Consider the following 217,034-nt stretch of genomic DNA (forward strand, 5'->3'; position numbering starts at 1 on the left):
AGGGTCTGTCTACGTACACTCTATAGTGTTGTATTACAGGGTCTATCTATGTACACTCTATTGTGTTGTATTACAGGGTCTGTCTATGTACACTCTATTGTGTTGCATTACGGAGTCTATCTATGTACACTCTATAGTGTTGTATTACTATTTTCAAAGTATATTCACAAAATTTAGTATGTATAATCTCAATGCTTTAGCTGCCCTATACGGTGTCATTGGTTAGCAGAAAAATATTTGACGTCATCCTATATTATGGTCTATGACGTTGCTATTTGTAAATCAGTTACCTCCGTTGTAAGCTTTTTCTCTCTATATCTTTTATTGATAACGTCACGAACGTGGTTTCTTTGAAAATTAATGTCTTTGTAATTAATTTTATATTAAAACACAAAACAGTGTCGAATGACGAATTTCTGTACCAGAATTATCATGTGAAATATGTGAGGTGAGTGCTGACTCATATAAGGTCGGTAACAACCATCTTGGATTTTTACTGACGGTATACGGCCTCGTATAGGGTTAGTAGTTCTCTCTGATTGGTCAATCTCACTTTGAGGCATAATAATGCATCATGTTACTTGACAAGGGCCCATTATCACGCCCGTTGTTAGGTGACGTATTGGATTGTAGAGAGGTACTTATTTTATCTGACAAGTTTTAACTTGGGAGCCCTCGGTATTGATGGTGTCCTATTGTGACCATCGCGAAGAAAAATATTTCAGGCAAAATGTTTCATCAAAACTGACAAACATTTAAATCATTAATATAAATATTCGTAACACCATTTGGTTGTAAACATGTTTAGATTATGAACATGTTTGGGTTTAAAACAATTCCAAACATGTGTAGGATAGAGACATATTTAGTGGTCACAACACGCTTTAATTATAGGATAAAGAATAAAAACGGTTTTTTTACAACAGTGTGACCCATTAAACGTCTTCCGATGAAATTACATAAGTATCTTCGGGACAAATCGGACTGAACACAGACCGAACACATCTGATAGATGTGTATAGATAATATAGATAATTTGTATCCTATTTCGTTTAACGACTCCTTTTTTTACATGTAACTCAGCCACTTTCCTTGTAATATAGGTGTTAGACAGGGAGAAATCTTATCCCCTCTATTATTCTCAATTTTCATAAATGACGTGGAAACCTTTCAGCTTTCATCTGGGTGTGGAGGAGTTTATCTCAACTACGATGAAAATAAAGACTTAAGTGTATGGATCCAAAACTAGTATCAAATCTTAAGTCACTTTGTGACAGTACATCGAAAGCAATGTTTTGTGTGATAAAAAAAATCAAGAAATTTAAATTTACCTTTGGACTGTGTATTATCAGCTTTTGATACAATGGTATTAATCTGTGGCTTTGAAAATTTAGAAATTATAGAAAGAATACACCTCAAATTCCTCAGACTTATCAAAGGATTAAGAAATTCAACTCCTCTTTATATGACGCTACCATTAAGAATATTTATTTGATAACGAATAATATCTTTCTGGCACAAATGAACACATCAAACTGGTGTGTATAAACTTTCACAGCTGTTATATCAATATTTGTCACTTAATAGGAACAAGACTATTGCATCATCCCTGGGTTAGATGTGTTATGGATATATCAGACAGTATTGGATTATCTGATGTATTTAGCAATCCGTCAATTTCCACAACAAGGTGGCTAGTGTCAGAAGTGGAGCTAATACTTAAAGATCATTTTTTTTTCAGAAATGGAGAAGTGACGTTAATTCTAGTTCTAAAGGATTATTTTATAAACATTTAAAGGACACTCCAGTTCTCGATAAATATCTTCCATTGCCAAAACGAATATCAATTCGAATACTACGACTTCGAATCATAATCATAATTTACCTAATGAGACTTGCCGATGGAAAAATATTCCAAAGAAAAGTGAACCTGTAAAATATGTAATTCTCCATCTATTGCTGATGAATTTCACTACTTATTCAGATGTAATTTTTTAAAAAGAAAGAGGCAAACATTTCTCTCATTATATTATACTGAATGGCCAAATATTATAAAATTTGTAAAACTCTTATCAACAACAAACACACAGGATCTAAAGAATGTATCGAGATTTATTGTAAAAATGTCCATTAGTATTAAAAATGCTATGTAATCACATGTTGTTATTAACGGCCATCTTGTCTGCTATTTGTACATATACATAATTATTTATTGTAATATGCTCTTGTGCCACCTTTTGTCGTTTTTTTTAGAATAAACTGATTCTGATAACGATCCAGGGATAAATGATCGCAGGTCGGGTTGGTATTATTTCCTTGGTTACAGATAATTGTTAATTATAAGTTGATATTTTCAAATTTTCAAAATGAACGAAATATTGGTGCAGGAACAGACAAGCTTTTAACAATTTGATTGTGATGCAATCGCGTTACTTAATACAACCAAACGTAACACTATATAAGGCGCCGTTTTTAACTATTTATTTCTTATTTTATGATATCATTAAATCATTAATTGATTCCAAAGAATGAATTGATGTCACAAATTTTATTTATGATATCATGTTATATTTATTGATATCGCATAATCGATTTTTAGATATCAGTAAAAAAATTATTATATCAAATAATGTATTTTAGCATATGAACAATCGAATTTGTAATATCTTAAAAATCAAATGTAGTTTCAAATTGTGATAGTTACATTCGCTAGAGCGTTTTGTATTTGGGCGCCAACATTTCGGTAGAAATATATTTATTTGCACACCTCCTACTCTACTGGGTGAATGTTTGTTACTCAACGTTTGGTGTTTTGCAGGGTATCCTTCCCGCTAAAATGAAGCAACAATGACCACATGAATGGTTTATGATGGTATTATATCTTTAGACTCTGTCTCTATGACTCTAGGCCCATTTTTGAATAGTTCGTATAGTATAGTATAGAGTATAGTAACATTTACATATATATTTATATTCAGATTATGTCTGTGCATGTACGGTATGGCAAACTTCTCTTATTTAATCAATTTTCCTCCTGAGTATTCATTAGGTTTAGAATCACAGATGTATCATTGTATAATAACTCAATTTGAATATTATTATTTACTATCTTATTTACTACATGCTTTACATGAGGCGTTTTATGTTTACATGTCGCCAAAAATTAAAATTGTTGCTTGTGAGTCCAACACAATTGGCAATTGGCGAATATATATTGTAAATGCCACAATGATGTATAAAGGATCGAGTAGAAGATATGTTGACAGTGACGCCTGGACTTTATTCAACAGACCTGTGAAACAGCACTTACTTAAGCCCTTTTAACTGACAGTCAAAGCTCAATTTTTACCTCCTGGCGGCCATTATGCCACGACCACCTTATACACAACCCCGCGCTCACGTCTACAGGTCTCTATCTGCGGTACGGCAATTAGTAGAACCCTCAGATGTATCCTCCATGACATAACATTCTCTCATTAAGTAAATGCTGCTCTTTCTCAGCGTCACCGACCTGAGACAAAGAGACACGACCGTCATAAAGTAATTAACTCAGTGTACTCAGCAGTATTCCAGCTCTATGACGGCGGTCTGTACATAATCGAGTCTGGAACAGTGCATCGATCCATTTAGATGCAATGTCATGCATCAACCAAGTCAGCGAGCCTGACCATCCAATCCCGTTAATCGCCTCTTACGACAATCATAGTCAACTATTACGGAAGTGAGTAAATAAGTTTGATTTTACGCCACTTTTAGCAACATTCCAGCAATATCACGGCGGGGGACACCACAAATGGGCTTCACACATTTTGCCCATGTCGGGAATCGAACCCGGGGCTTCGGCGTGACGAGCGGACGCTTTAACTACTAGGCTACCCGACTGCCCCACATGTTACGGAAAGCATGGATTGCTGAAGACCTATTCTACCCCGGATCTTCACGGTTACACAATCAATGACACGAAGAATGACACAGACAATGACATGGACAATGACAAGGTCAATGACACGGGCAATAACATGTACAATGACACGAATAATAACACGAACAATGGCAAGGACAATGACATGGACAATGGCACGGACAATGACATGGCCAGTGACACGAACAACGACACGGACAATGACACGGACAATGACACGAACAATGACACGGACAATGACATGGATAATGACACGGACAATGTCACGAATAATGACACGAACAAGGACACGAACAATGACACGGACAATGACAAGAGCAGTGACAGGAACAATGACAGGAACAATGACATGGACAATGACATGGACAATGACACGAACAATGACACGAACAATGACATGGGCCATGCCACGGACAATGACAGGATCAATGACAAGAACAATGACAGGAACAATGACATGGATAATGACAGGAACAATGACATGGACAATGACAGGAACAATGACATGGACAATGACACGAACAATGACATGGACAATGACACGAACAATGACACGAACAATGACACGAACAATGACACGAACAATGACATGGACATACAACTTTTTGTCAATATTTATTTAAAAACATGGCATTATAACAAGGCAATTGGAACTTTTGTCCTGAATTACATTGGCATTGGCATTATAGTCAGGGTGGGATTATACCCAAGGACTTTTGCACTGTGAAAATCCGTTCTGAGAAAAAAACGTGGCATGATATACCAGGGGCATTACTACCAGGGAGGACTGTATTTGCTCTTTCCACCGACATTCACACAGCTTGTACTTAACTTCGGTACCTGGCAGTAATCATGGTCATAACTTGGACACATTGAGAAGCGGGGAAATGTTTCCAATACACTTATACAGAAAGTAATTATCAATAAGCATTTATCATTAATAGGGAATTGTTGTTAGTTCCATCAACGGTAACATGAAACGAGATGGAGATGGTTATGTCCCTTTGAATAATGTTTCATACATACATTATTCGTATACACCTATATGGTGTATTAGGATCAGTGCCTTGGATGTTGGATGCTAACGGTACACTATGGAACATTATATGTGGAACATATGCAGATACAAGCGATGGACAACTAAAGAGAGATAGTTTTCCAAAAATATGCATAAAGCTACATACCTGTATAGTGTGTGGAGTCTCGGCGAGTGTGAGCGACTGCAGCAGCTTCTGACAGTGCACGTACCTCGCCGTCCCCCACATGTATAAAATATGACCTAGCATTCGAGTAACAATTAAGCCTGTAACTTATCGCATACATGGATAGCAAGGGACCATCTCAAAATCTGTGATGTAATATGGTCACTTTTATTAACTAGATATTTATAATATGATGGCTTGGTATTTTTTCTGAGAAAAATACAGGTCATGTTTTCGCGATGTTCCCGATGTACATTGTATTCCCGTTACCTGCGCGAGGATATAAATGATACATTCCCACGTCGGCTCAAAATGGACTGATCCACTTGCACAGAGCGACCTTAGAGCAACGACGATCGCAACTCCCAACTTTAACATAGACTTACAGATGCGGAAACATTACCGTGCGGAAACACGGGATAGTACCAGTCAATGTGAGAAGAGCTTCAGTGCAACACCTAACATTCGTTTCGCTTGTGTTGGGAACGAGATCTCGCTGTGCGGAGCTTTGGGACAATGCAAGCCTGACGTCACGAACGGGGTAGCCTGTTTAGTAATGTTTGAAAGTTTGTGACGTAAAACATAATTGGAAAATGCGTGCGTAAATTAACTATTTTAACAATAGAGAAGTATATCTGGGCATAGGAGACAAAATGGAATCTGATCCTTCATCCTAATATGGCAGTTCGTACCGAAAATTGGCAGCGATCGGAACTCGTGCTTCCACTCAAATGTATGGCATATAGTATTAAATAATAAATGTTATTTTATGAATTGTGAACACGCTTTTGGTGTGATAATCAATCATGCTTCAACGCATTCCCCATATCCGCGCCTGAATCCGGCATGAGACCATTTGAGGAGTAGCTCATCTACCCGAGCAGCTCAAATCAATCTTCTTACAAATACGCTCTTGGGTGCTTTCAGCTGAGCTTCAGATCACTCCCCTCTACTAGGCCCAAACACACTCACTCAAGGCTCAGATCACTCCCTCTACTAGGCCCAAACACACTCACTCAAGGCTCAGATCACTCTCTCTACTAGGCCCAAACACACTCACTCAAGGCTCAGATCACTCCCTCTACTAGGCCCAAACACACTCACTCAAGGATCAGATCACTCCCCTCTACTAGGCCCAAACACACTCATTCAAGCTTAGATCACCCCCCCTCTACTAGGCCCAAACACACTCACTCAAGCTTAGATCCCCCCCCCCCCCCCCCTCTACTAGGCCCAAACACACTCACTCAAGGCTCAGATCATTCCCCTCTACAAGGCCCAAACACACTCACTCAAGGCTCAGATCACTCCCCTCTACTAGGCCCAAACACACTCACTCAAGGATCAGATCACTCCCCTCTACTAGGCCCAAACACACTCACTCAAGCTTAGATCACCCCCCCCTCTACTAGGCCCAAACACACTCACTCAAGCTTAGATCCCCCCCCCCCCCCCTCTACTAGGCCCAAACACACTCACTCAAGGCTCAGATCATTCCCCTCTACAAGGCCCAAACACACTCACTCAAGGCTCAGATCACCCCCCTCTACTAGGCCCAAACACACTCACTCAAGCTGAGATCACTCTCTCTACTAGGCCCAAACACACTCACTCAAGACTCAGATCACTCCCCTCTACTAGGCCCAAACACACTCACTCAAGGCTCAGATCACTCCCTCTACTAGGCCCAAACACACTCACTCAAGGCTGAGATCACTCCCCTCTACTAGGCCCAAACACACTCACTCAAGCTTAGATCACCCCCCTCTACTAGGCCCAAACACACTCACTCAAGGCTCAGATCACTCTCTCTACTAGGCCCAAACACACTCACTCAAGCTTAGATCACCCCCTCTACTAGACCCAAACACACTCACTCAAGGCTCGGATCACTCTCTCTACTAGGCCCAAACACACTCACTCAAGTCTCAGATCACTCCCCTCTACTAGGCCCAAACACACTCACTCAAGCTTAGATCACCCCCTCTACTAGGCCCAAACACACTCACTCAAGGCTCAGATCACTCTCTCTACTAGGCCCAAACACACTCACTCAAGGATCAGATCACTCCCCTCTACTAGGCCCAAACACACTCACTCAAGCTTGGATCACCCCCCTCTACTAGGCCCAAAACACACTCACTCAAGGCTCAGATCACTCCCCTCTACTAGGCCCAAACACACTCACTCAAGGCTCAGATCACTCCCCTCTACTAGGCCCAAACACACTCACTCAAGCTTAGATCACTCCCCTCTACTAGGCCCAAACACACTCACTCAAGGCTCAGATCACTCCCCTCTACTAGGCCCAAACACACTCACTCAAGGCTGAGATCACTCTCTCTACTAGGCACAAACACACTCACTCAAGGCTGAGATCACTCTCTCTACTAGGCCCAAACACACTCACTCAAGGCTCAGATCACCCCCTCTACTAGGCCCAAACACACTCACTCAAGGCTCAGATCACCCCCTCTACTAGGCCCAAACACACTCACTCAAGGCTCAGATCACTCCCTCTACTAGGCCCAAACACACTCACTCAAGGCTCAGATCACTCCCTTCTACTAGGCCCAAACACACTCACTCAAGGCTGAGATCACCCCCTCTACTAGGCCCAAACACACTCACTCAAGGCTCAGATCACCCCCTCTACTAGGCCCAAACACACTCACTCAAGGCTCAGATCACTCCCTCTACTAGGCCCAAACACACTCACTCAAGCTTAGATCACTCCCCTCTACTAGGCCCAAACACACTCACTCAAGGCTCAGATCACTCTCTCTACTAGGCCCAAAAACAGGCACTCAAGGTTTAGATCAAGCATTCGACAGTGTACTCGTATGTGGCTTTGGAATAAATTTGTTACATTGGGGTTACATGGAAACTGCCTTAAAGTAATTAGGAATATGTATTGAGGTATAAAATCTTGCATAGTTTTCAGAAATCTTCCCTTGGAAACTAGTTTTGACTATTGTTTCATGAATAAAATATTATTAAAACCACATCAGATTACCTCTTGCTGAAATGTGTGGTCCGGTCTATATCGAGTATCCGCATCAAACAATACCCGTAAAGTACACGCATACAAATAGATATGGTATTAACATGGCAACATTTGCTGTTATGTCACACCTATACCAGATGTTGATACCAAGCAGTAGCCATGCCGATAACAACAATTGTTGTAGACATATACACGGCAATGCTGGTGAATAACCAGCCTCAGATCAAACAGTAAGCCCTTAGAGTTCCTGTCTGTAAGCTGGGGCCTTGTCCATATCAATGCGTGTGCTTGTTTGCAGAGAACATACACTATTACTGACTATTATCAACCCAACACACACACACGCTAGGAAAGATACCATATATCATAAAATCATTTCCATGTAGAAATATAATACACACAAAATAATCTATAAACATTCAAAACTTAACTGGTTCAACAAGTCTCAAGGCCTTTTCTACAAACATAAAAAATCTTTGCTAAATGCAAAGTACATTGTTTAAATCCGACTATATCATAAGCATGTGTCTATGAATCACTATCAAATAGGTTCCATCAGTCCGAATCGAGATATTTCTAATAAAATAATAAACATATCGGTTTTTTCCGTAAGTTTGTAAAGACTGTATATGCAACTGTGTGTGCAGTGAATGGATCCTCGTAAGCGACGCTACAACAGGGGGGTGGGCACATGTGTCATTCAAGCAACACGCACAACCCGCAACACCATCCACACACGCCTCCATTAAATATAGACATCTATGGACAAACATACCCTAACACACAGCCAAAAACAGACATTGGATGTATTAAGGGGAATGTCCCGGGAGACATTTGGGCGTACGAGGCTGGAGTGTTCTGTCCCAGGCTCAAAACACTCTCGAGTGATCTCATCCTCGGCCCAGATAACTCCAAAGTGATCTCAGCCTCGACCGAAATTACTCCAGAGTGATTTCAACCTCGACCGAAACTAATCTAGAGTGATATCACCCTCGGCCAAAATAACCCCAGAGTGATCTCAGCCTCGTCCCAAATTACTCTACAGAGATCTCAGCCGCGACCGAAATTACTCTAGAGAGATCTAAGCCTCTTCCAAAATTACTCTACAGTGATCTCAGCCTCGTCCCTAATTACTCTACACTGATCTCAGCCTCATCCCTAATTACTCTACACTGATCTCAGCCTCGGCCAAAATTACTCTACAGTGATCTCAGCCTCGTGCTTAATTACACTACACTGATCTTAGCCTCGGCCAAAATTACTCTACAGAGATCTCAGCCTCGTCACAAACTACTCTACAGAGATCTCAGCCTCGTCACAAATTACTCTACAGTGATCTCAGACTCGTCCTAAATTACTCTACCTTGATCTCAGCCTCGGCCAAAATTACTCTACAGAGATCTCAGCCTCGTCCTACATTACTCTACAGAGATCTCAGCCTCGTCCTAAATTACACTACCTTGATCTTAGCCTCGGCCAAAATTACTCTACAGAGATCTCAGCCTCGTCCTACATTACTCTACAGAGATCTCGGCCTCGTCCCAAATTACTCTACAGCGATTTGAGCCGGGGATTATGTTGGGCCTTCTACGTCGGCTGTGGTGCTTTTGTCTGATTCCCGGGAGGGGCGGACGGAATGGACCAATCAAGGTTATTCCATGAAACCACGCACCATGCGCCAAGCTTCTTATTACAAATGCATGCGGCTGAAGTGTTTGTAGCAGTGAACTGATTTGTTTTAATCATCCCTACAATAACAGGTGCATTATACAAAAGTAGTCAATATACGTTGTATAATGTTTGCAACTTGTCCAGTGTACGACATTATGATTGTGATTCGATGTCAAAGATTATGACATGCGTGCGTGCGTGCGTGCGTGCGTGTGTATATGTGTATACTCATTCATGCACTTATTCATTCATTCATTCAATCATTCATTCATTCATTCATTCATTTGTGATGAAAATAAGTCAATTCTGGCTGGACGCACATATTTTAATTTGTATAATGGAATCTGTAGGACTTTCTGTATTTGTGCGACATTAAAAGATATATATACATATTTTACTACGACTACATAATAACCGGGTTCATGTGTTTCATAACAGTTCTAATACCCGAGCACTCACTGACCTAGCTTCCCAAACATAACGGTAGGAGACAAACCCTTCACCTGGAACACATGGAAGTGTCTGCTACGGCGTTGGTCTTGTGGGAAAGTCCGCTACTGTCTGCCCACAAGAAAGATTTGGTAATGTGGGTCTCCATAGACACACATTATAGTTAATGCGGAGAGAGAGAGAGAGAGAGAGAGAGAGAGAGAGAGAGATGGGGAGAGAGAGAGTTAGTGGAGACAGAGAGATTGAGTGAGAGAAAGTTAGTGGAGAGAGAGAGAGTGAGAGAGAGAGAGTGAGAGAGAGAGAGAGAGAGAGAGAGAGAGAGAGAGAGAGAGAGAGAGAGAGAGAGAGAGTGGAGACAGAGAAATTGAGTGAGAGAAAGTAAGTGGAGAGAAAGAGAGAGAGAGAGAGGGGGGGGGGGGTACATTTGGGAGTGGGAGAGATCAAATGTTGCAATTGCTTCGACAGTATTACGGTCAAATAGGGATTAAAAAAAATATATTGAAAAAATATATTAAAAGCGGACAGTATCCGAAGACACAAGAACTGTGTGGGGAATCGAACCCGGGCCTTCGATGTGAACGTTACAAGCACTTGATTACCCCACCTCTATGTGTAGGAACTTGTAGCTCACCTGGTCAGACGGATGAAGTATAAGGGCTTCAGTGCCAGACGCCGTACTTCATCATCACCGCACTGCTCTACAGGAAATTAAAACGGTTAAACACCAAGGCACGAACACTTAGACAAATAGTGAGCTGCGCGGTGCAGAATACACACAACCTGGACAAATACGGTGTTTTAGCGTAAATGACTTTTTATATTTACTTTCAAGGCAGAAACAAATGAAGAGATTATCAGTAAAGACATCTTTAACCGGGAGTCAAATAAATATTTCATTCTTCTTTTCTTAAAAAAGAAAAGAAATACCAAGATGTTGAAGTCCATGCTGAGTGCAGGTCGCGCGAGACGGGTGCAAGGCTACACGAGACTTCACGAGACTTCACACGACGACACTGTGGACATCACAGAGGGGAGGGACAAGCTTAGAGAGGATGTAAGGAAATCATTCACTGAATTAACACTTAGATGTCAAATGTCACCGTGATATAACAAGAGAACTGCTGGCTACAGACCACGGTGATATAACAGTAGTCTTGTTCGCGACTGGTTGTCGTCATATAGCTGTAATATTGCTGACTAAAGGTTGTCGTGATATAGGTGTCATATCTCTGACTACACATCGTGGTGATATAGCTTCCATATTGCTGACTACACGTGGTCGTGATATAGCTGGCATATTGCAGACTACACATCGTCGTGATTTGGCTTCCATATTGCTGACTACACATGGTCGTGATATAGCTGGCATATTGCTGACTACAAGTGGTCGTGATATATATAGCTGTCATATTGCTGAATACACGTGGTCGTGATATAGCTTCCATATTGCTGACTAAAGGTTGTCGTGATATAGCTTTCATATTGCTGACTACACGTGGTCGTGATATAGCTGGCATATTGCTGACTACACGTGGTCGTGATATATATAGCTGTCATATTGCTGACTACACGTGGTCGTGATATATATAGCTGTCATATTGCTGACTACACATGGTCGTGATATAGCTTTCATATTGTTGACTAAAGGTTGCCGTGATATAGCTTTCATATTGCAGACTACACGTCGTCGTGATATAGCTGTCGTATTGTTGACTACACATGGTCATGATATAACTTTCATATTGCTGACTACACGTGGTCGTGATATAGCTGTCATATTGATGACTAAAGGTTGCCGTGATATAGCTTTCTATGGCTAACTACACGTGGTCGTGATATAGCTGTCATATTGATGACTAAAGGTTGCCGTGATATAGCTGTCATATCGCTGCCTAAACGTGGTCGTGATATAGCTGTCATATTGCTGCCTACACGTGGTCGTGATATAGCTGTCATATTGCTGCCTACACGTGGTCGTGATATAGCTTTCATATTGCTGACTCTACGCGGTCGTGATATAGCTGTCATATTGCTGACTCTACGCGGTCGTGATATAGCTGTCATATTGCTGCCTACACGTGGTCGTGATATAGCTGTCATATTGCTGCCTACACGTGGTCGTGATATAGCTTTCATATTGCTGACTCTACGCGGTCGTGATATAGCTGTCATATTGCTGCCTACACGTGGTCGTGATATAGCTGTCATATTGCTGCCTACACGTGGTCGTGATATAGCTGTCATATTGCTATTGTATCAGTGACTAGTTTCGAGTTGACTGGCTCTCATCTGACTGACGCCGCATACCCACCACTCAAGCCACATATCAGTGGCCGAACTGTCACCAACGTGGATGACAACTGTCACAAACAGGCATGTAAGACCTGCATGAATATCAAGTCAGAAAACACTTTCAGTAGCCACACGACAGGCAAAAATACAAATGGCAAACGCATTTTTCCTGCAAGAGTAGAAACATAATCGTTTTACTAAATTGCTCCAAATGTGGGAAACAATTTGTAGGAGAAACAAAACGTCACTTCTGCATCAGACTCGAAGAACACTTCGCCGACATCAACCACCAAGGGGACAAACCCGTCGCCAAGCATTTCATCTCAACAGGACACTCTACTAGAGACCTACACTATCAGATCCTACAGCAGCTTGTAACAGACCCTGAGTCAGACCAGAGCATGGCCAAACGCCGATCCACTGAACTAAAAAGGATCTAAACTGCTTTTCAAAGAACCCAAATGAATATGGGGTCATTCCCATACGGTTGAATCAAGTAAAAACCAAAGTTGAATACACAATGTATTTTAGAAAGTGGTAAATTGTAAATACAAGCCACAAAACCCTTTCTAAATGTCATATTTGGGATAACACTTTCTCAGTAACATTCAAATTATTGTATTTTTGGAAGTCTGACAACTGGTCTACTTTGTGTACCTCCCTGAAAGTGTTAACTGGCTCCCATGGCCGAAAGCTTTCTAAGACATGACCGACAATTTCTGCCGACAGTACTCACTAACAGAAGATGATCTATACAATCTTGTTCAAATTCGAAACGTCACAGACTTCCAGCTCACACACGGATAGAACCTCTCCCCAGTAGCGGGCATACGGTAATGGGCTGGGAGAAGTCCCGGGACATCTTGTAACCCCGGTCCGGTGAGTACATGACAGAGCTGGTCCACGGACTGTACATGTCGTGTATTGTATCAGGAGGGACATACACACTGGCAGAGGAACATAGGCTGTTGGAGTGTTTGATAGTCAACATGACTGTCGTCAAACAAGTGAGGAACATGACGTTAGTATGTTAGAGGTCAAACAACAAATGTCCTGACCAGAGAACACACATGGGCCCTCTCCGCTGGGTGATCAGTTGTTTGTGGTACTCTACGATTCATTCAACTTTCCTTTGAGGGTTGGCACCTGTTGAGGCATTTTTATTCAAAACAAGAGCTCATACTAGACAGTTAATTATACAAGGGACAATAAACAAGAAAAACAATGCAAGGGCGGATCCAGCATTTTTAAAAGGGAGGGCTCCAAAATATCAAAATCCGCACTCAGATAATGTTACTGCCTACAACACACTACACACGGCTGTTAACAGTGTGTGTGTGGACATCCAGACCACCCCCACCTCCCTGGACCCCCCATTGTACTCTCAACGTGTATTGTTCTGATGGGTGGCGGTATAGCATCTGATGACTGCCTGTCCAACCTCTTGTTGGGCCACGTTGCGACTATTGCAGGGATCAGGACAGGGATATGGTTGAATGAGCATTATTAAATTCATGGCTCCAGAACGATCTTAAACCAAAACTCAAATAACTTCTAGTTCAAGAATGATCTATGAATGAGAGCATTCTATTTACAGCTGGTATTGTTCCAAACGATTGTTGACTTCATAAAAAAACTTAGAGGCGGGTCTAGTGGTCCTTCAGACGCGTGATGTCATTATCTCGACCATCCGTTGTTACAAATCACCCCTTTCAGACACATTATAGGTGTCGATCTGCATCAATATAGACTTGCATGTATACTAAGATGGTTGACGGCAGGGCCAGGCGCACGTCCCAGTCCGATCCCTAGTTTCTTAGTCTGCAGGTTCTTGATAACAACACGCCTATATTATGAAGGACAAGATTATCACCCGTTTGCATGAGCTGTGTACATTTTATAGGAGATGGGAATCCAGTGTAATATGGCGAGAGGTATTTACTTCTTGTGCTGGTACATCGTTCACATCTAAACATCACGTAGTATTCATCTTCAATATATTTACAGTTAGACGGCGAACAGAAATCGTATCCAAAATGGATATATGTGGTTTGATAGGAGATGGCGCTTCTCTGATAACTTATTTCTGATAAAAAAGAGTACTTTTTGTGATCGGAGTTCGTCTGGACGGCCGCCATTTTGAACAAGTGATAACCGAATAACGTAACAGCTCGGCTACAAGTATACAATACACATTAAACAGGACCAGGACTCCTGTGGGGTAGCCAGAACATCCACAAGGGAATTGCATGAGATCAAAACATCCTTTCCATGTTCACAATAAATCTAAGCCAAAAGAAGAGTCGATTGGACGGTTCCGACTATATCATGCGCACGTGTTTATGAAATAAAATACTGATGATGCCAGGTGTTCGCGAAAATGTGAGTGTATCCTGCCTCACCCGTGGCATTATCAGAAAGACATGCAAAGGCAAGTCAATTGTTCACTTGAAAACATGGAAACGGGGTAAGTCAAAATAAGGAATTGCATCGGCAAAATGTTTGTCACTGATGCGTCACATTTGGAATGTCCTAAATCTAGACGTCCTTAACATAACTTGAGTAAAACATGGCTTCTAACAGTTGTATCTAACATATGTATACGTATAACAGTATAAGTGTGGGATGGAACTAGTGACACGGAGTCGAGTCCCTACCGGGCAGGGATGAAGAATGGAGCCTAGTTTGATGGTCAATATGTATGTATTGTGTCCAACCGATGTCCCTCGCATCGATATTCCTGATATATTGGTAGAAACGGCGAAACGATTACTCACTCACTCATTGCCTTTGAGAGAGTTTGTAGTCAGTGAGTTATCCTGCTACTAAACAGCTGCTTCTACAACCAATAAACCAGGGAACCAGAACTATTCTGCTAATATTTGTTGAGTGACTGACTATTTGAACACTATGTGCTAATGTATGTTGTTTTCGAACATTATCGATTTTAAGCAGTGTAAATATGCTTGTTTGTATTTGTAGATCCCTGTAAAACGTGGACACCTCTTTGCGGAATTGTCAATATCAGTATTCCCCATTACCACAGCAGACACGACATTATGCAGAAGACTGATCCTTATAGTTTTAGAAATACTTTAGCAGTCCATATTGAGTTTATCTCTCAGGCGACATCGATCTCAACCCTCGTGCCTGGAAAAAGCAAAGCATTGTCTACTGTGCCACCCTCACACTCTCACAAACTGAACAATGCATGATGTGTACCCGTACTTGTCTAGCTGAACAATGCATGATGTGTACCCGTACTTGTCTAGCTGAACAATGCATAATGTGTACCCGTACTTGTCTAGCTGAACAATGCATGATGTGTACCCGTACTTGTCTAGCTGAACAATGCATGATGTGTACCCGTACTTGTCTAGCTGAACAATGATGTGTACCCGTACTTGTCTAGCTGAACAATGATGTGTACCCGTACGTGTCTAGCTGAACAATGCATGATGTGTACCCGTACTTGTCTAGCTGAACAATGCATAATGTGTACCCGTACTAGTCTAGCTGAACAATGCATGATGTGTACCCGTACTTGTCTAGCTGAACAATGCATGATGTGTACCCGTACTTGTCTAGCTGAACAATGCATGATGTGTACCCGTACTTGTCTAGCTGAACAATGCATGATGTGTACCCGTACTTGTCTAGCTGAACAATGCATAATGTGTACCCGTACTAGTCTAGCTGAACAATGCATGATGTGTACCCGTACTTGTCTAGCTGAACAATGCATGATGTGTACCCGTACTTGTCTAGCTGAACAATGATGTGTACCCGTAATTGTCTAGCTGAACAATGCATGATGTGTACCCGTACTTGTCTAGCTGAACAATGCATGATGGGTACCCGTACTTGTCTAGCTGAACAATGCATGATGTGTACCCGTACTTGTCTAGCTGAACAATGATGTGTACCTGTACTTGTCTAGCTGAACAATGATGTGTACCCGTACGTGTCTAGCTGAACAATGCATGATGTGTACCCGTACTTGTCTACCTGAACAATGCATAATGTGTACCCGTACTAGTCTAGTTGAACAATGCATGATGTGTACCCGTACTTGTCTAGCTGAACAATGCATGATGTGTACCCGTACTTGTCTAGCTGAACAATGATGTGTACCCGTACTAGTCTAGCTGAACAATGCATGATGTGTACCCGTACTTGTCTAGCTGAACAATGCATGATGTGTACCCGTACTAGTCTAGCTGAACAATGCATGATGTGTACCCGTACTTGTCTAGCTGAACAATGCATGATGTGTACCCGTACTTGTCTAGCTGAACAATGCATGATGTGTACCCGTACTTGTCTAGCTGAACAATGCATGATGTGTACCCGTACTTGTCTAGTTGAACAATGCATGATGTGTACCCGTACTTGTCTAGCTGAACAATGCATGATGTGTACCCGTACTTGTCTAGCTGAACAATGCATGATGTGTACCCGTACTTGTCTAGCTGAACAATGCATGATGTGTACCCGTACTTGTCTAGCTGAACAATGCATGATGTGTACCCGTACTTGTCTAGCTGAACAATGATGTGTACCCGTACTTGTCTAGCTGAACAATGCATGATGTGTACCCGTACTTGTCTAGCTGAACAATGCATGATGTGTACCCGTACTTGTCTAGCTGAACAATGCATGATGTGTACCCGTACTTGTCTAGCTGAACAATGCATGATGTGTACCCGTACTTGTCTAGCTGAACAATGCATGATGTGTACCCGTACTTGTCTAGCTGAACAATGATGTGTACCCGTACTTGTCTAGCTGAACAATGATGTGTACCCGTACTTGTCTAGCTGAACAATGCATGATGTGCACCCGTACGTGTCTAGCTGAACAATGATGTGTACCCGTACGTGTCTAGCTGAACAATGCATGATGTGTACCCGTACTTGTCTAGCTGAACAATGCATGATGTGTACCCGTACTTGTCTAGCTGAACAATGATGTGTACCCGTACTAGTCTAGCTGAACAATGCATGATGTGTACCCGTACTTGTCTAGCTGAACAATGAAGTGTAGCCGTACTTGTCTAGCTGAACAATGATGTGTACCCGTACTTGTCTAGCTGAACAATGCATGATGTGTACCCATACTTGTCTAGCTGATTAATGCATGATGTGTACCCGTACTTGTCTAGCTGAACAATGCATGATGTGTACCCGTACTTGTCTAGCTGAACAATGATGTGTACCCGTACTTGTCTAGCTGAACAATGCATGATGTGTACCCGTACTTGTCTAGCTGAACAATGCATGATGTGTACCCGTACTTGTCTAGCTGAACAATGCATGATGTGTACCCGTACTTGTCTAGCTGAACAATGATGTGTACCCGTACTTGTCTAGCTGAACAATGCATGATGTGTACCCGTACTTGTCTAGCTGAACAATGCATGATGTGTACCCGTACTTGTCTAGCTGAACAATAATGTGTACCCGTACTTGTCTAGCTGAACAATGCATGATGTGTACCCGTACTAGTCTAGCTGAACAATGCATGATGTGTACCCGTACTTGTCTAACTGAACAATGATGTGTACCCGTACTAGTCTAGCTGAACAATGCATGATGTGTACCCGTACTTGTCTAGCTGAACAATGAAGTGTAGCCGTACTTGTCTAGCTGAACAATGATGTGTACCCGTACGTGTCTAGCTGAACAATGATGTGTACCCGTATGTGTCTAGCTGAACAATGCATGATGTGTACCCGTACTTGTCTAGCTGAACAATGCATGATGTGTACCCGTACTTGTCTAGCTGAACAATGATGTGTACCTGTACTTGTCTAGCTGAACAATGAAGTGTACCCGTACTTGTCTAGCTGAACAATGCATGATGTGTACCCGTACTTGTCTAGCTGAACAATGCATGATGTGTACCCGTACTAGTATAGCTGAACAATGCATGATGTGTACCCGTACTTGTCTAGCTGAACAATGAAGTGTAGCCGTACTTGTCTAGCTGAACAATGATGTGTACCTGTACTTGTCTAGCTGAACAATGCATGATGTGTACCCGTACTTGTCTAGCTGAACAATGCATGATGTGTACCCGTACTTGTCTAGCTGAACAATGCATGATGTGTACCCGTACGTGTCTAGCTGAACAATGCATGATGTGTACCCGTACTTGTCTAGCTGAACAATGCATGATGTGTACCCGTACTTGTCTAGCTGAACAATGATGTGTACCCGTACTTGTCTAGCTGAACAATGCATGATGTGTACCCGTATTTGTCTAGCTGAACAATGCATGATGTGTACCCGTACTTGTCTAGCTGAACAATACATGATGTGTACCCGTACTTGTCTAGCTGAACAATGCATGATGTGTACCCGTACTTGTCTAACTGAACAATGAAGTGTACCTGTACTTGTCTAGCTGAACAATGCATGATGTGTACCCGTACTAGTCTAGCTGAACAATGCATGATGTGTACCCGTACTTGTCTAGCTGAACAATGCATGATGTGTACCCGTACTTGTCTAGCTGAACAATGCATGATGTGTACCCGTACTTGTCTAGCTGAACAATGATGTGTACCCGTACTTGTCTAGCTGAACAATGCATAATGTGTACCCGTACTTGTCTAGCTGAACAATGCATGATGTGTACCCGTACTTGTCTAGCTGAACAATGATGTGTACCCGTACTTGTCTAGCTGAACAATGCATGATGTGTACCCGTACGTGTCTAGCTGAACAATGATGTGTACCCGTACTAGTCTAGCTGAACAATGCATGATGTGTACCCGTACTTGTCTAGCTGAACAATGCATGATGTGTACCCGTACTTGTCTAGCTGAACAATGATGTGTACCCGTACTTGTCTAGCTGAACAATGCATGGTGTGTACCCGTACTAGTGTAGCTGAACAATGCATAATGTGTACCCGTACTTGTCTAGCTGAACAATGCATAATGTGTACCCGTACTAGTCTAGCTGAACAATGCATGATGTGTACCCGTACTTGTCCAGCTGAACAATGAAGTGTAGCCGTACTTGTCTAGCTGAACAATGATGTGTACCTGTACTTGTCTAGCTGAACAATGCATGATGGGTACCCGTACTAGTCTAGCTGAACAATGCATGATGTGTACCCGTACTTGTCTACCTGAACAATGCATGATGTGTACCCGTACTTGTCTAGCTGAACAATGCATGATGTGTACCCGTACTTGCCTAGCTGAACAATGCATGATGTGTACCCGTACTTGTCTAGCTGAACAATGCATAATGTGTACCCGTACTTGTCTACCTGAACAATGCATGATGGGTACCCGTACTAGTCTAGCTGAACAATGCATGATGTGTACCCGTACTTGTCTAGCTGAACAATGCATAATGTGTACCCGTACTTGTCTAGCTGAACAATGCATGATGTGTACCCGTACTTGTCTAGCTGAACAATGATGTGTACCCGTACTAGTCTAGCTGAACAATGCATGATGTGTACCCGTACGTGTCTAGCTGAACAATGATGTGTACCCGTACTAGTCTAGCTGAACAATGCATGATGTGTACCCGTACTTGTCTAGCTGAACAATGCATGATGTGTACCCGTACTTGTCTAGCTGAACAATGATGTGTACCCGTACTTGTCTAGCTGAACAATGCATGGTGTGTACCCGTACTAGTGTAGCTGAACAATGCATAATGTGTACCCGTACTTGTCTAGCTGAACAATGCATAATGTGTACCCGTACTAGTCTAGCTGAACAATGCATGATGTGTACCCGTACTTGTCCAGCTGAACAATGAAGTGTAGCCGTACTTGTCTAGCTGAACAATGATGTGTACCTGTACTTGTCTAGCTGAACAATGCATGATGGGTACCCGTACTAGTCTAGCTGAACAATGCATGATGTGTACCCGTACTTGTCTAGCTGAACAATGCATGATGTGTATCCGTACTTGTCTAGCTGAACAATGCATGATGTGTACCCGTACTTGTCTAGCTGAACAATGCATGGTGTGTACCCGTACTAGTGTAGCTGAACAATGCATAATGTGTACCCGTACTTGTCTAGCTGAACAATGCATAATGTGTACCCGTACTAGTCTAGCTGAACAATGCATGATGTGTACCCGTACTTGTCCAGCTGAACAATGAAGTGTAGCCGTACTTGTCTAGCTGAACAATGATGTGTACCTGTACTTGTCTAGCTGAACAATGCATGATGGGTACCCGTACTAGTCTAGCTGAACAATGCATGATGTGTACCCGTACTTGTCTACCTGAACAATGCATGATGTGTATCCGTACTTGTCTAGCTGAACAATGCATGATGTGTACCCGTACTTGTCTAGCTGAACAATGCATGATGTGTACCCGTACTTGTCTAGCTGAACAATGCATGATGTGTACCCGTACTTGTCTACCTGAACAATGCATGATGGGTACCCGTACTAGTCTAGCTGAACAATGCATGATGTGTATCCGTACTTGTCTAGCTGAACAATGCATGATGTGTACCCGTACTTGTCTAGCTGAACAATGCATGATGTGTACCCGTACTTGTCTAGCTGAACAATGCATGATGTGTACCCGTACTTGTCTACCTGAACAATGCATGATGTGTACCCGTACTTGTCTAGCTGAACAATGCATGATGTGTACCCGTACTTGTCTAGCTGAACAATGCATGATGTGTACCCGTACTTGTCTATCTGAACAATGAAGTGTACCCGTACTTGTCTAGCTGAACAATGCATGGTGTTTGTATTAGATCCAGATCCGACAGTTCACTATGATCAGAGACACTTCACAACTTCGTTTCGATTTCTAGCATAGATTTTGCGGCTCAAATTAGAGTCATGGTTCAAACCCTAAGATATGGTAATTATCCATAAAATATAGCAGACAAACACAGTATTATTTGAACGACTTAATTGAAACATGCAAAAACTGACGATTGGCCAAAGCATAGTCCGTTTTTCAAATATTATTTTATCGGAAGTGTTTAAAATCAGTACCACCCACTTAACAACACATAAAGTATTTTTATAGATGAAATATAAATACCGCAGAACAATAAAAGTGGTTGATCGACCAGCAAGCCACACCAAGAGAGAAGAGAACGTTTACCTGATAACGAGGGAAGCAAATCCAGTCTTTTTCGTCCACGCGTCGCTCTCTATAGGAGTAAAGCAGACCATCAGTCGGTCTCACAGCTGAAAAACAGTCTGAAGCAAGGACAGGTTCTGTATTTGTTCGAGTGTTGTGCTTTGTGTTTTTCCAGTGAAATGACAAACATGGCGTTGTTGACGTTGTCGTTCCCTGCGTTGCTTCACCGATGATTCCACTCCTTGACTATTTAGTTTCCAAGTTAAAGATTACGCGACTGGAAAAGTACGAAGCCAGCACACATCCTTGCGTGCCCCCGTGTGTGTAGAGAAGAAAATCACCTTGCTCTGTTGTGTGGCGCTTGTGTTTGCTCAGCAATTTCTTGAATACTTGTAGGCGATGATGGATGCTGATACAACGTGTTCATTTCACGAATTTTTGTCCCGGATAAAATTTGGAGATCATTGGAACCGAGCAACAACAAAAATATGAAACTCTCAGGGAATGTCCGATTCTGGCTTTTGGGTTTGTAAGAGACGTGGTGAAAGCTGGAATCAAGTTTTACAAAATTTGCAAAATGTTGCTACATGTCTTCCAAGTGTGAGAAAATTCGTTACGAACTGGTAATCAAGAGTCAGAGCGACCAGGACTCCCCATATCGTCATGAAGTTGCCGATGCTAAACGACAAGCATGGAGAGGATTTCATGAACATGTAAGAAAAACACAGACCCATGTATTCCCCTAGGAGAACAAATTCGAAAGATTCCCCATCCTTGTGCAAATATTTATATTTTTACAATAAAAGGAGTTATTTCCTGTATTGTTTAATATCGATTATTTTAACTTGAAATACGTATAGGGCTGGGTAGCCTAGTGGTTTAAAGCGTGCGCTTGTCACGCCGATGACCCGGGTTCGATTCCCCACATGGGTACAGTGTATGAAGCCAATTTCTGGAGTTCCCCGCCGTGATATTGGTGGCATATTGTCTCACTCACTCACTCACTGAAAAACGTGCAGACAAGCATATTAGTCACTTCAGGTATATCGGTGATATCGATATCGTTCAATTAACATCAAATTTTTCCAATCCATTCCTCTGATTTACCCTCCTGAATTAGAAATATCGGAGACCAGTGAGACCGCTTCAACTGTGGGCCCACCCGATCGCAGGTTTGTTTGAGGCCGCACTCAGCACTGAGTCTGGACCAGACAATCCAGTGATTGACATCATGAGCATCGATCCACGTAATTGGGATACGATGACATGCATCAACAACGTCAGCGAGCCTGACCACACAATAGTCGCCTCTTACAGCAAGCATAATCGCCTTTTACGGCAAGCATGGGTTGCTGAAGACCTATTCTACCCCGGATCTTCACGGATCTGATTGCAGGTTGTATAATGGCCTGTATGAAGTCAATCAACACGGATGTCTCATGCCAAATGTGTACTACTTGAAAACAGGAGAGCGACTTCATTTGATATGTCAAGCCATGATAACAGCTGAGTGTCTTCATTTCGAGGGCAACCACGTAGTTACAGGAGAGATGCTTTATTTGGTATGCCACCACGTGGTGACGGGAGAGAGACTTTATTTTGTATGCCAGCACAAGGTAACGGGAGAGACTTTATTTGGTATGCCACCACGTGGTGACGGGAGAGAGGCTTTATTTGGTATGCCACCACAAGGTAACGGGAGAGACTTTATTTGGTTTGCCACCACGTGGTAACAGGAGAGAGGCTTTATTTGGTATTCCGCCACGTAGTTACACGAGAGAGGCTTTATTTGGTTTGCCACCACGCGGTTACAGGAGAGAGGCTTTATTTGGTATGCCACCATGTGGTAACAGGACAGGGGCTTTATTTGGTTTGCCACCACGTGGTAACAGGAGAGATGCTTTATTTGGTATTCCGCCACGTGGTTACACGAGAGAGGCTTTATTTGGTATGCCGCCATGTGGTTACAGGAGAGAGACTTTATTTGGTATGCCGCCATGTGGTAACAGGAGAGAGGCTTTATTTGGTATGCCGCCATGTGGTAACAGGAGAGAGACTTTATTTGGTATGCCGCCATGTGGTAACAGGAGAGAGGCTTTATTTGGTTTGTTTGGTGTTGTTCTTAAAGCCAAGATAGACAGCCCGCAAGTAACCGTCAAAGTGCCGGCCACTGTAAGTGCAATGCCGCCATATTTGCCTCACGTCTTATGGCAACGCCATATTTGCCTCACGTTGCCATAAGACGTGATAGTGAATCTACATACTGTGAACGTAAATCAACTTGATGACAAAACATCACTACATCAGCTACTACATTTTTACATCCAGTCTGTATACATTTTCTCCTTCAGGTTAACGGTGACAATAGATTCTGTATCATACCCACAGGCAAAGTTGGACTGATTATGTTTTTATCTACCATATTGGAAGAACCACACACTCAAAACTCTTTGAGGGGTGAAAGTGTACAGGTGGTAGCTTGGGCCGACGACCGATCGCATAGGCCTTCTAAGAAAAAGCTTATTCTCATAAACTCCAAAATTTCACAAACTACATAAGTTTGTGTTCTAAGCAAAAAGGATGAAAGCTGTGGTTATATTATTGTACAGTCTAAACAGGAGAGACAAGTCCGACCACTTTCCAACACAATAAGTGGCATTAAAACCACATCAAGCTACCAGAATGTTTCTTGAAAAGTGAGGTGAGGTCCTGTTCAAGTTTATTGCTCTGATACAGCGATAGCACGCATGCGTGAGTGTGTGCGTGGTTGGCGGTTTGTACTAGCCAGACTATTGCCGGTTTCATAGTGCGTGCTAGCCCACTGAGATACCACGCCATTTTTAAAGTGTATAATAGTTATAGCTGACCTTCCATTATCAATCTGTGCCACCATCTGGTCCATATAATAGTTATAGTCGACCTTCAGTTATCAGTCTGTGCAGCCATCTGGTCCATATAATGCTTATAGTTGACCTTCAGTTATCAGTCTGTGCAGCCATCTGGTCCATATACTGGTTATAGTTGACCATCAGTTATCAGTCTGTGCAGCCATTTAGTCCATATAATTGTTATAGTTGACCTTCAGTTATTGATCTGTGCAGCCATCTGGTCCACATAACGCTTATAGTTGACCTTCGGTTATCAATCTGTGCAGCCATTTAGTCCATATAATTGTTATAGATGACCTTCAGTTATCAATCTGTGCGGCCATCTGGTCCACATAACGCTTATAGTTGACCTTCGGTTATCAATCTGTGCAGCCATCTGGTCCATATGATGCTCATAGTTGACCTTCAGTTATCAGTCTGTGCGGCCATCTGGTCCATATAATGCTTATAGTTGACCTTCAGTTATCAATCTGTGCCACCATCTGGTCCATATAATGCTTATAGTTGACCTTCAGTTATCAATCTGTGCCACCATCTGGTCCATATACTGGTTATAGTTGACCTTCAGTTATCATTCTGTGCGGCCATCTGGTCCATATACTGGTTATAGTTGACTTTTTAGTTTCAAATCTGTGCAACCTTCAACCACTTCATGGTTGTAGTTGACTTTCAGGTATCAAATTACAGGATCCTTTATAGTTGCCTTTGAGCTCACGGTATTGTTAGGTTTGGTTTTTCTAGAAACAAATGTGGAATGAAGGTAACAAAGTGTCAAAGAAAGTAGATACGGATTTATTAACACCTCCACTGCTATGCACAGGCCATGATAATGGTGCCACATAACACAATACAGCATGTGGTTTTATTCGGTGAATATATTTACAATACACGTGATGACTATAAAAAATAATTATTTTTCACTTGATGTCATAAATATCACATACAACAGTGGTGATCGCAAGACAGAATGCTTTCTTATGCATGATTGTTGTTTAAAACCAACTCAGCAATATTGCAGCTACATGATGGTGGCCTGAAACTAATCGAGTCTGGGCCAGAGAAACCAGTGATTTTATGCAACGATCCACACCATTGGTGTATGACACGTCATCAAAAAAATAAAGCAACAAAACCCTTTCCATATTCATAAGAAATCTCTGCCAAAATTAGAGTCTACTGTCAATTCTGACAATAACCGATACAACCAAGTCACCAAATCTGGCCACCCAATCCACAAAGTGACCTCTTACGACCAGCATTGAATGGGTATTGGCCTGACAGACTTTATCGAGGCCAAATTTTGAATTTGCACATATAGTCTAGCATCAAGGGGATGCAACTCTGTATGGCAAGTTGTGACTTGCCACTTGCCACTTGTCACAAGGCAAATGTAAGGGTTAAGTAACTTAGTGTATAAGTTGCACACACACACATCTACACATCCAGAATGCACATTACTGGCATATGGTCAGCATATATATTTTGATATTATAAGGTGCAGCAAAATTCTAAAGTAAAATCAAAATAAAACATTATGCTATGATATACTTGCTATAGACCATTTCATCACTAACAAACCATTTTCATACCAGCAACAAATGATAAAAGTATATGTGCAGGATAATTGCTTGCAATTATTCCTTGTATTTTGACTGTCAGTAAAACTAAAGGGACACACAGTGGCTATGTGGGCACTGGATCCTTACTGCTGCACAGAATATACAGCATTTGTGTTGTGTAAAACAAGAATAAATCCCTGAAAATCAAATTAAGTACATGAAATTGACCTCAACAGACTGCAGAGATGCCAACCCTAATTGAAGTTGTGTGAAGGAACTAAAGCATAATTTCAAGTGAAAATGTTAACAGTACCATGATTTTGGTCTTCGCTTAGCCAGTTTCGTTAGGCTTAGACAGAAGTCAAACATGTGGTCAAAGCTCAACACATGTGTAAAATTCCTCATGCGACTCTAAATAACTGTCTTTCATGCATGCAAATAGTATCCTGTCTGCACCCACAAAGATTGTTCGATAAAATTACTTCATGTTACTGATGCATTAAAAATTTGCTTCCTGTGAAAGTTTATGCATGTAAATAATTTGTGAAAAACTTATTGAAAGGAAGACAAGTGTTTATAACAGCATTATTTTAGGCTCAAAATCGTAAATATTATGCCAAGTATCGCAATGGTTGGCATTTCTGCAGATTGTAGTCGTGAGTGAGTGACATGCACGTCATATGACGGCAAGTCAAGTGAAGGTAGGAAGAAGCCCAAAGTGGCACTGGTCATACATATTTAAACCGCAGGTTCAACAGGACGATGGGAACGGTGCTGACAGATCTAGATCACAATCAGGGTCAATCTGGGATTCAAACTCAGCACATTAACTGGTGGCACATTCTACAGTTACTGGAGCTGGCTTAACAGTGCAGGTATGTTACTGCAATGTTACAATGATACAGCAAGGTCATGATATGATACATATCATGATACATAAACCTGATACGATATGCATCGTGATATACATATTTACATCAAATCGTGTGGAAACTTAAAACTATATATATTTCAGAGCAGGTTCAAAAGGAAAAGTTAGCTGTAGCCACATGTTCGTAGTGAACTTGAAACGCTAATTACAACACATTTTGAGACAACTGACTGATGAAAATGCGAAGGTCATTAAACGAGTAGTAAGTAATTCATTTAATAAGTGTATCATCTTGTATCGATACAGAAAAAACATATCATGTTATGTATCATTCCATGAAAACTCACAATGTACTGGTGCACCGATGAATCTTTTCACCCACAATACACAAATATAAACAAACATATATATATCAGAAAAATGATGACCAGAAATCAAATGTTTCTTTCAATATTTAGTAAAATACAAATACCACTTGAACTATGATAACAGATAGAGTAGAGTTCAATGAAATATGAAACATTCAATAAAGAGACTGCATGGTAACACATATGATTCTTAAACATACAAGAAACATATTCCCTTTGATGTGATAAATGCTGTATTTACCATCATACAGGTGTTTTATCCCAACTGAATCCCAAGAGTCGAGTTTCTCAAAACATACCACCAGGGACTGTGCTTTCTTACCAGCAAATAAAGTTGTTAACCAAGGCAAGAAAATCATAAAGAAGAGAAAATCTGGATGTCAACATCTTTATTATGATGAGCACAATGTTTCGGAGTATATGCTTACTCCTTCATCAGGTGAGGCACATACTCAAAAATGTTATGTTCCTCATAATAAAGAAATTGGCATCCTGAAATTCTCTTCCTTATGTGTATCACTTCTAAATGCCTTTCAAAGACTTGATGAAACTCATGACTTGTCTGTCTTGATATGTTCGAGTTGGACTTTCCTAAATAAAAAATACCTTAAATGTTGGTGTAATGGTTGTAATGGTTGAAGTTAAAACAGTTGTTACACCTTGGGATAAGACATTCACCTGTCTCAAATCTGCCCAATCCAAACAAACTTTTGGGATTCCTTTAAGAGTCTTGATGAAGAGATCCAAAAGGTGACTGTGTGGATCTGGTATCTTATAACAGATGTGGAGGCCTCTATACGTGGGCAATGGGCATCTCCTTCAGCAGCTCCACAAGGGACAGCACTGGCAGCTACGTCACACTATGAGCATCTTCCCGAGGCAAGCTAACTGACCATAAAAGTACATTTTCTACCCAAGCTGAACTGGCTCGAGGTGTGCTGAACCCAAGGCTCTGTCACACACAGACACATACTAAACTGGCTTGGCTATTCATAAGTAGTACAAAGTAAGCATAGTGACAAAATGACATGTATAAAGATGATATAGAGAGACATGAAGTGTTCCATACTTTAAGTACAAAGCCTGCACAGAGACAGCATCGGCCTCCATGGTCCATCTCTCCCATGAAGCAACATCTTAATATTACCAAATAAACAGAAATAATACATAAAATCACAAAGGTCAGTGACCAAAGCAGTATGTTACAAAGTCACAGCCAGATGAACAACACAATGTAGGTGATATTGGGCTGCACACCTGTGCCTTCTTCAGGAAGTTATACCCACTGACCAAGGGATACCCAAACATGAATATTAAGAAATACCCAACTATATATAACTGTAATCTATTAATTCCCAAGTTGGCCTCAGGTTTATTTTAGAGAGTAACCTGAGACCATTCAGAACAAACACTTAGCCCAGACTGCAATATTGTCAGTCTGTCACAAGGATATGGCCATCACGTCATCTACACAGACACTTAACGTGCCTCAGGACCACTGATGATGTCCAGTCACAGGCAGAAAGTTAACATTGTCTTCCACTAGTCCTCATAATGAAACATAACATATCGCAAAACCCTTAAATGTGGCAAATTTCTCCTAGCCCTTATAATTCCTTAACTGTTGGTCAGTGTGGCAAGGACTGTAGGACTATAGTGCCAATTTCTAACCCTGACAGGGGGACGTTTAATCTATACTGATGCCAGGCTTATACAAAGCTATTAAGGGAAATAAGCAATGTCATTGACACAAGGGAAACACACCTCTTGACCTTATTTCAGGTCTGGAGAACCAGTAGTTGTTCTATGAATGTATGACACTGACCTATTACCAAGCAGTATTGAATTGTTTCACTGATATTATTTACGTTTGTTATTTTCTGTTACAGACAATACAATGAAAAATATTAAACTGCCTAATGAAGGGGCTACCTGACTGAAACAAGCAGTACCTTAATGAAGTAAGCAATACCCTTCTGAAGCAAGCAGTACCTTAATGAAGTAAGCAATACCCTTCTGAAGCAAGCAGTACCCAACTGAACAAGCAGTACCTAAATGAAGTAAGCAATACCCTTCTGAAGCAAGCAGTACCCAACTGAACAAGCAGTACCTTAATGAAGTAAGCAATACCCTTCTGAAGCAAGCAGTACCCAACTGAACAAGCAGTACCTAAATGAAGTAAGCAATACCCTTCTGAAGCAAGCAGTACCCAACTGAACAAGCAGTACCTAAATGAAGTAAGCAATGCCCTTCTGAAGCAAGCAGTACCCAACTGAAACAGTACCGGAATGAAGTAAGCAGTACACATCTGATGTAAGCAGTACACATCTGATGTAAGCAGTAACGGACGAATGTAAGCAGTACACATCTGATGTAAGCAGTACACATCTGATGTAAGCAGTACACATCTGATGTAAGCAGTTACGGACTAATGTAAGCAGTACACATCTGATGTAAGCAGTACACATCTGATGTAAGCAGTACACATCTGATGTAAGCAGTAACGGACTAATGTAAGCAGTACACATCTGATGTAAGCAGTACAGATCTGATGTAAGCAGTACACAACTGATGTAAGCAGTACACATCTGATGTAAGCAGTAACGGACTAATGTAAGCAGTACACATCTGATGTAAGCAGTACACATCTGATGTAAGCAGTACACATCTGATGTAAGCAGTACACATCTGATGTAAGCAGTACACATCTGATGTAAGCAATACCAGACTAAAGAAATGAGTACCTGAATAAAGTAAGCAGTACCTGACTAGCTCAGCAGTGTTCCCACAACACACACACTCACACAACACAATAGCTGGTATCACCACAAGCACCTGTCTCACAGGAATGTCTCCTTGTGTATGGGTCCAGACTGCTGAGAATATCACAGAAATACAATACATATACATAATGCTGATAGCTTCTTATCCCATGATGGATCAATAGCAGTCCTTATTGATTTGATGTCATATCAGAGCTTAATAATTGACTGACCTCATATTAGGAAGAGAATTTCTGGATGTCAACTTCTCTATTATGAGAAACACAACATTTCGGGGATATACTTACTCCTTCATCATTTGAAGTGACTTCAACCTGATGAAAAATGTATGGATGTCAACTTCTTTATTATGAGGAACACAACATTTCGGAGCATATACTTACTCCTTCATCATGTGAAGTGACTTCAACCTGATGAAAAATGTATGGATGTCAACTTCTTTATTATGAGGAACACAACATTTCGGAGTTTATCATACTCCTTCATCAGGTGAGGCATGTACTCCAAAACGTTGTGTGACATCCAGAAATTCTCTTCCTCATGTGTATCACTTCTAAATGCCTTTCAAATACTTGATGTAATATTGCCTGTTATGAAATGAAAACGTACGTTTTTGTAATGTTCCTATTGAAAAACTGTACATAGGGCTATATATAGGAGCTTGCAATGAGGAAGCATGGACCCTTCAATTTGAGAATTGAGTTGAATTCAAGTCACTTACTCCAGAGCTCCGGATAAGCTGCATATCTGCGTGAAATATGCATCAGAAATGCAGAAATACGCAGTAAAATAAAATCCAAGCGTATCAAATACGCAACGAACATTACAGATACGCTACAAAAATAAAACTTGTGCTTATCATCAAAATATTGTGAAGTAACCCTGCCTATTCGATTAGCAAATCAGCAACTTATTTTGAAATTATAAACGGGCATTCCGTCAACCTTGCCAAACTCCAAGATGACAGTTACATCATGATCATTTGCCATCACACTTTCTTGTGGAAGTATCGTGGTATTTATGAGTCCTATAAAGCTCTCGAACCCATAAGACACCAATTTGCAGGGACTAGATGAATAGTGTTTTCAAATATTTAACTTAAATACCCACATGTGTAAAAACTAGTGGGTAACAGAAATTCGAATACCAGATAGAATTACTGATACCCAATGATTTTAAAATGCATTGGTAAAATACCCACAACACCAAAAGCTTATCTGGAGCTCAGCTTACTCATTCTCAAAGTGCAGTCAAGGGACCCATTGAGTTCCTGCATTACATTACAAAGGAAGGGATCAGTCTCAAGCAGAGTGACATACAGACATAGTCACTACATCTTGAAGCTGTAGCAATATTAGTTATTTGTATTTGGTAAATCACAATTTTAAACTGCATCGGAAAGGTTTGGTGTAATTTTTCAAGGACAGCAACTTCCTTATTGTCTGTAACAAAGCGTAAAAGGTCACAAGGAATAAGGAAGTCATTCTTCCAATTTCTAAATGCCAATCAAAGACTAAAAAGTTTGAATAAAGAAATAGAGGGTAAACATGGTAAAGGTTGAAATGGTATATTAGATATCATCAAATCTGACATCAACAGCTGGTATTAAGTCTCTTGCTTTCCGATTCACTGACAGAAATACTGGGACAATAAACCTTTTCCCCAAATATCACTAGTATTGCACCAGGTCCAGACACCAGACATACTGCCAAGAAAAAGATTTACAGAGAAACTGTTATTCTCCAGTCGTTGTATGCACTGAATGGCAACTGAATATCAAGAACAAGTTGTACTTTACACACCATCAAACTATGTACACATTGCAGAGTTAAAATCACACCTGGAAAACGGATATAAAAAGGGCTGTCACCCATGTCTTGCACAGAACAGCAGATAAAATCTATTTTCATTTCTTCATTCAAAACAAAGTAAAAGTTACTACATTTGATGAATGGACATGTACACTGGCAACAGCCAGGTGAAAATTAAGAAATAGAAATGAAGACATAGTGAAGGATATTTTGTGCTCTAAAACCATGAGATCTACATGTATTTCAATGGCTTTCATACAATAAACTATTGAACTGAATTGACTACTACTTCATGAAAAAGTACCTTTTTTTCCTTTATGGAGTGAGTTTCCTTTCACAATAAATATGAAAAACACAATATTTACATGATACATCTAACATCCAAATTTAGCTATCAACCTTCAACATGTTCAAATCATTTTAAATGTGTATCACTTGTTTAAGATTTCCTGATTAACTTCTTCTGTCTACCAGCTGATGCAATCAACAGGTGATTCCTCTAACCAGATATTTTAGATTCTGAAGGATCCTGATATACAGGTAACCACAAATAGAAACACACAACAATTCAGAAATCAGTGAGTGAGCGAGTATAGTTTTACGCCGCTTTTAGCAATATTTCAGCAAGATCACAGCAGGGGACACCAGAAATGGGCTTCACACATTGTTCCTGTGTCGGGAATTGAACCCAGGTCTTCGGCATGACGAGTGAACACTTTAACCACTAGGTTACCCCCACAGTCCCTCAGGAATAACATATATGTAGGCATTGAACTATTCCAACAAAAAGAGCTGTAACAATTTAACCAAGTATAAGTATCATTGCAAAATTTGTTTCAGATCATAAAGTCATGTATCAACTAACAAATGCATGTACGTAAATTGATGATACCCTTATATAAACTACGCGAAAAAAGGTTATAAAGAACACCTGATTCCTTAATGTTACCATAGTTAATCTGTAATTGGTCTTGTATTGCAACATCACTACCTTCTGTTATGTTTGTTTTGTAACGCCGCCCTCCGCAATATTCCAGCTGTAGCTGGGGACCTATATTCTTACCCAGAATCCCCACTGAGATACAAATCATTACAAAATATATCATTACAAAATCCTTTCAGCAAACAAGATACAGTGACACCCACTAAATCATGACACTTATGTTCCATCTGAAATCACCTGGATTAATGATCCATGGTCAAGTGTTATATAGTGTAACCTATTAGTCGTGACACTAGCATTCCAACTGAAATGATCCAGATCAGCGATCCATGGTTAAGTGTAACACAGTGTAACCCCATTAATCCAGACGGTACTGTTTCCAGTGAACTAGTCTGGATAATCCAAAGATGAATTATAAAATAATGTTTTACGGTAATGTCCCTTTAATTCCATAGTCTGTTCTTAAACCGATCCTCCAGAAGGATGGGTTTCCAGTTTAATGGTGGCCAAACTAACAAGACTTCACTGTACAACACTTTATCACACAATATACACTGTATAGCACTGTATGACACTGTATAACACTGTACACACATGGTTTCCAAGAATCCTAGACAGGAAGTCAGATTCACAGGGTTTCAGCGTACAGTCCACTCTGTGTATGACTTGTAAGGCTTGAGGTGTAGCAGGATCAGATTGACTGTTTAGAATTTGCTTTGAGATTATTCCTCGGAGATGTTCACTCATTTCGATTGATGTCTACGGTCCTCAGACATCATAACTCATCATGGCCCTAAAACAAATATCAACGCATAGCATGTTACAGAATATATCACCAATGATAATCTCCAATATAATAGTCATAAATCATTCATTCAACCAGAAAAGTCCTTATTCAACTAATATATCCTCTTTCAACCAGTAACTCTTCTTTCAACCGATAAACCCCCACTCAACTAGTATATCCTCTTTCAACCAGTAACTCCTCTTTCAACCAATACACCCCCATTCAACTAGTATATCCTCTTTCAACCAGTAACTCCTCTCTCAATCAATAAACCCCCATTCAACCAGTATATCCTCTTTCAAGCAGTAACTCCTCTTTCAATCAATAAACCCTCATTCAACCAGTATATCCTCTTTCAACCAGTAACTCCTCTTTCAACCAGTAAACCCTCATCAACCAGTATATCCTCTTTCAACCAGTAAACACCTCATTCAACCAGAAAAGTCCTCATTCATCCAGAAAAGTCCTCATAAAACCAGTAAACTCACCTCATTCAACGAGTAAACTCCTCAGTCAACCAGTAAACGCACCTTTTTCAGCCGGTATCTTCTCATTCATCCAGTAACTTTTCATTCAACCAGAAACGTCCTCATTCAACCGTTAGAATTGTCCATGCAAACACTGTCTCATCTATCCAAACACTGTCTCATCAATTCAAATATTGTCTCATCCATCCAAACACTGTCTCATCCATTCAAACACTGTCTCATCCATCCAAACACTGTCTCATCCATCCAAACACTGTCTCATCCATCCAAACACTGTCTCATCCATTCAAACAATGTCTCATCCATCCAAACACTGTCTCATCCATCCAAACACTGTCTCATCCATCCAAACACTGTCTCATCCATTCAAACACTGTCTCATCCATCCAAACACTCTCATCCATTCAAACACTGTCTCATCCATCCAAACACTGTCTCATCCATCCAAACACTGTCTCATCAATCCAAATATTGTCTCATCCATCCAAACACTGTCTCATCCATTCAAACACTGTCTCATCCATCTAAACACTGTCTCATCCATCCAAACACTGTCTCATCCATCCAAACACTGTCTCATCCATCCAAACACTGTCTCATCCATTCAAACACTGTCTCATCCATCCAAACACTGTCTCATCCATTCAAACACTGTCTCATCCATCCAAACACTGTCTCATCCATCCAAACACTGTCTCATCCATTCAAACACTGTCTCATCCATCCAAACACTGTCTCATCCATCCAAACACTGTCTCATCCATCCAAACACTGTCTCATCCATCCAAACACTGTCTCATCCATCCAAACACTGTCTCATCCATTCAAACACTGTCTCATCCATCCAAACACTGTCTCATCCATCCAAACACTGTCTCATCCATCCAAACACTGTCTCATCCATTCAAACACTGTCTCATCCATTCAAACACTGTCTCATCCATCCAAACACTGTCTCATCCATCCAAACACTGTCTCATCCATTCAAACACTGTCTCATCCATCCAAACACTGTCTCATCCATCCAAACACTGTCTCATCCATCTAAACACTGTCTCATCCATCCAAACACTGTCTCATCCATCCAAACACTGTCTCATCCATCCAAAAACTGTCTAATCCATCCATCCAAACACTGTCTCATCCATCCAATCTCATCAATTCAAGCACAATCAAAACCTGATACATGTGTCAAATTGGAATAACCTAGTCAGTCATGAATCCATTGTTAGTTTAACATCGGTAAGAACCATCTTATCGTAGGAAAGATTAGTGAGAAATAAAAATTTCAGCATGAAATCCATCCAAACACTGTCTCATCCATCCAAAAACTGTCTCATAAATTCAAGCACAATCAAAACCTGATACATGTGTCAAATTGGAATAACCTAGTCAGTCATGAATCCATTGTTAGTTTAACATCGGGAAGAACCATCTTATCGTATGAAAGATGAGTGAGAAATAAAAATTTCAGCATGAAATCTTACCATTTTCCTAGCATTCTGTTTCACAAAAGTTATTATTTCATCTGCATTCTGACTCTGAATGTCCCAACCATAAGCATGCTGAAATTTGAGAAAAATACAAATTATGAACAAGAACACACCTACATGTGGCCAAACAGCTATTGTAACATAATTATACATGAGTGCTGCAATCTATTCAGATAAAAAATATGATTAATTGGATTTGAAGCCTTGAAATGTTCTGGACTAGCAGTAGATTGATATGCTTATGTCTAATTCTTGATGAGTTGCTGGATGAAATATTATGGTATCATTGGTATTTGGCATGAAAACATGAATATTGTAGTTGTAAAACAGTGCATTATTATTCTAAGGAACTTAACCCATGGCTGCTTTGTCTTTGACCGTGGTCTGACTGAATTGTTAGCTAAATACCACTTGGCAATGACGGATCTTGTTTTTTCCTCTATCTTTTGAACAATTTCATGAAAAACTTTTGTCACCAGCGGGATTCGAACCCAAGAAGTCCACACTGAAGGCTAACGAATGTAGTCTTCTGCCTCGGCAACATGGGAGATAGGGTATGAAATTAACAGCTAAATATTTACTTACATCAGTACCAATTGCTTATCCCTTTATGAATTGTGAAATGTGTTTTATGCAATTTTTATACAGTATGTTACTCTATGCATTCTAGTATTTGTACAGTACTTGTGATTTTGTAGCTTTCGTTCAACTAAACAAACAGATGGAAAAGAAATTACTATTATCTTGATCAGGGCTATATTTGCTCATAATAGGTGCATCAACATAGGCAAGTAATATTAATTGATTGATAAATGTGCTCGAGTTGGTCCAAAATGAATGGTATACTTGCCCCGGGACATGCATTTCATAACCCAAATCGGCAAAGTGCGAGGTGCACGTGCGAAAGGCTCGGGGAACACATTTCATGTGCTTCACGCAGGGCCGACTCACACAGTGTTCTCACAGTTGAGCATAGAGTTCCGGAATACCTTTCAAAATACCTTTAAGAAAACAATGTTTTTAAGTATTTTTGGTGCCATAAATGTTGGACATGGTTTATGTATGTTAGGCTACTCGGACCCCAGTGTCTAATCGTTGAAATGGTTGATTAAACCACTCGGTGCTGTGCGCCTCGTGGTTTAACTAACCATTTCAACAATTAGTCACTGGGTCCTCGTGGTCTAACCTATACTTAATTGACCTCTATCCAAACTATGCAGTGATGTCACAGTGAGTTGGAAATATGCATCTGTGTGAGTTGTCTCCCCTTCTCATATTTCAATAGCCAGCACATGTTCCAACAGACAAGACAAGGCATGGAGACCGAGAGAACGGCTGTCCCATGGGCAGGGCCTGAGGTGAGATATGTGCCAGCTAAGCACCAGCGTTTCAACCTCATGGACAAAATGTCGACTCTGGGACATGGAGACACAGGGGATATGAGGACACAGACACAGGGGATATGAGGACACAGACACAAGAAATATGAGGACAGACACAGGGGATATGAGGACACAGACACAGGAAACATGAAGACAGTCACAGGGGATATGAGGACACAGACACAGGAAACATGAAGACAGTCACAGGCTATATGAGGACACAGACACAGGTGATATGAGGACACAGACACACAGGATATAAGGACACAGACACAGGGGATATGGGGACACAGACACAGGGGATATGAGGACACAGACACACAGGATATAAGGACACAGACACAGGGGATATGGGGACACAGACACAGGGGATATGAGGACACAGACACAAGAAATATGAGGACAGACACAGGGGATATGAGGACACAGACACAGGAAACATGGAGACAGTCACAGGCTATATGAGGACACAGACACAGGTGATATGAGGACACAGACACACAGGATATAAGGACACAGACACAGGGGATATGGGGACACAGACACAGGGGATATGAGGGCACAGACACAGGGGATATGAGGACACAGACACACAGGATATAAGGACACAGACACACAGGATATATGAGGACACAGACACAGGGGATATGAGGACACAGACACAGGGGATATGGGGACACAGACACAGGGGATATGAGGACACAGACACACAGGATATAAGGACACAGACACAGGGGATATGGGGACACAGACACAGGGGATATGAGGACACAGACACAAGAAATATGAGGACAGTCACAGGGGATATGAGGACACAGACACAGACACAGGAAACATGGAGACAGTCACAGGCTATATGAGGACACAGACACAGGTGATATGAGGACACAGACACACAGGATATAAGGACACAGACACAGGGGATATGGGGACACAGACACAGGGGATATGAGGACACAGACACACAGGATATAAGGACACAGACACAGGGGATATGGGGACACAGACACAGGGGATATGAGGACACAGACACAAGAAATATGAGGACAGACACAGGGGATATGAGAACACAGACACAGGAAACATGGAGACAGTCACAGGCTATATGAGGACACAGACACAGGTGATATGAGGACACAGACACACAGGATATAAGGACACAGACACAGGGGATATGGGGACACAGACACAGGGGATATGAGGACACAGACACAAGAAATATGAGGACAGACACAGGGGATATGAGGACACAGACACAGGAAACATGAAGACAGTCACAGGGGATATGAGGACACAGACACAGGAAACATGGAGACAGTCACAGGCTATATGAGGACACAGACACAGGTGATATGAGGACACAGACACACAGGATATAAGGACACAGACACAGGGGATATGGGGACACAGACACAGGGGATATGAGGACACAGACACAGACACACAGGATATAAGGACACAGACACAGGGGATATGAGGACACAGACACAGGGGATATGAGGACACAGATACAGGGGATAAGAGGACACAGGTACAGGAGATATAAGGACACAGACACAAGGGATATGAGGACACAGACACAGGGGATATGAGGACACAGATACAGGGGATATGAGGACACAGGTACAGGATATGAGGACACAGACACAGACACACAGGATATAAGGACACAGACACAGGGGATATAAGGAAACAGACACAGGGGATATGAGGACACAGACACAGGGGATATGAGGACACAGACACAGGGGATATGAGGACACAGACACAGACACACAGGATATAAGGACACAGACACAGGGGATATGAGGACACAGACACAGGGGATATGAGGACACAGACACAGGGGATATGAGGACACAGACACAGGGGATATGAGGACACAGACACAGACACACAGGATATAAGGACACAGACACAGGGGATATGAGGACACAGACACAGGGGATATGAGGACACAGATACAGGGGATATGAGGACACAGGTACAGGAGATATAAGGACACAGACACAAGGGATATGAGGACACAGACACAGGGGATATGAGGACACAGATACAGGGGATATGAGGACACAGGTACAGGATATATTAGGTCACAGACACAGGATATGAGGACAAAGACACTGGGGATATGAGGACACAGATACAGGGGATATGAGGACAGACACAGGAGATATGGGGACACAGACACAGGGGATATGAGGACACAGACACAGGGGATATGAGGACACAGGTACAGGAGATATTAGGTCACAGACACGGGATATGAGCACACAGACACAGGGGATATGAGGACACAGACGCAGGAGATATGAGGACACAGGTACAGGAGATATTAGGTCACAGACACAGGATATGAGGACAAAGACATTGGGGATATGAGGACACAGATACAGGGGATATGAGGACACAGATACAGGGAATATGAGGACAAAGCGACTGGGGATATGATGACAAAGACACTGGGGATATGAGGACATAGACACAGGGGATATGAGGACACAGATACAGGGGATATGAGGACACAGGTACAGGATATATTAGGTCACAGACACAGGATATGAGGACAAAGACACTGGGGATATGAGGACACAGACGCAGGAGATATGAGGACACAGGTACAGGAGATATTAGGTCACAGACACAGGATATGAGGACAAAGACACTGGGGATATGAGGACACAGATACAGGGGATATGAGGACACAGATACAGGGAATATGAGGACAAAGAGACTGGGGATATGATGACAAAGACACTGGGGATATGAGGACATAGACACAGGGGATATGAGGACACAAACACAGGAGATATTAGGTCACAGACACAGGGGATATGAGGACACAGACGCAGGAGATATGTTAGGACACAAGTACAGGAAATATTAGGTCACAGACACGGGATATGAGCACACAGACACAGGGGATATGAGGACACAGAGGCAGGAGATATGGGGACACAGACACAGGGGATATGAGGTCACAGACACTGGGGATATGAGGACACAGGTATAGGAGATATTAGGTCACAGACACGGGATATGAGGACACAGACACAGGGGATATGAGGACACAGACGCAGGAGATATGTTAGGACACAAGTACAGGAGATATTAGGTCACAGACACGGGATATGAGCACACAGACACAGGGGATATGAGGACACAGAGGCAGGAGATATGGGGACATATACACAGGGAATATGATGACAAAGACACTGGGGATGTGAGGTCACTGACACAGGGGTTACAGACACAGAGGTTATGAGGACACAGGGAAAGCGACAGGGACACAGGACACATCTACTGGCCTCTCACCTGAGCGTTACGTGAGCTGTCAGTCCCTTGAAAGAACCTGACTGTCGGGTAAGCTTGAACACCAACTTCCTGGCAGATCCAAGGCTCAGAGTCACAGTCCACTTTTCCTGCATGTGCTACACCTTCAAGTTGCTGGTAGACAAAATAACTGTCTTGAGAACATGACCACAGCTAACAGAGTGGATGCAAACAAACATGTTGTTTATCCTTAATATTATTTGTGTTGGACAGGTTACACCTATCTGTTTACACGAGTAAAAGGTTCTTCAAAATTTCACAAAGAAAAGTTCTTAATTTTGATATAGTTCTTAAACCTCTGACTAGTTAAACCTCCTCACCTCCGCAACCTTCTCGAACTCTGGTTTGAACACCTGGCAATGTCCACACCAGGGAGTGTAGAAGTCCACGATCCAAGAATCACTGCTCTCCAGGACCACCTGCCTGAAGTTGTACTGGCGGAGCACTGACACCTTGCTTGGGAGGAACTCGTAGGCCCAGGCTCTCAGGGAGTTGGCGTCTCGATGAAACCCATTGTACATGCTGGCGACACAGACATTACTACATGAGACTGAAGACCAGATTATTTGGTGTCAGAATTAAGTATTTCCCAATAAAAATTAGGTGAATTTCTAAAATATCCATACTTGGTTACACTTTATTATCAGCTGTTGTATCTTCTAGTATCACAAGGACATCAATGTTGATGTCAACAGTGATGTGTGTACTCTCAACACTGTACAGTGGATGGGGTGGTGGGGTAGCCGAGTGGCTAAAGCGTACGCTCGTCACGCCCAAGATCCAAGTTTGATTCCTCACATGGATACAATGAGTGAAACCCATTTCTGGCGTTCCCTGCTGTGATATTGCTGGATAATGCGAAAAGCGGCGTAGAAACACACTCCCCCACTCACTCTACAAAGGAAGGTGCAAGTTATCATTATTACACAATCACATGCACTTTATGCCAACTCACAAACCTTAGGACATGTATACAGCCTCATGCTGGATTGAGAGAGGGAGTATGCTTTTACACCGCTTTTAGCAATATTCCACTAATATCAAGGCGGGGGACACCAGAAATGGGCCTCACACATTGTACCCATTCAGGGAATCGAACCTGGGCCTTTGGCATGACAAGCACTTTAACAACTAGGCTACCCCGCTTCCCCACCTCATGCTGTATGTGAGATGACTGGACCTCCCGGAAGCCCCTGCTGGATACAACCTGATGACAGGGTATGAACTGTCTCTACTTACTGGAAGCTGCCTGACCCAGAGGCCCCTGATGGGTACAGCCTCACGGTGGGGTAGGAGGTGATACTCTCCTGCTGACAGAGGCCCTGGTGTTCCACACAGTCCACCTGGGCCACCTTGATGTTATTCACATTCTTCACCATCTGCAGACAAACAACCGACTTGTTACACATGCAACAAGGAGTCTCCAGCACTAAAGCGTGGTAAAAGGGGTGATCTGGATTAATCTACCAATAAATGATTACTCTATAACATAGAACACATGTCATGTTTACAGACACTAAATTGGGAAGCTGTGTATCCTGGTCTCACTCGTATCACTGTGATTATACGATTACACAACATGCCACCTTCCAAACACACCTTCACAAGTCTCTTCCACTTGGGCCAGATGCTGACATCACTTTGACATAACTGCACATGACACACCCATTTCCTACAACCTTCATGACTCTCCTCCACTCCGGGACCAGATGCTGACATCACTTTGACATAATAACACATGACACACCTATTTCCTACAGCCTTCATGAGTCTCCTCCACTCCGGGGCCAGCTGCTGACATCTCTTGGACATTGATACATATGACACACCCACTTCCTACTTACCTTTGCAAGTGCTGCCATCACTCAGACATAATTATACATGACAGGCCCACTTTCTACTCACCCTGGCGAGTCTCCTCCACTCAGGGGCCAAGAGCTGCCATCACTCGGACATATTTACATATGACACGACCCCTTTCCCCTTTACCTTGGCGAGTCTCCTCCAATCTGGGGCTAAGTGCTATCATCACTTGGACATATATACTTACATATGACACACACCCTTTTCCCACTCACCTTGGCGAGTCTCCTCCACTCAGGGGCCAAGTGCAATCATCACTCGGACATATTTACATATGACACGCCCCCCTTTCCCCACTCACCTTGGCGAGTCTCCTCCACTCAGGGGCCAAGTGCAATCATCACTCGGATATATTTACATATGACACGCCCCCCTTTCCCCACTCACCTTGGCGAGTCTCCTCCACTCAGGGGCCAAGTGCTGCCATCACTCAGACATATTTACATATGACACGCCCCCTTTCCCCACTCACCTTGGCGAGTCTCCTCCAGTCAGGGGCCAAGTGCTGCCATCACTCGGACATATTTACATATGACACACACCCTTTCCCCACTCACCTTGGCGAGTCTCCTCCACTCAGGGGCCAAGTGCTATCATCACTTGGACATATTTACATATGACACACACCCTTTCCCCACTCACCTTGGCGAGTCTTCTCCACTCCAGGGCCAAGTGGTATCATTGCTCGGATATATTTACATATGACACACCCCCCATTCCTCACTTACCTTGGCGAGTCTCCTCCACTCCGGGGCCAGCTGCTGGCAAGGGCCGCACCAGGGGGCGAAGAAGTCCACCAGCACCACCTCCTCTACCTTCTTCTGGGCCACATGTTCCCTGAACTGCTCCTGGTTCAGCCTCATCACTGGAGGGTTCAGTGTGTCCTACACAAATGTCACACTAGTTAGCTGTTAGTTTGGGTTAAATCACTTGGTTAATTGATTGCTGACAATTCGACAAATTTGGAATAAAATAAAAAAATTAAATTGGTCAGCTGGTCATAGGAAGAAAGAAAGTAAGATGTAACATTTTGACTTTAAGACAAGTCTTCATATTCTTTCAACTTTCAAATGGCTATCAAAGACGTAATAATCAAATAAAACACCTTCTCTCTTCATTCCATCTGGCTGACAATATTTGTTACAAGATCTCTCATAAGATCTGTCATTTGAGATTATATATTTATGTATCATGATGACCGACCCTACAAGAGAGGGCTTATTAGACATCTGGGTGAAAACAGGACATTCCCCATAATGAGAACTGGATTGTAAACAGACTCAAATGAAGTAGTTTAATAATTGTTCAGAGGTTGACACTAATCCAACTGGTCCACAACTCATTTTGGACTAGTGGTTTATGTAAAATAACTACATTTTAAGAAAACAATTGTCACTCTTGTTATTTTAATAGTCCCTGTTGATGTTGATGAAAGAGTCAAAATTCATATGGCAAGGGCAACCCGAGGTTTGAGTAGCAACCTGTCATCTTCTGAACACACTGACCAGGTCATCTGTCCTAGTGTCGAGAACATGCATCTCAGAAATACCATGATATTTGTGTTTACCATACAAAGAGATTATATCAATGATATAAAAACTACATTAAACTGAATAGCTTGTTCAAACATACACAGTTTGTAAAATAGACTTTGACATAGAAATGTGCAGTTTGGGATTATTTTGAGTTGGAATGGTTAATATTCTTCAACATATAGCCTTGTTGACATATTCAATTTTCACACAAAGATATTTACCTTAAGAGTGTTAAAATTATCAGGTTTAATATATTTTCTCCAATTTGTTCCTTAAGTTACTTATGATCCATAACCTGTTCTGTATTTAGAGAGTATATTACACAACCAGGTTCAGTGTTCATCTTGGCTAGTCGATGATTCGTGTTCATGTTAGCTCTAACAGTGTTCGGGACTCGACAGCATGAAGTGGGGACTGACCTGAAGGAACTCGACAATGGAGTCTGCGCTGTGGTGGCCGTGGTACTGGTGGGGCATGCTCTGGTTGTACAAGATGGTGGTCGGGTACGACCTGATGTTGTACTGAAACCAACAATCTGACATAAATCTACCACATAATTTAACATACAAATATGCTATATAAGGCCTTATTAACTTATTTATACAGACATTAAAAATATTTATTCAGATATAAGAAATATTTATACAGATGTAAGAAACGGTTTCTTTATTTTTCCTTACATTTCTGTTCAGTTTAGCAGCCTGGATTACATGCTCCACAAAAAAAAGTTACATACGCTATACAGAGAAAATAATAAGGCCTCAGACTTAAGAAATTGTTCCTTTATTTTTGTTTGCTATTGTGTTGAGTGTAGCAGTTTAGAATTGCTACCTACATTGTTGCAGAGTTGGGAGTGTACGGTGCAGTCCACAGTGCCGAAGTTGACCGTCTCACTGAACGACTTGGCTGCTTTCCTGAACTCTGGCAGCAGCTTCATGCAGGGTGGGCACCACTGGAAGAACAGGCGGACATAAGAACATGGTAGAAGGAAGAAGAGGGGAGAAGGAAGAACAGGACAGAAGGAAGAACAGGGGAGAAGGAAGAACAGGACAGAAGGAAGAACAGGGGAGAAGGAAGAACAGGGTGGTAGGAAGAACAGGGGAGAAGGAAGGATAGGGTAGAAGGAAGAACAGGACAGAAGGAAGAACAGGGTAGTAGGAAGAACAGGGTAGAAGGAAGGATAGGGTAGAAGGAAGAACAGGGTAGAAGGAAGAACAGGGGAGAAGGAAGAACAGGACAGAAGGAAGAACAGGACAGAAGGAAGAACAGGGGAGAAGGAAGAACAGGGTAGTAGGAAGAACAGGGGAGAAGGAAGGATAGGGTAGAAGGAAGAACAGGACAGAAGGAAGAACAGGGTAGTAGGAAGAACAGGGGAGAAGGAAGGATAGGGTAGAAGGAAGAACAGGGGAGAAGGAAGGATAGGGTAGAAGGAAGAACAGGACAGAAGGAAGAACAGGGTAGTAGGAAGAACAGGGGAGAAGGAAGGATAGGGTAGAAGGAAGAACAGGACAGAAGGAAGAACAGGGTAGTAGGAAGAACAGGGGAGAAGGAAGGATAGGGTAGTAGGAAGAACAGGGGAGAAGGAAGGACAGGGTAGTAGGAAGAACAGGACAGAAGGAAGAACAGGACAGAAGGAAGAACAGGGTAGTAGGAAGAACAGGGGAGAAGGAAGGATAGGGTAGTAGGAAGAACAGGGGAGAAGGAAGGATAGGGTAGAAGGAAGAACAGGACCGAAGGAAGAACAGGACAGAAGGAAGAACAGGGTAGTAGGAAGAACAGGGGAGAAGGAAGGATAGGGTAGTAGGAAGAACAGGGGAGAAGGAAGGATAGGGTAGAAGGAAGAACAGGACAGAAGGAAGAACAGGGCAGAAGGAAGAACAGGGGAGAAGGAAGGATAGGGTAGAAGGAAGAACAGGACAGAAGGAAGAACAGGGCAGAAGGAAGAACAGGGGAGAAGGAAGAACAGGGTAGTAGGAAGAACAGGGGAGAAGGAAGGATAGGGTAGAAGGAAGAACAGGACAGAAGGAAGAACAGGGCAGAAGGAAGAACAGGGGAGAAGGAAGGATAGGGTAGAAGGAAGAACAGGACAGAAGGAAGAACAGGGTAGAAGGAAGAACAGGGCAGAAGGAAGAACAGGGTAGTAGGAAGAACAGGGGAGAAGGAAGGATAGGGTAGAAGGAAGAACAGGACAGAAGGAAGAACAGGGCAGAAGGAAGAACAGGGGAGAAGGAAGGATAGGGGAGAAGGAAGAACAGGGGAGAAGGAAGAACAGGGCAGAAGGAAGAACAGGGCAGAAGGAAGAACAGGGGAGAAGGAAGAACAGGGTAGTAGGAAGAACAGGGTAGTCGGAAGAAGCGGGTAGTAACAAGACCAGGGTAGTTCAGAAGTATCATTCATTTTTATCCTATTCCACATACCCTCTATTCAATGAGCAATTACAGATTACCAGCCCAAAGTGAACTTATCCTGACTATACGAGTATACAGTGATCCCTCGCTACAACGCTACCTTCGGGGTCCAAATAATTGATGAGCGTTATAGATGATCAGCGGTTTAACGAAGGTCGAGTCGTAGGTTGGTTGGTTGGTTGGTTGGTTTGTTGTTTTACGCCACACACAGCAATATTCCAGCTATATGACGGCGGTCTGTAAATAATCGAGTCTGGACCAGACAATCCAGTGATTGATATCATGAGCATCGATCCACGCAATTGGGATCAATGACATGCATCAACCAAGTCAGCGAGCCTTACCACCCGATCAAGTCGTAGGTGGTAGATGACCAACAAAACAGTATACATGCTCTGCCGACCTAACATGATCTACGTTGCACATTCCAGAGTTTCAAAAAAGATTAGAATAGAAGTTATTTATGATTCATGGTGTAAAAAAATCTTTATCGAGTATTAATATGCGCTTTAAAAAAAAAACCCACATCATATCCCTTCAGAGAATTCACGTGAACAAACAGGTATAACAAACTTGGTCAATAAAAGCATGAAATTTGATCACTAGACATGATGATTTACCATTTGTTATTTTAGTTGCAGCTTCCACCATATATACTTAAAAAGATAAGAACCATAATAGTGGCACTTTGGTACAGGTGGGATGCAGGATATTTTTTGATGTATGGAACGATTTGACCAGTCAACATAGGGACTTCCAGCGCTACATGTATTTCCAAAACGTAATGTTGACATTTAATAGTCAAACTGCCTCAAATATGACTTTTGGCGAGTCATGGTACGGCATTTATGATATGTGTATCCATTCTCTTGCAACTAAAGTTTGTTTCAAGGCATCTTTAGCGGTAATCTGACCGTGGTTGCTGTAAATAACAGTGAGTTGTGAGATCTACCACCGATCACTTCGCATACGATTTAGCTGAAATTATTGTAAACATTATTATAATTATTGAATGAATGTTTAAATATAATTAATAAAACATATTGCATCCATTAGTCCAGATAAACAATGAACAATTTTTTTATTACCATATATTATGATAATAGGATTAAATTGGTTCTTCAGTTTGGATTTGTTTGATTTGGTATTTCTGGTGTTACGTTATCGCGGTGATCAGATGATGTTGTTTTCTGAGATGGGGTAAAACATAGTGTCATTGGAAAACTTGAGTTTATTAAAAATGTTGGTAAAATGTGGAAGCCATGCTTTACCGGCTATAACCGAGGGAACACTGTAGTTCATGAGTGCTCAAATGCTATTTATGAGCTGTACATTGTTCTAGATATTAATGCGATATTTTTGTAAGAAAACTGATAAAAAATGTGTGTTATCTACAGACATCAGCTTTGTAATATTCTATGACATGATGAACAAATTTATGTGCAACAAAGCAACGATATGACATCACAAATTGTATCACAAATAATCAAAACTTACAGGGGCAAAGAAGTCGACAAACCAAGGATCCTGGCTGAGCACAACCCTCTGGGGGAAGTCTCGGGGGCTGAGTGCTTCCAGCTTGGTGTCAGCACTGTCTCGGGCAAACGCAGCCAGGTCATGGGCTGTCAGGCGACCTGCAACAAACAGTTCTTACGCAAACCGTCTTGGACACCACCACATCATGGTACAGTCAAATAATAAAGACATATCATCTATTTATACACAACAGACCATTGTGATACCAGTGACATCCATGTATAACTGCTCCATTTGCAACAACCAATTAATATAAGACAGTCTCCAAGCTTTTCACTCTCCATGTCTTGCCTGATGTTCTTTCAAGATTAACCTTTTTTTCACTGTGATGGTGCGCTTCAGGCATGCATTGTGCATGGAGTATAATTATTTACGGATTAAAATAAATCCGGCTGGTTAGGCTCATCATCAGCTCAGGGCCCTTGCCCTCTCAACACGCAGCCCAGACAGCCAATGGGACTTCTCCCAGGAAGCGCTACCTAGCCAAACCCATCGAGAACTTTTTGGAGAAAGTGAAGACTCCCCAACACTGCAGCCTTCTGCATTACCTAGATTGTCAGAAGGGCTGTATTTCTGGCAGCAAACCTGGGTATTCTCGTAATGTCAGACAACAGATTGGGAGGTACCAAACCAAAGTCACCAAGAACAACTTGGTACTTGGGATGAAAGCGTAACATTTTGAAAGTGAGGTCTGCATATTTGCCATGTGTTTCCTGAATCTTGTCAATCACTTTAGTCTCAAAAGGGACAGGAAATTCAATGATATAAATGATTTCATTGGATTTTTCAAAAAGGACAAGATCAGCTTTGTTGGCCTCGATAGGTCTGAGGCCTATTCCAAAGGATTTTGTATTTATCAATTGTTCCCAGCCAGGTTGCCCCCTTCTCAACACACTGCTCATAAATTCGATGCATTGGTCGTTCAGATAGCCTTTCCTTGAAAATTGAATCTGGGCCGATTCTATATGGCATTTCGCTTGGATGACACTCATTTCTGTACTGTCCAGCAGTACAGAACCATCAACAAAATCAACATTGACATTGAGATCATGTCCCACATCCTTGGCTCGTTTAAGAAAACTGGAATGCCATGTTTTCATCATGAGTCTTGACATGCTTCACAAGAGGATCATAAGACAAATAGATGTGTGCAAAAGTGCATAATACAATTCTATCATGAAGAGCCTCCACGTTAATCAAACCACGCCCTCCCATTATAACTAGTAAATATAAAGCGATTGAGGGTGGCGGGATCTGTTGTCTGACATGACACTTTTGTCAATGCCCTGAATTTCCTTTTTCATCCAATCAACAACACCAAAAGAATATGAATGGACGGGTACAGCGTAAGTATTTATGGCTTTGACTGAACGGAGAGTTTCTTAAGTCTACATTTGTATTCTGCACAAAGTTTGTCTCTTGATGGGCATTCTGAAGTTTGTCTCTAGCCTGCATCCCTAAGCACATATAGGCCTTGCCTTTCACGAGATGGTCAATAACTCCTATAATGAGTATGAATATTATTGAAGATAAATGAGTGAATGTTGTTTAACATAGTCAGCAGAATTCCAGCTATACCTGGCAGACTGTACAGAATTAAGTCTAGACCAGGCAAGGCAGCTGTCAGACTGACAGCAAGGAAAGGCCTCAAGGTCAGGATGACACACAATCAATATTAATTTATTACCCAAACATAATCAGGGCAAATCTTGGGCTTAAACCATGATCATAAGCTTCTGGCACTCCTTCAGGGCTGCATACTTGTCAACGACATCTCAAACCACGTCCACCTTGCCACAGAAGTGTACAGTCTCCAAATAGGAGCATGACTCTGAGTCCTCATGTGGAGAAGGAAACCAGGATCTTCTGGCCATGACAAGATGATGAAGTTGACTAAATCAAAACTTGTTGCATCCAAAGTGTAACCTATGCCTGTAGCTGCCAGGATAAACTTTTGCCTACCGTAATACATCTCCGATCCCCCGCTCTCCTTGAATACCATGAAGGTGGGCCTCTTGACGATGTGCAGGTTGCTGCAGGCATCCCTCATCACCTCACAGTTCACCCGTCCTATCTGTAACAATGTCACCGTACTGTCACACTTACATACAGTCATCACCTCACAGTTCACTCGTCCTATCTGTAACAATGTCACCGTACTGTCACACTTACATACAGTCATCACCTCACAGTTCACTCGTCCTATCTGTAACAATGTCAACATACTGTCACACTTACATACAGTCATCACCTCACAGTTCACTCGTCCTATCTGTAACAATGTCAACATACTGTCACACTTACATACAGTCATCACCTCACAGTTCACTCGTCCTATCTGTAACAATGTCAACATACTGTCACACTTACATACAGTCATCACCTCACAGTTCACTCGTCCTATCTGTAACAATGTCACCATACTGTCACACTTACATACAGTCATCACCTCACAGTTCACTCGTCCTATCTGTAACAATGTCACCATACTGTCACACTTACATACATTCATCACCTCACAGTTCACTCGTCCTATCTGTAACAATGTCACCATGCTGTCACACTTACATACAGTCATCACCTCACAGTTCACTCATCCTATCTGTAACAATGTCACCATGCTGTCACACTTACACACAGTCATCACCTCACAGTTCACTCGTCCTATCTGTAACAATGTCACCATGCTGTCACACTTACATACAGTCATCACCTCACAGTTCACTCGTCCTATCTGTAACAATGTCACCATACTGTCACACTTACATACATTCATCACCTCACAGGTCACTTGTCCTATCTGTAACAATGTCAACATACTGTCACACTTACATACAGTCATCACCTCACAGGTCACTCGTCCTATCTGTAACAATGTCACCATACTGTCACACTTACATACAGTCATCACCTCACAGGTCACTCGTCCTATCTGTAACAATGTCACCATATTGTCACACTTACACACAGTCATCACCTCACAGTTCATTCGTCCTATCTGTAACAATGTCACCATGCTGTCACACTTACATACAGTCATCACCTCACAGTTCACTCATTCTATCTGTAACAATGTCACCATGCTGTCACACTTACATACAGTCATGCGGTCACACTTACATACAGTCATGCGGTCACACTTACATACAGTCATGCTATCACACTTACATACAGTCACACCTCACAGTTCACTCGTCCTATCTGTAAAAATGTCACCATGCTGTCACACTTACATACAGTCATCACCTCACAGTTCACTCGTCCTATCTGTAACAATGTCACCATACCATCAACCTTACATACAAAACATACAATGAACTTGCGTATACTAAATCCTGTTAACCTGCATAAATCATTTTGTTGGTTTGTTTGTTTGTTGTTCAACGCCACATTCAGCAATATTCAAGCTATAAGATGGCGGTCTGTAAATAAATCTGGACCAGACAATCCAGAGATTGACATCATCAGCATCGATCTACACAATGGGGATACGGTGACATGCATCCAGAAGCATCCACCTACGTGGAAGTCCGCCAACATGGCCGGCAGCTTCCTCAGTTCCAGGTCCTGGTGTCCCTCTCCGTCCACAAAGTGGATCAGCCACGCCTTGTCCTGCCCCGTCTCTAGCTTCCCTCGGATTTCCTGCAACATTACCATAGCAACCTGAAGCATGTTAAACTGGTAAGCGGAAACAAATATTTGTCAAAACCCTGGATGAGTTTAGTTTGTATGCCGCTTTGAACACAATTTCAATCATGTGATGTTGAATTGGATTGTTGGTAGGGGGAGGGCCCATGTGACATAGGCAAACACCGCTCTGGATAAACCCACCAGAACCAACTAACAAAGCAAAGATCAAAACATGTCCTGGCAGCATTAAGGTGCACTACTCTGCACAAGCATACTACTCAAAAGATATGATATTTATTAAGTATGTAAAGCATTAAAAGGAAACATCTGGATTATGATTACTAACAAAAACCATCAAGTTTAAGGCTTATCTTTCAAGAAATACTTAAGGTACTTGAGAAATTCCTTTTAGACAAAAGGCCTTGTGCTTGGGAGTAGAGTTATAAATACTTGTGATATGAACATGCTGCAGTTAGCCTAAATGCTGCCCCAGCCAGGGACCCCAGATACAGTGTACAGACAATGTACTGATAAGAGAAAGAATGAAGACAGAAAGTGTGGGAGTGCCAAGATAGAGGAGTAAGGTTGAGAGACTGCTAGAATGTGTTTCGCCACATTGAAATATACTGAAAACACCATGAATTTCATCTCGTGTTGTGATTATATAAAGTGAGTGGAGAGATCACTATAAGCCTCCCCTCTTGGTCACATTAGACATTAAGATCTGTATCCAACATCAATTGTCTTCACAGGATGTTAATTGATCGAGCATGGGATGAAATGTCTAAAGATTTCATATTTCCTTGTGGCTGCATCACCTTGAAGGTCTTTTCATCGAGAGGCGTGACATCGGGGAGTTGAGACAGGATGTCCCGGGCCAGTTCCTGCGCCACCAGGCTGGTCAGTTCCTGCACATAGTCACATAGCATAAACAATGGCTGGACTTACGCAACGACAAAATTGTCTTCACACAACTTTCAATTTCATTAACAGTACCTGAAATTTTAATACATTTTTATTTAGATTTAGATTTCAGAACATTGTGATCACAACAAGAGTTTCTAAAGGCCATAATAACAAAACCATTTAAACATTGGACTCTCATCTGTTGATATCATCTCTTGCACTCACCAGCCCCTGACCAATCTCAACATTGTTTGCCCCGTAGAAGTAGGTGCCGTACTCATGGTCCAGCATCCCGCACAGGTCGGCGCTGGTGTGGCAGTTGATGCTGCCCACCCTCACTAACTCCTCCTGGAAACAGAGGCATTAAGTCAGTAGCTCACTCAACAAGGTGAGGTGAGGTGAGGTGAGGTGAGGTGAGGTGAGGTGAGGTGAGGTGAGTGGGGTAGCCTGGCAGTTAAAGCATTTGCTCGTCACACCAAAGACCCAAGTTTGAATCCCCACATGGGTAAATGTGACTCCCTACAATGTGTGGAGCCCATTTCTGGTGTCCCCCTCTGTGATATTGCTGGAATATTGCTACAAGCTGAGTAAAATAATACTCCCTCACTCACTCATTGAGGTTAGGTGAGACGTGTGTGTGAGCAAATGTGAGTGTGTGTGTGTGAGAGTGCGAGTGCGCGTGCCTCTGCATGCTTGTAATAAACTGGAAAGTTTATAGTCCTAGCCTCTATGCGGATTTACACAGTGTGTACAAACTTCTTTATACTTAAACCTCCATGTAAGCAAAAACTATCAAAGTCAATTCTTGATTAAACCTAATTCACTCACTTGTGTAATGACGGAGTTGTGTGAGGACAGAGGGTCCTATTGGAGACAATTGTCCATGGCATAATTGTTAGAGTACATTTTGCCTACACCTTAGCAGTGTACCATTAGCAAAATATGCCTTGATTCAAGAACAATGCCATACATATAAAGCCTGTCATTTTCCTAGTTTGCTTACCAACATGGCAGCCAATTTCAAACTGTTTTTTTCTTCCAAGCAATCTGCAAATACATAATTTTCCATGTTAAATCATGACAATATTCACATATGACATATAAATATCAATAACATATGACAACTATCTGTGCATTCCATATCCATATTTTATTCCAAAGTGCCAAAGATAATTGCCTGTCCACCTGTGACAACTTAATGATAATAATCCATATCAGAGTGTGACAGCTGGAAGCACACTGATTGTCCCTGTTTTGAAAAACAAGTGTTTCAAAATGAAAAAAAATTGATTTTTAATATTGTAAACTGGCAAGGAATTATCATTGTAAATCTGCACTTCTACACATGCTTAAGTACAGACTTGATATCATCTGTCAAGTCAATGGTATCAAACACACGTCTATTTGTTTCTTCTAAGTTATCTTAGTCCCCAACCAAATACATTTCAACGTTGCCATTACCAATTGGTAGCCTTTACATGTATTCATTTGCTTTTTTAATAAAGTTTTCTAACAGCTGTCATCATAGACAATATACAGGAGCCCACCTCCTCCATCTCCACAGAAGGTAATGACCCAGGGGAGACCACTCTCATCTTCATCCACCTCTGTCCTGTAATTTCCATCCCAGAGCTCGACCACCCTCACCCTGAGCTGCTGCATCGCATACTTCACCAGGACCTTGGTGCTGCGGTCACCCTGATACTTCTCACGCTGCACAAACAGAACGCTTGGAAATCAAGTCCTAGCTACTGTCACATATACAAAGTCATATTCACTGTGACCTTCAATCGTGGTAATGAGCTGCTAGCATTGATGTTACAAAAGGAATGACACTGCAGCATACTGGACACAGGGTAAATACAGACAGAATCATACTGTTAACATGTCTGTCAATGTTGAGTGACTTTGACATTTGACATGACCTTGACACATGGGGAGTTAAAAAGAAGTGTTAATGTGTAAATATTAACTGAAAAATGTTTTGAATTCTCATTAATTTAAATCATGTGGTACATGGTTTGACAATAACAATCTCTGATGACCTTGATCCAAGGTTACTCCAGAGATCATGTAAATAAACTTTTGTTAAATTCCAATAATAAAAACCCATCTACACAAACCTTTTTTTAAGCCTAATTCATGTTAACCAGGATACATATACAAAGTTTCCATCCCAATAACATTACTGACCATACTAACTGAATGAAACTATTCATAAGTCATCAATGGCTTTCAAAGTGACCGTGACTTTTGAAATCATAACATTGTCATATGACAAGCATTGACTTTGTTGTTTATAGGTTCTCTCAGCTGACAGGAAAATGCTTGGATTTTCAAGCATTAAACTGAAATTGCAAAAACTTTCAGCCAAACATATGTCAGAAAGATTACCCAGAGTTACACATAGATGTATCACACATGAAACCTCTTACATCTGCTAAAAAAAGGAATGGGTGATAAAACCAATTGCAACAGAGTTAAACAAACACAGTAAGCACTCCCCACAACAAGTAGTCACAAGAACTGCCTCACCTGTAGAAATATGAGTGACTGGTAGCTAAGGAAGCACTCACCTGTGGGTATATGATGAGTTACGTGCAACTACGGACCAGGGCCCTGTACATGTTCTCTACAAAGCGATCGTACTGCTAAGACAATCATAACTCGTAGGGCTATGATCGCATTGTGGAATGGGGTACAGCTCACCTGTGGGTACATGATGAGTGATGGATAGCTCCTGACGCCCTGCATGCGGCAGAGTTGCCAGTCGTCTTCACAGTTGACAGCCCCGATGCGGATCACGCCCTCCAGCTGCCTAGCCACCTCTCGCCACTACAACAAACAAATATTGCAATGATTTGTACTGCGACAACTGCTGAAGCTGGGATACACATGTTCACCATACATCAATAGATTTGTAAAAACATTTTCAGTGCATACGTGAAATGGTACAGTAGCAGATTTCTCTGTTTTACATGATATAGTGGATAGGTATGCAAAACATGCATGAGGGTGTTTTGGACAATGACCCACTTGAAAGGAGCTACTTATTTCCAAATAGCCATTAAGAAATATCGAGAGTGAGTCAAGTTTTCAAAATTGAGGTTTCAGGCACACAAGTGAGGTGGACACTTTTTATTTAATTCCCCCCCAACAGAAAGTCTGAAGTGATGCATGTCACAGACGTTTATCACTTTGGTGAAACCCACCAGAACGGGTATGGTGTTGACACACCTAGAAACATAATCTGGCGCACCTGGATTGTAACCAAACACAATAGGCTATTAATATTACCCCTGTCACGGGAGACAACTGCTGAAGCAGCTACACATTGTACACATGTTCACCATACATGATCCATGTTCCCGATACAATACAGTACATTAGATGCCTTACGCTAAATGTTTCATCTAAGTGTGAACAAATAGATTTGTAAAATTATAATTATTTGTTAGGCTATTCATATTATAAGTCAAGGAGATGAAAACCTCAGATTTTTTCAAGGAGCCAAGAAGCTGCAAAACTGAAAAAAAAGGTCAAAATGAATAGGTATTGCAACTCTGAGGCATGTACAGCAGGAAGTTGAAAGCTGTGTTTGTGTCCAGTGATCTGGGTGTACTTACAGTGGGTGCCAGGTCGTGACAGTGGGAGCAGTGTGTGGAATAGTAGTTGATGAACCAGATGTCGTCCGTGCCCTCCACAGACTGCTCTGTAACAGAGACAGGGGACGTACACTTGGTACGCTTTCAACAATCGTAACTGTTACACACTCAAGTCTTACCTCCCCAAAGATGTACACCAATGTTATCACTTTCACATCCACATATGGCTGTTATTTGTGTACTTGTTGATAACAGGAACAATCTCTCTTTAACATGCAATTATCCGTCAAAGTTCTACATTAGCTTAGGTAGATCCATCGTAACGAGTATAGAAAACAGCCTCATCCCTTTCCCAAATAATGTGTGAGTGAGTTAGGTTTAACGCCACTGTCAACAGTATTCTAGTTATATCACGGTGTGTCAGCATAAGGTGGGAGGAAAGCCCAAAGTGATGTTTGTCTCAGATGTTAAAAGGGCAAGAAAATTCTACAGAGCAACTTTGCATATTTTAATACTTAATCACAAATGCTTGACCAAAATGAAATTTGAAAAACAGAAATAGTGTAAAACAGATCATAAAAAAATGCCACACAATTTCGTCCCCAAAATGAAAAATTCCCGCTAATAAGAGGACTTTAACTTGGCAATTTAAATACCTTCTATGAAAATTACGACATTCCTCTCTAGGATTGACTAAATATTCGCAAAAAAAATCGCAAGAATCTTTTTCACTTAAGTTTAACACTTTGGTTTAACATGGGTATTTGTGCTGAGATGAAAGACCTAGAAACATAAATCGGGGCGAACCGGGATTCAGACCCACGATCATAGCCATGTAAGAGGACATATTGGTAAACCATCAAACACAGAAGACCATGCATCATGCATGCTGTACCCAAGAACATGCAGAGATACGCAGTCATAAGGTAAAGGGGTCCTTGCTTCAAATACTCCAGGATAAGGATTTCACACTTACTTGGGCTGTGTATTGCCAAAACATTTCTATTGCAATATATTGCGATACATATTACGACGTATTGAGTGCTAAAGTGTCTGACAGTGATTGGCACTAACTGTACATGCAAGTCCTATTTTCTACATACTAAAGTTAATATTATCCAGCATGATTAATCGCCGCCAGATTGTAGTCACGGATACAGGGGAGATAACAACTTCAGAGAAAACTCAATTCTACGTTTCCTCAATCCATTTCGAAGGGAAACATCATTTGTGGATGAATTTCTGTGTAGATCAATTAAAGGCTAAACGATACAAATAATAACAAAACATGTTACATTATTTTCTTGCCTAACATACCAGAACACAGAAACATACTGCAAAACGTAATGTTTGAAAAGCGTATCACAGTGTACTGGTATACCGGTAATACTGTGCAGTCCTAATACTTACCAAAGTCAGTACGGCTGAGAGTAATGATTTCCGGATCCTCATCATAGATACCTGGGATGAAAGTGTGACAGTTCATGAAACAGCTCTGTACATACATTGTTGCATAGAAAGGTTGTCAATAATACTGGCAGCTAAACTGAGACAAGGTGGTCAGCCAAAACCTTCTAAGTCTACAAACCCAAACTCAGCTCTTATAATAAGTCATTGTAACAGCCAAATCGTCTGGGTTATTGCTCCGGTTTTGTATGTTCTGCTAATTACCTCAAGGGGGGCTACTCTGTTGGGGACTAGATATTGGTCATGTTGTCGTAAAGTTGTTACGGAAGTATGTGTGTAATATAAAGTTCAAAACAGAACATTCAAGATAAGAAGGTATAAAGAAACGGTAAACATAACTAAATAATATATGAGATAAGAACTTCTAGAAATCAAATCTGCTTTCATCCTCATGTTTGTTTCCATTGGAATCTTGTCAAAAAGAGTTTCAAGAAAAGAAATTAAAAGAATATAAAGACAACATCTTGATGTTCTTTATCCAAGAAGATTGTGAAGTGTTAGTCATGTTAATGATATGGACAATTGTTAGATGAACTTACTAGGTTGACCTAAATGTTACCATGGTTACTTGATTCAGAATTCAGACTACTGTTACTATTTCAAACACTGACAAATTCTGACAATATTTCAGTAAAATCTGTTATTTTTAGTTTATAACATGACAATGGAGAAGCAAAAGTGTTCTTACTTCAGTTTTTATATTTGGCTCTGTATGAAACCTTCAGAGGAATACAGGTTTAAAAGGTTTGAACTTTGAACGAAATTTATCAAAACTGATTCTGTCATTTGGGATAGTCCTTAACCCTATGATCACAGCAACTAGTTCATCACACTGGTGTGAAATGGAAGTAAGCCTGACCGAAGTTATCCTGGTACCACTGCCAGCTCTCATAGTGACGGCCTTGCTGCTTGTCCTCCAAACCTTCCTCTCCATGCAGGTCGTACTTCTTCCGCAGATCATCGTCCTTTAAAACCTCGTATGCTCGGTTGATCCGCAGAAACTTTTCATGGGCCTTTGGATCATCCTGGACAGCAATGGGTACATCTTTAACCATACTATCACAGGTGTAGGCAGATGGGCACATCTCATTCATTTTAAAGTTTGAACGACCCATATCCCAAGTCAAAACCATCAATTGCCAAGATCTCAGTTATTAGTTATAGCTATGACACAAATTTTCTCTTACATTTTATTAACATCATGGAATAATTAATCATTATCCAGATAAAGTACTTGAATATGGCATAAAATTTAAAATAAAAAATAAAAATTAAAACAATTAACTGCAGATCTAAGCAATATTCCAGCAATGTGACAGTGGCCTGTAAATAATTGAGGTGAGGTGAGGTGAAATGAGGTGAAATGGGGTTTAATATGCATCCAAGATTATTGCACTTATATAGCAACGGGCATGTTCGTGTGTGTGTGTTTGTGTGGCTGCTTGTATTAGTCCGGACTGATGTCGATTTATAGTGCTAGCTCACTGAGATACCATGCCGCAGTTTAACATGAATACCCCACACAGTATACTGACTCCGAGCCGACCAGTCCCAATTTAGCCCCTTAATGCCGAGCGCTTTTGGTATGATGCGGTCTGGGGTCGAACCCCGAACCTTCCGCTCTCTGGGTGGACGTTCTACCACTAGACCACAGAGGCGGTCCGTAAATAATTGAGCCTGGAGGAGACAATATCAATCACTGTTTTGTCTTGTAAAGAACTGTTATTACTGACAGCCGTCATATACATGTAGCTGGAACACTGCTGAGCAAGGCTAACAAACACACATATACTTTGCTGATGTGCTAGTGGTCTCACATGTCACTTACAAAGCATGCCACGAAATACATAGATCTTGAATATATGTGGATGTCAACCATGTCTATAGACCTCTCCAATGTCTGACTGTCTAAAAACTGAATTGGCCCAATAATCCCATTTCCATCACATTTCAGTGTGGGGTCAAAGCACAAGTCGAGGGGAGAACTTACGACATTTTTGTCTGGATGTGCTTTAACTGCAATTTTCTTGAATGCCTTCCTGATCTCCTTAGTGTTGGCACTTCTGCCAACTCCCAACAGGTCATAGAAGTCCTCCGCTATCACTAGGTTCACACAAACAAGACTAGCTACAAGCCACACTTGTAACCACGCACACAGCGCAGACACATCCATTGGTTCTTGTCAAGGCACAGGTGGACAGGGTCTTGCTTCAGGCTCTTGTCACCTGGAGCATCAACACAGAATCTAAAATTGAAACAAGAATAAGAATGGAATAGAAATGGTAATACAATGGTATTCAACACCATGAATCTTTGTAATGTATTATAACAATGTATGACTTTATATAATGATGATCATAAATGCCAATTAAATTTTAAGTGGAGCTTTCATGGCCATGTTAAAAGAGGATCTCACTCAGGCCAATTACTGGCCGTCCCAAGCCATTCAAAACTTCCTTTGTAATTAAGAAATAAACGACGAGTGGGGGTTGTTTATTTGTTATACGCGATATCAACATAATGTACAGCCTCTGTAAGGATATAAGTAAAAAGCACGCGCTTTGAAAAACATTTACTCATATTCAATAATGATGCCTCCCTGAATAGAAGCTGACTGTGACAATGTCGGACAAGACCATTTATAACAGGGGGTACATAAGGTCTTTCCCGCATATTCTCTCAATTTTCATGTCGATTATCTGTACCTTTTTTCCTAATACTGACTGTCCTATCTGTCCCACTTTTGGAAGCTTTATTTTGACCACTGCATTTATCTATGTTGCCCAGCAACATCTATGGGGTACAATTACTGGACACTTTGGTTGGGACGATACACCAACTGTGAGAGTCTATACATATCACGATACCTTGCCCACCATCTGATATGTATCATGATATGTGCATGTGCTTGTATCTGTAGTGCGTAACCTATATTTTTCATAGACAGGATAGTCAAATACCTGGCACAGTGATGATTTACAGTTGGCAGTGTCAAGTATGGTGCAATGGATGAAAATATTTACTTTTTTACCACTAATTTTCAGTACTAATTAGTGTTTGGTGTAACAACCATTAAAATTTTTTTTAAATGTAAACATTTAAGGTATGAATCGATATTTTTTACTTAGTGTGCAATCGGTGTACATATATATATCATCACTTCCCTCTTAAAAATATCATCGTCCAATTTTTGCCCTCATCATGTTGCACGCGCATGTTCGAATCTCCAGAAATGATATCATGGTCGAACAATTATCGTGAAATAACCCATGCTTCATTCCTCATTGCAATTTATCAGGTAGCTATCTTTTATTTGTAAATAAAACTCAAACTTGTATAAATGGATGTTTCTTGTTGAACTGCACTCAGCAGTATTTCAGCTATATGACAGTTATCTGCAAATAATCAATCTAGACCAAACCAGTGGTTGATATTATAAACACCAGCAAAGAAAGGTTGATGGGAATCCCTATCAGGATGTATGAGGTATGTCAATTAATGAATTTAGCAGTAATGATTACTCTAATTACCCCATGGTGCTGTCTCAAGTTCCACACATGACAGTAATATTTACCACATCCAGACATAAACTGGAGCAGAGTCCTACTTTAAACACCAGTAACTCCAGGTGACATCCTGGTGACAATTATTAACGTAATAACATTCTCAACATGTACTCATTTGCAAAATCAAAGTCTGTATGCACTGAATTTACTCATCTTCTGTTATATTAGAAATATGTAATTCATTGATTTACACTTGTGACTATACCTGTACCAGCTGGTAAGAATGGTAAATGTATATGCTATGCAAGCATCATGATATTCAAAGGGTTGTGTGCAACAGTTGACAACACTTTGAAGAGAAATGATGTCTAGTACTGTTATTTTAACTTTGCATTAGACACATGTTTATATATACATGTGCAGCAGTAAATGTTGCACTTGTCATTGACAATACCAGAACCATGTTAATGTCCTTAAACTTTTAAAGTAGAATCTATCAAGTCTTTGGAAACCAGCTAAGTAAGCAGGACTAAAACCTGAGGTATCTTATCTGCAGCAACTCAATGCTTTGGATAAGTTGTAATTATTAAAAATAAAATTAGACTTTAATTAATTACTGCATGATCATGATGAGTAAGGAGCCAACCTTTCCTGTAATGACAGATCCTATTGACACAAGTTTAGGGAGATCACACATGTATTTTCAGTTGTTGTTTGTTTATTTATTAGTTTTCCTCTTAAACTATTCAACTTGGTTACAACTCCACCGAAACTTGACAAAGAGCAATGCTGGGTTGTCTCTTGCATTTAGATAGATCACCCAAAGATTGGGATTTTATCATTGATTATAATCAGTTTGTCAGTTAACGTTATAGGTCGTCCTTTCTGGTCTGCAATCTCTCGAAATTGTATGTCAAAAGAATTGAATTGATTATTGCATAAATGAAAAATATACTTAATTGGTTGCATAGTAATGACGAATGTGTTTATGGGTAATGATTTACAGATCAATGGATTCAAACATAGGATAGAACAGCTTGAGTGCGGTACTGGATCAAATTCTTAATCCTAAAACCTTAGCCACACCCTGATGAACTAGACAAGACTAGCTCAGTCATCTGAAACATCAACATCGGCCTAAATAGCATGAAATTACTCACTGAGTTGGAAAGGCCATAGGCTACTGCTACTAAACCTAATTTCTCAGCACAATGAGGTAATGATGTTCATCAATCCCTGATAAATATACAGCACAAGACGCAGCCATAAAACACAATCAGTTCATGCTGTTATGATCTTGTCTACATTACCATGACTACAGTTACTCCGTTAGCGAGTATAATTGAGTATACTGTTAAGGTTGTTATCATGTTCACACTTTGTTTTGTCTGGTGAGGTGTATGCTATTGGCAGGGATTTATCTCAACCTGCACAGAGCTGAAATTCAGCCCCAAAATTCCCAAATTGGAACTAAACATTTCCCAATTTATGTTACTATGTATTTACTAAATTTATGGCTTTGTAGAAAAAAAATGTATTCACTAAAACTAAGACCAATAAAGAGGAACAGTTTTTAATGTTTCTTTTTCACTTACTGTATAAAATGCAATCTCAAAATTCCTCTAAGAAAATATTAACATTTAAAAAATCCCAATTTTGAACAAAATAACTTTTTTTCCCAATTTGCCTACCAGGGGCAAATACTCAGGGTTCATACAGATACAAGACACAAAACTTCAAGGCCTTATAAAGGCTTTCAACTGTCATTTTCAAAGTTTTTTTATTGGGGTTGTTAGCCTAAGTCACTCAACATTTTCTAAATTTCCATCATACCATACATTAGCTGTAAGACCTAAGAAGCAGTATGAACATAACAAATTCTCCACACACAAAATATTTCACGACCAACAAATAAAAGAAATTAAGCCATAAATTTTGATACTTCAAAAACAAGTATATATCATTCAGTACAAATTCAAGGCTTTTTGAGCTATTTTGTGATTTTCAAGGCTTTCCAAAGTTGACACTAAAAATCAAGTCCTTTCAAGAGGGACCTTAAAATTCAAGGCCTATTCAAACCTGTATGAACCTTGTTAGTTATGAGGGGCGGTTGGGTAGCCTAGTGGTTAAAACGTTCGCTCGTCACACCGAAGACCCTGGTTCGATGTGTGAAGCTCATTTGTGGTGTCCCCCGCCGTGATATTGCTGGAATATTGCTAAAAGCGGCGTAAAACCAAACTTACTCATTGTTAGTTAAGAATCCTTGATAAATCCCTGATTAGTGTAGCAACAGCTTGTTGGTTCTGTGTGTCACCATAATGCTACATGCTGAACAAAAATATTTCCTGGACTGCGTTTTTTCAGTTAATCCATGAGTTATGTATCATCAACTAGACTGATTATCTCTTTATGGGGATAGTTGCCAATCTTGCAGATTGACACAATAACAAAACCTGATACGTTTATCCTGATTTTTAGCCTTTCAAGGGATTATCATGATTTTTAGCCTTTTAAGGGATAAGATATTACAGAATATTCAAAATTTCAGAAATTACAGGGTGCAAATGAGATAGCCTCAATGAGAAAACCGCCCTCAAGCATCTGCCCTGACTCAGTGACTGCCACCAACAAAAGGAATGATCATTGTTAAATAATATTGATAAATATAACTTGATTCTTTAGAATATTCGATGCCTACTCTGTTATGCACCTACTCCTACACAGACACCTTACCAATTTATTTACTTTGCTAAACAAATTGATAGTATGATACACAAAGTACCATTGACAATCTGAAACAATGATAAAGTTTATAACCACAGGGAGTAAGTCAGCGGTGCACATTGCAGATAAGTGGCCTGTGCCAAGTGTTCTGAAAAAGGCAATATGTGCAAAATAATAAAACTTGAAGGATAGTAACAACAAATTAAATGAGGACAACGATGGCAAAGCCAAACTATGCAGAGGGCTGAGAGCTTTGGCCACCTAAAAGACAACAGTCACACCTTGTGTTGCAGTAGTGTCTGAAACCAGCTTGACCTCAAATTGAAATCACTTTCATTGTGACAACTATGCCTTGATTTCTATATAATGAACAATCCTTAAAAGAAATTATGATATTTTTTAATATCAATTCGTTGCACGCCTTGGATGTGTACGAGTTGGAAACCACATGCCAACCTACTACAGACACTATTGTGCCCAGGAAATGCACGGTAACAGGTCATTTTGTATCCCAGTAGTAAGGTGGACTAGTAGTTTCACATTCATTTTGTCAATTTGTAGCCTGGTGGTTTTGTATCCCTTCGGTCCTGTTTTATAAATCAGGTTATTTTCTAACCCCAGTTCATTTTGTGTCACATTATTCCATCATTAGGCATGGTTGTAAATGAATTTTACTCTATTTGTTTAGTTTTTTTCAAGGAAAGGAATTTATGTTAAGACTTGACAATATATGTTCACCTGATTTAGAGGCATATACCAAGTGGTTCAGATAATAATTAAATATGAGCAAAGAATTGCATTAGTTCGTATGATTTAGAAGCCAAGACTTTAGGCCTAGTAACATATTTCAATTGGCAACTTCCGTAAAAACGTTCGTTCCGTTTTGAGGACCCAAATACTGCAGCCTACCCAACATATTTTAATACTGAACTTCTATTTTTCTAAATATAATAAATTTAACACGGCCCAATAGTTGCCACACTGTTCAGTCTTAAGAATAATATACATATAGAAATATATAAAATACTATTTTAGAAATCCGAAAAATAAAAACGAACTGTGAGTAACGAAACTAGCGGTATACGAAAAAACAAGGAAATAAATGCATTTGTCAAATGAAAAAACCACCGGGTCGGCAACTAGCCTTTGGCTGTTGTGCACTGTGGCCCTGTGATCCGGTCATCGGCTATCCATCCCGTCTTCAACTGGTAATCCGAACAATTCTGTCCGAAATGAATGACATTTACAACGACGTGTTTGAATTTTGCATTAACCGCAAATCCTTACCTTAACGACAACTCCGGAAGGACATACACAATGTAGAAAATAGTTGTTACGCCAGGAACATCACATCTGAAGCAGCCGACATGTGTACATCGGAAGTTGTTATTCCACGTGTCATACGCATGCGCCATTCGGTTGGTTTTGTTAAAAACGGCTATTGGCTCTACGATCGAATAAAGATTCACAGATTTTACAACCCTTCAATGACAGTTTCATGATTACTAATTAAATGATGCCTCATCACAACTACAGTGAAGAGTGAACACATTGTCACAAAAATAAAACGAAAAAGGTTGTCGGCACATCCCTGTAAATGTATTGAGTTTATTATTCTGTTCTATATACACTAGCTTACATAATTGTTGAAAATACAACTATCCATTATCAAATCAGTTGTGATCCGACAGGGTGAGTTCAATCTCATTAAAATCATATCTTAGTTCTCGCTACCCCTAAACATAGTTTGTTAATAGTGCAACATGTCGTCTGCACAAACTTCTTTTCTCACAGGACTCTTATTTGACGAACTTTGTTTAGCGGTAGCGAGAACTAAGATCTGATTTTAATGAGATTGGGGTGAGTTTAGACTAAATCGCGTTTATATACATGAGGTTTTCACTGATTACATTAAAACCATGTAAGACAAAATAAATTCAACTTAATCCTATTTAACATTTTGTCTGAGGTGTTTTTCACCATTGCTTGATTAAACTTGTGTCAAATAAGAGTCCTGTGAGAAAAGGAGTTTGTGCAGACGACATTTTGCACTATTAATTTTGGAGGGGCAAGACCTGTCCGGTACGGCTTTTGAAGTTTCGTGATAGTCGTATTTTTACTGACTGCCACGAAGACTGAAGGTAATTGAGGCGACTGTAAAATCCCCATCACTTGACGGTGATTGTTACCTTGTTACTTTCAGAAACAAAACTAGAGTGAGTAAGTTGGGTTTAACGCCGCCTTAAACAGTATTCAAGTTATATAAGGGTTTGTCAGCTTAATGAAGTGTGTGTGTGTGTGTGTGTGTGTGTGGGGGGGGGGGGGGGGGGGGGGGGGGGGGCAAAGGGACAGTATTACACGAATATACACACCGGTAAAAGAGAACCATATATGTTGGTTAATATATGTAAAATTACTCTTATTCAAGAAATATGAGATTGGTTCGATGCACAAACGAGCTGGTGTCTTGTGTGAACCGACGCTCACTAACGCATCACATGTGACGTCATAGATCTATGACTCGAGATGCACCATTTAGCTCGTGCAGGGTTAGCGTGTAGAGTTTGAAAATCACGTGCATCATATCGTTATGAGAATAAAGTCACTCTGTGGTAACAGTTGACTGTTAGTCTCGTTAGTTTTGTCATTAACTGGTTCACATTGGAAACATCTCTTCTTAACGTACATACACTACTCTAAATGCGTCTATGGTTCGCTACTCTTTTGGCGGTAAGTATATATGCTTGTTAGAAATGAATGTGTATTCCGAGGCCCATATAACCAACGTATGAAATGAACGTATCATTTGCACATATTACGCAGGTCTTGAAATTAATGATAATGCAAGTGACGATGAACATGTATTACAGAGGTGTGGTCATCATTTTCATGTATTTGCTAGCGTGTGCAATGATCGTAAATGCCGTGCATATATGACACGTATTTTAGTACCCTTGACATCGTATACGACAAGGTTTAGATTTATTCTATGTTTTATACCCCTAAATGGTGGTCACAGCTAAATGGTTATTTTAATGTTTCGGTAACATAACTGGACTCGCTAGTCTGTAGCAAACATGTCAGTGACTTTTTTTAGTTTAACGGCTTACTTAGCAATATTCCAGCTATATAACGGTGATGCAGTCCGGGCCAGACACTCCAGTGATTGACAACATGACATCGATCCCGTTAGTCGCCTCTTACGACAAGCATAGCCGCCCTTTACAACAAGCACGGGTTGCTGAAGACCTATTCTACCCCAGATCTTCACGGGTCGTGTGTGACGTAATAAGGACATTATCTATTTTGTGGTATCTGCCCAGACTTCAACGATGAGTGAGTGAGTGAGTTTGGTTTTACGCCGCTTTTAGCAATATTCCAGCAATATCACGGCGGGGGACACCAGAAATGGGCTTCACACATTGTACCCATGTCGGGATTCGAACCCGGGTCTTCGGCGTGACGAGCGAACGCTTTAACCACTAGGCTACCCGACCGCCCCACTTCAACGATGAACTGCACTGACCTTACAGCTAGCAGTTTAAACTCTAAAGTAGCTTAGAGGGAGTATAATGTTAAGGTTGTGAATATGATGTGAAACTTAATGTACGAGTTGCGTTATGTACATTCACATTTGGCAGTGTTCTCTATCATCATCCAATGAAGGGTCAAGTTCTTCCCTCTTTAAAACAGTTTCTGTAGAAAGCAATACTTTATCAATGTCATTTCGAATATCATTTGTAAGATTCAGATGTAGCTCACACAATTCTCGAGACGGGATGATGTATGGGTTTATTAAGAGAGCATAGAGTTTATCAGTTTTGTGATTTATACACTGTCGAAAGTGAATATCATGTTTTACTGTCCGTTGTATGCTGAAGTCATAAAACAGTTCATTGATAAATATGATATCCGTAATCTTAGTTTACAGAAATGTGTTTCTGTTATGTGAAGTTACCATGTAGTAACGACAAAACTGTCAATGTACATATTGCATGCTATGAACCTAGTTCTAAATATGTTGTTACCATTACTATCTATAACAGGCCTATGGCCTCTCAGTACTATGAATAAACACTATATGTGAGTTGAGTTAAATATGTAAATGTTTTTAAGGAAATTATTCATATAAGTATGTATGTATGTATCCATAAACATACAAGTGTTCCCAGCCCCGACGCTCCCACCCTCACCCCAAGAATATTACACAATCCACGAGTGATCCAGCTACAACGAATTTATTCTTTCCGACATGTTTTAATATGACTTGTAAATAATTCAAACAATTTCAAACTTGAGAGAAAACAGCTTTTCGATTGAGCTGGTGTTAGCTTGCGCTATGTCACATGACTTCCATGCGGCTTTTTGCTTTGAAGCGGGGTATAAGGGATTTATTCTGCCTCTCAGAAATCCACGTGCAGCCTGACATGCTTGTGGCGGGGTATAAAAGATTTTTTAACATACACATACGCCATTAACGCACACACGCATCTTTTGCACGATGTTGGTTTATGTTGCTCTGCGGTGGTTACAATAAGACAACAACACCAAGACACGTGTCAGTTCATTTTATTTCATTTTATTTCTGAATCCGTTTGAATTAGGCGATATTATCAACATAAAGTGAGTGAGTATGGTTTTACGCCGCTTTTAGCAATAGTCCAGCAATATTACGACGGGGGACACCAGAAATGGGCTTCAAACATTGTACTCATGTCGGGAATCGAACCCGGGTCTTCGGAGTTACGAGCGAACGCTTTAACCACTAGGCTACCAAACCGCCCCATCAACATAAAGAAGGAATGGTACACACAACGTTAGACATTTCAGTTATGACTAATTCTAGATTTTAACAAAGTCGAGAAGTTTTAGTTGTGACAGCCACTTTCACTGCTGCTATAGTTCTACAAAACCGTTCACCACAAGTTTCTTATTCACAGAATATAACCAGTCTGGTCAATCTGCCGATACAGATTCCATTGGGCGCGTAAGGCAAAATAGCGGTGAAAATTTTGAGAATGGATAACTGAAAAATCGAGGATGGCATCAGGTGTAAGGGTGCGCATGATTGGTCGAACGGTAGCACCCGCCACTCACACAACTTGCATAAAGGTGAGGTAAGGTGAAATTGGGTTTAACGTCGCGTCCAAGATTATTGCACTTATATAGCGACGTGCATGTACGTGTGTGTGTGACTGCTTGTACTAGTCCGGACTGATGCCGATTTATAGTGCTAGCTCACTGAGATACCATGCCGCAGTTTAACATGAATACCCCACTCAGACACAGTATACTGACTCCGGGCCGACCAGTCCTTGTTTCATCGCCTAATGCCGAGCGCCAGACAGGGTAACGACAAGTACCAACTTTTAACGTCTTTTGGTATGACGCGGCCGGGGATCGAACCCCGGACCTTCCGCTCTCCGGGCGGACGCTCTACCACTAGACCACGGAGGCGGCCCACTTGCATAAAGACGTCAGTGTTTGTTTCGTCGCGCCACACAGCAGTACTCAATGCCACGGGGGCCTGTAAACAAACCACACAGTCAATTGAGGATGCAACAGAAATCCAGTTTCACGATGGTGTATTTTTTTATTATTTTGCTGAAACTGAACTCCATATGGATGTGCAGTTTTAATGTCCGGGATCAACGTTGCTTTTGTAGCTAGCTGACTCAGCATAATTGACAGGTGCTACTGAGCTTATGCTGAAACTCGGGTGTTAACGTGCACAGGCGGAAGTATCGACTCAGTTCACTTGAAACTAGGGCTGGGACGAGTCCAAATTTACTACCCAGGTACCCACCACCCTGTTACCCGACCCTACCCGGATACCGACTGTAGATAGTTAGAGATAGGTACAAACTGTCCGATTTGGAAAAGTTTGACCGTAGCCCTGGTAAAATGTATTTAGATACACGTGTAAAAGGATCCGGTCATGCATACACTGAAGTTTACTGCATGAAGTTTTATCTTTATTCAAACATACAAAAGTCAAGGAATGGGTGCATTGTCAGAAAGAAATGGGAACATTAGTGACTTATAGTGTTACCATAGAGTTTTAGATAATTTTAAAATAAAGATAATAAACAATATCTCACGTGACTAACCACGGGTCCGGGTAGTTCTATGGGTACCCGGGTTCTACTAAGGACCCACCCGACCCGAGTACCCGAGGTACCCGTCCCAGCCCTACTAGAGCCAGAGAATAATCAGTCTCGATTATCCGCGTAAAATGTAAAATAGGAATGAAATGTCTATGAATAGATAACCGAAAATCTGGGATGGCATTAGGCGTTTGTAAAAAAGGGTAAATTAATTCACACGTTATGGTTGATAAGAATTTAGAAAAGTATATTTCAAATATATATTTGGTGAACACGTCTAGCAATGATTCATCGAAAACATACGCTTTTATTAGAAAGGCAAATCTGCCACAGACTGACAATGTCAATTTCAAATAGAAGACATATTTTGAGAACAAATAATATCTGACGTCATTCTCCCGGAGATAAACCAACAACACATATTCTTAGAATTGAAGAGAACTGTCTACCAAAATCAACACCCGGATCGGGTAAACTCCGCTCATGGCGTTCTACCCGTGTTGTACATAATGCACTGCTCGGAGGACGGGTGTCGTGCAGTCTCAACGCGGAGTCTCGTCCCGGATACCGCGGTGTTGACATGGCGCAAGGTTCATCTGCTTTGTTCCAACAATGCTGAATTACACAACGCCCATTTTCCTAAAGATGTACTCGTGCAGGTCTGGCAAAAAAGAAACACATGTTCTGAATTATAAATAATTCTTCTTTAAACTTCCTGATTGCAGACCGGTTTCCCTTTAGAGTCTACTGTCAAAATATTGACTTCAACCTGGATACCGACACATTGTGCACATTTAAATACTCGCCTTTCTATACTGCGCATGTTTGTTAAAAATTCAAGTAAAAGATGCCGCGCCTAGGGTTTAACAAGATATATTCATTGCAAAGGGAGTTAACATAAATTAATCTTTTTTTAACTCTCACCGCGGCACGCATCTCGTGAAGTATACCACCCGTGGATGTTCTGAGTTTGCTGTAGTGACAAGTCGTAAAGGTCGACTCAAAGTATCGGGTGGTTAGCTCGATGTCTTATTTGGCTGCCGTTCCTTGTGACATGACGCCGTCAAATAGCTGGTTTATTGCTGGGTGTGGCGTTAACCAGACAAACAAACACCATGTACTCCTTTTGAATGTTTCTGAACCAAGACGTGAAACAGCACCAGCGGCGTTAGCGTCTCACGACGTGAATTCATGAGGCCACTTTATTCACTGTTTGTTTCTTTTCGTACGGTTTCGCTCACTAAACTGTTGGGCAAAAGAAAGTTTATTCCCTTGTTTGATTGATGGCGGCTAAACATGAAACAAACAAGAAATGGTTATTAGATGGTGATGTATTTGATACGGGTGTCAGTGTTGTATTTTGGTTGACTGTGTTCGGTGACTATCTTCAGCCTGGAAACGTTTTGATGACGTTTGTAATTTTGGGGACAAACTCAAGCGTATACTTTCTTTTGCCTAGCAGTTTATAACCCAGCATATGTCTTCAAAAATGCTTTCTTAAAACTTTATAAGTCAATTATATGTAAAACAATATGACCATAAAGAATTATCCTGTTGCAGACCTTTGAACATTTTATAATAACCTATATGCAGGAATATCTTTGTATGTGAATACAATATTGTTCAGTAAATAAGAGAAAAGGGTTGTTTTTAGAAAGTTCTGGTCTAATGGTCTAATGGACGGATGGACAATGTCTACGTCAGGTGAAATCAAAGATCTTAATTATTGTTGCATATGCTCTGATTGCTTCAAGTAAACATTTAAAAAAAGAAGCATGAATTTTGATTAAGGTTAATGATACCGGTCGTCATGTCAGAGACCATACACATGCCGAAAGCAAATAGTTCATATGTATAGTCCACACGTAGACTGGTCCCCATTCCTCCGTTCGGCGTGGCTTCGTGTTCTAAAGAAATTGAGTGAGAATGGTTTTACGCCGCTTTTAACAATATTCCAGCAATATCCATGCGAGGGACACCAGTGTCACTAATTACAGTCGAACTTCGTTGTTTCGAACTTGGATGTGTCGAATTCCCGGATAACTCGAACATTTTTCCAGGTTACCACGAGTTCGATTCGACTGTACGCACCCTGGACACCATTCCAAGGAGAATAGTCCCCCTTTTTGCTTGGGAGACATTTTCCTGATGTCTGCCAAATGTGTAGTACCTCGCGGACAAGGAAGCCTCGGTATAGCTAAACTCGCGAGTGACATCACTGTGTGGCAACGTGATGCAGTTGTACCAACGTAAAGTATCATAATCAGGGAGGGGCGGTCGGGTAGCCTAGTGGTTAAAGCGTTCGCTCGTCACGCCGAAGACCGGGTTCGATTTCCGACATGGGTACGATTTGTGAAGCCCATTTGTGGTGTCCCCCGCCGTGATATTGCTCGACTATTGCTAAAAGCGGCGTAAAACAATACTCACTCACTCATAATCAGGGAAAATCGTGGATTGGAACCAAAGATCAGCCGTTCCTGTCTCAACAAAGGGACGTTATTCCGCACAGCCAACTGCGGCACCTAAGGTTATTGGGCCACTCGTACACCCACTCGTGTTCCAGCTAGTGCCCAAAGATTCATCGCTGGCTTCTGTGGGGGTCACGTGACGTCGTATCAGTTTAGAGATGACCATCAACATCCCATCCTAAACAGCATACCTCAAAGTCCTTCAGGGTATTCATAGGTCGCAGAACTAGTGACAAACAGGAAATTGAAGCAACGTGCTTGCCTGCTGACTGTGACTACATCCTGACGTCATTAGGGGTACAAGAACCCGGATCCTCTCTTTCCGTCGGATATATCAATCAGACAAGACCATGTACTTTATCTAGCACACAGATCATGTTCATATCTGATTTTCTAAAACGGATTTGCCTCGCGGCTATTCGGAAGCTGAGGGTCGTCTTGAGGTAATCGGAGCAATGCCCTCCCTCCGTGACTAAGTTCCCGTATCACATCAAGCCCGGATGCAGATTTGTGAAAACTGTGATTTGGCAGTGTTACAGGTGTCCGGGTTCATTTGTCTATTGTCAAGACAATTATACATTACTAAACGAATTGCCAAAACCACGCGGACAGACAGCAGGTATAGTGACCTGGCCGTGGTGGCGACACAGAACCACTTTCGGTGTCCAGGACTTAGCGTCTTCGGACTTCTCTTGTGGCACCATTTATAGCTCCGTGCATGGCATATTGGTGCAAGGAGTTGATACAGTGTATGTTCATATATTCGTATGACTGTATAATTTCAGGTTCGATGTACTACTTGTATCTGTAAAATAGTTACCAATTAATTTACCAATATGTGTGAGCACGTCTGTCATATACTGAACAGCAAAAGTTCCTGTGACATTGAATAAGATTTAATGCAAAGTTATGTTTTTTACCAAATCTGAAACCATTTCGGTTTGCAACAGATGAAAGACTCCTGTAAGTGTTCAAATGGTTTAATTTGCCATACTGGCTTCAGAAAATGCGTGATTTCATAAATAAAACATGAACATGCCAAAATGTCAATTTACAAATCAATAGCGTGTGTGTCCACCTCTGGTTGCGATGCAAGCAACACATCTTCGTCTAATGGAATGGACTAGGCGTCGCACAAAGTCCTGTGGGATATCTGTCCATATCTGCTGGAGCATGTTTCGAAGTTCTTGGAGTGTCTGTGGAACACGTGGTTGACGTCGAAGGCGCCGATCCATCTCCGAATGTACAACAGAGGTCATAACAGATACACGTGTCTTCCCCTTGGAAAACAGAAGTCATGACAGATACACGTGTCTTCCCCTTAGACAACAGAGGTCATGACAGATACACGTGTCTTCCCCTTAGACAACAGAGGTCATGACAGATACACGTGTCTTCCCCTTGGACAACAGAGGTCATGACAGATACACGCGTCTTCCTCTTAAATTTCTCTTGAAAATGCTTACAAGGTGGAACACTCTATATAACCCATAGGTTTGAGAATTTTTCTGTTTATTCATTTAATAATCGCGTCTGGTCAAGACCAGGCCCGATCCACTAAGTCACATACCCGTGAAGATTCGGGGTAGAATAGGTCTTCAGGGATTGGGCGGTTAGGCTCGCTCACTTGGTTGTTGCATGTCATCGTATACCAATTGCGTGGAACGTCGCTCATGATATCAAACACTGGATTGTCTGGTCCAGACTCAATTACTTACAGACCGCTGCCAAAAAGCTGGAATATTGCTGAAAGCAGCGTTAAACAACAAACCAACAAACAGTAGAATGGGTTACTATTGCAATAGTTGAAATAGCCCCAATAGTCACCCCTAGCGTAGCTATCACATGATTTTACTTACATCTTCGAGAACAAGGCATCAGCATTTGAGAGAAGCAAAGAGGACTAAGTAACAGCATATATTTGTCGTGTGATGCTCATGATGTCAATCACTGGGTTGTCTGGTCCAGACATGATTAATTACAGACCGCCGTCATATAGCTGGATTATTGTTGAGTGCAGCGTTAAATAACAAACAAACAAACATGTATGTGGTTGAATAACAAGAATGATATCAGGACGAATCAGGACTTCGAACCCAGGTACCCGGGCAGCCGGGAAACACTGCTTGTGTATTTATTCCATTACCGATGACACACGACTAAGCCTCGCTAAAACGTGTATATGTTGAGAATGTCTACCTCTCACTCCAGAAATACCTTTACTACTGAAATACTGGATGACCCTTGTCAGTCACCACATCCAAACGCGTCGACCACATAATGACCTTGACCATCACAGATACCGGATATACTTCCGGTAGAGCAAGATACGCACGACTTGTGCGCCAACATCGTGTTAATGTTACACGATTCGTGAGTACAGATTATATTAATAGACGCTTGCACTCTGGTTGTAACACTGTGGGAGAGAATGAGCCAAATTAATGAAAGTAGTGTCCAGGCACACTCCCTCCTCGGCGATGCAATCAACTGTGCCGGAACACGGGACACTTGTAAAGGTTTCGTCACAATTAATCAGGTTACTTGATGAGCGGGAACAACGCGTGACGTGTATAACATGACACGACTGAATGTTCTGGGGGTGGCCACTCCCGTCACCCCCTCCCGTCTCTCCCCTTTTTACACACCTGATGACATTTTGTATGCACATTGCCTACCATGATTACATATTGATTTTTTTGTTAAAGCAAAATTAATAACGGTTTTACATAACGCATTTGTGATTACAAATGGCCCAAGTGGTATCCCCTTTTATTAAATCCTGCGGGCGGTCGGGTAGCCTTGTGGTTAAAGCGTTCGCTCGTCACGCTGAAGACCCGGGTTCGATTCTCGACGTGGGTACAATGTGTGAAGCCCATTTCTAGTGTCCCCCGCCGTAATATTGCTGGAATATTGCTAAAAGCGGCGAAAAAGCATACACACTCCAGAATCCGCCTCTGGGTGAAATTACGTTCACACCAGTCCTCTGGACGAGTCTCAAATTCCCAACTTGGACTGGTTTTCGTCCATCTCGCGCACAGCGTCCGCGCAGCGGAACTCGGTAGCACGGGCAGGACGGACACAACGTGTGAGTTAAAGAGACTGTCTGACGTTTATTCCGACACCAATTGTTACTTTGAAATGGACACCTGAGCATACATTCCTCCCATCCTCGACACGTGAACAGCACGTGCCGCCTAGTCCCGGAATTGCACGAGTGCTCGCGAATGTTACAGTTTCTGTCGTTGCTGGTCATGCAGAACTTAATAAAACCGGGACGCTGTATATGCACCTGCCGAAACAGCTTCATGTTATTTCACAACCTATACTCAACAACAAAAGTTCCTGTGACAACTCTATTTTAGTGTATTTTTCAAACAAGTAAAGTTTGGTTTTCAATATTGTAGTACATGTATGGAATCAAGTCACAAAAACGCAACTGCTATAGAAAAGCATGCATTCCATGCAAAACAGAGACCATATACCGATATATGTTCTCTGATGCAAAAGTTGACTTTTATGCAAGGCTCATGCATTTCACTACCCAAGAATGGGTATAAAACATGTGCGTTAACGGGATTCCATGTGCGTTGTTTAGCATCGTGCTGACAACAACCACTCAGAAAAACAACAAACTTACGCAATTATTCAACATTACGAAATGCCACGCCTGTCCGAAAATGAGCGTCTGCGAGCCATTGGTATGCTAGAAGCAGGATCGAGTCAACGTAATGTTGCAAGAAAATGTAACGTCCACAGAAACACCATTTGGTGTTTATGGCAACGTTGGCAACAGACGAATGCAGTCAGAGACCATCCTCGGAGTGGCAGGCCGCGCGTAACCAATAATCGACAAGACAACTGGATTCGAAGAACACGCCTACGAAATCGACTCCAGCCAGCAACAGTGACTGCAAAAAGCATCCCTGGCCTTCGACGAATATCTTCACAAACCGTCCGTCGTCGCCTCAGATGTGCAGGGATTGTCGCCAGAAGACCCGCAGGACGTCACATTTTTACAAGGAACCACCGTCAAGCAAGTCTACAGTGGTGCAGACAGCGTCTACGCTGGACGGCCATACAGTGGGGATAAGTTCTATTCACTGACGAGTCTTTCTTTCACCTCAGCCACAGCGATGGACGGATTCAAGTGTACCGACGTCGAGGTGAATGTTACGTCAATCATTGTGTCATGGAAGAAGATCGGTTCGGGGCGGCTGCGTTATGGTATGGGCTGGGATTACAGCAAGACAGAGGACCCGTTTGATAGTGGTAGAGGGAAATCTCAGTGGACAGCGCTACCGCGACGAGATGATCGGCCCTGTTGTTCTACCGTTTTTGCGTCAGGATTCTCTTCAACAAAACAACGTGAATGTCATCCCCTGCCTGGCTCGCTCCCCTGATCTCTCACCAATCGAGCACATGTGGGGTGGGGTGAGATGGATCGGCGCCTTCGACGTCAACCACGTGTTCCACAGACACTCCAAGAACTTCGAAACATGCTCCAACAGATATGGACAGATATCCAACAGGACTTTTTGCGACGCCTGGTCCATTCCATTAGACGAAGGTGTGTTGCTTGCATCGCAACCAGAGGTGGACACACACGCTATTGATTTGTAAATTGACATTTTGGCATGTTCATGTTTTATTTATGAAATCACGCATTTTCTGAAGTCAGTATGGCAAATTAAACCATTTGAACACTTACAGGAGTCTTTTATCTGTTGCAAACCGAAATGGTTTCAGATTTGGTAAAAAACATAACTTTGCATTAAATCTTATTCAATGTCACAGGAACTTTTGCTGTTCAGTATATGATAGACGTGCTCACACATATTGGTAAATTGATTGGTAACTATTTTACAGATACAAGTAGTACATCGAACCTGAAAATATACAGTCATACGAATATATAAACATACATTGTATCAACTACTTGCACCAATATGCCATGCACGGAGCTATAAATGGTGCCACAAGAGAAGTCCGAAGACGCCAGGTCCTGGACACCGAAAGTGTCAGTATCAGCCGTGAAGTTATATCTGCTTCCCACGTGGTTATATCTGCTTCCCACGTGGTGATATCCGCTTCCCACGTGAGGTTATATCTGCTTCCCACCTGAGGTTATATCTGCTTCCCACGTGAGGTCATATCTGCTTCCCACGTGAGGTTATGTCTGCTTCCCACCTGAGGTTATATCTGCTTCCCACCTGAGGTTGTATCAGCTTCCCACGTGAGGTTATATCAGCTTCCCACGTGAGGTCATATGTGCTTCCCTCGTGAGGTTATATCAGCTTCCCTCGTGAGGTTATATCAGCTTCCCACGTGAGGTTATATCAGCTTCCCACGTGAGGTTATATCAGCTTCCCTCGTGAGGTTATATCAGCTTCCCACATGAGGTTTATTCTGTAAGTGTGAATGGAACAATGTAAGGAAAGATTTTAGTTGAGATGAATTTTATCCGCGAAATCATTCTTAAATAAGGTCATAGAGCTTTCCTAATTATTAGTTTGTTGTTTGACGCCGCGCTCAGCAATATTCCAGCTGTATGACGGCGGTCTATAAATAATCGGGTATTGATCAGACAATCCACTGCTTAACATCATGAGCATCGATCCCCGCAATTACATGCATCAATCAAGTAAGCGAGCCTGGCCACCTGATCCTGCTTGTCGCCTCTTACGACAAGCAAGGGTTGCTAAATACCAATTCTAACCAGGGTCTTCACGGGTTTCGTTTTGGCATGACTATTATATTGTTCAATACTTTCGGAGAAAAGAGTTGATTTTTGGAAGGTTTCGGTCTTACTGTCAGACGGGCGGACAGACAGACGGAGTGAGAAGACAACCAATAAAGTTGGTTACATGGGCTCCGGCTCCCGCTGCAGTGCCTCATACCACAAGAGAACTTAGGCTGTTCAGGGACCCAACAAGTCTATGCAGAACACTGACTATACAATCGGCACGTGCCAGTGAATTGTCGTGTACATAGAGCTGCAAACCCTTGAAGGTCCGGGGTAGACTCGGTCTTCAGCAACCCATGCTTGCCGTAAGAAGCGACTAACGGGATCGGGTGGTCAGGCACGCTGACTTGGTTGATGTATGTCATCGTATTCCAATTGCGTGGATCGATGCTCGTGATGTCAATCACTGGATTGTCTGATCCAGACTCGATTATTTACAGACCTCAGTCATATAGCTGGAATATTGCTGAGTGTGGATTTAAACAGTAAAGAAACAAACAAACGCAGCTCTTCAACCACTCGGCAGCAGGTGGACAATATGGCGGCTGGAGCAGCTGCCCCACAAGATCAGGTGGATCAGATGGTTGACCACTGCGCGATCCCTGAATGCCCATGTTCTATATTCCCCCGGGCACATTTCAGGGCAGTCGTAATGCCAGATTTATTAGGTATCACCGCGTGCAGCAGGAAGCCCGGCTGGTAATAGGTGTATTTATGTAGGTACATCCGTGTTGATTTCACACGCTAAAAAATAGATTGAGCAGTTTGCAATCCATTGGCACATGCATTTTACACATCTCTCGACCTTTTATACAAACCTACGTGATTCGACTCAGCTATTGTTTTCAGATAATTGATTATGTTCAACCCCGTCACGTTGAGACGATTGTTAACAAATGGTACAGTCTCTCTCTCAGACCCTAGTTTAAAAAGGAGCCCAGCTCAAGTCTAGAATGATTTTGCAAGTCCTGAAATTTAGGATTGTTCTGGGCTCCATTTGGAATTTATTTATTTTTATTTTGTGGATATATATGTTAAAATAAGATTGCTTATTTCTGGGACTAAATGTCAGTCTACAGATCGTACTACTACTACTACTACTACTACTACTACTACTACTACTACTACTACTAGTACTACTGCTGCTACTGCTGCTGCTACTGCTGCTGCTACAACTACAGAGACGGCAACCACTGTTACTGCTACAACTACGGTAGCGACAACTACTGCTGCTACAACTACTTCTACTACTGCTGCTACTGCTACAACTACAGAGACGGCAACCACTGCTACTGCTACAACTACGGTGACGGTAACTACTGCTGCTACAACTACTTTTACTACTGCTGCTGCTGCTACAACTACAGGGACGGTAACCACTGCTACTGCTACAATTACGGTGGCGACAACTACTGCTGCTACAACTACTTCTACTACTGCTGCTACTGCTACATCTACGGTGGCGACAACTACTGCTGCTACAACGACTTCTACTGCGGCTGCTACTGCTACAACTACGGTGACGGCAACTACTGCTGCTACAACTTCTTCTACTACTGCTGCTACTGCTACAACTACGGTGGCGACAACTACTGCTACAACTACTACTACTGCTGCTACTGCTACAACTACGGTGACGGGAACTACTGCTGCTACAACTACTTCTACTACTGCTGCTACTGCTACAACTACGGTGGCGACAACTACTGCTACAACTACTACTACTGCTGCTACTGCTACAACTACGGTGACGGGAACTACTGCTGCTACAACTACTTCTACTACTGCAACTACTGGTGCCATATACTCCTAGAACTACGGTGTCAAGTACTCTACTACTACTACTGCTACTACTACTACTGCTACTACTACTACTACTGGTACAACTACGGTGGCGACAACTACGTACTACTTCGGTCACAACTCGCACTACAACGGTGCTGCCACATCTACCGTGACTACAGCTACTCCTACTACAACTATCATGGTGACAACTATGGTAGCTGAACCTGTATACGATCACAGACACGGCGCCAACCACGTGAACACCTACACCGACTTCGTCGCCAACGTCCACGTCGATGAATGGTACACGATACAACTACAAGGAACCATTCAACAGTAAATCATAACTATTGCATTGACCAAGGACACTCGGCTGGAGAATTACGTCTGGAGTGCTGCTCATCACTCTTCTCTGACAAAACATATATTACGTAGCTACGCACTACATTGCCATCATAAAATATGAAATAGCCCACTTGAGTGTTGAGTGTAGAGGTAGTAGGGTTATATCGTATGTGATTATGTTTGTGTTATCTTCTTTGGCAACAATGTAGTTTAACGGGCGCAGTTTATATAGCGATAACTGTTTCAAGGTAAAGTGCACTACTCCCTCTTCTTTTATTGCAATACGTGTCTGTTAATGACACTTCAGCGATAACTTATATCCTCACATCGTTCTAACAAGGCGTTCGATACAATAACTTTTGACCATTAACTAAATTAACCAAAATTACGGTCATGAATTCGGGAAATTAATTTATTATTTATGTTTTATTGATTAGTTTATCAAATAAAGCCGAATTAATAATGTGAGGTCGTTCCTTAATGCAATGTGAATTTCAGCAGATAAATCTGTATTCGTATTTAATACGAGTAACGATTTTACAATCAACCCATCAAAGGGAGACAATAATTCAGACATTTCATGAAAACCCGCCTCCTATGTTTTGTGATTATGGTGATTATTTTCTTCCCAGTATGATGATGATCAGAATAGGTATGTGATAACTGTTTCCTGCATTGTAACACTTGTTTGATGATTAATATCTTATATTTTGCAGACATGCCTTGATATGCATAGTGCGAGGCACGCTGATTTATTTGCGCAAAAAATGACTTCGACACTAGGGCCTACATGTTATAGGGATATGATTCTTCACTCTGCGTGTTCGCCGATACCTTGCTTTGTAGGTCATATTTTGCACTTACAAAAACGTGAATACTTTGCACCACAGTCGGAAACTCTGATCATTAACTGTTTGTGTTTTTAGGAATTGGCAAGAATTTGCATGCAATTTCGTCAGAATTGTCATTGTATCGGAATAAAATCAATATACTTTCATCAAACCAATTTATGACATTGCAGTATTTCATGCCTAGACCAGACGTGGAACGAGCGAGGCTCCTACTCTGGTTGCTACTACCATCAGGCATATAAATAACGTTTTTATAAGCATTGTCGAAACAATGACATCGAAATCGAACTAACCTCCAATGATACACTGTGGGTTTACAAACTAGCCAAATCTGGACCTATCCTGATTGGTATGAACATCTTCAAGATTCTATAAGAGTACAACTATCGAGTGTCCTAGGTTATGCTGCTCCTGTCCAAGTCAAAATGACATAAGTGAGTAGAGTGCAAAAATGGCAATTATGGTTGTGGGATAATGTGTGGAAGGGGAAGACCTGCTAGACACCAAGCCTAACTCATGTCGGTTCCGTATGGCCATTGAGAACAGAGGAGTAAGTTTGTAACTGGACAAACCTGTTGTGTAACGAGCCCTGACAGTATTATGTATGTAGACAATGTTTGAATTTTGTTTGATATCAGGAGACCGCTCAAGGAAGTAATTTCCCTGTCTGCATATTGATTTTCACAACATTGCAACAGGTCATGTCTCGCATATTTCAGCCCCAGATTATGTTTGGGAATACAGTTAAAATATTCATCGTTGTCCAATGGCACCTGTGTCAAATACAAATTATTCCGATGTCCTTATTTATGTTAATGAAGATATGAATCCTCATATAGTCAAATGTTAAATTTAGTCTCTCATTCAACTCAAGACAGTGCTAAATATGATCAAGGCCACAATGTTTTGTGAAAAACTTTAAGTCTACCAGCCCGAACTTGGCTCTGTATATCATCTTCCTGGATGTTTTAGTGTTGTCATGTGGTCTTTTATTAGCTTACGAGACTCATCTGAATTTAACTGGACATGGGCTTCGAACCAGTTGCTTAGTTGCAGACAGTTTTGATCATTGACCCAGACATGGTTTGGACAGTTATTCAACATGGTCAGTGTGATCCGTGATGGTATTCTTTTTCATCTAATGTAAACTGACAGTGAGCAACTTGTCTGAAGTCCATGTTTTGTAAAATTCTGTGTGGTTAAAAGTTGCTCAGCTGAAAATGGTCCACATGATAACACTAAGAACTTCTGAAAATGTTGCTTGGAGTCACGTTCGGATCAGTAGATTCAAATTTCTTATGGCACAGACGTAACTGAACACAAAATGGAGGTCAATAATTGTCATGGATGAAATACAGAGAAAGCAGTGTGTTGTAATTACGGACAATGAGGGATGCAGTGGTAATTGTCCTTATTAACAGTCAATGAAGAAAACCAAGGAGAATGTCAGCAAGTGTGGAAGTGTGTATGGGATAAACCTTTGTGTGAACAGCCAGATATACTTAATCTCTAATCAGTCTTCAAAATGTATAAAAATCAAGGGTTCCTTTTCCTTGTCTTAGTTGTTAAACATTAGAGATTTATGGGGTTCCTCGATTCAAATACTATCAGCCCCATCTTAATTCTAGCACTGTTAATTATTTGTTAATGCACTGTGTATATTCTTGGAAACATGATAAACCAGCAAATATGTGCATATCGTTGCTGTGTCATTATGATACTACTATGTTGTTACGTGTACAAATGTTGCAGCATGCTGATGTCACAACCTGATGGTGCATATAGTTATCTATAGTATAATACCTTTACCAATGGTGAGGTGGGAGTGTGGTATGCTGCAATGGTGAGGTGGGAGTGTGGTATGCTGCAATGGTGAGGTGGGAGTGTGGTATGCTGCAATGTTTTCAGTGATCGTAGGTTTAGACACTGCGTTGCATATCACTTGAATGGCATTTTAATCAGTCCATTGTTGTCACCATGTTTGATATTTCAAATTTCAGGTTTTCGGCACATAAACCTAAATACTGATGGCTGTAGGATAGATAGAGGTTATCACGCGAGTGTGTTTGGGGATGCTAAATATCCTGCATTAGGAATAAACATTGTATTTAGCGAGCCTTGGCATATTTCGGCAATATCCAACTACTTTAATTTGTGGAGAAGGTTTTAAGCCGCAGAGGTCTACAAGCACAGATATGGCTACTCATCCCGCTTGGCTAGGCCTCGTGCCCTCGCAAAATTGTTTCGAAATTTATATCTCCAAAGTTGCCAAAACTTATAAAATGCCTTAGCTACGTCACAGTTAGACACTGATTTTCAGTATATTGGACTGTTCTTTTGATAATGATAGCAATTATCCCTGTAGTTTATCCAGATTCCCGATGGTTAATTCTGACTCGATCGCCGAATGACGAGGGCGACACCATGTTTGTTTATAAACAGCGAAAGTAGTCCTACTTGACCTTTGATATTTGCATCTCATTCCGCATATGACCCCAACGGATATCGTTTTTATCCGTTGGCTTTATCCTGCCGAGAAACCTACCCATTATATGATAAGACAGTTTATCCTGCATTGGTACTAACAATGCGATTCATCGGGATATGATATTCCTAATAGCTGGGTTGTGATGTGCTGTACCACTATACATGTACCACTACACATGTACCATTACACATGTACCATTACGCATATACCACTACACATGTACCACTACACATGTACCATTACGCATGTACCATTATGCATATGCCACTACACATGTACCACTACACATGTACCATTACGCATGTACCATTACGCATATGCCACTACACATGTACCATTACGCATGTACCATTACACAAGTACCACTACACATGTACCATTACGCATGTACCATTACGCATGTACCACTACACATGTACCACTACACATGTACCACTACACATGTACCACAACACATGTACCACTACACATGTACCATTACACGTGTACCATTACGCATGTACCACTACGCATGTACCACTACACATGTACCACTACACATGTACCACTACACATGTACCATTACACATGTACCACTACACATGTACCACTACACATGTACCACTACACAAGTACCACTACACAAGTACCACTACACATGTACCACTACACATGTACCTCTACACATGTACCACTACACATTGTACAACTAGCCCAAGATTGTGGAAATTATGCTAAGGACAAGTTAAAGCTTAAGGTTTTAGAATACTCATACACAACATAATAGGTTTTAATACTCTCACACCAGTAGCAATATGATACGGTTCACACTGACATTAGCAACAGTGTAGACTTGGGTTTAAGGTAACGACACCATATACAACAATATCTGTTCAGAATTCATGACTGCTGCAGTGGCTGGAATATAAAAACATCTGAGTAATAAGCTGTGTGTTACCATGGTTACTTATAAGATTAGTATGCGTTTATGTAGAGTTGATTTATTAAATGGTTGAACGGTTTGAAAATGTTAATGAACATTTGACATACCTTGTGGTGAATTTACAATGGCAACTGTTAACATAAGTTTGCAAACTCAGGTTGCAGGGTTGTGTTTTCACACGACAAATATATGCTGTTACTTTGTCCTCTTTGCTTCTGTCAAATGCTGATGCCATGTTCTCTGTAAGTCAAATCATGTGATAGCAAAGCTAGGGGTTACGATTGTGGCTATTTCCACTATTTTTTGTTGTAACGCTGCACTCAGCAATATTCCAGCTTTTTGGCAGCTGTCGGTAAGTAATTGAGTCTGGACCAGACAATCCAGTGTTTGATATCATGAGCAACGTTCCATGCAATTGTAATACGATGACATGCATCAACCAAGTGAGCGAACCTGACTGCCCGATCCCTTTGGTCGCCTCAAACGACAAGCATGGTCAGCTTTTACAACAAATGTGGGTGCTGAAGACCTATTCTACTCCGAATCATCACCCTATTGCAATAGTACTGCAATAGTTGTAAACCAACTTTAAGGCTTGATAATTATTTTAATTTTTAATCAATGTAAATTGTAATAGAAATGCATAAAATATTACTGACAATCTTATAGATGGACATTTTCGTCCCTGTCGCTTCTCAAACGAAACTAAAGTAACACAAATCTGAAGTTGTTGTGATCCCTGCTCCCCAACCAGAGGCAGGTTTGAAATTCCTGTAAGATATGTAATATTTTATTTTACAATTAACTGAATCTATCGATTGTTATTAGGGCTGGGATGAGTAGCTCTGGTACTCGGGGCGGGTGGGTCCTATGTAGGCCCCGGGTACCCACATGACTATCTGGAGACACGTGATATATTATTTAGTGACGATAATAATAAAACTCCATGTTTACGCTTCAAGTGTTAGCAGTTTCCATTTCTTTCTGACTATGAATGCATTCCCTCTGACATTTGTATGTTTGAGTAAAGATAAAGCTTCAGTAAGCTTCAGGGAATTCATGATCAAATCGGTTTATATGTTTATCTAAGAAGTTTTTGCCAGGGCTCTGGTAAAGCAATTCCCAATCGTCCAACTCTAGAGGCCTGCGGGCACCTGGGTAGGGTTGGTGATAGGGGGTCTGGTCCCCGAGAAGTTAATATGGACTTATCACAGCCCTAATTGTTATGCATAATATTGACCATACTGTTGGCATTTTATAATTCCTATGAATATAATACTATTGTCGGGCAAAACAATTGTGATAGTTGGGTAAATCATTACGCTCTTAATCTACCCAGTATCTGATTGGTTGTAAGCTGCCAACATTGACCACCATTCACATGGCAAAGAATGCTTTGAAAATAATAAAATGGTGGCCGACATATTTGTGATAATAGAGAGTGGTTCTGTTTCTTGCCAACAGTTTATTATTTTCAAAGTCAAAGTCATTTCACCTCACGTACAGGCATTTAATGCATTTATTTAACATGTTTAATAATAAATGAAATATTGCAAATCACGATCACAAACTTGCACAAATAATTTACTATGAGTAAATCATTAATCTGTTCATGCTTGTTGCATGAATAATTGGTGTTAACATCAACGAGTCACGGTTGATCATCCAGGCACGAAGGATGATCCACCCAGGATGAATCACTCCGGTAGCTTAGTTTAATAAAGAACAGTCTATGCCAAACACTTTTAGTCTACTAGCCAGAAAATAGCTCTTAACATCATTTTCATCAGATGTCCGTGTTACTGTGAGTATTTGGATTATTAGCTGAGCTTAATAGACCTGACACAATTTTACTAGACTTAGGCTTCAGACAAGAAGAATGACATATACTATTGTGACAAAAGACAAGCAAGTTTTGTTATATAACGTGTGTCAGTGTGTAGAGAACTTGTCCAGTGGAAACAGTTAGATCAATTAGATCCTGCTGATGATTACGTAGAGCATGTTCTAGCAGATTCTGGAGACATGCTGGTGACATTCTTCAGTCATTCCAGGAACAAAGTCACATGTGATGTGGTTCCATGGCGGATGTTGAAACTAAGGCCTCGGCTGTTTGTCTCTGTGGTAATGTGAGCAGTGGCTGCGATATTCCGACTAATGACGACCCAGTATTCATGGTGGATTCAGTGTTTCATGGGCAGACTGTTACAGTGTATCCCTGTCATCTCGTGATCTCCTGGCTCGGACAGTTCATGGAAATGTGTTCTTTGTCTGTTGGCTACTGTAATTACTCTGCTAATTCCAGGACGAGTTCATTTTTCCAAGTCAAGGTAGTTCATTATAGTATAACTCTATACATACATATTTTCTGAAATTAAGAAATCTTTTTATGAAGTGAAGAGGGAAACACTTTTTATATAAGCTGGTATAAGATAATAAAGTTATTTTCAAATTATTAAACTTATCCTATCTCACAGTATGCAATGAGAAATGCATGGTGTGAGATAGGATAAGTATAGAATCTAATAAATATACAATTTATTGTAAAATTTACAAATTTTTAAACTTATCCTATCTCACGCTAAGCGTTACTCATTTCATAGTGTGAGATTTGATAAGAATTGTAAATATTAAATTTATTTTGAAATTTACAATTTTGTATGTGGTTGTCATGGCTACCTGATTTTTAAAAGTTATCAGTTCTTATGAGAAGGCTCCGTTTTAATATGGCCTTATAAAAGATATGTACGACTGAATTCATGGAAAGAGGTGGTTATTTAGAGCATACTGATTGAGGAAAGATCTAAATGCCGAACAATGTTTTGGTGTTTCTGTATTTAGGTCGATCATTTTATTAGAACAAGTACGGTACTTATTAGCTTATTATCCTTGCAAGATCATATTCATTTTGCCCATTGAGGCATGCTGGTGTGTATTGTATAACAGCTGGCAATATCAGATGGATATATGACTTATACCTGGGACAGCGAATTGTGGGGTGTGGAGTCAGGTGCTTACCTCTCCAGGTGAGTGTTGAAAGAAATGGAGTATTGTAGTCAACTGAACCCAGATACTTGATAAGCCACCATATAGAGCATGTCTTCAGGCCTCCATAAATACACTGGATGTTCACTGTACAGCACTGTTCAAAGTTAAGAAAGTAACTGGGCTTGTTAAAACCATACTGTTTGATTTACAGAGTTAGCATGTCGTAGGGGTTCCAGGATCAAGCACCCTCCCCTATCCTTCACCACCCTAGATGGTGGATTCCTTTCCCCTCCCCTATCCTTCACCACCCTAGATCGAGGATTCCTTTCCCCTCCCCTATCCTTCACCACCCTAGATGGAGGATTCTTTTCCCCTCCCCTATCCTTCACCACCCTAGATGGAGGATTCTTTGACCCTCCCTTATGTTTGATTTATCATGCTTAGAATCATGTACCAGCACCCACAACATTATGTGGCTCACTGTAGACTTACATCTAGTCTCTGAAATGAACATAGTTTTCAGAAAAAAAGAGTTGTTAAATTATAGTTATAAAATATAATCCTGATAATAAAAAGGAGCCCAGACACTTTCTTCATTTCCTGATACTGCAGTAATCTAGATTTACCAAACATTATAGACCTGCATGGGCTGTATTGGATATATTTGATTCAGGGTCTGTATGACAGACTTACTAAGGATCACTGCATTGACTTGCGAATAACATGTTTTATCAACGTGGCCATCATGTCTTTCATCAGCACTTCACTGAAGTTCAAGTTTAAAGTAATCAAATTCCTATTCATTCTTGATCCCCCCCCCCCCCCCTCCATGCTTACATAAAACTGTTTTCAGACTACTGTGGTTATTCAAGCGACAATCATTATGTGTGTGATATGACTAGAGTCATACTGACCGTGAACTTTCTCAATGTCAAGTGAAGAAGACGGATCCCTAACCAAATTTTCACAAAGACCAATTTACATTAACTGTTCACGTGTCCCTATTGAGAAGTCTAGGTGCCACATATTTAAACATGGTAGGAGCTAGCTCCCAGCAAAGAACAGTCTGTTTATCATGTTTATTGTTATTGCATGGTAAATATATAGAATGAACAATGCTGAAAGCTAATCATATGGGACCATGCTATCATAGTTTTTCTTCCTTTTGAGCCAGCAGAGATTTGATTTTAGATATTGAAATGAAAGCGAGTTGTGTGGTAACTATAATCACTGGTTTGACCTGGGTGTGATGATCTTACCATTTTGGTTACTGCCTGTAACCATGGTTACATACATGGCCCTATCATGAACTTGATTTAATTGAAATCTGTGTATATACACTAAAAGCATGATAAGTGTAGTGACCTATCACCTTTGTTTTGCCTGGGATACTTTTTTAAGTCAACTAATCAGTGGTAAGTTGTAATGAGAGCTCAAACTCCACAAGAAGAGGGCAAGGGTTATCGGAATAGATCCCAGTCGTTTTTCTGTCCGCTCAAGCTGCTTTAGCATTATAGGAGGAAAGCTAATGGATATATTTGAATTCCACTTTGCAGGTAGTCTATGCTGTAGAAACTAGAATGTACATGGACTCAATATCTGGAGTATCTGGTCACATTTGACAGAGTTATGGCCCTTGTTTTTCTGTAATCTGGTCAAAGCAATTGTTTGAAGCTTGAGAGGTGTGTGATTATTAAAGGTATTGTCTTTAAGTTTGATGAAGTTCTTAATAAACATGTAAGTAGTACATACGGAGTACTGAAGACAGTTATGGTTCTTGTGTTTGATCATCATTATTGCCTACTGGTTAAAGTGTTTGCACGTCACGCCGAAGACCCGGGTTCGATTCCCAACATGGGCACAATGTGTGAAGCCCATTTCTGGTGTCCCCCGCTGTCATATTGCTGGAATATTGTTAAAAGCGGCGTAAAACCATACTCACTCACTCACCCATCATTATTGCATGTAATTTATTCAGGAGCAAATTATCATATATATAATTATCTTTATGATAAATGTGATAAAAATTACAGGAGATATTTACCTTTTTATTATGATAATATTTGAAAATGTTTTGTTAAATATTTCCTGAGGGTATATCAACATTATCAAATAAGTATTCACTTGAAACAGCATTGTTGCGTATTAATTAAACATGTAGTCTCATAGTTTATAATGTTCAGTTGTCGGGAACCAAGGGAGTAAGCATATATAGAATACCAAAGAATAAATATGAGTACCCAATTAGAATGATTGCATGTGAGTACATACTTGATGGCCCAGAACGTGAACAAGAGATCTGAATATGCATGTACATTCTTCTGGACAACAGGAACTGTTACCATCATACTTCATTCAGCTGTTTTGTATTGTGACTACCAGCATTTCACGCCTGTTGATACATTTGAATGGACATAATATATGTGGATATACAATCGTATTTCCGGGACTTGCCACGGATGTTTTCAAACAGATTGTTAGAACTCCATTCAGCGATAAACAGTTGATTATGCAATGAGAAGCGTTATGTGCAAATGAACAACGAACAACAATACAATCATGTCTGTGTAAAACTCTCAGTATAAAAAGTGTACATAAATTTTGGGAGCCATGCGTTACTGCTCGTAGTAACCGAGATAGCGCTTTATCGAAGAGCACAATAGCGAGGGATCACGGTTTATACTGAACCGCAAAAGAAACATCACCATGGATAGACATATGAGAAACCTTATTTGTCCAAACACTGTAAACATACTTTGAGACATATGAAAAAGATGAAACTTGGCAAAACTGATCATCAAGGTTGAAGTATAAGTGTCAAATGTTCTTAAAGTGAAACACAACACTAGTCTCTGAGAAAATGGCATCACAAGTCAGGATCTCGTGTGTCCGCCATGTGCATTGATGACTGCCGTGCAACTTCAATACATGGAATGGATGAGGCGGTTGATGAAGGCCATAGGCACTTGGGCCCACACTCTGAGGAACGCCTGACGCAGTTCAGCTGCAGTTGTTGACCTTGGTGCTCAATGGGATTTAAATTGGGACTGAGGGTAGGCCACTGCATGGTTCTGATGCCATTCTGCTTGAGGAAGTCTCTTGTTGCTGTCGTAGTGTGGACACGGGTGTTATCATGCTGAAACTCGTGGTTGTGGCGACATGCCAAATGAGGTATGGCGAGAGTTGTCTCAAGACTTGATCAATGTACCGAGCTGCTGTGACACCATTGCCTCTCCCAGGACTGATGTTCTTGAAGACCACAGGACCGACCCTCTGTGCAAGACCAATTCCACCCCACACCATGATGTTTGGACCAGCCCATGAGTCTCTCTCAACAACACAAGCATCCGAATAAAGTTCCCCACAGCATCGCCAGACTCTCTCTCTCTCTCTCTGCCATCTGCTGTTGAGATACAGGAACGGCTCTCGTCTGATAAGAGGACTCTTCTCCACTGCTGGAGGCGCCAATGCTGGTGCTGTGTTGCCCACTGAAGACGGTCCCGGCGATGACATGGTGTCGGAATGGGTCCTCAGTGTGGCCTGTGACAGAGAGGGTGAATGCTCGTCAATCATCGACGCACTGTGTGCGCACTTATGTGTTGCCGGTGTGTCCCCATGGACTGTCAAGCAGTTTTCACAGCAGTAACAAAGCGATCTTGAAGATGCTGTCGCACAATCTCACGATCCTGACGTCGGGGGACCCTTGGTCCTCCACTACTTTGTCGGTCATCTGTAGTGTTGGTGGTCTGGTACCGTTGCTGGAGCCTGTATATGGTCCTTACGTGGACTTGAAATGCATTGGCTACTTGCCGGGCGGTTTGTCCAGCTTTGGAGTGACGTTTCTTTTGCGATTCAGCATATAGATATAGATATAGATATAGATAAAGTCCAAAGATAAGCTGTATAATTTACTCTGTACATGTGTATATATACAAAGTAGATGTGGGATGCTCAGAGTATCACCTGGTCGCTTGTGATATGATGTGGATCACAATACGGACTGACATTACATCACAACAGGTACGAAGAAATTGTGAAATACTGCGCGACACTATCTTTACACTACTTTTTCCTGTAAGCAGGTTAAAAAACTTTTGAAACCCAAACTGACAAATTGAAATGCAGTGGGGGCATCCATTATTACCACCACATCATGGTGTTCCGCAATGCTTACAAGCAGCACTATGCTACTATCTACGTAAGGGAGGAGACTCCATCAGTTCCATTGATAGTGTATCGTGATATCACAAACTTCAAGGATCATCTGTACCAAAGTATCAATGACATTAGTATCTGTGAATCAATAAGGCCCACGTAATGTTGTCTGTCATAGCCCTAAGTTTCCCCAGTAATTTTTTCCGAACTTGAAATATACTTCACATGAGCATTATCCGCACAATCTAACTGAGGAGGGTCCTGTTGACCTTGAGGTTTGCTGTTATGGTATTTCAATCTAGGGACACCCCATTCTTCAACTGTTAACATTACGGCTGTTAAGAAGACCCTGTAACCATGATGAATTTCATGCATAATGGTCCGACACTGGCAGCGTTAGAAATTGGCCTATAGTACTTGCCGAACTGCCCAATAGTTAAGGTATCCTAAGGACTAGTAGAAATTTGCGCTTTTAAAGGTTTTACTATATGTTATCATTATAAGGACTAGTGGGCTAAAACTGTTGGTTTCTATCTTTGTACTGCATGTCTTCGACCCAACCATTCCTGGTTTGGAGCTGGCTGTGTCATACCAAGAGACGTTAAAAGGTGTTACTTGTTGTTTTCCCGCCTGGCGGTTACCAGTAAGGGATAAAATCAAGGACTGTTCATCTCGGAGTCAGTACACACCTCGATGAGTAAGCCACCTGAGTGTGTTAAGTTCTCGGCTAGGAGTCAGTACACACCTTGCTGGACAAAAACAAAAATCAGCATCAGTTGCCCATGGACAAGCTTAAAAGCATGTTTAGTACTCAATATTTATATAATATTTGTAACCATGGTAACAAGAACTAGATATTGCTTTGAAAGAGTGTAAACATCTTGAGTAAGACCAGTCCAACTGATGACAATTTTTTGTTTCCTTCCTTGTTCTAATTTTGATCATGCTTTAGGACACGCTGTCTGATAAAATGTTCACCATGTGTTCACTGTACCATGTCAATTGGGCAACATTTTGTGAAAGGTCATGGCAGGTCACACCGACCATGCTGGCATGTGGGTTGCCCCTGATCATGGTATATTATCCGTGGTGGGAAAATCCCTGGAGATATGAAAACAGATTCATCAACGTCAAAACGAAAATTGCAGGCAGTGAACAAATTTGTGATAAAAACACTGTTCCTGGAATTCCTGGATTTGTGACAGGAAAGAGCATTTCTTACGTGTGGTTTGGAGTAGTGTGTTCAGTCATACTCTGATGATGTTTGTTGCAGCTCATCCACTTGTCTGTGTAGACTTGATTGTCGCCATTGATTTCCATGGTTTAAGGCTGTGAGTTGTGCCAGTGGCTGTACTGGCTGTAAAAAGATATATAACAATTTTCATTATTATTTGTATCGTTTAACCTAAAATCTACACAGAAGTTCAGTGATTGGTGTTATGAGGAGCGGTCATGTTGTCAACCAGGTCACCAAGTCTGATCACCAGATCCATATAGTAATATAGACTGATATAGTCACCTTAGGCAACTAAGCACAGGTTTCTGGAGACCAGTTATAACTTGGAATCTCCACTTAGACAATCATTGACAATCACACAGGTTGCTGGAACCTATTCTACCCCAGGATCTCCATGGTGAGACACACATGTTGCTTGGACCTATTCTAGCCCAGGATCCCCATGGTGAGACACACATGTTGCTTGGACCTATTCTAGCCCAGGATCCCCATGGTGAGACACACACAGGTTGCTGGGGACCTATTGTAGCCCAGGATCCCCATGGTGAAACACACACAGGTTGCTTGGACCTATTGTAGCCCAGGATCCCCATGGTGAGACACACACAGGTTGTGGAGTCCTGTTCTGGCACAGGATCCCCATGGTGAGACACACACACAGGTTGCTGGGGACCTATTCTAGCCCAGGATCCCCATGGTGAGACACAGGTTGCTGGGGACCTATTGTAGCCCAGGATCCCCATGGTGAGACACAGGTTGCTGGGGACCTATTGTAGCCCAGGATCCCCATGGTGAGACACAGGTTGCTGGGGACCTATTGTAGCCCAGGGTCCCCATGGTGAAACACACACAGGTTGCTGGGGACCTATTGTAGCCCAGGATCCCCATGGTGAGACACACACAGGTTGCTGGGGACTTATTCTAACCAAGGATCCCATGGTGAGACACACACAGGTTGCTGGAGACCTATTCTAGCTCAGGATCCCCATGGTGAGACACACACAGGTTGCTGTGGACCTATTGTAGCCCAGGATCCCCATGGTGAGACACAGGTTGCTTGGACCTATTGTAGCTCAGGATCCCCATGGTGAGACACACACAGGTTGCTGGAGACCTATTGTAGCTCAGGATCCCCATGGTGAGACACACACAGGCTGCTTGGACCTATTGTAGCCCAGGATCCCCATGGTGAGACACACACAGGTTGTGGAGTCCTGTTCTGGCACAGGATCCCCATGGTGAGACACACACACAGGTTGCTGGGGACCTTTTCTAGCCCAGGATCCCCATGGTGAGACACACACAGGTTGCTGGGGACCTTTTGTAGCTCAGGATCCCCATGGTGAGACACACACAGGTTGCTTGGACCTATTGTAGCTCAGGATCCCCATGGTGAGACACAGGTTGCTTGGACCTATTCTAGCTCAGGATCCCCATGGTGAGACACACACAGGTTGCTGGAGACCTATTGTAGCTCAGGATCCCCATGGTGAGACACACACAGGTTGCTGGGGACCTATTGTAGCTCAGGATCCCCATGGTGAGACACACAGGTTGCTGGGGACCTATTGTAGCTCAGGATCCCCATGGTGAGACACAGGCTGCTTGGACCTATTCTAGCTCAGGATCCCCATGGTGAGACACACACAGGTTGCTGGGACCTATTCTAGCTCATGGATCCCCATGGTGAGACACACACAGGTTGCTGGGGACTTATTCTAACCAAGGATCCCATGGTGAGACACACACAGGTTGCTGTGGACCTATTGTAGCCCAGGATCCCCATGGTGAGACACACACAGGTTGCTTGGACCTATTGTAGCCCAGGATCCCCATGGTGAGACACACACAGGTTGCTGGGGACCTATTGTAGCCCAGGATCCCCATGGTGAGACACACACAGGTTGCTGGGGACTTATTCTAACCAAGGATCCCATGGTGAGACACACACAGGTTGCTGGAGATCTATTCTAGCCCAGGATCCCCATGGTGAGACACACACAGGTTGCTGGGGACCTATTCTAGCCCAGGATCCCCATGGTGAGACACACACAGGTTGCTGGGGACCTATTCTAACCCAGGATCTCCATGGTGAGACACACACAGGTTGCTGGGGACCTATTGTAGCTCAGGATCCCCATGGTGAGACACACACAGGTTGCTGGGGACCTATTGTAGCTCAGGATCCCCATGGTGAGACACAGGTTGCTTGGACCTATTCTAGCTCAGGATCCCCATGGTGAGACACACACAGGTTGCTGGAGACCTATTGTAGCTCAGGATCCCCATGGTGAGACACACACAGGTTGCTTGGACCTATTGTAGCTCAGGATCCCCATGGTGAGACACACAGGTTGCTGGGGACCTATTGTAGCTCAGGATCCCCATGGTGAGACACAGGCTGCTTGGACCTATTGTAGCTCAGGATCCCCATGGTGAGACACACACAGGTTGCTGGGACCTATTCTAGCTCATGGATCCCCATGGTGAGACACACACAGGTTGCTGGGGACTTATTCTAACCAAGGATCCCATGGTGAGACACACACAGGTTGCTGTGGACCTATTGTAGCCCAGGATCCCCATGGTGAGACACACACAGGTTGCTGGGGACCTATTGTAGCCCAGGATCCCCATGGTGAGACACACACAGGTTGCTGGGGACCTATTGTAGCCCAGGATCCCCATGGTGAGACACACACAGGTTGCTGGGGACCTATTGTAGCCCAGGATCCCCATGGTGAGACACACACAGGTTGCTGGGGACTTATTCTAACCAAGGATCCCATGGTGAGACACACACAGGTTGCTGGAGACCTATTGTAGCCCAGGATCCCCATGGTGAGACACACACAGGTTGCTGGAGACCTATTGTAGCCCAGGATCCCCATGGTGAGACACACACAGGTTGCTGGAGACTTATTCTAGCCCAGGATCCCATGGTGAGACACACACAGGTTGCTGGAGACTTATTCTAGCCCAGGATCCCCATGGTGAGACACACACAGGTTGCTGGAGACTTATTCTAGCCCAGGATCCCATGGTGAGACACACACAGGTTGCTGGAGACTTATTCTAGCCCAGGATCCCCATGGTGAGACACACACAGGTTGCTGGGGACCTATTGTAGCCCAGGATCCCCATGGTGAGACACACACAGGTTGCTGGGGACCTTTTGTAGCTCAGGATCCCCATGGTGAGACACACACAGGTTGCTGGGGACCTATTGTAGCTCAGGATCCCATGGTGAGACACAGGTTGCTTGGACCTATTCTAGCCCAGGATTCCCATGGTGAGACACACACAGGTTGCTGGGGACCTATTGTAGCCCAGGATCCCCATGGTGAGACACACACAGGTTGCTTGGACCTATTGTAGCCCAGGATCCCCATGGTGAGACACACACAGGTTGCTTGGACCTATTCTAACCACTAATGTGCCAGGGATATTTGGGCTGTTCAATAAGAATAATTGTGATACAATGAACACTGAATGATATGGAAAATCCATGCATCAAGTTACATTAATCATCAATTCCCTTTGTGTAGCAAATATGGGAAGTGTTGCATGCCGTGCATATATACACATGATACATGATATATGTACATTTGTCTCATTTATGATAATCAGGTAGAAACGTGGGCAATAGAAACAACTCGGGCAATGCTGATGAAATGATAATTGTAAAATAAATATTAGTTTGTGTTATACAAAATGACACAATGTATTTGTTGTTTTACCAAATATTGTAGATATCTCACCCCACAAGAAAAGTGTTCAAGTTCGTACACTGATCACTCAAGAAGTTTGTAGTGGTTTCACATTCCATTTATTCTATGTTTAAGATTGTGAAAAACATTCACATTTCTTCTCCTCTGTTTGCTGTTCAGCCACATTGCCTGGTGAATCTCATCACAACAGCCAAGCCTTGTGAAATGTCTCACCATCTACCCGTCCATATATATACGGAGACTAAAAATTAAATACTGTATATTGAAAATAATACCAAAATACATGTTTGGGCTGGTCAACTCAAAACAATGTGGCTCAACCTGCAGTCTACAAAACAGTCTTACACTGTGACTGGTGATTTCCTTCAATTAAAACTTAATCTAGTTGCCATGCTTTTGTTAGCAGGGCTTTGGTTTGAGAACGGTCTGTCACAGAGGAAGGCTTTGTCATGTGCTCCACGGGGTCTCTGGAACAGAATAGGTCCCCATTACCCATGGGTGTCCCGATCCCCTAACAGGACGTATATATCACAATCTGTCACAATACGATACGTTTCTCCATGATAAACTTGGGCTGTTTTTGCATTATGTGGCCCTGCTAACTCAAGGTTGTGTTACCAACATGGATTTGTTGATTGAGTTTCATTCTAATGGTGTTGTGTATTTCGTTTTTAATGACAGGTGGTCAGGTAATGCCTCTCTGAGTAGTTATCAGGCCTGTTGCAAAACTTGGCAATAATTGCTGTTTTCAGAATTGAGGCAGAATTGGAACATGGTTTCACAGGGGTTGATTTAACTGCTGGCGCGTTGGCCTGTGGCCAGTTAAAATTACAAAAGGCTTGCTGAATCGTAAAGTAGATGGCCCGTCTGGCTAGTCAAAAATAAACCTCTTCTCCATGTATGTTTAATTTTTTTAATTAGACACTATCCTTGAATTTTGATGAGAAAATATTTAGGGAGATGAGGTCTTGTGAATGGTTAGCTTTAATTGCCCAGGTAAAGGAAGACGACCCCTGTATTTTTAAAACAATAGGGAAATGGGGAAATTTGTACTAGCCCAAAGTAATTTGTACAAGCCCTGGACTAGCGGGCCAGTGTGACGTTTAACCCTGGTATTGTCAGATGACTCTGTGAGATGTTTGCAAACATCAGTGAATCATTTCATCCCAGCCATTACCTCCTAGGATTTTAAGGGTTTGCTTGTTGGATTATGTATTTTCATTGTCTGTCACGGAAAAAACTCAGTATTTATTATGGTTGGAGTCTAGGTAAGCATGATAATACCACACCAACCTTTAAACATGTTAAATGATCCCAATATTTATGAGATTAAAAATATATACTAGGCACCAAAAAAACAGTGCATATGATTTTATATGTGTAGTTTCTTTTTGAGCCTAGTATATGTTATATATGTAGAGCTTATGTTGTAAAGGACATTATTTATTCTGACAGATCTTATTACTGGAAGTCTGTTGAACATGTTGAATAAATAATGAAATTTGGTGAACAAATATTGAAATTAAACTCTTTATATTGAAAACTACTGCATGGGACAAGGAAGGGTTTGACATCAGCAGGTCAGTTTGTTCTCCAGCATGGAACATGGAAATGATGGCTGTGGCCTTGGTGAGGACAGGCCCAATGAGTACCTGGTGTTGACAAGCGTACGCTGAACGATCCCATGTTAAATGGTGTAGGGTTAATACCAGCAATGACAGGTGCCACCATTGATGCTTTCTCATTACTTAAGGTGGACAAGGGTCTTGAATCCCAGACGAACAAACCCTCCAATTTTTAGCAATATGTTACTCTTGTCTCATATTTATTTAGATTCTTTGTCTCAGAAGTCTCAAGATCATTTCACTATTGCTTAGGCAAAAGAACTGTAAGAAAGTTTCTGACAATCTTTCATAAACATAATGAAACCGGTCTCACAACAGCATTGATTATTCAAGGAAATGACTAAAGGTGGCCATGTTGTCTTGATGCCTCTACTGCTAGTGCAGAGTGGTGTCCCTTACTATTGCCAGGATACATGGAACATGGGTTGTTGTACCAGTGTATTGTAATACTGGGTTTGTCATTTCTGTCCCATGCTGAAGGTTGAAGCAAAGGAATAATCTCTCCACCTACATTCCAACATGATTAGACATGTTAGACATTGATTTACATTTCACTCATTGGAAAAAGCAGTAATCCACAAGGAAATGTCACCAGTCCTTCTTTATGTCCTTAGTCTTGGTCAAGTGAATATGGACCCTCCTAAGTTGTCATACTGTAAAACTTTAGAATTCCTAAACTACTGCTCAAGTGCAATATTTAAAGAGAAAGAGAGGCTTTATGTATGTTCAACTCCAAGAATCACCAGGGTCACATTGGATGTCTACACTTTGTTTCTCATACACAGTTTGATGTCTTGGCTTTGACTGCATCTTGTTACAATTCCCCATTCAATTCTATCATGTCTGAGGGGCATGGAATAAGTTTTGTCAGAAACTCATGCATATTTATTGATATTTACAACATGGATAATAACAGGTTCTGGAAGCAGGCGAGACTGTTGCGCCAGCATAAGCCGTGATCTTCTGTTCGTCTAGCAACATGCTTCAGTGCACAGTGTTTCTTTTCATCCCTGATTTGACAAAGGAAGTAAAACTTATATATTGTTCATGTTATTTATAAGCTCTGTGAATTGAATATTAACAATGTCCCTTTTCAATAAGCAATACATATAACAGCAGATGCTGTTTGAAATTCCCTGCGTGTAAATCTTTATTACTAAGAGCATGAAGAGTAAGCAGTAGGTGTTTCTGTTCCAGAAGGTGAGATGATCAATGATTAGCCAGGGACTGTTTGTTTTCAACAGGAAGCATGACACTATTTGTACTTTCATTCAATTAAACAAGACAAGACACCATGACACATATTTTATTTTGTTGCCATGTTTATTTGTGATGCATTTGTTGGAGTAGGGACAGGGATGAAACCCAAGCCTTAGTGTTGCGGCGCCAGTGACAAGTATGTCAATGTGATGGGTCGTACTGGGCCAGCTTCACATCTATACATAATCTATGTAGCACATCACATGCAACACCAGCACATGGTAGACAAGTGGCTCTAGGTCATCGTGTTCAACGGACTGCAGTATTCAGATGACGATCCGGCTATCAGGTAAATGTTTTTTGTTGGGTTATTTCAGCAGAGCTGGGAATTTGTTCAGACCAGTTGGCTGTCCTTGCAAGTTTCCAAAGCCCCCCCCCCCCCCTCCCAAAGTTTGTTATCACCATGATCACATGGAGACCTGCATCAGCCTCACTCTTGGCACTTGTCTGGAACCAGGCTGAAAAGGTCATCGGACCGGGGGAGTGAGTTATTGTTGATTGGACAGAAATGAGAGGTTTTCAGGGGTGGGAGGGGGGAAGCAAATCTTCTGTCCAATATTATTTAAAAAAAATTTAAAATAGCAGTATTTCAGGTTTGTATTCAGTGCAGTTGACATTACTATATGAAACAGATATAATTCTCTCTATCATCACCGAGAGCCTCAGGCCCGTTTTGCTCTGATTATGTGTCTACGTTTGTCAGCACCATACCAATGCTTGTGGATTTCACCATAGTGGTAAACGTCTGAAACCTGCAGCCTTGCAGGCTTTCCTCCCACAGGAAGCTGACACGCTGTGACATGACAGGAATACTGTTCAAAGTGGCATTAACGAAACTCACTCACTCACCAAGAGCATGATGTTTAGTGGTCCTTTCATTGTCAGTGTACTCAGCTGTGTTTGCTATTATCAGAGTTCAAAAATATATAATTTCATTTAGTGGATTTTAGAATTTTTAGACCTTTGATTGGCCTCTGAAAACACGATGTAGATCCTTACATGGAGCTCAGACCTATTGTTGGCTATATATCAGTACAAGCACATCATGCAGGTACCCCCTATACAAGTACAAGCACACTCTACAGGTGCCCCTTATGTTCGGTAGACTGGCATGTGTTGACACCATCAGCAGGAAGACTGAAGTTTGATTTTGTTTCCGAATAATGATTTTGTCAACTGCTTGGATGGATTGATTAATTGGCAATACTTGTTTGATATGTTTCGATATATCTCTAATGTTGAACTATAATGAACTGTTTTCTCGATGTCTAGCTTAGGATCAATTTGTGAAGTTGGGCCTGTGGAATTATACTCACTCTCTCATTTCTACATTGGGCTAGTGTCAGACACGTCAGATAAGCGATTAGTTCATATAGTGCTCTTACAAGAGTATGTCGTGTGTGTTGTGTGTGTTATGTATGTGTTGTGTATGTGTTATGTATGTGTTGTGTGTGTTATGTATGTGTTGTGTGTGTTATGTATGTGGTGTGTGTGTTTGTGTGTGTTGTGTGTGTTATGTATGTGTTGTGTGTGTTATGTATGTGGTGTGTGTGTTATGTATGTGTTGTGTGTGTTATGTATGTGGTGTGTGTGTTATGTATGTGGTGTGTGTGTTATGTATGTGTTGTGTATGTGTTATGTATGTGTTGTGTGTGTTATGTATGTGTTGTGTGTGTTATGTATGTGGTGTGTGTGTTATGTATGTGTTGTGTGTGTTATGTATGTGTTGTGTGTGTTATGTATGTGTTGTGTGTGTTATGTATGTGGTGTGTGTGTTATGTATGTGTTGTGTGTGTGTTATGTATGTGTTGTGTGTGTTATGTATGTGTTGTGTGTGTTATGTATGTGTTGTGTATGTGTTTGTGTGTGTTGTGTGTGTTATGTATGTGGTGTGTGTGTTATGTATGTGTTGTGTGTGTTATGTATGTGTTGTGTGTGTTATGTATGTGTTGTGTGTGTTATGTATGTGGTGTGTGTGTTATGTATGTGGTGTGTGTGTTATGTATGTGTTGTGTATGTGTTATGTATGTGTTGTGTGTGTTATGTATGTGTTGTGTGTGTTATGTATGTGGTGTGTGTGTTATGTATGTGTTGTGTGTGTTATGTATGTGTTGTGTGTGTTATGTATGTGTTGTGTGTGTTATGTATGTGGTGTGTGTGTTATGTATGTGGTGTGTGTGTTATGTATGTGTTGTGTATGTGTTATGTATGTGTTGTGTGTGTTATGTATGTGTTGTGTGTGTTGTGTATGTGTTTGTGTGTGTTGTGTGTGTTATGTATGTGGTGTGTGTGTTATGTATGTGTTGTGTGTGTTATGTATGTGTTGTGTGTGTTATGTATGTGTTGTGTGTGTTATGTATGTGGTGTGTGTGTTATGTATGTGGTGTGTGTGTTATGTATGTGTTGTGTATGTGTTATGTATGTGTTGTGTGTGTTATGTATGTGTTGTGTGTGTTATGTATGTGGTGTGTGTGTTTGTGTGTGTTAGTGGAGGAACTGAGTGAGGTTTTATGCCACTTTAGTTACATCACGGCATAATGTGCAGGTTGTCTTCATTTACAAGTTTGGCGCAACCAGCAAGCTCGTGCTGACATATGGCAAACTACAGATCACAAACGAACGAACATTTCTGCATTGTTACAACACCATCTCCCTGCCCTGCTCATCAACAGGGCTGCTGTTTTTCTTCATCACGATTTAGGTCTTTGATGCACATGATGAAGAAAGCTACCGTGGTTACTGATTAACAGTGTAAATGTCAATGATATGATCAAGGAAGCCATGAAGAATTACTTTACCCAGTGGTTGCCCTAATGACTGCTGTAATGACAGATGACAAATCATCACGTTTAACCTGAGCGATTACTGGGATGAAGGCTAATTACACTGATTGCCATCAATAACACTTACCGTATTCGACGTAATAAGCACCCAGGGCGCTCTCAAAATTAGAAACAGGGGGCTCTTATTAGAATATCATTTTGGTGGAAAAAAGAGAGTTGAAAGATAAATTTTGTGGTTTATGCTGACAGCCTGAAATGTTTATGTACAACAGATATATTTTTCCAGAATTTAATTGCCCATAACTAAGGGTGCATATAACACACACATGTGCGTATTATATGCGAATAAATAAGTTTTGTATACATTGATCAATTGGAAGGGGTGCTAATTACCGTCGTTCACAAGCCAATATATTAGCAAATATCGCCATGGGCGCTTATTAGAGTGGGCCGCTTATTACGTCGAATATGGTATGACAAGGCCCAGCACGATTTCTTGGTTTGATTGATTGTTGTTTAACTCCGCACTCAGCGATATTCCAGCTATAAGACGATGGTCTGTAAGTAATCAAGTCTGGACCAGACAATCCAGTGAGTGACACTATGGGCATCGATCCATGCAGTTGGGATTTGATGACATGCATCAAAGAAGTCAGCGAGCCTGACCGCCTAATCCTGTTAGTAACCTCTTACATCAAGCGTAGTTGTCGTTTAGGGCAAGCATGGGTTCCTGAAGACTTGTTCTACTCCAGGTCTTCACTGGTATGATTCCTCGGATAACCTGCTGTGATGACAACTGACATATTCTCATCTTTATCTTGATTCTGAGCTCTCATTAGTGGCCGAATCAGTCACAAAGATGTGCAATTGTAATTTTATGATGGCAAATTATTACACATGTTTATTAGTACTGTGGCTCCTTAATATATTATTGAATGAAAACCCATTATACCATATAATAGTTCCATGTAAAGAAAATATAAAATACATTTTGCCTACGTTTCACAAAAGTTCCATAGTGGAACCAAAACACGATTCCTTTCGTATACTCTATCGACTAGAACTGTTCTTTAAAATATCTCGATATTAACGTTGACATGCGCGATTGTAACTTGACATAAAACCCAGTTTTTGTATTCTGTATAAAATTTACTGATTGGTTAAATACTACCAATAACATTAACAAAGCATGAAGCATGAATGTAACATTTCACCATACTCTGATCTTTAAACCAAAATAAACACTGCATGCACCATGTACACAGTTGACTTTCACACAGTTCAACCTGTCACTCAATAAAGATCTGATTAGCAACGATAATATTAATTTATTGGTTATTTTTTTACAGGTTTGAAAAGAAAAACACATGATATTATATATAGATAATCTGGCTATTGATAAAACCAGTGAGCTCCAAAGTTTTTCACTTAGGAGCCAAATGGCTCCCAGGGGAAAAATTGAACCAAGAGGACTGATTACCTTGAAGACTGATGACAGTGATTACCAACAATTACACTTGTAACTAGGCCTGTCAGGGTTAATAAGATAACAGGTTGATTAAGATTTGTAACCGGTTAAACAATGGGCATACCGATATTCGCTATCCAAGCTTCATATTGTTAATAATCATTTGCAGTTATGTTTGTGAAACTATTAATGTTAATATTGTCACAATCTGATGTATCCATGCTCAAAAAGTTATAAATAGAATATGAAAATGCAGTGTACGACATGGATGGGGATTCCCCCAAAACCGATGCTGGGCTAAAGAGTCTTAGACTTAAAAATGGCCGATTGATGGTGTGTCAACATACCCAACGGTGCGGATCGTTGCTCATAACATCAATCACTGGATTGTACATTCCAGACTCCATTATTTACAGGTCACTGGATTGTAGCTGGAATATGGTTGAGTGCAGTCATAAACAACAAACACATGGTGTTTACGACAGTCTGTCTGTGATGCAAGTCACGTAATCTGTTGGTGTTATATCACCAACAGTCTCATCACTGTCAAACATAGCAGTTCATGACCTTGTATTGAATATCAAACAACAATTTTTATGCCAAATTCATTTCATTATCAACACCAAGATGGTAATAACAATCAAATACTATGTGAAATAGAAAACTACAAGACATTTCCGCTAGTCCACAGGCAGTTGTTCAATCTTTGCAAAAACAAGTCTAATTTGCAAACCTGGGTTAGCAGTCGACCAATCAAACAAGTGAGTCATGGAAGCAAGGCAGCATTCATTCAATAAATGTTATTCACTGTAGTAAGACTTCAAATAAGGCAACATTACCCGGAATCAGAATGACAGTCATTGTTTGCATGTTCGCACATCTTTAATATCTGTCCATCTGACTCAAAAGAAGTTCATGTGAAACAGGAAATAATGCAATGAATGTCATACTGTATTATTGTAGAGCAAATTGTCCTGTTTGGACCATGTCAACAATTGTATGTGATTTGCACTGGGGTAGCCTTGTGGTTAAGGTGTTCGGTTGTCACACCTAAGGCCTGGGTTTAACTCCCCAAATGAGTATGTCTGAAGCCCTTTCTTGTGTTCCCAGCACATTTCGAACCCACAATCATAGGTTTCTGGCAAGCCCAAGGGACGCAACTCAGCACAGAGAATTTCGGCGCCTTAGACGACTGGGCCAACTGTGCCCCCTATGATAACGAGAGAACCATTCCTGATAATGTGTACGTCCTTGTTTCAGATATGATAACCAGATAGGCCTGGAGGTTACCCACTGTACTGAGTCTGTAAAGATGGGTTGATTGTTGACCTGTCAGCGTTCTTGGACTGTTTGCAGGTAAGTGTTCGTCAATAGTAAACATCATTACTTTACCTAGGGATTGACCTGGCTTTATCTATTTTTGATTGACTTTTGGTTATACATTGTGCAAGTCCAGGGCAGGGGCATGGAAGTCCCACGCTGGCAAAACATGGCCGACTTCGCTTGACTTCCTAGAATTTGAGTAAATTTACTGATGCCGTAATGTCACTGCATATGCATAGAAGCTATCAGCCAACCAGAAATGGGGATTTCAATTTCAGATTTTAGAAAATCCACTACTGACATCCTGAACTTTGAGTGTATTACTTACTGGAATAGAAATGTCAGTTGCATATAATATTCAGCCTACTATTTTGATAAACTCAAATATTCAGGTAGCTATACCTTTTTGCATCACACAGGACTCTCAATGAAAATAAATGAACCCATTCTCAAAGATGACTGACTGGCTATAAGCAACAAATGAATACAAATCAAATTTGTAATAACCAGTAATTGCCTGTACAGTTGGAAATGAGGCAGATTTATTCAGCACAAGAAAACTAAGTCCAGGTATGAAGTCTAATAATAATACAACAATAGAAGTGGGATTGGATACCTGGCCCTTTACAGAGAAGTAATACATCTCGTTCATTACAGAGAGTATATCTCACCCTTTATGTGAAGCAATTTGTCCTGAATCTTTACTATTTCAGGCAAAATAACATGCAATACAAGCAACATTTGGTTAGTTGCATTTCTTCCAGGTTTTTTTTATAGACAGGATGACCATATTCCCATTTTCAAATCCAAACATTCAGATAAAGCTTTGTAAGTGAGCAGAATCCATGTCACACTAACTTTTGCCTTGGAGTACATGCTGATGTACAGACTTGAATGTGTAGAAAGGGAGCCGCAGTGTTCATGCTGGGGTGTTGCACAATGCTTGCTTGTATGACTGAATAGATCCAAAGGCTATGGGTTTCACAGCAGTTGTGTTGACTCTCAGCCAGTGGCCTCTGAGTTGACTGCAGGCTGTGCAGTGGGAATGAGACGGACCATGCAGATATATTCATACCATTTGTACCATTCAATTACTTAAATACTTGAGACCCGTGAAGATCCGGGGTATAATAGGTCTTCAGCAACCCATGCTTGCCATAAACATGGTAAAAGGCGACTATGCTTGTCGTAAGTGGCGACTAACGGGATCAAGTGGTCAGGCTCGCTGACATGGTTGATGCATGTCATTGTGTGCCAATTTTAATGGATCAGTGCTCATGATGTCAATCACTGGATTGTCTGGTCCAGACTTGATTATTTACAGACCGCCGTCTTATTGGTGGAATATTGCAGAGTGTGGTGTTAACATGGTTAAACAATAGACAGAGACTTAAATATTTTACATTATTTACTACTCAAAAGTTAAATTTAGTTAGAGAACTCCTGATTCTTTCATGTTGCTATCATTAATCTGTATTGCCATGGTAGATTAACTAAAGTAATAGGATAGAAGTGGGTGTTCTTTAACTTCTTTTGAGTAGTTATAAACTGCCAGGCCATTGTTGTGCATGCTGAGCAATGTTCTTGTGTGATAACCCCGTATTATGACTAAACAGTCCAGCATGACATGTAATATTGGTATCACAAATGAAATCATCTATGCTGATCTATTTACTGGCCAATCAGATGCTCTGAATACAGAGATGGCAAGTATTCTATTGTGGCAGAATCATTGCGATACTTTGAACCTAATTCAGCCAGTAAGTGAAATACGTTATACTTTTTGTCAAGACCTAGCCAATCATTAATAGTATGATAGTTATCACATATGCTACCAGTTAACATGGGTTGGTAGTCATTTGTTTGGGTTGTGATTGGCCGGTTTACAGATTGAGTTTGGGTGATAAAATGCAATGTGAAAAAATGATATATTTCCTCAAGATCACACGTCATACAAATTACTTGGTGTGCAAGATGTTTCTAACAGCCTCAATTTGAGGTTAGCTTCTCTGTGAATAAGATGGGTGATGGGCCATATTTTTAGAATTGACCACCATCAAAGACAGCTCTAGTTGCCATGCCGTTATCATAATGGTCAGACTCAACGTGGACAATCAGAACCATCTTTAGTTAAATCTTATTGATTTGAAGAAAAGGGAAATCATTTATTTATACCAATTAATAATATTATATCAATTAATCAGTTTTTAAGGAAAGGTTGATCATGTTTCTGTCTTTCAGGTTCATTTGTGAAAACATTCAAGCTCGCTGAAAGATGGGTTATGTTGATTAAATCTCTTTTTTTTCTTCTGTTTCTATTAGAATGCTTTCAAGGGACCAGCCTTTTGATATTCTTGGTAAGGAGGGGGGCACGGGAGGCCCAGTCGTCTAAGGCGCCGTGATTCGCTGTGCAGAGTTGCGTCCCTTGGGCACTCCAGAAACCTATGATTGTGGGTTGGAATCCCGGTTCGCCCCGATTATGTTTCTAGGTTTGTCAGCACCATACCCGTGCTGGTGGGTTTCACCGAAGTGGTAAACGTCTGAGACCTGCATCACTTCGGGCTTTCCTCCCACATTAAGCTGACACGCCGTGATATGACTGGAATACTGTTAAAGCGGCGTTAAACCCAACTCACTCACTCACTCACTCACTTGGTGAGGAGGGGCTTGGAATATTGCTAAAGAAAATAATTTCACCCAGAAAGATTTTTTTTTAAATATTGTCCTCAAATTTGAACAAAAGAAATAAGTTGTTTGTTGAACTTGCTGGATGCCCTGAAAAAAGCTGAGCTGGGAAAAAAACTTGTTCAGCTTCCTAGAATATCAAATGGTCAACTCCTAAGAACAGAAAATTGAAAAAGCATTTATGGTAAGGGACCATGTTATAGGAGTTGCATAGCAAACATGGTAAAGCTATGTGAGATGTACTGTGTGGGTGGGGGTTCATTGGTTTGTGTGGCCAGCTAGGGTGATCCAATGACATTGCATGCCCCTGTATTGACTGTAGGCATTACAGAAACATATGACTGGGATCCTTCTAATAGCCCTGAATCTTGTCCGTTTAGGCACATGAAAGAGATTGGTAGTATTGATGTGATAGGTGAAACACTTCACATTGAGTGGCATTGAGTGGCAACGCAACTTAAATAAGCCTCCTGATACCTCGGTGGATTCTTGTGACCAGTTGTCCAGTAGATGGTCAGTCTCCAGATGTATTGATTTTGTTGGTCTGTGGCTGATTGAGATATTGGCAAGATCAGTGACTTACCATATGCAGAAGACTCGTGGCAGCTGGTCTGGTGCTGTCTGTGTTAGGCCCTCGAGAAAATAGTGATGTTTCTGGTAACCCAAGAGAAAATAGTGATGTTTCTGGTAACGCAAGAGAAAATAGTGATGTTTCTGGTAACCCAAGAGAAAATAGTGATGTTTCTGGTAACCCAAGAGAAAATAGTGATGTTTCTGGTAACCCAAGAGAAAATAGTGATGTTTCTGGTAACCCACGAGAAAAAAGTGATGTTTCTGGTAAACCACGAGAAAATAGTGATGTTTCTGGTAACCCAAGAGAAAATAGTGATGTTTCTGGCAACCCAAGAGAAAATAGTGATGTTTCTGGTAACCCACGAGAAAATAGTGATGTTTCTGGTAACCCAAGAGAAAATAGTGATGTTTCTGGTAACCCAAGAGAAAATAGTGGTGTTTCTGGTAACCCAAGAGAAAATAGTGATGTTTCTGGTAACCCATGAGAAAATAGTGATGTTTCTGGTAACCCAAGAGAAAATAGTGGTGTTTCTGATAACACATGGGATAATACTTGTGCATTTGGTAACTCATGAAAATATACTGGTGTTTCTTATAACATTCAGGAAAATACCTGGACAATTAATTTTTTGGGACAAATGGAGAGAGCTCCATAGTGAGAGGGGAGAGAGTTCCATATTGAGAGTGGAGCAGGTTCCATTGTGAGAGTGGAGAGAGTTGCATTGAGAGTGGAAAGAGCTCCATAATGAGAGTGGAGAAAGTTCCATAGTGAGAGTGGAGAAAGTTCCATAGTGAGAGTGGAGAGAGAGCCATTGTGAGATTGGCGAGAACTCCATAGTAAGAATGGGGAGAGTTGCATTGAGAGTTGAGAGAGCTCCATAGTGAGAGTGGAGAAAGTTCCATAATGAGAGTGGAGAGAGAGCCATTGTGAGATTGGAGAGAACCCCATAGTAAGAATGGGGAGAGTTGCATTGAGAGCGGAGAGAGCTCCATAGTGAGAGTGGAGAAAGTTCCATAGTGAGAGTGGAGAAAGTTCCATAGTGAGAGTGGAGAGAGAGCCATTGTGAGAGTGGAGAGAGTTGCATTGAGAGTGGAGAGAGCTCCATAGTGAGAGTAGAGAAAGTTCCATAGTGAGAGTGGAGAAAGTTCCATAGTGAGAGTGGAGAGAGAGCCATTGTGAGAGTGGAGAGAGTTGCATTGAGAGTGGAGAGAGCTCCATAATGAGAGTGGAGATAGCTCCATAATGAGAGTGGAGAGAGAGCCATTGTGAGATTGGAGAGAACTCCATAGTAAGAATGGGGAGAGTTGCATTGAGAGTGGAGAGAGCTCCATAGTGAGAGTGGAGAAAGTTCCATAATGAGAGTGGAGAGAGCTCCATAGTGAGAGTGGAGAAAGTTCCATAATGAGAGTGGAGAGAGAGCCATTGTGAGATTGGAGAGAACCCCATAGTAAGAATGGGGAGAGTTGCATTGAGAGTTGAGAGAGCTCCATAGTGAGAGTGGAGAAAGTTCCATAGTGAGACCGGAGAAAGTTCCATAGTGAGAGTGGAGAGAACCCCATAGTAAGAATGGAGAGAGTGGAGGGAGCTCCATAATGAGAGTGGAGAGAGATCCATAGTGAGATTGGAGAGAACCCCATAGTAAGAATGGAGAGAGTGGAGGGAGCTCCATAATGAGAGTGGAGAGAGAGCCATTGTGAGATTGGAGAGAGCTCCATAGTGAAGCAGTGGCATATTGGAAAGATCAAGAGATAAAAGACTTATAAGATGTTCGTAAGACAGGATGTTGAGTAGCCGCTGGACACTTGATCACTGTGCATGGACAGATCCATAACTTGGAAATTAAGTGGGAGAGCTGTTCCATGAATTCATTGATAAGTCAGAGTCAGGAGTTTGAAGTCAACACATCTTGAGACAGTGCAGGGCTCAAAACTACTAGTGCCACCATGCTCACGACACACACAACATAGGAAATGGCTCGCTTGTATTTTAAGTACAAGGGCATGGCCATTTTCATTAAAAGTACTTATGTTAATTTTTATTTCATGTCTAACAAAAATTAAACTGTGAAATGAAAGAGTTTTCCCCATTAGTTGCTTTCTCCACTGTTGCTAACCGACATCCTCTTGTCAAATCAATAGGTGTTACACGGCAGTGATGGAGATGCCTGATGTTCATAAAGACATTTATTGCAAAAATGATTCCTGTATTGCCATACGTATCACAATATATTGCATGCGTTCTTTCCTCTGTAATTTGTAAAAAGAACTTACCTCGCATGTTTTTGACAACTTCGTATTATTTGGGATGTTGCTAAGGCACAAAGCATGCATAATAGACACATTATATATTGGAAACTGTCACAAGTAGTTTCACTTATAGTTGCTAATTTCTTAATTTCTATTTGAGTGTAAAATCTTCCACCAAGATGATTTGCATGATTTTGAAAGATGCAATATACCGGAACATATTCGGGTACGTAGTCATTGGTTATTTAAATCGTGGTATACTGGTAATATCGCACACCTCTATGATTCAGTGATTTCTGTTGACTGTAACTTACTGACGTTTGACGATATGTTCATGATAGCACGAAATACATTTGAAAGTACACGCTCTTTTCCATATTTTGACCTAATATCGTGGCTATTACTTAAGCCTTTGAATGTACCTGTGTCTTTCTGTATTGAACGGAATATCACTAAGAAAATACCATGCATTTTGTGTTTCAAATGGAAGGAGTCATTCGTGTAGACTGTTGTGAAGAACCTTGCAGATGATCCGCATCGCTATTTCTCAAATAAAAAACTCCTTTTTGATTTCTTGAAGCCTACTGCTGTAACTTCCAATAAAGTTACTGCAGACTGACGGGCAAGGAAAACCGGCTATATCACCTAGTGCTAGTACTAACATTGAAATTTAGAAAAAATTGAATACAGACACGACTGTTAGAATTATGGGGAAATAAGAAAACAGGTCCAGTGCCCTTGGACACACCTGATTTGTTTCTTATTCAGAGTCCTGCTCAGTGAAAAGTCCAAATTCAGTAGAAATATGGGAATGTAGATTGCTTCCAGTTGTGATGCGAGCTCATCTGTTCTGAATTTTCTGTAGTCTTGTAAGCTGTTCATTAGATTTTCCATTTAAGGGCTCTAATTGCAGTAACCTTGTCGGGATAGAATAAGTGACTGAACAAGGCTGGTGATAGCGTCTGAGAAGATGGTGGATAAATCCAATGTTCATTTCCAGCAAATTCTACACAGGACAGGAGTCAGTCTGATGGTTCCTAAGGTGTGCAGGGACCAGTGTTATGATTCCTAAGACCTGCAGGGGTCAGTGTTACGATTCCTAAGACCTGCAGGGGTCAGTGTTACGATTCCTAAGACCTGCAGGGGTCAGTGTTATGATTCCTAAGACCAGCAGGGGTCAGTTTTACGATTCCTAAGACCTGCAGGGGTCAGTGTTACGATTCCTAAGACCTGCAGGGGTCAGTTTTATGATTCCTAAGACCTGCAGGGGTCAGTGTTATGATTCCTAAGACCTGCAGGGGTCAGTGTTATGATTCCTAAGACCTGCAGGGGTCAGTGTTACGATTCCTAAGACCTGCAGGGGTCAGTGTTATGGTTCCTAAGACCAGCAGGGGTCAGTGTTATGATTCCTAAGACCCTGCAGGGGTCAGTGTTACGATTCCTAAGACCTGCAGGGGTCAGTGTTACGATTCCTAAGACCTGCAGGGGTCAGTTTTATGATTCCTAAGACCTGCAGGGGTCAGTGTTATGATTCCTAAGACCTGCAGGGGTCAGTGTTATGATTCCTAAGACCTGCAGGGGTCAGTGTTATGGTTCCTAAGAAGAGCAGGGGTCAGTGTTATGATTCCTAAGACCCTGCAGGGGTCAGTGTTACGATTCCTAAGACCTGCAGGGGTCAGTGTTACGATTCCTAAGACCTGCAGGGGTCAGTTTTATGATTCCTAAGACCTGCAGGGGTCAGTGTTATGATTCCTAAGACCTGCAGGCGTCAGTGTTATGATTCCTAAGACCTGCAGGAGTCAGTGTTATGATTCCTAAGACCTGCAGGGGTCAGTGTAACGATTCCTAAGACCTGCAGGGGTCAGTGTTATGGTTCCCAAGGTGTTCAGGGGTCAGTGTTATGGTTCCTAAGAAGTGCAGGGGTCAGTGTTATGGATCCTAAGAAGTGCAGGGGTCAGTGTTATGGTTCCTAAGACAATCCATGTACAAGGAAAGCATGATCCCGGTACAAGGAAGGTACAATCCCAGTACAAAGAAAGGACAATCCCAGTACAAAGAAAGGACAATTCCAGTACAAAGAAAGGACAATTCCAGTACAAGTAAAGGACAATACCTGTACACAAACAATTCCATTACAAGGGTGGCTGTGTTGCGCCCCCCTGCAGGTTATTGTGTGGTGGGGATTAGCCTGGTGGACATCTGTGACGCAGGAAACACTAAATCTGATATATACTCTAGGTCGCACCTGATCAATATCTCACCGGCTGCTCATATAGGTTGATTCATCATGATTGAGGTCTCCGGTGTCAGTTGTGAGGACAAGTATCGTAAGATGCCTTGAAGGATTTGGAGAGAGTTGCAAACCTGCTTGTAAATGTTTAGGAGAAATGTGAGTATCATTGCAGTGTGTGCAAAAGTCTTTTGAGACTACTCGCCCAACATGACTCTTAGCATCATTTTTAGTTGATTTTAGTGTTCTATATCGACTATTGTTAGCTGAGCTTACAAGACCCAACAGACTTTTACAAGACTCAGTGTTCAGAATAAGGGCTAAAGTCGCAGACTGCTGTAATTATTACAAGGCCTTGGCCAGCCAGGGACTAAGAAGTACTTGGATGTAGGGAATGCTTCTTTTAGAACGATTTCAAATTATTGCTCACAAGTGTTGAAAATGTGAGTGTAACTTTCTGATGATGGCACATGTGCTTTTTAGTGATTCTAAATGCTTTTTGTGCAACATGTTTTGGTCAGTATTGGTCGTATGACATCCCTTTGCTTTATTGTTGAGGACTATATCATTTGACGTCTTCCATTAATCTGGTAGTCACTGATCCATGTGGTTACGTCATTTGGACAACGGGCTGACTTCAAGGAAGTTTCTTAGTAGGATGATAGCGAGTAATATTTAGAATAACAAGTGAGGTTATATCTGGACAGATAATCCCAAATTCATCGTAGCTCATTGTTTAATCTCTAGAAGCCTACAATCATAGGTTCAAATCCCAGATTTCCCCCGGTTATGCTACAAGGTTTGTCAGCACTAACCATTGCTAACATGTGCTTGTGATTTTGATCAAAGAGGTAAACACCTAAGATCTGCATTTCTGTGAACTTTCCTCCCACATCAAGCTGACATGCTGTGATATAACGGAAACACTGTTCACAGCTGTTTTATGCCCAGTTCCAGAACTGAAACTTGTTTTTCCTTTTAGTAGAGGTCATTCCTGATCTTAGTACAAGTGTTTGCTAGGGACTTTGTGGTTGAGATTTGGCAAGTGAAACCCAGGAAGATTCGTAGTAGAATAGGTCTTCAGCAACCCATGCTTGCTGTAAGAGGCAACTGTGCTTGTTTGAGACGATTAATGGGATCGGTGGTCAGGTTTGCTGACTTTGTTGATGCATGTCATCGTATGCCAATTGCGTAGACAGATGCTCAAGATGTCAATCACTGGATTGTCTGGTCCAGACATGATTATTTATAGACTGCTGTCCTATAGCTGGAATATGTTCACCAGGTCTGTGGTCTGCATTCACCAGGTCTATGTTCACCAGGTCTGTGATCTGTGTTCACCAGGTCTGTGATCTGCGTTCACCAGGTCTGTGATCTGCGTTCACCAGGTCTGTGATCTGTGTTCACCAGGTCTGTGATCTGCATTCACCAGATCTGTGGTCTGCATTCACCAGGTCTATGTTCACCAGGTCTGTGATCTGCGTTCACCAGGTCTGTGATCTGCGTTCACCAGGTCTGTGATCTGCGTTTACCAGGTCTGTGATCTGTGTTCACCAGGTCTGTGGTCTGCGTTCACCAGGTCTGTGGTCTGTGTTCACCAGGTCTGTGGTCTATGTTCATCAGGTCTGTGGTCTGTGTTCACCAGATCTGTGATCTGCGTTCACCAGGTCTGTGTTCTCCTAACATAGACCTCTTGTCTCCATTCACCAGATCTTTAGTTTCCCAACACTGATTTTGTCCTAAATTTGGAGTGATCAAATACTATACTGCTACAACTGGAACAGTGCTAGAGTGTTGTGAATGTAGATGTGAGGCAGAGCTTCCCAAGGTGATTGTTGATATTTTATAATTCAGGGAGTGCTCCCTGTTCGGTACATGTTGATGTTCCCCTGACAATACAGAGTTGTAACAGTCAAACATTGCATCGCCTCTCATAGTCAGCCTGACATTCACCAGCACTCATGTGCAGGTCGCTGCTGCAAGGTTGGTATTATCTGTAGAAACTCTAATAAACTATATTCAGTGCTTGTTGAGAGTAATTCAGGGCAGTTTCGAGACCCGTTGAATGTGCTGAGCGTCTATCACTGTGTCAGCCGGAGACGTAGGCTTACAAGTATACCACAACAAGCCAGCATCACAATATTAGTGGTAAGTGTGTAGAGAGCAAGACACCCATAGCTTCTAAAGGAACAAGGCATGCAAATTTCTCCGCCCACTTAAACCCTCACTAATGTGGGTTCAAGACCAGCAGTTTTATGGCAGGTAGTACTACGAGTGTGGTTGAGAGGACTCTCACAACAGTAACCATGTGTCTGGTAATCATGTTTTGGGTGTGGATCCGTCAAAAGGAGGAAGTGGGTGATAAACGAAATCATGGCAAATTTATTTCCGCCGCCACTCTTGCATGACATTGAAAGTGTTAAATTGTTACGGTCTACTTGATAATTCTCTCTCAAGCTGGTTTTAAGCGGTGTATTTGACAATAGTGCATTCTGGCATGCACCTGTACTGAACGATGCTCAATAGAAGAAGGTCGCCTCACAATCCATGTATAGACAATCATAGTGGTTGTAAACATATTGATAGTCTCACCTTACTTGGGACATGTTGACATGATGTTCCTAGTTGTGACCCCAGCTGTTTGTGGGAAGTAACCAGTACCCTCTCCTGCTGAACCAACCCCCTTGAAGAGCAGGAACTTGAAGGTAATCCCTGGGCTGTTGCAGTTTTTATGGTTTACTCTTTGTAACCATGGTAACCTAGTGGATGTAAGAAATGACAAATTAAAGCTGTGTCTGTACACATTATGATTGTAGCTATCAGTGAAAATTGTAATAGAAACTTAACAGCAGAAAACAGTGGTAAGACAGGTGCAAGGTATTTACATTTTGTGCCACTTCAATATACTACCTGCACCATGTTAACAGTGGTTTATCTGGACCTGCCCCTGATATTCAGCCCCAAAGGTGCAGCAAATGTCAGTAAAAATTCCCATACTTTAATTATGAACTTCCCCCTTGATCATTGATGTCAATGAAGCTTTAACTTACATATGAGAGACTGGAACTTGTACTTCCCTGATGTCATTACCACTAAAGAGGAAGGGACTTTCATGCTTAGCTGTCTTTTTGTTGAATTTTGTGCAATGTTAAAATACTTTTGAATTTTACAATTTTATAACTTTTTAAAATCCCAATTTTGAACAAAATGATAATTATGTTTCCCAATGTGGCTACTGAGTTTGGAATCCTAGATAAAGTCCTGGTTAGGTTAGCCCACGGGTATGTTAGTACCTGTGTCAGTAGTCCCTCAAGGCATATTTCAACAGGAGGGGCAATAATGGAATGAAGTTGAATTTTGAAGCCTCATCTATATATATATATACACACACAGACACGCGCACACGCACACACACACACATTGTCAGTGTATTATGAAGGTCAAGGAGTCTATGTCATTGCCCCAATGTTAAGAGATGATTTTTAGAGCATTTAAGAGCAAACCTCAAGAATCCAAGAGTCTACACCCCCCCGAGTTTTTGACAAGTTTTCAGCCAGTCAATAATAATCAGACTCAGGATTCATTTAAATAAACATAATTGTGTTGTTTACAGTGATAACAAATAAGTACACTTCCTACAATTAGCCTGATGTTCTACCTTCCCTTAGGATCAGACCCTGACTTGGGGTGGAGGGCTAGTTTCAACTCACATCCTTGTTCTGTGATCAATACTCATGCATTTCAGTATCTGCCTCTTACGTTTGTCCCTAACCCCAGACAGACATTTCACAAGATAAAGCAAAATTTGGCGAGTCATGATTGTGTTTGTGATTTTGTGATTTGCGACGAATTACAACCTCTATGGTAAGTTGTACCTTGCACAATACCACCACAAACACCCATCCTCTTGATAAGCCCTCTTGATACAGCCCTTATCAGTATGACCACACTGTGACTGAACACCAGGGACAATCCTCGTGTAAATCATGGTTCAATATGTAAACACATACCAGAAGTTAACACGACTAATTTTCCACTTAAGGACCTAATTTATTATCTTTCTTTATACGTCAAGTCATGACATCAGAAAAATGTTGTCAACTGCACCGTATGCACTTTGGCTTCAACTGTTTACGTCATTTGTTGTTGAGGACCATATATATCATGTTGGATGTTAATAGACTTTGGACAATTCGATCAATCGGATTATTCCAGTTATTTGGTTCATATTTATGAAAAGAAATGTAGTCCTCTGTTGAGATATCGTGTAGCCCATTCCCCATTACACAAGTGTTAAGGTGGAAACATCTCGTGTGATGTTTATGGTTGTTTATTGGGCATTAAATAAGCAGTGGCCTGACATTGTCTGCCGTGTGTTCATATCTCCTCCATATGACGCATGTAGGTCTCAACAGCTCTCCATCTTGATGGCCACTTAAATATGTTGGTTGTAGATACCTGTACTTGTATTTGTACTGAGTTGTACTGCCATGAGTCTGTAATAATGGCAGCATCCAGAAACTGAGATGAATTTACGGTAAATAAAACTGTTATCATAGTTACAAGACAGGGAACAACATGCCTTCTTCAAGTGATATGATGTTGGTGTCACTTTTTGGTGGTCTCCAGCAGCTTTAAAGAATGACCTTGACCTTTTATGGTAACATTTCGATTAGGCTTCCAAGTGTTCATGGACTCAAATGCAAGCCCAAGAGAGTTTCCGGTCGAGAAATTTGCCATTTTTAAGGGTTTTACCATGTGGTTCCATTATGAAGGAGAAGTGGACTAAAATGTTAGTTTCTATCACTGCCGGGTTCGAAAACAAGGAAATTTCACTAGTCCTTCCTGAATGTTACTAGTCTCGGACTAGCAGACATGTTAATTTTGAACTTTGAATTTGCTTAATGTTGAAGTGTTTGTTAGGGGTAATCATGGCCTGAGAATGGGTTCCTATGTACAAATACGGGGTAGGAAAACAACGTAAGCCGTGGTAAGTTTCCCCCAGAGTAGATGCAGTACTCCTCCATGTTCACTTGTTTGTTTAGGTGAGGTGTGGTTGTGACACTGGGGACGTCACATAGTCTAGACAAGCCAACACAACACCAGCTATAAACTAACTGATATTGCTGTTGTTTGCATGCTTGCTTCATGTGTAACACCTATGGCCATGCACATGGAAATGAAACATGTCTGATATATTCAACAATGAATTATCCAAGACAACAGGGGCGGTTAGGTAGCCTAGCGGTTAAAGCGTTCGCTTGTCACGCCGAAGACCCGGGTTCAATTCCCAACGTGGGTATAATGTGTGAAGCCCATTTCTGGTGTCCCCCGACATGATATTGATGGAACATTGCTAAAAGCGGTGTAAAGCCATCCTCACTCACTCCAAGACAACATTAAGCATGTTTAGTGAAGGAGGTCCATTTTGTTCAGCAAATGCATTCGTTGCTGATTGAATGATGAGAAGTAAAAGTTGTAAACAAATGCCCATGACATGTATGCTGCAACTTAAAGTACCAAATGAAATATGAATGATCAAACTGAGAAATAGGTCAATGTATACAGAACGTGCAAATTATACTAACAGATGAGATTGACAAATACAATTAAATAATTATCTGGTAACCATGGTATCTGAAGTCAAGTTTGGAAAACATGTTGGTATCGACAGAGTACGATGTGATACGGTGAATATTGATAAGAGTGGCTTGAACCCCAGCTCCTCACTCACACAGGTCAATGATCACTCCTTGATCACAGCGGAGAGGAGGACATTGATCTCTTCCTGAGAGCTTCAAACCACTGCACAAATAGAACTTGGTTTCATTTTCAGGCCAGCTGGTAGTTGAATTAATGAATAAGATAATGATCCAGTAGTTGTACATGTTGTAGGATGTCCTTGTTCTGTCTGACACGCTGTGTGGAGGTAGCAGACTTTTAACATTTCCTCAACACAGGTTTTCAGTGTGAAAATTTGATGTGTTTTTTTTATAAAGTTGAGTTTTGCAGTTTCTCTCCGGATGTGTGGATGTCCTAATGTCCTGATGGAGGAGAGGTTATCATTATGATGAACCACTAGTTGTTTGTTGCCTTCCTTGCTCAATGGCTGTGCTCCCCCTCCCCAGGAAGTAAGTTGGCCCAGTTCTCATGGTTGTCAACAAGTTTTGCAAGTCATAACTTGATTTGAGCTAAAATAAACAGTGGGCTTTGATCCACATCGATTACCGATACATGATTGATGATTTCGAAGGTGTTACCTAGAAGTCTGACAGATGACAAAGTAGACCCAATTTGTGGATAACAACTTCTATAATACTGTAAAGGCGACGTTTCGTTATAGATCCTTGCTTGACAGCGGTATAATGATCTATACCGAAACGTCACCTTTACTGTTTTAAGAAGTTGTTATCCATAAATTGGGTCTACTTTGTCATGTTTACCATAGGACAAGCATACTTCAGTACAAGTTGGTAGTTAACATGCTGGTGCTAATGTTTTTTGGTGAAACAAAATGTCAGGAGTCTGGGTCTAGTTTGATGCTATTGGCTCTTTCCAGACAGCTTTCAAAATATAACACGCAAGAAAAGACAGTAGTTATTGTTCAGGTGAATCTCAGTTTGGCTGTGGTAATTGCGCTTATTGAAGCAGGGTGCTTAATATGGCAAATATGGTAACGTACTCACTCACTTCACACATATATAACCTAGCACAGCTTGTGTTGTTATTATCTATGTAGCATGTGTATCGTCATGTTTGTCAAGAAATAAAATTGATCCTTGATAAAGATATCCTTCTGACCGTCAACATTCCCATGAGTACTAAGCGACTGATTGAATTTCAATTTTACTCACATTTATGGTATTCAACTATGTGTAGAATACAGTAACCATGGTAACGATGCATGTTCAGATGGACAGGGTGGGAATGAGGCAGTGCACTTCATCCCCCTGCTTGTTATCAAATAGTATCCCAATGTTATGACTGATTAAATGACAGGTTGAGCATCTACAGCAGGCATGCCCAGTGCTACTTGTACAGTAGTTGTAGCAGTAGTAGTATCTATCAAACACACCATTTGTCATGGAAATTTTATTAATAGGATCCATGGATTTAGAAAAATTGAACTATTTGAAACTATTGTCAAGTCTTCATTGTGCTTATGGTGATGCTTGCAATTACTTTAATTAAATTTGTAATCAAGCTGTTTGTGGTTGGAAGACATGAGAAGACAATGGTGTGTGGCTGATGGCGGTAGTTCAGTGTGTGTATGCTCAGAAAGGCTTTCATCGGAAATGTATCACATTGTTATGTGCACAAAAGGAGCAGCAGTAAGTTGTTTTAGGTGTGCATATGGATGAGAAGTCATTGTTGTCTCCCAGGATTGTTAACCACTGTCATTTGTACTTGATCACCCCCTTGATGGAACTGCTGATGTGAGAGAATGAGTGAAGTGAGTATGTGAGTGTGTGTATCCTGGTGTATCCGGGAACACATCGCTAATGTACAACAGGTAAATATAATATGAGACACGACAGGTATGCACGTCAGTTTGACTTGTTCCTAACAGCGAGTCACATCCGTCAGCTGTATTGCGACATTGCGAGGACCCTAGTTTCAAGCAGGCAAGGTCTTAACATAGATTTACCAAAGGGTAGGCCACTTGTGTTGCAATGGTTATTTGTTGAGAACTTACCAGGGTCCACAATGGGGCCACAAACTGATTATTTCATTGACTATGTAGAACATATTTGTTTATAAGGGATTATTAATCATGTTCATGTTGTGTTTCGCTTATTATTGATTGTATTTAATTTTATTCTCACTTTATTTATTTGAAAATGTTTAAACGATAAAAACAGAAATAGAACATAGAAAATGGTTATGAATTTACAATACCATAACCTTGTTATAGGTTTAATATTTTACATATTTGCTGATACATAAAAAATTTGCTAACATTAAGCCCAGCGGGAATTTGGTTGTCTGAAGCAGAGACATATACCGATATATGGTCTCTGTCTCAAGCTTCAGGTTAACTTGTAAGAGGTCGTGTCTACTGTAGACTTCTTGCCAATAATTACCGGCCATCAATCTGTGTCATTTTATGGTCACTTGGCTGGCTACACAGATAACTTGGATAAGGGGAAAACCTGCTGTGTGTGTCTGTGTGTCTGTGTGTCATTGTGTCTGTATGTCAGTGTGTCAGTGTAATTATATGTGTGGGTCTTTTGACCACCATGTCAACAATACTGGAAAAAAAAGAATTTGTATTTTTGTGATTTTCCCAGTGATTGAGAAAAAGCCACCTGTATGGAATACAGCTCTTCAGACGACCATGTCATTGACACCATATCAACAGATGTTTAAGGTTAATGTATTAGTGTAAGTTAGAGGGGAGTGAGGAGGGTGTGCCGCTATCAAACACTCAAAGTATCTGAAGCAGTCATGTTCTTAAATATTGCTTCTTGGCAAGACTATATATTTTGGGTTACTTTACAAGAACACTCAAAACAAAACTTGAAATGAGAATATAAAGAGCTTTTAATGACTTTTGTGCATTTATCTTTTCAATTAAGAAAAATATAAATATGATGAAGATTGTGTTTATCTTGCAATAATTTTTTTAATGTGAAGTTTACATGATATACAGCTTTTCCATTGGACTACAAGGCGGTCAAATGACCGCAAAATTGACATTCATAAGTGTAAGAACGACACTGTTTGACTAAATACTGATGGACTACTTCCACATTCCTGAGGAAACCCTTGGTTTCATTGAGATACATCAGAGAGTTTGACTGCATCATCGTTCACTAATATTCTCTCTATGACCCTTCCTAGTGAACACAACAAAGAAATGCACATCCAAAATATCGTAGTATCGACTCGATCCATGTCTAGGCTGACAGTGACAGTCTACAGCAATATATGAATTTACCTTAGTATCTATTTGACACAGGTTTCAATGATCGGCCAAGTGATCAATGATGACTAACACATGTAACCATGGTAACTGCCACAGTTTCATTAACAACATCAGTAATCTCTCACATCATGTTTATTGTGTCGGCCATTTTGACTTCTTGTTATAAAAAAAAGTTTGTGACATTTTGTGTGAGTTCATTAGAGTATGAACCTTCATAGAGTGAGGGCAAATATTGTATGAATGTTGCCGCAAGTTCCAGATGTTCATAGAGTTTGGCCTTCACTCTTACAAAAGTGCATACTCCAATGAACTCACAGAAAGTGGAAGTCAATTTTTAATTGTACATTTAGAGAGGCGATCATCAAACATACCAGAAAATAGAAAAAACATATTATGTCAAGTAACAATAAATGCTTTAAATGAAAATTATTGTATCCAAAAAACGTAAGTATATCAAAATATGTTCCTGTTTGCTCAGCTAGTAATCTGCTGAGATCTGGCATCAGCTGACAATTGTGGTGGGCAACATTGTTGACCCTGATCCACAAGACGAGTGTTAGTTATTTTAGAACACAAACCCTTTGGTAGTGCAAATCATAGTGCTCTACATCTCCAAACTTATCATTTTGGTCACTTTAATCCTATCAGAAATCAAGAAAAAAACAAACATGTGTAAAGTTTCAAAATGCACGCAAATTTTGATCACTTGACAAGTGCAGGATTGAGTGTGAACCTAAACACATCAACAAGGCAATATGTGGTACATACAACCATCAAGATCTGCCAATGAATATTCATAGATCAGTTCTGAAGGAATGAATGTACTCTATATTTCTATCCAAACAACTTTGCAGTAGGGGTGTTTACTTGACTGAATGTTGGAAGCAATTTTGTTTTCCAATTCTTTGAATACAAATTCCTGCCCAAATATTCATTTGATTTTCATTTCCGTTTCTCTCCAAATTCAGATTTTGACTTGATACGTGCAAACTTAAGCATTTTGTTGCAGTTGGTCATATGTTCAATATTACCCTATTTTCTTGAGTATAGTGCACACTTTCTTTTCCAAAAAAACACAGCTGTGTAGAAGGGGGTGCGCATTTTACACGAATTAATGAGTTTTGATGTTTTTTCCCCCATGGAAAGACATTACCGTGAGCACGTGAGTTTTTTTAACATGACCTGTGCCTGTTGCACTTGAGGGAAACCGTCGCCATTTTCAATAAGCCACAGTTTCGGTAGTAGCAGTAATTTTTAATCTTCGATACTTTGATGAAAAATGCATCAAATTTAGGTACTGTTGTTTCATTGTAAAGCATGTAATTCTGTCATTTGGAATATGTCGTTCATAAGTTCTGACTTCTAATACTATGGCAATTGACATGTCTCTACTGAATATGGTCATGCAATTTTCCAGTATCCTGCGCGACTGTTTTTGCGACACACAGTCTAAGGGTGAAAGAGTCTGTAAAATGTTCATTGAAGAGGTCAGAGTTCAGAAATATAAATAGCTTTTAAAAAGCATTTCATTCATCTCAGTCCTGCTGGGACATGTGTTGCGTGTCTGGCCTGAAGGCTGATAAACACAAAGTTATTCCCCGAAGAGTCAGATCCAACCCCACATAATTTGTAATTCTGAAATATTTGTTTTTACATGTTCGAGTGCTGAGGTAACAACTCAACACCTACCTAGTTATCAGTTGGTAGAAAAGTGGAGGTGCATCAGCCACACGTGTAGGCATGTTAGCCAAAAATGTTGGTGTAGGAAACAAAAATGCAGGTGTATCATGGCAAAACTTTAGGTGTGTCAGCCAAAAGTGGAGGTGTCTCAGGTGAAAGTGGAGGTGTCTCAGGTGAAAGTGGAGGTTTATCAGGTGAAAGTGGAGGTGTATCAGGTGAAAGTGTAAGTGTCTCAGGTGAAAGTGGAGGTGTATCAGGTGAAAGTGGAGGTGTATCAGGTGAAAGTGTAAGTGTCTCAGGTGAAAGTGGAGGTGTATCAGGTGAAAGTGGAGGTGTATCAGGTGAAAGTGTAGGTGTCTCAGGGGAAAGTGGAGGTGTATCAGGCGAAAGTGGAGGTGTACCATGGCAATGAGCTGGAAGTGGGGTATAGTAAACTATAAAAGGCCAAAGTTTGCTTGGTGAAACCGTGCCATCACTGAAATCTTGAATTCTTTTCTTCAGTTTGTTTAATGAGCCATATCGCCACAAGTTTCTGTATGACTGATGGTGGATGTAGGGCAACACTTATCCCCTTCATGGGATATATTACAGATATACATGGTTGATAACATCGACTTGGCTGCCTGCCTGATAGTAACCTCTTCCCCAAGCATTAGTTGCTAAGGACCAATTCTGACCCAGATCTGAAGGGCAGTTTGTCTTGTCTCCCACATCAAGTTGACATGCCATGATATTCTGAAACACTGAAAGCAGCATTTCATGGACAGAATTGGTCACCATTACGTGCTCAGATCGTCTCAAGAAATCACTGAAATGAGAAATTGTTGGTCAACACGGTTATAAAATATTTGGAATAGAAATTGTCCTGTGGAGGTCGGCTCATAGTCATAATTTCAAGCATTCTGGTCGTTGTATGTATTGAATTTGTTTTTGAATTTTCATGGTATGTGTGATGCGTCTCATTTGACCGTACCTGTGAAGATGCAGGGTAGAAAAGGTCTTCAGCAACCCATGCTTGCCGTAAAATGCCACTATGATTGTCGTAACGGGATCGGGTGGTCAGACTCGCTGACTTCGTTGATGCATGTAATCGTATCCCAATTGTGTGGGTAGATGCTCATGTTGTCAATCACTGGATTCTCTGGTCCCGATTATTTACAGAGCAGTGTCATGTAGCTTGAATATTGCTGAGTGCAGCGTTAAACAACAAACAAACAAACATTTGACAATTTTAAGGCTGTGTTTTGCTACCGTTTTGGAGCGGTCGGGTTGCATAGTGGTTAAAGCATTTGCTCGTCATGCCGGAGACCTGGGTTCAGTTCCCAACATGGTGTCCCCCGCCAGGATATTGCTGGAATATTGCTAAAAGCAGCGTAAAACCATACTCACTCACTCACATCTATGGCTGACTTGGTCCTGCTGTGTCATGCTTGTGGAAGGACAGTCGGTGCAGCATGGCCAGTGATTAATGGTGTCCCTTATCTCTGCTGGTTGTATCAGTAACCTGTCCTGCCAAACAGCATGTGTTGGTTCAATTTGAACTTTACCCCAGCAGATAGGTAAATGACTTCAGACACAAGTTGTTATGGCTACAGATTAGTGGTGACACAGATGCCTCCTAGTTCTCAGTGGGTGGCCAAGATGGGTATTGGTGGTGACACTGATGCCTCCAATTTTTCAGTGGGTGGCCGAGATGGGTATTTTTTGGTGACACTGATGCCTCCTAGTTCTCAGTGGGTGGCCGAGATGGGTGTTGGAGACACTGATGCCTCCCAGTTCTTAGTGGGTGGCTGAGATGGGTATTGGTGGAGACACTGATGCCTCTCAGTGGGTGGCCGAGATGGGTATTGGTGGAGACACTGATGCCTCCTAGTTCTCAGTGGGTGGCTGGGATGGGTATTTGTGGTGACACTGATGCCTCTTAGTGAGTGGCCGAGATGGGTATTGGTGGTGACACTGATGCCTCCTAGTTCTGAGTGGGTGGCTGAGATGGGTATTGGTGGTGACACTGATGCCTCCTAGTTCTCAGTGGGTGGCCAAGATGGGTTTTGGTGGAGACACTGATGCCTCCTAGTTCTCAGTGGGTTGCCAAGATGGGTTTTGGTGGAGACACTGATGCCTCCTAGTTCTCAGTGAGTGGCTGAGATGGGTGTTCATGGTGACACTGATGCCTCCTAGTTCTCGGTGGGTGGCCGAGATGGGTATTGGTGGAGACACTGATGCCTCCTAGTTCTCAGTGGGTGGCCGAGATGGGTATTGGTGGTGACACTGATGCCTCCTAGTTCTCAGTGGGTGTCCGAGATGGGTATTGGTGGAGACACTGATGCCTCCTAGTTCTCAGTGGGTGGCCAAGATGGATGTTGGTGGAGACACTGATGCCTCCTAGTCTCAGTTGGCACCAGTCTGTCTGATTATGAGTCAGTCTAGGCTGATGTAGTTGTCATTGAATAAATTACTTCTGACTTCAGACAACATACACCCGTCTAGCATGGCCTACTACTCCTGTTAATCCGGAACCCTTAACCCAAAACTTTTCTGGTGTCCCCCATCGTGATATTGTTAAAATAATGTTAAAAGCACCGTAAAACCTTTTTAACCCCAAGCTATACATTTCTAGTGACATGCTAATAATGTTTGTTTGTTGTATAATGCAGCATTCAGCAATATTCCAGCTATTTGACAGCAGTCTTTAAATAATCAAGTCTTCAGGGGTCGTTAATAACCTATTTTTCAGAATACTTTTTGTTATAGAATGTATTTTACAGAGTGTATGTATTTTAAATTCTGAAATACATAAACTTTCATAACATTATATTTCTTTAAGATTTTATTTGCACATTTGAAATGTTCCTTTCCTTACCTGTGTGGCTGATGCAACATTTCCCTTGCATATGAAGTCTGACTTTGATTTGACCCTATTCACCCTGGTGGAAAGCCAGTATTCCAAAATAGATTGATTATGCAAGATCACGGTGTGTTACAATGTGTTACCTGCCCAGGTATAATGTATTACCTGTGTATGAGGCTAGAATACATCAGTGAGAGTGGGCACTGTTACAAGAATACCTATTGACTGTGAGGACAATGCAGTGGCTGTGGAGGACAATCTGTGTGGGGACGAAGGAGTCCCTGGTGTCACCTGTAGAAAATATCTTCTCAAGTCTTCATTCACTTTAGTTTTTTTGTGACATGTTGGAAGAAATAATGTCCTTTGCAGGATGTCAGCTGCATGTTTTGCGGTTTTGCTTGCACGTGTCCGTCGACATGCATGGCTGGAGAGACTGTGTTGCAGGTTCTATTGAGTGACTTCATATTCACATAGCGCTGGATGTACGAACACCTCCACAGGTGGATGCTTCAAGCCGACTCACTGTGGGTATGTTTCTGCAGCTCTAATAGGGATATGTAGAAGCACATGCTAAGTTGGTATGTTTCAGGAACCAATGGTAATCTTTCAGCAGATGCAGTTGATAGTAGCTTCTGCAATGTGTATGTGTCTTTTGTACTCTTTACAAGTTTATGCTTCAAAAAGGCTAGCCTTTGATATGTTTCACCTCATGGGGATTCTGGGTTAGAGTAGGTCGCTCCCAGCTACCTGTGCTCATCGATGGTATGATGATATGTTTTTGAAGGGATGCTGTGGGTATGCGTCAAGTAGACTCACCAATGGTATGTTGGTATGTTCTTGAAGGGATATGTGGGTATGCCACAAGTAGGCTCATCAATGGTATGTTGGTATGTTCTTGAAGGGATGCTGTGGGTATGCTACAGGTAAACTCATCGATGGTATGTTCATGAAGTGATATGTGGGTATGTTCAAGTAGACTCACTGATGGTATGTTGGTATGTTCTTGAAGGGATATATGGGTATGCTTCAAGTAGGCTCATCAATGGTATGTTGGGATGTTCTTGAAGGGATGCTGTGGGTATGCTACAGGTAAACTCATTGATGGTATGTTCATGAAGTGATATGTGGATATACTTCAGGTAGACTCACCAATGGTATGTTCTTGAAGGGATGCTGTTGGTATGCTTCAGGTAGACTCACCGATGGTATGTTGGTATGTTTCTTGAAGGGATGCTGTTGGTATGCTTCAAGTAGACTCACCGATGGTATGTTGGTATGTTTCTTGAAGGGATGCTGATGGTATGCTTCAGGTAGACTCACCGATGGTATGTTGGTATGTTTCTTGAAGGGATGCTGTTGGTATGCTTCAAGTAGACTCACTGATGGTATGTTGGTATGTTCTTGAAGGGATGCTGTGGGTATGCTACAGGTAAACTCATCGATGGTATGTTCTTGAAGGGATGCTGTGGATATACTTCAGGTAGACTCACCAATGGTATGTTGGTATGTTCTTGAAGGGATGCCGTTGGTATGCTTCAGGTAGACTCACTGATGGTATGTTGGTATATTCTTGAAGGGATGCTGTTGGTATGCTACAGGTAGACTCACCGATGGTATGTTCTTGAAGAGATATGTGGGTATACTTCAAGAAGACTCAACAATGGTAAGTTGGTATGTTTCTTAAAGGGATGCTGTGGATATACTTCAGGTAGACTCACCAATGGTATGTTGGTATGTTCTTGAAGGATGCTGTTGGTATGCTTCAAGTAGACTCATCAATCGTATGTTGGTATGTTTCTTGAAGGGATGCTGTTGGTATGATTCAGGTAGACTCACCGATGGTATGTTAATTAGTATGTTTCTTGAAGGGATGCTGTGGGTATGCTTCAGTTAGACTCATCAATCGTATGGGTCCAACAGCAGGTTGCTGGGGTTGCTGTGTCCAAACAGCAGGTTGCTAGGGTTGTTGTGTCCAAACAGCAGGTTGCTAGGATTGCTGGGGTTGCTGTGTCCAGACAGCAGGCTGCATGGGTCGCTGTGTCCAAACAGCAGGTTGCTTAGGTTGATGTGTTTTTTTAGACTTCTCCAGAGGATTGGTATAAACTTTATTTCACTAGTAATCAGAGTTTGTAGCTACTCCTGCTTACAGACTAGTGCGAATTTGGAAGGCTGACTCTGGACTTTTCTTTCCATGTTGAGCAGGTTAAGCTGACTTGCAGTTAGATTACTTAATTTATGCTCAAAGCTGTTGTAAACCCAACTCACTCACACCCTGAAGGGATTCTAGGTTAGAATTGGATCATGTAGTCAGGTTTCGTGACTTAGTTTATTTCAGGTAATTGTACCCAGGCATCATGGATTGTGGCTCATAATATCAATCACTGGATTGTCTAGTCTATTCTCTAGTTAATATGCCGTCATATAGTTGCAATATTGCTGACAGTGGCGTGAAACATGTTAAACAAAACCTGCTAATTCACTCTGCTGCTTCTGGTTGTGATCTGGTCTGATAATGCAGGCACTGGTGTGAGGTGTGAAATTAGGCGTCAGCTGTCGTGTGGCTGACTCGTTTGTGGATCAGAGGCCTCACAACGCTGTCCCTGACATGTCTCCAAGGTTCCCACACACCTGGTGTCACACAAGGTGGCTTCCACATCAGAGGACGATATGGCTTTCATGTGTCGTACAACAGGTTAAACATGCAGGACAGGAGACTTTACTTGTAGGATTGTTTTTCATTTTTCTACAGCAGCCTTTGTTTCCTCCCTGTAGTGACCTTGTAGGAGGCGAGTTGGGTCACACCTTTCCGCTGTGATGGCTGCCAGTCTTCAGCCTTCCAAATTCACAGTAGTCCGCTAGCCCAAGACTACAAAATGTTGCTGAGGACATGTAAAACTCCAGTGATGGCCCTCATTGACTCGTCACATTTGAGTTTAATAATTCTGAACCTGTACCTAACGTTTCAATTTTGCTACAAATTACTGAATAAAACTGACAGAAAAATTAATCCTAGTAAAGATGATCTTGTTCAATAGCCAGATTAGCTACAAGCTCTGAAGGCAAGTGAAATAAGGTTTACACCAGTCATAAAAAAATGAATTTCTAAGGCTGTGCTAGTCTGCCCTTGAACATTTCTGGCTGGATGGTCCTTTAAGTCCCCATGCTTGTCATTAGGCTAAGATCAATAGTAGTTGGATATCAATATGGTGTTGGATTAAGGTAATGGTTGAGTCATCACACTACGCTATGACAGTGCTCGTACTTTGCCCTTTATTGTCATCTGGACTAAGTAGGCCAATCTGTGCCAAAAGCGTGTAGTTTGCTATTATTTTCTGTAGATATCAGTCTTAGTTTATGGACTTTTAGACGGTGACCTAACTAGACCATAACACACTTCACAAGAAAGGGGCTTTGGACGAGTGCACACATGATCGATAGACTGACAGACTACCTGTTATCACATGTCAATTCCAGTGGCCCAACTTTGTTGCAATACATGCTGTTGTTCTGATCAGGTTTACAGCTCACATGTGCATCTTGTATTTCATTGCTAGCCTCTGATATTATACAAATATTTACTCTTGACGAGGTCAGTATACCAAAAGGTGGTTGGGTCCAGTCAGACCACTGAAGGGGTCGGGTCCAAGGGTCCTTGTTTCCGCATATTTACCTTATCAAGTGTAATCATTAGTTTTGTTATACCAAAATTCACTTTAAAGTTCGAGAAGTTTTTAAAACGTCATCTGTTTCATTACAGTAACTTAGCTGCAAACCGTGACATGATTTCTAGCAGACAAATCAGTATTCATCATGTGACAGGTCAATACTGATCATGTGACTAGTTGATATTTGAAGTCAGTGTTGGTCTCATGATTTCAGGGTCTACATTAAAATGTATTGTTTCGTCACATGGTATGGATTAACCAATGGAATGGCAAGATTCTTAATCGAGGTATGACAAATCATGATATGTTGCTTGTATATCAATTCTGTCCTGCACTGTATAGCATACATCACACTTTACCTGTGATATATGGAGGACTTTCTGGGAAGCAGTAATAAAAAATTTAGTTTGTGTCAATAATTGAAAAACACAATGTTGTAATCTGAATGGAGCCATGATAGTCCATGTTGTCTTCCACAGGCACGTATTGCTACACCTGAAGAGCTGATCTCGGAACACTGCACGTTGTCCACACTGGTAACTTGCTTAATAATGTTGGTATGTTAGGTGACAAAATCAACCGGAAAAATGTTTTAATTTAATACCAAATGATCTGTCTCCTTCACATGTTGTCATCAGTATTGCAACAAGTGTTTAAATTCAATGGGGGTCCTGTGATTTTGGCTATGCATTTTGCAGATGAGAGTACCGGTACTAATTTGATTGTGTATGCCATTCTTCAGTATGTGCCAAACACTTTTGAGTCTACTTGCCTGAATCTGTCTATTGACAACATTTTCAGTAGACCTTAGTGTTAATGTATGGACTTTAATTAGCAAACCTTACTTGACCAAGAGGTGTTTACTTGACTTGGGATGCAGACTAGTGGCTAAAGTCACAGACTGTGTTATTAAGAAGAATATAACTTATCTCTATCAAAAGCTTTTCTGAAATTGACGAGGATGCAGTAAAATGTAACTGTTTGTCTTTCTGATATACTTACAACATGGTGACCTGAATTAAGTACAAATATTTTATCTGTGGTACTGTAGTCTTGTCTAAAACCTGCTGGTGATTCAGACTGTCTGCTGTACAGAAACCCCAAAGTCTAATGGAACGTTAGAAATTGGCCCTCGTCCAACAGGCCTTGTCAAACTGTCCAATAGTAAAGGTATCATAAGGACTTTTAAGGGTTTTGCTATATGTTATCTTTATAAGGACTGGTGGGTTAAAACTGTCAGTTTCTATTGCTGATCATGATGGTTGTAGATATTTGGCTCAGTATATCAAGCTGAACACCTTCTGCCCATAATTGATGTCAATGTAAACTAATACCTAAATGACTATATAGTACTATAAAGAATCAGGTGTATTGTAACTTCTTTTGAGTGACTATTATATTTATGACACTGGATGGTATTAACTACAATCACAATATCAGAGAATGGCCATTAGTGTTTTCTGTCGATCATTAAATCTGTTGTGAAAATGTACCCAACAGATTTATTTTGGAGCCAGATGTTGACAGTGTATTATATAGATTGGGTCAGCAGATGGTGTTCAGGGAGTCATCCACTGCATCCAGAAAGTCTTGCTGTGTGAGTGAGTGTCAATGTCCTGGTGTCTTGCTCACAAGCCATTGACTCCTGAACAATGGACACACTGGAGCGTTAAACCAGCCAAACATCATCACACTTAGCAACAAGTTATATAACACACTGAGTTCGTTTGGAGATGGTTTACATGGTTTACGTGTTGTTTGCACAATATTGCAATGTACTGTGACATGCTTGAGCGTCACTGTAAAGTGCTGCAGGTAAATAGATCCTGATAGTTATATTGTGGGACTGGTTTGGGAGTGAATGGTCTTCCGGTATTTAAAGCCTCCTGAGGAATAAGAATATTTCTGATTGGTTATTGATGTTTTGTTTGTTTGGGTTTTTTTCATTGTCATTAATGGTTTGTCCTGTTTGTATTGCATGATTCGATGCCTGTGTGAGACTGTCATGCATGGACAACTTTATTAACTAGGGTAACCTAATCACTTCCTTCCTGTGTGTAACCAGGGTAACTGTGCTTTCAGGGGATTTGTTTTTGTCTCGATATGATTTTGCCTAATTATGTGTGACATCACTCTGACTCAATGGACTGACAACACAGTGACCTGATGGACTGCGACAACATGGTGACCTGATGGACTGACGAAATGGTGACCTGATGGACTGTGACAACATGGTGACCTGATGGACTGTGACGACATGGTGACCTGATGGACTGCGACAACATAGTGACCTGTGCACTGCGACAACATGTTGACCTGATGGACTGTGACAACATGGTGACCTGTTGGACTGTGACAACATGGTGACCTGATGGACTGTGACAACATGGTGACCTGATGGCCTGTGACATCATGGTGACCTGATGGACTGACAACATGGTGACCTGATGGACTGTGACAACATGTTGACCTGATTCACTGCGATAACATGGTGACCTGATGGACTGTGACAACATGGCGACCTGATGGACGGTGACAACATGGTGACCTGATGGACTGTGACAACATGGTGACCTGATGGACAGTGACATCATGGTGACCTGATGGTCTGTAACAACATGTTGACCTGATTCACTGCGATAACATGGTGACCTGATGGACTGTGACAACATGGTGACCTGATGGACTGTGACAACATGGTGACCTGATGGACTGTGACAACATGTTGACCTGATTCACAGCGATAACATGGTGACCTGATGGACTGTGACGACATGGTGACCTGATGGACTGGGATAACATGGTGACCTGATGGACTGGGATAACATGGTGACCTGACGGACTGTGATGACATGGTGACCTGATGGACTGTGATGACATGGTGACCTGATGGACTGGGATAACATGGTGACCTGATGGACTGTGATGACATGGTGACCTGATGGACTGGGATAACATGGTGACCTGATGGACTGGGATAACATGGTGACCTGATGGACTGTGACCTGATGGACTGGGATAACATGGTGACCTGATGGACTGTGACAACATGGTGACCTGACGGACTGTGATGACATGGTGACCTGATGGACTGTGAGGACATGGTGACCTGATGGACTGGGATAACATGGTGACCTGATGGACTGTGAAAACATGGTGACCTGATGGACTGTGAGGACATGGTGACCTGATGGACTGGGATAACATGGTGACCTGATGGACTGGGATAACATGGTGACCTGATATTAATATTAATGAATAATTAGTATGTCAAATTTATGCATTAATAATTTACTATTTAATAAAGTATTTGTATTTTGGGAATTTAAAAATTCAAATCATAAAAAATCAACCAAAAAATCCCCATAATTTAACATGTGTTCCTGGAAAATTCAACTATGTTTTTGTAACTTATAAATAATCTGTGATTGGCCAATGATGGAAATCCCAACCCATTCCCAAGATTTGTTTTCCTAGATATAGCTGTATTGTGTTGGTCACATGTTGCAAGACCCTGGAGACAATCACCTCCACTCGTGACTTCACTGTCGTGTTCATAAACTTCAGGTCGGCCGTTCAATAGACATCTGTCACAAATACCTAATGGCAGGCAGCTTGATTAAAGTCTTCATGCTTCACTATAACTGACACATTGCTTTTTCAATTTAAAATATGTAGACAATCACAGATTTATAGCGATTCTTTTTTGCATAGGAAAATATATTGGTTTTAGACAAACAATTCTTTCCTAAGCATGAGGAATGAAATGATAAAATAAATATGTCATCCGAATTAGACATTAAGTTGTCCGGGGCTACTTGGGGGCTATTTCTGTGGTGTTGGAATCAAGGAACACCTTAAATCATTAGGATTGTTACAAGGACCCAAATATTTCCTAAATTGCAACCACCAGGTAATTAATTATGTATGATTTAGGATTAAGGTTCTTCTTTAACAAACAGAATGGTTCGGATGATTGAAGGGTAAAATGGATCTGTTTATCCTCCACTTCTCTATAGTGAGAAACTGTTCCTGTTTTAAATGATCATTATCCAGGTGATGTTCATAAACAATGCTTCCTTTATTTTGAAATGGCTAATTTGTTGTCCTGGTCCTGATATGTCCTGCCTGGGCTATCACACAGCTGATAACATCATCACATAGCCTTGCTCCAAGTCTGTACTGAATGATAAGTCCATGGATGAATAGTAATTCTACCTTATAAAAGGCATGTCCAGGTGAGCAGACCTTAATAGGACCACTTGTTCTCATTGTTTATATAATCTAGAAATTATGATTAGACCAAGAATTATTGCAATAGAGACTTGTGCAAGTCTAAACATTACGGTACATTTGAGTTGTACAAGTGGTCAATTCCTGTACACTGTTGCTGATGTGTGTCCTTAGGGTGGTGAATCATTGTTATTTAAAGCTGTCAGTGATGACTGGAATCGCATGCACAGCCAACTAGGCAGTATTCCGGTCACAGACCATGAGGCCTATAGTTCCATGTATGTACAGTACTTGTATAACATGTCAGTGAGTGCTGTTTGTTCTGAGCTTGAAAACTTCATCTTTAAACAGTGATATTTAACAATATATTTTCATTGTTTGTGGTACATTATTAACAAATTTTCATTGATTTGAATAAATATGATAGTAGTGTGGTATATAGTTTAAATTAACCTGTAATGCACATATTTTGAACAGATAAACAAAATGTGATATTTGCCTTCAAGACATTCACCACACTTTTCACAAAAAGCATCAACTGATTTTTAAAAAACATTTTAGTCTATAATTTTTTATTTTGAGATAATGGTAACCTGTTCTAAACATTGCAAACTTCTACATAATGATATAATTTTTATGTTATTTAGATATAATGTCAGTGTGGAGAAAGGTCTTTTTTCAGAAGTACTGATATTGTTGACCCTGGATGTCCTTCTAGGAGATAATTCTGACAATCTCTGAGTTAATACTGCCATGACAAGTGTAACGTCACTAGCTTCCTGCACCACCCATACCATCCAAGTCCATACATTAACAGACTATTCCTGACAACGGACACCACGTTCATGTCCCTGACTTTGTCATATGTTTGCAGCATGATGTAACAGTGCTTTAAGCATACCTATTCTGTGGTAATCTTGTTCCTAATCCACTACTTTATAATCTACTTATAGCTGTAGATATACATGGGGTATCGACCACGTTCTCCAAGGACTGCATAGTTTGAGGCTCTATATCAAATTTTTAGTAAGACTTTACCAGTACATAATTTAGTGTTTATAATTTCAATTGTATATCTAATTGTGCCACCTCAAATTCCCAAACTCTACAAATATATTGGCTGACCTATAATTGGTCAATCAAGGCAAGCTATGAAGACACACAGACAGACAGATTGTTTATTTGAGTCTCACCTCACAGAAATATTTACATAGATACATGTGACAGTCCACATAAGTGAGCCACTCGTTAAGGGTTACGAAAATGAATAGAATCTACATGGTTGTAGGTGTTATTGTGATCAGGCTTAGAAAACAGGACTTGTAAGTAGGGTTCAAGCATGAACATGATGAAGAGAATGGTTCACAGAGATTGAAAAATATTTACAGTTTTGGAAATAAGAATGAAAGTCAAAAGGCTGCTTGTCATAACCCTATTGTTAAAAGTTTAATAATTAGAGGTGAGTAGATTTATAAAATATCGTGGTAAACTTCAAGGATGTTGATTGTATTAATCTGCATCAGAAAGAACCAGGTTGTTTTTTGTTCCTAGTTTTTGTATACAACACTGACTGATTTCTAGCACAATAGCTGACTGGTGTACTCTTACAGTGGAGAAGATGTGGCATAACTTGACTTATCGTGGCTCTGATCTGGTAGCAGTGTCTCATGAGTTAAATATCACGGCGCATGATGTAATATGTCAATATGTGAGGCATGTATTCCTCCTGTGGATGGATGAGGCAGATGCGGGGTGCATGGCGGAAGTGACATTTACTCAGGAATCTCGGCTGCATGTTGATCAGAGTTGTTAAGAAGAAAGTCAAGCATTTTCTTACATTGTATGTTATTGCACAAATTGTGTCATTGTTTGTTTATTCATGCACAATTTTACCTCCCAGGGAAAATGTTGCGATTTCTGTGTAAAAATTAGAAAAAAATGTTTACAAATGTGTAGCATCCAGCTTCCCTTCAATACTGGTTTATGTTTCTTGAAACCAGATCATTTCAATCTGGTTATATTAGATTTTAGAGGGTTTTTTAAAACTAAATGATAAATACAATTATATATTATTTCAAAGCTTGTATAATAAATCAGCACTGTCAAGATTATTTTTACTATGAGTAACATGCGATACTAATGGTAACAGTGGTCAGGTGTTTTTGAGAAACAATTGTTTAAAAGGTCCAACATAAGTAAGTACATTCCTTCTGTCACCTTGAAGTACAATAGAAGTAGGAGTGTCACGCTGCTGAAATAGCCTTTTTGTTGTTGTAGAAAACAAAAGAGGTAGAAATTGCAAATCACTGCTCATTGAGGTGCTGCAGCACTTGTATTGGCATTGCTCCCTTGTTAGGAGAAACCTGGGGATAAATCCGAAGAACAAGAAAAATTTGTTTTCATATTTTGTTGCGAAGCCTTGGCGGCTGCCACCGACTGGTTTAAATAAATATTTTGACCCAGAAACATGCCGCAGATGTCAGAGGTTAGAGGTCAAGGGTAGCTGAATATTTCCTCCTACGATTTTGTTTGTCTACTATTTGCACAACCTGTCTAAGATAAGAGTATCGTCAGTTGTATATGGGAACTCCAGCAAATGGCTCGGCTTGGAGACATGGGAACTAGCTTTTGGTGTGTTTGACCACAGCTATGTTTTTTTCATTAACAGGTGAAGTTGCAATCACGAAGTCATCACATTTAACCCGCTGTCTGACTGGAACCACGTAAATTTCTCTTCATGTACACAGGGAGAATCCACCAGCCGTAGTTCAGGTAGGTGTCTATTGCAGTTATATGGTTATACCACATATTGTATGTAGTTAGTGGTGTATATTGCAGTTATATCCTGGGTTATACATGCATATTGCCTGTGATTAGTGGTGTATATTGTAGGTAGTATAATATGCTGGGTTATACATGCATATTGCCTGTGATTAGTGGTGTATATTGTAGGTAGTTTAATATGCTGGGTTATACATGCATATTGCCTGTGATTAGTGGTGTATATTGTAGGTAGTTTAATATGCTGGGTTATACATGCATATTGCCTGTGATTAGTGGTGTATAGTGTAGGTAGTTTAATATGCTGGGCTATACATGCATATTGCCTGTGATTAGTGGTGTATAGTGTAGGTAGTTTAATATGCTGGGCTATACATGCATATTGCCTGTGATTAGTGGTGTATAGTGTAGGTAGTATGATATGCTGGGTTATACATGCATATTGCCTGTGATTAGTGGTGTATAGTGTAGGTAGTTTAATATACTGGGCTATACATGCATATTGCCTGTGATTAGTGGTGTATAGTGTAGGTAGTTTAATATACTGGGCTATACATGCATATTGCCTGTGATTAGTGGTGTATAGTGTAGGTAGTTTAATATGCTGGGCTATACATGCATATTGCCTGTGATTAGTGGTGTATAGTGTAGGTAGTTTAATATGCTGGGCTATACATGCATATTGCCTGTGATTAGTGGTGTATAGTGTAGGTAGTTACATGCTGGATTATACATGCATATTGCCTGTGATTAGTGATGTATATTGTAGGTAGTTTAATATGCTGGGTTATACATGCATATTGCCTGTGATTAGTGATGTATATTGTAGGTTGTTTAATATGCTGGGCTATACATGCATATTGCCTGTGATTAGTGGTGTATAGTGTAGGTAGTTACATGCTGGGTTATTCATGCATATTGCCTGTGATTAGTGGTGTATAGTGTAGGTAGTTCAATATGCTGGGTTATACATGCATATTGCCTGTGATTAGTGATGTATATTGTAGGTAGTTTAATATGCTGGGTTATACATGCATATTGCCTGTGATTAGTGATGTATATTGTAGGTTGTTTAATATGCTGGGTTATACATGCATATTGCCTGTGATTAGTGGTGTATAGTGTAGGTAGTATAATATGCTGGGCTATACATGCATATTGCCTGTAATTAGTGGTGTATATTGTAGGTAGTTACATGCTGGGCTATACATGCATATTGCCTGTGATTAGTGGTGTATATTGTAGGTAGTTTAATATGCTGAGTTATACATGCATATTGCCTGTGATTAGTGGTGTATATTGTAGGTAGTATAATATGCTGGGTTATACATGCATATTGCTTGTAATTAGTGGTGTATATTGTAGGTAGTTACATGCTGGGTTATACATGCATATTGCCTGTGATTAGTGGTGTATATTGTAGGTAGTTTAATATGCTGGGCTATACATGCATATAGCCTGTGATTAGTGGTGTATATTGTAGGTAGTATGATATGCTGGGTTATACATGCATATTGCCTGTGATTAGTGGTGTATATTGTAGGTAGTATGATATGCTGATACATGCATATTGCCTGTGATTAGTGGTGTATAGTGTAGGTAGTTTAATATGCTGGGCTATACATGCATATTGCCTGTGATTAGTGGTGTATAGTGTAGGTAGTTTAATATGCTGGGCTATACATGCATATTGCCTGTGATTAGTGGTGTATAGTGTAGGTAGTATGATATGCTGGGTTATACATGCATATTGCCTGTGATTAGTGGTGTATAGTGTAGGTAGTATGATATGCTGGGCTATACATGCATATTGCCTGTGATTAGTGGTGTATAGTGTAGGTAGTTTAATATACTGGGCTATACATGCATATTGCCTGTGATTAGTGGTGTATAGTGTAGGTAGTTTAATATACTGGGCTATACATGTATATTGCCTGTGATTAGTGATGTATAGTGTAGGTAGTTTAATATACTGGGCTATACATGCATATTGCCTGTGATTAGTGGTGTATAGTGTAGGTAGTTTAATATGCTGGGCTATACATGTATATTGCCTGTGATTAGTGGTGTATAGTGTAGGTAGTTACATGCTGGGTTATACATGCATATTGCCTGTGATTAGTGGTGTATAGTGTAGGTAGTTACATGCTGGGTTATACATGCATATTGTCTGTGATTAGTGGTGTATAGTGTAGGTAGTTTAATATGCTGGGCTATACATGCATATTGCCTGTGATTAGTGGTGTATAGTGTAGGTAGTTTAATATACTGGGTTATACATGCATATTGCCTGTGATTAGTGGTGTATATTGTAGGTGGTTACATGCTGGGTTATACATGCATATTGCCTGTGATTAGTGGTGTATATTGTAGGTGGTTACATGCTGGGTTATACATGCATATTGCCTGTGATTAGTGGTGTATATTGTAGGTAGTTACATGCTGGGTTATACATGCATATTGCCTGTGATTAGTGGTGTATATTGTAGGTGGTTACATGCTGGGTTATACATGCATATTGCCTGTGATTAGTGGTGTGTATTGTAGGTAGTTACATGCTGGGTTATTCATGCATATTGCCTGTGATTAGTGGTGTATTGTGTAGGTAGTTTAATATACTGGGTTATACATGCATATTGCCTGTGATTAGTGGTGTATAGTGTAGGTAGTTACATGCTGAGTTATACATGCATATTACATGTAAAATGAAAAGCCAAGCAAGGGACCAAAAACACATCCTGCATGTCTCGTGGATGATTTTTAGTTGAAAACGTATATATATGCTGTATTTTCTTGTACAAATCATTTTGTATATACTAGTTTGACTTAAGACTCCAAGTGAGAATCGCCCCCAGTCAGCTATGATTGTCTCCCCGATGGGATTCCAGCTTAGAATTGGTCCCCTGTTATCTAGACTTGTCGTGTGAGGCAACTCTATTTACCAGTGGTTACAAGTCACAGTGATATATACATAGGCAAAGACAACAGTAGTCATGCATTGTTGTGTAATATTTGTTGGGCAATTTGTTCAAAATATGACTCGGTTCACCCAGCAGTAAATGGATGGCGGAGTCTGGCAGTATAAGGTAGTGGTTTGTGCCCCTGATGGTGTTATTCACCTGGTTGAAGTGGAACATCTCCAGTATCAGAGCTGACAGGCTACACATGAATTTTGGCACTTCAGTACTGTAATCCACTCAACAAACAGAAATGTCTGTCATGGGTTCAGTGTCTCATGATAGTAGTCCTGACAGTGCTCTCTTCTGAATCTGAAATACTAATCTTCAATACAAATCCAACAGTGTTTCTTGTGATGTTTGCACACAAGTGGAAGTTATTTTGGGCAGCAATTTGTGTAGATTGATTTGTTGTGTTTCATAACACCTATTGAAATGGATCTGTACCTCATCACAGAAGGTCATGCTGACACTAAGGTCAAGGTCATACACGTTTACACCATTAGGACAGCATTTCTACCAACCAATGTCAAGGTTGCAAGCACCTCTATGAACAGTACAGTATGTCACACTGCCAAGGTCAAGGTTAACACGCAAGTGTCGAAGCACATGATAGATTTCCCTTGAAGACCTAGGTTAAAATTGATGATCAGCAACCCATACTTGTCCATCCATGCTTGTCATAAAAGGTGACTATGCTTGTAGAAAGAGGCGACTAATGGGATTGGGTGGTCAGGCTCACTGATTTGGTTGATGCGTGTAATCGTATCCCAATTGTGTAGATTGATGGTAATATATCAACTACTGGATTTTCTGGTCCAGACTCGATTATTAACTAACTGCAGTCATGAGGCTGGAATATTGCTGATTGGCGCGTTAAACGACAAACAAACAAACAAAATGTGTTGTTGATCCACGCCCCTCAACAAAATGTTAAATATTCCATATTAATATCTTTCACATTAGGACTCTTCCACACATTCACCAGCATTAAGGTGATCAGTCTTAGAAACTCATCTTTTACGAGACTTGTATAGAGGACTAATGGAAATATTGTTTCACTAGTTGTCAGAATTTGTTGCTCTTCCTGCTTGAGTGAGACAAAGCTGTTTACTATGATTTACTGTCAGTTGAGTTCAGTTCGATTGGTAGCAAAATTGAAGCTTCGAGTACTGGTTCAGAATTAAATGAGTGAGTGAGTGAGTATGGTTTTACGCCGCTTTTAGCAATATTCCAGCAATATCACGGCGGGGGACACCAGAAATGGGCTCCACACATTGTACCCATGTCGGGAATCGAACCCGGGTCTTCAGCGTGACGAGCGAATGCTTTAACCACTAGGCTACCCGACCACCCCTTCAGAATTAAAATCCTTAATAGCTGCTTGCCAATGAGGACTACTACCATTGGATGTTTACTTGATAGCTTCTTGTCCATGCTGGTGGACTGGCATAAATTCTGAAGGCTGGGAGATGTTTGCTAGTGCACTGGGCAACATGTTTGTAGATGTCATGGAACATGTGGATGGCACATCCAGCTATGCAGTGGAATAACCCAATGTCAGGATGGCAAATGTGTTCAAAAACACAAGAAAAAAGTGTCAGTTATACCTTGGTGGGCTAATTTATGCATGATCATCCATTGCTTGATAACTTCTTGTAATAGACTGTATATTATTCGTGTATTGTTCCATGATCATCGAACATACCTGCGTTGTCACTGAGAAAATATGTCTAGACACAAATAAGGTCAAAGGTCAGAGGTCAGAGGTTATGGGACAGATTTGATAATTTTTCGGAGTCCCTTGTGGAGTGTCTTATCTTGGTGTTGACAGGTGTGACTTATAATGTAATTTATTCAGTGAAATCAGCAGTATTTGAAATGGTTTGTGAATTGGAGTGCAGGGTGAATATCACCCCAGTCTGTTGTCTGTCAGATCACAGGTAGTCGTAAGTATTGCAGTATCATTGTGTTGCATAGTACTTGATCCTTTTCATTGGAGATTCATTGGATTTTTGTGTTCCATATCTTAACGGTTATTTGTGTGGAATATTTTGAAAAAAAGCAACTTGTTGGTGAATTATTCAATGCTCCATTTGCATTTGTGATATTGGAATTTATCAATTTTCCGTTCTATGAATGTATTACTTAAGGAAGAACATGGCTAGAGGCGTGTTTTATCCAGCTTATGAACTTCTAAATGCAAGAAATACCAGAATAGAATAAGAAAACATTCATATACCTTGTATTGAAACAATACGAGAGAAAAAACATTTGCAGCATGGACCAGCTGGAGTATTGACATGTAAAATTGAACAACTTCTCATCACCTGCCCAGGTAGCTCAGTGGGAAAACAGTTGGTTACAATAGTTAGCACGATATGAGAGGTTGATTCACATCATGGAATTTTCATGTAAAATGAATTATGACTTTTAACCAATCATAAAAAACAATTGTGTTTATTTCAAGAGGCAAGTTTATAAAACGTTAATTGTAAAACCTAGGTATAATAATTGAAAATCAAATGATGCGAGTGCGAACCCCACTAACGACACAAAAGAAAGAAATTGAAATTATTTACTCGTCAATAAATGTAAAAAATAGTTCCGTCTATAACAAGTGGAAATAATTCAAATGTTGGTTCAAGATTGTATAGTTGATAAACAACTTCCTGAAAAGTAATGGAGTGTTCAAACAATAGAATGATGTCACAGATGTGTTTTACCTAATGCAATATCAGGGTTAGAAACAAACAGTTTTTGTCCACTAGTTCTTATAATGATAACATAGAGCAAAACCCCTAAAATGGGCCAATTTCTACTGGTCCATAGGATACCTTTACTATTGGGCAGTTAGGAAAGGACTACAGGACTAGTGCCACTTTCTAACGCTGAATATATAGGATAACACAGTAATAGGTTTATAATGTCCATCTCAGTGGGTAAAGTAGTAGACCCACTGTTGTAGGATTATGTGCAACCTTATGTTTGTAGTAGGCGACCAAATGGATCTGGTGGTCTGGCTCGATGATTTGGTTGATAATTTCATCATTCTTAATTGCGCGGATCAATGCTCATTATGTCAATCACTGGATTGTCTAGCTTCAATTATATACTGATCATTGCCACATAGCTAGAATATTGCTGAATGCAGCATTAAACAATGCACAGAAGCCACAATTTGCTGTGCAGTGTATTATTGCTGCTAAAACTCGCTGACATGTTGATATAGTTTCTGGTCAGTGAGGTATGGAGATCAGCAGTGCTGGCCATGCTGTACAACATGTGTGATATATGTGCATATATATATATATACCCAGTTGGAAACAGGAGATCAGCAGTGCTGGCCATGCTGTACAATGTGTGTGATATATGTGTATATATATATATACCCAGTTGGAAACAGGAGATCAGCAGTGCTGGCCATGCTGTACAACATGTGTGATATATGTGCATATATATATATATACCCAGTTGGAAACAGGAGATCAGCAGTGCTGGCCATGCTGTACAATGTGTGTGATATATGTGTATATATATATATATACCCAGTTTGAAACAGGAGATCAGCGCTGCTGGCCATGCTGTACAACATGTGTGATATATGTGTATATCAGGGGTCTGGAAAATTTAAAATCCCAATCGGACATTAGCATTTAGGCCACCCTTCAAGCAGCGTATTTTAGGACGACTTTTCACACACATTACAAGTTGTTACGTATTGATAATATGATGAATTATGCATTGTTTCAATTTAAATTGTTAAATTCACCGGACAATTAATAACAAATAATATCATTTTAGATGTACATGGAAAACATATGTTTGTTTCTGTTATAATAACAATCTGTTAACATAGTGAACGGTCTAATTAATATTCATGAGTTATATTCATGAGTCTGCTCAAGTGTACGCGTTGTAACATTTGTATCGAGACTATTATCCCATATTTGGTTATCACGTGACCTCACGGGAAAAGGTTTTTTTTAAACTAAAGATTATTTAAAAACAAGACAGATAATATAATCACAAATACTAAAATATCGTTGATAGCAATAGTTATTTGAATACTTTTTTCATCTGTACTTAATTATTGACCTTAAAAAAATTTGATATCGATCGTCACAGAAAGCAAAATGGCGGTCAATCGAGATTCAATATACGACTATACTGAAAACAATAAAATCTGCAAATCCTCATTGTATGTCAACCAAGTGAAAGTCATTAGCCACGACATACAAAATGATCGTCCAGACTTTGAGGGTTTAGCAGATCCGCTCGACAGATCTGCCCCGTTCGACTGGCTGTCGTCACGCTTTCGCTTCTTGTCTGAGGTTACGTATCGTAGCATTGTGAGGATAATGAGGTACATCGATGATGCAAGGTATTTATGTATCAAATTAACAAGATGTTCTCAGTAATTAAGCCTCGATTAATCAGTGTCAACTCAGTTTATTGCCTATTACAGTGATTGACCGATTGGACTATCATGTAGGTACGATGTATATACAGCAATCAAAACAAACAAAGCTTGTCAGTGTAGATAATCTTCATTGTGTTACAACTGCAGACAGAAACTGCTCAGTCCTAACTGTTGATCATGTCCGGTCAAAATTTAAGAATGTCCGGACAATACTTTTTAAAATGTCCGGACAGAAAAATTTAAATGTCCGGTAAGCAATATTTTAAACCAGACATTTGAGATTCCCAGTTTGAAACAGGAGATCAGCACTGCTGGTGTACAACGTGTGTGGTATATGGATATATACCCAGTTTGTCATGTCACACGATCTCCTGTCTGTTAAACCAGCCTCAGACAGTGTTGTGTGTATCTCTTTGATCTGACATTGCCATTATTCAAGATGGATGATTTGAATTAAGGAGTAATTTGTTACTATTTGTTCAATCTTTGGACTGTAAATATTTTTATGATTTTAATGAAATGCACATATCCATTGCTGTTATTCATTGAAGCAATGTTGAGATAAATGTGCCCCTAACTTGATACATCATTGTCATCAGTCAGTCCTACCCTCATGTTGTTCAACGGGAGTCAGTTAGATACATGGAGGGATTCCATGTTTTGATGGTTTTAAGAGAGAACACTTAAATATTTTTCTCCATCGTGGTCAGATGTCCACAGACATTTATTTCAATCAGCGGGAAAATTGGGGAAAAAATCATTTGTTTGTTTAAAATTTGTTTTTTTTAGAAGTTCTATTTTTTTAAAATTCTAAAATATTTTTCATTGTAAATTAAGATTACGTTCTATGCAATAAGGTAAAGCAAAGCATTCAAGCCTCTCCCTCTTCACTGGTCCTGTTGTCGCTGAAATACATGTCACCTCTGCAATTCCTTAACATTGTACAATACCTTTTCCTCGTGTTACCTTTTCCACAAATTGTCCTCATTGATTGATAGTGATGAAGGAGCCAAATGAAACATGTCACATTAATAGCCAGTTTCTTAATATTGATGCTAAAACTGCATTTCATTGAGCTAAAAGCATAAAGGACGATGAATTCAGTCAAAATAACCAGCTAGAACCAAGATGTCGATATTTTTGTTAATAAATGTTTAAGTCATAGAAGTAAAGTGAAAGAACCTACTTTTTCTGCAGTTTAATATGCCAGTGAGGATAGTCGAGCGTGATATTCAACAAGTCACAGTCTCTAATTCAGCACATTTTTTCTCAATTTCAAGAAAAAGGTGTGATCAGCTGCAAGGATAGTAACTGCCTTGCTCCTGTGAGGTGGATGGGTTTTCCCAGCTATTAGGGGAAACCCCCCCTGACATCAACACACATCATCTCTTTTTACAGTCATGTAGAATGTGTAGCCGCGAGGGATTGTTCACTTCCGAGTGAGATTCCTGATTGAGTCAGCTCATAACAAGTACTGTATGTAAGTAAAACAGTGTAGCAGACGTGTACTGTAAGTAAAACAATGTAGCAGATGTGTACTGTAAGTAAAACGATGTAGCAGATGTGTACTGTAAGTAAAACGATGTAGCAGATGTGTACTGTAAGTAAAACGATGTAGCAAATGTGTACTGTAAGTAAAACAATGTAGCAAATGTGTACTGTATGTAAGTAAAACGATGTAGCAGATGTGTACTGTAAGTAAAACAATGTAGCAGATGTGTATTGTATGTAAGTAAAACAATGTAGCAGATGTGTACTGTATGTAAAACGATGTAGCAGAAGTGTACTGTATGTAAGTAAAACGATGTAGCAGATGTGTACTGTAAGTAAAACGATGTAGCAGATGTGTACTGTATGTAAGTTAAACGGTGTAGCAGATGTGTACTGTAAGTAAAACGATGTAGCAGATGTGTACTTTATGTAAGTAAAACAAGGTAGCAGATGTGTACTGTATGTGAGTAAAACAGTGTAGCAGATGTGTACTGTAAGTATAACAATGTAGCAGATGTGTACTGTATATAAGTAAAACAATGTAGCAGATGTGTACTGTATGTAAATAAAACAATGTAACAGATGTGTACTGTATGTAAGTAAAACAATGTAGCAGATGTGTACTGTAAGTAAAACAATGTAGCAGCTTTGTACTGTATATAAGTAAAACAATGTAGCAGATGTGTGCTGTAAGTAAAACAATGTAGCAGATATGTACGGTAAATAAAACTATGTAGCAGATGTGTACTGTATGTAAGTAAAACAATGTAGCAGATGTGTACTGTATATAAGTAAAACAATGTAGCAGATGTGTACTGTATGTAAGTGAAACAATGTAGCAGATGTGTACTGTAAGTAAAACAATGTAGCCGATGTGTACATCATGTAAGTAAAATAATGTAGCAGATGTGTACTGTATGTAATAAAACGATGTAGCAGATGTGTACTGTATGTAAATTAAACAATGTAGCAGATGTGTACTGTATGTAAATAAAACAAAGTAGCAGATGTGTACTGTATGTATGTAAAACAATGTAGCAGATGTGTACTGTATGTGAGTAAAACAGTGTAGCAGATATGTACAACGTGTAAGTAAAACAATGTAGCAGCTTTGTACTGTATTAAAGTAAAACAGTGTTGCAGATATGTACTGTATGTAAGTAAAACAATGTAGCAGATGTGTACTGTAAGTAAAACAATGTAGCCGATGTGTACTGCATGTAAATAAAACAATGTAGCAGATGTGTATTGTATGTAAATAAAACAATGTAGCAGATGTGTACTGCATGTAAGTAAAACAATGTAGCTGATGTGTACTGTAAGTAAAACAATGTAGCAGATGTGTACTGTATGTAAGTTAAACAATGTAGCTGATGTGTACTGTAAGTAAAACAATGTAGCTGATGTGTACTGTATGTAAGTTAAACAATGTAGCAGATGTCTATTGCATGTAAGTAAAACAATGTAGCTGATGTGTACTGTATATAAGTAAAACAATGTAGCCGATGTGTACTGTATGTAAGTAAAACAATGTAGCAGATTTGTACAGCGTGTAAGTAAAACAAAGTAGCAGATGTGTACTGTATGTAAGTAAAACTATACTGAACCACAAAAGAAACATTACCATGGATAGATATATGAGAAACCTTATTTGTCCAAACACTGTAAACATACTTTGAGACATATTAAAAAGATGAAACCTAGCAAAACTGATCATCAAGGTTGAAGTTACAGTGTCAAATGTTCTAAAAGTGAAACACAATACTAGTCTCTGAGAAAATGGCATCACAAGCTCTGATGCCATTCTGCTGGAGGAGGTCTCTTGTTGCTCTCGCAGTATGGGCACGGGTGTAATCATGCTGAAACTCGTAGTTGCGGTGACGTGCCAAATGAGGTTTAGCGTGTGGTCTCAAGACTTGATCAATGTACCAAGCTCCTGTGTCACCATTGCCCCTCCGTGGACCGATGTACTGGAAGACCACAGGGCTGACCCTCCATGCAAGACCAATTCCATCACACACCATGATGCTCGGACCAAACCACAAGTCTCTCTCAACAACACAAGCATCCGTATAACGTTCTCCACAGCGTCGTCACCAGACTCTCTCTCTGCTATCTGCTGTGGAGATACAGTAACAGCTCACGTCTGAGAAGAAGACTCTTCTCCACTGCTGGTGGTGCCAATCCTGGTGGTGCCAATGCTGGTGCTATGTTGCCCACTGAAGACGGTCCTGGCGATGACGTTGTGACAGAATGGGCCCTCGGTGTGGCCTGTGATGGTGGAGGTGTCTGTTTGTCAATCGTCGACGCACGGTGTCCACACTAATGTGTCGCTGGTGTGTCCCCATGGTCTGTCAAGCAGTTTCCGCAGCAGTAACAAAGCAATCTTGAAGATGCTGTCGCACAATCTGATGATTCGGATATCGGGTGGTGACCCTTGGTCTTCCACGACGTGGTCGGTCATCTGTAGTGTTGATGGTCTGGTGCCGTTGCATGAGCCTGTATATGGTCCTTACGTGGATTAGCTACTTGCCGGGCGGTTCGTCCAGCTTGCAATCATCCAAGGGCTAGGTGTCGCTGATTTCTTGTCAATCTTGGCATGTGCTAGCAATTCAATAACGAATGAATGTTATCCGATCTGGATGGATTTTTATTGGTCAAGAAATGGGGCAATGTATGTGCATTTCAATTTGCACGGAACTCACTTGTATCGAGTTGCCATGGCCGTTGCCGGGATGGGTTTACCCAGATACTTAAATGACAACTTTTCATGCAATCTTACTTGATGTTTCTTTTGCAGTTCAGTATATGTAGCAGATGCGAAGATGAAGGCTTGAATCCCCAGACTCTGAAGCAATTTTGTGATTTGATTAGGTTGTCATTGAGAGACAATTAGTCGATTAGTATTCACTAGAGATTTCCTAAAGAAAATAAAGAACAACAGTATACAAACTTGGTAAGTAATGTTCACTGAAGATTTCAATAAAGGCCTGATCATTGTTGATTGCCATGAAGGGTTTCCCTTGATTTCAGTTGTGTCACATCAACTGACTGCTACATAGATCAAGTCCCCAGAATGCGTGTCATAAGAGCTGACTGTTGAATAGCTGATGGTCGGATTGGGTAACTTGTGTGATTGTGGGGCGTGGACCTGGATCACATTTATTTTTGCTTTGGGACCCATATTTAGTACAGGGACCCATATTTGTCAATTGAAAAAATTACATATTCACAGACATCCTTAAGTAACCTTCCCAGTATAAGTGTTACAGCCGATTACATGCTTACATTGCTTCACAGCTGATTGTTGAGTGGAATGTACAGAAGAAAGGTTACCATGTTTATTAGAGGTTTCAAATGACCCATTTACACCATTATAATTCAGTAAATAACAACAGTTGAGGCATACTCGGATACAGTACAAACACTATAATGTTACACTAAAGACCTTGGATGACAAACTCAGTTTCATGTTTCTGTTTCCAATGGAGGCGCGAAGGAGGTCAGCTCTCCTTAACGGTTGTGTTACGATGTCACCCTTCAGACTTTTTTAATTATACTATTAATTATCAGTTTTCTGTTTTCATATTTCTGTCAATAACATATTTTATTGTGAATTTGTAAAAATAATTTTTCTGCAGATGTCACTTGCAAGTGTAAAGGATTTTACAACAAAAAAGGTCTGACGAGGGTGTAGAAGAAAGACCGGCTCGTAAAATCTGTACACCTGGCTGTTGACACACGTAACAAATATTGCAGCTGTCATTTCCAAATGCATGTTAAAAGCAAGAAATTGGGAATTCCCCAAATGACCTATATATGTATTTGGAGTGGAGCAAGTAGGATACATAGTTTATTGGGACAGAACATTCCAAGTACTGTACCCAAACAGTTTGTGTCTTTGGAGTGTACCTATTGGAGCTTGTAGAGTGTTTCTGGAGGACATTCACCCCTGATGGCGCCAGTCTTGCTGACTAATCCTCGTCTTTGCTGCAGCCTCAGGGTCGTCCACTGATCTGTCACTCGGTCACAAGCTTCACATGCGACTGTTTGGATTTGGGATCTGTGTGATATCACTTTCAGATGTCATGTACACAGTTGTATTTCAGACTTAACCTCATGTACTATTTGCCTTACAACTTATCTGTGATATTGATCGTGATGAGGCACTCTGATAGACTTGATCAACATTTAAACAGAACCTTTCAAATGAAGAATCAGGACATATGATGACAGTGGTTTTGCTAGAGTACATCCAGTGTTATGAAAATGTGATATGAAGTTATCCATTGTTGACTTTGGAGCTGTTTGCCAGCTTGTGTAGGAGTTGTGTCCCTTAGCTCAAGGGTGATGAAAGATAAGGGGACAAGGCATAAAGAGGCATGTTGGTTTAGTCCGACTGGTACAAGCCGCCACACACACACCTGCACACTGCTATAGAAGGGCAGTAATCTGACATCAACCCTGTCCCGAAGCCCTGTCAGTGATTGATCTGGGGTTATCTAGTTCCTAGTCCAGGGGTTCAGTCATGATTTTAGTGGCTCCCCGTCTGGTGGCGATGTTCACTGTAATTCCACACAGTTTACTGATGTCCTGTCATTGTACATGCTAAGAAAACTTATTATAATTATGGATTTGAGTTCAACTATTGAAACTACAAACTTTGAGCTTCACTAAAGCTTTCAAAACGTTTTATGCTGGACATGTGGAGGACATTTCCAAATTTGATGCATCAGTGACACAAATAATGTACGATGCAATTCCCTATTTTGACTTGTACCATATGTTCCCATGTTTTTTTCAGGTGAACAATTGACTTGCCTTTGCATGTATTTGTGATGGGTGCCACCTGGTATCATTACTATTTGATAGTGATTCATAAACACATGCTCATGTTATAGTCGGAATCGTACAATCGACTCTGCTTTATGCAGAAATTTCTATTGGATATGGAAAGGGTTTTGTCGCTTTATTTCCGAGGATAGAAATGTCCGATATAAGTGTAACGTCCAATCTCCCATTTTGATAAAGTTTTTTTATTCAAACAGACATATTGCTTTGAAGCCCGCAGCCCCCAAGTGCCTGCCCGTATTTCCGTGACAGGTACATCTCGTGTTGGGCCTGCAGCTTCACCTGGGTCCTCAGGGCCTGCAGTAAATCCATGAACAATGTATTTGTCACAACAAGCTGCAGTTCTCTAAATGAAGGCCGGATGAGGTTAGTCAGGCTGTGCAGCTTCTAATGTCTGTGGGTCCTGACGGTAGCCTGGCGACTTTGTTTATTTCAAACACTGCCCCGGATACATTGCTTACATTGATTCTTGATTAAAAATATTGGGTATTCTTTAACTGAATCACCGGCAGATCGGGGAGAAACAATACAACTGATTGCTATTTTCAGGCTTATTTTACGAGACAATTACACACCGTTATTTAAATGTCTTAATGAGACAATGCCTTGCATGCAGCTAGTACAGTTGGTCATCGTGTTTGGTGGTTCATTGTGTTTCAATGGCCACGTTTGTTATCTGCTTTTCATTCACCTGATCCTGTAGTTTTTACAGAGATAATACTATACACATGTGGTGACTCACAATACAATACAAATGATCATCAAGTATACTTATCAATTCAATAGCCACTTTAGGGAATGGATATTTCTTAAGATCATTTGGAATTATGGGATGTTAAAGACATTAAATAGCAATCATAGTTGTACTTGTATGCCCACTGGACATGGTAATAGTTCTGCCAAGCACATGTTGAGTGCTGGAGTGAGATAGTATGCTACTTTCCTGCTACTTTCCAGCTCCTAAAGACTGTGTACAGCTGAGCATCATAAATACTACTGGATGACATTGCAGCTGGCAATAAAACTACGTAGGATGGTGTTACCTTGCTGTGTGTCAGGAATGACACTGTAAGTAGAACTCAGCTGATGTCCTTGTACATCTGGGCAGTCATCTTTCATGGGGTCATCACCGGCCTTTCTCATCTTTGTTGCTATTGTCATAAGAAATGGATTCAGAGATACATCTCGATGTGCTCAGAGGCCGATATTCAGCCCTATTCAAGTCTGCAGCAAATTTCAGTGAACATGTTTGTGTTGGCCCGATTTCCTGGAACAGCAGTGTGTACCAGTATATACAGTGCATGACAGGTGTACAGATTGTGGCTGTAGTTGGGAGATTGATCAACCTGTGATTTATTGCACCAAACAAAAGTAAACAGTGTTGTGTATCAGCTATTGATCCAGCAGTCAACTTGTGATGGCTTGTATGTGTTAGGACCGTGGACAAAGCTTGAATCAGGAAGATACAACCTGGTCGATCTCAAGTAGGAAGTGTGTCTACATTGTACAACGCTTATATTTGCTCCAAATTCTTTTTAGTTTTATGTGAAAGAACGTAGGTTGAATTATGCGCAAGAACTGCTCATTTGCAAAATACAGTGTTGACACACGTTTGACAAATTCAGATGTTGTACGTCGAGGCGCTCTCTCCTGGGTTGTGTTCAGTGTGCTCTTGTTGGAGAATATTCTAATTAACTGTATCCATGTTTGGTTTTCCATGTCAATCACTTCATTTGGTATACCCAGTGAAGGTGTGGAGTGTCGGGGAGGGTTGCTGTTGTAAACACTGTCTGACACTTTGGAAGTTGGGAACGAAAGTCCACATTCATTCTGACACCGCAGATTGCCACAGATACGTGTCGTGATTATTGTCCCCCAGGACACATGTATCGCCATCTACTTATCACTTGGACAGACAGTATCATATTGTACCTGAACCTTTCATCCTATATAGTGGTTATTAACAGACATGTTTTTGACGTCATAGAAAGTGACGACTTATTCGTGGTATGTATTATCCAGTGAGAAGATCCTTTTAGTTTTTGTATTGGCCTCAGTATCATCCGGTTGAGGTGTAAATGTTTAACCAGACATCATTCTTTTTATCAGTGTCCCACGCAGACAATATATACAATACACTTAACACAACACACACACACACACACACACACACACACACACACACACACACACACACACACACACACAAATAACACACATGCACTCAAAAAACACACATGCACAAAACACACACATGTACTCATAACACACATGCACACAACACACAAACACACAACTCAACACACACATACAAACAACACACACGCTCAAAAAACACACATGCACACAACACACACACAAACACACAACACAAAACACATGCACTAAAAAAAACAACATGCACACAACTCACACACAAACACACAACACACACACACATGCACACAACACAACACTCACACACAAGAACATACAACCAACACACAACACACACACGCACTCAAAAAACACACATGCACACAATACTTACACACACAAACACACAAACACACAACACACACACACACTCGCATACAGACATATACAACACACATATGTCAGTATATAAGTTCAATAGTCTTGACCTTAAATCACAGTCCACCTCAACTCACCTGAACTCACCTCCCCTTTCCTTATATGTGATTGATTAAAGAGGATCAGCTGCTGGATCGTACAGGGTGGCTTGATGTGTATTGCCGGCTGCATCATCCAAACATCCTGTCACTGCAGTCATCTCTGGTTTGTCTGATCCTTACATGAAACAATGTCATGCTATTGCTGTAATGTTGTACACAGGAACTAAACCTGAACCTTACAGAGTGCACAGGTGGCCCAGTCATCTCGGGCGCCAAGTTGCATCCCTTCAACACACCAGAAACTTATGATGCTGGGTTCGAATCCTGGTTTACCCTAATTGTGTTTCTAGGTTTGTCGGCACCATAGCCATGCTTGTGGGTTTCAGAGAAGTGGTAAATGTCTGAATCCTGCATCACTTCGGGCTTTTCTCCCACAGTTAGGTGATATAACTGGAATTATGCTGTTTAAGGCAACATTAAAGCCAATTCACACACTCATTCAGAAGGCGATGTTTTGACCTACCCTTTGCCCAGGACAGCAGACACTGATGCAAAAATGTGTTGGCATTAACATCACAAAGATGATCAGTCATCTATTCAATAATTGGGATAATAACATGATAAGTCGTAGTGTTCCTAGTAGGGCTGGGAAGGGTAACTCGGGTACCCGGGTCAGGTGGGTACTGAGTAGGACCCGGGTACCCACAGGACTACCCGGACCCATGGTTAGTCATGTGATATATTGTTTAATGACAAAAATTATCTCTATGGTTACACTACAAGCCACTGATGTTCGCATTTCTTTCTGACTATGCACCCATTCCTTCTTATTTGTTTCATATGGTTGAATAAGGATATAACTTAATTCAGCTTCAGTGTATGAATGACCAGATCGTTTAATACATGTATCTAAATACATGTTGCTAGGGCTATGCTAAAAATGTTCCCAATCGGACATTTTGAGACAACATCCTGAGGCCTACAGTAGGTACCTGGGTAGGGTTGGGTAAAAGGGGGGTGGGTACCCGGGTAGTAAATTTGGACTCGTCCCAGCCCTAGTTCCTAGTCTGTGTGTTTATGTTGCATAGTACATTGAAAACAAGTCAGTTACACGAATGATACAGAGATAGAATGGTTTAATGTTGTTGTTTTTCTCATTCATAACTGATCATTTTTCAAACAATGATATTTTTTTTCATTGGAACCAGTTGCTGACACTAGTATGTGGGAGCTGTAAGAAATATGTTTGGATATTAACTGTTGTCAACGTGAGATTATTCCATGAATGTCTTATAGAAGTTGCACATATATTGTCTCCAAGGCTGTGGGATAGCCTCGTGGTTAAAGCTATCGCTTGTCACGCCGAAGGCTAGGATTTATTCCCAACATGATATGTGTGAAGCCCCTGCCGTGTGTTATTTATAATGATAGAATATTGCCAAGAGTGGCGTGAAACCACACTCACTTACTCACTCACTCTGTGTTTCAGACTGCACAAGCTGACAGACAATGGCTCACCGAGGGAAGAATGAGGAGGTAAGACAAACACTAACCAATCTCCCCCCTGCATCTTCAGCTCCCGTGGTGTTTCCAGGTTAGAATAGGCCCTTGCAACAAATGCTGGTCACAAGAGGCAACTTAAAGTCTTGGGTGGTCAGACTCATTGACCTGTTTGATGGCATGTCAGCGTACCCTATTGACATGGATCATTGCTCAGAATATTGATCTGATTGTCTAGCCCATACGTGATTATTTACAGGCTGCTGCCATAGAGCTGAAATATTGCTGAGTGTGGCTTTTAAACAAACAAGCAAAACATCTTCAGGTCTGTCACATATGTATTCCAGGGTTTTGTCTCTGTTATTCCTGAGTCCTGGGAATCTTTGCCATGAAGCATGTGCTGTATTTGTGAAGATGGGGTATTCCCTGTTTCAACTAATACTGAGAGATTGAATAAAATATGGGACCTTTTGTTGCATTTCTTATCACTATTGAAAAATGGGAGAAATTCTAGTGTACATTCTACAGCTTGATTGATTTAAATGATTTAAACTGACATACGTCTTGTTTTTACCCTTGACACTTGTTTGGGGTATCATGTATGTCACAGTCAGAGGACTGGTGGATAATACCTTGTATCACATACATAACATATATCAGGTGTACATCACACCATGGCAGGCATTGCATAACGCTACAGCCTCCCTTTGTTAAATATGTCACAGAAATCTCAATTACTGGATTTCCTCATAAGACCTGTTGACTTAAGGCTAAATGGATGCTCTGATTAATTGTGATGAGATATAATTACCAGTAGAGTGGATGTTGATTTTGGCCAGGCCTAATGACTATTTGTCGTGGTTCACTCATTTATAAATACCGTTGTCAGGAAACCACAAGGAAATGATAAGTACTGTTATCTCCGTCCAGTATAGACTTGCACAAGTTTCTAAGGAAATGTGTATTATTTTAAATCGTTATTCCCTGATTATATAAACAATAAGAACAAGTTGTCCCTACAAAAGACTGGCGTCCTCAGGCTGTAGGCTTATCTAAACTTGCCTATTATAAGGACAGACATACTATACATCAATAGACAGATTATTCAGTATAGACTTAGAGCAAGGCTATGTCAAGCACACAGTTTCTTGTTGTATGTGCTCAGATGCCAAAATGATTCATTACAAGTAAGATACAAAAATATAACTTGTGACGGAAAGATGTTACCTTCTCAAACATAGACTGATAGCAGTCAGATATGCTCCCAACATGCTGCAGTCATCACACTGATGGAGGAAGATGTTCTATGGCATGGTGTGTAGGGAGTTTTTGAAACTGAGACTATAACCGCAACTGACTGAAACATGAGTGACTTCCGGAAACACTTGACATGACTTTATACTTCATCTGTCACACTATGTCATCATGAAAAATAGAAACAATCCTTAATCAGTTCTTTTTGCCTCTCAGGCTGAAGTTCTGACAAATATGACCATATTAGGTGGCATTGGATTGACCTTCTGTTCTAATAATCAGCCAATCAGCATGATCAGAATTTAGGATTCTAAATGTTGTATTTGAGCAGGCAAAGCATTCAGAGCAATATTTCTAAATTCTGTATATCAAAATTGAAGATGAAATGGCAGTTCCAAATGGAAAGTATAAAAGACTAGGCTGTGTATGTTGTGGGCAAACAACACCTTGCAATGAAAAGGTGTACCCATATCGCACACCTTCATTTAAATTGGGCAGTCCAAGTTTTCTATGGTTCACAGGGGTATTGTGTCACAGTAGAAGGATTTGGTAATGAGATTGGTAACAATGATAGATATATTGTCTTTAATGAACTTATTTTTCTATATTTTATGGCTGAAATTAATGTTTAGGTCTCTGATTCTTAAACAAATCATATCTTATTTTGGTCATTTGCAGATCCAAAAGGGGGTTCAAATGTAGTAGGTTGTAGGCAGTAAAATTATCTGAGAGAGGATAATATTTTGGACCTCTCCTTTTACAAATGCTGGATCTGCCCTTGTTGGTATACACACCTATTACTGTCATCATTTGTCTCCAGTGTCACCATCAGTTCAGTTCATCCTAGGTGAGAGTAGGTCCCCAGCATCTCGAGCTCAGTCTGAGACTTTATCCACTAGCCTGAAGCCTGTGTCTAGTAAAGTTTCTGATGGTCAAGGAAGATCACTTAGATCAGCTTGTACTTGTCTACATACTGTGACTAATATCTAGTGAAAATAGTGCCAAAATACCAGTGTGGGCTAGTTTGCATACTTGTGTCCAAGTGGATATACCAGGTCAGAATAGGTCCCCAGTACCTCATTCCTTACTAACAAACACCTCACTGTGGGGACTTCAGGTCAGAATAGGTCCCCAGTACCTCATGCTTGTCTCCCTGTGGGTATTCCAGGCCAGAAGAGGTCCCCAGTACTTCATGCTTGTCTCCCTGTGGGTATTCCAGGCCAGGACAGGTCTCAGTACCTCATGCTTGTCTCCCTGTGGGTATTCCAGGCCAGAACAGGTCCCCAGTACCTCATGCTGTCTCCCTGTGGGTATTCCAGGCCAGAACAGGTCTCCAGTACCTCATGCTTGTCTCCCTGTGGGTATTCCAGGCCAGAACAGGTCCCCAGTACCTCATGCTTGTCTCCCTGTGGGTATTCCAAGCCAGAATAGGTCCCCAGTTCATTGTTCTTACAATTGGTGAGACAAAGATGGGGATCCCTTGGTCGGACCTAACTGATTGAGTGTAATGATAGCATGGACCATTGCCAGTTCTTTCATTCAGTGTTTTGCCTGGTCCAGCCTTGATAATTTACAGACTGCCATGACACAGCTAGAATATTGCTGACGTGGCATAAAAAAACATCCACTAACTCATCATCAAGACAGATAGGAAACTTATGGACTTATTTTTCAGGAAATAACCTGATTTTCTTTGGTACAGTCGGTGTAGAATATACCTAAGGAAATGGTCACATGGTTTATTTTCAGGATCCGGACTGGATCGGTGACTGTGATGTCACCGCCTCCGACACGGTAACCACTGCTCGTGTTGACTTGGTTCTTCATGCTTGAACCCTGGTGCACTACCATTGCATGTATCCGTCTTTAAAATGTTTTAATATCTTTGTTTACTAATTCAGTCGTGTGAAAAGTTCAGTAAATTCATATTTTGTTTTAATTTTTTTTTGTACTATGCAAATTTGGTCCTGTGTGCGGTACTTTCAGCACTTGAGTTTAATGTCATTGTTAGCCCAGTCTGCACTTTGAACACCTTTTGTGATGCTCACAATATGTGTGAGTGAGTGAGTATCATTTTATGCTGTTTTTAGCAATATTCCTGCAATATAACGGCTTCGGACACCAGACATCCACTTCACACATTGTATCCATGTGGGGAATCGAACCCAGGTGTTAGATGTGATGAACAAATGCTATACCCACAAGATTACCCCTACCGCCCCAATGTCCCTGTCAAGCATGTCGGTACATAAATGTAAAGGATTATACACGCTAGCCCTTTGCTGTGCAACAGGCTATGACTGATAACTCAACACTATTTGTTCCATGTATTGACTACTAGTGAGGACTATTGCCACCAAATCTGTTATTCTTAGCCAGTCACTGATACTGCTAAGTATCAAGATGTTGCTGTCATGCATATTTATATTTGGACTGGATATATATTTTGACTGCTTGTAAACATTTATTTGAAGCCCTGCATGTGCATAGTCGATCAGATATTGTTTGGTCCTGCATTTATTAAGCATGCAGAAAGCAAATGTGGACTTTACATCAACTAAGCGATAACGTACAATATGACTGCTGCATCTTTTTGATGATCTAATGATATCAATCTGACGTCATCAGTCAACAGCAATGAAGTTGACTTTTATTTTTGAAAGTGGTTTGTTCTGTGAGCTTATGCTCCTAACAGAAATACTGCTTCTCACTGTGTTGTTTCAGCTTCATGCTGTCATTAAAGTTAAAACCATGCAGAGTTATAACACCTGATGTGTTGTTGTGTGGAAAGTTGTTTCTCTGAGTGCTGGCGAGAGTTGTTATAACTACTCCTCACTGTGTTGTGTCTGTGTCTGAACCACTGCTGTCATTAAACAATGCAGCATAACACCTGATTTAACACTGATATAAACCTATTACACATGATATAACACCTATTACACATGATACAACACCTATTACACATGATATAATACCTATTACACATGATATAACACCTATTACACATGATATAATACCTATTACACATTATATAACATCTGATATATCACAGATTTAACACCTGACAATGATATAACACATGATGTAACACATGATATATCATGGATATAACTGTATATAAAATATGATATAACACAGGATATATAATGGATATAACACAGGAAATAACACATGATATAACAGACTGGTATGTTGGAGGTACCCTGACACCTATTGCCATGGTACACGAGGTACAGATGGAGTGGAGTGAACATCCGTGGGGATGCGGGGTAAGATGAGGTCCCCAGCAACCCATGCTTGTCGTAAGAGGCGGACCCGTGAAGATTCCGGGGTAGAATAGGTCTTTAGCAACCCATGCTTGTCGTAAAAGGTGACTATGCTTGTCGTAAAAGGCAACTAACGGGATCGGGTGGTCAGGCTCGCTGACTTGGTTGATGCACATCATCAATCCCAATTGCGTGGATTGATGCTCATGATGTCAATCACTGGATTGTCTGGTCCAGACTCGATTATTTACAGACCCGTCATATAGCTGGAATATTGCTGAGTGTGGCGTTAAACGACAAACCAACCAACGTAAGAGGCGACTCTAGGGATCTGGTGGTCAGGCTCGGTGACTTGTCTGATGTTATGTCATTGTATCCCAGTTGCATGGAAGTATGCTTTGATGTCAATCAGTGGATTGTCTGCTCCATATTTGATTACTTTCAGGCCTCACCACTCCCGTCATATAGCTAGAATATTGCTGAGTGCAGCATAAAAAAACAAACAAACAACTAACGTCACATCGTTGTGTCACATTGGCCAATAACAGCAGTTCCAATGAGCTGGATGACAAACATGTAGGAAGCAATATTGTTTTATATGATCGATATAGAATCTATCTGAATCCAGATTGTATGTCGGAGGTACAATTGGTACCAAGTACCAGTTGCTTTTCTCCCCACTTGACCGGACATACGGTGATATGACTGAAATGCACAAACTCACTCACAATTTGTTTAGAGATGACATACGGTAATTGGTAGGACCCAATGGCTGCCAAGTGTGAGGTTGTGAATATCGGAGTACACTTCCATTTAACCGTTTAGCATCCTGGATGTAAGGCAAGAGGAACAAGTTCCAGTTCACTGTTCTTTTAATTAACTCAAATCTACTAAATATCGGATATTTTTGCATTTTTCATTTTCTTGATGGTGGACCATGTCAAGTATTGTACCATGTATTGTACCGTATATGACCGCGGATAAGCCGACCCCGTAGATAAGCCGAGGTGCTAACTTGACCATTGAAATACGAGAGAAAATGATATGACCCGCAGATAAGCCGAACCAGGAATTGAAAGGCAAAAAACACTGCGAAGTCGGACTGCAAGACATGTGCCGGTACTCGCAGATATTCAAAAATATAAGATGAAAAACGTTGTAATTATATTGAAAAAGTCATTATTATTTCTAATAAAGATTTAACAAACCAGTCATCCACTTTAATAATGTGGGAAGCTGTTTCTCGTTGTTTTTTTTAATCTCATAATGATCGTTATATGTTGCCATCAACAACAAGCGCCATTTTGTGAATCGGTGTATATAGAATTATGAACCCGTGAGAAAATATATCAGCCAGAGCGAGTTTGAATTCAGCATCGTAAGCATGGCGTATTCGTTTCAAACTCATGATGAGAATGTCAGTCAGTAAAAATAAACTAACTTTTATAACCCCCTTTACATCACTATTGTATGTTAATCCAATTGAATTAAATAAACTATCATACTATGAACACCATCACTTACTCACAGGCTTCTCCAGTTTATTAACCTAATCTCTCGAAAACAAAGGAATTAAGCCCCTACTCCCAACACGATCGCTAAGCACCCACAACTTGAAAATGTTTGTGTAAACAACATGACAATACCAATCGGCCCGTTATTATCAATGCTCATTTCCTTGTGTACTGTGTTGCTTTTTAAACAACAGGAAGCAATCACAGTGATCACCGTTTGTGACGTCACAGGAAACAGCTGATCACATGTTTTTGCAAATGGCGAACGGAATAACTCGCCGATACAGTTGTTTATTTGCCTCTTTCAATAAAGGTAGACACTTGTTCATTATCAATTCATGAACTTTGCAAAACGTACGTAATAGCTATTGGCGATTTCATCTGGGGATTATATATTATAGCTGTGAATTACATATATATTGTAATATATATATATATATATATAAAATCCAAACACGAAAATTTGCTACACCTGCATCTAAACCACTCCTCCCTACACCACACCCAAACACCATCCCACAAACAAACACCACACCCAAAACCGACAGCTCTGTCTGGGACCCCTACCGAGAAACCGCACCCACCTCACACACACAAGCAGCCACTCAACCAACCACGAACCCTCCCAAAACATCAACCCCCGCATGCAAAACAAACCTCAAAATGACCACCACAACACGACCCTCATCCAAGCACCCTACAGCCCATATGGCAACAACGCTCTCCCACAAGCAAGCACAACAACAAAACACAAACACTAAGAAAACATCAGCTACACCCATCCCGCCAACACCTTCACAACCCTCCACATCACATGCCTCCCCCATGGAAACTCAACCAGCTAAACCTAATCCAACCCATGACGAAGATTTCTCCACTACTGAGGAAACAATAGACACTACTCCAACTAAAACAAACCACACTTCCCAACCAGCCAACACCCCAAACCTAAATAACCTCACCTTACTCCTAGCATATATGCATAGTCAAAACTCACCAAAAGCTAGTATGGAATCCTTCCACAAAGTAGCTTTCAATCTAAAATTAACCGATCTTCCCTTCTTCCTCTTTAACCTCCATCTAAAAGAACTCACCGAATAAAATAAAAACTAAAAACTAAATCACCAATCACCCGAAACCAATAATGGAAGGACTAAATATTTTTCAGTGGAACGCCAACGGACTCACCTCCCACGGCCATGAACTAAAAACTAAATTTAAACTAAATAAAGGCCCTCACATTGCTTGTATACAGGAAACCAAATTCTCAAAAAAATCGAAATTCACACTACCTAACTACAACTCAGTTAGAACTGACAGAGCTAAACCGAAAACAAGAAGAGCCGCAGGAGGACTAATCATATTTATCAGGGAAGATATAAATTACGAAGAAATAAAAATAGACACGCCAAACCTAGAAGCCAACGGCATTAAAATCACATTAAATAACCGAAACATAAACATCATAAATATTTACCACTGGGCGGAACAAAAAGTCCAACCTGAGGATCTAAACAAACTACTCAAAATAAGCGATAAATCTACTATATTCCTAGGAGACTTTAACGCTCACCATCCTACATGGAGCATAGATGATAAAATAGATAATCATGGCAAATTAATCTCCGAATGGATAGAAACAAACGACCTAGTACTCCTTAATAGCAACCAACCCACGAGGTACGATAAGATAAACCAAAAAATGTCGGCTATCGACCTAACCATATGCACCGCAGATCTAGCCCAAAGCACTCAATGGGAAGTGCACGACGTCCCGCTAGGTAGCGACCACTTCCCCATAAACATAACCATAGGAAATACAAACGTACCAATCCAAACAGAAAACCAAGAACCAAAATTCCATTACAACAAAGCTAACTGGGACCAATTCCAAGATATCTGCAACGAAGCTAACTTAAACGAAATAGAAAATAATGATCCAGAAACCTATTGTAAAAACCTAACAGACTATATAATAAATGCAGCCAAAACCTCCATCCCCTTCAAAACATCTAAGACAGGCAAACCGACGGTACCATGGTGGAATGAGGAAATAGAACAGACTAGACGAAAACGTAAATCAGCCTTCAATAAAGCAAAACGCGACTACAAATATTTAAACATAGCCCACGAACTAAACCACCAGGTTCAAAAACTAGTCCAAATAGCCAAAAGTAGAGACTGGAAAAAATTCTGCGAAGGTATAAATAACCGTACAGATGCCAGAACGGTCTGGCGCAAAATCCACGCCATTAGAGGCTTAAAACGACATAAAAAAACCCCTAACATTAACAACTCAACCAACCCCGCCCAAAAAGCAAATAATCTCGCCAACCACTTTTCGGCCGTTAGCAGTAACAGCAACTTCAGCCAAAAATTCCAAGATAAACTTAAAACAGAAAACAAACCCACAAAAGAACCAAACAATAACAATCTAGAAATAAATCAACCCTACACAATGGAGGAGCTCCTCTACGTAATCCAAAACAGGAAAAAGGGCACAGCCCCAGGATTAGACCTAACCTCTTACCAAATAATTAAAAAACTCCCCCTAAAACTGCTCCAGGCACTACTCAAACTATACAACCTCATCTACCTAAACGGACAGGTTCCTACTCCCTGGAAACAGGCCCTAGTCATACCAATCCCTAAACCTAATAAACCAGCTAATCAAGCTAACTCATATAGACCAATATCCCTAACTTCAAACTTATGTAAAGTAATGGAATCAATGGCTAAAAATAGATTACAACATTACTTAACCCAAAATAACACCATAAACCCAGATCAAAGCGGTTTCACTCCTGGCCGCTCAACCCTAGATAACCTCGCCCGACTAGAACAAGATATTAAGACAGGACAACTAAATAAACAATATACCACAGGCATCTTCTTAGACTTCTCTAAAGCTTTCGACATGGTATGGCACGATGGGCTAATACAAAAACTTAAAAAAATAGGACTCAAAGGTCAGATAATAAACTACATCCAGGACTTCCTAAACAATCGTAAAATAACCGTGTGTTTAGACCAAACTCTATCGGACCAATGTCCCCTAGAAAATGGCACTCCACAGGGCAGTATCCTCAGCCCCACCCTCTTCAATATAATGATAAACGATCTATTCGAGGGTCTATCCCCTAAAGTAAACACATCAAAATTCGCGGATGATGGAGCCATCTGGATCCGCACTAAAAGCATGAAAATGGCCAAAAATCTACTCCAAAAATCTCTTAATAAAATACAACAATGGGCTGACAAATGGGGCTTCTCCCTTAACTCAGAAAAAACAACAGGAATAGTATTCAAAAATAAAAACATGAAACCCGCCTCCCCAATCCTCCAGCTAAACAATCAAACAATCAAATTTCAAAAACAAACCAAATTCTTAGGACTTATTTTCGATGAACATCTCACCTGGGATGCTCACATCCAAAACCTAACAACTAAATGCAGTAAAGACCTAAACACCCTAAGATGCCTAACTGGCTCTAACTGGGGAGCCTCCAAAGATACTCTCCTCTCTCTCTACATATCCCTAATTAGATCAAAACTAGACTACGGCTGCGCCATATACAACACCCTAAACAACTCTCTATCTAAAAAACTTGACTCAATACAATATCAGGCTCTCAAACTCATTACACGCTCCCAACATGGCACCTCCTACACCTCACTTCAGGCCTTAACAGGAGAAATGCCACTAAGTCTACGCAGGGAACAGCTAAGCTTAAATTTCTGGGCCGCGTCCCAATCAAACCCTCTCATCCAAAACTTAATAAACCAAAACATCAGCCCTAAAAACCAAGCTCTAGCTCGTAAACACCCCTTACTTACCCCAATATCCCAAAGAATAACAAACTACCTAAATGAACACCAAATTAAAAATCTTAAACAAAACTGCAAACAATCAAATATCTTCACCCCTAAACTTAAAATACCCAAAATAGACACAACACTAGCTAGCCAAATAAATAAACAAACCGACCCAAACATAGCTAAAACTACCACACTAGCATACATACACAAAAATTGGCCAAATTGGTGTCACATTTACACGGACGGATCCTCAGATCCGACCTCCAAACACACGGGTTTCGGAGTCCATACCACACAACCAACTAAAACCACACAATCCTTCCGACTCCCAAATAACCAATCAATATTCACGGCCGAACTAATGGGCATGGCCTCAGCCCTCCACAATCAAGAATCCAAAAACAACCAAAAAATCCTAATACTTACTGACTCCCTAAGTGGACTACAAGCCCTCCAAAACAAAAATACCAAAAACCGACCTAAATTAATAAATCAAATACTTAAAAGCTCCAACGACCTAACAAAAGCAGGCAAACAAATAACCTTCTTGTGGATACCCGCCCACGTAGGAATATACGGTAATGAAAACGCCGATAAAGCAGCTAAACTATCCCTCAAAATCCCAGAAATAAGCTTAAACTTACCCATCTCAAAATCAGAAATTAAAAGTGTAAACAAACAAAAAATCACAAAAAAATGGCATAACCTATATCTAAACTCAAATAGCCAAATCAAAAGAGTGCTCAGCAAACCACTAACCAAACCAAAAATTCTCCATCCATCAAAAAAAATCGACAGAGTAATCACTAAACTCCAAACAGGACACACCAACCTAAATAACCACCTAAAAAAATTTAAAAAACACACTACAGGTAACTGCCCACACTGCAAACAACCAGAAACCCCAGAACACGCACTCATCCACTGCACACACTACCTCACACATCGAACCGCATTACAAACCACCCTCAATCTAAACAAGGCTCTCACTCTAGAAGCAATACTAAACCCACAAAATAAACTAGAAAACTTCAAGGCCTTAGGCGTATTCTTAATAAAAACGGAACTAATAAAACGCATCTAAAACCATAATAACCTACCAAATCAAAATCACATAAACAAACAATCATCCACCATACCCAGCTCCCTTAGTTCTCCTCCCCAAGCCCATCGGCATCTATTCCAAATCTCAAAATTCCCAAATTCTATATAAGCAACCCCTAAAGCCCCCTCTTGGGTTGCACAGACCACCCTCGCCCCTTTCGGAAACACATTAAATGGCCTGGCCGGGCCCGTGTGCGAAATACGCATCAGTCGGAAAGCGCACGTTAAATCTCCAAAGTAAGTAAGTAAGTACATATATTGTTACATGTAAAAATTGTGGAGTTTACGAAGAACGATAAACTTTGAACATTCAATTGAAAACTTATTATCGGAAGTAGTAACATGTATAACCATTTTTTAATAATGACAACATTGGTGTATAATAATAACTTTATTGATAATTTATAACAATAATGGCTCTAGTCGTGGCAACTTCCAAACTTTCGGGAAGTTGTGATCTATCGGACCGTCATTCAGGCGATGTTTCTGACAGATTACGATCTGAAAAATACTATCATGAAAGTGTATCCCGTGGATAAGCCGACCCCTTTCTACAGAATCTTTTTTCTGGTCCTCAAAATTCGGCTTATACGCGGTCATATACGGTATCATGTATTGTACCATGACACTAGTACCTAGATTGGTAAGTATTGCGGCAGAGTGTATACTACGTACAACTGATTCTATTTACCATATTTTCTTGAGTGTAGTGCGCACCCATGTATAATGCGCACCCCCCTCTAGCGGATTCAGTATTTTAGTATTTTGGAAAAAAATAAATCGAATATCAAGGGCAGAAAAAAATTACACCGTAGTTCTACCCCTTTCAGTAAACGAACAGGTGATAAAACTTGGTCAGTACAAATTCGAAATTTGAGATAAAAAAATCACCAGACATGTTGATTTACCGTTTAAATTGTATTTTTTGTTCTGCTAGGCCAGGATTAAGATTACCTTGTGTATGTTCTCGTAGACTAAGCCGGAAACAGCAATCAGGCATGTTGAGGGATGCCATGCTGGGAATTACAGGTTTGAGTGGTTTTGAACAATCTGATTCTTTGTCAAAATATTTTGTTGATGTTATGTGGGTGAATATTGACTTTGCTTCGGTTCTTTGATGTGTTGAGATTATGTTATTATGTTATTGAATGTTGTGAGAAAATGAAATTGAAATGTTATAGGGAAAAATATTTAGCAGCATGGAACCAAGCCTTGATTACTGGTAGAGCCCTGAATGTTTCTTAAACACTTTCACCTGAGACACGGCCCTTAATAGAAACACAGCCCTTAATAGAAACACAGCCCTTAATAGAAACGCTGCCTTTAATTGAGACCTCAACCTTTTACGGAGAGTCAGCACTATCAAGACTTGGCCCTTTTAGACCTGGACCCACTTGCACAAAGCGATCTTAGCGCTAAGATGATCTTAACTCCGATACTTTAACATCGGCTTACAATAGTCGTAGTGCTAAGATCGCTTTGTGCAAGTGGGCCCTGGTTGAGATCTGGTCCTTTATTCGAACCCCTTCCTTTACATAGACCTGGCCCTTAGTAAATGAAATATGCTTGTCACTGAAAGCTGTAGATGCCCAGTAACATTTCTGTTGTCCTCTGCAGCACACAGCCGATGAGGCCATCCCCCTGAGTCAGGATGATGATGAGGCAATCGTGTGGATGCCCGAGGTGTTCCCGAGTGACTCCGCCCTTGGGAATGTCGGCAAGGGGAACCAGGAGGATGAGAACGAAGCAGAACATTCTGTCCGGGATCCACAAATGTCCTTTATTCAGGAGATGGACCGCGGTGCATGCGTCTCTCACCTCTCCTTCCTTCATGATGAGGTGGAGAAGATGTTTGAGATGCCAAAGAAGTTTGACATAGATGAGTTGTCCTCGTCAACTGTTGTACCCGACAGAAACCGTCGACCCAGTGAGGTCACAGTCACAGACAGGCACTTTGATGAACACGACTATGCAGGTAGGCTGGAAACAACACTTATTTGCTTAACTTGCCTATATAGGGAGCACAGTGGCTCAGTTGTCTAAGGTACATGTCGACAGAGTTATGGCCCTTACTCAGACCAGGATCTGCTGGCTAATGGTTTCTTGGATTCACCTCTGTTATGATCCTTAATTTGTGGGTATTCCTGTACATGTGGGCTAAATAAGATTGGATCTGTTTGATTGTGACAGCATACATCACTACGTGTAAAATCAACCACTGGTTAGCTTTGCGAGATTAATTACATTCCTCTATTATTATATGATATTGTTGATTGTGGCAATAAACAACATTCACTCACCAATTCTTCACTTCTGTGTTTCCCTCCAGTCCACCGCCGAGTGTCCTTTCCCCACACCCATCAGCCACTGCGCTCCCTCTCCAACAAGTCTCTCAAGACACTCAAACCAGCTAAAGTCAAGAAAAAGAAGAAGAAGAAAAAGAAAAAGATGCGGAGTTTCCCATCAAAGGGAGCATTGAAGTCCCCTCCAATCCCGGAGGAAGTCGAGGACAAAGATGACGATGATGATGATGAGGAGGAGGTATGTGAGACACTTATGAGCAGTTGCAGAGAATAGCTGAAAGATTGTTGAGAGGTGTTGAGCAATAGTCACTCACTCAATCACTCGTATGAGTAGTTCATGCAAATTACAGAGGCGGTATGGCCCAGTAGAAGGTGGCCCAGGGGATGAGAAAAAGATCCTGAGGCTTATTGGAAGGACAATGTTCGGGAGGGTTTTAAAAACAATCGCTCGCTACTTCACAGAAACGCACATGTCCCATTGTTTATCAGAGCCAAGTGTACAAAACACACCCTGCTTCGTGGAAAGCACGTGCTTTCCGTGAAGATTTTGTTAATAACTGGGACATGGGAGTTTCTGGGAGTTTAGTTAGACAGGTGAGTTTGCAGAGTAAAGAGGTGTCGTAACAGTAGACAATAGAACAGTTGTTTGTGTTCGATTGGGGTATATAAATGGGTTGCATTTTCATTGTTTTCGTTTTTCGTTAATAAACATCGGATATTCCTATATATCAGACAAGGTAGAAAGTACAATATTTTAGTCATTTGAAACATGGATAGTTACATCATGTCATTGTTTCGCTGGTATCTGTTGCAAAAGATTTTCACAAATTATGTCATGGGTATTTTGAGTTGTTTGTAAACATTGTGGTGCAGGGCCCTGTTCTACTCAAGGACAGTTGTAAGTATGGGAGTTACGATCACCATAGCGCTTAGATGGCTTTGAGGAACAGACCCGTGTTGTATGGTATGAAATAAATACATCTCAACTTTTCATGTGCTTAAAGTATTATTCTTTTAAGCTCAATTGGATTATGCTCTGGATCACGTTGATATCTGCCTACATTTACAAACAAAAGTGAAATTTATAAAAATAATTGAACGGCAAGTACCCAAATAACTAAAATACTAAACTCGTTCCTGTGTAATAAACCGTGATTAGTTCTGGTTTTAAACAGGACCTCTATTAGTATGTAATAAATATTTGTTTGATTATCACATTACGGCTGATCTTTGTTATTCGGGAGGGTCATGCTAAAAGTGGACAAGCCCGTCATCTGCAGCCTCAATGTATTAACTTGTTTATGTTTCCGTAGACCGATGAATCAGATGATATGGACATCGAGGAGGAGAGAGAGGAGGAGGGGGAGTTTGTGGGGGGCGGGTCCGTCTATACGGACCAAGCCCGCAAAGCCTCTGTCCCCGGCATCACTGTAGGCTTCTTCATCGGAGAGGAAGATGGCGACACTTCACCCACTGAGGAAACCAAGGGTTTTCCTGGCGATTCTAAGACATCGTCATCATCGAGGTTCAAGCGAGCCGGGTCAGAGGAACCCGTGACCTCCGCCATGCTTGGGTCTGTTAGTGACGAGCCGCAGGTATCCCAGCATGCTGCTAGCTTACACATACCACATGGTGGGGGCGGGTCTCGTTTGCGGAAAGACAGTGCTCCACAGGTCAAGTTCTTACTGGGTAAGGAATTGACATTAATGTGCGATTCAAGCTTGACTCAACTCCACTGACTTCATTCTGCTGGATTGTGATTGTTGGAGTTTATTGAAAAAAATAGATTGTCTACTGTTCATTTCAGAGTGCGGCCATGGGGACTTTAACACACAAATCTCTTAAAGGCACCAAAATTAATATCACTGCGCCAAAAAGGCACAACATAAAATCCAAAAACTAAAATATGTTTTCAAAAGTACTTTTGGTTATTGCATTTAATGGGAAATCGTGACATTGACTCTGACAATCCCTGTTATACTGTGAAAAAGGTTACATTCTCTAAGTTTTAATTTTTTGCTTAAAAAATATTGTGTGTTCCCTGGTTTCATCATGGTTATGTCCTTAATTCTTAGAAAGGTAGGGTTCATTTGGCCCAACGTTTCCTGTTTCTGTAATGAACACCGATTGTCTCTGAATATGCTTGGAAAAAATATTGATGCTGCAGACTGTTTAAAAAAAAGAAAATTGTTTTGTTTTTTTTAAATAATATTGAAACTCAAAGCTTGAATTTAAAAAAGTATCTGGTTTTGCATTAGAGCTGAAAAATATCTATTCTCCATACCAAATCCCAGGCCTCCTTACAGAATGTCCCCCTCTCTCTTCCCCAGGGGATGACGGCAGTGAGACCAGCCTGGCCGACAGGGACGACCCGGTGTGGGTGCCGCAACATCCCAATGGAGATGTGCCAGATGGGGGTGCCCCTCATGCTTCACAGTGAGTAGGAGTTGTCTCCCCTTATTGACGCTACACTGGCCTTAAACCAGTTCATAATGGTGTGACCCTGTGTGGACATTGATTCTGTTCACAGGAAATTACTTGTGTTTGGTTGGAGGATCTTGTTTTCTGACTGTGGTGCAGAGAAAAAACAGAACAATCAAAACGGATAAGAAGCCAAATATCTTTTGGTCTTAGCCATTTGCTGATGCGGCTTGAAGCAACATTTACTTACTCACTCACTTGGCTATTTGTCATATATGAAGTTGATGGATGTAACGAACATGCTCATAAAGAAATAACGGATATAGCAACTCACGTTGTGGTGCCGTGTGTACTCTGTCAACGATGATGTGTAAGTGTATAACAAACTGTGAAATCATTGAGCTGAGCTCCTCATGTGTCGCCAATCTACCTATCAAAACATCAAAGGGCCAAGCGCAGCTGTTCAAAGCGGCAATAAACAATTGAAGGCAAATTGATTTACTCTTAAGTACTGACACCTTGTCCTCAAATTACACCCTCAATTTACAAAAGTAACACAGTGATTGAAGTGGATATATTGTGTACATGTACAGTGCACACTTTTGTTTATCACATGACTTAAAAATTTATTTACATGATAAATTTATGGGACAAAATTTATAGGTGCAGGCTGGTTTTGTCTGGTGCAAATGGTGCAGATGTCAACAGGCACCTGGAGCAAGTTAAATCAAGTTCCTTAACTTCCTGCTGTATATGAATGTGCTCTGTCTACCCAATTCTACCTATCCTACCCAACAGGTCGGACAGCAAGCTGGGGAAACAGAAGCACCGGAAGCACCACCATGAGCACTTCCGGAAGGAGCACCTGATCATGAGGCGGCAACGGGGTTCCGAGGTCCACCTGGACAACATGGAACAACTGAAGCGGTCGCCCACGGAAACCGAGGAGGCGATGCTGCTCCACAAGGCCGACCTGGACAATTTGGCCAGTAAGACTATACAGGCAGGCAATCCGCTTTAAGGACACTTCTTACACTTTTTGTCTCAAATATATACTCATGTCATGTACAGTCAAGTCTTGTTGATCCGACACTCGTTAATCCAACAATCAGCTTTAGCCGACACTAATAAAGGGAAACGATTACATCAGTGCTATTTAGCCCCGGCGTTAATCGGAGTCTCGCACTCCGACTGAATTGCTCATGCTACCGCTGAGGACATCCCATTACAGGTCACATCAGAACAACCTTTCGCGAACTATGACCGACCAATGAAATGACTAACAGGAAGTTGAAGTTGAACTGGCAATTTCCATTCCAGACTTTGCTTTTTATAGTGTTCTGAATCAGTCGTGCATTCCGTAACAGTTGTTTTGTGTTGCAGGTTGCAGGTTTAGAAAACATATTCCGCTAACAATGTAACATAACAATTTGAATATTTCATGTTTTATTACGTGTTTGTTTCGTTATCTAACGTGTAGTTGTCCGATTTTCGACACGTACGTTGGTACTACTTAATTTCATTTTTTCAACATAATCATATGCAACCAACCATGTCGGATTAACGGAACTTTACTGTCTTTGGTCTTGTTGCAGTCTTTGGGAGGGACTCCATGTGAGGCCTGAAACAATGGCAGTGTACTGAGGAGGGGGACCAGGACGGGAGGGACAGTGGCAGGGGGATTCTCACCAATAACCTTAAAACCATTTATTTATCATGTAGCCCAGTTTCATTCAAGAGAGGATTTCTGAATGACTTTGTAACCAGTGCTTAAGTGTGGGATGGCTGTTTGATTCAACTGATGATAAATATTAATACCAATAATGTTGAAAGGTAGGTAGGGTGATTCATTGATTGAAACATGTGACCAGCCATGAGTCGGGGACCTTACGGGTGAAAAATCACATTTTGACGTTTCATTGTTTTAAAAACACAGGATCATATGAACACAGGAACACAATGCACAGGCTTCAATTCTTATTTATTAAATTGATACTTGGCATTATACATATGGACTACTTTTCCTCAAAATCCCATTTTCAGACTTAAAATAATAACTTGTAATAATTTAAATATAGCGGCTGATTAATTGTAAGTAGATATGGATGCTAAAATGTTTTGAACTAATGCTTTTATTACATTACAACTAAACAAGAATAAAATAAGATAATTTTGTACAGTCTGTATAGAAGTAAGTTGATGTCCAACATCTTTTTTTTTATGACGTCACAGCACAGTTGTATCCTGACACCCATGAGGCCCCTTTTCTCCTGGTGGGCCACATATGTTGTTGGTGAAAGGTTCTCTTTTGAAGGATTTGATTGACTTATGTGTGCCGGCAGGCATGGTAGAGGTACTGCACTATGGTCTCCGTCCTAACTCTTCCAGGTCACAGATTCGAGGATGTGCGGGGCATCAGACGGCACAAGATCAACCGCCATCGCAGTGCCATGCATTCCATTGTGCATATCAGCAAGTTGGCCAAGGAGAAGAAACCGCATAAGCCCAAGAAGATTGACCACAGTCCTCATGAGGTAGGTGGGGGGGAGGGCACTGACTTTGGGGGGACACAAACATGGTGTGTATTTACCTTCTAAATCACTGTCTATGGATGGTCCAGGGTGCTCCATCCCACTGTGTACAATGGTCTTGTGTGTACTGCAGCTAGAGAAAGACAGGACCTTAGTCTTATGGTGCCTTATGTTTACCGCAGGTGTTTGTAGAGTGAGATAGGACTAAGTCTTATGGTGCCTTATGTTAACCGCAGGTGTTTGTGGAGTGAGAAAGGACTAAGTCTTATGGTGCCTTATGTTTACTGCAGGTGTTTGTGGAGTGAGATAGGACTAAGTCTTATGGTGCCTTATGTTTACCGCAGGTGTTTGTGGAGTGAGATAGGACTAAGTCTTATGGTGCCTTATGTTTACCGCAGGTGTTTGTGGAGTGAGATAGGACTAAGTCTTATGGTGCCTTATGTTTACCGCAGGTGTTTGTTGAGTGAGATAGGACTAAGTCTTATGGTGCCTTATGTTTACCGCAGGTGTTTGTGGAGTGAGATAGGACTAAGTCTTATGGTGCCTTATGTTTACCGCAGGTGTTTGTGGAGTGAGATAGGACTAAGTCTTATGGTGCCTTATGTTTACCGCAGGTGTTTGTGGAGTGAGATAGGACTAAGTCTTGTGGTGTCTACTGCAGGTGTTTGTGGAGTGAGATAGGACTAAGTCTTGTGGTGTCTACTGCAGGTGTTTGTGGAGTGAGATAGGACTAAGTCTTGTGGTGTCTACTGCAGGTGTTTGTGGAGTGAGATAGGACTAAGTCTTGTGGTGTCTGCTGCAGGTGTTTGTGGAGTGAGATAGGACTAAGTCTTATGGTGCCTTATGTTTACCGCAGGTGTTTGTGGAGTGAGATAGGACTAAGGGGTTATGGTGCCTTATGTTTACCGCAGGTGTTTGTGGAGTGAGATAGGACTAAGTCTTGTGGTGTCTACTGCAGGTGTTTGTGGAGTGAGATAGGACTAAGTCTTGTGGTGTCTACTGCAGGTGTTTGTGGAGTGAGATAGGACTAAGTCTTGTGGTGTCTACTGCAGGTGTTTATGGAGTGAGATAGGACTAAGTCTTGTGGTGTCTACTGCAGGTGTTTGTGGAGTGAGATGGGACTAAGTCTTGTTGTGTCTACTGCAGGTGTTTGTGGAGTGAGATAGGACTAAGTCTTGTGGTGTCTACTGCAGGTGTTTGTGGAGTGAGATAGGACTAAGTCTTGTGGTGTCCACTGCAGGTGTTTGTGGAGTGAGATAGGACTAAGTCTTGTGGTGTCTACTGCAGGTGTTTGTGGAGTGAGATAGGACTAAGTCTTGTGGTGTCTACTGCAGGTGTTTGTGGAGTGAGATAGGACTAAGTCTTGTGGGGTCTACTGCAGGTGTTTGTGGAGTGAGATAGGACTAAGTCTTGTGTCCACTGCAGGTGTTTGTGGAATGAGATAGGACTAAGTCTTGTGGTGTCTACTGCAGGTGTTTGTGGAGTGAGATAGGACTAAGTCTTGTGGTGTCTACTGCAGGTGTTTGTGGAGTGAGATAGGACTAAGTCTTGTGGTGTCTACTGCAGGTGTTTGTGGAGTGAGATAGGACTAAGTCTTGTGGTGTCTACTGCAGGTGTTTGTGGAGTGAGATAGGACTAAGTCTTGTGGGGTCTACTGCAGGTGTTTGTGGAGTGAGATAGGACTAAGTCTTGTGTCCACTGCAGGTGTTTGTGGAGTGAGATAGGACTAAGTCTTGTGGTGTCTACTGCAGGTGTTTGTGGAGTGAGATGGGACTAAGTCTTGTGGTGTCCACTGCAGGTGTTTGTGGAGTGAGATAGGACTAAGTCTTGTGGTGTCCACTGCAGGTGTTTGTGGAGTGAGATAGGACTAAGTCTTGTGGGGTCTACTGCAGGTGTTTGTGGAGTGAGATAGGACTAAGTCTTGTGTCCACTGCAGGTGTTTGTGGAGTGAGATAGGACTAAGTCTTGTGGTGTCCACTGCAGGTGTTTGTGGAGTGAGATAGGACTTAGTCTTGTGGTGTCCACTGCAGGTGTTTGTGGAGTGAGATAGGACTAAGTCTTGTGGTGTCTACTGCAGGTGTTTGTGGAGTGAGATAGGACTAAGTCTTGTGGTGTCTACTGCAGGTGTTTGTGGAGTGAGATAGGACTAAGTCTTGTGGTGTCTACTGCAGGTGTTTGTGGAGTGAGATAGGACTAAGTCTTGTGGTGTCTACTGCAGGTGTTTGTGGAGTGAGATAGGACTAAGTCTTGTGGTGTCTACTGCAGGTGTTTGTGGAGTGAGATAGGACTAAGTCTTGTGGTGTCTACTGCAGGTGTTTGTGGAGTGAGATAGGACTAAGTCTTGTGGTGTCTACTGCAGGTGTTTGTGGAGTGAGAGAGGACTAAGTCTTGTGGTGTCTACTGCAGGTGTTTGTGGAGTGAGATAGGACTAAGTCTTGTGGTGTCTACTGCAGGTGTTTGTGGAGTGAGAGAGGACTAAGTCTTGTGGTGTCTACTGCAGGTGTTTGTGGAGTGAGATAGGACTAAGTCTTGTGATGTCTACTGCAGGTGTTTGTGGAGTGAGATAGGACTAAGTCTTGTGGTGTCTACTGCAGGTGTTTGTGGAGTGAGATAGGACTAAGTCTTGTGGTGTCTACTGCAGGTGTTTGTGGAGTGAGATAGGACTAAGTCTTGTGGTGTCTACTGCAGGTGTTTGTGGAGTGAGATAGGACTAAGTCTTGTGGTGTCTACTGCAGGTGTTTGTGGAGTGAGATAGGACTAAGTCTTGTGGTGTCTACTGCAGGTGTTTGTGGAGTGAGATAGGACTAAGTCTTGTGGTGTCTACTGCAGGTGTTTGTGGAGTGAGATAGGACTAAGTCTTGTGGTGTCTACTGCAGGTGTTTGTGGAGTGAGATAGGACTAAGTCTTGTGGTGTCTACTGCAGGTGTTTGTGGAGTGAGATAGGACTAAGTCTTGTGGTGTCTACTGCAGGTGTTTGTGGAGTGAGATAGGACTAAGTCTTGTGGGGTCTACTGCAGGTGTTTGTGGAGTGAGATAGGACTAAGTCTTGTGGTGTCTACTGCAGGTGTTTGTGGAGTGAGATAGGACTAAGTCTTGTGGTGTCTACTGCAGGTGTTTGTGGAGTGAGATAGGACTAAGTCTTGTGGTGTCTACTGCAGGTGTTTGTGGAGTGAGATAGGACTAAGTCTTGTGGTGTCCACTGCAGGTGTTTGTGGAGTGAGATAGGACTAAGTCTTGTGGTGTCTACTGCAGGTGTTTGTGGAGTGAGATAGGACTAAGTCTTGTGGTGTCCACTGCAGGTGTTTGTGGAGTGAGATAGGACTAAGTCTTGTGGTGTCTACTGCAGGTGTTTGTGGAGTGAGATAGGACTAAGTCTTGTGGTGTCTACTGCAGGTGTTTGTGGAGTGAGATAGGACTAAGTCTTGTGGTGTCCACTGCAGGTGTTTGTGGAGTGAGATAGGACTAAGTCTTGTGGTGTCTACTGCAGGTGTTTGTGGAGTGAGACAGGACTAAGTCTTGTGGTGTCCACTGCAGGTGTTTGTGGAGTGAGACAGGACTAAGTCTTGTGGTGTCTACTGCAGGTGTTTGTGGAGTGAGACAGGACTAAGTCTTGTGGTGTCTACTGCAGGTGTTTGTGGAGTGAGATAGGACTAAGTCTTGTGGTGTCTACTGCAGGTGTTTGTGGAGTGAGATAGGACTAAGTCTTGTGGTGTCTACTGCAGGTGTTTGTGGAGTGAGATAGGACTAAGTCTTGTGGTGTCTACTGCAGGTGTTTGTGGAGTGAGACAGGACTAAGTCTTGTGGTGTCTACTGCAGGTGTTTGTGGAGTGAGATAGGACTAAGTCTTGTGGTGTCTACTGCAGGTGTTTGTGGAGTGAGATAGGACTAAGTCTTGTGGTGTCTACTGCAGGTGTTTGTGGAGTGAGATAGGACTAAGTCTTGTGGTGTCTACTGCAGGTGTTTGTGGAGTGAGATAGGACTAAGTCTTGTGGTGTCTACTGCAGGTGTTTGTGGAGTGAGATAGGACTAAGTCTTGTGGTGTCTACTGCAGGTGTTTGTGGAGTGAGATAGGACTAAGTCTTGTGGTGTCTACTGCAGGTGTTTGTGGAGTGAGATAGGACTAAGTCTTGTGGTGTCTACTGCAGGTGTTTGTGGAGTGAGATAGGACTAAGTCTTGTGGTGTCTACTGCAGGTGTTTGTGGAGTGAGATAGGACTAAGTCTTGTGGTGTCTACTGCAGGTGTTTGTGGAGTGAGATAGGACTAAGTCTTGTGGTGTCTACTGCAGGTGTTTGTGGAGTGAGATAGGACTAAGTCTTGTGGTGTCTACTGCAGGTGTTTGTGGAGTGAGACAGGACTAAGTCTTGTGGTGTCTACTGCAGGTGTTTGTGGAGTGAGATAGGACTAAGTCTTGTGGTGTCTACTGCAGGTGTTTGTGGAGTGAGATAGGACTAAGTCTTGTGGTGTCTACTGCAGGTGTTTGTGGAGTGAGATAGGACTAAGTCGTGTGGTGTCTACTGCAGGTGTTTGTGGAGTGAGATAGGACTAAGTCGTGTGGTGTCTACTGCAGGTGTTTGTGGAGTTGGACAAGCTTCATGTTGGCCCAGACCCTGATGCTGAGTGGGAGTGGAGGGAGAAGGCTCGATGGATCAAGTTTGAGGAGGATGTAGAAGAAGGGGCAGAGAGGTGGGGTAAACCTCACGTGGCCTCACTGTCCTTCCATAGTCTTCTGGAACTCAGGAGGGGGCTGGAGCATGGTGGGTACTTGCAGGAGCTGTCAGACAGACACAGCTGTCATAATGTGATGCCACAACATCTATGTTGCCATGGCTTATCTATGATCGTGTTGTGGTATAACTACTATATTGCCATGGCTTATCTATTATATTGCTGTGGAATAACTAAGCTGTAAAATTGCCATGACTATGATGTAATATTGCCATGACCCAATATGTAATATTGCCATGACTAAGATGTAATATTGCATGACTAAGATGTAATATTGCCATGACTAAGATGTAATATTGCCATGACTAACATGTAATATTGCCATGACTAAGATGTAATATTGCCATGACTAAGATGTAATATTGCCATGACTAAGATGTAATATTGCCATGACTAACATGTAATATTGCCATGACTAACATGTAATATTGCCATGACTAACATGTAATATTGCCATGACTAACATGTAATATTGCCATGACTAACATGTAATATTGCCATGACTAACATGTTATCTGCTATGTCACAAGTTAGTCCTGCCACTCTGGACATTTCTGTCTAGGCACTTTACTGCTTGACCTTGATGCCAGTGACCTTCAGACCATCATCCACCGGGTAGTGGACAACATGACCATCACTGACCAGATCCGAGACCAGGACAAGGGGAGACTAATCCGCACACTTCTCCTGAAACACAAGTAAGTCCATGACCAATCTGGCAAGGTCAAGTCTAAGGCTCAAGTCCTGAGAAAGGGCATGTGTGAATCTGAGAAGCTTTTCCTCATGTAAATATTGTGCATCATATAACTTGCAGCTTATGTTCTGCTTCTTTCCTCGTCACTACGCACAGTTACAAGTCCATATTTTGTGCATTACACTGAAGTCGTGTGGACACCATTTTGTCAGTGTTGTATGATGTTGATGTAACCATACAGTAGTGATCGTGTGGCCATTATATACTTGATGCTTGCTTCCAGTACCTATAGCTCTAATGGTAGAATTAGGCATGATAGTAAATTTGTATCATTTTCATCAAAACATCACAACCTCACTCCACAAGTTTCATCATTTTCATAACATGTCAGTCATACCTCTGATTCTCAATTCATATCAGTCTTTGAACTATCTACGAAGTTGTGTTCAGTCTCCAAGTTTCACTGGGATATTAGATTAGATATAAAACACCAAGGCCAGATCACATGATAATTGCAACGAGAGTAGCCTCCCTTACTTGTATACACAAAGATGAGGTGATGTGAGCTAGGTGAAATGGGGTTTAACGTCGCGTCCAAGATTTTTGCACTTATATAGCGACGTGCATGTATGTGTGTGTGTTTGTGTAGCTGCTTGTACTAGTCCGGACTGATGCCGATTATAGTGCTAGCTCACTGAGATACCATGCCGCAGTATACACCACTCAGACACAGTATACTGTATACTGTCTCCGAGCCGACCAATCCTTGTTTTATCCTCTTAATGCCAGGCGCCAGACAGGGTAACAATAAGTACCATCTTTTAACGTCTTTTGGTATGACGCGTCCGGGGATCGAATCCCGGACCTTCCACTCTCCGGGCGGATGCCCTACCACAAGACCACGGAGGCGATCTACAAAAAGATGGGGAAAACTGCATGGTATATGTTACCAGAGGGTATCTTGAATAAACTCAACCAGCGGGTAGAGTAAAACAAATAAATAATTGGACCTGGTTAATTGTGTTTCAATTATATGCGAAGGGTGTGGGAAGTGAACTGATGGATACCACGATGCACATGACGACATTCAGTTGGGTCCTGTAGTGATGAAGTGGGAATAGAATGTAAACATTGGACATCAAGACCTTATTTGCTTCTATGTAACCTGCCCATTGTGAAGGGAAGTAGTGTGTGATATGACACATGTTGTAACTGACTACTGTGTTGATATTGTTATAACGTCCTAGGATGAAGCGGTGTATGTATGTGTGTCACTCCGTGATATGACACATGTTGTAACTGACTACTGTGTTGATATTGTTATAACGTCCTAGGATGAAGCGGTGTATGTATGTGTGTCACTCCGTGATATGACACATGTTGTAACTGACTACTGTGTTGATATTGTTATAACGTCCTAGGATGAAGCGGTGTATGTATGTGTGTCACCACGTCATGGATTGCAGGTGATGTATAGTCAGTTGCTGTTTGTTCACACTTGTTCATTATTCTGAGGTTAAATTTCTTTAATTATGTTTATTAGTGTTAGAAACTCGTCAACAGCTCTAGAGGTGTAATGATACAGTAAGGTTGCCATATGATATGTACCCTGATGCTATTGGTGCGATACGAGTGATGAGTGATGCGGCTGCTTTAGACTTGGTTACTTACAATATCAATCACTGGATCGTCTAGCCCAAACTCTATCACTTTCAGGCCACCATCATATAGCTCGAATATTGATGAGTTCAGCATTAAACAAAACAACAAAACCACCTGGGTTTGGTGTTATCTTTCCCCAGGAAACTGATGTGTGACACACAATAATACTGTGTAAGTCTGTAAGTCACTCACTCACTCACTCGTATGTCACAGTATACAGGGTAAATGCAACCTAAACTGTTTTCATGGACAGGTTTCCTGCTGTTGGAATGTCTGAAAGATATGTTTCAATCTTTCCATATGAATTGAGAAAGAGGTATGACACATTTAACAAACCTGACTTAAGCTTTCATCTTGAGACTACCATGTAGAAGTATTGTTCTCCCTAACACCAGCCTCGCTGACTCACTGGCTGTAGATGCAGTGCTGTATAACGCTACATCGGCTTTAAAAATGTTAACATTGCTTGACAATGTTGAGAAAGGAATGTAATAAGAATGATCATTTATTTTATTTTTGTATACCTTGTATAAACATGATAAAGAGAAAGATATTACTGATACACTTCTTGTAATAAACATTGTCAAAGTAATGAGAGAAACAGTGATACCTCACCAGGGTAGACGGCCCCGTTGAGTTATGCCATGGCATGCTGCCTGTTGTTTATACATAGGTTGGCCATAGACGGTGAACAAAAAAGTTTTAGCAGTGTTGTCAGAAACCATGGTGGCGTTGGGTAATCTGATAAATCTTTCATCCTGTTATTTTGGATCCAATAGCATCTGTTTTTAACATGTAGACTTGGCTGATATTTACATTTGCATAGTTTATGAAGTTAATCTTTCATTTCTTGCATTTGACTGTTCATGGAATCATCATATATTGAGCAATTCTCACTCAGCCTCTCCAACATCAGAGAGGGAAAGGAAACGTTTATTTGTATTCTGAACGAGATCACCAGGACATATAAGTTACGTCTGCGGTGGATTTCTTCGCTGTTTCCACAAGTTTGTCATACAGGAGATAAAGAAAGCTTTCATTCATGTTTATTTTCATGTATTCCCACAAATTCATGACCACAATTTTTGTGGCCACTCATGCACGCCAACAAAACTACCATTGTCTTACAGGTTTGAATGAGGTCATTATCTTATTTCGTTTGTCACTGTGGTGAGCTAGAGAGTCTGATGGCTCCACTTTTCATCTTGATTTGCTTTCACAATATCATTTGATTTTTTACTACCCTGCTTTGAGTTGATTATGTTGTGTCATTGACTATTAACTTCATTCCTTTTAACACCATTTGATTTCAGGCATGTTAGTGAACGCAGCACGTTTCTGCCCCGAAACGTGTCATATTCCAACCTCGTGGGGTTGGATACATCCAGGTTTGCTATACTTCTTGACATTGTATATGATCTCATATCACCCTCCCCACAGTTCTCAGTTAGAATTGGTCTTCTGCAACCCATGCTTGTAAAAGGTGACTAACGGGATCAGATGGACAGACTCGCGGACTTGGTTGATGTATGTCATCATATCTCAATTGCCTGGATAGATGCTCATGATGTCAATCACTGGCTTGTCTGGTCTGGACTCAAGTGCAGCGTTAAACATGACAGCATTAGAGACACAGTGACAGCTTAAGTACATCATATATTTTGTCAGATTTTGTTATTGAGTATTCAGTGCCCAGGACTTTAATATTGAATCAACTCTTTCAGTCGGAGGCTTCAATGTTAAAATCTCCAGACATTAAATCCTCATTGTTAATCTGACAAAAAATAATGTTTCTGATATTCTAAATATCCTGTACTTGTGTTGTTAGTAATAGTCAGTAGGATTGCTTTTAACGTGTACTCAAACATCAATGAAACATGAAATTGCTCTGAAATCATACACCATCATGTTGGATGTGTGTTACCATGACAACTGAACTGCATGGATAAACTAGCAGAATACAGTTATAAATAAACTAGTGAATTCGTTCTGGTAATGACTAGTTTTGAAGGTCGAGACTGAATTTTATTTAATGAATTTGAAAGGTTATTTCAACTCATCAACACACTCCACAATTACTGTATATTTATGATATACTGAACAAAAAAGAGTTGGGGGAACATGACAATATTTTGGAATATTTGGCTGTTGTGACGACCGAGCGCACAGTTTCATAAATATATCCCCCCAAATATTCATGAACCCTAACTTTCCCAAAGAACGTTGTAGTTGTGTTATGTTTAGTGAGGAAATATGAGGATTCCTCTGTACCAAAATGTCACAATGTTTGGATCTGTATACAAACAGTCCTCATGTTCCTGAGTGTGGGAGAATTAGGGTAATTCTTGATAATAATAAAAGTTGATGTGAGGGTGCACTTGAATGTGTTGTTGTGTTGGTTCGCGTTGCTGATGATGTGTAAATATATTTTGTGTGTGAGCATGGTCTGTGGAGGTCACCATCACTGACGTTGTAGGACTTTGTGTGTTTAGTTTGTTTTGTTTGTTTTGTTTCAACTGACCCTGATTGCATGTATCGTTTTCAGTAGATCAAATACACTCAGAAGGCATATATAACTCCAGTTAATGTGCTGTTTGGATATAATGTCAAAGTTTTGAATGATGAAACTGCTGTTTTCTGTGTTGTCCATGCTGTGACCTTGGCTGTTGTCAAGGGTTCGCTGTTGTAGAGGCTGTAGCCAGAGACACGCTGTAGCACAGGCTCATATATGTTCGCTGTGTCACAGCTCTTCTCAGTTGTTCCCTGTGGAACAAGCTGTTGTCAAGTGCATCCTGTGGCACAGGCTGTTGTCAAGGGCGTCCTGTGGCACAGACTGTTGTCAAGGGCATCCTGTGGCACAGGCTGTTGTCAGTTGTGACCTGGAACACAGGCTGTTGCCAAGGGCATCCTGTGGCACAGGCTGTTGTCAAGGGCATCCTGTGGCACAGGCCTGTTGTCAAGGGCATCCTGTGGCACAGGCTGTTGTCCAGCATGCCCAGGAACACTGGCTGTTGTCAAGGGTTACTGTAACACAGGCTGTTGTCAAGGGTTACTGTAACACAGGCTGTTGCCAAGGTCATTCTGTGGTACAGGTTGTTGTGAAGGCGCCAAGGAACATGGGCTGTTGTCAAAGGTTACTGTAACACAGACTGTTGTCAAGGCCTGGCTGTTATCAAGGGCATCCTGTAACACAGGCTGTAATCACGGGCTGTTTTGAAGCTGTTGAACATGTGCATCTTTCCACGTGATATGGATGGCTATGCCTGCTGACTGTGTAGTGTATTGGTGAATGCTGACATTTTATCTCTGTGTTAGATTTGTGACTCTCTTCTAGACGAGAGCATTCTGCAGTCCTGTTGACACAAGCTGATACTTGACACACTGGTCACATGCGAATGAGATCCATCTTCAAAAAACTTACTGAATCTTGATCACCTTTGATGGTGTAAATTGTACATACCTTCGTTTGTTTTGCCACTCTTTGCCTGTTATTTTGACATTGGGGAGAATGGGAAAGTCGGGGTTTTCCGTTACAGTTAGAAATTATAAGGCTTATAGAGTGTGTGCAGGGCATCAGTTTGTTGGATGTGACTGTGGAGTTCTTCCATAGTTGTTTACGCCAGTAGTTTCAGCTTGATTCTTCTCATTCGTTCATCTCATGTTTCTGAAAACAAAGGACATTTGGGACACTTTTGAAATTTGAGTAACAAGTAATGCTGGGATAATGCCAGCCAAGAACTGTTGTTCCGATGATAAATGTGGTGAACCAGTCAGTAGTGGTTGAGTGACCAGATGCGGCGACTGCCGGGAAACAAGCTGTGGCTACGTTACTAATCACGACTTTCAGTTGTAGATTTGCATAACACATTGGCACTGACACTTTTATTTCCTTTGACATTTTACAGCAGTTTGCTTCACACAAAACAGAAACTGTATGGTGCATTGACAACCGACTTGAGACTGTACATGTTTATCTTTAGCTTCATGACTTGGTATATGTGCACCCGGCCAACCCCTTTTTCAAAATCTGCCTGCGGAGGTGATAGTTCTACTGCCACTAAAACACTGTAACACATTCTCCCGTCATGATCTATGTAAATTAATCACAATGTATTTATTATATAATTTTGATGTGGTGAAAAGTTGTTATATCAATTTATGACAATTATTACCTAACTACTTATTATGCTTATTTTTAAGATAGTTGCTCACTCAGCTAAATCAACACCTGTGCTTCTCGGCCATTAATCAGCTGGTTCTCGGATATTTAGCCTTGAGATTTGGAGATTGTGAAACTTAACATTTTGGGCTAATGTCATAGTTGTGAAGAAAATACAAAACAAGGAGTAATAAAAACAATGTTTGGTTTCATCAACAACCTTTAACTTTATGTTGTTTTACTGATAAGACAATGGTTGGTTAGTACAATGAATTGAGATCCTTACCTCCACACTATTACGACAATGAAGAATATTCATGTATATCAAAAGAATTCTTTGTGGACACCCTATTCATTTTGTCTCAGTTATTGGATTGCTGCTTGATAGATTCCCTATTTGTTTCTTTTGCCTTATTTCATTATTTCCCAAATTAAATATTGTGTTATGTTTGGTGTGGAAAGCAGGGGGAGGTCCATTTTGTATTTACATTTTTCACATATTATGAGGTGTTCAGACAGTTTTTCGCCTATGATCAGGTGGTCTGACATGGCTGGTTGTTTTTCATTATGCTCTCAAGCATGGATGGTTGATCATGGTCTCAGTCTCGGGTTTGTCTGGTCCAGACTTGATCGTTTACAGGCTGTTGTGGCTGGAATATTGCTGGCCCCGGTATTTCACGTTTCACAAGGTACATCGCCTTCATTCAGATCCGTCACCAACTCTACCAGTTTGTTGAGCTATGACAAGTTAGTGTTCATCTGACCCTGGGGGTTTCCAACATGTTCTTCATGGACGTAGAGATGTAGAGATAGTTATCTGTGAAGATCCGGGGTAGAATAAGTCTTCAGCAACCCATGCTTGCCGTGAAAGGCGACTATGCTTGTCATAAAAGGCGACTAACGGGATTGGGTGGTCAGCTCGCTGACTTTGTTGATGCATGTCATCATATCCCAATTGCGTAGATCGATGCTCATGATGTCAATCAATGGATTGTCTGGTCCAGACTTGATTATTTACAGACCGCCATCATATAGCTGGAATATTGCTGAGTTCGGTGTTAAACAACAAACACACACACAAGATACTCAATAGGCCTAGCAGTGCTGGACAAAATGTACCCTGAAGAGAAGCTGATGGAAGCTCCTTGTTCAGACGAAATACACTGATATTTAGTCCTGGCAAGTTAGATAGTTCATGTGATCAGAGATGATCAGCCTGTGGTCAGAGTTCTAACCTGTGTTATCACTCTATAACAACTGTTGAGTCACAATTAAATGTATGCATGTCAGATTCGATCATTTTAAGCTTACTAATGGTCAGTTTTGTGCTTATAGAATCAGTCATGTGTCTCCTCTTGGCTTGTAGCCAGTTTGTGCACCTTGCAACGAATTCAGATCTGAGAGTAAATGGAATTTCCGACATGTTTATGATTTTGCTAGTGGCCTAGAGGTTAAGGTGCTGGCTTCTCACATCAAAGACCCTAGTTCAGTTCCCCATTTCAGTACAATGTGTGAAAATTCATCATCAGCTTCTCATCCCCTGCTGAATCCGTTAACAAATTTCAGTATTACCAAAAATTAATGAATTGGAATTGAACAAGGGAAGTAACTCTTTCAGAGATATTATTTAGAATGTGTTTTTCAAATTTTTTTTGTTTCTACCACCGACCCTATTTGGAAAACGAAATTTTAAGCGAGTTAAGCGAGGCGTTGTTGTTTGTTAGGGTGTAGAGACTGGGCACAGGCGGGAGATGGAGGGTACGTGTAGTGCATGCGTGTCAGGACATTGCATGCTGATGGTAACATGCATTGTGGAATCTATTATTTGTCATGTCATGTATATTATCAGTGTAATGTCATATTTCATTACCATGTATTGTCATTCATCCACATAATCATTATTAATCACTCATTCATAGTTGTTATTTTGTTAACGTTAATATTTGGAATTTGTAGTTCTGTTATTTTCTCTACTTTATGAGTAGTGTTATTTAGTTTTAAGTGGGCATTTCATTGACATTCAACCCCTCCCTCTGTGTAGTTGACAGAATAGTCATCAGTCATTTTCATTTGTATACGCGAGACAGGAGCGGAGGTAGAGGAGGCAAGTAGTTTAAACATATACTCATGGAACAAAATAAGGGAACATGTAATCAGGGAAGAATCTGTGCTGCATAACAATTCCATTTTTATTTAACTCATGTTAAGCAGCTGGAGTCAGCAGTAAACAAAATCCTGCTATTTTGCCATTTGTTCCCTTATTTGTTTCTGTCAGTATACCTCTGACACAAGAGGGAATGCTCACATTCATATGGTAAAAGCTCTAAAAACACCTGCTCACATGAGAGTTTCATTTGTTGTCCTCAGTTTCCGAGTGCTGCTTACATGTTTTCTCCATTGCCTGTTTTCAGACATTACCACCAGCGCCGGAAGTCAATGATTCCAAACTTGTCCCAGGCTAGCTTCGGCAACATCGGGTCGAGTGCGGACCTCAAGAAGTTGAACGAGGAGTATCTAGGGAGCAGCACGCCCCACCACGAGGCTGCCAAGCTGGAGATGGTGAAGGTTGACGTGGATAACAACATGGTTAGCGACAACCAATGGATTTTTTTTATAAGAAGGGCTGGGATTTTAAAGAAAAACATTATTTGTTAAGAAAACAAAACCAATTTTACTGACGGTTTTACCAACAAAAGTTACGTCTTTGCATGACATTTTGGATATTGTTTGGCTCCCTTCAGAAAAAGGATTGTATAGAAGCAATGACCGAAAAAATACTTTATCTGGAGCAATAATCCCAATGCAAGTTGGGTTAGGTCAAACTAAAAATGTGCTTGATTGTCAAAGAAGGATATTAATGATGGCCTTAATTTCAGAGCGGTGCTTGGGTAGCCTAGTGGTTAAAAGCGTACGCTCATCACGCTGAAAACTCTGGTTCGATTTCCGACATGGGTACAATGTGTGAAGCCCATTTCTGGTGTCTCCAGCCGTGATACTGCTGGAATATTGCTAAAAGGGGCATAAAACCATACTCACTCACTCACTCTCTCACTCAGAAAGAGTGTCTCAATTTCATGCATGGGGAATCTGGATCAGAATAGGTCCCCAAAGACTGTAGGGCCTTCAGAGGTGATGTTTCAGTTCAACTGACATAAAGAATGGATATACTTTTATTCTTTTCAGACTGATAGTGTTCACATAGGAATCTCCGCTGCAGAGCCCAAGCGGAATGTGCAGGACATCATGCGACGTATTCCTGCTGATGCAGAAGCCAGCATCGTGCTGGTTGGTAACGTCGACTTCTTGGAGAAACCGGCGGTGGCCTTTGTTCGTCTGGAGGAGGGTCAGATCCTGGACAACCTCACAGAGGTGCCGCTGCCCACACGCTTTGTGATCATCCTCCTTGGCCCAGAGAGTGCCATGGACTACCACGAAGTGGGACGATCCATTTCCACACTCATGGCCAATCAGGTGAGTGACAATTGCAGGTCAGTCCATGTCTGAGTTCATGACCAATCAGGTGACTGACACTTGTGGGTCGCTGCATTTCTAAGTTCAAGGCGAGATGAGTGGATGACCCTGATGAAAGTAGTAAAGATATATCCGTGTATCTACCAAGCACTTGTTATTCCCCACATGTACATGGCCAATCGTCTCTCACCTCCAGAGTTTCCATGAAGTGGCTTACAAAGCGGATTCCAGGGAACAACTTTTGCACGCCATTAACAGCTTCCTGGACGACTCAATAGTGCTGCCCCCTGGTGACTGGGACCAGAAGACGCTGCTGCCAATCATGGACATGGCCCGGAAACGGGCCAACCTCCGACATCGCAAGAAGAAGAAACATGAGGAACAAACAGGTATGTTTGGGTGGTTCCTGAAATAGATGATCAGAAAAAGACAAATACCAGTCTCTGTAATTCAATATTAAAGTCAAAGGATCCTTGTAATTTCATAAATCCATGATTCATGATCCCTTGGCCCCCTTTTATAATACTTTCTAGAACAGAGTATTGTGCTATAGACTATGTACATGAACTGTCGTGTGGCCATGTATGTGCCTTTGTCTGGAAACTCCGACTTTGTAGGCTGACAGTCTTGACCCCTGCATATTATCATGTGACCAACTGTGTGTGCCTTTGTGTGGACACTCCGACTTTGTAGGCTGACAGTCTTGACCCCTGCATATTATCGTGTGACCAACTGTGTGTGCCTTTGTCTGGACACTCCGACTTTGTAGGCTGACAGTCTTGACCCCTGCATATTATCGTGTGACCAACTGTGTGTGCCTTTGTCTGGACACTCCGACTTTGTAGGCTGACAGTCTCGACCCCTGCATATTATCGTGTGACCAACTGTGTGTGCCTTTGTCTGGACACTCCCAACTGTGTAGGCTGACAGTCTTGACCCCTGCATGTGACCATGTGTGCGACCATATGTGTGACCATGTGTGTTCTTCTCACTGTAGGCCTGCTGGATAAAGAACACAAGAAGATCCCCACAGATCCCCTTCTGCGAACTGGCTGTTTGTTTGGCGGCCTCATCAACGACATCAAGCGGCGGTATCCTCACTACGTCAGCGACCTGCGAGACTCCCTCAACCTCCAGTGCCTCATGGCACTTGTCTTCATCTTCTTCGCATGTTTTTCACCGTGTATCGCCTTCGGCGGAATCCTCAGTAAGCTATTGGCCTGGTGTATAGTGTATTGCCTTGTAGAGGTAGTTGTGTACAAGGTAAATGTATGTGAATCACGACTGGTTTTAATGTACTAATAATCATAATTAAGTTGCCCTAGTACTATACGACTATCATCCGTCAACCATCATTTTGGAACCCATTTTTTCACAATTATTTTCCATAAAGCGCACATTCTTGAAACGAAAGTTGGTTATTATCGATTAAAAATCATTGACTAACTAATAGTACCAGTTTTGTTCATATTTCATGTCCAAATAAAAATATTTTCTTCGTTGTAAATCATGTAAGTGTGTTAACATTGACATGTCCTTGTAGTGGAGGTAAGAACAGACAATGAAGGTGTTTTAGTCAACAATTCTAGTAAAGTATTACATTTTCATATACTTAGTTAGTTTAAATCATACTTCAGTTCAAAACTCATTTAAATGTATTCACAGACATTCCCTCATCATTAGGCTGGATGTTGAGGTGACCCAGGGTCATGCATGGAGCCAGCATGTTTGACACGCATTATGGCATTGTTGTGAGACGTGAAATTGTCTGTTCTTGTTGATTGTGTGTCATTGTGCCCCGACAATGTGGGACTTTGCTCACAATATCAACCACTGGTTTGTGTTCGTTTCTTTACAGACTGCTGTGATATTCTGGGATTATTTTTGACCGCAGTGTAAGACAGTAAATGGGGAAACTGATATTGCTGAAACACGTCTGAAACAAATACCTTTGATTCCCACAAATTGACCTTTGACTAGCCCAGTTGTTGTTACCATCGTTACCTGCAGCCAAGTTTACATCAGCTGTTGCAGAAGATCTGGGGCAGAGTAGGTCTTCAGCAACCCATGCTTGCCGTAAAAGGCAACTTTGTTTGTCATAAGAGCGGACTAACGGGATTTGGAGGCCAGGCTCAGTGACTTAGTTGATGCTCGTGTATCCCAATTGCGTGGATCGATGCTCATGATGTCAATCTCTAGATTGTCTGGTTGAGACTCATTTATGATTATTTACAGGCCGCTGTCATATAGCTGAAATATTGCTGAGTGCAGTATTAAACAACAAACAAACAAACAAAACCTGCAGCCAAGTTGGTTTCAATTGTTGTTACCTGTGTTGACATCCCATATTGTTGCAGGTGAGAAGACCAAGGGCATGATGGGAGTGAGTGAGACGGTGCTGAGCACGTCGTTGTGCGGCGTGGTGTTTGGCTTGTTTTGCGGGCAGCCGCTGCTGATAGTCGGGGCCACCGGCCCGGTGCTGGTGTTTGAACAATCGCTATACAAGGTGAGACAACATCCATCAAACAAACAAAGTTCTAATTATAACATTACATTCAATGCAATGATGTAAAATAAAGCCTGTTCATTTCTTGTGTTCCTGATTCCTGTACTCAGTGAAATACAAGTCCACTCTACTTAGGCATAACATTAGTTGGGGCTTTGTTAACATGAACGGGGAGACTTCTTATTCTGATTTTGCAGACATGGGGCCGAATATCAGCCTCTGAGCAGGTCGAGATGAAGTCCTGTTTATGTTTATGTCAACATGATACTTTCAGATGTTTTCTCACTATAAGACAGGGGCGGTCGGGTAACCTAGTGGTTAAAGCGTTCGCTCGTCACGCCGAAGACCCGGGTTCGATTCGCGTCATGGGTACAATGTGTGAAGCCCATTTCTGGTGTCCCCCACCGTGATATTGCTGGAATATTGCTAAAAGCGGCGTAAAACCACACTCACTCACTCACTCACTCACTATAAGACAATAGCCACTTGACATGTCTTCTGGTGCAAGGGATAATTGTGACATCAGAAAGTATTTAGTTCAACACATGGAGTAGTAAGAGGGCACCCACATGTGCAGCCAGTCAGTTAAGCCAGTAAATCAATTCGACCCGTGAAGATCCGGGGTAGAATGGGTCTTCAGCAACCCATGCTGGCCGTAAATGAAGACTATGCTTCTCGTAAGAGGCGACTAACGTGATCGGCTGGTCAGACTTGCTGACTTGCTTGATGCATGTCATCGTATCCCAATTGCATGGATAGATGCTCATGATGTCAATCACTGGATTATCTTGTCCAGACTTGATTATTTACAGACTGCCGTCATAAAGCTGGAATATTGCTGAGTGCAGCGTTAAACAACAGACAAACAAACAAACAGTTCAGTAATTCATTGGACAGTCGTTTCAGCAACCCACTGATTTCAACTCAGTTCTTTTTCAGTGCAGTTCAAAATCAATGAATCAGTCAATCATCAACAATCGATCAATCAATCATTCAATCCCTCCATCATGTTGTATTGTTGCAGTTCTGTGATGCTAATGAAATTGAGTTCCTGTCGTTCCGGTGCTGGATCGGCATGTGGGTGTGTTTCATCACCACGGTAACGGTGGCTCTGGAAGGAAGCTTCCTCATCCGCTACGTCACCCGTTTCACCGAGGAGATATTTGCCATTCTCATCTCGCTCATCTTCATCTACGAGGCTATCAAGAAAGTGGATAAGGTGAGTGTGAATGACACCAGTTGAGCTCTCGGTTTAGTTTACTGCAGTATTTCTGACTTGCTAGTGACTTATCATTTATTCATTCACCTTGCATATCCCTTCCCTTGGGATTCGGGGTTAAACTTGGTCCCTAGCGACCTGTATTTGTTGTATCAGGTGACTAAATGGATTGGGTGGTCATGTTCGTTGACTTTGTTCATTGTGTGTCATGCTCATGATTTTGGACTTTGCTCCTAATATTAATCACTAGTAGTATCTCTGGTCCATACCTGATTATTTTCAGGCCATCGTTATGTAACTTTAATATTGCTGAGTGCATCTATATACAACAAACAAACAAACACTCCCTCCAAAACAAGTTTTCACACCATCTCCCTCATGAAACATATCTCGTCCCACTGTGTGATGTTGATGATAACGACGACGATGATGATGATGATAATGATAATATTTCTTTCAGACTTTCACCCACCACCCCCTCAATGCTGTGTTCTGCCCCAATGACAGCAGTAGTTACCCTAACCTGTACCACAACAGCAGTAACATCACCAACATCACCACTACCACTGACAACACCACCACCACCACCCCTGTGTACGAGTCTGATGACCATCCTGAACGCCGCAATGAGCCCAACACCGCTCTCCTCACCACCATCTTGGTGCTGGGGACTTTCCTCATTGCCTATTTCCTCAGGATCTTCAGGAACAGCAAATTCTTAGGCAGGAGTGTGAGTAAAAGCAGGGAAATCCCATTTATCTGACCCATGTTGTTGTGGTCCACGTGCTAGCCTGATTTCATGACTCTACGTCTAACGGGAAGGGTGGTCAGACTGGATGACTTGGTTAATTCGTATCCCAATTGAGTGGATGGATGCTCACGATGTCAATCACTGGATTGTCTTGTTCAGACTCGATTATTTACAGACCGCTGTCATATGGCTGGAATATTGCTGAGTGAGGCTTTAAACAACGAACAAACAAATCATGACTACAGCACTGATGATCTAATGCAGACTCCATTGTTGATGTTATTCAGACATAGTTGATACAATGCCACAATATAGGAACTTTGTTGACATCATCTATAGGCGTCACTTTGCATTGTTGTCGATGTCACAGTCTATTGTTATCGGTGTTATGTATTCCACAAAAGTTTACTATAAAAGACATGTTCCCGACAGCCAACTGTAAAGTGTGGCAAGAGATTATGACATTGGTGTGTGCATGTAGTTGTGTACAAGGTGCTGCAGACGTAGTTGTATATGTGACGCTGCAGATGTAGTTCCAATGTAGATATAGTTGTGTCTGTAGATGTAGTTAATGGTGACAATGTAAGATGCCAGATAGTGTTGAATCAGCATTTATTTCTATTGCAGGCTCGACGTGCTCTGGGAGATTTTGGAATCCTGATCGCATTATTCGCCATGGTCCTGACTGACTACTTTGTTAAAGACACGTATACTCAGGTCAGTACAAGATGAGGGTGATCCCAGAGATGACTTGGGCCACATCAGGCACCCTGTACCACATGAAGACAGTAGCATAAAACATCATTTTATTCTGCTGGGTATTGTTCATTTTAAGTATCAGTGCTATTGATTATATTTTTATTTTTTTTAATTTGTACCCTGGCAGCATTTATTGTAATTGTACCCTGACTTATTTACAAAACAAAAACTTATGAAATTGTTCAATCAATGTTGCAGAAACTAGACATCAAGGATTCACTAAGTCCCACGTCCAAGAAGCGGTACGGCTGGTTTGTCAACCCGATGGGGAGCAAAAACAGTATTGAAGTATGGATGGTGTTTGCAGCCATCATCCCCGCCTTCCTCATCTTTATCCTGCTCTTCATGGAGATACAGCTCACTGAGTGAGTCAAGGCTGCTCACTGACTGCACACAGGCTACACACTAGCTACACACTGGCTACACAGATTCCACACTGGATCCAAACCAGCAACACACTGAGCACACAGGCTACCACGGTGCTGCACACTGGCTACACCCACAGGCTACAATCACAGGCTACACACTGGCTACACACAGGCTGCACACACAGGCTGCACACTGGCCACACACACAGGCTACACAATGGCTACACACACAGGCTATAGACTGGCTACACACACAGGCTACACACACAGGCTGCACACTGGCTACACACACAGGCTGCACACTGGCTACACACACAGGCTACCACGGTGCTGCACACTGGCTACACCCACAGGCTGCACACTTGCTACACACACAGGCTACACAGGCTGTGCACACAGGCTACACACTGGCTACACACTGGCAACACACAGGATACACAATGGCTACACACAAGCTACACACATCGGCTGCACACTGGTTACACACACAGGCTACACACACACACAGGCCATCATCCCAGCCTTCCTCATCTTTATCCTGCTCTTCATGGAGATACAGCTCACTGACTGCACACAGGGGCTACACACTAGCTACACACTGGCTACACAGTTTCCACACTGGATCCAAACAAGCAGCACACTGAGCACACAGGCTACCAAGCAGCTGCACACTGGCTACACCCACAGGCTACACACACAGGCTACACACTGGCTGCACACTGGCTACACACACAGGCTACACACTGGCTACACACAAGCTACACACGCAGGCTACACAATGGCTACACACACAGGCTACACACGGGCTACACACACAGGCTGCACATAGGCTACACACACAGGCTGCAGACTAGCTACACACACAGGCTGCACACTGGCTACACACACAGGCTGCACAATGGCTACACACACAAGGCTGCACAATGGCTACACACACAGGCTACCACGGTGCTGCACACTGGCTACACCCACAGGCTACACACAGGCTGCACACTTGCTACACACACATACTACACAGGCTGCACACACAGGTTACACACTAGCTGCATACTGGCAACACACAGGCTACACAATGGCTACACACAAGCTACACAACGGCTGCACACTGGTTACACACACAGGCTACACACTGGCAACACACAGGATACACACTGGCCACACAATGGCTACACACAGACTACACTGGCTATATACAGGTTGCACACTGGCTACACTCTGGCTTCACACAGGGTACACTGGCTACATACTGGTTACACACAGGCTAGTCTGGCTACACACAGGCTACACACTGGCTGCACACAGGCTACACTCTGGCTACAACCGCTGGGTACACACAGGCTATACATAGCCTGCACAGAAGATGCACACAGGCTACACACTGGCTACAAACAGGCTAGTCTGGCTACACACTGGCTACACACAGGATGCACACAGGCTACACACAGGCTATACTTAGGCTGCACAGAAGATGCACACAGGCTACACACAGGCTATACTTAGGCTGCACAGAAGATGCACACAGGCTACACACAGGCTATACTTAGGCTGCACAGAAGATGCACACAGGCTACACACTGGCTCTGCACAAACTCCATGCAGACTACGTTCTGGCTCCACACAGGCTATACACAGTTTACATACACGCTCCACATTGGCTCCACACAGGCTCCACACTGGCTACACACAGGCTACATACGCTGGCTGCACACAGGCTATACATAGGCTGCACAGGAGATGCACACAGGCTACACACAGGCTACATTACTGGCTGCACACAGGCTACCCACTGGCTACATTACTGGCTGCACACAGGCTATACATAGGCTGCACAGGAGATGCACACAGGCTACACACAGGCTACATTACTGGCTGCACACAGGCTACCCACTGGCTACATTACTGGCTGCACACAGGCTATACATAGGCTGCACAGGAGATGCACACAGGCTATACACAGGCTATACACAGGATGCACACAGGCTACCCACTGGCTACATTACTGGCTGCACACAGGCTACACTCTGGCCACACACAGGCTATACTCTGGCTACACACAGGCTACACACTGGCTGCACACAGGCTACACACTGGCTACATACGCTAGGTACACACAGGCTATACATAGGCTGCACAGAAGATGCACACAGGCTACACACTGGCTACACACAGGCTAGTCTGGCTACACACTGGCTACACACAGACTACATACAGGCTACACACAGGCTACCCACTGGCTACATCCGCTGGCTACACACAGGCTATACATTGAATAGCTTGAACAACAACCTGCACTTTGAACATACGAGAAACATACAGTTATTATCAGGTGATACAGCATAGGTGGAAGATACCCCCGAACATGAAACTTACTTTATGCTGAAAAACATTTCCGAATTCCTGTAAAAGCTGTCCATACTGTTTGCGTTTAAATGTTTCTCAAATGATGTTCACAATTTATAGGGTGATCCTTAACAAGAAAGATCGAAAGCTGAGGAAGGGGAGTGGTTTCCACTTGGATCAATTTATCATGGGAGTGCTGACATTTGTGTGCGGCCTGCTGGGTCTACCCTGGATGTGTGCCGCCACCGTCCGCACCGTGGCTCACACCTCCGCCCTCAGCGTCTTCTCTCGAACACACGCCCCCGGAGAGAAGCCCAAGCTGCTGTATGTCATTGAGCAGAGACTGACCAATGTCATGGTCAGCTTACTCATAGGTGAGCATGGCAGGATGGATGTTTTTGATTGTATGAGTGCTTCCAGTGGAGCTGAATTAACATACAGGTGTAGTGTTGATGTTGTCGATTGTATGAGTGCTTCCAGTGGAGCTGAATTAACAACCAGGTGCGAAGTCCATGTTGTTGATTGTATGAGTGCTTCCAGTGGAGCTGAATTAACATACAGGTGCAGTGTTGATGTTGTTGATTGTATGAGTGCTTCCAGTGGAGCTGAATGAGCACATAGGTGCAGTGTTGATGTCAGGATTGTGGAAAGGCCTTAAAGTTGAAAATTGTGTCACAAAATACCTACAAATCTGGCACGTTTTTCAATTTTCATGATCAATTTAAGGTCTTGGTTCTCAGACACCGCTGCATAATCACAAGTCCGCCAAAACATTTCGTTTTTGTTTTCATTTTAAAAAAAAAAAAATGCTTATATATACATGTACCGTACCACATCTCGAACACAAAACCTTCAGTTCAGATTTGTTGACATGCTTCTTCTGGTATTGTGTTCAAGATGTGAAATAAAATGGAAGCCATTGTATGTGTGTTTTATACCCACGTTGGTAGTCCAGTATTCTGTATTCCAGTATTTTGCTCATCAAAGAATACATTTATGTAGGGCGTCCCTTTCCCAGGTTGGTTGGACACAACTGTTTGGTTGGTTACATACTAGGTTTGAACAACAACAACAAAAAGGCCGTCCGTCTGTGCTATATTTTTAAAAGCCAGTGCTTGAGAACCAGTTCTTTTACTTTTTTAAGCCTAATGAATTCAAATTTATGGATTTTGAGGGTGTCCTCACTGTACCTGTCTTGTATGTTTGTAGGTGTAACCCTGTTCATGGGCCCTCTGCTGCGAGCAATCCCGGTGGCCGTCCTGTTTGGGGTGTTCCTGTATCTGGGGGTGTCCTCGCTGAATGGAGTGCAGTTCTTCCAGAGGATCAAACTGCTCCTCATGCCAGTCAAGCATCATCCAGAGTTCGGCTTTGTACGCAGGGTGAGTACATCCGGCCATTTGGAGCAAGATGTGTTCCTGTACGCAGGGTGAGTACATCCGTCCATTTGTAGCAAGACGTGTTCCTGTACGCAGGGTGAGTACATCAGGCCATTTGTAGCAAGACGTGTTCCTGAATGCAAGGTGAGTACATCAAGCCATTTGTAGCAAGACGGGTTCCTATTGAAGGAGATGAAAGAACAGTAGCAGCAGAGTTGTGTGTGCAAGGATTGGAATGATTGAAAGGTCTTGTTCACGATGATGGATGATGGTTTAATTGTTGCTGTGTGTTCCATGTGCAGACTCTGTGATTAAGACTGATGGTGTAACTATTGCTGTGTGTTCTAGGTGCAGACTCTGTGATGGAGACTGACAGTGTAACTATTGCTGTGTGTTCTAGGTGCAGACTCTGTGATGGAGACTGATGGTGTATCTATTGCTGTGTGTTCTAGGTGCAGACTCTGTGATGGAGACTGACAGTGTAACTATTGCTGTGTGTTCTAGGTGCAGACTCTGTGATGGAGACTGATGGTGTATCTATTGCTGTGTGTTCTAAGTGCAGACTCTGTGATGGAAACTGGTGGTGTATCTATTGCTGTGTGTTCTAGGTGCAAACTATGTGATGGAGACTGACAGTGTAACTATTGCTGTGTGTTCTAGGTGCAGACTCTGTGATGGAGACTGACAGTGAAACTATTGCTGTGTGTTCTAGGTGCAGACTCTGTGATGGAAACTGGTTGTGTAACTATTGCTGTGTGTTCTAGGTGCAGACTCTGTGATGGAAACTGGTGGTGTAACTATTGCTGTGTGTTCTAGGTGCAGACTCTGTGATGGAGACTGACATTGTAACTATTGCTGTGTGTTCCATGTGCAGACTCTGTGATGGAAACTGGTGGTGTAACTATTGCTGTGTGTTCTAGGTGCAGACTCTGTGATGGAGACTGACAGTGTAACTATTGCTGTGTGTTCCATGTGCAGACTCTGTGATGGAGACTGATGGTGTATCTATTGCTGTGTGTTCTAGGTGCAGACTCTGTGATGAAGACTGGTGGTATATCTATTGCTGTGTGTTCTAGGTGCAGACTCTGTGATGGAGACTGATGGTGTAACTATTGCTGTGTTTTCTAGGTGCAGACTCTGTGATGGAGACTGACAGTGTAACTATTGCTGTGTGTTCTAGGTGCGGACTCTGTGATGGAGACTGACAGTGTATCTATTGCTGTGAGTTCTAGGTGCAGACTCTGTGATGGAAACTGATGGTGTATCTATTGCTGTGTGTTCTAGGTGCAGACTCTGTGATGGAGACTGATGGTGTAACTATTGCTGTGTTTTCTAGGTGCAGACTCTGTGATGGAGACTGACAGTGTAACTATTGCTGTGTGTTCTAGGTGCGGACTCTGTGATGGAGACTGACAGTGTATCTATTGCTGTGTGTTCTAGGTGCAGACTCTGTGATGGAAACTGATGGTGTATCTATTGCTGTGTGTTCTAGGTGCAGACTCTGTGATGGAGACTGATGGTGTATCTATTGCTGTGTGTTCTAGGTGCAGACTCTGTGATGGAGACTGATGGTGTATCTATTGCTGTGTGTTCTAGGTGCAGACTCTGTGATGGAGACTGATGGTGTATCTATTGCTGTGTGTTCTAGGTGCAGACTCTGTGATGGAAACTGATGGTGTATCTATTGCTGTGTGTTCTAGGTGCAGACTCTGTGATGGAGACTGATGGTGTAACTATTGCTGTGTGTTCTAGGTGCAAACTCTGTGATGGAGACTGATGGTGTATCTATTGCTGTGTGTTCTAGGTGCAGACTCTGTGATGGAGACTGGTGGTGTATCTATTGCTGTGTGTTCTAGGTGCGGACTCTGTGATGGAGACTGATGGTGTATCTATTGCTGTGTGTTCTAGGTGCAGACTCTGTGATCGAAACTGGTGGTGAATCTATTGCTGTGTGTTCTAGGTGCGGACTCTGTGATGGAGACTGATGGTGTATCTATTGCTGTGTGTTCTAGGTGCGGACTCTGAAGATGCACATCTTCACAGTGATCCAGCTGGTGTGCCTGGTCATCTTGTGGGTCATCAAGTCCACTCAGGGTGCTCTGGCCTTCCCGTTCGTCCTTCTGTTGTTGATACCACTGCGACTACAGATCATGAGCCGTTTCTTTACCAAACAGGAGCTGCACGAGGTATGCCTCTCTATTGTGCCTTCTTCCCTGACATTGAAGAATTTCTTTTATTCTGATTGGTTAAATTTCCATTTTATACCCCTAAGTAAAGCCTTTTCACTAAAAAATGTGCATATGAATACATCAATAACCAACATATCGATCCATAAAAAACAATTCGGTTTCAAATTAACAATAATAGGTTTCCAATCTACTGTGAGACAAATTCAAACTCACAAATTAAAATACAGTAGGTGTATCATTGTTCCAGTCATCTTCAAGGCAAGGGAGTTCACTGTCTGTAAAAGTCCTATTTCCACACTTACTGAACTAGGCTGGAATTATGGAGTTATATTTTGGCTGGACTAATGAGTCGATGCATAATCCAATCAAAGTCGCGTAACAAAATCGACGTCTGGTTTGTAAACCACCATACAGATTTCATTCGATTGCGGGATTTGCAAAGCATGTTTACCGTCAACTAAGCGACAAGAGATATTTTCCTGATCTTTTCATGATTTTAATCAAGGTGTTCACGTGATTTGATGCACTTTGCGAAGTAAAACCCTTTTTGTTACAATATAGATCTTGATTATCTATCAGATCGTCTTCACTGAGCAACGCCATTTTATTTAAAGCAAATGCAAGTGATACGAGAGGTGGAATTTGATTGGTCAATAGGAGGGACATAGAAGGGAGATAACTTGTAACTGGTGGCGCTATGGTCGAGCCCAGGAACTCCAGTCTAGTTCGGCAAGGGTGTTAACCCTTGCCACGGGAAGATGTGTTTCATGTGAGAAGCCCTATCGTGTATCACTGATATAAGTATTGCTGTAATGTCTCACTCACTCACTCACTCACTCACTCACTCACTCACTCACTCACTCACTCACTCACTCACTCACTCACTCACTCACTCACTCACTCACAAATTTCTCAGCCAAAACAAATCCTTTTTCTCTTTTGTTTCTTCTAGTTGGACAAAGAAGAGGACGAGTCTGATGATGACGAGGATGAACCTGACTTTTATCACCAGGTCCACATGCCAATATAACCGCAGGTCTCAAATCCATCCAAGTAACAGGTACCAGCTTGAGCAGAATCTCCTGGATTACCTTAGAACCATCCACCAATCAAATACAAAACCATCCTTCCAGCTTTCACCATACATTAATCTTGTCGACTTTTGCACTGTGCCCAACTGCAAGCCTAGGCTGTCATGGCAAGGGATTTGTACTATAACTAGTATTTATTACACCAAATGTGTGCAAGAAGGGAATGCAGTTATGACAATCATGTCTGGAAGCCTGTTGGTAACTCTTCATGAAGACCTCGAATATGTTGACCTACAAAACCATCCTTCCAAGAACATTTGATTTTTGTCTCAAGGCTGTGCTGCTAATTTGTTAAGGCTGGATCATGTTGAAGACCAAATACCAAACTGTTGGCACGTCCAACACCGAAAGGCTGAGAATGATTCAAATACTCAGTGTGTGCATGGAACCTAGGGTGAAGATGTGATACAGTTGTGCTCTTGGAATCCATTGTACGTTAACGAAGAGGATTTCAATTTGTCCTTCTTACTGGATGAATTCTGTCAATCAATGGATTTTATGCTGAAAAATGGCATGGCTGCATTATAAATGGTGCTAATTTTCTTATTTGAAAATAATTCTTTGATAATTTGCTTACTGTTGCTGTGGCCTTCCGAGTCTGAAAGCTTTAAGTGATTCTGATTTCTTGAAGTTCTGTTCTGTCTGTGTTGTGTGGGCTCAGGTTTGATAAACAACAGAACTGACCTGTAACATGGATGAAAGATCCTATTTATATATGAATGGTTCTTATGACGTTATTTTTCTTTCAATATTTAGACAAATAGATTGTTATTGTTGTTGGTTGCCATCAATTGAGGAAACAATAAGTGCTTTATACAGTGTGTGTGTTGATGAGGATGTATGCCTGTTTGGTTCTGGGACATCACCACAGTGTCTGTGTATGGACCAGATAATAGCGTCCCAGAAAGACGCCCAAAACTGACGTGGGACCTCTCTGGATCAAGTTGAGCTGTTCAACAAATGATGTTTTGAGAAGAAATATGTTGTGACTGTTTCGTACACTGTGTACAGCTGGCTTGGGATCAGGACACGGTTCTCGGGACACGGTTCTCGGGACACGGTTCTTTGGACATAAGGGATGTAATTGTGGTAATCCACACCATGATGTTCAGCCTTGATTGGAGTATTATTTGGAATATTGATCTTTACGTGGATATACAACAGAATCTAGTGCATTGTTTAAAGTATCTTTAGAATCTAGATCTGTACATGGAGACATCAGATTCCAGTTGCATTGACGGAAGAGCCTTCTAGATCTGCACTTGGATGCTACAACAGACTTGCAAGCAGCAGGAACGGGATGTTGAGTGTGACATAATAGCGGTAGTGTGTTCGTGGTGAATTTGGCATGCCGTACAGACTCTAGACACAGCCTGTAGATTACAGACAAAGGTGCTGGATCTTCCCAGTAGCAGACTAGATTCAGTCTGGAGATGCTTGATTAGCATACCACAAAACAGTGATTGTTGTAACAAGATAGTTATCGATTGAAAAAACAGCCAATAGTTAGTGATTCAAGCAGCAACAAGACATCGATTGGTTGACGTAACAAGCTTCCGAGTGATTGAAGGGCCAACAAAGTAGCAAATAACAGAAGTGTCATGACCATGTGTGCAGGTGCTTGCTTAGCCCAACATCAATACAGCTAGTGTATGAAGAGTCATGACCATGTGTGCAGGTGCTTGCTGAGCCCAACAACAATAATGTATGAAGAGTCATGACCATGTGTGCAGGTGCGTGCTTAGCCCAACAATAAAGTATGAAGAGTCATGACAATGTGTGCAGGTGCTTGCTGAGCCCAACAACAATAATGTATGAAGAGTCATGACCATGTGTGCAGGTGCTTGCTTAGCCCAACAACAATAAAGTATGAAGAGTCATGACCATGTGTGCAGGTGCTTGCTTAGCCCAACAACAATACAGCTAGTGCATGAATTGTCATCACAACCTGTATAGCTCCTAAAATACATTGTTGTTTGATTGTGTCAGCATGTGCATAAAAGCGACTGCATTGCTTGTCTCTTGAACACTTGAAGCCTCAAGATAACTCTGTGGCATGTGTTAGAATGGACGGTGTGTGTGACACTAAAGACAATGTGGACACAGCCCTGTGTTGTCATGGGCCACAGTATCCATGGACTACTTTTTTTACGTATGTACATGGCTGAAAGTTGTAGGTGATGAACGCGTGACTTATTTGAGCTTTTTAGTCATCATTATCATCATCATCATCATCGTCATCATCGTCGTCATCATCATCAATTTCTTAGCATAAACCATTGAGTAAAGTATGTTGATTTTAAATCAGCAACACTTCTCACTGGAGATTATGAGTATTGTGTAAAATATGTCAAGAATTCATGCTAGAGTCTTGAGACTCACATATTTTAAGATTATTTTTTTTGTCATTTTCATTCATGATCAAGAGGTGTCATCTAATGGATGATGGAACATAGAAGACATTGAACCATCCAGTTGTTAACAATATCTTCATAGATTATTTTAGATATTTATTGGCATATATAATTCTATATGTTTGAGTTGCTATATTTCTACATTGAAGATGTCACCACAGCATGTGAGCAATCATGTCTCCTGGTGCCATGGTTTCCACTATGGTTGGTTTCAAATAGCCGGTGATAGTATTGAGGACTGGCTTTGACTTGTAGGCCAATATAGATAGATTTCCCCACGTTTGAGGGCACACAACTGCATGTACCTCACCTCCCAACATCACACAGGGTAATATTCGGAATTTCATCATAAACAATTTGGATTTCAGTCTTACCATTTTGCAAATTTGTTAAAATGTTGAACATAATTTCAGCCTGTTGTCACCAATGATTACCCACCCAGTTTGCAGTGATTCTCGGAATATATAACCCACCCAGCAGTTAGCAGTGTATATCAGGATATATACCTGGGTCTCATGACCTGAACGACTGGATTCCTTTTGTCAACTGCATGGGTGTATTGACATACCGGGGTATAGACTGAGTCACATTTTGCCATGTTATAACAACCATGTACAAAGGATATTACATTGCTATATCGCCTAGGTATACAGTGTTGCTATATACTGCTTTGGTATATGGCAAGCTAAATACGTTGTTGTGCATATTGATATACCCAGGCTTTATAACCTTGTTATGTTACCCGAGTATATAACGGCCTGTCCTCGTCTGTAAAGAAATAGGTTAGTTAGGGAGGCATGATGGATCTAGCTATTCTGGCCACACTGAGTCAACAGCCTTATTTATTTCTGTTCATAATCATTATTTTTTTGTTTGTATGTATGTACATATATAAAGAGGCAAAGTGGGAACTGATTGATAAACACGGGAAACTTGAAACTTTTCAAAATTAATCTGCTCTCCTAAGGTCAAATTATTGACTTTCTAATATGAAATTATGTGGTATAATTTCAGAAATGTAATGCATTGAAACCCTTTTACTTGAACACAAGGGAAACTGAATGTGAAGGACTAACGAGAAGGGCGGGAAGCTATCGTGTAATACTATCGTGTACGTCTTTAAGGGAATCAGAGGGGAACGTGGTTCACTTGGAAGCTTGCAAGCATATGAAAGATGATTGTTTTTAAGTTATTTTTAAATTATAAGCTGCTTTTATCAGCTTACATATGTACAGAAAGAAATCCATTGTACAGATTTGTGTACAGATAAAAGCCAACCTTTGGGTAATTGTGAAACTGTGTCATTCATGTCCTATTTTTCTATATGTGTTTCAGTTGTGTATTTCACAAACAATGTTAACTTTGTGTTGCATCAGATATTCTTCAAGACAGTTTGCTGTTTGTGTTTTCCATTAACCCTTTAGCTTCTGTGAGCGTGAACGTGTCTCAAGGAGGATGCCGTCAGTGAGTTTACAGGGAGTGTGTGATTGGGAACTGGGCAGGGACAGGTAGAGGGTGGAACCAGTACCACACACACCACACACCACACACACATACCACACACACAACTCACACACACATACACACACGCACACGCACACGCACCACACAACACTCACTCACTCACTCACACACACACACACACACACACACACACACACACACACACACACACACACACACACACACACACACACAGGAAGCTAACTTCTTCCTCCACTATGTATGATGTGTCTTAGTCAAGAGGCTAGGGATGATTTTAATCACACAGAGACTATGTTCCAGTTTCACACATTGCACTTATTACGATGTCTGACGGGGAGGTTTAAATTGTTCCCAGACCGTGGTGCTTTGTCCTTGTAATGTCCAGCTGTATACAAGAACAGCCAATATTAACTATATTAAGGTGCCTTCTTCACACAGTACGTAGGTTGTCAAGACTTAGTTAGGAATTGTTTCCTTCAGAGATCAGGAATTCTCTCTTCAATGTAATTAGATATCACATGCGAAAAGTAGCTGTGAATCTTTTCATATGTTTGGTAATGAGAAATTCTTTCTTAACATAAATGAAAGAGGAAAATATTTTGATTTTTAATCAGCTGCAATTCATTGTGAAAGATATTAGTTTTATGTAAAATATATGCACGCCAATTTTGAGAACTGTTCATGTTATATTTGGTATAGAGAAATCCCTTGGCTTGGTTCCTTCAAGGGTCTGACCCTCAGTTACACAACACTCCCCCTAGACGTTGAGAGTTACCTCCCTTGAGTGCACACAGTGTCTGTCACACCTCGTCTATAGAGGAGTCATCCCACAGAGGAGTGAGGCTGTGTCCAGGCATGTTGTTTATCGTTCGTGTTTGCAGCTGATACACCAACTTTAGTGAGTGAATTCAAACCATTTTTCTTTTTAATTGGTCCGAAAGTATTATGATGATGGGTAGTTGTATAGAAAGTATTATCCCACCACATATCAGCTTTATCATGCTGTCAGCAAACCACAGCATTAGCCATCCAGTCCCCCTTCTGTCTCGAGTAGTGATCCATGGACATGCAGCAGGCATCATACAGATCATAAGTATGTCATGTATCATGTGCTTCGGATCAGCCTCTGTGGCTGGGGATAAACCTCAAGTCTGTTCAACCCCTCAGAAATTCATCCAAGAATTATTTCTTTATTTTAACACTTGGAGTAATTCTTTCCCTTCATTTGCAGCTTGACAGAACATGGCACACATCCCTCTGTATCTAATTCAATATACAGTCTCAATAAGCATGTAGAAACGGTATTCAGTGCTGCATGAAAAAATGTCAACACATATTTCAAGAATGATAAAATCAAAGCTCCTTTATGTTAGTTGACCCTGGTGGCAACTAGGTTTGATTACAGTGTTGGAATCCTCCTTCTTTCCTTCTCTTCCCCCCCCCCCCCCCCCCCCCCCCCCCGGGTAATGATGAGGGTAAGGAGATTGTCCTCGGTTGAGTTCACAAGAACACGATATGGGGTACCGGAGCAGGGTAGCTACACCAGCACTGGTTACGATCCTTGGCTTGTAAGCTACATACCAAAGTTTAAGCACTAAGCTGGCTAGCTGTAATATATCAGATATATTTTTAAAGAATTGTTAAGCCAATCTCACCCTAACTAGCAGTGTGGAAGCTTGTAAAAGTAGTCTAACCGTCTGGGATGCCTTGCTAATGTTACTAGACCCAAGAACAATGAGTAGACAACTGGGGATATGTTCTTCACTTTTCTAATTTGATTACAGAGATCATATTATATTTTCTTCATTTTAATAGTGTGTTTTTCTTTCAAAAAGGCTTAGATTTGCATTTCCTGACCAATAGCTGAGACTGTGTGTTCCACTGGTAAATTTATAAACTACTGTCGGATACAACAGGTTTACAATATATAATGTGACATCCATTAAAAGGTTTAGAAAGTATTGGAATGTCTACCTTCATTTATTTGATACATTTAAGTATACTTGGTATCTGACATGATGGGTCAGTGTTGTTTGGTCTTCTGGGGGTTGCCTGGTATTTTATCCTCAAAAAGATATTGTCCCTGAAAATTGATGAAAAAATAAGTTTGCTTTAAAATGGTGAAAAAAACAAAATTGGCTGCCACAAAAATTACAAATTGATGCAAGGTGTTTCTCTTTTAAAACATTCTGGGTCATAGTTTTAAATAAAAAAATATCTGGTTTTGTAGCCGTAGCTGAAAAAATATGAAATCTTGATCTAATCTCAATATAAAAGCCCAGCCCCTCCTGAAAAGTGATTTTTAAGATTTTCAGAATTAGAATACATTTTTAATTTTACTGCAATGATCCCTATTATATGGTGAACGGACAGTGAACTGGCCAGGTATCATACAGTTCTCATGCTTTGTCATCCTGTGATGGTGCAGCTTAACTGAGCACGTTGCCAAGTCCCGATGTATTTCCACTCCATATCCTCAGTATTTGGACATTGTAGCTTTTTGCATTGTATTTACCTAACAACCATTTGTATATCTTTTGCATTTGTTACTTTCGCTTGAAATCCATATCATAAACCTCGGCTTGAAATCCATATCCGTTAACCTTAGCTTGTGATCAATATCCTTAGACCTCAGCGTGTAATCCATACCTGCTGTAACATAGAGAATTCCATAATATGCCTTACCGAATTCTCCAGGTGCCATTTGCCCATTGTACGTCCCCCATCACTGCTCAGTTGGGTTCAGCCGAAGAAACTTATGTTTATTTTTGTAATGAACTCTTTTGACTTTTTATATATGTTTTCTTGGAGACGCGTTTCCAAGCATTGTTGATTGTAGAAAATTGAAGTGAAAAAAATAATATATTTGATATTTCTTTATTATGATGTGATTAATAAGAGTTGCATGTTTTGCTAGGTTGTCATCCATCTCGTTTGTATTCATGGTTAGTTGAAAGAATGTCCTTGTGTCCATCTTGCTCTGTCATGCACCACAGATAGAAGTAGTTGTCTCCAAACATTACACTTAAAGTTGATCATAAAGTTTAACATCTGACATTGAATCACCAACATTTTGTTCCTTGTACAGAGATAGCTTGCAGGAAAGCAGCCCATGCTGCTGGTATATATACAGTTGTTGTTATGTTGCATTGCTTTGTTCATGATTTGTTTACTTCTCTCCACTATCAGGAATTGTTGATGATTTATTTAGCATAATGTTTGTATGTGACATATTAGGGCACATGGTTACTATGTATCTCCTGGGCTTCCTAGTAATATAATCTCCTGTACAGTGACACCTGGTGGTGCATCTGGATTGTGGAGCATCACCTGGTGGTGCATCTTGATTGTGGAGCATCACCTGGTGGTGCATCTGGATTGTGGAGCATCACCTGGTGGTGCATCTGGATTGTGGAGCAACACCTGGTGGTGCATCTGGATTGTGGAGCATCACCTTGTGGTGCATCTTGATTGTGGAGCATCACCTGGTGGTGCATCTTGATTGTGGAGCAACACTTGCTGGTGCATCTGGCTTCTTGTATAACACAATTGTGTGCTTAGATTTCAGCTGAAAAGCCATTGGATTATAGTCTGACACAAGGTGTCTTAAATTTAAGACCTTGGGGTACCTTATGTGCAATGTTCATGTTACCAACACTTGCCTCTCGCTTAGAGTTGGGTATACCTCACTTGTGAGGGTTTACACCAATCACTTAATATTATTACTACAGCTTCATATATTATGATCTTGGTGGCATTTGATAATGAAAGTACATGACCTTATTTTAGGCACTTATTTCTTCAGATTAGTGAAAGAATACTTATCAACACTGTATTCATTACCTGCCAAGTTCTTTCAGAATTGTTGTATTACATGCCTAGCCCTAAGCCCGGTAGTGAGAGGTAACTGGAGCACAGTCTGCTGTGTCCCTGCCTGCTGTGTGCAGTGATGGTGTGGTGTCTGTACATATCCACCAGCATCTGTAGTATATCTGTGTCTTGACTGAGAGAGTTCACCCAGCTGTCTGACTGAGAGAATATGCCTAGCTGTCTGACTGTTGTGTGATGAGTTGATCACAGAGTGGCTGCAGGCTGATGGGAAACTAGAAGAGAACAGTTTTGTATCTATATTAAACAGTGCTTGAAACAATGAGTTCTTGGTTGTGTTTTGTTTCAATTGTAAACAGTATGTTTTGGTTAATATATGCATATAATATGTATAGATGTATCTTGCACAGCTAAAGGGATCTGTTGCCTGTATACTGCACAGCTAGTGGGATCTTTGGCTTTGTATTGCAAAGCTATGGTGGTGTGTGTGTGTGTGTGTGTGTGTGGTGTGGGATGGGGTGTGTGGACATTGAACCTATATATTGCACAGATAATCAGATCTGTGACCTGTCTATTGCACAGTTATTGGGATTTTCAAGTGTGTATAGACTGCTCCCTAAGACTGGAGAGCAGAAGGTCTGTCGTTTGATTAGTGGCCGCACCTGATGTTAAAAAACAGTTATTGTTGTTACCCTGGATCTGGTTATATAACAAGGAGTGGCCGGCTCAGGTCAGGGATATCGCAATGGGCAAGCACTATTTCACAGGGGCGCACACCCACACACAAAATAACCCTGAACGCTTGTGATTCTGGGATCTCAAAGTAATTTTATAAGTCTTAAACGATTATTAATTTTTATACGAAATAGTTTCCTCAATACGAAGGTTGATGAATAAGTTCCGATAAAAATTACTAAATGACAGAAATTGACTAAATATAACAAGGAAAACTGATACTCACAACAAATTCACAATCAGGTTTTATCATTTTACTTGCCCTTTGAATATACCTCAGTATTGCTGAAAAACACAAGTTCGCCAGCTCTCATCACAAGACTAACGAGTATTCATTAAAGCGTCGTAAAATGTCATTAAATACCACCTCGAGAACGACTCAAGTTTGGACTTCTTCGTTGAAACATGATATATGAGTTATTAATTTTTTTTTACTGGCTACACTAGTAAACACCTGTTGTATTGAAAACAACCATATGCCCGGTGACGTTAGCTTGGGCGTTCGACCATCACAAACAATGCCAGATTGGATTCCACACCTATGTCTGCACTGGTTTACTTCAATTCATCTGTCATCACAAGGAGTCCGGGACTATATACCTTGACGTCATGGGATCGACTCTTGCACTCCTTGACATGGGTTTGTGTGTACCAGGAGTGACACATTAATGGTCGCGGTGTTGCGCTGTTACCTGCGGCTGAAGACCCACTTAGTCGTGACATACAAAGCTTTTTCCTGTTCTCTGGGGGCATGTTTAATAAACGCCATCAAATTCTGCGCTAGCTTAACCACTCCACATTTTGTTTGATGTGCAACATTCATGTTTTATTATAAACGCAAATCTCTGTCACACACATGCACTATACACTCCCAGTGTACAACAAGGCCCTTTATTATTTCCTAAAATATTCAACATATACATTTCGCCCACAGAGGGAGTGTTTTAATATAAATCATATGTTCACTACTTGTTTCATTGTGAATCCTATTTCGGTTCTATTTCCTCCATGAATCCATCTTTTTGTCTCAACCGATTTTTGATTGGTGGTCGAAATTTGTGACTTGATATTCAGAATCAAATTGAACCACTTCTCTGAAAACTTATTCACAGGAATCTGCACAGTCGGCGATTGTCTGACTTAATACAAATAAGAAACACAATATTGCAGAATTATGTTTACTATTTACAATAACAATTCATACATGAAAACAAGTCAGAGAGAAATATAAGTATCAGGTACGTTCACTTCATCGTCAATCATCTTGGAGGCTCTGAACGGAAGTCATGTGTAAATGCCTCTTTTTGTAACCTTTGCCTTACTTCTTTACGTTAGTACATGAAGCATTGCTAGTTCATATACACCGGTATCACAGTTCAGTTCATACAGTCAAGCATATCCATAAGCCTGAACGTTTGCCACTTTGGTGAACCCCACAAGCCCAGATGCTGGCACAGCAAGGGAGGTAATCAAGGCAACCAGGAGATCACTGCGTTATACTGAGGAGGCGGAGGCGGTTTCCATGTGGGATCTTGTCGGCCCAGAAGGTGATGTAATGTCGCGCTGGGTGAAGAACATCCTGTAACCATGGTAACGAAGCAGCCTGCACGGCTGGGATGAGCAGGCTCCGTAACACCGGATAGATCAACTTCTGCAACGCTGGCGACGTCAGCATCCGCATCAACCCGTACACCATATCCTGGACTGACGGTGGAGCAAGATTGCCATCTGCCTCTGTTGGGGCAGGACATATCCCGCGGACGGTAGACGCGAGGAGCCCGCGGACTGCGGGGGAAAGAAAGTCCCGGAGAGCAGACGACATCTGAGATCTGGCTTCAGGGGACATCAGAACCTGTACTGTCTTTGAGCAGAATCCAACCATTTCAGAATACGTCATTTTTTGCAAAGACGTGAGAAGTTGTTCCTGAAATGCCCGAAGGACCAAAAGTCGTTTCTCAAGTAGCATTGCTGTCTGCGGCCAGAGTTGGAGAGATCTTAGCTTTTGTAAGGAAGACGTGATTCCGGTGACTGTCAGGTAGCTAAGACTGTGAAGCTGGTTGGATATCTGCGCCGATGATTGTAGCGCAGGGTAGAGGAAAAGCTGGACTGGTCCTGACGTCATAACATGGCGGACAAGTCTGAACACGCTCATCGGATTTGATGTGATCAAATACGGAATTGCTGTCTTGAAGATTTCCAACAGTTCTACAGATTGCCTCTGACTTCTGATGAAGAGAATGCTTTGCAGGGCTAGTGATGAGACGGCGGGCATAGCGTGTGGGACGAGTCTGTTCACGGCTGCATGCATCGTGTTTATCATCATGTCTGTTGGCACTATCCATTGCAGCGGCTGCACGATGAAGGTCTGCGTCATCAGGGACAGCCTGCGACGTGCTGTCGGCGACATCATCACCGCCACAGCGGAGGACATGACGAGAGGGATCACTACGTATATAAACTTTCGTGTTGCTTTAGATAAAACATTTCTGATGGCCGATGAAGTCAAGACTCGGTGCATAACGCGGCTGAAACATTGCACGTTGAGACGGCTGGCGGTGAGTGTTCCTGGAACGATGACGTCATGAACTGCGCGAGACAACATCCGGTGAACAGTAGGAGACTTTAACGTTTTCATGATCAAAGTTACGACGTTTGACACAATCAGGGTCGCCATGGTGACGAGAATTGGTGATGTGTTCCGCAGTACTACACACGCCACCTCCAGACCACCTGCCATGTTTAGTTTCACTGCAAGGCGCCCGATGGTGGATCCTACAACACCGGACACCCGTGGTGCCAACGTTGACTTCACGAGTTTCTTTGAAGAAAGCAGGAGTGGCGCGGCGAGTCTAGCCACGCCCCAGACCGTGAACGTGGAGACGCGTAGCATCCCTTGAGCCGCCAGTCCCATTAGCGCTTGTAACATCAATCTTTGGACTGCTTTTGACAATGTTACTGACGATGCCAAAGAAAAGAGAGATGTCGTTCCTTTTTTCAAAGCTTCAGTAACCCTGTGTTTGGATGCGAGGAATCTTGCCAGCACAACAGCATATAAACTGTTGCCTGATTTCAGCATCTTTTGGTTTTTGCAGGCGACGTGGTTCACTATCAGCAACAGATGTTTCATCTTGGGCGTCTTGGTGTCCTTCGCTGATGATGTGACCAAACGCTGGGTCTGAACAGCCACCTTCACTATTTGTAACAGCAGTTTCACAACAGTTTGTCTAACCAGGCGGTGTAATGTCGGAGATAGACGGAACATACGTTTCGCCAGATATGTTTTCGCACGTCTAGGGTACATGATTGACGTTATCATGCGGACACAAACTGATGACTTGGGCAGTGACCAAGCTGGCACACCAATCATTACAAGGCTCCGGTACCACTGTCTCATCATGCCGGTGACAGTGTTCAGTTTTGGGACCATCACACCACGGGCTGCCGTGTGTGTTACATAGCCTACAGCCACATTAATCAGTCGAGGTGTGGACACGAGCTTCCTGACCACGGAGGATATAGTCGACAAGGCTGGTGGCGCTGAACCTTTCTGGAGCACAATGGCTGGACGTTTGGTATGCCTTCTTCTCACTGGAATCCTACGAACGTTGGCCTTGGTGTAGAGAGAAGCATAACGTCCCACGTGGCGGGTCCTGGATAACCTTGAGAGTTGAGGAGGTTCGGGTGTCCTCGGCTGATGTGGAGGAGTCATCTCGGGTGATGCTTGATGTCGTTCCGGAAACCGTGTCTCGGACATCGCACTTAGGGAACTGAGGAGACAAATATTCCGTATAATACAATCTGCAGATGGGACACATTGGAGTTGATGTAACGAAACCATGGTACGGTCAAGTCTCGATAAATGGACTTTAGTTGACTGGACATAACGGTTAAGATGAAACTTTCCGTGGGTCACGACCGAAGTCTTTCATCTCATGCTAATAATGAATCATAAAGTGGGAAATACATTCACTGGGCAGCTGAATTCACTTTCATTGCTGTACAAGACCCATGAAGATCTGGGATAGAATAGGTCTTCAGCAACCCATGCTCGCCGTAAAAGGCGACTATGCCTGTCGTAAGGGGCGACTAACGGGATCGGGTGGTCAGAATCGCTGACTTAGAATCGTTGATGCATATCATCGTATCCCAATTGCGTGGATAGATGCTCATGATGTCACTCACTGAATTATCTGGTCCAGACTCGATTATTTACAGACCGCCGTCATATAGCTGGAATATTGCTGAGTGCGGCGTTAAACAAACAAACAAACAAACATTGGTGTACAAACTTATCCGTTGCTGCTCGCTGCCCACTGGCTGCAGTGATTAGAGTGAGTGAGTGAGTGAGTGAGTTGGGTTTTACGCCGCTTTTAACAGTATTCCAGTTATATCACGGCGTGTCAGCTTAATGTGGGAGGAAAGCCCGAAGTGATGCAGGTCTCAGACGTTTACCACTTCGGTGAAACCCACGAGCACGGGTATGGTGCTGACAAACCTAGAAACATAATTGGGGCGAACCGGGATTCGAACCCACAATCGGAGGTTTCTGGCGTGCCCAAGGGACGCAACTCTGCACATCGAATCACGGAGCCTTAGACGACTGGGCCACCCGTCCCCCCTCAGTGATTAGAGTATCAAATAGAGTATCAATGAGGGTCAATCTTTCTCCCACGAAACAATAATGGCTTATGTCAACCATTCTATATCCACACCTCAATAAACTGCTTATACATTATTCTGGTCAGGCTCGCTGTCTTGGTTGATGCATGTCATCGTATCCCAATTGCGTGGATCGATACGATACTCATGATTTCAATCATCGGATTGTCTGGTCCAGACTCGATTATTTACAGACCGCTGTCATATAGCTGGAAAATTACTGAGTGCGGCTTAAAAAACAAACAAAGAAACAAACAAAAAACAAATTATACATTATTCCAGATGGCTTTGGTATACCAGCAGTAGATGTTTCCGTGATATTTCTAAAAGCGGCATAAAACACAATTCTGTCACGCCGACTGTCTATACGTCATCTTCGATGGTAACTACACCTACAGTAACGTCGCTGTCTCATGGCTATACACATTCTTATCTTCTATACGAGGGAGAGAGCAGCACCCAAACATACCAGGAACATGCATGAAGGAAAGTCCCCCCACGTCCAGTCTTTGAATGATGTACATTCTTACTCCTGTGCTTGACGACTTACCTGAGTGTGGGTCAAGCTGCCGTGCTGTGTGTAGAACCGTCTTCTGCAGCCTCTGATGTAGCTTCTCCGGCATCCCCCCGTTATATCCACCCCGGGTAGTGCTACTATCTTCCCTTATCACGCTGACAAAACGACACCTCCACATGTAGAGGAACCGGCATACACTTTGGACTGCCTAATCATAAACCGATCGGTTTAGTGGACAATTCATCAATACTTCGGTCTTAGGTCTGGTGTGGAATTATTGCCAGCGTTTGTTCCGTGTTTTCTCTGAGATTCTGCAGTGTAGTGACACGTGCTTCAATATTGACGGTGCAGGCTGGACGACAATGTATGTAATGAGTGACAGTCAAATCAACAGCAATCAGTGAGTATTGGTCAGTAGACCTATCAGAAACCGTTATGTCATTGTTAGCCCCAACACAGCGGGTGGAGGGTAAAGCCCTCTTGTTGACGACACCGCTTGTGCTCGCTATGTCGCTCCTCGATGAAAACACTTGAGACGCCGTCATTGTAGGTGGAGCAGAGAAAACTACAACATGCTTGGTGTACATTGCAGTATAACATGTACATGTGTAGCTTTTCTTCTTGGTCGACACGGAGATTATTTTCTTTAAGACATTTACTTAATGTCACAGGAAAAGCGGAAATAATATGGCTGAAGAATACATGTAGGTTTTAGGATAGTAGATTATTACGTGTGTATTGGTATGAGCGCGTGTGTGTATGTGCGTGCGCGTGTGCGAGTTCGAGTTTGTGTGTGTGTGTAGTGTGTGTGTGTGTGTGTGTGTGTATCTATGTGTGCGTGTGTGTCTATGCGTGTGTCTCAGTGAGTGTGTGTGTGTGTGTTTGTATGTGTGTGCGTGGGTGTGTGTGCGCGCCTTTGTTTTTGCGTCAGTCTTGAATATACAATCGGCTTCTTACTTTCAGCTTTCAGTAAATAAATATGTATATTTATATCTTTAACAGTCAGACATATAAGGTTATTTTTACTTGATGAAGTAAATATACTTGAAGAATAAAATGTCAAAAGTTGCAATGCATTGTTGCCCGGTTGACTAAAACATATCATGTGATAGGTTAAGAGGGAACACAAATCTACAGTTGTTTTCCTTAAATGTGATTTATTAAAACGAATCCGTTGACAGCAATCGTAATAGAAAGATGCGTCTGTAACATGTCTACAGGTTTATATGAAATACAACACAGTCAGGAAACACGACAGCCTCTGGTTTATCGGCACACTGTCATGCATCGCTGGTCACATACGGCGAACTCCACAAAGGGATAACACGTCGTTTCTGATGTTCAAAAGTACTCCTTGGTTTGAACCTCCCCCCCCCCCCCCCCCCCTCCACCAAATCCCAGTACTACCAGGGAGTATATGTAAGATCATGTTTTATATCTACAACCCGGTACAAGTTGAGGCTGTGAGCCGCTGTATTTCAGTTGCATGTTTGTTAAGTCAGCGTATGCTACTTATCACTAATTCACAGAAGACATTATGTCAGTGTCAAATATATTTCTTTCTTGATAAAACATGGGAAACTTTATAGGATTATTAAAACCATGCTCATATTGTGACATGATTTAGCCATATTTCTGAACAATTTGCGATTGTAATGATTAGTTCCAGACTTTCATGCATTTTTTCCAAAACCAATGACTTCACCACCTATATAGAGACACGAGAAGCGGTGGTAAGACTTCCCCACCCATATAGAGACGCGAGAAGCGCGTGGTAAGACTTCACCGCCTATATAGAGACACGAGAAGCGCGTGGTAAGACTTCCCCACCCATATAGAGACACGAGAAGCGCGTGGTAAGACTTCACCGCCTATATAGAGACACGAGAAGCGCGTGGTAAGACTTCCCCACCCATATAGAGACACGAGAAGCGCGTGGTAAGACTTCACCACCTATATAGAGACACGAGAAGCGCGTGGTAAGGCTTCACCACCCATATAGAGACACGAGAAGCGCGTGGTAAGACTTCCCCACCCATATAGAGACGCGAGAAGCGCGTGGTAAGACTTCACCGCCTATATAGAGACACGAGAAGCGCGTGGTAAGACTTCCCCACCCATATAGAGACACGAGAAGCGCGTGGTAAGACTTCACCGCCTATATAGAGACACGAGAAGCGCGTGGTAAGACTTCCCCACCCATATAGAGACACGAGAAGCGCGTGGTAAGACTTCACCACCTATATAGAGACACGAGAAGCGCGTGGTAAGGCTTCACCACCCATATAGAGACACGAGAAGCGCGTGGTAAGACTTCCCCACCTATATAGAGACACGAGAAGCGCGTGGTAAGACTTCACCGCCTATATAGAGACACGAGAAGCGCATGGTAAGACTTACCCACCCATATAGAGACACGAGAAGCGCGTGGTAAGACTTACCCACCCATATAGAGACACGAGAAGCGCGTGGTAAGACTTCACCGCCTATATAGAGACACGAGAAGCGCGTGGTAAGACTTCATCGCCTATATAAAGACACGAGAAGCGCGTGGTAAGACTTCACCACCCATATAGAGACACGAGAAGCGCGTGGTAAGACTTACCCACCCATATAGAGACACGAGAAGCGCGTAGTAAGACTTCACCACCCATATAGAGACACGAGAAGCGCGTGGTGAGAACATAGATCAGTGTTGGAGTGTCTCAGTCTACAGTGAGAAGCGCGTGGTGAGAACATAGATCAGTGTTGGAGTGTCTCAGTCTACAGTGAGAAGCGCGTGGTGAGAACATAGATCAGTGTTGGAGTGTCTCAGTCTACAGTGAGAAGAGCGTGGTGAGAACATAGATCAGTGTTGGAGTGTCTCAGTCTACAGTGAGAAGCGCGTGGTGAGAACATAGATCAGTGTTGGAGTCTCTCAGTCTACAGTGAGAAGCGCGTGGTGAGAACATAGATCAGTGTTGGAGTCTCTCAGTCTACAGTGAGAAGCGCGTGGTGAGAACATAGATCAGTGTTGGAGTGTCTCAGTCTACAGTGAGAAGCGCGTGGTGAGAACATAGATCAGTGTTGGAGTGTCTCAGTCTACAGTGAGAAGCGCGTGGTGAGAACATAGATCAGTGTTGGAGTGTCTCAGTCTACAGTGAGAAGCGCGTGGTGAGAACATAGATCAGTGTTGGAGTGTCTCAGTCTACAGTGAGAAGCGCGTGGTGAGAACATAGATCAGTGTTGGAGTGTCTCAGTCTACAGTGAGAAGCGCGTGGTGAGAACATAGATCAGTGTTGGAGTGTCTCAGTCTACAGTGAGAAGCGCGTGGTGAGAACATAGATCAGTGTTGGAGTCTCTCAGTCTACAGTGAGAAGG

General features: G+C 41.4%; 2 protein-coding genes across 15 annotated transcripts; one reads left to right on the forward strand and one right to left on the reverse strand.

The window, feature by feature from the left end:
• Positions 1–30,226: 30,226 nt before the first annotated feature.
• On the reverse strand, positions 30,227–64,898 carry LOC139464056 (dnaJ homolog subfamily C member 10-like). 3 transcript variants are annotated; one of them, XM_071245583.1, is made up of 22 exons: positions 64,811–64,898; positions 59,284–59,538; positions 58,153–58,318; positions 57,237–57,287; positions 55,848–55,933; positions 54,931–55,056; positions 53,769–53,934; positions 53,225–53,268; positions 52,447–52,569; positions 52,134–52,223; positions 51,208–51,327; positions 50,201–50,221; positions 49,648–49,738; positions 47,647–47,783; positions 44,577–44,693; positions 44,161–44,262; positions 42,935–43,090; positions 41,583–41,722; positions 40,664–40,865; positions 40,326–40,457; positions 35,623–35,700; positions 30,227–33,653 (listed from the first exon to the last, which is right to left on the reverse strand). In XM_071245583.1, exons 2-22 carry the CDS (start codon positions 59,464–59,466, stop codon positions 33,636–33,638), a joined length of 2,349 nt encoding a protein of 782 aa, XP_071101684.1. In that variant the 5' UTR covers positions 59,467–59,538; positions 64,811–64,898; the 3' UTR covers positions 30,227–33,635. The 3 variants fall into 3 exon arrangements, with proteins under 3 accessions (XP_071101684.1, XP_071101682.1, XP_071101683.1); XM_071245581.1 differs by lacking the exon at positions 50,201–50,221 and having other exon boundaries at positions 49,648–49,759; XM_071245582.1 differs by lacking the exon at positions 50,201–50,221 and having other exon boundaries at positions 49,648–49,759; positions 59,284–59,518; positions 64,811–64,895.
• A 15,638-nt stretch (positions 64,899–80,536) lies between these two features.
• On the forward strand, positions 80,537–205,369 carry LOC139464057 (anion exchange protein 3-like). 12 transcript variants are annotated; one of them, XM_071245587.1, is made up of 28 exons: positions 80,537–80,626; positions 104,743–104,838; positions 130,142–130,198; positions 136,564–136,667; positions 154,503–154,549; positions 157,517–157,561; positions 167,088–167,445; positions 167,800–168,011; positions 169,087–169,462; positions 170,104–170,209; positions 170,993–171,183; positions 172,583–172,728; positions 177,294–177,480; positions 178,014–178,149; positions 181,121–181,195; positions 186,378–186,552; positions 187,150–187,437; positions 187,634–187,826; positions 188,435–188,644; positions 189,795–189,943; positions 190,968–191,162; positions 191,623–191,892; positions 192,541–192,630; positions 192,871–193,037; positions 195,501–195,754; positions 196,590–196,759; positions 198,769–198,942; positions 199,898–205,369. In XM_071245587.1, the coding sequence occupies exons 5-28, from the start codon at positions 154,523–154,525 to the stop codon at positions 199,973–199,975; spliced, it is 4,272 nt and encodes a 1,423-aa protein (XP_071101688.1). In that variant the 5' UTR covers positions 80,537–80,626; positions 104,743–104,838; positions 130,142–130,198; positions 136,564–136,667; positions 154,503–154,522; the 3' UTR covers positions 199,976–205,369. The 12 variants fall into 12 exon arrangements, with proteins under 12 accessions (XP_071101688.1, XP_071101686.1, XP_071101697.1 ...); XM_071245585.1 differs by lacking the exon at positions 130,142–130,198; XM_071245586.1 differs by lacking the exons at positions 80,537–80,626; positions 130,142–130,198 and adding an exon at positions 99,471–99,520.
• The last annotated feature ends 11,665 nt before the right edge of the window (positions 205,370–217,034 follow it).

Source organism: Haliotis cracherodii, unplaced genomic scaffold, assembly GCF_022045235.1.
Source record: "Haliotis cracherodii isolate W230 unplaced genomic scaffold, xgHalCrac1.p SCAF_16, whole genome shotgun sequence".
Classification (NCBI taxonomy): domain Eukaryota; kingdom Metazoa; phylum Mollusca; class Gastropoda; order Lepetellida; family Haliotidae; genus Haliotis; species Haliotis cracherodii.

Coding starts and splice junctions, on each gene's coding strand:
- LOC139464057 (XM_071245587.1), top strand. CDS start 154,523: ATGGCTCACCGAGGGAAGAATGAGGAG. Junction 192,631..192,870: donor TTAAAGACACGTATACTCAG/GTCAGTACAAGA, acceptor TCAATGTTGCAG/AAACTAGACATCAAGGATTC. Junction 195,755..196,589: donor CATGGTCAGCTTACTCATAG/GTGAGCATGGCA, acceptor GTATGTTTGTAG/GTGTAACCCTGTTCATGGGC.
- LOC139464056 (XM_071245581.1), bottom strand. CDS start 59,466: ATGGATGTGTCTGCGCTGTGTGCGTGGTTACAAGTGTGGCTTGTAGCT. Junction 44,694..47,646: donor TTGTCGACTTCTTTGCCCCT/GTAAGTTTTGAT, acceptor CTGTTCTTCCAG/TGGTGCCCACCCTGCATGAA. Junction 43,091..44,160: donor CCATTGTCGAGTTCCTTCAG/GTCAGTCCCCAC, acceptor ACATTTGTGTAG/GACACACTGAACCCTCCAGT.